The sequence below is a fragment of the Pempheris klunzingeri genome, chromosome 20 (assembly GCF_042242105.1).
Source record: "Pempheris klunzingeri isolate RE-2024b chromosome 20, fPemKlu1.hap1, whole genome shotgun sequence".
Taxonomy (NCBI): domain Eukaryota; kingdom Metazoa; phylum Chordata; class Actinopteri; order Acropomatiformes; family Pempheridae; genus Pempheris; species Pempheris klunzingeri.
In genome coordinates this window covers 4193168-4471750 of record NC_092031.1, presented here as the reverse complement: position 1 = coordinate 4471750, position 278583 = coordinate 4193168, and the positions used below count along the sequence as shown (strand labels likewise).

General features: G+C 41.2%; 14 protein-coding genes across 17 annotated transcripts in view; 9 read left to right on the top strand and 5 right to left on the bottom strand.

Annotated features, from left to right (window-relative positions):
* Nucleotides 1-1226: 1226 nt before the first annotated feature.
* Nucleotides 1227-19303, bottom strand: LOC139219799 (plexin domain-containing protein 1-like). Its single transcript, XM_070851765.1, has 13 exons — nucleotides 18793-19303; nucleotides 11897-12069; nucleotides 6879-7022; nucleotides 5906-5975; nucleotides 5157-5279; nucleotides 4953-5071; nucleotides 4747-4846; nucleotides 4074-4169; nucleotides 3896-3977; nucleotides 3752-3812; nucleotides 3542-3665; nucleotides 2118-2278; nucleotides 1227-1975 (listed from the first exon to the last, which is right to left on the bottom strand). Exons 1-13 carry the CDS (start codon nucleotides 18866-18868, stop codon nucleotides 1850-1852), a joined length of 1455 nt encoding a protein of 484 aa, XP_070707866.1. The 5' UTR covers nucleotides 18869-19303; the 3' UTR covers nucleotides 1227-1849.
* Nucleotides 19304-29344: 10041 nt separating this feature from the next.
* On the top strand, nucleotides 29345-30129 carry LOC139219437 (dickkopf-related protein 3-like). Its single transcript, XM_070851284.1, has 3 exons — nucleotides 29345-29500; nucleotides 29633-29807; nucleotides 29924-30129. Exons 1-3 carry the CDS (start codon nucleotides 29345-29347, stop codon nucleotides 30127-30129), a joined length of 537 nt encoding a protein of 178 aa, XP_070707385.1.
* A 4870-nt stretch (nucleotides 30130-34999) lies between these two features.
* On the top strand, nucleotides 35000-40717 carry tectb (tectorin beta). Of its 2 annotated transcripts, XM_070852446.1 has the most exons (10): nucleotides 35000-35069; nucleotides 35420-35610; nucleotides 35804-35955; nucleotides 36064-36136; nucleotides 36280-36383; nucleotides 36498-36581; nucleotides 37929-38091; nucleotides 39377-39455; nucleotides 40250-40282; nucleotides 40644-40717. In XM_070852446.1, exons 1-10 carry the CDS (start codon nucleotides 35003-35005, stop codon nucleotides 40715-40717), a joined length of 1020 nt encoding a protein of 339 aa, XP_070708547.1. In that variant the 5' UTR covers nucleotides 35000-35002. The 2 variants fall into 2 exon arrangements, with proteins under 2 accessions (XP_070708547.1, XP_070708546.1); XM_070852445.1 differs by lacking the exon at nucleotides 40250-40282 and having other exon boundaries at nucleotides 35003-35069.
* A 1756-nt stretch (nucleotides 40718-42473) lies between these two features.
* On the bottom strand, nucleotides 42474-54428 carry gucy2g (guanylate cyclase 2g). Its single transcript, XM_070852235.1, has 22 exons — nucleotides 54093-54428; nucleotides 52194-52542; nucleotides 51996-52120; nucleotides 50741-50923; nucleotides 50503-50647; nucleotides 49922-50057; nucleotides 49722-49825; nucleotides 49407-49573; nucleotides 49135-49275; nucleotides 48754-48837; nucleotides 48384-48488; nucleotides 47910-47981; nucleotides 47282-47450; nucleotides 47006-47161; nucleotides 46210-46387; nucleotides 45745-45885; nucleotides 45416-45608; nucleotides 44809-44983; nucleotides 44400-44498; nucleotides 42898-42989; nucleotides 42697-42804; nucleotides 42474-42557 (listed from the first exon to the last, which is right to left on the bottom strand). The coding sequence occupies exons 1-22, from the start codon at nucleotides 54426-54428 to the stop codon at nucleotides 42474-42476; spliced, it is 3342 nt and encodes a 1113-aa protein (XP_070708336.1).
* A 1914-nt stretch (nucleotides 54429-56342) lies between these two features.
* On the top strand, nucleotides 56343-62746 carry acsl5 (acyl-CoA synthetase long chain family member 5). 2 transcript variants are annotated; one of them, XM_070851407.1, is made up of 21 exons: nucleotides 56343-56452; nucleotides 57069-57234; nucleotides 57344-57455; nucleotides 57558-57622; nucleotides 57715-57816; nucleotides 57896-57995; nucleotides 58328-58506; nucleotides 58675-58707; nucleotides 58817-58868; nucleotides 59137-59210; nucleotides 59303-59380; nucleotides 59496-59630; nucleotides 59776-59910; nucleotides 59983-60078; nucleotides 60344-60416; nucleotides 60934-61022; nucleotides 61178-61294; nucleotides 61554-61697; nucleotides 61780-61881; nucleotides 62231-62302; nucleotides 62585-62746. In XM_070851407.1, exons 2-21 carry the CDS (start codon nucleotides 57079-57081, stop codon nucleotides 62720-62722), a joined length of 2052 nt encoding a protein of 683 aa, XP_070707508.1. In that variant the 5' UTR covers nucleotides 56343-56452; nucleotides 57069-57078; the 3' UTR covers nucleotides 62723-62746. The 2 variants fall into 2 exon arrangements, with proteins under 2 accessions (XP_070707508.1, XP_070707509.1); XM_070851408.1 differs by having other exon boundaries at nucleotides 56349-56452; nucleotides 57066-57234.
* Nucleotides 62747-81183: 18437 nt separating this feature from the next.
* Nucleotides 81184-208252, top strand: LOC139219520 (ankyrin-3-like). The gene is made up of 54 exons (XM_070851412.1): nucleotides 81184-81259; nucleotides 133299-133400; nucleotides 134168-134266; nucleotides 136453-136551; nucleotides 138886-138984; nucleotides 142137-142322; nucleotides 142944-142967; nucleotides 145791-145889; nucleotides 146620-146718; nucleotides 147099-147197; nucleotides 148046-148243; nucleotides 149806-149904; nucleotides 150853-150951; nucleotides 151947-152045; nucleotides 152582-152779; nucleotides 154200-154298; nucleotides 154559-154657; nucleotides 155297-155494; nucleotides 156088-156186; nucleotides 156926-157024; nucleotides 157222-157320; nucleotides 157489-157584; nucleotides 158304-158376; nucleotides 158880-158939; nucleotides 163700-163823; nucleotides 168968-169070; nucleotides 170282-170326; nucleotides 171350-171456; nucleotides 172266-172298; nucleotides 173436-173660; nucleotides 175222-175320; nucleotides 177983-178137; nucleotides 178917-179128; nucleotides 179244-179451; nucleotides 180081-180177; nucleotides 180281-180509; nucleotides 180665-180790; nucleotides 181651-181773; nucleotides 182301-182327; nucleotides 182953-183034; nucleotides 184329-186131; nucleotides 186162-188306; nucleotides 188349-189221; nucleotides 189321-190586; nucleotides 194170-194244; nucleotides 195820-195951; nucleotides 196130-196273; nucleotides 201612-202344; nucleotides 202483-202675; nucleotides 202963-203046; nucleotides 204993-205076; nucleotides 205237-205491; nucleotides 206519-206590; nucleotides 206850-208252. The coding sequence occupies exons 1-53, from the start codon at nucleotides 81194-81196 to the stop codon at nucleotides 206564-206566; spliced, it is 12417 nt and encodes a 4138-aa protein (XP_070707513.1). The 5' UTR covers nucleotides 81184-81193; the 3' UTR covers nucleotides 206567-206590; nucleotides 206850-208252.
* Nucleotides 208253-210512: 2260 nt separating this feature from the next.
* On the bottom strand, nucleotides 210513-211962 carry LOC139220166 (zinc finger protein 260-like). Its single transcript, XM_070852234.1, has one exon. The coding sequence runs from the start codon at nucleotides 211960-211962 to the stop codon at nucleotides 210550-210552; it is 1413 nt and encodes a 470-aa protein (XP_070708335.1). The 3' UTR covers nucleotides 210513-210549.
* A 4347-nt stretch (nucleotides 211963-216309) lies between these two features.
* Nucleotides 216310-218728, bottom strand: g6pc1a.2 (glucose-6-phosphatase catalytic subunit 1a, tandem duplicate 2). Its single transcript, XM_070851851.1, has 5 exons — nucleotides 218408-218728; nucleotides 218186-218295; nucleotides 217857-217977; nucleotides 217356-217471; nucleotides 216310-217255 (listed from the first exon to the last, which is right to left on the bottom strand). The coding sequence occupies exons 1-5, from the start codon at nucleotides 218635-218637 to the stop codon at nucleotides 216753-216755; spliced, it is 1080 nt and encodes a 359-aa protein (XP_070707952.1). The 5' UTR covers nucleotides 218638-218728; the 3' UTR covers nucleotides 216310-216752.
* Nucleotides 218729-219377: 649 nt separating this feature from the next.
* Nucleotides 219378-222019, top strand: g6pc1a.1 (glucose-6-phosphatase catalytic subunit 1a, tandem duplicate 1). Its single transcript, XM_070851545.1, has 5 exons — nucleotides 219378-220035; nucleotides 220125-220234; nucleotides 220918-221023; nucleotides 221105-221220; nucleotides 221313-222019. Exons 1-5 carry the CDS (start codon nucleotides 219818-219820, stop codon nucleotides 221819-221821), a joined length of 1059 nt encoding a protein of 352 aa, XP_070707646.1. The 5' UTR covers nucleotides 219378-219817; the 3' UTR covers nucleotides 221822-222019.
* A 2591-nt stretch (nucleotides 222020-224610) lies between these two features.
* psme3 (proteasome activator subunit 3) lies at nucleotides 224611-228197 on the bottom strand. Its single transcript, XM_070851716.1, has 10 exons — nucleotides 228040-228197; nucleotides 227480-227512; nucleotides 227312-227374; nucleotides 226971-227075; nucleotides 226819-226867; nucleotides 226452-226570; nucleotides 226203-226339; nucleotides 225999-226053; nucleotides 225133-225219; nucleotides 224611-225000 (listed from the first exon to the last, which is right to left on the bottom strand). Exons 1-10 carry the CDS (start codon nucleotides 228079-228081, stop codon nucleotides 224920-224922), a joined length of 771 nt encoding a protein of 256 aa, XP_070707817.1. The 5' UTR covers nucleotides 228082-228197; the 3' UTR covers nucleotides 224611-224919.
* Nucleotides 228198-228267: 70 nt separating this feature from the next.
* On the top strand, nucleotides 228268-240398 carry nbr1a (NBR1 autophagy cargo receptor a). Of its 2 annotated transcripts, none has more exons than XM_070851561.1 (22): nucleotides 228268-228463; nucleotides 228817-228879; nucleotides 228976-228994; nucleotides 229204-229226; nucleotides 229605-229787; nucleotides 230084-230161; nucleotides 230289-230512; nucleotides 230774-230893; nucleotides 231159-231458; nucleotides 231802-231961; nucleotides 232352-232600; nucleotides 233550-233678; nucleotides 233939-234014; nucleotides 234176-234286; nucleotides 235092-235271; nucleotides 235372-235539; nucleotides 235813-235976; nucleotides 236194-236621; nucleotides 237104-237189; nucleotides 237625-237712; nucleotides 237986-238085; nucleotides 238710-240398. In XM_070851561.1, exons 1-22 carry the CDS (start codon nucleotides 228362-228364, stop codon nucleotides 238896-238898), a joined length of 3240 nt encoding a protein of 1079 aa, XP_070707662.1. In that variant the 5' UTR covers nucleotides 228268-228361; the 3' UTR covers nucleotides 238899-240398. The 2 variants fall into 2 exon arrangements, with proteins under 2 accessions (XP_070707662.1, XP_070707663.1); XM_070851562.1 differs by having other exon boundaries at nucleotides 232352-232604; nucleotides 233554-233678.
* An 896-nt stretch (nucleotides 240399-241294) lies between these two features.
* tmem106a (transmembrane protein 106A) lies at nucleotides 241295-245980 on the top strand. The gene is made up of 8 exons (XM_070851891.1): nucleotides 241295-241329; nucleotides 243019-243204; nucleotides 243431-243494; nucleotides 243592-243745; nucleotides 244248-244388; nucleotides 244477-244520; nucleotides 244651-244704; nucleotides 245448-245980. The coding sequence occupies exons 2-8, from the start codon at nucleotides 243048-243050 to the stop codon at nucleotides 245554-245556; spliced, it is 723 nt and encodes a 240-aa protein (XP_070707992.1). The 5' UTR covers nucleotides 241295-241329; nucleotides 243019-243047; the 3' UTR covers nucleotides 245557-245980.
* A 3654-nt stretch (nucleotides 245981-249634) lies between these two features.
* On the top strand, nucleotides 249635-250907 carry arl4d (ADP-ribosylation factor-like 4D). The gene has a single exon (XM_070851892.1). The coding sequence runs from the start codon at nucleotides 249714-249716 to the stop codon at nucleotides 250317-250319; it is 606 nt and encodes a 201-aa protein (XP_070707993.1). The 5' UTR covers nucleotides 249635-249713; the 3' UTR covers nucleotides 250320-250907.
* Nucleotides 250908-272902: 21995 nt separating this feature from the next.
* The window catches only part of dusp3a (dual specificity phosphatase 3a), a 13884-nt gene continuing 8203 nt past the window's right edge, over nucleotides 272903-278583 (top strand). The window contains exon 1 of the mRNA XM_070851913.1: nucleotides 272903-273099. Within this exon, the coding sequence (XP_070708014.1) occupies nucleotides 272903-273099 (197 nt within the window). The remainder of the gene's footprint in view (nucleotides 273100-278583) is intronic.

The following is a 278583-nucleotide window of genomic DNA, read 5'->3' as shown; positions in this document are numbered from 1 at the left end:
GAGATTTCAGTGAATCAAACCTCATGAATGTCTTCTTCTGTCTGACTCACTTTTATTATTTTAGAAGTATTTTAATGGTTGATTTCCTTTCCTTTAAAATATAGTATTAATGCTGGCATCACTTGGACTATTCCACCCTCCCCTCTTCGGAATGGTTTGTTCCGCCTCCATAGTTGGTAGTGTGCAGATCAGCTGTTCAATAGTTTTCTCTGGTTATTAGCAATGCTAATTTAGCAGTGTTAGCTTCTAGCTAACCCTAGCCAACCCTTAATTTGTCATCTTAAGTCATTTGAAACTCCTCCATGTAATTAGTTACAAGCAGCCAACATGCCTGTATGTTAATTTAACTGTGTTATTACATCAGTTTCAGTTTCAAATAAACTCTATGTGGAAATGTGTCTTTGTTTGCTGCATAGATGTTTCTCTGTTTAGCTTCAGCTGTGCAAAAGACAGTCTGTGTTTCTGTGATTAAAGCCTCTGTCCTGTTGGTAGTAGTTATAAGTTGCATGCTTTGGGATGGACTTTCTTGCAGTCTTCTGTCTCCATCATGTGGCAGAGCTATGCAATGCCTGTTTGTAGTCATTCGCTAATAGTGACTGATTCTGTTTGTATTATTTTTTTTTTTCTGCCTTTGCTTTATTTTCATGTTGTTCACAAACCACAAACATACAAATAAAAAAACAGATGTTTACTTGCATTCACACTTGTTCAGTGTTTGAGATTTTACCTAAGTGAAACTCACCAACAACTCCATTTTGACCAGTCACTTGAGTGGTGGGAGGGGAGGAATGGGCATAAATGATAATATTGTGTGACTAAAAGAAAATATATATTTTTCCATCAAAGTGGGGGACACAAATATTCCCTCCTGTAATAAATATGTGTAACAAAATGACTTCTTAGGTAGAAGGTATCACAAAAATAAGAATATTACACTGCGTACCATTCAGGGCTAGTATCATTTGTGTACACGCTATCATTTTAATTATCTTCACACCACTTGTGTCTGGATATTAAGTCAAAATATGCAAAGTCTTGGTGGCCAACTGAATTAGATGCAGGCCAGTGTTTATATGCATTTGAGCAAAACAACAGGATAGATTAGTTTGTCACTTTCCTACAACCTTTGACGAATGAGTGCATTTAGAGCTCATTAATTATCAAAAATGAAATATCAGCTTGTAGCCTAGTTTACTAAATATAGGCCAAGAGATTAATATCAACACTCGCCACCAGCTTTTATTAGAAGACATTTAAACAGAAAGGTTTAAAGAAAACTGTCATAACTTGATGTCTCTAAAATTCATCCAAACAAGATTTTTTTTCCAGAGAAGTTCAAGATGATCATTATAGTCACTATCAGTTATATAGCTAAATATCTGTTATAGTGAAGTCCACAGAGATATAACGTGTTATGAACCAATCATTGGTTTCATGGTTTCATGAAAAAAAAAAAAAAAAAAACTGAAATGAAAACAAAAACACATGGTTAAGTTGAGCTGTACATTGGTTTGCAGTATGAAGGCTAGTTCGATTCATTCCCTGACATCCGCTTGCATTGATGGGTTTTGTACAGTTACACGTTTTCATCTCATCATTTCTGCACAGGCGCCTTCCTCTCAGACCCTCCAACCCTCGGATAAAATGGCAAATCCCCTGTGTGATGGCAAAGAGCAAAAGACACGGAGAAAGCTGGCGAGAGCTACAAGAGTACAGTAAACACTGTCCTGTCGCCACGGGTGGAGTCGGGACATCCTGTGTTGATGGTCGGCCTGATGGTCCATATTCATCCCCTTGTAACATCTTTGCAGTCCTCAAGATGGGGTCCTTTCTCGCAAGTCCAGGACCCTTAGCAGCACTGCTCAGCCTCGATGAATCCTTCCTTTTCATGACCCCCAAGCTCGACCTCTGCGTAACTGGAGTGACATCCCTGGTTGCGGAACTTCATAGACGGCCAGTAGTTATTGGTGCGTCGCTACGAACAACAGACAGTAGTTGCTAAAGGCCAGGCAGCAGACAAACAAGAGCGTGCACGTGGGATATCTTTAAACAAAAAAAAACTAACAAACTGTGGACTCTACATACAGAATATATGATAATATATTTGCTCTGCTCACCTGCATGAGGTAGAACGGTGGAGCGACTGTGGGGTGCGTGTTGATGTAGTAGACAGCCAGTAAGGTCAGAGCTACAAGCAGAACTAGAGCAGCCACCACGCCTGCTATAATGGCTGTGTTCTCTGTTATCCCCTTATGGTTCGGAGGGCCCGTCTGTAGATCTGAAAGGAAGGAGAAAACATCTAAAATGATGTTGATGTGGCTTTCGCTTGGGTCTGTACCAAACAAACACACTGCCTTACGTCTGGAGGATATGATTTGTAGGCCGGTTAGACTGTTAGAGTGAGCTTGAGCAAAGCAAATGACCACAAGAGGTCTACTTGTACTTGCCAACTAATGTGAGTGTGTTATAACCTACAGCACACTGCTAAATGCTCAGGAAAAGATGATCTCGACTCATCTTAATTCATGCATCACTTACATAGTAGAGAAAAAAAACAGAACAAAAGGAAGAAATCTGTGTGCAAAATCAATGAGAGGGTCCAAAGGATAATTCTGGTTTAACACAACTTGTACCGCCACAGTTTGAGCCCTTTGCTATCAGTAATACTAACATTGTACCCAAATAGTGAGATCTGGGAACAACAAAGTCAGAAGTTCATCCAATAGTGCAGCTAAATGATCTAAATGGCTTCGTTTGGAGGTCAAACTGAAAGTGAGCGCACCTGAAATGTTGTGTGGACAACTACTTGCAAGTATAACAGTAGGAAGTAGGAAGTAAATGTACAACTTTGGGTCACCATCATGCTGTCTGCCTTTGTTTCTTCTTCCAGATAACTCTGGCTAACCTGGAAATGTGTTTAAAACCTGGTCTGGTTGTCTGCTTACTTGTCCCGTCCAGTCTCACCACATTCAGATTATAGAAAGTTATTATAACTGAAAGGAAAAGAATAAGAATAAACCAAATTTAAACAAAAATTAAATTATAATAAACCAAATTGTGTTCTTTAAGTGATGTGGTTTCTCTTTTAGGAATCAAAAAACTTTTTACCTTGTCTGCTTTCTTAAAAATGTTATTGTTTGGTGACATTATTGAACTTTCTAGTGGTTAAGATCTTATTCTTTGTATGTTTCTTAATATCAGACAATGCGTGCCTTTCTCTGGCTTAATAAAGGTTTTTGGACTGTGCACACACTGTGGAAAAAATCCAGGATTTCCAGCTTTCTATACCTGATAAAATCTGATATGTTGTACTATTATAGATACATTACAGTCTCAAACCAAACAAAACATCGACTCCTGTGATTTGGATTCAGTTTTCAGCGGGGATTAAGAAGATTTCTCTTGTTTGATTTCACAATATTCTAATATATTTATATTTATAAGCTTTCTCCAGACATTTTCCCACCTGCAGGATTCAGACGAGCCTTCGCTGGCATACCTTACTGTCTGTTTCCCCCCTGAGCCTCCGTCAGAGATTTACCTCGAGTCACAGGCTGGTCTTCGATCACAGCTGAAGCCAGCGTCGGGCCTGGGGAGGAGTGGTTGAAGGAGCTCATAGATCCCTCAGGCAGCACCGGGTTGTAGTCCTCACATGTGCCTTTTGCCTGAGTGGATGCCCACAGGAATGACTCAGGAAATAAATGAAACAGGTGCTTGTTTCTCCACTGAATTAACAGGAAATGTGTCTCACCTCTTCAGGGCAGTTATAATCTAACCACTCCTGTCTGTGCCGGTCGATGCCGTCAGAACATCTGAAACTCAGTGAGGACAAAATGAGAAGAGCCAGGCTCTCTGGGCGTCATCACGAGGTTATGCTTTCAAAATGTCATCCTACCGTTGAAGAGTGTTGCACCAGCCGCAGTCAGTCGTCAAGTTGGACGTTAGGCAGAGATCACAGGATGTGTGCTGAAGACAAGCTGGGGGAATCAGACACACGGTGCTCTAAAGTTAGAGAGGTGAGTAATGAGGCCGGGCTGTCACTCACAGGTCGGTTTGTGGGTCGGGGTACTTACTGGGCAGAGGTGTGAACTCAAATGCAGATCTGCTAACAATCTTCGTGGTGTCAATCTCAACACGATGATACTCATAGATCGTACGACGCCTCGCATCTTCAAGACAAATATTAAATGTTAGTGTGTTTTCTGTTTCTGCTCCGTGTGTTTAAAACCTGACGCTGCTGCCTTCACAAGACACAAAGAGTTTTCATGACATTCATAAATAATATTTTAGTTTACTGTTAATAATCTATCTGCCTCCTTCTCTCATTACATTCAAGATCACATTTCAAGGGAGTGAGAACAGAAAGTAAGGGCAGAGAAACCATAGATATAGAAAAACCTTACTAATATCAGTAATGACTCATATGTGGCTCATATGTTATAACAAGATAAAGATTTGGTAGAAAATGATGTAGGATCAAGTAGGATCCCAATGTGTCTGATCTCCATTAGGTTATTTTCATTATCGATTAATCTGCAGATTCTCTCAATTCATCAATTATTCGTTTGGTCCATAAAATATCTATCTTTTGTTCAGTCAAGAGTCCAAAACTCAAAGATATTCAATTTACAATGATAGTGATAATGATAATGAAATGGTATTTCTACTTGAAAACTGAATTATATTATCGTCACAGCAGCAGCAATTTAAAAAAAAAAACAACACAGTTTTTTCTGGGGAACTGACCTGAGAGCTGTGCTGAAGGGAGGAACGCCATGAAAGCATCAGACAGTCCCACTTTGACTGGATGCTCTGTGGAATTAATTTTCTCCACAGGTACAGGGATCTGAAAAATAACAGCAGCGTTAATGATAAATGAAACATGATGAAACTGTATGAATAAGACTGTAGAGACGATGAAGAAAACAACTACGTTGAAATCCATAACTTACGTCTCTGTAGTTGAAAACAATCGTTCCATTTCTGTGAAGCGCTGCCTGGAAAGTAAAAGGTCCTTCAGGCTCTCGGTCCTTCAGCCGCACTTTGTCCCACTGCACCACAAATAGATGACCTGAGCAGAGCAGGATACAGAGGCTGGTCAAAGAAAACCAGGAGCTCCCAAACGTGACCGGCTTCACAGTGGAGCTCCTGCTTACCGTTGTCCGAGTACCTCACGGTTGAGTTTTTGGAGAAGCTGGGGTCAAAGTTGGCCATGAGGGGGGCGACGTACTGTGTGGCAGTCAGCATTCGATGAGTTATCTCCCCCATGAAGATGAACCCTGGGCAGAAACACATGTACAAATGTTTTATGTAGACATTCATATCTTAAAATGTGTTTAAATACTTTCTTGCTACCAACCAAAGTCTGTCACATACTACTCTTTGAATGGATGGTGAACATTTTACTCATGCAAAGTTCACGACATTCAACATGCACAAAAAGGGTTTTGTTTAAAAACCTATTTCTCAGTATGGTATTAAAAAGATCTGCTGTTTTTACCAGTACTGAAAGTCAGGTATGGTAGTGTCACTGGTGGGGAAAAATTTTAAACAAACAAACCCTTTTACCAGGCAGCTGTTGTTTCCCTTTATTTCTGTATGGGATGGAAATAAATTAGCTCCAGACTCCACATTTTCATTCTCACCCCGTGCACATTCATTAGCTTAACACATTGTTGAATCAACAAACAACTCTGTCTTGCATGAAAGTTTTTCTTTGGGTTAAAAATGTAGGGCATGCACCGCAAGTCTTTAAGCAATTAAAACCATCAAATGAAGGCATTTACAATTAACCAGATTTATTAAAGCCAGGCATGCCAGAAAATTTCCCCAGGGTAGGACAAAGTCTCCTTCAGCACACTTGCGAGCGCTGCTATGATATCGAGTAAAGTAAAGAGAAACTCACCACCAGTCGCTACAATTATTTGCCTCAAGTGGTGTCCATAAAAAGGGAAGTCAAAAGAAAGTGCCACCCTCTGTGGATTAGAGAAAACATATCAAACATGGCTGGGTGATAGATCAGACAGTTGTGTGTTAGTGTGTGTGTGTGTATTTGGTTTGAAACCATCACTGTGAGGACACTCCTGCATTGTGAGGACCACTTGCCTGCTTCTGACAACTTCAAAGGGTCGTTTGAGGGTTAAGACTTGGTTTTAAGGTTCGAAGGCTTCGTTTGGGTTAAACTGCAGGGGCTCAAGGGGACGGTGAGTGTTAACAACTCTTTGTAATGAAAAAACTCCTTAAAAATCTAAATAGTTCATAAGTGCCCTCTTTAAATACAGATGAGTTAGTGGGAACTTTATTATTAACAAGTCCCCCAGGGTCTCTGGAGGACCGCCAATATGGGGTCAAGGTGATTAAAGAAGTGAAAATTATATTTTAATCTGCTTCATACCTATAAAATGTATATTATAGGTATTGTGAATATGAAATGATATAATATAATGTGTTATAAGAAAAGATCTTAGCTAAGGGCTTTGAAATGAATTAAACAAACCGACACAATGGTGCATACATGGGATGAAATCAGTTAGTGAAAAGGGGGAACTGACAAAATCAAACACACATCAAAAGAAAGTGCTACGACAATAAGTTAGTAAAAACATTTTTAAGTAATAAAACTTTTTTCTCTTTTTCTGTAGTCATCCAGTTATGTCAGTTAGGCCTTAATGTCATTTAAGTCATTTAGAGTTAAGACGTTTGAGAGACATTCTCTCTGCAGGCAGATCTCCAAGAGACAATAAAATGAATCTGATTATATTTACGCCACTCCTCAGTGCTTTAAAAACGAGAGAAGGGTTCAGGTTGGAGGTTTAGTTGTGGTGGTTAAAGTTAGGGTAAGTGGCAGGTGTGTGTGTGTGTGTGTGTGTGTGTCTCACCGCTGCCTGCCGGTGTGTATTGGACAGTATGCCGTGGATTTGGACTTGGCTCTTGTGCAGGTTGTTCAGATTCACCCACAAGTCTTCAGTCCGTCTGTCTGTTGGACCAAAACTCTGCCATCTGTAGTACCTCTGGGAGTCCTCCTGAGAGAAAGAGGCCGCTCATTAGCAAAGTTTCCGTAAAGCGTTAGTCCTGATGAGGCAGAGTAGGTTTAACAGCCACTGATTTACATTATTAATGATCTGACTATTTCACAGTTAAATTTACCACAGGTACCAAAATATCTTTGTTGACCAGTTAAAATTATTTTGTAGAGATTAAACCCTGCAGGTCTGTATTGTAATAAACCAAAGAATATACAGAACATGATCACAAATCTGTTTGCAGGTGGTGGTTACTGCTTTGATCAATCAGTTGGAGAGAAAAGTTTAATTGAAAGAAAATCAAATTTAAGGAAACCACCTCTGGTTAAACGTTAGCAACACGTGTTCTGCATGTACAGTTATAAAAGTATATAAAGTTATTTTCATTATCAATTAACATTTCCATCGTTTTCTTGATCCATTGATTAGTTGTTTGGTTGGAACCGTAAGGTAGAAGCGAGACTTTTCTCTACTTTCTTTTTGTTTCTTTCTGAAAATATAGGACAATATGAGAAAGTCATCCTATGAAATCAAAACCGTGCCGACAATCAGAAGGGGACTGTAAGAGGAGGCTGCTCTGTGTCCAGGGCTTGATTGTATGGGAACCATTGCACCAGACATCTGGGATTTATCTCCTCTATTTCCGTCCACACAGTTCCACTTGGGGGAGCTGTTTACACGTTACACACAGTGCTTTGACAACGAGGGCATGTGCCTTCATACAGATCTCTCGTCTTGACGGCGTTATTAATGTATGCCACAGTTCAAGGTGACAGAGAGCAATGGTTCTGGGGTTTAGTGTGGGCTCTGAAAGTGGAGCAGTTAAATGCAGCGCTCTCACTGCCTCTCCGGCTGCTCCACATACAGCAAGTGACCCACTTTTTTCTCCCATCTCCACAGCCTGACACCAGCCTCTGTTTTCTAGAAGGGGGGGGGGTATTTCTAGGTGAGGAGAAGGAAGTAATCATACTTTTCCCTCACAGCTGACTGATTTATTGAAAAGCTTCCCAGTGGGCAAGAGGTGGAGGGTCTTGGAAATTGGGACCAGACCTCCCCCCCACCAAAAAAAAGGCAGCAGCAGCAGTGCAACAGGGCTACTTGTGATCTTGTCCAAGTGAGTCATCCAGAAGCACACACACGTGCACGTATGCACGCACGGCCACGCTTAAACAAACACTGTAAGTTGGCAGGACGAGGCTGACGTCTGTTTCCAATTTGAATTGTTGGGAGAGGAAAAAAAAAAAAAAAAAAAGTACAACAGAGTTTTATTTGGGGTGAATTTTACTGAGATTGATTCAAGTGAGAGAAGAGCCTGGGCCATAAGATACAAACCTCATCATACACACTCACAGATGTAAAAGGTAATGAATGGAAAACGCCACAAGGTAAGTCCACTAAAATCTAAAGAAAATGATTTCCACTCAAAGCTTCTTTAGCTCAGAAGAGCATTATTTCAATGCAACGTGTCCATAGTTAACATAAATAACTCCCTAATAAAAACCAGACAGTTTCTCTTCATTCATTCTGCACTGACATTGTGTTTAGGTTTGCCGATTTCTTGTTGCGACAGCAAATATTTTGTTTTGTTTTTCACAAAATAATCTGAAGTGAGAGATTCATCTGAATTCAGCCAAAACAAAGGTTCAGCTGCTACGAGCAGAACATTTTTTCATGAAGATCTAAGAAATATGCCAGTGCCTGCAAATCACCCTACAACAACCTGATCCCATCCATGCTGGTCACCATATTTATAGAAGTATTTCGGTCATTATAAGAATAAGAATAAGAATAAGACCGACTTTATTTATCCTGGAGGAAATTGTTGTGCCAGAGTGCGGTACAGAGGTCGTCACAACAATACAAAATATTAAAATACAAAATTGAACAGAAACTTAGACACAATAAAATACAATTAAATTAAATAGTCTGTCCCTTTTTAAAACAAAAAGTACAGATTGAAAAGTACAAATTTGTGAGAATTTATTATTTATTTCTCATGTACGTAGCTAGGTAGCTAGCTATGTAGGATCATGACCTCCCCATTCTTCTCCATGGGTCTTCTAGCTCTGTTTGTGACACCAGCTGAAACCAGCTAAACATTATGTTCACCCAATCCTCAAAGTCTTTTCTCTTGCAGAAGTGGAACATAATGTTTGAAGATACAAACATCATTTTTCATTCAAACATTATCGAAGGGTCCACAGCCAATTCCGCCAAGAGCCAAATGCTGGGAGATTTTCTGTTGGCGAGTAAATGTAAGAAGACTATCTGCCACACTGGCCGGTAAATGTTTGTACCATGCTGAGAGTCTCTACCACTTTGTCATGTAATTGATGGGTGCGCTGCTTCTGTCTTGTCGGAGTTCGACATGATAACTAGGCCTAGTTTCATGGCACTGTAAAGGGACATTGGCTACTCCCAACATAACAGACAATATGTTTTGTCTGAGGAAAACTCTTCACAGGATCCTGAAACACCGCATGAATGAAGTGATGTAATGGGCCATGATTTTCACAGCCTGTAACACATCCACCTGTAATACACAGTATGTTATACCACCCTGGGCGACCATAGGCCTACACGGTAAGCCTGTTTGTTTTTTTTTTATTATTCAATTCTTTGAAATATAAAAAAAGAACATGAGGTCATCGTGGGTGTTACATTTAAAATCTCAACACATTTTTCTCCATACATCATGTCATACTATTCTAAACAGAGTGCATACATAATCCATTTTTCCCATTGTTCAGTACATTTCTCTGACTCAAGTCTTAAAACAAAAGTAAGTCTCTCCATACGGTAGATTTCTTTCACTATCCCATGCCACTGGGCCAATGTTGGAGGATCAACCTGCAACCATTTTCGGGTTATAGCTTTCCTGCTACTTGCCAAAAGTATCTTCAATAGATATTTATCTTTGTGTAGGAGTGTTTCAGGTATTTTACCAAGATATAAAGTAACAAAAGAATAAACTAACTCCACTCCCATTATTTTGTTTATCTCATTAGCCACCTCCCCCCAGTATGATTGGATTTTTGGGCAGGCCCAAAAGACATGGAAATGATTCGCCATTGAGGTTCAACATTTTCTCCAACAGAAGGCCTGTTTGTTTTGTCTATTCTTTTTTGCAGTTTTGACAGCTGAATCAGTAGCAGCTGCACTTCTTGCAGCTTTCCTCCATAGTATTATGTAAATGAACCACACAAGTTTCAGATTTGACAAAATAATTTTGCTTAAAATTTGCTCTGGCCTCATTATCTCAGTGAAATGTACTGAAACTAATGTGTCCTGTCTTTAATGTTAAGTTAGTCATCTAAAAAGTAAGTTAGTTAAAAGTATAACAAGTTTAGGTCAAAAGGGTTAAAAACATGTATTTCATTTGCATTGACTGTAACCCAGCAGTCAGACAGACACATTCCTCAGTGCAGCAGACAGACAGGTCAGTACTGGACTCATGTTGCTGATGAATGCTTTTCTACTCGCTTCTGCCTTGGAAACTATTTGTCTGTAAGTACAATGTGTTAGCATCATCAAGCAGATGCATTTTTAGTAAGTTTCATGTTAAAAAAACTGCTACCTAGTAGTTGCAGCAGTAGCACATAATGTATATAATGACATTGATTGTTTATTTTCGTGCCCAATCTTCACGGGTTTACAAGACACCAGAATTACAGCTGCAGTGTTAAATCATTTACATACTTTTCATTTGATTACAAAGTAGTAAAACAACATTTTACAGCTCGGTATAAAACAAATATTCTGCCCTCTTTCTCAGGCTTGGCAGAGAAAATCTGCAAAGAAAAAAAGTTCCTTTCCTAAAACATAAATCAAGTCATCAAGTCATCCAGCCAAAAGAAATCAACAAAAATGAAGGACGTTTTACTAAAAAGAACACCTCTTGGGTCCTCGTAAACTGGAGAGCCAAACAAAAAATGAACCTCATTCTCAATTTCACCTGCAACTCACATAACAAACAAAGTCTGTCCTCCTCTGGAGTGGCGTTAAACCTTCCGGTCTCTTTGGCTAGTCGTAGTGTTCCTGAATGCAACTGTGCACAGAGGGATCTTTGTCTTTTGTTTGAATTATACTTCATCTAAGGTCCTGCACCAAAGCTGTTCTTTATGAGACAAAAACTTCAGGAAGTTTGTTTATACCATATATCCACAGACCATTTTTCTCTGTACACAATGAGAATTCTGTCCCTTAATCTCTTGAATATTGCAAAGCGGTTTATTCTGGAAAATAAATGATAAATTGTTCACATAAAATAAGGATTTAAACTCATTACAGTCTCTGGTCAGACATCTTTATGAAGCTGTTCCAGAGCAAAAGCATCTGACATTCATGTTTATGTATGTGTGACACAAAAAGGCGGGTAAAAAATATGCTTGGCCAGGCGATGAGTTAAAAAGTTAATTTCAGACACTGGCACTAGGGCTGCCTAGCTACCATGAAATACAAAAACATGCTGCTGCTGGTAAAAAGTTAGCATCCTCAAGACACGGGAACAAGTCTTGTACATGGAACAACTGATGAGGATGCTAACTATTTACCAGATTTAACCACAGCCAGAACCATGACATCATGTATTTAGTCTTGAGGAGGATAAAGACCCTTTTGCAAGGCTCTTGTTTTGAAATATTGTAGCTGGACCAACTCACTGACTTCATGTTAATTAGCAAACTGGCTATAGCCGACTATAGTTGTCTCTTCACCCAATAGAATCTACAGTCACCAGCTAGAAATGAAAAGACTTCCTTTATCTACCTTTGTCTGAAATCAAAGAGAAATGTTTTCAGGGTCAATCTGCCATTATCATTATGATAAACTACACATGCACTGACTGAGCGAAGGGTCAAATATGTAGATCTCACCACTATGCGGGTCACGTTGTCAGGGAGAGTACTGATATCAACTCCTCCCCCTCCTCCCTCAGCCTGTGCATTGCGGGCTTCTCTGTGTTTGTGAGGGGTCTGCTGGTCCCTCCTGGCTCTGTGAAAACCGGACGGATCCCCATCTGTCCGCAGAAGAGTCCCTCTCAGTGCATCTAGAACAAGACAGGCATAACGTTAACCTAACAGAGCTGAAACATGGCCCCTGCGTTCAGAGACATCCTGGACTTTTGAATCCACGAATACACAGATGTCTCTTGCACTCTGCAGGTTCAGGACGTTTTCTTCATGCTGCAGTAACTCTTCGCCTTTTATTGGCCATCAAATGGACACACACACACTTCATCAACGAGATCCATGAGCCTTGAACTCTCCCATTGATTTTAAAATGTGTGAAAACAGCCCAAAATGATCTGGTAAAATGTCGTCTTTCAACAGAATTGGTGGGCACATCTGCACTTTTATGGTTTCCATAATATGGATCATTAGCAGGCGGACATGTCCACAGAAAATGAAATCCATGTTTTGTGGTCTTGGAGCAGTAACTTGCACAAAGACTCAGGCAACCAAGAAAAAAGAAGACTCATGAGTGGATTTTTTTTTTTCATGTCATGCAGAAATAGTTATCTTTAATTGCTGCATTTTAACTAATTATGTGACATTTGTGTTTGTCTTGGTTGCCTAATTGTGATACAGCCTTTATTTGGTGCCAGCGTTCTTTACTGGCCAAGTATTTTTGCACACAATGCATGCATGTGTGTGTGTGTGTGTGTGTGTGTGTGTGTGTGTGTGTGTATTCATGTCTCACAGATCACAGATGAATGCGTATATTTTTCACATGAACTGATCCATGACTCATGGTCTTGTGAGCATTTTTTTTTGGTCGACAGAGTTGCGAGATCAGCAGAACTCGCTGGTTGTTCAGCACATCTCTGCTGTTTTCCTACTGAAGAACAAGCCGTCTGGATTTTATGTGAGCTGTTAGTTCACTGAACAGAGCTATTAAGTAACAGCTTGTTATGATCATCTTGAGAGAGGGAACGACAAGAGACAGCCTGAGGTTCAATCAATCTTTATGAATTGTGTTTACAACATATGATCATAAGTATGTGGAAAACCTGGATCCTGTCCACATACTTTTTTGTAGTTTTTGTCTGGAGCTGTTGTTCTTGGTTTGGCTAGGTCTGCACGTCCTAATTAAAGTCTTAACGGTGCAGCATTCAGTGGTAATTTAAACAATGCCTGTAGTTTGCTTCCAGCTGTGTGGCAACAGTTTTGGGAAGGCCAGCACCTTTGGGATGAATTGGAGCATGGACTGTGAGCCAGACCTCATCACCACGAATCAGTGACGGACCTCACTTATGCTCCTGTGGCTGAATGGGAGCGAATCCCTGCAGCCAGGTTCAGAAATTTGGTGGAAAGCCTGAAACCAGAGGAGTGGAGGCTGTTCTAGCAGCAGATGAATGCCCATGGATTTGGACTGAGACAAACTGTATGAGTGTAATATTTGTGTGCACATACTTTTGCTCTACGTGGCCAAAAGTACATGTTTTTCTCTCTCTGCTGAAACATAAATGGTTGAGCTGTTCTGACGTTGAGACCAGTATTGAAAATGCCTCTGTTACAACGCACAATGCTGGATCAGGTATCAGTGGGACTATTCACCAATTCACCAAAACCAACTAGGAAATCATAACAATAGCTCCATGACAATAGCTCCATGACACGCCTACACACAGAGGCTGGTTTCCAGTAATTTATCACGTGATGGATGCCAATGGGCCCAATAGACTTTGAAAGAGACGTCTGTAAAACGGTGGACACGTTGTTTTGAGCATCACAAACCCAGCAGAAGAAAACATTTTACTTTCACAATTTAATCCATTCAGTTTGCTATTTGTTGGGCACAGCAGAAGATGTTTTCTGTTGTTAGAGAAGTGAAATACAACGACAAAGAGACGATGAAAGAACTGACTTCGATAAAATAGGACAAGAGAAAGGAACACAGGGGAAGCGGCTCTAATGAAGAATCTCGTTTGATTACGGTGCAGTGGAAGCTATTTCCACGGCTTCAGAACAAGAGGCTCCTAACTGGGTCAGATCGGCAGCGCTCATCATCATCATCATCATGATCACAAAACAGCTGAGGAGGCGTCAAACAGCAGGGGGGCGAGATGAGGAGGAGCCTTAAGGAGGAGGAGGACCGGAAGCGGCAGATCAGAGACTATGCTGATATTACTATAGTTATTACAGAATATAAGTCCACATGCATTTTTATGCAGCCTTTACACATTAAAGTCACTTTCAGATTTTGCTTTGCAAACTTGAGCGTTGAGTTGTTTTCTCTCCTGAAGATCTCCAACCTTGTCTAACCATCTGCACATGGGCCTGGATGAGCCTCCGACAAAAAAAGGGGCTAAAAAGAGTTCAAGCGTGGGTTGGGCTTCGCATGAGGACTTGAGTAAAGTTGACCTCAGTAGCATCAGGTCTGGCAGACACATGTGTGTGGAACCTGCACTGGGAATGTGCAAACTGGAGCAGAAAAAAACATCCTGGTGAATTTGAAACACGGCCCAAATATCCAATGACTTAAGTGACAGATGTGACACATTTGCCGGTGAATAGGAGGTGGTTTAAGTATAATTATAAACTATGCTGCCCCCTCTATTAGAACAAAATGCATGGAAATGATTCTGACAGTCTGCTATGTTTAGATTATTGCTGTTCCTGGTAAATGCTAGGATGGTGTCACAGATGTTTATACCAGCAGAATGCCAGATTTCCTGCTGTTTAATCCAGCATATGTTACAGTGCCAGGAGTGTTGACCTGAATGGGAATTAAATGCTTAAACATAAAGGCATATATTTTGTACGATTGCCATCTTGCTCTTTTGAGCCGACAGCACCTGCATGGCAGTGGTGTCCACTGTATCTGCTCCCTCAGATGTGTCTGCATTGCAGCAGCCACCCCACAAATCTAGTGGGTGTTGGGAGTCACGTTGAAGTAGGACACGGCATTGTGAACCATGTTCAATGTGTTCTGGATGTATAGACTATGTTCATTCATCCCATTACTGGCTCCCACTGATCCCATTCCCTGATCTCTTGCTCTCTTTGTCTTTTTCCAGGGTGGCTTTGTGGCGTCCTCTCATTACTTCTTGTTTTATATTTTTAGCAGAATTATTTATCATGTCCTTACTCCTTTGTTGTCTAGGAAACACTAATACGCATTTCTTCTTCTATTTGATAGAAGCTTTTGAGGGCTGGACATCAAGTGAAGACACACTCGACAAAAACCAAAGCCACGTTCAGCAGCTGAGACAAAAGCTAAATGGTATTCAGCCTGTTCAGCTGAAGAAGGTCCAGGGACGAAAAATAAATTTCCTCCTACTTCCTGAAAATAATCTCTTGGTGTACAACACTTTGAAGTTCAAGGAGAAGAGAGGATACACTGAGGGCACAAAGGCTTGGTTGTGGAAAGGAAAATAGAATTATCTGCAGGTCAAACCAAAGAGAACAAAAGGCCAACAGCTTCGGTCCAGAGACAGAAACGCCGAAGAGAGGGAACCATTATGTACAGTCCAAACACAGCAGAGGAGAAATGATTAAATCTCAAGATACAAAGTCTTGACCCTGTAGTCCTGTTGTGGAGATAAGGTACAGTGTTACTGTCAGGACAGGGATTAGCGAAGCACCTGCAGTCTTCTGGCATAAGAATCGCTCGTGGAACAGAAATCACGCCGCGAGGTCACAGCTATGTGTGTCATTGCAGTTTAGCACAGGGGTTTTTATTGTGGTTGGATTTTAAAAGGGCGATCTGTGTTAAAACCAGCCTGGAGCTTATGGCGTGGGAGGAAGCCATTTGGCACCTTGCACTCGGAGGAACAGCAGTAACCATAACACACAATCACAAACACTGGCAGCTGGGCTGATAAGACCCAAAAAAGAAAAGGAAAAATGTGGCTTTTAGATAAATATGGACACATGGATCAGCCTCAGAGTTTAGAAAATGTCTGATTTACTGTCATGGAGTTGTTATTTGTTACAATTTGGAATTTATTTTCCGCTGTTAGTCCTGCTGACATGTAGTCCCAGTTTGCAGATGGTGTTGGCCACTTCTAGTTCACTGTTTTTCAGTGTTGCAGTATTCATAGTTTTCACAATAGGAGATCAGTTTACTGTACGGCAGCTGCTGACTAATTTGAATCCATTTGAGATGGCACTGGGGTGAAATAACAATTATTAATTTAACACTAATCATCGCTTTCTGTCAGAAAAATGTTTTCATTTATGGATTTATTCTTACAGAAGTGAACATCTGTCCCATTAACAGATGTGAGATTTTCATTCAGCTTTTGGAAACTACAATTACCTGTTGAGATTCTTGGGCTTTTCTTTTGTCTTCATTGCACTGCAGAGTTACTCATTTTCCCTTTAGCTAAAACAATAAGACTCTAAAGATATATTGGTGGCAACCTAGAAAAAAGTTTTAGATGAGATATTGGTTTCTACGGCATTTTTAGCTCATTTAGGTCGTTTGTCTTCAACCTCAGGTAAAACCAAAGTATTGATCAGTGCAGTCTGGCAGATTTAGATCAGAAATGTCTTCGTATAGGTGCCATCTAGTCAGGGGATTTCCCCTGGATTATTTTGAGATGAAGGTGGCAAAGGCAGTTTGTACACCTTAGAGAGCTGTCGTTTCAACACTGTGGGGGAGGGGTGTCTGTGAGTCCACCCCCAGGAAGTGTTCAGCATCAAACACTTCATTTCCTATACTCTGGTGAATTTCTATGCAACAATGTGCCTTTTCTGCATCCAGTTATGGTGGAAAAGCCTTTACGTAAAGGAAAACACAAAGTTCAGGCACCAGACGACAATTCAGAATACAGTGGAATATAATGCAGTAAGATTCTCTGCACTCTGTGTTGACTTCAAATATTTATTCTCCTTGCTGAGCACACATATGGACATGGTTTTCTTCTTCTTTTCTGTCCTCTTCTGTGTTTTTGTCAGGGGAAGTAACCTCTTTAAATGAGCATGGTGCACTTTTTCACATCAATTTGAATGAATTAAACTTTATTAGCTCGTATGCGTTTCAGCAAGCAGGGACTTGGGTTGATGGCCAACAGTCATTGACCACTGAGCCTCTACCATCATAACATCTTGATTCAAAAACCTCCCTCTACCCCAGAGGACTGGAGGCAACTTAAGGGCGACTCTATTCCTCTCTTTTCTCACTGGTATTTATTGCTGTTTTTATGGGCACTATTGTGTTTTCATTTTTGTTATAAGTTAAGCACTTGGTGGCACTAGTTTTGGCATAAAAACTTCATGTTACTCCTAAACGTAGTTCTTTTCAGGTAATAATCTCAACAACTGTTGTTGCTTGTTAAATTGTTGTTAAGCCTCAGTTGTTCTGTGTTTAGTGCTAATTGGCAAATGTTGGCATGATAATATGCCAAATGTACATGGTGAACATGGTAAACATTGTAGCTGCTCAACATCACCCTGCTTGCAAGCAAGTTAGCATGCTGAGGTTAGTGTTTCGCCTAAAGCACAACTGTGCTTCAATACAGCCTTACAGAGCTGCTAGTATGACTGCAGACTGTCAGTCTTGTTTTCTTGTGTTTGCACATCAACTGCAGACAGTCTTGATGGTGAGAAATTGGGGACAGCAATGAAACCAACTTTAAGTAACTCCGTTGGAGTGTTAACTGCCCCACAAAAGAGATGTGAGACATCATCGAGGTTGCAGGACCACCTATTTAGCTAAGAGCTGTTCCACTTTCTGGGGTGAGCAAGCACGCAGAAGAAGCTGTCAGGCTTCTGCAGAGGGGAGAGGCTGATAACTTGAACTGAAACCTCGAATTTAGCGTAATTTAGTGGTGAAGATGAGGGTGGACATTTTGCCGGACTTTACGTCGCCAAATGTTAGGAGGGCACCTGTCTCTCTCTCTGGTGTCTGCACAGTGTGCCGGGCTGTCCTCTGCAGAGCCAGGCCCCTGATCAGAGGAACTGGGACCACAGGAGAGGCCAGAGAAACTAGAGCAACGCTGATTGTCGGAGGAGGAGGAGCGGCAGCGGAAGGACGGGGGCTGGCTAAAAATAATGCATCTCCAAGGAGAACAAAAATACATACATAGGCATACACACATACAGACACACACGGGGAGGCAGAGGAGTATACAGCATGCATATGCAGGAGATGCACAGAGCAGCCAAGACGTGATATTTTAAGTGATTAGACACAGATTTAAATGAGATAAAGCACCATAGAAAAGCAAAAAACTTTCCAAATTAAGTATTCAAAGCTCAGCAAATACTCTCTTTGATTTTTTTCTACTTTTCTAAATTGCCGACTAGAATGAAAAAACCAGCCATAAACGAAAATACTGATCGACATCATTAACTTATCTGCTAAGATGCAGGATTTCGGACACCTGATCTGTATTTCTCAAGTAAATGAAAAGCAGACAATTTTTTTTAAATCAGAAACACAGAGGCTTTGGTATGGCATCCTGAGAAAATCCAGCCCTGCACACAGTCTTTCATGTGTTTCCTGTGACTGACAGTTAGAAATGCCAAGGGACCTGTTAGCACACACACACACACACACACACATGCACAAACACACACACGCACAAACACGCATGTAAAACCACCCTCTAAAGTGCTCAAAAAGTGTGCCTGCTACCAGAGTTAGTGACAAGAATTCAGGTCAGATGACATTTCTTTTAACCTGATTTCCAAATTTTGCAATTTTGTGCAACACTTGAGAATCTACTCAGAAGAAAAGCAGTCAAAATGGAGTTAGTTTTCAAATACATGTGAATATCTGTGTGTATTTGCTGTTGGCATTATAAAAAACGGGGGCTTACCTTCATGCTCTTGAGCCCAGACTCTCCCCAACTCAGCCTGGGAGAGACAGATGAGGAGAACAGCACAAAGCCCCATATCCAGCCGACTCTTCTCCCTCCTTCCCCAACTCTTGATCACTCCTCTCCTCTTCTTCTTCTTTTTCCCCGTTTCCCCTCTCACTTTGCTGGAAGAATGGGGCGCCTCACTCCTCCACTCCCCTCCTTTCGTCGGTCTCTCTTCGCCTCTGCTCTCCCACACAACTGCTTTTTCCTCACCTCAGCCAAGGTTTGCTGCTTTTCTCCCTCCTCTGTCTGTCTCTTCTCCGCTTCACGTCCTTGTTTGTCCCTCAGAGTAACTTCTGGGATGACGGATCCATGGCACGAAAAGAGCTGACACACAGCTGAAGTGTTGCAGAGAGAGGAGTTGTGTTTTCTCTTAACTCTGTCTTCACTTAAGTCTCAATATTTTTTACCCCTTAAAATAACTCTTGACTTCTCCCTCTGCCTGCGTGTCTTCCTGTCTGCTGCTGAAGTTTTGTAGGATTTCCACAAAGAAGAAATATTTATGTATTTCTACATTTTTCTTTCCTTCCAAAACCCCCAAAAGTGGGTAGGAGTTGGGAGGAGCATGTCTCCCCCATGTGGGAGCGCGCTGAACCAAAACAAATGTGATGTTGTTAAATGGTTGACATTAAAGTTCCCCCTGTGGTTTGTTTTAAGAGATATGACACAGATTTCCTGGATTAATGCAATTTGTATTAGTAACTGAGCACAAGTTCACTAAGAACATGTTTTTTTTTTTTGTTTCCACAGCAGACGACAGTGTAAAACTGCAAAGATGCATTGCAAAGATTGTTTTAGTAGCTGTTAGCGGTGGTTTTGGAGTGTCATATAGTGAAATAAAGTGCTGTTTCTTTCAAATCTGTGCTGAAAAATTGTTCCTCATCTTACAAATAAAATTGCACAGTAAACCTGAAAGGATTCGCTCATGTGGTTTGGTCCAGATACCAAACTTTTTATGTTTATAAAAGATCATTTAGAGGTAAAGCTTGATGTAAACTGGCTCTGACTGGATTGTATTGTGTGAGAAGAACACAAGATAGAAGTAGTAACCTCTATAAACAGATGTTTATAGATGCATATGACATGATTTTGGTATTAGGAGCATCCTTGTTTCTGTTAGTAATCTGTTTGGAGTCAGAATTGACAGTATTGACCAACTTTTTAGCTTGTAATCCACGTGGAGAGCAGAGAAAAAGAGGCAGAAGGCATTGCCTGAAATTCAGTCTCAGAACCCATCGGCTATCGTCTGACAGCTATTAAGCTTTGAGACGTGTATCTGTTATCTGGAACACACCGGAATCACCAAAACGTTGGCTCTCGCCCCCAAAGGTAACATCATCATCACAGCTGAGCGGTTCCGAGGTTGGCTAAAAAGAGCCACAACCACCACTCTCTCAATAGTTTCCAAGTTCCCTACCCAGATTCCTATTTGATACATAAATCAAAAGGGTTATCAGTTTCCTAAAACAGCAAGGCACTGCAGTTTTTAACAATGAGGAGAAAATAGTGCTTTCGTTGCGGACTATTTTCAGCTGTGGATTAAAACAGATTTGGTGCCCCGATGAGTATTTCCGGCAGCAGGACAGCATACGTGGGATTGACCCAAAATAAACTACAGTGTGTGTGTGTGTGTGTGTGTGTGTGTGTGTGTGTGCTCTCACAGTAATGTAAGAACGTGTCACCCACTGCAACCACTCACCCGGTGTGACACGTGGGGTTTTCATCATTTTTGGACAACAATGGAGCTCCTGGCACAGAGGAATAAGCTATATCAGGCCTTGGATACACAGTCAATACTTGTTAGTGGGATCAAGTCATTGTTGGTTTGGGTCTTTTTAAGGGATTTGTTGACAATAAGGATAATACAAAATATAATTGGCCTCATCCTTTGATATTCGTGACTTGATGCTGCTATGCTGTGCTCTTGATTAGCACAGGGGTGGGATGATGACATATCAGTAGGAGTGTTAGTATTAAGATTCACACCAATCACCTGTGAAACGTCTTGTGAGCACCCCTGATGCTTTTTTTCCCCCCATATTCTCTCTTGGAGTTAATCTTATATGAATGTTGTTTAGGAACATCGGACGCTATGTGGTGCTTTGTAGAGAAGAAACGGCCCTCGACAAATTCTTGCACAGCTGTTGAAGATGATAAAAGGTGTTATTATAGACGCTCTGGTGAGAAAATCTCCGCTTCAAACTCAAAGTCCCACTGTACCATGAACTGTACATAAGTAGTGGACTTAGCCACTGATTTGTGGACTGCCACTTTGAAGGCTTGAGTTGCTCTCGTGGATGTAAAAAGAGAACTGGATACAGCATTGGTTGTCCGTTCATTCCTGAGAAAGTCGCTCAGTGGAGCATGACGTCAAAAAAGTTTGACTTCCTGGGTAAGGAAGGCTTCCTAAAAGTACCCAGATCTTATGCATAGTTGGGCCCATGGAGCATGCACACTAGCATCTCGGTCTGCAGAGTTGGCTAGCCCTCTGCTATAATGAATAGGAAAGAAATTATTTCATTGTTCGAGACTTCCCAAATGGATCCAATTCTGATGGTGAAACAAGTCATTTTGCAGGGTTGTGACTATCAAAATAACTGCAGTAATTACACCGTTTGGCCACTGTATAAAATTGGCTTCAAAGTCTGGCGCGCTTCCTGGAGGCTTGGTTTCGCTTTACAGGCGTCGCCATCTTGGTTTTATGGAACCAGAAGTGACGTTTGTTCCACAAAGACCTCCTCCGATTGGTTAGTCACAACGTAGTCCCGCCCTAAAGACGGCAAAGGCACTACACAAGTACAGTCTCTTTACCATGAAGTACAATCTGAAAAAGCTTGGGTGTGTGATTCTGTTAAGTGAATCTAAATAAAGAAAACTGCAATGTAATAAGTTAATAAGTGATTGTTAGGTCACGTGAGTTTCACTTGACAGTGAAACAAAGTTGGAGATTTGACAAATATGATAAATAAAAAACTGATGGAGATAATCTGCTGAGTCTGATTGGATATAAATCCACCACACTCTGGCCGTCCAGTCCTCTCATTCTGTCTTGTGATTCCTCATAAACGTGCATAACGTTTGTTTTCCTGTGTTTCAAAACACAAACAATGACTTCAGAGTGCGAAACAGTTTTTATGAGACCATTAAAATTGTTCCAAACGGCTTGACTTTTCCCACCCCTTACTTTGCAGACTATTTAGTTTGCCAATTGGTGTGAGAAGTTCATTAAAACTACATTCACTGATTTTATTACAACTTCCATCAGCTGCCAAATCTCAGAACTTCCTCCTGACTCTGTACTGGTGCGTGAAACTCAGACTGTGAAAAAATAATCATATGGGAGCTAAGGAAAGAACCACAGAAAGAGAATTACCGTGTGACTTATTGCATGGGATATTTTCTAATTAGTTCTTAATAACTAAGAGTATGTGTCAGCATCTATTTCAGTCAGACGGACAGACACTTTGACAGCAGACAGCACAACTCTGGTCATGATATAATAATGATACAGTAATGTGTGAGTGAAATATGTGAAAGTGTTTCTCAACTTCCAAGATGAACCTCTCATCGTCCATGGTGTTAAAAGAAACCCTCTGACATCTGGTTGACATCTGGACTGGTGCCACTGGTTATAAAAGAGTATTAATTTACTGTTAGGCTACATGATTGGAGGGCTGCATGGGGTGTTTTATTTTGAAAATTCGATTCTCTATGCCATTTCTGTGCCTGACTTCCTGTCTGTCTCATCCGTTCTGTATTGTTTGACTCGGCCAGTCCGCAGCTTCCGTCAAAAATAGACCAGATGAATGTCTTTAGTGGAGCAGAAACATGCCGTGGCGCTTCTGTGGACCTTCCCGGTGGGACAACTCATCTTGGCCAGCCCTTTAATTTGTCACCCAATAGAAGAAATACAAAGCTGATTACCCAATTTGCCATCGCTGATTAAAAACTGGAAAAATAAGGTCAAATTAAATAAAAAAAGATAGGGAGAACACTAATTCTGTAGGGGTTTTACTGTCAAAAGGCAACATCCACAACAAACATCCAGGACCATTATGAGTACCAGGGGGTTCCCCAGTTGCACAAGAAACATGATGAGAAGGAAGAAAGGCTGACAGGGGGGAAAAGGAGGAAAATAATCCCCCTATATTCTGCCAAAAAACATGTTTTCTACTCAGATGGTGCATACTCAACAGGCTTGTTTTTTTCTGATTTTGATTTGGGGAAATTACCTCATTAGTGAGTGTTGTCTACCAGTGACCCTTGCTCCAGAGTCTCCTCTTGCCCTCTACTTTTTTATGTTTTTATTTTTCTTTTTTTTATATAAACCTGGCACAAAGAAGACGCAGGGCTGTTTCTTATTATGGAGGGAGTCGCACTCTTCTGTCTTGTTCCAATTGGAAACAGCTTATAGTGAACATTATTTAAACCTTAGCACAAAAGGAGTTCAAACATCTGACGACATGTTTGATTTATTTGAGGTTACATTTAATGATGAGGTAAGTGTTTGTTTTTTTTTTTGTCTATGGACCCAGAACAATGAACAATATTATCTTATTATTATATTATTAATTCTAGCACGATAAATCCATGTCAAAACATGTCTTTAAAGGATTACTGCCACCATCTCTAAATAATCACAAAGGACAGATGTGGAGTTGGTTATGAGTCAGAGACCATTACGTGTAGAGGTTTTCTGGTGAATGTTTGGGCTAGGCACACAGTGTACTCATCCAATCCAAAATGAATTAAGTTCAAGACCTTGATGTGATTCATCCTTTTACGTTTTCACAGTTTGTGCCTGCATTGAAACCCTTTTACCACATTTGGCTCTGCCAGATCTTGAGGTCTCTAAAGCAACAATGATTGATCGTGAACATGGGTGTCATTAAGTTAACCTGCGTTAACATCTGTCTCACCAACAATAAAGATGCCTCACTTTTAAGATAATACACAGTTAATGACAAGAGGAGACATTACTTCACCATTCCAGACAGATGGGATATGGGAGCGGACTGTGACGGCAAAGTAACCAAGAGAAGTAACCAAGATTTACACATTTTCTTACTTACTTTATATAGAAAATGTTAATTATGGGAATGCAAGGAGACTCGTGTGAATGGAAAGTCCAAGAATATTCAGATTTCTTTAAACTACAAGATTTTCTAGATGCAATTCTGTCTATTTTCTTTCTGTTAGAGCTACTATTAAGACAGGCCAGCTTCTCAATACTTTAAATTCAAATGTGAGCATACAGTCAGACTTTATAATAGTATAAAATTCAACTTGTAATTGCAAAGTTGTGTTTGCGTTAACATTTACTGGTTTCATTTCACCCCTCACTTCACTTCACTTCACTCCACAAGAAGTGGAGTCTGTGGAAGGTGAGTAATGTCTGCCTGGTAACACTGAGAAACAGCTCTGAGGCATTTCTACCACCTTGTTTTAAAACGTGACTTCACTTTAGATTAAATGTTAGAACACTGTGTGCTCGCTCTTGGACATTCACATTGCCAGGTGCACTAAGGGGCGAGTACACTCTGTCTGAGCCGCCTGCTGGATGGTTGAACTTTACATTTGGTAAATGCATCATGACGTGCTTCTCCATGGGCGCCTAGTTATGGTTAAAAGCGGGGGTGCATGATGAGTGACGGGCAAGGGGAGAAAGTGTCATTTCTATCAATACAGAGCCTTAATCATGACCAATACATCTGCTCTTTCAGTATAAAGCTCAGTTTATGTTGCACGATAAAACACTTTCATTATGTTCTGTTCTAGTTTCTGCAGTGATCGACTGAGTCTGTATGAAATACATATATTTCATAGTTTGCAAAGACAAATTGCGAAGCTACTTAACTCATCTGGACATTTTTCAACTCTCAACTCTCTAAAGAATACCAGGCAAATCCTAACCCCTCATACTCACGGTCTGTGTGCATATATGAATAAAATATCAGCATTGCCTCTTAACATCAACGTGGGACTCGAGCCCCAGTGTATCTGGTAAAAGTTCTGCTTTTGACCCATTAAACCACCGGGGCCTCATCTCATGAAATGACTTTGTCGGACTATGAATTACGTCGTTCCTGAAGTCTTTACAGCAGAAAACTCTGAAGGTAAACTTCTTCATGCTCAGTGACAGAAAACCACCCACACAGATATTCAGGGCACAGTTGGTGTATGTTTTGTAGTTTTCTTTGGACCACCGCAGTGTAGCTGTTACTCCTGACTGGGCCGCTGTGAAGCAAGAGCTCATGGGAGGACTTTCTGTGATTTCTTGTCAAATAAAAGCTGTTTTGTTTCTGTTAAATGTTCAAAAACACTGAATTACAACACAGCTTACTTTAGCCTCATGTCCCGCCTCCTGCAGCCCTCGGCCAAACCAAACGGAATACTTCAGTAGGTGATAACAGTCTGACAGACAATCTCCTGTTGTGTGCATGGACTGTGTGGTTATGTGCTACATGTGTGAGAGGATGAGCCCAGATGTCCCCACCTGATTCTCCAGGAGTTTGGAGCTTCGGTCAGGACGGAAAATGTTATTTTTAAATTCACATACTACAGTGATACAGCCAGATAGAACTAATTTTGATCCAAACTAGCTCAATTTTTTAAAAAAATAGCAAAGTTATCTGATCAAAAAGTGGGGGTGCAAAAACACACGCTTGCTCCCCCTCATCTAAAAGTAGGGGTGCAGCTGCTCCATTGCTCAGGCGCCTATGGGTGTGGCTATGAGGTCATTTCTGTTGGTGGGTACACCAGATGGTCGGCCACAACTTTGGCCCAGGGTGAAATGTCTCAACATTTACCGGGCGGATTGACATGAAATTTGGTTGAGGCGTTCATGTCCCCCTCAGGATGAACTGTGATCATTTTGATGATCCCCTGATTTTTGGTGCAGCACAATTAATACATTTTCGATTTTCGACATTCTCCTCAGCCCCAGCTATGCTTTGGGTTTAACTGTGTGCTAATGAACAGACTTTAGGATGCGAACACACTAAACTAACCGCATATTACACATGTATTACATCCTAAATTGTTGTCCAGTGCCCTGAATACACATTCACTCTGTGGCGCTCATTCCCGATCGGTCCTCCATTCCTGCACTGAACATGTTTTTTTCTTTTTTGGTGATGGGAGGGCAGACTCCTCATGCCCTCCACCATTCAGAGCTCCCCGTGGGGGGTAAAGGTCCATTACAATGGCCACACATCACCCTGCCCGTTGTTTTTGTTAGTCTATAATTGCAAGACCCACAGCAATGTTGATTGTGTCAGTGAGCACATTCATTACGAACGTCATTAGCAGAGTCATTAACACTGGGGGAGCATGTTAAGGAGTGTTTGGAGACAGTTATCTGCTGTTGGCACTGGGTAAAGAAAAGGGGGAGGTGTCTTACTGTAAGTACAGATGTAAAACAGGAATACGTGTTTGGAGGAGCGTGATAAAGAGAGTTTAAGCTGTAGTTTGTGCTCCAATTCTTGTGCTGCCAAACACTGCTGGGAAAAAAATCCTCATTAGGAAGGAAGTAGAATTTACTTACAAGTGACTTGCTTCAATTGTTCAGCTGACTGATGATAAATCTGTAAACACTGAGACTCATAAATCACTGTGAGTAAGAAAAGATAAATTGGATCCCTGTAGTTTCTCTTCTTTCATTAATTCATCCCTTACAGTACAATAGACATCAGACTGCTGAGATGGTTGCACAACCACGATACAGTACTTATTTACATATTGCTAATTGATCCAGTTGCTGCTATTGTGTCCACTAATTGACCCCCCATTACGTCATTAGTCTGTGCGAGCCTATTTTGATAAGGACTTAAATACCTGGAGCTGAGATATCTACGTAACCAATCTGTGCTGTCTGCCACTAAGAATATGTAAATTACTAACAATTATCCAGGCATCCAAGTCTGAATGAAAATACTGAATGCTAATGGAACAGTGGATGCTAATGCTGAGTAAAGATAATCAGACACACAGTAGATATGATTACCAGCAATACAATCCGTCTACATTGTACTGTTTTAGTCTTAATCTTAAGACTCGATCACCATGAATTTATAAGTACCAGATAGCAAGGTACCAGCTCTGATGGTAGCCCAGAGGCCTCTGATCCCACCTGAGGGAGACTAAATGTCGTGTAGCTCACAGAGCCTTCGAGACAAAACTACTTGGTCAGTGAAAGCATGTGTGTTTCTTTCTACAGCTGTTTTTTAGTTTTGACAGGGGCTTTGTCTAACCGCCATCAAACGTTTTGTTCTGGAAATTGTGTATCATACCAAAATAGGAAATAGCAAATTGTAGTCCTGCATGAATCAGTACTTCATAGGAAGGCTCCATAGCTCGGGAAAAGCTGAAATATAAACTGCTCTGATTTCCAGAAAGAGGATTTGCAGGTTCTCACTTTAGTACCAAGTAACCAAAACAGACCTGCGCCCATATTTCAGAGTGTCAGAGCAGGAATTCAGTGTGAACTGGCCGTGAATTCTCACCGTGACCCAGAGGTGTTCTGACTTGTAGAGGAAAAGTGTTCAGGACAGATGTTTTCGGAAATGATTAATGAAAATGAGCTCATTTAAAGATGCCATTTAAAAAGGAACCAATAAACAAAAAGTGAACAAATTTTTGCGACCTGACTTATGTGAGAATGTCCTTGTATAGTTAAAGGGAAAATTCAGCTGTGCAACTATGATCATCCTGCCACGACTAATGACTTCAGCAGTGAGAGAGACAGTGCAGCAGAGCGGAGGCCGTGGTTGTGTGACAAGACGATGGTCAGACAAACAACTTGATTTTTTTTGCAGTTTAATGACTATTTGAATATTCAAAAAACCGTAACCCACCCCTAGTAGCATGTGCCCAATCTTAGGGTGCTTTTTAGTCTGGTTAAACTGGACTCTGTTTGGGCAGGTGTGAACACTGTAATCGTACTCGGATGTGGACCAAAACAACCGCACAGAGACCCTTTAGAGGAGGCGGTCTAGGTCCGGTCCAAACAAACTCTCAGATGGTTGGTTTGTGGTGGGAACTGGCAAACTAACCCAACTAACCAGGTGCACTCAGCATGTTTTAGCTCAACGGCTCCCGTAGCTATATGTGCTTCGTATTGTGGGATGAGGAAGATCATGCTAACCGTTTCCAGTTTTAGAGGCTAGCTGTAAAATGAACTGTGGTCCACGTAACTCGCTTAGCATTTGGATTTTTCTCTGTGTGAAAAGAATCAACTTACCAGACTAAAATCCTGCCGCACTCTGTTCTGTCTGTGCTGCGTTTGGGTGTCTGATGAGCCTTTTGAATTCTTCTCTCTTCACCGCCCACTTTTCAGGTAAAAGCACAGCTGTGAAGGATCACAGATACTTGTTGTGAGAACAAGCTGAATGACATAGCAGATGAAATACAGACAGAAAGACGGTTATACACATTAAAAAAGAAACCCCTCATGAATGAAAGACAATCATGCTACTGCCAACCTTACAAGATGAGACACGACTTTCCCTTTTACTCCATCACAGTATGTCTGAAGCGGTTCACGTAAGCAGGATGGTTTTTTTCTGTTTCTTTGGGTTATTTTCAGGCTATACAGATCTGTATGTGAACAAAGCTTTTCGATCAATCACCCAATCTTAAGATGCAAAAATCTGAAATTTGAAAATTACATTTTCGTCAGGACATCAAGTTTTTGCAGATTTGCAAAAATGAATATTTGTTTGCCCCAAGCAACTTGTCTCCCCTCCACTCACCCCCCTTCTCCCCCCCGAGAACTAATGGCTGATGGTAATTACATTTAATGAGATCATGGGGTCGTCTGCAGGGTGCACTTCTGCAAATTACTGTCAGCATGGGGTCTGAAGTGGGATAGGGTAGGGGGCAACGGGGCAGTCGAGGTCGGGGCCAGGAGTGTTTGCCCAGTGTTTGGGGGCCTGGATCCACAGAGGCTTTACCTGTCACTCAGTGAGCAGTGAAACATGTCATGCATTTGTCTGCCTTTGTCCTCCTCGTTTGTTTGTCTGGCAGAGATAACCACACGGAGGTGGTGCTCGCCTCGGCTCTATTGTGTGAAGCCGTCGTCAGCCCATCACGTCCATCCATCCCGGCCCCATCTCCCTTCTTTCTCTCTGCTCCACGACTGGTCATTTTGCTACTATTTTCTGGCTGCAGGGGGTCACCCAGGCAATTTAGTTAATCCATTAACAACTAATTGTCTCCTCCTACCCCGTTGCTTGGACAAACAGCCTGGGTTTTTTTTGTCAAGCCCTGGTGACCTATAAAAGTCATGCTGAAAGAGGGGGCAGCCACTATCACCACATGGATCCCTGCAGTCCTGACTCTCTACACATTTACTGGGACTTTTAAGCGTTGGATTTTTATTTCGAATGGAGTCATAGACAAGTGTTTTTTTCTTCACTGTGAGTCACCCTGACCTGAGTTAGTTTTCAGACTCACTTGCTCTTATTTGTTTTATTTTTTGTTTTGTTTTATTTTGTTGTGATTGGTGGAAATGTTTGGGAATCTGTGGATGCTCTGCCTCTGCCTCTGCTTCTCCACTTGGGCTGAAGCCAGTATATGGGCCTGGATGCTCAACATGCCTCACAGCCCTCCCAAAGAAGGAGCAAAGACACTTAGAGAGAGCGCTTCAGCGGTCAAAGCAACCACGGTGAGATACTGGAAACTTTATTATGGGTTTATAATATAATATATATATATATATAATATATCATAACTCCATAATGTCCAACGTGCAGCTCTTAACTTTAAACTTTTAATATTTCCCACTCTTTCTCTCCAGGCGGTGTGCGACCATGACAGGGCCTGTGGGCGGGGATTCTCCTGTGATCGACACTTTGGTCTTTGTGTTCCTCTACGAGGGGAGGGTCACTACTGTCGGAGGGATGCCCAGTGTGTCCGTGGACTCAGCTGCATGTTTGGGAAGTGCCACCGCAGCATCCCCAACGGACAAGAGGGTAAGGGTGCGACAGCAAACACGTTAAAATTCAATTAAAAAAACACTAGAATGTCTCTGTCAGTTTGGAGATTCACTTCGACAAGACTTGACATAACACATGCTCTTGTCGTCCAGGTGCCAGATGCAAAGTTGACAGGGACTGTGGGGCATCCATGTGCTGCGCTCGACACCACGGTGAACAGGTGTGCAAGAGACGCCTGATCCGTGGTGAGAGCTGCTATGTTCCTGACGGCGGCCTGGCATTCAGCATAAACCAGATCTGTCCGTGTGATGAGGGGCTACTGTGTCGTGAAAACACTGCATCACACCAGAGAGAGTAAGTACAGCAAACGAGGTTTTCATCTAAAATGATCAACTCAAAGTACCACAAGCCCAGTCTGAATCACCTACAAACCAATGCCCCCCCCCACCAAAGCTCCAGGGTCTCTGTTTGTCACATGGTTGTACAGCAATTGTACAACTGTAAATTTAAAACCCAAATCCATTCTACATTATACTGAATCTCATGCAGCAATCACATGGATTCAGGCAACAGTAACAGCGGCTGTCCAGAGTTCCACTGGAACGATGCTGTATTATATAATAATCTTATCTAATATAATTTACTCAATTTCTTGCAAACAATATGAGATCACCATGGCAACATGCTATCATGTGTGTTGTGTTTTGCTGTCCTTCTGTTGGACTCTTTGCTTTTCTGATGTTGTCTGTCCGTCTGTCTGTCTGCCTGAATCCATGTGACTGCAGCATTGCCAGGTTTTGAGTCTGAAGTGTGTTCATACGGGCTACACACAGCTGGAGAAAATTAAAACAAATTATGGATGTCGTAAAAACAGGTTCAGGGACAGCTCAGAGAACCAGAAAATAGTAATTAAGTCATTGGAAAAACATTTTGATGTCCATTTGTGAAGTTTAATTGGAAGTTACACTTTTATTTGACACGCTTCGGCACATGAATTGTATCATTTCCTGCTTGTATAAAACATTTAACTATGTTGATTTATTAATATACAAGCTAACAAACCAGAAAGGGTTAAGAGTTAATTGCTGTTCTGTTTAGTCAAACTGAAATAACACATAGAAAACTTGTATTCACTCATAGACTCTGTAGGATCTCTGTAAAATGTTCTTAAATTATTCTACAAAAAGTTTTCGGTCTTTGTCAGTTTTGCTAATAAATGGCAGGTTTACGTGCTCTAACATCACTCTGTTTGTCTTTTAGGAGAGATTTTATTTACCAGCCAGAACGAACAAGTTGGACCTGCCAAGTACCCAAACACTGAATCCAGCCTCAACACTAAAGCTATTTATTATGTAAATATGTTGTACATGACTGTATAGAAAAATGTATGTATTTCCAATTATGCTGTATTACTACATGTTCTTATTAGAGTCTTACAGCGAGGATTCTTTTTTATTTCACTGTGTAAATCTTGACTAAAGCACTACTGTATGTAGCTAAACAATGCCATTATGTCTCATACAGTGTCTTCCTCATGCATTTAATTATCATCGATTATATCTATAAATGTCTAATCCCCTTCAATTTAATGAATAAAAAGACATTCACATTTCAAAGCTGCTGGGATCAATGATAAATGCACATATGGAAAGGAAAGGATACCTAAATCTGGTATTAAATGGGGCTGAATTATTAAAGACTGTCATATTTAAAAGCTCTGATGTTAGCGGTTCTGGAGAAATAAAGAAAATATATTTCCTACTTATTTAGGCAACAGAGACCTTATCTTGCACCTTTTATCTCACCGAACCGGTTTCTAATTTTCAATAAGATTAAGAAACTCACCTATGATACATTTTCTCTATTACCAATCGATTTCTCACTCTCTCTGAGCCTGTCATATGTGCGAGGGGCGGGAGGCAGCTCTGTCAATGCCTCTCTCTCTCTCTCTCTCTCTCTCTCTCTCACACACACACACACACACACACACACACACAGATCTCGTCCTTGGTAACAGTGGAGGAAATAACTCAACGCTCAAAAGTCCGGCTAAACTCGACTAGAGACAATGCTAACAGTGCTCACAAGAGCAACAAGTCTTTTGCATGTAAGTCTTTGGAAAACAGCAGCAGGGTTTGTACAAAGCTTCATTTTAACAGCCAGGTTTTGAAGGTTTGTGGCTTTAAAAGGCTCTGATTTGAGTATAGTCCTTGAAAAGTTCTTGAAGTTCAACATAATCTGATGTTTCTTCATGTAAAATTTAAAAATCTTTTACTATTTGAAATGAAATGATCCTGTCATCCTAATAAAGATCAACTGCTGTGGTGCATTTATAGTAACAATTTAAATGTGACGATAAGGTCTTTGAGAATATGGACATTTTCTGATTAGGTACCTGACCTAATTTAACTCTTAAAAAGCTGTGCAAACGCTGCAGTGAATCATATACAGGTGGAGAAATGCCCAGTTTTCGACTATCTAGCTCGTAAGGTCATCTTTTGTGGCCCCATCCACCTCAGGTATGTTGTGTATGCTAGCAGACTAGAGCCACACAGAGTTAACTAAATCACATAAACATGACTCACAGTAACCCTTCAGCATTGCAGTTGCTACTCAAGAATGATATTTTCTATACAGTTCATATGAGAAAAATAACACAATGTTAATTCTGCTCTTAATTTGTTTAGTTTTTTTTCTCTTGTAACAAAAAGAACTGATAAGTGCATCATACAAGTACCGGATCGGTAAGCAGAATCAGTGAAAGGAGAAGCACGGTTGAAATCTTAGTGCCTACACATAACCAAGATGTATGTATATGTGTGTAAGAAGAAAAGGTTTTGCTGCTCTCTTGTGGTGAACATACAGGGGATGTTGCATAACTTTGTAATGATGATACACTCAGGAAACTCAAAGGTAAAGCACTTTTTCCACCGACTACAGTGGGTGTATGAACATAAAAAGAAGAATGGGTGGAGTGTGACTTTAACCCAATATTACACCGACGACTAATCTTCCCTTCATGCCAAAATCTCCTTTAAATGATACTCTGCTTAAAAAATAAGAAAAGGTTCCTTTCGTCATTAAAGGATAAGAAATGTTATCAAGTCATGACTTTAAGAAAACAGCCATAATATCACGAGAATGAAGTCCTACTGAAAGTGCAGTGCAGTATCGCTTTAAAGCTCAACGTGGACCACACAGACACATGCACACAGCGTCTGTATCCACAAGCACGTTTCTTGGATCGCAGTCTGCAGTTACATAACAAGGTGGAACCTCACGGCTCTCGATTGTTAGCATCACCAGATGCTGTAACGCTAGCTGTCCCCTGACCCATTCTTAGATCGGTATCTTCCTCGGACTACCCCTTACAAATTCCCCAGTCGCTCCATTCAGATGCTAATCGTCTGCAGTTTGCCCCTTCAATTGCTGGGTGACTTGAATTGTTCTGTGAAGGACATTAGTGTCTAACCTCTTTGGTATCGTTTTACAGCTCTCATCATTAAGTCCTTGCAAGGAGGTTTTTGATTGTGAGAATGGAACTGCATGTTAAAAAACAAAAAAAAGATTTTTAACTTTATTGGTGGAGTGGAGATGCTGTGCCTTTCCCTTCATTCCTTCATCCCTTCAACTTCAACGCCATCTTCCCAGCCATTTTAATTTCCTAAGAAATTTGACGAAGAACTGAAAAATGCGACAAACCGTCAGCTGAGGAGACACAAGAATTAAACACACACACACTGCATCAAAGCTAAAGCTACAGAGGCGTTAGGCAGCTTGATATACACCAATAAAAATGATGTAAACAGGCCAATGAGAACACGTTTCACACACATATGAGAGAAAGACTGCCCAGACAAAAGCGATATCTAATGGCACAAGATTGTGAGAAACCTTATATTACTGAATGCTGCAAAACACAGGCCTATCATCCCCACTTTAGAACACTAGTTACCAGTGTATGCCAGCTCTTATCTGAGCCGCCATCACATTTTGAAGGTATCCATACATGTCTGTTTGCAGTATTTAGCTTCTTAAATGGTATTATGTTCCTGAGCATTTTGTCCTCTTTGGTCAATAGGACAAAGAGAAGGAACAGGGCTGCCTGTTTCTCTGTCTGCCTCCACTTCTGTCCACGGAAATTGGCTTTTTTTAAACGTGTCATCTAAAAGAGATAATGTGTCTCAAGAGATTTGGTGCTTAAAGGAAAGTTGAATGAGAAGGCTGCCTCTCTCATATCTGTCTGTCATATACATGGGTTCACAAGCTAGCTTAGCTTAGCATAAAGACTGAAGGGGGAAACAGCTAGCGTGGCTCTGTCTAAAGGTAACAAAATCCACCGATCGTCACCTCTAAAGCTCACTCATGAACATTTTAGATATTGTTTCTTAAAATCTTACAAAAAAACATTGTGCAGAAATCATAATTTGCCTCTTTGAGTGATGTTATGTGTGAGTTAGTGCTCTCAGCCAGGAGATTAGTCATTTTTAAACTTTGCTTGTGGTATCTATCCCTAAACCTTAAATATCTGCTTTAAATAAAGGATAAGAAATAGCAATACAGTATTTTAACACTGGTCCAGGTTGAGACACATATATAAAGTCTTGAAAAATGGGAGACATTAGAGGCTACTAATGTATTTGAGTCTCTTTCCTCGCTTGTTTTGGCAAAGTTAGTCATGTTACACAACTTTAGTCTGTGATACTGAGGTTCAGGTTATGCATGCTTGTCTTCCTCTGCCACAATGATGAAACTAATTACACATAAAATACATTAATTTCCCTCCTATGAGTCATAAATGTTTGGCATTCACTGTATATATCGATGCTCCTGCATGCCCATCTCTAGAAAAGATGACCTGAGCACCTTGAGCACTAATCCTTTGAGACGATGGTCATTTGAAAGTCAATGTCTGAGCAGCACTGAGAGCTTTTGTGAGCAGCCCCACAATGGAGCTCTTAAACCAATCCTGCCAAGGGGAGAGGTGGAGATGGGAGAATGGGGGAAAGTTGATTAGCTTCACCTGTGACGGTATAAAATGCTGGCGTAGTGTTAGTCGTAGATCGCTGGTGCTGGTAAAGAGTCATGAGGATCCTCTGACATCAGACTATTCACAGGTGTTTTTTTTCTCTCCCTACAGGTGAGTCTTTGTTATGCCACATTTACATCATATGTTATCCTTAAATAGTTGCATTGCTAAATGTTCTAAAATCTCTCTGCAGTATCACAGCATGGCTTCTGTTGGTGCATTATTAATGCTGTTGCCTGTTGCATGGACGTGCGCTCCTCAAAAAGCAGGTAACATATTGTGCAGTACAAAGATTCATTGGTACTTATGGACTGGTCGTACCAATCATTCAGTTCAAGCAATTATCTGTCAGCTTCAGTGGTAGTTTAATGTGGGATGTCATCCTTAATGCTGCTAAAGTCAAATATATTATTATTATTATTATATATATATTCACGTCCCCTCTATCTTTAGACCTTTGATTTGAATAAGGAAAGACATGCTGTAGATGTCTATATTCAAAGTAAACAGATGAAGCAGTTTGACAGTTTTAAGTAAATAGTATGATAAGCAAGTTTCAGGCAAAATGTAAAAATGTTTTGAGTGAAGACACTTAATCTCTGCTTGTGTTTTACCTCAGACTACGTTATGGTGTCATGTTTCCCCAACGCCATCATTGCCAACGTCCCAGAGTGTCCCTATGGCTGGGAGATCGAGCAGCTGTCCCTAGGTGGAGTCTGTTACACGGGAATACACAGCCCAGGCTACTACCGCTTCATCATCTCAGACCTAACGCCCAAAAACCACTCGTACTGCGGCACGCAGTCTGAGGTGAGGCACCAAGCTGGTATTTAAGGGGTGGGCCAGAGCATCTATAATATATATCCATGGAGAAAACAGTTTTTGATTCATATATGAGTATTTTTACAGTGCAGCATTAGTGCTAGTTAAGTGAAGTATCTCCTCCACTGGGTGCAAATTAATAAAAAGTTTGTTTTATTCATATTCATATTGTTTGCCACAGTATATGCCCGGCAAAGACCCCAAGTACATCTTCTATAACTCCATTGTGTCCAACGATACTTCCCTCACCGTCAGAAACCAGCCGGTGAACTACACCTTCAGCTGCATGTACCGAGCAGCCTACCTGGTAAACAACGCAGTCTTCAGCCAAAGGTAAGCATCGATCCAGGACACGAGGCGACCACAGTAATTGTGTGGAGTACATGTGCATTCTAACCCAATGACTTGCAGCGTTTTTACTAAACCCTCTGCTTTTTCCAGAGTGGCTACAGTTTATGTCAACAACGGGAGTTTAGGCACTTTTAGATCACAGTTGTCTATGAATGTGTTCACGGTGAGTAGCTGTTCACAGATTCAGTTTCTCCAGTGGAAGCCTTTTGTAACATGTTTAATGCAACCATGCTACTTTTAGATTAGATTAGAAGATTTTCAGGCACTATCAGAAGTAGACATACAATATATACATATATTTTGTAGAATTCAAAGTTCCTGTATGCTAAGGATGCTCCCTATGTGATCGACACTTCTGAGATCGGCTCTGAAGTCTTCATCGGCATTGAGGCAAAAGGACTAAGTAACAGGTAAATCAGGCTTTTCAAGGTTAGATTAATGTTTGTGCAAGTATATTTCATGACAGAGTAGATGCCCCTTGATTCCTAACCTATATTCTTATTATCGTTTGCTCTACCTCTCAGATTCAAAGTTGTAATAAACAACTGCTGGGCCACTCCTACTCCTTACTCAACAGACAGGAAGAGATGGAGTCTCATCATCAACAGGTACCGTGTAAAATTGGGCTGCTTTAAGCTGCTTTATCCTTAAAAACACAAGAGTTAACCGAACCCGGACAGACCAGTCTCATATTCTATTTGTAGAGTCAGCTTTTGCTATCAGACAGAAGATCAAGAGTCCAGCAGGCCTGACTGAACAGACTGTGGAGCTCTTTTGTTCCTCAGTCTGTCACACAGTTAAATCAGAGTCTGGCCTGTGAGTCGGCCTCACTAAGCACTGAATGTAAAAGGTAGTGAAAATAAAATGCAGCCACTTTCTTCGTAATGTCTGGCGTAGTATTTGTTTGTTGCCTGGTTAAATGTTGTATTTGATTACTCATTTATGTGAAACAATGAGCGTCTTGGTGTTTGTTTAGATAAAAACATATTCAGTGCTTATGATTAACATACAAGCCCTTTAGCTTGTTAGCCCATGGATATCACTCCTCTTGCCCATCGTTGCTGTAATTTGGTTGAAACAACTTTTAATGCCTGTCATTTGTATTTTCATTTAGATACTCATGTTGTCACCAGGTCATTTCAGCTATTGTAATGATTTAATATATTTATGAGTTGGTAGATTTTTGTTTTTTTCAGCTGTAAAAATACACATGTAGCTGCTATCACATTAACTTTAGTGAAGTCACTCATCAGCTGTATATTATGTAGCCTACAGCTTAAAGGTCCCATATTATGCAGAATCCACAATCTTTTCAATATAAATATGTGTCCTGAGTGTGTCTAGAAACACTCAAACTCTGAGTAAAGGCCATTCTCTCCCTGCTTCTCCTGCTTTAAGAAAATGTGTGTGAAAACATGCTGTTTAGATTTGGCTACCTGTATGATGTCATAAGGGGATCTGTTGATCATGTGACCTCCTTCAGCCCTTCAGCAGGCCGACTGTCCCCGTCCACTGAAAACCTCCTGAGTCCACCTCGCGGTCCGTCATTGATTTTTCCTCACTAACACCAGCTGCCAGTAGCATGAAGATGTCGTAGGCGAGGGTGAAGCAGCAGATCGCTTCTAAAGCGGAGCGTTCAACAGCAGCAGCAGCAGCAGTCTGTAGGAGAAAAATACTGTTTATTGAACATTAAACCATGTAAACCTTCTCTAGTAGGACCTCAAAATAGAAGTATGAACCTTAAGATATGCAGAATATGGGACCAAATGCTTGTTTACTTGAAATTCATTTAGAGGTATGGATCTCCGAGGCAACATAACACTCAAACTACCAGGCACAATAACTTGAAATTAATAAAACCTAAATACAATAAAATATTAGTTGATTCCACTTATCTGAATTTCCCCAACAGATTCAACAGTGATGTAGCTAAATCATTTCTCGTCTCCCAACAGCTGCTCCTCAGACACCACTGTGACTATTTTTGAGAACGCCAAAGACAGCCGCTCCATGTTCAAGTTTAACTCTTTCCGGTTCCAACGGCTGGAGAAGGTGTCCACGGTGTGGCTTCACTGTGAGGTCCAGGTTTGTGACGGAGACAGGCTCCTCTGTCAGCCAGTGAGTACAACACTTACGACTTACTTGTCAGATTCAAATTTTACACATAATCAAGATAATGAGATGATAATCAAGCTCATGAAATACGATTAAGTGTTATTAGTTAAACCAGTCATGCACAACTTTTTTGGCTTCCAAATCAACGTCTAGTCGGGGCTCCGTGTCGTGTTTCAGATGCCTGTTAGTTGTTAGCAAGTGATTTCCCATCCAGAAGAGGTAAAAATACTCAATAGTTCACAGCAATGGTAAATGTTAGAGAAGAGTCCAAAACTGAATACAGATCTGTATATAGTTTTTCTTTGTTGTTTCTCTGTTCCTCTCCCATTAATCATCTCATGACCTCTCAGATTTATCTGGTGACCCACTGGAAGGGTTGGGAACCACTGGAATAAACTATATTTGGTGGAGATAAACTGTATGCATCTCCACCGCGAGCAGCTCCAACAGTAAAAATCGTCTGAACCATTGATGGCAAACCAGTGTTAAAACTCTACTGTCATATAATAATATAACAGTCACAGGGGTGCACTTTTATTTCTAATACTTTAAGTGCATTTAGCTGATGATACTTACTTAAAGCTGCAGTGTGCAGGATTGTAACCAACAGAATATCCCTCGCCTCACCCCTCCATTTTCAGCTAAGCTACAGGATTCTCACATTTCTCATCTTTCAACTGGTGCATTTGCGCCACCAAATTCAAGCAGCAACTATTAAAGTAAAAACACAGAGGCCACTTGTTTGTTCGTTCTGAACCACTGTAGAAACATGGTGGTGCAATATGGCAGACTTCATGGGAGAGGACCTGCTCCTGCCTTTGTGGAAACAGAAACAGACCCAATCTAAGGTCACGAAAACACAATGACCCAACCATTGAAAACACAGTCTGAATATTGTATTTCATTTCTGCCGGTAGATTCCCCTAAACCCTACGCACTGCACCTTTGAATGCAGGACTTATCTTTTTTATTAACTACTGTCCATTTAATTACATTTGGCCAATCGCATGCTACTCTAAGTGTTTACACAAGTTGTTGGTTGAGTCGTTTTTTATAATAATTGCTGGAGATATTTAAGCCAGACTGGTTTTAAAGGATGGAGGAGATAATATGGAGCAGAACCCTGGAGGCAACCTCAACCTTAACAGGAAGTTAACAGACGCTCCTTCTTGTCTATTTGTGTAGTTAATATACTTTATGTTTAGAGTTATTATTAGTTTAAAGTGACAAAATGTGCAACTTTGGATCCAGATCTAACCAATGTTTCCCCCTTGTTTCTTTGCTCAAGAGCCCCTGCTCTAGCAGAAGTCTGCCAACAGAGCCAGAACCAAATGGGGGCGTCCTCACTGCACAGTTTCACATTAAAGGTACAGTGCAACATGTTGCTTACATGCTCAAAATAATGAAAATTTTAAAAATACCATATTTCCTCAAATAAAAAGCAGTAGTCAAATAAACATTATTGCCGGGGGGGTTGTTGACATGACCATATAAAGGCCGGTCACAAACACAAGACCAGGGAAAAAAACAACAGTGGATAAACTCCAGGTGCCTCCTTATCTAATGCGCATGTACATTAAGCATAACATACAATATAATACTACTAATTTTAATACCTTGCTGTTCTGGATTAACCACCACAAGTGTTATTGTCTGATTTCAGTCACTACAGGTGTCTGTGTGTAAACATCCAACATTTAAACTGACTACTGTACAGACAGATCCTATTGGGTCCACCGGAAGGGGCGGGACGTCGCCTCTCTATACTGATGCCCCTGGAGCTTCTGTATGAGATCAGACCAGACCCTCACTGTCAATAATAAAGGCTCTGAAACAGTCACAGTGTGGTTAGGCACCATAAATATATTATGTTTAGAAAAGATGATTGGTTTCACAAAGGACATGAGTTTGAAATAAAGGGCCACCTCTAAAACAAGCCTGCTATAAATAAACCTACTACACTTTGCCGTTGAGGTAAATAAAAGTCCTTGTCAATATGTGAGGAAATACGGAAGGAAATATTCTGCTTAGAATATTAATTTATGTCTAACTGTTCAGCTTTTAAAAGTATATCTTCAAAACTAATAAAAATCAAGTCTTTTGTCTTTACCGTATCAGTTTGTCCTTTGTATTATGATTGTTTGTCTTTATGTCTCCACAGGCAGCGGGTTCTCCAACAATGGACACATAAAAGGTAAACAAATGCTGATTGAAAGCCTTCTCTCAGTTACCAGAAATGAAATTCTGGTGGGAAAAATATTTCTTTCTATATTACTTTTACTTAATTTGTTGGCCTATTCATAATTAAATCTCAGGCTTTTCATCCAGCCATGATCTCTACTGCTGCTTATCCTTCCGGGTCATATAATATTCATATAATGAAATTAGAAATACTCACATCAGTCTATGAAATACCCACCCACATGTGCACATGTTGCAAGAAACCCTCAACTTCCCAGATGAAATTCAGAGAACATCATGATAATCTTGTTGAAAGTTGTTTCTCTTACGTTAACATTTGATCTACTGTGTTGTCTTTGTGTTTTTCACTGCAGGCACTTCACTCTTCATCCTGCTGGTGGTCCTGATAAACACATGTTGTGATTTAGTAAATGGATCAAGAATGTAGTAAAAACTCACATTTTCATTCAGTCTCATTCACACATGATTCACGTCACCCAGGACTCAGGGAGCATACGAGTACGTCCCTCCCCCACACTCTCATTGTCTCACAGATACGATTTTGCAATTAGCACATTTATTGACCTTTGGATAATCCCTTTAATGTTGCATACATTACTTATTTCTCCAATAAAGATTAACTGAAAAAAGTTTTAAAAATATATCAATGTCCCTCTTTTTTAAAATGATGCACAAACATACAAACACCGTCTGAGAATCCTCACAGAAATAAATAAAGTTTCATTCAAACTAGAATTTAAAATCAATGTGACAGAAACACATCACACATAAATCAGATGGATAAACACACTTATTAAATATTACTTCTGCTCTAATGATAAAACCCATGTGTAACAATAGTTTTAATGGATTTATTGTAATATACACAGAAGCTACAGCTCTATTGAATCTCTCACTGAAAACACATTATAAATGATACTGTTATAAATTCACCAGAGTTACAGATTTACAGATGAGTTTTTATAAAGCTCTTTATTTCTCTTTTAAAATAGAAAGAGGATAATTAGGCTGACTGCTCACTGACTAAAATGTTATCTTGGAAATCAAAGGAAAGTAAGTACAGTATGTTACAGCTTGTATTGTTGGTTTTCAAAGCCAGTGGTGGAAAATAACCTTTTAGTGCATTTATTCAAGCACAATTTTGAGGGTTTTGTACAATTTCCATTTACTGCTACGGACCCTTAAAAGGTCTTAAATTCACATTTAGTAATTAAAGACCTCAAAAAGTAATAAAAAAGTCTCAAATTCTCTTTGAGAAGTTCTTAAATACTTATTTATTGAATGCTGTACATCCTGTCTAAAGTCCACTCCAAGAACAAAATGCCTGAACATCTAATCTTCGATTAAATCAGTTCAGACTAGAATTGAAATGCCTCTTATGCTGTTATGGTTCAGCTGTATTGAACATGTGACGGCCTGCTCACAGAGCTGATGTGCCACAGAATATAAGTTACATGTTATATTTGCTAATATGTTCCCAAGTTTTGTCATAGTTAACCTGCAGACTCTCTATTTTCTCTTATTATCTCCATAACTTTAACCCTTTTCTCTTCACCGTTTCATTTAGCCGTTACTCTCCGGTGCTTCAAAGCGAGTCTAGTTCATGTAGCTGCACCTGTCAGTCACATTCAAAACATGAGGAACTCTAAATAATCTGCAGAAAACATTGCCGGTAAATAATCATCCAACTCCGCTGATATTTAGACAAAAGACAAGCTGCAAAAAGTCAAACGGTCATCGGTCTGATCTACATGAGGAAGACGACTGGATTCATTCTGACAACAGTTCTTCATTGATATCACTTCATTTCACAACACAGTTGCACTGATTAATATCATTTAGGACACATTTTCTTTAACTCAACCAGTTATAATCATTTTGCCTGAAGATTTGTTTGTTAAAGATGGATGATTGATATAATCACAAGATTAGATATAATAGCTTCAAGACGGAATTAAAATAGTTTGAAAGAATTAAGATTAAAAAGTATCTTCAGTCTCCTGTAGCAGGAGTCTGGAAACACAAGTTGTGTTCTGCAGGTTCTCGACTCTCTTTGCGTCTCATGACTTCAGTTTGTACATTTTCACTCCAGCCTTTTTCTGTATTTTGTCTCCAGTTGTTCTCTTCACAACCAAATTCATTTTGCAGTCCTCCAATATATGGTCAGAATATCCTCATGTTCCTTAAATGTGCACTGTTGTCATTGTGGCATCTGTCATTTGAGCTTTGGTCAGGGTTTTCTGGGCCTTTTTCTCAGGAACCTTTTTCTAGAGCAGAAATATTACAAATACAAGTCAAAACACAGCACTGCTTTATGTAAAATACTACATAAACTGCCCGTGCTTAGATATACAGAGCATCTCTCATATCTGTCCGCATTAAAAAAGGGACTGTGATGTGTGTTACCTCTGTTTGCAGTTTGAGACTGTCAGCTGGTGGAGAGCTTTGAGCCATAAGAGGAGCATTAAATCCATATTTGCTCAGCAGCCAGTAGGTCTTATGACACCCTTTACCCTGTCATAGACACAAACACACTGGTCCAAAACATGGAAGAAACACAGGCTGTACATCTTTAGAAAAAAGAAGAAAAATAAACTCTTCAGTTACCTTCATTTCGATTTCCCCTCTTTCCTCCAGCCGATAAGATCCATCCTGGACAAGAATGTCAGCGGTGCACTGAGATATGTGAATCTTCAGGGCTGTTTAAAATATGCCAAACATTTTAAAGTAAAGTAAAGTCTATGTTTGGATTTAATACACAACAGATATGCTAGCATTTAGCAGGTAATATTACCAGCTTCACCATCTTAGTTCCACCTGTTGAATGCTGACATTTGCTGTTTAGCACTAAACACTAGTGAAGCTGTGGTTCAGGAGAATGTTGATAGTTTTGGACATCATATTTAGACATAAACCAACTTTGAGAGGCTGCTGGATTCACAAGATTACCAACACACAAGTCCATCTGAGCAGGCTCTGAGTCAGACATGTCAAACTCAAGGCCCGCAGGCCGCATCCGGTAAACAGCACTCCCACCTCTCATACTACAAGTCCCACAATGCACTGAACAGCTGCCGCTCTAGTCCAGACACGTGCAGCAGCCCCTCCTCCCGCAGGTATAATGACTCACCGATCAGCGGATCGATGCACCGATCAGCGCCTTTATAGCGACACTTAAGCTCGCCCCCAAAATAAAGGGCTAAACGAAAAGTGGACTTTGAAAACAGGTGAGAAACAGAGTTTTACCTGGAGGTAAACCTTGTTTGTGGAGCTAATGTGACCGTAATTAAAGAATATAAATATGAGACAACACTATGAGACGAAACATCAGGACACGTACAAAAACCAAAAAAATAATTTAAAATTTTATTTATTTTATTGAGGAAAAGTTGTTGAAGTTTGGCTGTTTAAATTCATATTTCTGAATAATATATATATTATATTATTAATATGGTGGCTCCTTTGGAGGTTAGCACAGGTGAAGCATCAGTTATATCTGAAGTGGGCAAAGAACGGCACTGAAGGCTTTTCTCGAAGGAAAAGATGTTTTCGCTCTTTTCTGGTAAGAGCTTGAACTATGTGTTATGTTTTATAGTTTATTTGGTTGGTTGAAGTCAGTATTCTTTCCAAACAGTTTCTACAGCAGACTCCTCCGATGGCTCTGTGTTACAAACTGTCTGCTGTGTCAAGTTAGGCATAAACCAGTGTATTAGATGAATCAAACATTTTACCTGATGATGCTGCAGGTCAGAGGCTCATCAAATTAAGTTTAATCTCCTTGGGACCATGAATATTTGCACAAAATCTAGTTGCAATAGCAACTAAATAGCAGTTCAACCAGCTGTAGATTAAATATTTCAGTCTGGATCAAAATGATGGAGCAACGTAAAGTACTGGGGTCCCAAAATATTCAGTATTTTTACACACGTCACTGACAATACACTGCAGAACTAAAGGCGTTCCCTACATTGACAATAATCACTTTTGTGCATACACTACACACACACAATAAAACAACATTTAGAGTCAAATTAAAAAGATTTAAACAGCAGAAGTTGCACTACTGATAATGAATACTCTCTGTCACGGTGTTACGTCGGTTCACTCACGTAAGCTGTTACTTTCCATGCGAGAGGCCATGTTCACCGTGTCACCAAAGAGGCAGTATCGAGGCATAGTGGTGCCTACCACTCCAGCAACCACTGGACCTACAAACCCCAAACAAACTCTTTGTGTACATGCACTGAAAACTTCTTAAATGTTAATTATTTCATGTACAGACAAAGTTGTTGCACACCATGAAGTCTTAACAATAAGTATGTAGATGTAGTATGTTGAACTTAAGAGGGAACCAGAACTGCAGACTGTTGGTCGCTTCTACTGTAACGTAAATTCCTCCAAAGATATTTTACCTTCCAAAGGAAAAATGCATCAACGATATCGCACACTTTACCATCAATAAGACACTGAGTTGGTTAAGTTGAGGCTTAAGTTGTTTCTGTGGATACTGTCTCTTACCAGAGTGTATCCCAACGCGAATTGCAAGTGTCTCAGTGGGCATATGACGAATTCTGAAGATTTTGATGGCACTCAGGAAGTGCAGAGCCATTGTACATATCTCCAAAGCGTGCTTATTGCCATTGCTGATGGGTAGACCACTGGCTACCATGTATGCATCACCAATTGTTTCCACCTGGCCAAGATGTAAAGATGACAAAGTCAAAATGGGAGCGTCAAGCGATTCAATGAAGAATCTCTACAAAATTTCTCTAAATGAATTGTTTAAGAACAGAACACGATAGTAGCTTTAGGAGATCAATGCCACTCTCATGTGTGTGTGGTAAATATGATGTTCAACATGTTGATTAGTGATGTTGATTTTCTTTCTTTACAGATTTTGTTCACAAAAAGACATAATTTAGACCCATTTTTACTATTTTTACTCTACTCATTGATAAAGATTGCATAGGGTTTTGTAATGTCGTCCAGCTTTCCTTTCATTTTGTAATGCAGGGAAGTGATGTTGTTACCTTTGGACAGAGCCAGACTCGCTGTTTTCAGCGTTTGTGCTAAGCTAACCGGCTTAAAGGAATATTCATTATTTTGGAAAACGTGTGTGACTCACTTTGTAGACGTCGTACATCTTTATGATGTCGTCAAAGAGGCTGTAGAGGTCGTTGAGAAATGTAACCACCTCCATCGCAGAGCTGACGGAGCACATGGAGGTGAAGCCCACGATGTCAGAGAAGAAGATGGTCACAGTGTTGTAGCTTTGCGGCTCCACTGATTTTCCTGCCATCAGCTGATCGGCAATGTACCTGCAGACAAAAAGCAGCAGCACTGACGAGGCGAGGGGGTGCTACCATTACTTAAAGCTGATTTTAGTTCTATTTTTATTATTGACGAGACACAAAGAAACAATATTGATCATTTTGATGCAGTTCCATCTGTTACCTTGGTAGCATGCTGGAGAGAAGCTTGTCTGCACGGGTCTTCTCCACGGTGAGCTGATTGGTCCTCTCCTCCACCACCTCCTCCAAGTGATTTGCATATTTCTCCAATTTGTCCACCATATTATCCAGTATATTGGCATGACTGCAGTTTTTGGATCATTTTTGATGCAGATCCAGGATTTTTAAAAGGACATTTTTAAGATTAGTTCAAGGACATTTTGAAACATTTTTGTTAGTTTTGTACAATCACCTGTATCCAGTCACTACATTTATTTTGAAGGTATGCAATCTCTGAAAGCTGGGCAGTTTATTTTGGGTGTCATTGGGCAAAAAAATCCATAATAATTTTTAAGCATGCTATACCTCATGTGCTCTTGTGACCATGTTACATGTGTGCAGGTGTATTTTCTCACAGTATTTTGGAGCCATATTATGGTTAAGAAAAAGAACATGTGAGTGGTCTGACCTGTCTGGGCTGGTGTCCTTCAGCAGTCTCCTTATAGACCCAAACGGCAGTCGGTGGTCCGGGTTTTCACTCCAGCAGGCTCTCAGCAGTGTGTTAATGTTCTCATCACACAGCTGCTCAGACAGCATCGGTCGGAGGAGTTCCCCTTGGAAAGGTGTCCGCAACTGCATAATAATCTCTGGAGAAAACATTTACATGTACACTAATATTCAACCATTATTCCAAATACGACGACGTTCAGAATTTAAACAACTTATTCTGTTTGGGTATTCTGAAATAGGCCTGATTCCAAAGGTAGTGTTTATATTTTTATTTTTAGTATATTTATCTATATATAGTATATTTATCTTACGAAGACATTTGGGATATGTTGATATTATTCAGGTTTTAGGAGCAGTCTTTGGACATGTCTCAATTGGGGTTGTTTATGTCCTTTTTGCCTGCTTTAGGTCAGTTATGTGCATTGGACCAATGGTTTGCGAGGCAGGGGTAGAGAAAAGACAAGCCTACAAACACAACTACTTTTAGGCATTCTGAATGACTTGGATATCACATTAACATGCGTAAAATCTGGAGTAAAATCACGGAGTATGCATGGCTACATGTAAAAAGGAAAATTAGTGGAATATTCATTGTCATTAGCCATGTAAACAGCTTAGTAGGAATACTGAATAAAGCTAGATTATTTTGTATATGTGAACATTGGTTGGTATTGTTGGCTCATTTTTCATTAGTTTCATTAGTCCTAAAGCACGACAACCCACAGTTGAGGCCAGGAGGCAGAGCTGCTGCTAACCTTTGGGCTCCAGGTTGATGTCATGATATGGGAAGGCCTTCGAGTTGTACACGAGTTGCCACATGATGATGGCAAAGCTGTAGACGTCACCTTTGGGCGTTCCATAGACCAGGAAGTCGGCTTGTCTCAGAAGCTCGGGGGCTGTCCAGTACATCTCTACAACACACCATAACTTGGAAACATTTCAAATCACCTCACATGTCGCTTCTCCTTCATGTTGTGATAAGCATATTCTAGGTGGCACTTATGCCGTTACTTAACAACGCACCCACTGACCGTCATAATTGGGGGTTTTCGGTGGGATGATCCTCTTTTTGCTCCCATATTTAAACTCCCACAGTCCAAAGCCAGAGAGTTTTATCTGGAGTCGACTATCCACCAGACATGTGCTGGGTTTCAGGTTCCCGTGAAATTTCAGGTTACTTTTGTGAATGAACTCCATTCCCTAAAACACAAATGCATAGATTCACGCCATGCATTAGCCATTGGCATGTAAAAATAAAACATCAGCCCTGCATAATGATTGCAGTTTGTGGCTGTTTCAAGGGTCCAAAATCAAATTTCAGTCTCATTTTGTGGCTCCAGTTGTTGTGTTTGTTGTTGTAGTCACTAAATATAGGGGATCAACATGTAGCTTTATTCATGGATGTATTGTAGCTACCATTGACGTCTTTGAGGTCATGTCCTCTGTTTTTCTTCTGGAGATTTCTTTTCTTTCTACTTTCTACAAAAACACAAAGCTATAGGCTGATTCCAGTTAATCTGATATATGTAACAACATTTTCATCAAGTATGGAACAGAATTAATCTAGTGGCAGTGTGGAGAAGGCTTTGACACTTTGTGTAGACCTTCACATTGGGAAAAAAAACACTGATAAATGAGTACATAAATGAACTGACTCACATTGACAATGTCATAGGCAAAGGACAGCTTGAACATCCCGTCCAGCTCAAGATCTGATGCCCCCAGAATATCCTGCAGAGAAAAATAACATCCAATCATAACCAAAAATTATAAACATATACAGTATATATATATTATATTATAGGGTGAACTAAAGTATCTAATTACACTCTAAAACCCTGAAGCAATATTTGGTTTACCCAGTACCAATGGCTTGTTTTGGCCCATGTTAGCATTATTTTTTATGACTCTGTTGTATCATTTGCCCATAAAATATAAAATATGGTTATTTTGAGCCAGTGTTACACAAAACGAGCTCACGTTTCACCTTAAAACTGTCACGTCTATAGTTGGTTGTACAAAACGAAGGATATATAATATCAAATATAGTTAATAAACTTGTAAGTTTGAAAAGAGCTGGAGTAGATTTAAGTGTCACTTCTACAGAGCTGCTTTACAGTCCAACACACTGACCTTCAGACTGCCTTTCCTGCAGTACTGGATGACCAAACAAACATTAGGTGGCTCGATACAAACACCAAAGAACTGCACCAAGTTCTCGTGTTTCATCTCTTTCATCTGTCATAAAGAGTTTAAGGTGGTTAGGCATATAACATATACTGTTTCAGTTATTTACTGATATGTCTTCAAGTACAGCATCTAGCATTTAAATAGTTATCTGCTGCAGGTGTAGCACCATTATTTTAAGCTAAAGATATTGATTCTCCAACATCATGTGACCCTCTTGAGTTAGATATACTGGAGCTGGATTTTATTACCAGAATAAACACAAAAAACTGAATCTAATAGTATGTTTGGTCTAGAACAGCATGAGTGACCTTACCACACTGAACTCTGAGATAATCGAAGGTTTCTGGACGTTGCTGCTAATTTGGTTCTTGATGTGCTTGATGGCCACTTGGTTTCCCTGCATGGAATTTAAAAAATGCTTTAGGAAGCAGCAAACATTGTAGAATATGTAAGCAAACTTATGTGTGTATATTCTTGCAGGTGCAATTCATTGTGTCTGAAACAACACAGTCTTCCCCTCACAAATAAAAAGTTGATTTCATCATGAGCTCTTTTGCTCAGTTTCATACACTTAATATGCGCAGCAGCTCGGTGGTCTGTCGTTTGCAAACATTAGCCGAGATTCAGACTTTCAGCTGTAGTCTGAAATTGCCACTTTACATGTGCTCGCTTAAATTTGTGAAGAAAACGGTACCTGGTAGAGACCTATGGGGCAGTGGATGTGTTCTCTCCCCGTCTTGTCCCTCAGGCCATAGCTGTTATTGGAGAAAGTGGACTGAGAGCCGCCGCTCCCACTCTGACTCGCTGTGGTGCTAAGGGATAAACCCTGATTTCCCTGCAGGAGACACAGACACACCGAACAAACGTGAACTAAAAACCAGACGCTGCCGTCCATGTACAGAGGTATTCTCATGCACATTTTATTTTTCATCAACTGCACAACATGTGGGGTTTCATCGCACATACTGAGGGCTCCCTGATGATGGTGATGTCACTGTAGTTAATGAGCCACCAGCAGGAGTCATCGAGCCTTGTCTGGAGTCGTAACTTCTGTAGAATGAGGACCCCGATGCACAAAACCGCTAGCACGCCAATGACAGGGAAGGTCACAAGCAGAGCCAGCAGGGCGATGTCTGTTTCCCATCAAGACAATGAATGATGAAGGTGGTTAGCGTGTTCTTAGTGTGTGGTTTAAATAGATAATATCGTGTTTCAGGGGTGTTTGTGGTCAAAGAGGAAACATAAAAACTGGGGTAATTGGTATATTTGGTGTTACTGTACCATTAATGAGCCATTCACAGAGTTCATTGTTGAAACCACACTCTGGTTTATCAGAAGGAGGTCTTCCTTTTGGCCAGACCACAGAAGCAAACGCAGACGTTGGCCTGAAATGACATTTTGTGTGTGATTTCCCAGAAACCAGATTTGATAGTTATCAAACAAAATGCTTGACTGTTGGATGTTTTAAAAGCGTTTGTTACCGGACAGTTTTGGTGTGACTGTTAAAATGGAGAACAGGAACAAACTTGGTGATGTCTCCCACAAACTGCAGGTCATAAATGGAATAGTCCAAGTTTCTCTCCCCGTCTTTGTCAAAGTGGACTAATCCAGAGGCGCCTGCAATGATATGATACTGCCGACATCACTGAGGATGAAGCCTGTTAAAGGGTGAGTTCACTTAAAAAAGCAAAAACAAAAAAAACAAACAAAATAAACAATAAAAAAGCTTTCAAGTAACTTATTTTTGACTTATTTTATTTAATGAAAAATCAAGATAATGTTTAAAAACAAATAAAGCTGGTCAGGGAAGCATGTTAAAAGCTGTTTTTTTGACAAAATATGATGCAACTATGCAATGAGGACTTCACAGAAACTGTATGTTAGATGATAATTGGCTGCTTGATGGTATACATGAGTACTAAACATAAAATACTTCTGAGCAGATATTCTGTAAATTTCCCATAAAAAAAACTCACAACACACAACAAAAATCACCAGGTGAAGAAAAGAAGTGTGTTTATAGACTAATCCCCAAATTACATTTATTAAAGCAGCTACCAACCATAAAATTGAATGCTGCTTTTATTTTTTAATCTCCGTAGCAGCTGCCGTCCGTCATGAGGGTCTTTGCCATCTTTGAGGACTTCTTTCAGTCCCATCGCATAAAGAAGCACTGCATCATGCAGATAGGCCGAGTAAGGGCTGACCTGAAATAACAGAACAGAAATAAAATTATTCTACCTGTGATGTTTTCAGCAGAATAAACTATATATTTTCCAGTTCCTATCATGGGTGCTGACCTCTCTCTCTGATGTCAGGTTGGTTTGAAATGGATGTCTCCTTAGTTTTTCATAAACTTGCTCAAAGAAGTCATAATACTCATAACCTTCGTAGGATTTCTGCCCAATGACAAAGACCATGTCAAAAGCCCTTATGGCGGCCTGGTTAATCTGGCTGTTCAGGGAATATTTCCACAAATTGTCCTGCCAAGGGAAAAAAAAGATTAACATCAAAAACAACAGAAAGAAAGATTATTGATGAGCTAATACGAGGCTTCAGCAGTCTGAGTTAGACCAGTCAAGTGGGTGTTTTCACACTCGTTTTAAAGGGAGTTATATGTTGGCGCTGGTATGTAACTAAGTACATTTACTCCAGTACTCTACTTTTTTGCACTTTGTACAAATTCAAGGTACCTGTACTCTACTACAGTATTTCCACTTTCATGCAATTCTTTATAATTCTACTCCACAACTTCTCAGAGGCAAATATTGTAGTTTTTAGTCTGCTACATTTGTCTGGCAGCTTCAGTTACTGCTTTTCAGAGTATTACTTTTCATGCCCTGGTATTAAGGCATTAAGGTACAAAACCTGACAACTGCGCTCAGTCACTGCACCCGAATATTGTTTGACAAGAAGTAGTTCCAACACGTAAAACCATAAATTCCTTTAAAGATTAGATTAGGTTATATTTAGCAGAAGCAATAATTAGTGAATTAAACACAAATTTAGATTAGAAGTTGAGGTTGGTCGGTTTGTCTCTAATTAAGAGATGTGGAAAATATCTGACACTTTTTTTTATTGCTCAGCAGTTTGGTCCAATACTTCAGTAGGTGATATCAGAAAACTGCAGCTAGTCTTTCTTGTGGGTTGAGAACAAATGTTACTAAGATGTGTGAATGTCTCTCTTGGCTTGAAGTGAAAAACAGATTATTGTATTCTTTGATGGTTTTCATTAGAGATGTCATAACAACAAAGTCAGTGCAGATACACACAACTATTCAACAAGACACACAGATGGAGGTTGTTTGTGCTGTAATAAGTAATGATGCCCGCCTAATTTAAATTCTCTTGTACTTTCTTAAAAAAATATATACATGGGAATTTGCATTTAAGAACATTCCTAAAAACTCTGAATGTTTTTTTTTTTCCAGTGTTTCCCTTTTTTGTGATTCGTTCTCCAACATTTTTCAAACCTCATCTGGAGTTTCAGTTTTACCTGATAGTACAGCAACAACCCAACTCGACTGAATATGTGTTTTAAAGGTTTTTACTCACCACACTACCACAGACCTCAAAATGCTGCACCAGGAAGAACACGTAGTCGCCATTCATGAGACCCTGTCGCTCGGCCTCCAACAACAGAGTCGTAGAGTCCTCTCTGTTCGTTAGCACCACAATTACTGGAGGACAACAAGGACATTTGATAAATATAGAAACGGTAGCCAAGTCACTGGTAATTGTGGGTCTCCTTACCTCTAGAGACTGTTGAGATGTACTTAACATTTCGATGAACAAGCTCAGAATCGCTGGTGTCGAACTTGACCGCGGCAGCCAGTTTGAATTTGGCTCTCAACGGATTCTCAACGGTTTTCCACAAAGCATCAACTTTGTCCCACGTGTTTGACTCTAATCCTCCTCCAATCATCGCTACATTATTCCACCCAAAGAACTCCAAGGTTTTCACCAGGACCTCTGAGCTTCTTTTAAGAGGGGGCACGATTTTGATGTAGGAATCATAGATATCACTGTTGTCCAACTTGGAGGACTGTCCCACAAAGCCAAACATGGGGATGTTCCACGCGGATGCAATCAAACCAGTGACCTGGACAGCAGAAAAAAATTTAAAATAAAGTTGATGACATTAATGATCCTGTAAACCACACAGCACAATAAAAAAATATACACGTGAGGGTAAAGCGGAGCGGGAGATGGACAGGCACATGGACCGCTGTGGTGAAGAGGGAGTCGGAAGGCAAAGCTCACGATTTACCGGTCGATCGATGTTCCAGCTCTAATCTGTGGTCATGAGTTCTAGATAGTGACCATAGACTGTATGAAAGAAGTGGGCATAGTTTCCAGGTATGAACTGTGCCTTAAACTTGAATTCTTTCTAATGGCCTGCAGGGGGCGACTCCACTGACTCCAAAATTACATCTGCCATTACAGAAGCCTGAGAAAATGAGCCTACTTCTCACTTTATTTATATAATATCTGATGCTTGCTCATGTGGGGATTCTTGAATCCTTAATTTTGAGTTCCTGAATCGTTGGGTCTCTCTCTTAATCAAAGAGTTTGGTCTAGACATGCTCTCATGAGGGAAAAAAACCTCATGTGTCACCTTTTGGCTCCAGAATCAAGATGGTGATGGCTGTTAGACCGAGATGCAGATTTTGAAAATGCAGCAGTCCACAAACCAATGGGCGACACCATGGTGGTGTCCACTTAGTTCATACAGTCTATAATTATGACTGAGAGAACAAGATTGTGGATCAAGTGGCTGAAATGCTGGCTCAGCCTTTAGGGACAGGGACTGGAGCCGCTGATCAGTCACGTCGCCAAGGGCCAGTTGAGGGGGTTCGGGCATCTGGTCAGGATGCCTCCCCAGGCACCTCCCATTGGAGGTCTTACAGGCACATCCAACTTGAAGGAGACCCTAGGGCAGACCCTGAGCTCACTGGAGGGATTATACATCTCATCTGGCCTGAAAATGCCTTGGGTTCCCCCAGGAGGAGCTGGAGGAGCGTTGCTTGGGAAAAAGACGTCTGGTGTGCCTTGCTTAGCCTGTTGCTACCGCGACACCACCCCGGATAAGGGCAGGAGAATAGACGGATGCATGCAACTCACCAAGAATAATCCTTTCTGTAAACCTCTTAATATTTTATACCTCTTAGTTATGCTGCAACTGCTACACAACAATTTCCCTCAGGATAAATACAGTTTTATCTTAAATCAACATGAGCACCTCTCTAAAACTGATTAAACACAAACTGAATATTATCGCCCTCATGAAAGTAGGGATTGTTTGCAGGATTGTTGTATTAGTTGTCGTATATACCTGGTAAAACTACTTATTTCCTCAGTTTTCTCCCAACTTTCATGATTGATAATCTATAATATGGTTTGAAAACGAATGCCCAACACTTAAAATGCATTTGTTTTAGTGAGGTGAAGCTAATCGACTGAAAACTGATGGAGCACTATATCAGTGGCTGAAAACCTGCTGCATGGCCTGCATGGATCATGGTATTGAAGAGAAGTGGACTGAAGACAGAAACCTGTTCACTGCCTGTTTTACTCTCTACAAAAACAAGTCTAATGCATGAATGGTCAGTGTCAACATTTACACATCATATCACATCACATGAATCATACCTCAGCTTCTTCGGGACACGCTGGACCAAACAGGGCAGACACATTTTCTTTCCACACCTGCTGAATGAATCCTCCCAGGGAAACTTTTGGATTACAGTCTGTGTCCATGTACACGAAATCCAGACTGTAGTTCCCCAGGAAGGTGGGACTGGTGTTCACCTTCTCCACAGCTATCTGTATGGCCGAGCCCAGCCGCAGGGCACTGAAAGGGAAGGACATGTTCCAGGGAGCCTGGAAGCCAATGATCAGCTTGTGAGGTTGAGACCCATTGGTGCCGTTATTGATGACAGCGGCAGCAGTTAGCACAAGTGTGAAATAAAGCACCAATATGTGCATCATGCCAGAAGAATATACCGCCCTCCACATCACTCTCATCCTATTAGTTGTTGGATGTTACAGGGCTTAAATACTCAACATCCCCGGTGATGCTGGACAGTTGGTTGGGGAGGAGAAAATGTAAATATGTGGAGGAGAGTGGGAGGCACCAGGAGGCATTAACTCATCATCAGTACCTACTATTTTCTGTTGTGTAATTCTTCATTCGAGTGTGTCCTGCAATGGACTGTCAGTGTCATAGAAGCCCCCAGGCTCCAGCCCATCACTGAAATAATTGCACATCTTTAAAGTAATCAATGAGGACTTGTTTTGAAAGCATTGCTTTTAAAAGGAGATGATTAGATTAGTGTCAGTCCATTAAGTTTTTACAATCTGTGTGGCTAACATTTCTCACTCAAAACTAAAAAAAAAAAGTGGTTAAATGCAAAACATATCAGGCAACTTTCATCTGTTAAAGCAGATTTGGGTGAGATAAGCTCCTGATTAGATTTTATCAACCCTTGATCAGTAAATTCCAAAGGTACCACATCCACTCTGCGTTTAGCTATCGCTTATATTCATAAATCCAGTGTCAAAGTTCATCATAAACTCCTCTATCTGCAACAGTGACACATCTCCACTGCACACACACACACATATATATACGGGGAGTGCAAAATTTCTTATTCTAAGAAAGTGTGCTAATTTAATTAAATTAAAACAACAATACTGTGAAATCCAGGTGAGAACTGTGCTGCAGACCTCCTGGGGGTGTTATCTGCTGGTGCAGGGCTGCAGAGACCACATGAGGCAGGTTGAGCCCTGCTTGTTGCAAGGCCTCACACCTGTGTGCAGTTTAAGGTGCTAATGACCTCAGGTGGGCAGATTGTACATTAGTGGTGTTGCTGGCATCAGCTGCGTCTTCCCCTGGGGATCCCTGCTCAGCCTGGCCCCAGACCACCTCTGCTAATCCGAACAGGTATCCTTTCAAAGCTTCTCCCAATGAACCTTTACCTTCGGCTCGCTGTCGGGCAGAATCAAATCAGTTCACACAACAGAACATGTTAGAAGTTTAGCATTGTGTTTGTACTGTGCTACGTCAATGTACCTATATATGTAGCTCCTGTAGAGGAGAAATGAAATGACTCTTAGTTAGCATTTAACTTTTAACAGATGAAATATCCCGCTCTTATCTTACAAATGAAAGAATAATTAGTGAATGGTTTTATTTTACAGCCTTACTTGAGCTGGTAGCACCACTAGCTTATGGTGGTTAATGTTAACAAGCATTAGCTGAATGACTGAGCCAGTTTACTGTCTCTTTGACTCCTCTAGAGTTTAGGAGGCTTTGGTGCTGTTGAATTATACTCTCTGATACTGTCAGGTGTTTCTGTTACTGTTTTGTCCAACCACTTCATGGAGGAGTGTAGACTAAATAAACACTGCTAAGATGTTTATTAGGTGCTTCTATCTGAAATGAATGCTTTTTTTCCCCCAAGCAGATTTCTGTACATTTGCAGAATCTTACTATAATTTGCACAGAAACAGTGGCCCTCCACAGTCTGAACTGAAAGCTGTTTAAGTGGTGCATATTGTAAGCATCTTTTCTTAAAGAGATGATGTTTTGTCGTGCATTCAGTTTCAGAAATGTAAGGACTTTGGACATGATAAACAGGAGATAAGACCATCGACCTTTCATCAGCTGCAGCATCTTGGCCTTTGACATTTTCCTTAGATAAAGTTTATCTACATGGACTAAAATCAAAGTCATTTATTGATTTAAAAGAGCGTTCTTAAGCAGTTTTAAATCCCCAATATACACTTTAATATCATGATATACAACCATGCACAACCATTTGTTTTGCTTTTAAGCATTCAAAATGATCGTGGCCAAAGTTCAAAGGTCCCTTTCAGCTCTGTCAGAGTTCTTTATGAGTTGTCATTTTCTGTGTCTCGCCCTTCAGAGCAGAGGAGGAGGATCTGCTGTGCACACACACCTGTTGACCTGCCTGTCAGCTGGAAGCAGAGTGGAAATACCTGGGCAGGTAGGAGAGCCACTGAGTAATGTTTTAAAGAATCTATTCTTACAAACTAATAATGGCTGAATGAATTTTGGTACAGTAACCAAAAAACTGACTCTGAAAGTCACCATCTTATGAGTTTTTGACACTAGAAATGAGCAGCAACCTTTTTTTTTACTTTTATCTTTTATTACCATGTTTACTTTAAATGCTTTTAATTTCCATATAAATGCTGTAAAATGTGCTTGGTAGCAATAAAATATTTGGTATGTTCTCCTAAAATAATCGATCTTGACCTAATGTGCCTTATTTTATGCACTTGTAACTCCTTTTATATCTTTTGATCTCATGCATCATCAGTTAAGTTGTTCCACTGAGGGCCAATGTATGGAAATACTCTACTGTCCTAAACCAACTATTGTTAGTATAGACTGTACTTTTCAGAGTTTTCATGAGTTGGTCTAGTAATAACTGTTGCACAAGTTATGTTGACTTTGACCTCAAGTTATTACTCGGACGATATCATGAACAGCGTCAAGGAGCTCAGAATTGCACAATAACACCGTATATCTTTTTAAATATTGCATAGATTTTGGTGCTAAATCTTAATAGAACTCAACATTTTTCTGCTTCCCAGCAGGCTTTGCACCATGGACTTCCTTTTCCAGTTGCTGTTCTCCCCTCTCCCGACCTCGGCCATCATCTCCCTGTTTGCCTTGGCAGCCGCGACCCTATTTTACCTCAACACACGACCAAGCCCCCTCCGGACCCCCGTCGACCTCAACTGCCAAACTGTGGGCATCAAGGTAAAGAGTGCCAAGAGTTTCATTCATCTAAAATGATGCATCATTTATGGAGGTTCCTGTATACATTCATGTATAAGACGAGTTTGACAGTTTTCTGCTGTGTCATCAGGAGGGAGCGAGGAAGACTGCATTGCTTGAGAACAACAACACCCTGATCTCGTATTGCTATAATGACGCCAAGACCATCTATGAGGTTTTTCAGAGAGGTCTGACCGTTTCAGGTGATGAGAACTTTCTTTTTTGTCTTTTTTTTTTCATGCAGGGCAAGAGTAAGTAAATGATCTAATACAGTGCCTCTAGTTTTAATGTTCTCTCACCTGCAGGTAATGGGCCGTGTTTGGGCTATAGAAAACCAGGAAGGCCGTACCAGTGGCTGAAGTACAAACAGGTAAACCAACGGCATTCAGCACTGGAAAAACATGGTGAACACGAACTGCTGTGAATTCCAGCAGACCTTTACTCCACTTCCTCTTTATGAAGGTGTCTGATAGAGCGGAGCACCTGGGGTCAGGACTACTTCAGAAGGGTTTGAAGCCAAACCAGGAGACTTTTATTGGCATCTTTGCTCAGAACAGACCTGAGGTGAGTGCTGCTGGGGTGAATATGCTGTTTGTGTTTGTTTGGTTGGAACAACATACTATAAATGCTGTATCACTCGTAGTGGATTATCGGTGAACTGGCCTGTTACACCTACTCCATGGTAGCAGTTCCCCTGTACGACACCCTGGGTCCTGAGGCTCTTGTGTTCATTATCGACCAAGGTAATTGGAGCTTCTCTTGCATGCTAATGAGAGCTGAGTCCAGTAACTCAGGGGCTCTGTGTCAAGTGGGCTCTAATCTCTTCTCACTTATCACATCCACTGCCTCAGTCTGTGCTTCATTTTGCTTTTGATTGTCTGATCAATGATCATTTCTAGACAGTTTATCTATTACAGTAGGTCTCCTTGCCTTACTTTGCTTTATAAATCGTGTTGGGGTTTTTTTCTGATACTACAGACGTACTCAGTTTCATCTGGTGCAGCTGCTTTCCTCACTTTTGCTAATATTGCATTGTGTATTTAAGTGGTAATCAGCTCAAGTTTTCTTCTTTCAGCGGATATCACCACAGTGCTTTGCGACAATCAAAGCAAAGCAGAAATGCTGCTGCAGACCCGGGAGAAAGGCCAGACTCCAGTTCTCAAAACTATCATCATCATGGATTCCTTCAACTGTGAGCTGGTCGAGCGAGGAGCCAAGTGTGGGGTGGACATCGTGTCCATGCAGGATGTGGAGGTATTGCATGCCGAACATGAAAATGTGGTTGCTGGGGGGGTCGGTGCTTGTGTTTATACTGGCTTCATTGTGATACAAAACATTTTTAGTTTTCGTTCTGCACTTGGAACCAGTTGTGTTAGAAGAAGCACAAACATGATTGAAAACACATGACTGTTTTTCCTCCAGGCTCTGGGGAAACGTAATCTTCAAAAGCCAGTTGTAAGTTTGTTTCTGATGCATCCACTTTTTTTTTTTAAGTTTGGTTTTTTCTAAATTTGATTTCTCAAGTTGCATGTTTTTCTGTTGTGCTGATTTAATATCCCAACAGCCACCAAAGCCAGATGACCTCAGTATTGTTTGCTTCACCAGTGGCACAACAGGTGATCATTTCACACTTTCCCATGCCTCCACGATGTTTGAATCTTCCATGTGAATGAGTTTTACTGGCCCGCTGAATATTTTCACTAGCTTAGATTTATTTATTGTTTATATTGCACATTGAATCAGTAAATTAATGTAGTTTTCTCCATATGTCCAAGTTTAGTTTTGTGTTTTAAATGAGTTAGTGTATCATTTATTCAAGCTAAGTGTTTATTACCTGAAATTAAGTCTATCTTAAAAGGTAAATATATTGTATCTGCTTCTCAGGAAACCCTAAGGGAGCAATGTTGACCCATGAGAATGTGGTCTCTGATGCTGCAGGTGTCATCAAAGGCATTGAGGTGTGGATCGTAACCATTTTATGTTTTTAAAATCATGTGTTCATTTAGATGTCATGGGCCTATTGCTAACGGAGCCTCTGTGTGTCCCACAGGTGTCAATAGTTCCATCTACCCAGGATGTCAGCATTTCATTCCTGCCATTAGCGCACATGTTTGAGAGAGTCGTACAGGTGAGCAGACTCCATTAAGATCAGATCATAAAAGCATGCTTACAATCCTTGTATTCATAAATGAGACTTGATATCTTGACGTGTTTTCCAATGACTTCTTGTCGGTCTCTTTCAGACGGTGATGTATAGCGCTGGAGCTAGGGTGGGATTCTTCCAGGGTGACATCAGACTGCTGCCAGACGACATGAAAACCCTGCAGCCCACCATTTTCCCAGTTGTGCCTCGACTTCTCAATCGTGTCTATGACAAAGTAAGATTACTGTCGGGTACAACAGCCCCTTCTTTCCTCGCATCCTGTTTTAAACAAACCAAATGCTTCCAGTTTGCAATTTCAGAGGCTGTAATCCTTTTTTTTTTTTTTTTAAATCTCTGTTTAAAACTCCTGTCTATTCTAGGTTCAGAGTGGGGCCCAATCACCTTTCAAGAAGTGGCTGCTGAACTTTGCTGTGGAGAGGAAATATGCTGAAGTGAGGGAGGGCATCATCAGGAAGAACAGCATATGGGACAAGCTCATCTTCCACAAAGTGCAGGTACAGTTTCTGTTTGAACAAACGCAGATTGTTAAAGTCGCTGAGTGTAAACGTGTTTAACGTTGACTGTAGGAGTCACTTGGGGGACGCGTGCGGATCATGGTGACGGGAGCAGCACCCATATCTCCCTCCGTTCTCAACTTCCTCAGGGCTGTTCTGGGTTGCCAGGTAATGGACTTTTATCCTCCTCTGTGTCTTCATACCTCTGAGATCCAATTTTGATTCTCTAAATAATTTTGGATTGAAAGATGCCGCTGACCCAGTTTCTAAAGCCGCCATGTAAGATGTTTGAACGTTGGTAAACCTTTGTGAAATATCTACTCGCCCCCCCAAACACAACAGTGTCCAGCTGGTATTGATCTGTTCATGCTGTCATGATAACCTGGTCGAACTGCTCTCACTCCGCTTGTTTTGATCTAACTGGCACTCTTAGATCTTTGAGGCATACGGCCAGACAGAGTGCACAGCCGGCTGCACCTTCACCATGCCAGGAGATGCCACCTCAGGTATGTAGTTCAACCTCACACGCTGACTAACAGGTTTCATGGTTACAGCTTCTCAAATGTGGCGTGTTATTCTAATTTAACACATGAAAAAGCAGCAAACTGAATTTTGAGGTTTAGACAAATTTTAAAGAAGTCACTTTGAGGTCTGAAAGAAAAGTGGTGGAAAAATACCCAACACAACACCCAAACTTCACAAATGGTTTGATCAGATAAATTATTCCATAATAAAAATGATAATTAGTCGCAACCCTATGGAAAATGGTGTAAAAAGAGCTTCACGCAATACACAAGTAAAATGCTGCTCAAACATTAATGCATGCAGACACTATACTTCAAGTGCACTTCCTTGATTTGTATGTAGGTACTTTTTAATTTAACAATTTAAAATGTAGGACTTGTAACTACGTAAAACTGAGACTTCAGTTTGATGATGCATACGATTAGGTAAGACTGTTTTAAGAAGCTGTTTCTCTGTACCACATCTTATCAACCCTCTGTGCATGATCTTTTTCCACAGGGCACGTTGGGGCGCCGCTGCCTTGTAACATTGTGAAGTTGGTGGATGTTGAAGAAATGAACTACTTTGCTTCAAATGGCGAAGGGGAGGTAAGATGATGGCAAATGAATGGGTGTAACAACTAGACCTAAGTGGACAGGCCAGATCTCCAATAAATAATACAAATGTGGTCTGTCACTAAATTAGTTTTAGAGTTTTGAGTAAAACAAATGTAATGGTCTACTGGTATCATTGTTCCTTCTAGGTCTGTATCAAAGGTAGAAATGTGTTCAAGGGCTACCTGAAAGACCCAGAGAAGACGGCGGAGGCCTTGGATAAAGACGGTTGGCTCCACACTGGAGACATTGGAAAATGGCTTCCAGTAAGAACCAAAACCCAGATAACAGGACAATTTGAAGAAACACTGACTCTTTTGTCTGTAGTCTCTGGACTTCACTCTGACACCCTTAAGATCATCTCACCTCAAGTACAATGAAACTTAAGCACATGGGAACACTGTATTAAACCTTTAACTGGTTTAACTCTTGCTGTCGGAATTAACTTTTAATATGAAGTTGTACTTGACTTGATTACAAAACAACAAAAAAGTTATTTCTCCTATCTGACTGCTTTGTGAATAGAGTGGCGTTCTGAAAATTATTGACCGGAAGAAGAATATCTTCAAGCTGGCTCAAGGGGAGTACATAGCACCAGAGAAGATTGAGAATGTGTATGTACGCAGTGGACCTGTGGCCCAAGTGTTTGTGCATGGAGACAGTCTACAGGTAAAACCAGCATCTTTGCAGTCTCTATTGCAGAACATACACTCTAAATCCCTCTAATCAAACTTCTTTGTTCTGTCTGTAGTCCTGCCTGGTTGCTGTTGTGGTCCCTGACTCTGAAGTCCTGCCAGGTTTTGCCAAAAATCAGGGATGCCAAGGCTCCATTGAAGAGCTCTGCAAAAACACAGTAATGTTTCCATGTGGCCCCCACACACTTGTGTTGTGTAGGAGGCACTTTATTCTGTTAAAATGTAGAAAACAAACTAATCTCGGGCAGATAATCTGGTTTCGCTGTATATGAAGGAGTGTTTCAAGCTCACTTTTCTATTTGGACTCGGGAAAAGAATATATGTGGTAAACGCAGTCATTAACACTAGAAGAAGCCAGCTGGACCAGTCCTCCATGTGTGCCGTAAAACTCATTAGATGTATTATCTGCAAATCAAACTGAATATTAAAAGTAGAGCAGCGTTTAATTTGATTCCAGTTTGATTTCAGTGGAGTGCTTCTAACAGTGACACTTTTTCTTGTTTTCAGACAATTAAAAAAGCCATTCTTTCAGACATGACCAAACTGGGCAAAGAGGCAGGACTCAAATCGTTTGAGCAGGTAATGCTTTTTTTTTTTTTTTTTTTTTTTTTTTTTTTTTTTAGTTACTCTGGTGTTTGACATTTGAGCGCAGACGCTGTGGTGTTACATTTCTCTAAACCTGGCTCAGTTCACCCTCTAGTGGTTAAAGTTGGCAGATTTTGTTCAAACACTTGGAAGATGCTGATTTCCTCCCCTCACCAACCCTAAATCCTCCTCCTGTCCTATTAGTACCAGTACTTTCTTATTTGCCTAGTTGCATCATTTTTAACAATCTGCCCTCTCCCTCCCTACCTCATGCAGGTGAAAGCTGTCTACCTCCACCCAGAACAGTTCACCATCGAGAATGGTCTGCTAACTCCAACTCTGAAGGCCAAGAGGGCCGAGCTCAAAACTCTCTTCCAGCCACAGATCGATAAACTGTATGCTAACATCCAATAAATGGAATGAGCCCACACCACCAAATATTCAGTTTCTGTGTCTCTTGTGCAGCAGCTTTTCTAAGCACACTTTAAATTCCTATGAGTTTTTGGCTTCAGAGGCTGGTGTCACCTGAGACGGTGAAATTCTGTTAAACTCATCTGTCTGCATAAGTGATATTGCATTGCAGCCTGGGGGTTAGCTGGACAGACTCTTTGGCAACAACCTGAGTGAATCATCGTTTTTACAGTCCCAGTTGTCGAATCGGGTGCATCAGGTTTGCTTCACAAAAACCTTGAATGCACTTCTCGTGTGTTTGAATGTACTAAATTGAGGCGTCAGAAATCCTGACTCCAGGTACAGTTGCATTATATTTCTGTTCAGTGAAAATGCCCTTTGTGCAGCCCTGAAAAAGGACATTGCCTGTCTGATGTGGGTAACAAATATTGATCAGAGCGATCATGAGCTGTAAACAGTGAGGGGGGGGGGGCAAACGTTTGTAGGATAGAAAAGTAATGTGTCCATGAATTTAGTCCCTATAATGGATCAAGCTCCAAAACACTGACTCCTACAAATCCCACAATGCAACTCATTTTCTTAAGATGCCTCATCTTTCAAACTCCATGCTTGAGCTCATAACACAGGCTTTCTGTAAAGGAGAAAATGAAGTGAAAAAGTAATCGTATAAAACCTGAAGAGTGCCCCTTTTCTAATGTTCACCACATAGCCAATATAACAGATGATTACAGTAGTAGTTTTAGACATTAATCAGTATTGGTGTGGTGTGCTGCTCCTGCCAAACATCCACATGGGCAGAATAGGCCTTTATTTTGAAGTGACTGTCTATTGAAAATATTGGATGTGGTTTCAATCAGGGTTAACAAGTTGGTTCATAAAGTACAAGGAAAGCAAAATGTTTCTGCCACTTTGTCAACACTGCCCTCATGTGTTGGAACACAAGTATTGTAGATGTTGGTTTTACTTCAGCGTTCAACACTGTTGACTTTCTTTAACACTGCTGCAAGCATTCACACAAATAAGTAAGTACTCTAAATATTGGTTTCCTGAATCCTGAATGAGAAAACACATTTGTCATCATGATGTATCCAAGTATTGGACTTCCACTCACGAGTCTTAAAGATGCAGATCTCAGGTTCCTCTTCAGCTGTAGTTTCACTGATCTTTACAGCTTCTTTCACGGCCAAAGCAGAGGGTTTGTTTTTCACACTCTGGACTCCTTTGAAGTGATTAATGTAACAGTTTTAGGAAATGCATGGCAATTCAGTTAATATAGCAAAACATACCTTTTAATAGCTGTGACACGATTAGCGACACACTAAGAAAACAAAGTGAAGTAAGACCATTAAAAATCATGAAAGCAAAATGTGAATTTGTGCCTTTAAATGTACAACTTTGCAATATTTAGTGCAATGAATTTTTTTTTAATGTGCAACAAAAAACATGTTCATAACATTCACACTACCTGCTGACTTCCTTATAAAACTGTGTGCAAGTGTACCTGGAAGAACTGATTCTTTAATGAGTCTAGCATGGAGCTAACCATTGTACAGGGACTTTGTGAATCTGCATTTGGCTGTCATCAAAATTACGTTACACAAATACTGTACCATCTAAATGAGGGGTGTGCATGGCCTGCTGCTGCAACCGGTCCACTAAAGGACCCACTTTTGTGGGCTACGCTCTTCAAAGCATTCAATCCCTGAACTGTGGCATGGTAAATATTTGTCTGCTGTATCCTACAGGCTCTGCTGAACTTTAAAGTGTTCAGAGAGTTGCAGTCATCCTTAATTTTTGGCCTCAGGAACAGTGCTGAGTAAAGGCGATGACGTGACTGAGAACACAGATGCCCTCAGGCAACATCACAAATGCAAAATCCTCCATTTGGGGATTCATAAAATACAAGAGCGGGAGTAGTTTTTACCTTGGTAACAACTAACCTGCTGCTGCTGGGGTCCAAACTAAAACACAGTGACTTCTAATGAACTCTAATGACTCTACAGGCTACAGGATACAGCTGCAGCTACACTTTCACCTTCTCAGACAATAAAAATGAGATCAAAACAAAGTAGCACAGTTATAAATAAAACTTTCTGTCATCACAACACTTGCTGTGGTGACTATTTATGTTCCCTTTTAACATCAGTGAGCTACATTAATGTCATTTATTGATCTGATCTTAACTGTGATTGACTGCAAGTTATCTACTTTCTTCCAGGAACAAGGTGTCATACATGTGTTTGGCTAGTCTGAGTAACTCAGTTTTAACTTAAGTCTGTAACACCTGAGCTGGATAATAAACGTATAAAGACCCCGAAACTGGTGTCTGAAAGTCTCCTGTGGTCCACATCCTTTCTTATAGCTGGACGTCCAACCTTGAGGTCAACAGAGTTTGATAGAAGGTCAACTATCTATCATGTATTCTCTTCTGTGAAGGTATGCTCATCCTCCTCCTCTACATGTTCATCATCCACGTCTTCGCAGAAGTTGAATAAATGAATAAAAAAGTTGGTAATTCAACAGGACATGAATAAATGTCTCAAACTTGTTCCTGCACATTTCTTTATTTCTCTGTTTCTTTCTTTACCTGTCTGCTGATGAAGAAGGAGCTCCTTATCTCAGTCTACTGCAGGTTTGCCTCAAAGTTGCAGCGGAGTAGAAGTTTGAGGCTTAAAAGCACCAAAAGGCCCCAGTGGAGTAAAGTCTCAGTAGGAGCAGCACCCCTGGGTGCAGCACCCCTGGGTGCAGCACCCCTGGGTGCAGCACCCCTGGGTGCAGCACCCCTGGGTGCAGCACCCCTGGGTGCAGCACCCCTGGGTGCAGCACCCCTGGGTGCAGCCTCTTCGTGCTCAGCTCATGTGATTTGCAGAAAACAGACCAATGCCGCCCCCTCGTGCTCGCTTTGCTCGTCGGCGCTTCGGAGAGTCTCTCCGGGCTGCAGCTGGATCTGCTCCGTCCGCTCCACCTGGAGTTTCCCGCGGGACAAAACCTCCACCTGTGCGGGTCCCCCTGAGGCCCAGACTGCTCCGTGGGCCAGAAAGCGAAGCTGCACGCAGATGTCACCTCCTTCTGCGGGTCCACACTGTTGGAGGATCTGGGATCAAAGTTGTTACCTGTGAACTTTCGCTTCTTCAACATGGCCTCTCCCTCCGCCACAGGTGACCACGACGAGCAGGTAAGAGCACTTTAACTAGTCCCGCTGTTGTAGAAGAAACAAAGCAGTTGTAACGCCAGGATTAACCTCCTGCTGGGTTTGACGTCGTTTGTTGAGATAGTGAACAGCAAACGCAGAGCAGCGTGTGTTGTTTCCTGTTTTATTTCTCCCTGCAGGGAGAAGCAGAAGCAAAATGACAAATATATCATTAAGAAGTTTGGCTGGGAAGTGGCTCTGACCTGAAAGCAGCAGTTTGCTCTGTTGTTTTGACGTTTGAACATCTATCCTGCACGGTTCACTCATGTCACTGCCTCCATGTGAAGCCAGTGGTGGAGTTGTTACCTTTCACTTGCTGATGTGACTCCATGAAAATGATATTGGACGTTTCTGTCCTCACCTTAACAGTTGGGACATGCACACATCCCATGCTCGTGTTCTGTATTTATTTATTGTATTTACTTGTTTGCCTGTTTTCAGAGCTTCAACAGAAATGCCACCATTGAGTATTTCCATATGAATACTTCTATCTAGCTCTCTGGGAAAGTGGGAAGGGCATTTCTGGTTGTTATCTGCTTTTTATGAATATTGTCTGAATTATAAATTCATCACTCGAGGAAGTGAACATCAGTAATGAAAACCACAGTTGTTTGCTGCCTGACTGGTGTTTCAATTGAAGCATGGATTCATTTGCATTGAATTATCTAATTTTAGTGTTGCAGTGCAGTGAATGCAGTGTGGAGAATGCATCCAACTTTCCCAAACACACTCAGATAGTTTGCTAAAAGTTTGGCTTGGATTTAAAGTACATGCGATCTGTATAAAATGGGCTAAAACAGACAAACCCACTGGTATAATCCTTTATTTGGGTTACCTTTGCTCATAAATCGCACTAACATGACGTGTTCCTGAAGGAGTTACTACCAAGTTTGTACAAAGTCTTGAATGTTTTGAATACTTCAGGAATCTGCCTGAATTTTGTAACATAATCTGGTGTTTCATCTTCACAGTCACTCACAGAAACCAAAAACCATTTAATATCTGAAATGAAGTTATATTTTTTTGTTGTGTGACATTACACATTGATTGCTGTTGGTATAAAGGAATTCTCTAAACTGTATTTTGTGCAGTAGCATGTATGATGGTGTGATGATGGAGGCTTCAATAGTTTGGAGATTTGGGGTTTCAGTGTCTTGAAACTGTTTGAAAAATGAATTTTGCTCTTAAAATGCTGTACGAACTCAGCATCAGTATCAGTATGTAGAAATACTCAACAGCACCTCACAACCAGTCTGCAAGTATCTAAATGCCTGTCTGTCAGCTCAGGTGTTCTTCATTGGCCAGATCAGCAGAACGCTTTGGCTAATCATCACTCTAAAGGCAAAACAGTTACGGTCAGAGACCAGTCAGCTATGGCTTTCTGGGTATTTATACACCATGTTTTTTCTAATCCACATTGGTTAATGAGAAAGGGAGCACTGTTTTATCCCTGATTTTATGGCTGAACAGTCTTGTTCTCCTGTTACAGCGAAGGATGGTTAAAGGGTCCACATCAAGGCGATCCAAGCAAAAAATATATATATAACAACCACTGCTCCAATGTACTTGCAGCGAGATATTCCACCCATCAGAGAAGACAGTGCTGATCAGTGCTGATGCACGACCTTGGCAGTCAGTGCACAAGAACTTGTTGGACTGCATTGTGAAAATTAATATGTGCTTACAGACGTTAAACTAGAAGCAACCTCAGAGGAATGTTTCCAATTTAAATTTTTTCTCAATTCTAGTGTCGCTGTGATAAACGCTGAAAACACAGAGCAGATTTGGACTCATTGAATGTGATTCAAAGTTCAACGTTTGTGGCCGTCAACAAGTTAAAATGCATAGAAATGCAGTTTTAAGCTGCAGTGTTCTTTCTGAGCCTTTGGTAAAGTATGTTTTGACTGTGCGCTCTACTGTTTTTTAAAGGCTGAAGCAGGCAGACAGTTTCCTGATGTCTGAAGTCATGCGTCCTTTTAGAAATAATGGGTGTGTATGAGGATTTCTGCAGCCATACTGTTTGTCTGTGCCTGCTGATCTGTGTACTTCAGCCTGTTGGTGCGCCTGTCTGTCTGTGGCTTTTCCCATCTGTCTGTTAATGGTTGACCACAGATTGTGATGGGAAATGAAAGGCGGCTCAGTGTTTTAGTAGTATTGCCTGTTGTCAGGACACTGCAGGAGGTTTATTGTGGCAGAGCAAACATGGTGAGACTCCACCTACGTCCTGGACAACACACGGATTTCACTCCACCTGGAGCCTGCAGAGCTGTGTGTGTCTGCACGGGGAGGTCTGATGGGTTAAATAGTTTGGTTTCAGCTTTAGCCCAGCCGATACTAGAGTTTTGAGTGAATCAATCAATTTGATAGTTGAAGAAAATGTGGTAATGATGTACTTTGATGTACGCGCAAACAGACATCTTCAAATGTCTTGTTTTGTCAACCTGAAGATATTCAGTTTTACTATCACATATCAACACAAAGAGAAGCATCAAGTCACCGTAGAAGCTGGAATCTGCAAATATTTTAATGTTTTGCTTAAAAATATTTGCCACATTTTCTTTTTTTTGTCTGTGGACCACAGGCGTACATTTAAATCTATTTACTTATTTTTAATTTGCTTTTTAGGAACTGTGACCAAGCACAGATCACCTTGATCGCGCTCTCCTGTAGACAAACCATACCACTGAGGCACTGTTTCTAACCTCAAACACATCTTTGGCATTTCTTTACTGCAATTTATTGCTACTTATGGGACGACATAGACACTAATAACCATGTATCTGCACTAAGCGGACATCGGCCAGTTTATCAGTCTGGGTGATTTAATTTGTACTAAAGAAGTCTTTTCATAGCCCCTCTCATTGTAATGTGTAGTTGAGCTGAGTCAGCACGCTGCATGGGGGGCCGTGAGCTCCCTCATTCACTCCCCCTGGCTCTCAGTCAGTGCTGGGTATTGTACTGTAATGAGTAAACATGACCTCAGTTGTGGTGAGGCAATGTCAAGTCACTGAATTTGTGTTTGTTTGTGGACAGCGTGACCTGCTGTTCGGTAAACACACCAGACAGCAGCAGTTAGAATCGTGTCACATGGTGTTTATCGTGAGCCACAAACAAATCTGGAGGTCTAGCCATGGATATATGTCAGGTTAGTAGCATTAACATGTATCTCCACTTCAGTGTGTGTGTGACTATCTGAGCCAGATACACAGGCGGCCACGGTGAGACAGACCAGAGCCTGTGATAACTGAATGGCATCTATTGACGAGGACTCACAGATAGAGGGAAGGAGCCAGGATATGAAGTCTTACAGGGATGTTGCTTGGAACGTGGCTTTTCCTCATTCACTAAATAACTGAGATCTTGCACCAGTAAAATGGAAGGAAAGCAGTGCAGCTGAACATTGTGCGTTTGGGCTCATGCAATATATGTTTTAAGTAACTCTGAATCCCAAAAATACAAAGTGCCACACGTTGATGCCGTCCTGAGTCCCGTCTGTTGGGTTTTCAGAGTCCAGGTCGGACCAATAAGTGAGCTCTCGACTTTTGTTTTCCACAGTTGCCTTCTGTTTAATTTCCTCTTACAAAGTCTCACAGCAGCTCCAGTGCGATGTGATATGATTGGTGTAGTCAGTAATACTTATTAAGTAGGTCATTATGTGCATTTTTGTTCATCCAAAGTCAAACAAATGAGTTTCTATGTCAGTTTTACCAAACTTTTGTTTTGCCACAGACGCAGATCTTTTTGTTGAGCAGACGTAAGAATATTCAACTAATATTTCTTTACTCTTGTGGGATTCACTTCTTCAATCCCAAGAGTGTCTTCTCTTCAACAAAAATGACTAAATCAGCAGCAGAAAACAGTTTCTTTTGGTATCAGATCTTATTTAGGGGCACTTTATAAATCTATGTAAACCAGGTCTTCCCATCAAATAGCTCACTAAAATTTTAAAATATGGTGACTCATTAACACTTTTGCTTGTGCGGTTAGCTGACAGGAGGGAATATTGGTTTTAATGTTCAGCACTGATACTTGACAGGACATGCTGCTGCTGACCAAAGCAAGAGGCTGTTTTTACCCATTAACCAGATCTGGTTTAATATTAAAAGTGTTGAATAGACACTTGATTAATAATTCCACATACAAGCTTCAGAACTTTATTTATAACAGGCACCAGTAAAAATGAGTTTATGAGCTTCTAAAGGTAAAAGTCAGACAGTAATGATTAACCTGATTTATTTCTTTTGTTGGCTGCACAAAGGCTCAACTTTAGCTGTTAAACATTGACAAAATAAGGAGGGGTTTCAATCAAACAGATTTATTTATACATTAACAAAATGCTTTTTGGTTTGTTAAATCAAAATATACACAACTGCAGTTTTATAAGTACAGATGGTAAACAATTTAATCAATAATCAAATAGATGTCTACTCCAAGGCAGGTGTTATATGTTAACTTATCAGCTGTATTTTGAATTAATGATGCTCCAGGTAGGTCATACGATATAGTTTGGATAAGATTTAGATGTTAAAGTGACTAAAGTGTTGTGAAAAGTTGAAAAGGAAAAGTTTTAGCCCATTAACGTATTTCAGGTCATTTTAAAAGAGCAGGCACTTGTTCCAAAAGGAGGATTGTTGGAGATGGAAATGACCGTGTTGGGTCAGCAGCACCATGACCAACAAAAGATCAGTTACTGTGTGAACATCTGCACATTGAAAGAGTGGATGGATCAATGAATGAATGAATGAGCACCAGTGTGTTAGCAGTAATGACTGGATGAGAACAGGGCAGAGAGAGATTTCGCTGTCACACTACTTGCAGGGCCACAGCGCTGACTGACACCATGGTGTTATACAGTAAAGGGGGGTCTATTCTTCTGTTATATCTCTATGAATGGGTCAGTACGTGTCAGCTGACCCTCTTCCCTGGGCTGACCGAGCGTCTGACGCGGGTCTGTGCTCCCATGAATGGGTTAGTCGACCTTCCAGTACGCTGTCTGGTTGTAATGTGAGGTCTGATATAAGTGTCCCTTGCTACAAATATTGGAGTTGGAAATGAATTAAATTCTGTGTACATGTCTCATAAATGCTCTCTTCAAAGCCACCAGACTCCATTAATGAAAATATAAATTTTACCTTGAAGAACACAGAAGCTGCTGCACTAATTGCTGCCTTGATCAGTTAGTTTATGTGTGTTATTGTGTGACTTCTGTGTTTTTAAAGAGCTCGTTCAGATCCTATTTAACATGTTAGTTTGTTGACCAAATCAGTGGTAGTCTAGCAGCTCTCATGTTCTGTGAGGTAAAATTACTGTTTTTGTCAATGGAGTCTGGTGGCTCTAAAGAGAGCATAGAGTGATACAACAGATTCAGTTCCCTGGCGTCTGATGGCAATGTAATGTGGTAAAAATATTCTAAATATAGCATGCACTTCAACTGATGTTGATGGGGACGTGCCAACTGCAATCTACTGAAAGTAATAGACAACCCCACTTCAAAAAATATGAACTATCCCTTTAAGGGCCGGGTTATACTAGAAAAGAAGTGGTTCGAGCGACATGTTGTCAGATCTTATAAATGTTCTGCTGTAGAAACCCCTCAAAATCCACTGTTTGCAGCGATTCCATTAAAATGAATTTTCATCTTGAAACTCACTGTCATAAATGCTGGTGCGGCTGGACTTTTATTCGCCTCAAGTGTCAACTTCTTAGTAGGAGTGTGCGTCACTTATCCGAGGCTCACTGACTGCCCGAGGCCAGATTTCCATGTAGGTCTTCCCTTCTCACTCTCATTCCTTTTCCTTCTCCTTCTCTGTATTTCTGTATTTTTGCTGCTCCAGCTGTCTTCGAATTAAAAAGTTATGGTTGTTTGCAGCCTGATTGTCCCAGATGTGTCCTCGTGGTGCACATGGCTGTTATATATACATAGAAAATTAAATTCTGCAACTTCCATCGTCCATGTTGGAGATCCTTCTGTGTGCATATACACGTCAAACTACATACAGGACTAGATCTACATAAATAGTTACATACAGCACCATTGTCCCACCTTTACTGTCACATTAAGATGCAAAGAGATGTAGGAATTGTTGCTATTTGACGGACGCATCAGCAGGGCGATATCAGCGGCTTATAAGTCAACAGACTCGTGACATGAAACTTGATAAACTAAAAATCTGTTTTATTGTCAACGTTTCTATTTACATCTTACAGATTCTCCCAGTTTAAGTTTAATTTTGTTTATGTGATTTTATTTGTGGTTATTTTCTAGAAATAATTTAAATATCAGTGATATTTAAAATGATATATTTAGTGTTACTGTCATGTTAATCGTTCGTAATTGTTAATCGTTTCAGTATAAGTCACACTGTAACATACGTACAAACATGTTTCATGATGTTTAATTTGATGTATGAAATACATGCTGTGAAGTCACGTGAGATTTTTTTTCTATTCCACCAGTAATTCCACAAAATGATGCTGAAAATAAAATAGGAAAATAAAGTTCATACCTGAAATGAAACATCTTCGTTACCCCTCCAGCAATCTGCTTATCTTAACAGATTCAGACAAGTGGGTGGACGTTACAGAAGCATTACACAACTTCTCATGTTTGACTAATGATTTTAAAATGCCAAATTAAACACCAGATAACCAGACCTGCAGCCCTCTGTCTGGAAATATAACACTGACATTATCAAGGCCCCAAATGCTTCCAAAGCTGTTGAATAAACTGGTGTTACAGTTTAAGTGTCATATATTTTTTTCTAGTTGTTGCAGAAGAAGAAGAAGAAGAAGAAATACTGAGCGTGTGATTGGACATGTGTTCAAATTGAAGGGGGGGGTGCAGGGAGAGCAGCTTGGTGGTAGAAAGTGAGCGAGGATCCAACTTTCCAGCTCTGCTCCTGTCACTGGGCGGCTCACTGGGGTTGGCGATGAGACCATTTTAGGCGTGGAACCGCGTCCTTTTTGCTGCCATTAGCATTGTGTGAGTGCGCCGGTCCCGACACAAAGACGGATTGTAAATCAAGGGGAGGTTGGAAAGTCCGTCTCTTTGTGACTGCTGTTGGTGTGTCTGCTCTTTCTCAATAGCCGTGTGTGTGTGTGTGTGTGTGTGTGTGTGTGTGTGTGTGAGGGATTCCTACCCTTCTGTGTAAATGAGCCTCTTTTACTTCACGAGTGTTAGCGCCCCTTTTCATCTGACATTTATGTTCATTTGGGGTGTTGCAGAAAAACACCCCTCTGATTGGTTAGTTAAAAGGAACAAAACGCCACACAGAGGTTTCCCAGGTTGAAAAGTTCAAAAGGATGATTTATTCTTTGTCTTTACTTTTACAGATGTTTGTCCCCATTGTCTCCCAAATGTGAATACTCAGTTGGCATGTGCACTGCAGTCCTTATCACTCAAATCTCTGCTGCTGGCCCAGACAGGTTGAAGACAGCAGTGTGCCACCTCTGTGCCACACATAGCTGCTTCCATTTATCTCAGCACCTTGTGGGAAGTTCATACCACAACTCACTCAGTGATCTCACTGTATGTTTGGTACCGTAGCTCTGAGACCTCTGTTGTGCCTGAGTATGCCTTTGTGTAGATTCATGACTTAAAGGAGATGTATTCTGCCCTTTTTTAGGTTCATATTTTCATTTTGGGGTCCTAGGAGAATATTTTTACGTGCTGTTATGTTCAAAAACCTGTATTTTTCTCTTTCAGTGCATACTGCACTTCTCAGCCGCTGTCTAAACGCTCTGTTTCAGCTGCTGTCTCTTTAAGGCTCGTAAGCATCACCGCCCATTAGAGACCCTGTAACCGAGGGACATACTGACCCAAAGTTCAACAGACTAATCTGCCAAACAACCAGCAAAATCACAAATAAACAGGAAAAAAGCTGGTAGCGATTGATCATTTGTACCGTTGAAGGCCCTCATTATCAGAACAGTCCACAGTTAAATAACGTTATATACACACACACACACACATCTGACGTGTTTGGTAGTCACTGTGAGGACATTTCCATCACAAGTTCATCCAAAATAAAGTAAATCCTCTTGTCTTCACCTGCTCAGATGGTGGAAGGACATGAAGACAGTTGTCTGGGTGTTTGCAGCCAGCAGCAGAACAATTTGTGTGCTTTGCTCGTACCTTCGTCATCTTATTACCACAACTAATGGCAGCAATGGCATACATTGATTTTTCAGTGGGCGGGACCGTCAGCTTGCAGAAAGGGTGAAGGAGGTCACATGATCAACAGATTCCTGTATGTGACGTCACATGCGAAGGCCAAGGCTTAACGGAGTGTTCTTATAACTACTTACTGAAAGATGGAGCAGGAGAGAGGAGAGAGGATGAGTTTTCCTCATAGTTTAAGGATCTCTAGACACGCCGTGAGCACACATTCATGTTCTGAAGCCATTAAAAAGTGCTTTTTGCACTGTGTGTATGCTGCACAAAGACAGAAATATGCACACACCTCATATTTCATGTTTATCTTCAAGTATCATCTGCAGCTTTCTCTAGAAAACTGTGTGCACCTGTTTTGAAGTGAGCATATTCTCACCGCCTATTTCTATTTATTATTTATTTGGTGGAAATATTTTTTACACATGTGGCCCCAGCTCTGGTGGGTGACAACCTCACCCCTGTACACCTTTAACTCCCATTATCTAGAGCGTTTTCAGGACATCTCTAACAACTTTGACTTCCACAGTATCCAGTAAGACTGTGGGCCAAAGCCTCTGAATGTTTTTGTGTGAGAAAGACAGATTGAGACACAGACAGGCAGAAACTAGTCGCTGTGTTGATTGTGACACACTGGTTATCATGCCAAACATCCTTTCCAAAGCCCCGATTGGTTCACCCAATAGAAGTCTCTCAGTTTATGGGGTTGTCATGGAGAAATCGCGCCACATTATGGCTGTTTCCATGGGGATTCATCTATTACTGTGGCGCTGCCTTGGCAAACACGCATGAATTCAGACTAATTTCCTCCCGGCTGGTCATTATCACAGATTTTATCCAAAGATATCATTAATATTCAGAGAGTATCACTGATACGTTGCATGGCTTACAGTTGAATACAGACATTTCCATTTTTTTCTGCTTAAATATTCAGACATTCAAGTCTAAACTGTAGCGTGACACTGCACTTTTCTATGGGAGTGGCAAAGATAGGTAAAGATGACAGGAACAAAGGAGATGGGTGAGATGAGATAAACAAGACAGGAAAGAAGAACAGGGCCAAGTGTATTATAGGAAGTACACTTGATGTGAGAGAAAGAAATGAATGAGGAATTGTTTTGCCTAATCTTATCAGGTGGCTGCGGTCGGACTGACATTCCTCCATGTCAGACAGTCGGAGACGAAGAAGACGGATTTTGTTTGAAAACAGATTTTTGTCTTTTGACCTCTGGCTGGTTGTCTTCGTGCCACCAACTTAATGTTGCTGTAGTGATGCCACGTACGATCTGGAGTCATCTATGCGATCAGGATCCGATTGGAGGGCGCTTCAGGTGGAATCACAAGCTCTGGATGTCGGCTCTCTGGCCCACATGCCTTAAAAATGGAAAATAACTTAGTAATTCATTAACCAATTACTTTTTACCTTTACTTGACTTGGTTTCTCAAAAGGTAACTTTGAGTAATTGCACTTATAGTTGAGTATACATTTTCATTTCCTCTTCCCTCCACTGATGTTTGTATGCTCACACACTTACGGCCTTCAAACGTTCATAAAAACACTGAGTCTGCAGATAGCTGTGTCTGATAATGGACACCAATTTCAAATGATCTCTGTTTCCAATAAAATAACTCTCATAATCCTTTAAAGCAACTTCAACTTGGCTGTGCGCCTGTGCCTTTATCCCGTGTCAGGGTTTGCCCTTTACTAGCAGTGATAATGAAGTGTTTGGCGTTGATAACACCCACTCAGACAAGCACATACAAGCCCATTGGTCGCACATGCTGCTTTACAGGCATTTTGGTTCTGTCTAACATTTTGGTTACAGCAGAAAACCTCCAGTGGCACGAAAGATGATTGATTTCTTGAAGACGTTATGCACACCCGTTTACTGTAATGCAGGAGTTGTACAAACAGGATAAAGTTGTTTACATGGCACACGTCAAACTAGTGTGGGTTCACAATTGATAGGAGTTTTTCCTAGTAACATGTTAAGTGCATTTTAAAGTCACACTGAAAAATATGTGTTGTCTCATTATTAGCTTCATGTGAATGTTTGACAGTCATTGTGCAGAAGCGTGAGAAGAGTTTGACAGTTTTCACATTCATCTGCCGAAGAGGGAAAGTTTCAGCCTCAAATTTGGCTTAATGGGTGTCGCCATCTTGGTGTTGGAGCCAAAAGTGACACTCGCTCCACAAAGGTCGCCTCTGATTGGTTAGTCCCTAGAGCGTACCCTGCTTTATCGTCTATTTTACTCTAAATGAGTGAGAAGTTGGTTCATTTCCTCATAGACTTCCATACATTCATACTTTGGGAAGCGAGTGGCTTCACTTTTCAGACCTGAAAGTCCACTTTTCTGTGTGTTTCTTGTGTTTCACTGAGTTATTGGTGCTTGGGGGAGGCTTTCTGTTGGAGTGGTGGTGTATCAAAGTTTATAGCATAATAAGCCCAATGTTTTATTATTGGCAGTATTATTCACAGCTAGAAATAGAAAAAGAGATAGAGGCAAGTCCAAAAGTCAGTTTTCACTAGGGACGTGTGAACAGTTATTAAATTTAAAAATCCAACAGTTTTATTCTTTTAAAAATACATTTTTTTCCCTTGTTTTTGCCGGCGCCCTTTAATCTGCCTGTCGGGAGCAGTAGCTTGATGGCAACAGAGCAAACTCTTAACTTTCACTGGTAATTGTTTAAAATTTCGGATGTGGTCTCGTCTTTATCACAAAATCTGCAGTGAAATGAAAGCCGAATAATCACAAACTTTTGGAGTATTGTGGAAAATCTCCAGGCACTCGCGAGCCAACCTGCTCCTTCGCCATGAGAGTCAAGCTCACTTACTGTGCTTACTTTCATCAGCCAACACACACAAACCAGTCATCTCTGAAATGCTTCAGTGGTCAAAGTTCTCGCCCTCACTGACAGTTTTGCCTGCTGCAAACTTGCACATGATAGTCGTCGCTGCAATGAGAAATGTAACATACAAATCTCACAGTATAAACATACAGCTAAATATAGACGGGCGGCCTTCTTCTTCTCCTGTCTGATCCCTCCCATCTGTCTCCTCTCACTCTGAGAAATTACTTGAACCAAAACTGAAAGAAAACGCTCTTCTGTCTCGCTCATTCTGTCCCACATCTAAAATTTCCATGATCGTTTAAATGCGTGCTGGTGCTGTTCTCCGTATTTCACCACTGAGCTGATTGTTTGGGCCCATTAGGAACCCACTGGCACTTACCACAGGTTTTCTTTGCCTGTTATAATTTATGGTTATGGAGGCCTCACTGTAGAGTTATAAAGCCACTCCTTTTTCCCAGCAGGCCTTTAATGGCTGACTGAAGAGGCATATTAGCTATAAAAGTATTGGATTACCGCTGGGTGCATGGATGTAACCCTTCTACAGGCACATTATTGTGTGTGTGTGTGTGTGTGTGTGTGTGTTTAGGACTGTCAGATTGAATTTGGGCAGAGAAGTGAGGAGACACATCAGAGAGACGGGGCTAGAAGAAGAGAAAGGGAGAGAGGAGCGTGTCAGGAGAAGACAGTACAGTGTCTGTTGATGATACACAAGCTGAAATTGAACACATTAGAAAAGATAGATTTAACTGAATGATATCCTATTTTAGTTTGAACGCATTTTAACTTAAAACACGGAGCTAAATGATTTTCAGCTGCTATTTTTCCTTTTTTTAAACTCAGATTTAGGTGTAAGGTGATATAATAGACCTTTTAAAGATAAAGAAATGACTTCTTCTTAAATAGAAGGAACCATAATGCGGTGAAGTAGAAACCAATGGAATATTAAGTAGAGAAAGGCTGTTTGATTTCATAGAGAAGGGAAGGGAAGGATGAATGTGTGGTGGTTTTACCAGTTTGATTTCATGCTCACACATACCAGTGCAGGATGAGCTCATTGTTAAAGACTCATTCCCAGAAAGTGGCACATTTCCAGGACATTAAAGTGTCCAGCAGTTCAATAAGCAGGCTACAAGAAATGTAGTGTGCTCACACTGGAAAAGAAGCAGAATTAAAGGAGAAATGTGGCCATTTTACACACCAGAGTGTGTTTAGAGGCCTGTTTGAGTACTGCTGCATATTTGGGGGGGAAAAGGTGCAGAAAGCCGTCAGTCAGGTGACAAAAATTCCCCAGCACAACACACCTGAACCTCCCAGCATTATTCGTAGTTTTAACAAGTAGAATGCAAAAATGAAATCTCTGGTTCTGCTGCATCCCAAAGCGAGAGAGGTGCAACGCTACATAACGGTTCCACAGTGAAACACACAAAAGAAGTGAAGATCCAGTAAGATCTTTAGTGCTAAACCTTAAAACACTTTATTTTTTCTTTGTCAAGTCTCATTGGACATGGCAGTCCATTTACTTTGAGTTCTTGTACAGTAACTTTATTTATTTAATTAGTGTGTATACAGTAGTACATACTGTGTTCAGTTAATGTCCAGTATAGAATGAACATCAATTTCATTGTGCCTTTTTATTTATTTTTTTTAAAACAAGGTTTTAGGATTTAAAATGACCACAGATGGTTGTTGTTGTTGTTGTTGTTGTTGTAGTAGCAAGTCATGGCCACCAGATGTCAGTCTGGATTGTTCACTTCAAACAGGAAGAGTCTTCGGCGCTTGAAAGCTGTTAAAGTTTTGTATTTACAGTCACACTAAGAAGACGTCAAATAATGATTAACCTCGGCTCCACTTAGCCCCAGTGAAATATGGGCCATGATTCTGCTCTTTTGTTTGCTATGAGAGGGACATCTTCTCTCTGCTATGACTTGAATTATATATATATTACATGAATTTGTACATAATTTTTCATATCTTTTTAATCTTGTGTGTGTTTACTGCATAGCTACTGTTTATTTATTTCCTTTTTTTCTATTTATTTTTTTAAATCCTGAAGCAGCATTAAAGGCGAAAGGAAAAAGACAAGAATTTTGTTTTTATCTGTACAAATGACAATAAAACGATTATTTTATTGAATATCCTTTTAGACAACTTTTATACTGTATCTTATTATGTGTGCAGGAGTGTGTGTGCATGGTTTTGCAGCGAGTGTGTGTGCCCTTCCCCATAGAGAGAGTAACAATAAGAATAAATAGCCCTGATTACAATGTTTGAATCCCTATGCTCCTGAATTGATGATGCCGTTATAATTGTACGGGGCAAACTGGCTCACACTGGTATAATCCACTCACCACACACACACACACACACACACACACACACACACACACACACACACACACACACACACACACACACACACACACACACACACACACACACACACACACACACACACACACACACACACACACACACAGCAATAATCCACAGTGAGCTGTCACCAGAGGTTTTCCTCTCTTTGTTCATTATTGATAAGGACGAGGCAGAAGGAGGTGTGACTGACTCTCTTCTGATGTTACTCCTCCTGATAAACACAGATTTGTCTCTGACTTCCAGTCTTTCCTTCCTCAACGTGAAGAGATCTGTGTGACTGACAGCTCTCACTTGATGTGAGATGACTTTCTTCACACAAACTGAGGGCGACTCCAGTGATTCATCGGGAACACTTTAGTCAACTCCCCCCCTCCGTGTCCCCCTTTTATGTTAGGTAAAATAATGTAGTCAGTCAGAGAAAAGTCAGTAAACTTGGCTGGTTTTCTATAGAAATATTGACACATTCAGCCCACATTACTAAGACATTATGTAACTGGTGTACCTGATGTTATTCTTACACATTAATTCAAACCATTCAGAAACAGCGTCTCCATTACAGTTTGTTCTTCAGGAAGCACTGGCTGGTTTATTTTTTACCTAAAAATGTCAAGCTCAGTGCAAATCACGGTCACACGTCTGTCATGACCAAATTCAAAATTTGAAGTCATTTTCTCATGTTAAACATTTATGAACTTGGCCGACACATTTTTTAGCCCTCAAATATTGATATTGATTCAATGAATATTGAATATTGTTATTGACCTCCACAGTCTCCCATTATCGCTCAGTTTCCAGGCTTAATATTTGCCCCCTGATGCTGTTGACAGCATCGTGCTGGAGCTGCCTGAGCTGTAATTACCATCTCTGACAGCAGAGGCCACTGTTGCCTCCGCTTGAGAAAAGTTCCACGGTGTCGCTTTAACTGGGAGATTCAGACGATTTAACGTGAAGCGATCAACGCCGTTGTTTACCTCTGTTAGTCTGCTAGTCAGCAAAAACACAGCCCACTCTCTCTTTTTCCTTCTTAATCAGACCGAGTGGTGTTAAACCATCGATTCCAGCGTTAATAATACAGTACAGACAACAGCAGTCACGTCTACTTGGCCAACTTGAAAAAAACGTTAATGAACTGCAGCTAACTAAATTTGCTGATGACTATAGAAATAGAATATAAGTTATAATTACATTTTTGTTTAGTTTAGTTAAAGTTAAGATTCTTTTCATCATGAATTAGTATATTGACTATTCAAATTTCAAATTTCAATTCAAAACAATGTGATAATCTTATTATGGCCACATTTTCTGTGTTTTAACTTGTTGAAGAAGAAATATGTATAAATAGATATGCATCTCTCTGGCTTTCTCCCTCTCTACACAGTAAAACACACACACACACACACACACACACAACACACAACAACTGCTGATCAGCTGGTATTGATTGCTATTAATACTCAAGCTCCCGTAGCTTGTTGCTGCTCTGCTCTCACTTGTGGAGTGTGTGGGAGGAAACCACATCCGCGGACAGGTAGAAGTGAAGTGTGTGTGTGTGTGTGTGTGTGTGTGAGAAGGTGAAAAAGAGACACACAAAGACAGAGAAAGAACGAGAATGCGTGTGTGTGTGTGTGTCTCCATCGCTCCAGCCGGGCAGCCTTGTTGGCTGCTCTCCTCGCGGACAGAGCGTGTGTGTGTGTGTGTGTGTGTAAAAGTGGGTGTGAGCAACTGAGCGAGTTGGTCGCTGTGCACGTTGAGAGTGGCCGCCACTCCACTCTTCTCCGCTCATCCATGCTGGATTAAAAAAAAACCAACCTTTTTTGGACTGATACACACAGCTGTTTGTGGGACACACACACACACACACACACACTCTCTCTCACAGCTGCTGAAATGAGCGAGGAGGTTAAAGAGAAGGCTGTGGGGAAGTCAGCTCATCGCAAGAAGAAAGGAAAGAAGGTAAAAGACTTCATTTAGCCTGACTTGGGGTTGTAAACAACATGGTGTGGCTGCAAAAAACAAAAATCATCCTTAGTGATTCAGACAGGAAATGAAGGCTGTGGTTTCACCTGACTTATTAATTACATAAAAGTTAAAGAATATTTGTCTGATTTGATATTAGAGGATGATGATTTGAATCCTGATTGATGATGATGATGATTTTGGTGGTGTTTATTCCATAAATATGTCTGTATCTCCCTTTGGAAGTTGTATATTTGTGGGTTTTGTAGGTGGAGAGCAGCTCTTTTGTTGTGGTTGCTTTCAGCCTTTATTAACAGGCGATTTGATGACGGAGCATTATCACAGCATAGCAGGGGCTCTTTTGTTCTTCAGCCATTCAATGAAAAGGACAGTTTATTCATTCTAAATATACTTTTTGGTTATAATGCACATTGTGTATAGGTTGCCTCTTGAATTAGCTCATACAGTGGACACATGTTTGTGATGTGATGTTGTATTTGTGTTTTTCATTTTCACATCCAGTGATTTTTATGAAGCACTCCTGCCTCTCATTAAAAAAAAAAAATCCTTCTTTTCTTCCTATTAAGTCGAATACAAATCCTTTTTTTTTGCTCCCCAAAGTGTGACTGCAGGCGTTAAGCACCTGTTAACCTGCTAATGTGCACAGTGAGAGTGGAGCAGTAGAGTAGAGCATAGGAAATGAGACAGATCAGGTCCGAGCCAAAAATGTAAGGATGGGTATCGGTGAAAAGAAATTACGCGAGCAAATGAGACAGAGATGAGGCAGAGGGTTTAAGGTGGGAGAGTAAGAGAAGGAGGTGAAAGTGGAAGTGGGAGGAAAGAGGGGAGGTCACAATCGGAGACGAAAGGCAAGTAGAGGAGTGCGAAAGAGTCTGTATGTGAATCAACACAGATATTTCTCTTAGGTTTTTGTTTCAGCTGCTCCGATAACGTCCAGTCTAAATTCACGGAAACAAACAAAACAGAAGATGTATTTTTTTAGTAACAGCTGTGATGAACATCTTGCAGGATTACAATCTGAGTGAACCAACATGGCAATAATTTGTCGTGATGATGATGCAGAAAATGTCTTCTCGCTGCCTGTTCAGTGATTAAAATTGGTTTTCCTGTGCTGAGCAAAGACATTAGATTTATAGTTCAACGATGGCTGAGTGGGTGGAGCTGTGTGTGTGTGTGTGTGTGTGTGTGTGTGTGTGTGTGTGTGTGTGTGTGTGTGTGTGTGTGTGTGTGTGTGTGTGTGTGTGTGTGTGTGTGTGTGTGTGTGTGTGTGTGTGTGTGTGTGTGTGTGTGTGTGTGTGTGTGTGTGTGTGTGTGTGTGTGTGGCCATTTGTTTATGTCACCAAAACACACACCCCAACCAGAAAGAGCATCTGTTGACTATAAAGTGATAACTATTGAGGAGTATTCCTTGGATTATATGTTTGGGAGTAAATTGTGAGAGTGAGATCAGTATTTTCTTTTAATATTAAACATTTTTTGATAACGGTGCTAATACAATACAATACAATACAATACTTGACTTTTGGTACCCAAACCAAAACAATGCCCCTCCGATACTTCACTTTGAGAAGTATAAACGTGTTTTTCTGCTAAATCTGTTCTTTATTTGAAGTATGTTGGCCACATTGGCCCCGAGACAGCTTATTTATGTGCATGCATGATGGGTGTTTTCATCAGGATAGAGCACCATTATAGCAGCACACCACCTGAACGCTCCGTTCAAAACCATGGATGCCATGAATGCAGCATTTTCAATGCCAGGTGCTTTGCGATGGAAGGCGTAAGCCTCCTGAATGTTTGCCTGTAACTCAGAGGCTAACTAAGTGAATTTTATTGTTATTTTTCTGGGAACATACTAACCGTACTCCAACACAATAGCTCTCCAAGCATCTTTCTATGTTATCTATTCTGGGCTGTTAACGTCCCCATTGTACTTTGTTGTCAGCATTTTACACCATTTCATTCAATAAAGACCTCTGGAAGAGGAAAAAAAAGCTGTCCGAGCTTACAAATAGGGATGAGTCATGATTTTTAAATGTTAAGTTAGATTCGAAAAAAGTTAATGTGTCTGTCATCTTATTTTAAAGATATGTTTTTCCTTGTTTTTACCAGCGCCTGGTAGTGCACCCGTTGGAAGCAGTAGGTTGATTTGGGGCGCTGAGATGAAGCCAGGTCTCTGTAAAGATGTGGACACAAACAGTCTGTGATTTGTGTTGTTGCTCAGACAGCATCTACAGTCCCATTTCATCAACTCTACTTTCCCCTGACTGGACATTAGCTGGGGGCCGCCGTGGGCACGAGCTGTGTTATCGTAGCTCTTATCCTGACGCTCTCTCCGCTCCTGCTTCTGTGCTTTGACCAGGTCGTCTAGTTTGGTGGTTGGAAGATGCCGTGGGCAGCTTTAATCCAAGTGCTTAATACAAACATGTAAATTCAATAAAATAAACAATAAAAACAATAATGTAGCGAAGCTATGCCCGTTACATCTAACAGTGTATGTAGTTTTTTTTGCTTGAAATGCACATGACTACCAACAAGCTTGCTATCTGACGGTTAACATTAGCTTCTTCCTTTAGCTCAAAGTCTAACTTAGCAATAAATTGTTGCAGTTTATCCAAAAGATGTTACCTGTTTTCATCATGTGGTCTTATAACTGTCTTCAGACAACTCCTCTTATGTGGGACAGTTTATTTGAGAGTTAAATAAAAGTAGATGGTGCAACATAGCTAACAACCTCCACCATTTTTTGACCTTAAAAATCAAGACAGTCAAGGGTGCAAATGAGCTTTTCAAATGTCATTGAAGTTGAACTGAAAAAATGAGTGCATATTTATTTGATTATCGTTCTTTTTTTTTTTTCCCCAAACACTTTGTTGTGTGCCTCTGTGCCTGTGTGTACAGTAGCCTTTGTGTGCGTTTCTGTGCAGAGCTTTACTGCTGTGAGAAAGGCTGCTGGCGAAGCACCTTTATTCTATAAGATTCAGCCTTATGTTTAGTCAGCTGTTCTTAATGATCTCCCTGCGCACACATATACACACACACACACACACCACGGTCTTCTCTATTTATTTAGCGCAACAGGTGCTTTTAGGTCTCCCTGCAGACAAAGAAGGCAACATACAGTGTATATGATTTAGTGTATCATTTAATATTGATGCTATGTCCTTTGGAAGGTCTCTCAGAGTTTATATTTGTATGTATTGGATTGTATCACATTGGTGCTGAGATTAATGGTTCTTTTTGTACCCGAATTATGCAAATAAGGGCTTCAGAGAAGATAGAGGGGAAGAGAGCCGGAGAGAAAGGACCAGAAAAGTAGGGGAGGAGTCAAAAAGGGTGGGGAGGACGAGATGGAGAGGCAGAGTTACAGTAAGGAGAGGCAAGGGGGAGAAGAAAATGTCAAAGTGTAGAGAGTCAGGGAGAAGGAAGATAGGAGGTGAGGAAGGGAGGAAAGGAGAGAATATAATGATGAAGTGGAGAGAGAGAAAAGAGAGCTAGAATGAAAACCTCACGATTCTGTTGTGAGACGGCGTCTCGACTGATTAGACATGACTGCTGTGTCGCCGTGATCCTGTGGCGAAGAGACAGTCGGGGAGTAATGGACGGAAAAGGGAGAGAACAGGAGAGAAGATAGCAAAAGCAGATGAAAAAGAAGAGTGTGGAGTTTAAGTAAAATAGACGAAAAAGGAGCTTGATGGCTCTATTTTAGGGAAGAAGCAGGAAGGGAGAGATGAAGAGAAGGGTGGGCAGAGAGTGAAGAGGAGGAAAATAGAGGAAGGCTATTAAAGGAGTGAGCAGACAAGATAAGTAGAGAGATCAGGAGAACAGAAAATCATCTTTATAAAAGGAGAGAAACATGTTTTTACTTTAAGATAAGTGTTGCCTCCACTCTCCACCTGTTGCTAGGGACACTGGGTATCTGTGGAGATAAAACCACAGTAAAAACAACAACACTGATGTGGATGACAACACGCATGTGTATGAGTAACCGGTGAAATCACACATTATGAAATGGAACAACTGAATGCTTGGATGTGGGTTTAATTATATGAGTAGTGAAGATATTTAGTGGGAGACATGCTGAAACGGTCGGCTCATCTGAGTGGATATTAAGGAAGACAATTTGACAACATTGTGATTAAAAAGGAAAAATAGCAGCGCTGCAAACATTGTAGAGAGGTGACACGGCTGGGACATGCGTGTTGTTGCCATGGTTTTCTGTATTTAGTTGTGTTTTCTCACCTCGATGCAAGTGTTTGAAGTATTTTCTGAAGTGGCAGTGTGTCGAACTCTCAGTGCCACCATCAGTAAGTTGAGACTTGGTCACAGAAGGTGAAACCTATTGAATAACTGTTGTTTCACTTATTGGAAAAGCCGGCAAATTTGAAAGTATCATTAATTTATTACATGTAAAAATGTTTCAGAGTGGCAAACAAACAGCCTGACATCAAATCGAAAGTGATTCGGATCGAATCGCAGTGATCATTTTTTTTCAAGGAGTTAGAACAACCCCGTGTTTATGTAGGCGACCTCCAGTGGCTGTACTAATCATGACAAGAGCGAACGACGGAGTCAGGTGACGCAGTAAAAAGCGACAAAGTTGAGAGAGATGGAGGGACCAGGGTGGGTGAAGTCAAGCACAAGATTTGGTTGCATGTGACACCAAAAGTCAGCGTTGACTTATTGTCACTTTTGTTGCTTTCGTCACTTCCGTATTAACTTATTTTAACTTAAACTGTTTCCCAACCCTAACCGGGTACTGTGGGGGCTTAAACATTCACTGTATAAAAGAAGTGGACGTTGTCTCCGGGTCTGAAAAGACCAATCAGAGGCCAAAAAACCAAGATAGCCACATCCACTTCTTATTTATAGTCTATGGGCCTAAACTTAACCAAACAGTGACTGTTTCACAAAGTTATGTTCCGTTTTTTAAGATAAATGCTTGCTGTGTGGCTGGTTGTCTAATAAAGGGTGCTGAAAAGGCTCATCTGTCATTTTGGGGGTCGCTGGAAATCGACCTACTTTGTCGTTTTGGTATGACGACATGATGCAAACACACTGAGACACATCCTCAACATTTGGCTGTTTGTTAACCTTTCCTTGTCTGGCTACAGTAGCTGTTGTTACTTGCCAGCGGCCTTCTGTGAGGGAGGGAGGAAGAAGAGAGGGAGACATGGGAGACCTCAGAGCTTAGCAGGTGTGTTAATGGATGTAACTATGACAACCGAAGCCCCGCTGGGAGAGGGAGGAAGCGAGAGGACCAGTGCCGGGCTGTGGAAGTTAGTCATCAGGTAGAGAAATTGCATACAGCCCAACACTAACACATTCACAGTGAACGTGTCTTTGATTGAACTGCATGAACTCGCGTCAAGGAGGATGAAAACCGATATGTGCTGTCACGCCCTGCTGCGCGTGGTGTGTGTGTGTCCAACGTACACACATATGCACAGGCCTGGTATGCATTTTACATTCTTACTTTGTAACTCAAAGCTCGTCCGGTTGAGTCTTGTAACCGAGGAGGGAAACAGGAAGACGGAGACAGGGGATCCTTTCAGGCAAGCCACTTGTACTGAGAAATACCTCAAGAGAGTGTGGAGGTGTAGATGGCACCCAAATGCCAAAAAAGTCTGTTCAATCTGTTCTGTTCAGCCTGTTTGTCTGAAAATGAAAAACTTATTTTGACAGCTGCAGAATACCCATTTGTACTCCTAATCAAAATCTAAATCTTGAATGTAATATGATCAGTATAATTGTTCTGTAGAATAAACTGTTTTACTGTAGTAACCAGGTAACAGAAGCGGCTCTCTGGCCTCTAATAATGGCAGCTCAACTTCAATAAAACATCTCATCTGTTAGAGGGAGGTGAGCAGCACATATATGCATGATGTATCAGTGTTTTTGTGCTGTTTTAGTAAGAGAAGTGGACTATTGCTTATGTAACATGACTGCCCACGTTCAGTCATTTTCAACCCACACCCTCTCCAATGTCAATACTGTCAATGCTTTCAATAGGCATGAAGTGGTAGCTTCAGCACACTGGTAATCTGATTTATCCAAAGTGCAGAGTAAGAAAAAAGGCCGCTGCAAGATGAAATTATACAGTTCTGATCAATACAGTAGAATCTTTATTGGTTGCTCTGTACTGTACCTAAGTGACCAATGTACCTGTAGTCATTAATTCTCCTCATAAATGCACTCTCAACATGAACTATGCTCAGTTTTATGCTCAGAGACTCCCCTTCTTGTAGGAACTGGGGCAGTGGTCAGTCTGGACTCATCCTAATTACAATGGCTTCCAATTATAGCAGTTTTTACATAGTAAAAAAAAACAGCTTCTTTGTCATTTTGACAAAGAAATACAACAAATACAACAAAAAATCTGAACTATCCCTTGAAGGTTACACTAGAAGAGAAGTTTTTCCAATGACGTGTTGTCAGATCTTGAGAGAACCCCTCATAATCCACCGTCCACCAATCCACTGAAAATGAATTTTCATCTTAAATTTCACTCAAGTAAATGCTGGTGTGGCTGGACTTTTATTCTTAAATAACCCAAATTATCCCTTTTAACATAACCATAGAGATCATAACGTCAGAAACCCCCTAATATTTAAAAACTTCTCTTGCAAAACACAGTAGAGCACTGACTGGTGCTAAGTATATAAACAAAATAAGACTTAGTCTTAGTAAACCTGCTGTTGAACCCCCGTGCTTGTTCGTGCACTGTGGCGGTTCCAGGCAACATGAGAGTATTTCCACCTTGGACTGAGTTTCCTCCTACTCCAGAGGGCGGTGCAGGGTGGAGTCAGACAGGTTACTTTACACCAGTATGTAATCCCAGTTGGAATGCCCGTTGCACTGCATTTTGCGAGCAGAGAGCTGGCTGTATGCTTCATCATTCCTGACAGACATCGGCAGGGACATCTGATAACTCCTCATGCACTATAACGAGCCATTGATAGAATTTGGCCAGGTTGTACTATGGGTGCCATATTGCAGGCCCTTCTCTGAGAGCAGGAAGTGTTGGCTGCAAAGTGTAACATTAACTGATGAGATGCCCGGTCTAAAATTCTGCTGGCCTGCTCAGAAAATCAGCAGTGTTATCCTCAAGTAACACCCCTGCCTTGATGCACCACTTGAGTGAAAACAGGCGACCATTCAGCAGCACCAGGGGGCACCGCAGCCACCGGGGAAGTTTGTAGACTTTTTGTCATTTCAATTAGCGTTAATAAGAAAGTAACTTTATTTATGTATTTATTCGGCCTGAGTCAGAACGCTGTTCTCCTCCAATCCTGCAATCTGTAGCTACATGGGACACACATTTATGCTGAAAATACAGTAAAAAGTACATTTTGCATAATATGGGACATTTAATAGTTTTGGTGTTGCGCTTGTGAATGGCTACTTTCCCAGTTTCCCCAGGGGTTTCACCAAAGTCGACACCCTTTAGGTCTTCTACTGGGCCACGACACATTAATAAACTTGGTAGAAAGTTTCTGTGGCATTAGGACTGTAATAGAAGAAGTTAATTGACTTGTGTGTTAAAGAGTTCCTCACACGTAGCTTTCAAACGCTTTCGAAGAGAAGGCAGTGACTTGTAGTAATAATGGAGTGGTAACAAAATGGCCCTTCAGTCTAAATACCAGCTTACCATGTGCTACCTTTTCAAAAGATGATGTTAATAATGAAGGACTCTTCTGTGTTGAAAAGGTTACAGTAGCTGGAATAATGCACATCAAAGGTCAAGAGCTTCATTCAAGCACTCTACATTGTGACATTGTGAGAGTATAGTTTGTAGTTTAGCCTGCTGAGTCAACTGAGTGTCCTTGAATCCCCGAAGAAGCCCACGCACAAAATGTGATTAGAAAAAAAGAAAATTCTGAATTTTGAAGAAGAGATGAGCAAAATTCACATGTAGAAAGAAAACTTCCTCAGTAAAGGAGGCGCAGGCTCAGCATTCATTTATCATGCAGTCACTTTGACCCCCTTTTATTTATTGTCCTGGTAGATATTCTAGCCTTATAAGCAGCATGCTGTATAATGAAGCTGCTGATATTCTTTGGGGTGAGAGCTCCTGCCAGCGTGGTCCTTTAGAGCCAACATATTGTGTTTTTGCTGAGGCAGCCGTGGAGCAGAATGCTGCACTTGGCTCTATTTCTCACACTTCACAGGAACAGGATGAAGCTCTGTTAGCATGGTTTCCTCAATGTACAGGCCTCCCTTTTTACCCCCCTCCTCTCCCCTCCCCTCCCCCCTCTCTCTCTCTCTCTCTCACTCACACACATATAGAGACAAAGAGGAGTTCATTGGAGATGATAAGATAAAAGTGTTGAGAGGAGGGAGAGAGAGAAACAAAGTGAGATGGTACCACTTACTGGCCTGGACTCAGATGATTCAGCTCCAAATGTACATTGCTGTGTTTGCCTTTCTCAGCAGTTGAATGGGACCCAGGACTGCAGACATTATTTTTTTTCTCTTTAAGATCTGTGCTTTAATCAACTCCTAATCCTCCACCAGAGAGGATATCCATACAACAACCATTTGCAATTACATAGATCTTATAATCCTTTTAAAATCTGACATTTATTCCTGTTTTAGTCCTGATCTGCAGATCAATTTAAGGTCTGCCGTGTTTTAATTACTTGGTTTTATAGGCCCCCCATGTTGAACTATACTGAAACAAGTACAGCAACACTAAGAGCCCAATGTCCAATGGTTGTTAGACTTTTCAGACCTATATATACAAAACCAATAATATTTGTGTTTCTGGCCACGTTATGAATGTCAAAGTCCAATATTTTCTCTCTTTTAGCTCTGGTTTTGGTCTCTACCTACTCCTGAGGGAAATATCTGGCTCGTTAGCTGCTAAATGCTCCACTGTTTTCACCATCTGGTTCTTAACTGTGTCTGTCTGCTGTTTGCTGCTTAACAGGTAGCGTCCACTGAGTTTTTTCACTGAAAACAGATGCCTGCTGCAGCCAAAAAGGATGCTGAGTGAACCAAAACACTAAAGCTGTGTAGGCCAGGCAGCTAAACAGTGAGCTGAAACTGACCATAAAGCTCCACAAAGCCAAGGGCAGATGATCTGTAGGTTCAATCACTACAAGCAAACCCTTTTTTCACTGTTACTGTTTTCATATGATAATTTCTTACTTACTTTGGTTTTACAGTTTGTGATTTCATTCAGGGCTAAAAGAGGTGAAGTTATATCAGTTTATGGAAAAGTAAGAGTATGTTTCTGTACAGTGGTGAATATATTGAGCCAGTAATCATTTTTATAGTCTATTCCCAAGGCTCATTTCAGTATATTAAAAACAAACATACAGCTTCAGTTTTGAGCTTTACTTGATGTGTGGAGCCAGTGTAGCAGATATAAATGCAATAACGCCCCATTTCTGAATGAGGTTATTGCTGACAGTAAGCTTCCTATAGTATTACTTTGTGTCAAGGAGTGTAGTGAAATGTAAAATGTGCAGAAACGCCATATAGCCGGTGAATTAGCTTAATGTTAGAGTGACTGACTAAGCAGCGGCAGTCTCAGAAGGAGCCTTGGTTTGCAGAACGGCTGGCAGAGCATCAGCTATAGATCACTGAATACCTGCACCAGCAATACTGTACAGTCTCTCTACTCAAATTAATTTCTTCTCAGCAGGGGTCCTATGGAAGTAGATCCCTAATTGGGGGTCTTGATTTCCTCCCCAAGCAGCCGCAAGGTGATACACAGGATAGGAAAGTAGATAAAAGAAATATGTTGTATGTTATGTTCAGACTTTTTGCTATTTTTTGCTTTATTTGCACATTCACAGGCTTTAATTTAATGCTGCATACATTGATTTGATTTGGGTTTTTTTTGCCACTTGGGGGAAGCAAAATAGGCTGCAAACACAATGAAATAAACACCTTATAAAGCTGTTATGTGTTGGAAAAGAGTCTCCAGTTTAAACCTCCAGGAGTAACGGAGCAACATTAGCATTGATTTGTGTTTTAGGCAACCTGACAAATATTAATTCTTTGAAAACTGCTGATTTTATGAAAACAGAAAAACGTGGCCAGTCTGTGCATTACAACATCGGCCTCTCTGTGATTTGTGTCCGGTGGAGCTAATTAGCTTCAAGCTCAGTCTCCAAAAGTGCATTTGATTCATATCTTTGAAACGGTCTTACACTGGAGCTGCTGTCAAAAAACACTCCACCTTTCATTCAGATAAAATGACAGGAGGAGGCAAGTCTGACACAGAAAAATGTAGAGAGCCTGGAGTTCAGGGACGGAGCTCGGATGAAGGCAAAGTAAAGGTGTCAGACGGTAGTATGATTAGGCTAATGTGACTCTGTAGCCATGGCAACAGGAGTGTGCAGAAGGTGATGTAATCGTTTCAGGGGAAACATCCATCTATTTCCCTTCATATTTGTCACTGTACATCATTCAGTCTTTCCCTCAGCTTGTCTTCCTGTTCCTCTCCTCTCTTCCCTCAAATGGCTGCTCTGTCTCCATTCATGTTTATTTTCTCTCTTTCTTTTTTTGTGTGTGTTGTCGTCTCTCTTTCCATCTCATCCTTTGTCTCTCTCTTGTTTCTCCACGTCCAAACGTCGCCTCCTCCCCTCCCAGTCTTTCTCTGCTTCCTCTCTTGCCTCTTCCTCTTTGTTCTCTCTGGATTTTGAGAAGCTGATTGCTGCTAATTTTTTACTTCCGTTACAGTAGAGAGGACAGACAAAGAGGGGAGGAATGTGGACGTACAGCTATAGGTCATATGTTTGAGGAGTAAACTGTAAATTGTGACGTCTTTGAACCTGCTTCTATTTTTGCTCAGTTGTGTTTGTTTTGTTAAATGCGCTCCCACCCAACTCAACATGCGTCAGTCGGATGCTGCTGTAAGGGTGATCAGCCCCCGGGCATCACGGTACAAATGACCAGATAAAGTAAGAGAGGACGAGGGGCAAGTGCTGTAATGATGTGAGGAGGATGAGGAAAGGCAGTAAGCAGAGGGGTTTCTAGACCAGAACATGGAGAGTACTGGCAGGTCGCCTGCTGGAAATACCCAGACTGTTCCTCACACACACTGAGATGCACGTCATCGTTGTCTGCATGTGTGTTTGTGTGTGTTTGTGTGCGAGCTACCAGCGGAGAATGCTTACAGTTAATGGTGCCATCATCAGTCATGTCATGTTACACGACTACAGCTAAAGGTGCAAGTAGCACACACACACAGAGCAGACACACACACACACACACACACACACACACACACACACACACACACACACACACACACACACACACAGAGCAGACTCACACACACACACACACACACACACACACACACACACACACAGAATCTGCCTGTTTGGTGTACCATATGAACAGCATCCTCTTAACAAACAGAACAAGCTGCATTCACAAGGTTTAATCAGCACAAAAACAGCACACATGTACAATAAAAGAATTGGTTTGATTACACAGTTAAAGCAAAAATGGATGCCAACACTTTTCTGAAGTGACTGTATACACTTATATTTTCATGACCACTGATAATATTAATGTCAGAGTGGCGTCTGTGTAAATTCCACCTTGTTGTGTAAATCCAGTTGATTTATTCTCCTTGTAGCTCGGCTTTGGGCTTAACCAGCCACTGAGGCAAATACCTGGTTCTTTAGTGGCTAAATGCTCCACTTTCCGCCCAGTCTGGTGTCTGTTTGGTCTGTCTGCTGTTTGGTGCTGGGAAGGTGGTGCCAAAAAGGTTTGGAACCTCTGGTCTATGGAATAGAAAATGGTATCTATACAAAGATATATATATATATAAAATCTATACAAAAACTAGTATTTTTCATCTTATTGGTGTGTTGTTGGCAGGGACTGCTCTGACTTGAAGGAGAGTTAACCCTGAACCCTAAACTCTGTTCACCTTTTTCCTTTCTGCTCATGTTTTGATGGTGCTTTAGACTTTTTGTATTTCTCCTGCATAATTTTGACAATAAAGAACCGAACATGAAGACAGACAGCTCAAGTAATCAACTTACTGAAATATCCCGAATATCATGTCATCCTGACATGACTGTAACTTATATGTCAGTCACACTTAGCAGTTAGTGTTTTTCACTCTCAAATCTTTATGAGCTCCATTAATTCTTGGCTGTTTAACAGATGATTTGGACCCTGGTGTGTTTCTGCTGTATTTATTTATTTCCTCTGTGGCAGTAAAAGATGTTACGATCAGAACTTCCTTAAATTGGAAGAGGCTTCCTGAACACTTAGGCCTGATTACCTCTAATAGACGCACTATAAAGTAGGGATGTGCATTTTAAGCAAAAATACTATTGGATAGTCACTGTGAGCTGTGCGAACATCCTTCAAACTTCACTACATCTTTGTTTTTATCTGTTATTTTTTTCCTTTTATTGCTGAAAATCGATCGCTGCCCACAACATCTTCCGACTGAGGAGAGAGAGCCGGGATAAGAGCGTAGCTAACCCAGCTCGTGTCGTAGGCTGTATAGTTAATGTCCGGTTGCAGGATGGTCAAGTATTGACGCATTAATAATGTATTATTGATTGATTGATTGATTGTAACTCTCGTCTTGGTTGCATGATTATTTTCTTTTTTACTTTTTTTTTAACTCAAAGATTCTTCAAAGAAAAAAAACTGGATCAGGCTTTTTTCGCTACTGTTCCTGAGCAAACAAGGGAAAATATATTTTTAAAACAAGACGAAACTATTTGATTTTTTTTTTTATACTTACCGACTGTTAGTATATTTGAAAATCATGACCCATCCCCAGTGTACATGCAGTTGTCTAGTCCTCAAATATAATACAACATAGTTTCCAGAGAAACGTATTTTAAAAGCCATTTTGGCCGCTCATTATCTATAGATAAAGGGAAAAAAATGGAATAGGGATCAGGTTCAGTTAGTAATTGATTAATCTATTACTCGTGCCAATCCCTAATGGATGGAGAAAGAGATGTAGGTGGACAACTGGAGACCTGATATCCTAGCTTAGAAGATCATTAGCTGCTTTTTTGTCCTCCTTACTCCCTCCTTCATCACCCTCTCGCCTCCCTCGCCTGCCATTTTACCATCTCTTTTATCTTTTTTCTCATCACCGGTGCATCCGTTTTCCTTCTCACTCGCCCATTCCTCATTCCTCTTTTAATTTTTTAACCTCCCACTACTCCCCTCCATCCGTTACGCCTCACCCTCCTCCCTCCGTCTCCTGCCAGTGGCCTCATGCCTGCTACTTGATGTGTTGCCATGACAGCCTGCCAAGGTGTCATCACTGGGGTCCTTTGCATAGCACTACTGAGCATGCCCACCAGAGTTAGGTCAGGATACCCGTCCTGAAGTGGCTGCTTCCTGTTGAGCTCGAGTATGCTCTGTGTGTGTGTGTGTGTGTGTGTGTGTGTGTGTGTGTGTGTGCGTGCGTGTGTCTGTATGGAAAATGCATGCTCTGTGTGTGTGTGTGTGTGTGAATACACGGATTAGGACGAGCTATCAGTATCTATAATGGAAAGTTCATGTCTAATTAACCTTTATAATGTCAGGGAGGGTTATCATTCCACATGGATTAGAGAGCAGTTTCAAGACGCACACATACGCACCACACAGACGAGAAGAGTGTGATGGACATATTAGGATTTGTCCTCCAAAGACGACCAGATCAAAGTGTAATTTCCAATCCAGTGTAATTTCAGATCACCCCAAAGGAGGATTTTTGATGTTTGCTCATTACGCGAGTGATCACTGGCACTTCTACGCTGTTGTTGCGCCTGAAAAATGTATTGAATGTGGTGTCGTCTTGTTACGGGGCTAAAAATAAAAATATACTACCGTAGTTATGAGGGGGCCCAGCAGACATGATTACTAGTTATGAAACTAGCATCATTTTTTTATTAGAGAAAGGGCTGTGGTTGTAAAACATCAAATAACCATTACTTGTTTAGCCTCCATGAGTATTTAATACGGAGCCTACGTCTGGGGCTGCATCTGATGATTATTTTCATTATTGATATGTATAAGATAGTGAAAAATAGCTGTAAACATTTCCTACAGATCAAGATGATTTATTTAGATATTCACTAAAGAATCCAAAGCCCAGATATATTCACTCTACTGTCATTTAAGACACAAAAAAGCGACAAATCTTCACTTTTGAGAGGCTGCAACCAGGCTGCAGATTGATTTTATTTTGATGGGCTAATTGATTTATTGCTGCAGCTCTATGTAGATCTAAATTCACTTTACAATCCCTGTCAGTGATTCCTAACCGGGGGGTCGAGAGCTGAATCTTGAGCGCTGAACCAAAAAGGTTCTGCTCATATTATGTTTGTTTTTCATGCAGTTTTGGTTTTTTATCAGCCTGTGAATGAACTGTTCTTGCGTGTGGATCCCAGGATGAGAAGCTGTTGATCTGGTAACAGCAAAGCGGGATTCAAATAAATAAACAATATATAAACCACTGTTTAAGTATGTAGAAATGACTGTATATTTGCTGACTTGATGACTTAAAGTCATAAGCTGAGTAAAGGTTTTCTTCACACGTTAAAATAAATGTGGAAAATACATAGATGTAGGCTCAGTTTTCTAAAACTAATTTACATTTTAAATGTCATTTTTAAAAAGTATGAAAGTAAACAAACAAAAGAAAAAAGTCCATCACAATTTTTCAGGGACCAGAGTCTTCAAATTGCTTATTGCTCTTATCCAACCGTCAAAAAATACAATTTAATTTACAACCAAATAAAACTCTTAAAAGAAAAAAAATCCTCATCGTGTTTGGTGTTTTTGCTTAATCAATCACTTAAATGATAAATCAGTTACCAAATAAAAACCCTTACTGGGACATCTGGAAGACCTGAATGACACTAAAATGTCGATTTTGTAATTAATATAAATAAATAAATACCATCAATTATGGCAAAGGAGAGTCCAAACCTACACAAGGCGAGTTTCTCCCGTTCCTTAACGAGATCTATGTGTCGCTGTGGAGGGATGTGAAATGTGCAGGGGTGTGATGTGGTTTGATATGGCCCCAGCACAGCGAAGGGATACTCTGCTTGGAGTGCTATTTGTGGCTCGTGTATCCGGTTGCCGTGGAGACAGCTGGCAGAGTCCCAGCAAGAGACCGAGGTTGACCTCAGACAGACAGACAGACAGACAGACAGACAGACAGACAGACAGACAGACAGACAGACAGACAGACAGACAGACAGACAGTCAGTCGCAGATAGATAAATACCCAAACAGGCAGATGTAAACATTACAGGCAGGCAGATTACGCTTTCTGTTTGCTTAAATCTTCTATTACAGACGTGAATGATTGACCTGTCTCTCTCTCTCTCTCCCTGTCTCTCTCCCTGTCTCTCTCCCTTAGGTAAGTGGCTGTAATGGTCTCCCTCCCTCTCTCTCCCTCGGACGCTGGTCTCAGCCCCTCAATTAACCCTCATTTGCCCCCCGTGCTTGGCCTGCAAGCTGCATCCTGCTCTCTTTTGACTCTGGAAGGTAAAAGCAGACGTGAACTGTGATTTGACCACAAACACCGCAGACATGCGTCCAAACGGCTCTTTTAAAACAGCACCACAGGGTTCGGCCACTTCGGTCCAGATTAAAGCGTAGTTATGACAGAGATGACCTTTCCACCGCGTCGAAAGGACTGTCTGCTCTCATTACGGAGAAACAGGAGAGGGAACGGAGACGTGTTGTACAGGTGAAATGTGGGATTTAAGGTGGTATTGAAATATCCCCATGTGTCATGTCACATAGCATTGTACTCCTCCATCCTGTCGGCACATTTGTCTCCGCTGCGGTCCTGCAGTCAGCCTCATCAGCGTCCACAGTGATAAAACACTAATCTTTACAAGCACCATGTCGTTGCACAGAGCAGTTTCTCCTGATGACATTTGTGGCCAATTAGAAACAGTTAGCAGGATCTCTGTGTGAGAGGGAGTTTTTCTTTTTGAAGTTTTTTTTGTCTTTTCTCTTAGGAAATCGTTTGATACTTGGGCTGGTGCACAAAACCTTTTTCGTGTCTCGATTGAAGAAATGTTCCTGTTTTTACAAAAACCTTAAAAAAGGGGAAGCCACAGTTCTCACTGATTGAAGTAAAATAAATCATACAATAGATTTGTTTTAATTTTGATTTGAATTAGCAAATATCTGAACAAAGAATAAGTAGACCAGATTCTAACTTTATTTCAAGACTCGTTTCAGTTTTTGATATCCAACTTGTTAATACTTGTTTGTACCATATGTACAGTCACACCTTTGTTGTGCTTTAACAAGTGGTAATGTTCAATTTGGCTATCAGAAATAATTAATAATTATCAAAGATAATTAATAATTATTAAAATAAATGAACTTTGATTAAAGTCCACCTCGATTGGGGCACCACCTCGAAAAACGAGGAAAAGACAGCCGTTTTAATTGATTTAGTCTCATAAAAATACTAAACTATCAATTTGGAATTATGTTTTATAATTAATTTAATAATTACTACCAAAATTACCACATTGATAGCTAGCTGAAGGATTTTGGAGTTCTTGACAGTGTAGAGGTTGGCAGTGTCCACAATTGTACAACATTAACGGAGACAGCAAGTATTAAAACATTTATTAAAACAGAGCAAAATTCAGGGACATCATTTGTTATGCATTAAGGACTTGTACTTTGGTTGTAAGTACGGCTGAAGCAGAGTAGGTGTTAAAGACATCTGCTGTTGCAGAAACAAAATCAATCAACAATCTAACCAAATCTCTATGACTAAACTAAAATAATATGAGTGTAAGAGTGTGTGTGTGTGTGTGTGTGTGTGTGTGTGTGATAAGGCTGAGGAATGTGAGATGGGTCCCACAAAGGTGGGGGAGAGAGACCAAATGGTGATGGCCAGACCCCCTGGGGTGTGGGTCAGAGGTAGACAAAGGAAAGCTAAGTGCTGTTAGCTTAGCTTTGTCCCTCAGTGGCCTGTTATAGACTGTGTGTGTGAGAGAGATGAAGGTGCAGGTTAAGACAGGATGGTTAGTTTGTAGGCTAACATCAACTAAACTTAATGGATGCACAGTAATCTACAACACATCACAATAATCAAACTCAATGAACATTAAAGCAAGTCAATACATTAACAAGGGTAAACCATGTATGCAGTAATGCTATGCTAATTATGCCCAGTTAGAGTTTGTTACCAGTCCTTAAAAGGGGAGACGAAGTGTCCTTGAGGGTGCTGCTTTCTCAGCTTGTTGCTGGAGGAAAGGTGTGGTTCGTGTCCGTGCTGTGGTTGCAGGCTGGAGGAATCCGGTCGCTCCTTTGTTCCTGTTAGTTAGCAGCTCTGTGCTAACTTGCTGGTGTGCTCCTGTTGTTGGTTCTGGTTATCAGCTGGCAGACTCTGGGTCGTGCCTGCTGGCGCTGATCTGCTTACTTCAGGCAGGACCTTGTGTCGCTACCATGAAGGAGGTGGCTGCTCTGGACAGACCACACTGAGGCAGAGCTTAGCTGAGTTGAGCTGGTCTCTCCTCTGCAGGAGGAGAGGGAGCAGGGAAGACCTGGTCTCTCCACTTCAGGAGAGACGATGAGAAAGAGCTGGTCTCTCCACTTCAGGAGAGACGATGAGAAAGAGCTGGTCTCTCCACTTCAGGAGAGACGATGAGAAAGAGAGAGTTCAGTGGGGGTGAACTGGTTTTGTGGGCCTGTGGTCGTAAAATCATGTGTCCCCTCCGGCCAATGGTGACAGTGGAGCTGGGCGCGGGGGTGATTTCACACCTATCTGTGAAACTGGGGGGCATTGGGGAAAGGAGCCCAATAGTTTTACAGACAAAGAAACATGCGGTCTTCACATGTGCCATTCACTGTATAGTGAAGCCCAACACCTTTGACTACACTGATTTGGCGGTCCGCTGAATCCAGTTAGTTAATCAATGACTAATTAACCGATTCGTTGTTTGACAGCAAATTCACTCACTTTTTGACAATAATGAAGCAGAAATGTTAAACAAATTCCTGGTTTCAGCGTCTCGGCAACAGGCCGAACAGGTTCAGGTTCTGGATTGTTGGACATCTTTGGCTTTAGAAAACTGTAACATTTTATTTATTAATCAGCAAGTTTGTTGATCATGAAAATAGAAACCTTCATTTGGCTGCTAAGATGGTCGCTGACTAACTGGAGCATCAGCAAACTTCAGATAAACCTCCAGGAAACATCGTCATGATTTGTCAGGTCATGAAGTGATGTCACTCACTGGTCTGTGGACCTTGAGTTTAGCATTTTCAAAATCGCCATCTTGGTTTTGGAACCAGAAGTGAGTTTTTTTATTTTTCCACAGCCTCTCATTGATTAGTCACATGCTGGTCCTGCCCTAAAGCATTATGGTCTGTTTTACTCTAAATGGGATCATAATTTAAAAAAATGAACATCATGCTGTCTGAAGAAGCAATTGGGACCATAAACTCATTAGGAGAGTGTTTACTAAGGCAATAAATCAAACGGGCATTTTCTCATTGTCTTCCATGCAGTCAGACTTCATTTTGGAGCTAGTGGAGTCGCCTCCTGCTGGACATTAGCTGGAAGTACGTCCACTGTTTTTTTTTTTTTTTTTTTACAGTCTAAACCAAAAAGCATCAATATGGATGGAAGTTTCCAGCCACATCACAAAAATTACAAGACATATCTGTTGCATCGTTGGCTCCTTTAACGCTACGCCTCAATTCACTACGAAGGGTCTTGGCCGAAGGTTTTTTTTTAGAAGTTGTGATCATTTGCTTTGACATTTGAGAAGAGACAGACTGCAGTACTAATGGAGGACAGAGGAAAGGGACATGCATGATGGCAACTGCAGTCTACCCACATGAACTGAGCCGTGTTGCTAATGGACATTTATCTTTTTTTTTTTTTTTTTATGGATCGTCTGAGCCAGCCACACCCAGACTCCTTCACGACCTAATGTGATCTAATCTGGCTGGTCCTGCAGGCCAGCAGACTGCAGCCGTCATCCAACAGGCACTTGAATACGGCACAGACTATTATGCACTTATATGTATCTAGTTTTTAAGTCCATTTACAGAGTGTCAGATGTCTGGATTCAGCTTTGTCAGTGTTGATAGAGCGTGAGAGGAAGAAGTAAAGTGTGTGAGAGTTACAGAGACGGTATCAGACGGAGCAGAGAGACAGCCAGGCGAGAGAGACGCCACGATATGTCTAAACAATAAGAGCACTTTTTAGACGTGACAGCTCAGGGTCGCCTCCAGGGCTGCACTGTATCATTTACTTATAGATTTATGAAAGCCCAACCAATACTGGATTATTGAGACCAATACAGATATTGATGTTTGGTAGTTAAAAAAAAATCTGATGATCATATTGCCCAATATATAAACATGTGGCATAAAGAAAATGTTCTTGTGATGAATCCATAAATTTAGTGATTAAAAGATGACACATAATATATAGTTATTTTCTAAATCAGTTTAAATTTTGATAATGATTACTATTGACATTTAAACGTGTCTTATGTATTTTAGGTAGTCACTGTCTTTGAGAACAAAGCTTATTATTTAAAGCAGCAGGTGAAGCTTTAAACCCTAATTTGATATACATTGTTATCTCCGATTTAAAGTGTATGTGACAAATTTGTTAGCAAACAGATTTATCATGTAGAGCAGTCACAGCAGTGGTAGCGTTCATTTGGAGTTGTGTTTCTGTCCAACTGATGAATGTTAGTCCAATATTCACTCTCCTTTTAGCTCTGTTTTGGTCTCCACCAACTGTGTTCAGTAGCAAGCCCCTAACTTTGTCTGCTGACGGTGCTGAGCAGGTTAGTTGTCATTGTTATTTCCTTATTGAATTGTTATTTATTCTCAGATTTATTTATGTTCTTTCCCAGTTCAAACTGACTGTCATAGCATTCGTTCTCTTTTTTCATGTTTTACAAAGAGTTTAATCTCAGCATTTAAAAAAAAAAAAATCAGATCAGTACTCGTCCGATGCACAAGTCCAGGTATTGGGATCAATATCTGAAGGAAAGAATGGTATCAGCACATCTCTGGAGCAGGTAGTGAACAGTGGGTTCATCAGAGCTTTTTGCGGTACGACAAACAAACAGCTGATAGAAGCTAAAATGCTCTGTAGAGAGATTATTATAAAAACACTGTAGTCATTTTATCCATTGTTAATATAAAAATATCGATTAGTGGTCCTTTCGTCACTAATTTAGTGACGTCTGCAAATAATCAAATCAAAGAACTGTGAATGGTAGTGTTATCTTTGTCCTGCTGTAAAATATCTTCATGCTTCAGTTCCCTACTGGCAGCTATCAAATAAAGACAAAAAGGCCCCGCAATACTTAACTGGCCAATATATTGTTATCAGATTTTTATTATGGTCAAATCAATATCAATATCTGGCTCAGAAAATCCAGTACAAGTCAGCTCTTGTTTATGGGGACTAGTTTGTGTCTGCATAAGCTTTTTGTTTATGTGTGTAGCTGAAAAGTGGAGCTGAGCAGTTACCTGAGGCGAAACGGTGATCTAAGTGACAACTTGTTATTTTCTCTAGACTCGACTGCACACACACACACATTAACAGCAAAAAGCACACACAGTCGCTGTGATTCTGGTGTATGCGATGCTGTTTTTTCTGTCTCGTCTCCTCACACACATCGAGCTGAGAGTGCTGACATGTTCTGTCTGGCATGTTTTAGACAAAGGGCTTGTTTTTGTTAATAAAATGTCACACTACATTGCAGAAATGTAGTGTTTGATAACTGAGGGGCAGAAGCATCTCGTAATGCCCTTAGATTGGCCTAAAATGTCCTGGCGTCCACGTCTCTGTTTGTGTTTATCAGTATATCAGTTGCAGGGTTGTCACACACATGCACTGATATAAGATATAAAGGGAATAGGGCTGTCACCTGCCAGCGAGATACAGTACACAGGCTTGACCAGTGCAGGAGCGCTGTTGATTAACAATAGGACGTCCGTGTGTGCATGTCTCAGCGATAAGGCTCAACAATCAGCAGGTTTACTGGTGTTTTGACAAGATAAGGAACAAATGGAGCTCGGTGTTGGTTTAAAAAGAAAAGTCAAAGGGACTCATACAGATAACTCGCTACAATACAGGGGACCACGACACTGTTTCACCCTGCGTTGGTCTTCCTGCCTTTCATAAAGCTAGTAAAGAAAATCTTGCTTGTGTGGTGAGATAGTTTTATTTTCTTCCAGCTCAGCTCAGCTTTTGAGTTTTGTCTCGAGAGAATTTCATTATCTGGCACCAGCACAGTATTTTTTTACCTTATCAGCATACAGTAGTTGTTAGTGTGTGAGTGCACTAAGTTGTGTGTATGATTGTTTGAGCTGTATGGATACCTGCTGCAACAGAGGAGAGCATCCCTTCTCTATTCTCAGAGTCCTGGTGGGATTAGATGTGTAGTTTTCAGAAGTACTGTAGTTGCTGACTACTACTACTGTAGCTATATTATTTCTGGATATTGAAGTCGTCAAACTTCAGCTACTTGTGGCTCCCATTATTGGCAATGTGCAAAGTTTCCAAGTGAAGTTTGTAGTGACAGTGAAGCTGCACGTTGAAAGGATCTTAATGGCGCCAAATTTGATGTACTTTCTTATTGATTCAGGATATTGTGGTGGGACATAATGCAGGGTGAATGAGTGGGATATCAATTATGGAGACACTGAAATTTGACCAACAAGATGGAAATGTTTTTAATTTAGCTGGCAATGGACTCCAAATGGATTATGGTACCACATAGGACGACACACAGAGTCTCTGAAAGTGTAGAAAATCACATTAAAGTGATTCCATGAGGTATACTTTAATGGAACATCAAATTACACAGTGCTAATGTCCTGGTGTTGTAATCCTCACCCACCTGGTGCTCCGTGCAGGTTCAAACACATCTGAAGAACAACTTCACTGAACTACAGGTTCAGAGCGCTAAACGCTTCCGCTTGTTCGAGAGCGTGTGTCAGTGTTTGTGTCTGAACGCTGGTTGTTAGAGCAAAGATTACTGGGTTTAATTAGACTGGAGAATACAGAGGGTCACTGGAACAGAACGTTAACGTGATTAGACGCAACAAAACACGTGAAGACATCGTCAGGGAACCAGATGTATTTTGGGAGAAGTAAATATATTAAAGTGGTGCTTGTTTTGAAAAGTTTATTTAGAACAACTAAGACAAAGCATTTTTTTAAATATATAACTTACACTAATATATAAACATATACACAAGGGACCAGAATAATAGATGTCACATGTAAAAAGAATTGGAAAATTAGAAATATGGTAGAATGATCTTAATCTGTGTGTTACATACAGAATATACACATGACTACTTGAGCCTTCTGTCATATAAAAAGCAGATTGAGACTGGAAGTATCTTTATTAGAATGGTTACAGGGAGACAAAGTGTTTGTGTAATTACTTAAAAACTGAAGTAAACATCCACTTCAATCCAGGATTAAGCTCCATGAGGCTGATTTACAGCCAAGGGGATCAAACCTGGTCTAAACATCAGAGAAAATGGCACATTCATGGCTTTAAAACACAAATCCTGAATGTCAAATGTTATTGATAAAGGTCTGAGCTCTATATTCTAATTAAGTGCAGCACATGTCAAATTAAATGTGACATCTGGTGTAATTCACATTAATTCAAAGCACTGCAGTAATGAGGCTGGTGCAGGAAAACTTCATATTTAAGTCTGCTTGGTTTGGCAGATTATAACACCAGTCAAACATGATTGACAGTAGCCCACCTGAGACCAGGCTGGCCTGTAAGGATACAGTTTCATAGAGTGACACCGAATTGCTGTGAGTAAAACGCAGAAACAGCGAAGCACCCGCTCACCTCCAAACAACTGTTTTCTCTCTGCGTCCTGCTGCCTCTAAGTGGTCAGAAAAAGAACTGCGTCTAGTACAGGTAGTGCTGCATCAAAAGAGGTTAGATTTAGTTTCACGGACACACTGAACACTCAGCTTTTATATATTTGGTTCAAAATCATCTAGTTAGTTTCACACTCTCTATATCAGCTTCTGTGGTATTTATTAGGGCTGTAATATGCACATCTACTCCATTAAATAAAGATGAATAATTCAAAGGGAAAAAAAAATGTTCTCTGTGTTTCTCTTTTCGTTAGAGTGCCACTAGAGGGAGCCAGACTCCACAGGAAAAATAACTGTTTATAAATAAATAAAGTTTTTATGCTTATTTCTTTGTTTTTTAACATTAAAATAACATTTTTTTTTAAATTATTTTTCTGTTCCACTCATTCTCCCACTCACCTCTCATCGTATTTCCAGGGAAAAGAGGTAAATCTCAATCAGGTTATCGGATGTGAAGCTGGCAGCTATTCATAGGAGGATAAATCTGATCTTTTCTTGTATACAAACACAGATGCACTCACTACTCATCTTCATAAACAGGCTCTCACTTTTCTTTCCTCTCTTTCTCTCTCTCTTCCCCACCTAATGCTGGGCTTTTACAGCACATCCTCGATCCATTAGGCACAAACAAACACCACCAACTGTCCTCATGTGGACTCATAGTGACATAGAGGCTGCTGCATGTGTGCACAGGTCAGACAGGAGAGTTTCCTTTTAAGTTAATTTACAGGCTTTATGAATGATTGTGAGCAGCCATGGTGTGTTTAAGGTTCTTGGTTTTACTGTATGGTTTTTGTGAAAGTGTATGAGAGCTACAACGATCAATCAGTTGAAGGACAAAAGATAAATTGCCAATAGATACGATGATCATTTAATATTTAACCTTTTTTGGGGTTTTTTTTGGTAATTTTCTTGTTTGCATGCACATCCAACAGTTTGCAGTGGTGAAACAAGTAAACAGATTAGTTGCTAAATGTTATTTATTATTTTCAGATTCTGAAAAGTGAAGGTTTGCTGCTTTTATCTTCGTCCTATCATTTACAATTGTACACAACAGTGATGATTTTTTATTCTTTATGTTGTTACTTTCATGTTTTCATAAATGAAATGAGCCTCACTTCTCTGATTGCCCCTCTGGGCCATGCTGTGCTCATCTTGTTCAATATTGCAATGTTGTTACAACCCTGTGGAGGCCAGTAACACACGCTTCCCTATGACTTGATTAACTGCAGTCTCATGGTTGTGTGCACTGAGCAGACTGCTGCAGGCGGTGAATAGCATTAGCAGTGGTTAGATCAGCTGCAGAGGGACAGAAAGATTGATAAAAGATAAGAAAAAGCAGAAATGGGAAAAAAAAGACCAGAAAGGATGCGGAAAAGGGAACATATGAAGTAGTAAATAAAAAAAAACTGGCGTCTCTGCTGCTGACCCACATCAGAGCCTGACATCATTCCTGAGTGTGCTCTTTCCTCTGCAGATACACTGGCTGCTCAGGGAGACCGTAAAGTAAGATTTTAAAATTTTAAAGAGACTGCAAGCCGAGCTCTTAAATCTTTTCTACATCATCACCTTTTGTTAGGCTAGTTTTAAATTTCTGATCCACGTACAGAGAAATCACCTGCTGTTAATCCCAGTTTCAGGACAGACAGAAAGCCTTTAAGGGCCAGCAAACCCAGCTCATAAGCTCCTCTTACAGATGGAGATAATGAAGGATTAGTCCAATAAATCCTATCTGAAGTCAGTCTCTTACTTATTATGGTGTAGTAACTGGAGTTTTGCCTGTGATTAGGGTGCGATGTTGGGCGGGTTGGGATTTTCCTCTTTATGGAACATTTCACTTTAAATATCGAGAGGAGGGGCGTAAGTGACATTTTGGATGAAGGTGAACTGTTAACCTCCTGGTTGTTTGAGCCCATCACAATAAAGTGTGAACGATAGGAACGAGGAACCAGTAGTCTGTAGTCTACCTCATGGTCAACCGCCAAAGTTTGTAGGATTCATCGTCTGGGGACCACGAATGTCTGTGCAAAATTTCATCTGATAGTTGTTTCACTCTGAACCAAAGTGGTGGACAGACTGACCTACATTGCCATCCCTAGAGCCACTGCCTAAACACAAGCAGCTGTACGATGACATTCAGCTTACGATACCGTGTGCTACAATATGCATTTTAGCCAACACCAAAAAAGCAGTGAGGTTTGATACGCAGCCCTGATAGCTGCTGCCTCTGCTCCTCCTTGGAGAACTGAATGAAAATATTATCTAAATCAACCTGAGCCACGCTTTCTTTTCAGGAGTTACGCACACAGTCGCTGTGTACAAGTAAGTGTAGAGTGTTGTTTACACTAGATCCTGCAGTTAATGCCATTCAAGTCAGGTCCAAGTGTTCATTCACTCTCTGGCTCGTACCCAGAGAATATCTGGGGCAAACGCTGTAGAGCAGCTCAGTTGCTACACTTTGAGGTTACGTTAGTATAACATACAAAACACACACCAGTATGTCATATTACCACATTTCCTGTAATGTCACTTATAGCATACAGGCATCCTGTATGCAGTAATTAAATATACGTGTTCTGCTCTATCTCACAGTCAAAAAAAAGATAGACCTATAACCTATTTTTGTAGCTTTAGAAACGCAACATTGGAGGCAAACTTAATAACTATAAAATGCTGATTGTGTGTATTGAGACATCTTCTCCTCTCCTCTTTGTTGTTGTCAATCGTGTGGGTGGGACCTGCCTTTGCAAGTAGCCAATTACAGCTCTCTCACATCCCAGACAGCCAATGGCGAGCCTGCTGTGCTGTCACATGTCCTTTTCACGGCTCACAATCGCATCCACTCGCCTTTGTTGTTAATATTCAAAGGCTGCAGTCGACATGAGCTCATACCAGCACTCATCTCACACACACACACACACACACACACACACACACTGGAAACACAAAAACATGCAGAGACACATTGATCTCTCTGCACACACTTGCATGCAAGCTGTAAATTATGGTCTTTTGATGCATTAAGGAAAACATAGCAGGTCTTCTAAGAACATGTAGGACATTTAAATTGCTTTCTGGTATTATTTCATCAGGCTTTGTTATATTCAGGTGTAGAAAAAAAAAAATCTTTTTGTCGCCTCAGGCAACAATCTGTATTTTTTGCTTCTCATGAATGTAAAGCTGATGGGTACTGTTTCTTGAAAGTAGCTAATTGCGCAGAAATACCAATGGCATCCCCTCAAGGTATGATTCATCCATATCTAAGTATTAAAATGTATTATGAATAATACATTGGTATCTTAATAATTGATCCATCCAGCAGCCTGCATGCACATTTCTTGTTTATTTCTAAAACTCAAGTGAAATTAAATTTGTCCAAGTAATTATTTTGAATTAAAACATTTACAGTGTACAGTATGTGTGGCCTCCTGAACCTGTAATACAGGAGAACAGTTTTCTGTGAAAGTAAATTAAAGGCGTGACTTTGTCTTTGTACTTGTTTTCCTCTATGAGGGATTGTACACGCTGTAGCCACTGATAGCAGTTTGCTCTCCTAAAGCAAAAAAAATGCCAATTTTAATCCACTCCAAGTTTAATCCAAGTTTAATCCAAGTTTAATCCAATCTCCCCATGGCAGTGTGACAGCATAATAGGCATTTGTTTTTTTTAAGATTGCATTTGAAAGGCCTTCACTTAAGTGATAATAAAGAAACATTGTGTAACCAAAACAAAAGAGAGTTTACAGCCATGTTAGCGGCTTTGTTAGGCTGAATTAGCCACAGCTGAGCTAAATGCTAACATTAGCATGCTAACACGCTCATAATGACGATGCTAATGTGGTAAGGCCATCTCAGTTTAGTTTGTTAGCATGCTAGCATTTGCTGAACACAAAGTACAGCTGAGGCTGATGGGAACGTCATCCCTCAGTCGACTTCTTGGCCATCCTTAGGATAGATGGGTTGTTGACACATTTTAGTCTAAATCATCAAATCAGATTATCCAAATTATTTAGGATGCCTCCTCTGGGGAGCATGAATGTCAACATTTCACTGTAATCCAATCCAGTGTTTGTTTACATTCCTGTCTCATCCAAAGTGACGGACTGACTGAAGGATAAATCCATGCCTGGAGATTGATTCTGGGGGAGATAAGTTCTCTGAAGGTCTTTGCAGTGGACATACATCGTATAAAATCACACTTGTGCTACATTTAAAATTTGACCAGAGCTCCGTCTTCTGATTTAAAATCTGCATTTCGAATAATTCATAACACATTTTTGATGCATCAGTACATGACATTTTGTTTGCTTGTGTCTGGTTGAGACCAGTTTAAAGGCTGGTTGAGCTATTCTCAGATTAAATATATGGGATTTTTACTTGAACTTTTAGGTCTGTGAGGGATTCACTGTGTCTGTAATTTGATGAGCTCTTGTTTTGGTTCGACTGTGACCAATAAGGAAGAACAGTGGGTATCAGGGCAGCGAGGAGGCTGAAGGAAGTTTCATAACAGGAGCATCATGGCTGCAGTCTGCACACTGTGCTGTGCAGGATGCCCAGCGTGTGTGTTCTGTACGTACCCCGTGTGAAGTATCATCCTCCCTTTCTTTATCTCTCAGCCATAACCAGCTGGTACTAAGCAGTGGTATTCATCCATCCTTACTCCCTCTGTTTTTCTGCTGTCCCAGCTGCTCTCTTTACCTCTCTCTGCCCCCTCCTTTCTCTCCCCTCCCTCCTCCTCCTCCCCTCCTCCTCCTCCTATCTCAACCTCCTTTCCACTGTCATTTCCCTCCTGTTCATATGTCCCGGTGAGACGTCGCGAACTGAGCGTGTCTGTGTACATAGAGGATGGCTCAGTGCTCAGGTGCAGGCAGCAGGCTCTGGGAACCAGTCAGCCAGGCAGCAGGACCAGTTTATTTGGAGCTCTGCTGACATACCTGTAACTGAGCTGTTTTTATACATTATTCTTAATCAAGAGGACTCTTTCACCTGACTGTGGACCATCTAAATGAACTGTTTTTGTATTCGCTATAACTGGCACTTGTTTTGCACTTTGAGCATTGAGCAGTGGAAGAAGCAGCCTTCACAGCGGTGGTGCTTGAGGAGGGGAATCAGAGGAGTATGAGTTGTCTCCGTCCTGCCCCAAACTGGACCTTTGCATCTGCACAGCGTGGATAGCTGCTGAGGGAGATAAAGAACAAAAGAGAGAAGGAAATCTTGAAAACAAGGAGAGGAAAATCCTCCCTCTCTCACACCTGTGAGGGCTCCCACTCTGCACGCAAAAGTGCAGCAGAGGATAGGAGGAACAAAAAGGTAATTAGGCGCTAAGAAGAAAAGGCTAAAGAGGAGACTTTGGGTCCACGCTCCATCCCTCCATTCATCCCTCCTTCTCCCGTTCCCACCTGTGAGGATTAATTGGACTGGAGCAGCATGGCGCACGCTGCCTCGCAGCTAAAGAAAAAGGCGGATGAGAACCTCAACGCTGCAGAGGATGAGAAGGAGAAGAAGAAGGCATTGAGGAAGCGTTCCCGCGAATTGAAGAAAAAGGTAGAGAAAGAGGATGAGGAGGGGGGGGAGGAGAGAGAGAAATGACAAGACGGCTGAGAGAGAAACGGGGAAAGTAATGGAGGAATGAGAGCAAAGAGCTGACACAGGGGCGAGAGAGGCTTGAGATGTGCCGGTCTAGTGGAGTCTCTGAGGTCCTCTTTTGTCATGATGCAGCCTCCTCACACGCACACGTACACACACATACACACTCAGTGTAATGAGAGGGGTCGTCCCATTGGGAATACCAAAGGGGATGGGAGGGTGAAAAAGACAGAACGATGGATGAGCAGAGAGCACAGACAGGGAAGAAAAGAAAAGATAACAGGAATCAGCTATAGAGGACAGATTGGTATTTTAGGCAGCTGCGTTGCTATTAATATGTTGTGTGTGTGTGTGTGTGAGTGTGTGTGTGAGAGAGACTCGCATAGCTGAGTTATAAAATGTTTCTGGCAGACATGAGAAACCCACTGGGTTGACATCATTGTTGTAATGACTCTTTGGTTCATCTAAAATATCAAAAAAATGTACCTTCACCATATCAGAAATTCTTCTTCTCTCTTTCACACAAGCAAACTTAAGTTATTGGTTTTGTTATAAAACCTCACTGCATGTTCAGACTTCTTGGATAGGACGCTGCTTTATGTGTGTGTGTGTGTGTGCGTACATATGTGACTTGTCCTTAGTCACCCCCACTCAGTTTCCATTTTAGCTTTCTTGTATGAAAAAAATCATCACATTGCACAAACCCCCTCCCCCCATGTGTGCGTTCTTTGCATTCGACGTGGAGGTTTCGATGTGAAACGTGTGTGAATTCAGGGGAAGAATCTGCACTGGAGCCAAAAACGTCAGCAGTAGTCACACCCTGCGGTTAGGTGTGGGTTGTTTTTGTGTGTGTGTCTGTGTATGTGTGTTGTGTGTACATGAGTCACTGTGCAAGGACAAAGTTAAGACTTGATCCCGGACACACACACACACACACACATCCAAAAGATGATCAATAGGTCTGACTTAAAATCAATAATCATCCACACTGCAGTGACAGCATTTGACCAAACATGTCAGCTCAAGTGTTAAAACAGTTTTGTTGTACCTGCGTGTGTGTTTATTTGTCTAACTGTGATTGGCCCGGTGCTTAAAATCATTTTAGTTTTTGAGTGTGCTTGTGTGTGCGTACATGCCAACCAGCCTGAGGACATCATTAGTCCAGGGTTAGCCACCTGTCACAAAGAGCCAATACCAGTGACCTCATTAGCATCAAGGTCAAAATGGATAGAGGGCTGACTTCTTGTGGTCACAGGAAGTCAGGGTTGTGGGGAGGAAGTAGCTGCACCACGAAGACGGTGTTTATTTTTTTCACATTGAGTCAAATGCCCTGTGGATGGGCAGATTTGGGAATACCGTAATGGCACCCTGTCCTCCCTGGAGAGCATCAGTCAGCAGCAAACACCAAACAACAACAGGCGTTTACACTCAGGTGACAAACGCCCTTTAGTGGACGTAGTAATGCTGACTTAACAAACAAAGAAGTAAGGTTACGTCATTATTAAGTGCATTTAAATGTGCACCTAAAAGGAATAAGCGGATGTATTGCAAAAAAAGTTCTTTACGCTTGGCTGAGTTGGAAAAATGCAACTAAGTGCGAAGGAAACGACCCTAGAGAGTAAATTAGTGACCATCATGTTGCTTAGGCCTTTTCTACTGAGAGAAAAACTACATTTAAACTAACAGCAAACAATCCTGTAGTTTCTCCAGTGAGGACGTTCTCCCTGTTCAGTGTTTTTTAACTGGTGTTTAAATGTGCCTTAATGACAAAAGAATATTGGATATATATGGATTTATGTTTGGTTTTTAGTTTTTGGGGACAAGAATCTGTGATTAATCCTATTTGGGTATCTGCCATGGTCACCACCACTATTCTAAATTATATTACACCAGTATTGATTTGATGGCGTCAGAGTGTATCGATCTTCGGCAGCGTGTTGCATGTGTAATAGATCTACAGCATGATGACGTGCTTTCATCAAAACAATTCAAGGCAGAACTCTTTATTTTAATAATTTTGAGCAGAAATGGAGGAGGGAGGTTTGACCTTGACAGCACGAGGTGAAATCTGAGCCTGTGTGATCCCACATTCACGGTTTCCCCATGAAGGCAACAGGTGAGGGAAGCGGGTGGCTGTAGTATTGTTTGTATAGGGTGACCTCAGCAGTTTCTCTGTGTCTGTAGCGTAATGTTGTCGGGGGGGTATCAGCTATCCTGGGCTCACTCAAGGTAAATCTATAACACAGTCTGCCCTCGGCCAATTCTTGGCATCACAGCGCAAAAAATATCCTCTCTCTCCTCGGATCATGTCACCTCAATTACCTTTCTTTTCTTTTCCTCGCCTCACATTAGCTCACCCCCCCTCCTCCCTCCTCCCTCCCTCCTATGCTGTGTCTCTATCTGGCGTGGCCTTTTGTCTCCCTCTCTGACAGTGTAGTTTTCACTGATACTACGCTGTGCCTGGTATCAGTGTCTCTACCTTTATCTTCCATGTACTTTCCTCCTCTTATTCACTCTCAACTATTTGGGGAAATATCTATGTTTGCTTTCTTTTCCGAGTTTCATGAATATCAGTTTCGTGTCTGTGTGTTAAGCACAAAGTTGGACTTGTTGGACGTGTTAGCTTAGTTTATCTTAGCTTAAAGACTGAAGGCAGATACACAAGATACAACATGTCACTTTCAGTACAGTCGGCTAGAAATGTCCTTTTCCCATCTTTATCCTAAACCAGGCTAACTTGACTCTAGCTCTGTTTTTAATAAAGGAATAGTCTGGCATTTTCCCCAAGTGTACTCATTCACAATCTAGCTGAGAGATAGATGAGGAGATCGATACCACTCTGATGTCTGAGATTGAAGTATGTAGCCAGAGCCAAGAGGCGATTAGCTAAACTTAAAAGACCAGAAGCGGGAAACAGCAGGAAAAAAACAGAACAAAAACAAAATCTCATTAATTAATAACAGCACAGAAATGTAAGTGACAATCTTTCAGTTTTCTTTCTGTGGGCCTCCCTGCCTCACCCTCTGTCGTGTATACACACTCCTGCTACATTATTATTTAGATGATATACAGCACTGCATGAAACATCGTTCCTTTCCTTTGTACATTTTATTTTTCACTGATGGAGTAATGCGCTCCAGGCTCATGCATCCAGTGGCCAATGCTGCCTTCAGTGTTTATGGTTCTTACGGGAAGCCGAAAAACAAAAGCCATTAAAGCTGTTAGCTGCATGCTTCAAATAAACATGTGCTGTTAAACTACATCTGATGCTTTGCTTTTAAGCTGCACAGCATGAACGAGTCGTGTCTCGTAGCGCTGCAGCCAGTCATGCTTTCCAGATTGGTTGGCTGCTAAACTGACTGACTGGTAGGCTGATTTACTTATTCATTTAAAGACCAGTTGTGTGGTTGACTGGCTGGTTGGCTGATTAACCGCTCTGCCAAGTCTTTGTCCAGCTGCTGGCTGAAAGGATTGATTAGCTCAGCAAAGCTCGAACTACATATCACAGTCTTTAATATGCAGGGCATGTTGGGCCGTTCTTCTCTTATGTGTAAAGCACCATTCATTGTGGAAAACTGCAACACAATATTGATATTTGTGCAAAAAAGCCTCTGTTGTCTGACCTTTCAAGGCGGTAGAGGTGGTTTATATTTCTTTCAGGAGCAACGGGATTGGCAACAGGACAAACTCAGTGTGTGTAACCAAATGGGCTTTAAGGCAGAGAAGTGTAATGAAAGCATTTCTGAACTGTTGGCATCATTTCCCGTTCCGTTATCGTTCCTGCTCCTGCTTTTAGTGACTTCAGACTCTGAGGCACTTTCACCTCAGCTATACTCTGTCCGTTGTCTTAAATTACACACACACACAATGAGAGAAAAGAAAAAAGGGATTATTCCTTACCTCCGTCTAAATGATATTAACCTTAAATTAAAGACATATGCAGATTATGTGCAAAATAAGGTTGTAAGTCTTTTCAGCCATATTAGCAGCATGTCAGTGTCTATGGCACCCGTAGACACCCATGCCATCTCCAGACTGAAATAACCCAAAAAACTATTATTGCCATGAAACCTTGTGCAGATGTCCATGGTCACCAGAGGCTGAGCCTTCACCTCCTATCACTGGTGGACCAAAGTACAGCCTCAGCAGACATGACTGTAGACTCTTATTGTTTAAACATTTTCCGTGTGGCGTTATGGAGAAAATAGCTATTTCAACCAAATGGGGAAAAAGATGTAGCTGTAAAAGATGTTTGAGAAGATGGAGATTGGATGGATGTCTGAGTAAATCTGTGAATTCTTTTGACATCAACAAAGATCGAATCCAGGGAGGATTTAGATGTCTATTATTTTGATGTGAGGGGAGAATTAGCGAGGGGGGATGGAAGCACTGCTTCTCCTCGGGTTTATTTTTGGGAAAGACTCGATTCTGGCCCCTTTTTTTTTTATTATCTGTGGCCTCCTCCTCTCTGCTCCCCCCCAAACCTATCTCTCTTTATCTCTCTCTCTCCTTTTTACTGCTCCCTGCCTCAGTGCCTCCCCCCCTCTCGCCGCATCTCTGTCAGCTGGCAGAAGGCTGTATTGTTCTGCCACACTTCTGTTTCTGGCGACTGGGGGGAGAAAGCAGGGTACAACACACACACACACACACACACACACACACACACACACACACACACACAGGTCCCTTGTGACCAGGCATTGTACCACATTAATCCCCTGACACTTTTTTAAGCCAAGATTCATATTTGAAGTCTCCTCATTCTTCCTGCTCTCCAGCCAACGTGTCTATATCTCTTTGTTGTCCATATAAATATTCAAGCTGTAGATGTCTATTTTTTTTTTCTTTATAGATGATTTACATTTATATTGTATGTAGAGGGTTGCAGGATGGTTTCAGGAAAGATAATATTCTTACTTATGTAACAGTTCAGAAAACTGAGAAAATGCAGTTTTGAATCTTTATATATATTTGAATCTTTCATTTGTTCAAAGAGGATTCATTGGGCTATACATTTTGTGCATTAATCATTATTAAAAATCAGTCAGGCATGTAATGCGTAGAACTTTGTTTCTAATTATGTGCAACACTGCTTCAAACTGCTGTTATGCTGTTATGGTGGCTGGTGGAGTTTTTTATCTGTCTTTTATCTGCTATCTGTCACAGCAGATAAAAAAATGTTAGAACTGACTCAAGATCTAAAGAACACCGTCATCAGGGACTTGTCAACATGAAACCCCCCCTTCCTCGAGTCCCCCCTCCTCTTCACTCTCTCCATTTTTGCAGATTTTTCTCGCCACTTACAGAAACTGAGCTGAAATAGTAGCAGTGTTGGTTTTTCCTTGCACGTCACACGGTGACAAGCTCAAGCAGTTCAACTTATTTCTGTCATCACGAGAATGCAGAGTCATTTGTAAGATGGTGTTAAGTTTTAAAACAGAGAGAAAAAAGCCAAACACATGTAAAGCATCCTCAAGCTGGAGCACCAGATGCAGGCTCTAACAATCTGACAGCACTCAGATGATAAAGTCGGAAACAAGCAACCTGACTGAGGAGAGAGCGTTATGAATTATAGAATGACTCCATTACAGAGCAGAGGAGAAAAGACAGCTGGAGAAGAGAGAAGCTAGAGCCAAGATGAAATCTGAAAGGAAAGCAAAGGGATAAAGGAGGGTTAGAGGAGGAGAAGGGAGAGTGGGTAGTTTAAGGACAGTAGGAATCAAGGAGGTTTTGGATAGGAGTCTTTAAAGGTATGTTTCATGCCACCCTCGCAGCACCAGGCTGTGATATTCACTGTAATGTGGCTGAGGAGGGGGTTGCTGGGCCAGAGGATTGGTGCAGAGCCTGCCAAGCATCGTGATTGGTGGATGGAGATGACAAGGAGGGGCTAGGGGAAAATGTGGGGGAGAGGTAACACATAACACATCCCCAACATACTGCGAAAAAGAGGTGGGGAAGAGGAGGATGAAATCAAATTAAAATGAAGGAGAATTAGAGAAAGCATGCAGAGTTAGATCGAGGAGTGCGATTGATGAAGGAGAGCTGACTTGCGGGAGAAAAAGAGGAGGAAATTGGAGAGTGGGCGCAGAGAGGCAGAGAAGATGAGGATGTTGTTAGTTAGGCCTTTTATCCTCCAGTCCCCTGCTCCCCTGCAGCTCTGTTCTGCCTTCTCTCCTCTAAAGTGGGAGATCGACACTAAGAACTGGGGCAGTCCATTCATTTATACACACACACTTGCATATCAGCAGACTTAGCCCATCTTCATTTCACTGAAGACATCACATTTTTTGTTCTTCATTTTCTACAGCCAGATTAGTGTGAAGTACATGTTTGCATGTATGCAGTATTTACAGGAAGAGCTGCTGTCTTACATAACAGTCCTGAGTATTTTGACATTAATTGTGTTAAGTTTCACAAATGACAGTTCAAGTGAAGCAAACTGTCCAGATGTTGTTATTAGCCAACAAATAACGATACACAATCAAGGCCCAGACTATTTTTTAAATGATCCAGGATTTAGATTTGCTTCTGATATTCGGCTCTATTTTGGATTTGTTTTCTGCTCTGCATACAGAGGGCTGTTAAGAAAGTGCTCCTCTGATTTCTCATTGCACTCCTATAACACTGTCACACTTTTAAATGGATGCAAATCAATGCAGCAGAGTGCAGAGATAACTTCTTTCTTTTTCTCCACACATTCCTCTTCCTTAAGTTAAAGTCTGGATCTTTACATTACTCACAATGCAGTTCAACTGGCAACAGTTTGGTCGGAGATCCAGGTGTGTTATGCAGTGATGAGGAGTAGGCTCCAGAGGTCTCCACAACTCCAGATTTATAACGCTGACTCAGGTGACTCCACTTGAGGCAATTTATCATATAAAAGGGTTATTAACAAAAAGCAATGGAAAACATCGTGATAGGAGGCAGACGTCTCACTTTCAGCTGAATGTCACTGCATAGCAGGCGACAGATTTGATCAGATTAGATCAGCTGTAGTTAAATAACGTCAGTTCTGTAACAGCTCCTGCAAATAATGTGGGGGTTAGTTAAACTTGCAAAATTCAAATCCTTGGAGGAAGTTTAACCACTTCTGGAAAATATTTGGGGTGGTGCAGTTGCTCAGTGGTTTGCACTGTCATTGGCTGGCTTTGTGTTTTCCCTGGGTGATTTCCTTCAGGTGCTCCAGCTTCTCTTGGTGGATAAGTAAATACAAACTGCCCTAGGTGCGAAAGGTCATCTATCTGTGTGTGTTGTTATGGACCCAATTACAGGGCTAATTACTTGTGGCCAAAGTGTGATGTGATTGGTTCACGCCTCTTATGACTTATGTGTATTTGTTTAAAAGAATAACAAGACATTTGGTCAGGGAAAAAGGAATTATATTGCCTTGTTTCAGTATTTCAGTGTGTCAGGTGGTGGTGGAATGCATTATTTGATGTTTCGACCCCGTGTGCGCTCTCTGTGGCGAGGTGTTGATCCATGGCCAGGGTCCAGCACAGAGTCACGACGTAGGCGGGGATGTGAGCCCGTGTGACTCTTCTCCACTGCTCTCCGATGTATTCCCAGGGTGTAGCGGACATTTTGAGGGTGAGCAGCGGGGAGGAGACATTCCTGGATCAGACAGACAGAAATAGACAGACAGAGGCTCGAACACTCGCACACAATTCACTGGAATATCTTAAATATTCATGTGTGTCAGAAGAGAGAGACTAGTCTTAGTCTACAGGCTACAGTTCAGCCTACATGCAGAGCAGCCGCCCAGCACTAAACACCTTTTTCTAAAGCTTTATGCTCACATTAGATGGTTCATTTGACCAGCCACAACGTGGACGAATGACACGGTTTCCTTAGCCTGTACTTGTTCAAATCAAAATTAGTACCATTAAATGTTTGCCGAATTAGCTGTTAGCAGCTCCTGTTTGCATTGTACCCATTAATGTCCAGACAACCATCACTGGATTACTTTGATTCTGAAGCAAACTTAAAAACATTAAGATTATCAGGCGAGTTCTGAAGTTATAAGGAGAGTCTGTCTTTTAGTAGCTTGATGACCTTTTCTTGGAACAGACACCAGAAATAATGATATCCTCTAAAAGTGTAACTGAAACAGAATCTAGAAATATGTGTGTTATGTCATGATGCTAAGAAGGAGTACAGAAATTCAAGTTTTGAAGGGTTTTGAATAATCTTACCATCACAATGCACCAGTGCAGTTTGTATATTTCTTCGTCCCTTTTGTCCAGGATGATTCCCGGTTTCCCTGTGCATGCTGGGATAAGTCTCAACCCGCTCTCGCCCTATGTAAGTACATAAGGGTGTATACAGTCGACAGATGCATGAAATCTGTGTTCGTACCAGTTGGCTGTGCAGGATTGCAGTGGGCGAAAATGTGACTCTGGTGAGCCAGTGCTGCATTTTGGCTTTTTGTTGAGAGGTTTATTTACGTCCTGGCCCACTAACATTGTGCAGAGATGCGCAGCAACTGAGATCACTCAGGAATCGCAGAGTATTTGGTGTGAGCCAAAACCGCTGTCCTGGTTTATACGATTCCCTGCTCCCTCTCTCTGTATGCATACATGCTTTTGTTTCTTGCTGCTCGCCATCCTTCTTCGTCTCTTGGAGCAATCTATACAACCTTTCATCAGGCTTGTTTTGTAACTACAGAAAAGAGCTGTCAAACAGAGACACACTAACTTCTCATACCTCATTTTATTTGTCTTTCCTCTTGTTTTCTGTCCATATTCATATTAGCATCCACTACAACACTTGCTTTTAGAGGCTGAAGCTTTCGTCATGTACATTAAACACGTAAATGTTTCAGCAAACAAAAAAAACTACATCTCTTCTTCTTCTTCTAAGGTAAACATAAACATTTTCCTCAAAGGTAAATCTTTGCAGTTATGATCTCTGCCGACTAAAAACGTTTGAAGCTTTTACTCGTCTTTGTCTTCCCGTGAACCTGTCTTTATTTCAAAAATCGTCATGCCTTGACGTTTAACCTGCGATAGTCTAGGGCTTATGGGAAATGGTGTTTTATCAGTCTGTGAAAAACATTAGATTGTTTTGCTGTTTTAGATTACTGACCTTACCTGAAAGTTAGGAAAGAACAACATGCCATTCTATAATTATTTACTTTATTACAAATGCACTTTTACAAAGACCTGGAAGACCCAGTTTCACTTCGGCTCTCTGTATGCAAGTTATTCACAGCTGAGAAAAAGCTAAATACAGAATGTGGGATGTTAAAATGGCGGCCACAGACCAGTGTCTGTGGCCAGTCGTGACCATGACGCCTGAGAGTCAGCAGAGAGAGGAAATGGCCATGCTGATGTAGTACATACAACTAAAGTGCTCTATCGATTTTCTGAGCAATTCCTTAATTGTCTTTGGACTCTGTGAGCTGTAAAGTTAAAGGCGCCTAAAGTACTTCTCTTCTGCTCACGTTGTCTCTTTTTACTGTAGATATCATGATTTCCTTGCCTGGCTGTGTGGTTAATGTGTAACTGGCCACTGAGTGAAAAACAAATATTTATTGTCGCAAACAAGCTCTGGAGCCACTGTATCAAAATCATTAGAATAACGGTATTCACAACTGAAATGTTCTTTTCTATTTATTTCACCATATTTTCACCGTTAAAATTAATCCTAATCCTGAGGAATAATAAAACTATCACTCTATCTATCTACTATATACTGTCACAATTACTATGATTAAGATGGTAAACATTATACCTGCTAAACATCAGTATGTTAGCATTGTCACTGATGTTAGCGTTTAGCTGCTGTACTGCCTCCATGGCTGTAGCTCTCAAAGATTTATATTGCTGCAAGAATCCAGTATCGGTCAGGCTGTGGGGAGAAAGTTTGCTTGCCTGTTTGTGTCTCGTCTCGGTATAATGAGGCAAAATAGAGGTTGCAAATGATATGCATGGCAGGACGGTTTAGTTGTTCCCATTCAACACACACACTGCACATCCCTGTTGGTGCACTGTGTGCTGTGTGTGCTTTCAGTCCAGGGCAGATGTTAATTTATTCATGACCAGTGCTCTGCCTCTGTCAGAGGAGATTTACAAAGCAGCTGACGCTTTCCGTCTTCCTCACTTCTTTATGGACCCTTATTGTAGTTGTCTTAGTATGGCCAAACTGACCGTGCCCAGCCCATGCAGACGGTTGGTGCTTTGAGAAGCCGACGGGATCGCTGTCTGTCCTCAGGTGTTCGTGTCTGGTTCCCTGTTTCCCCTCTGGGCTGGCCAGTGTGTCTGCCTCAACAGTCACTGCACACACGTATAGACACATCCTTACATCAGCACCGTGCCTGTAATCCAGCAGCAGCAGCAGCAGCAGCAGCAGCAGCAGCAGCAGCGTCACCTGCTGCCACCCAATAAGGAAAGAACAGAGCACATCTGCCAGCCAATTGCAAGGAAACCTAATGAGGGACAGAACCTGCAGCTGTCACATAGAAATAGTTGAAGGGAGGGCTTTCTGGCACTCAGTGCATGTGTCTCATGTCTGGAGTTTGAACATCTTAATAAAAGACTAAAATTGTGGCAAAATTATTCAGTGCAGGAGAATATATGTGAAAGACGACAGGCTGGAGTCTCTCACATTCAGCTGCAGTGAAATGTGACAGTAAAGAGGAGTTGAAGAGTTTGGACTCATCCTTTTGTTTTCATCCTTCTCTCAAGTGCTGTGAGAATACTGAGACTGCAGTAGCCAAGCGGCCAATCAGATTGCAGCACTCAACAGCCAGTCGGAGGCAGCACACACACACACACACACACACACACACACACACACACACACACACACACACACACACACACACACACACAGGTTGCCTTCATCTACCCATCCTCTGCTGATTTCATAATATATTCAAGAATAAATCTCTCAAAGGGAAAGCACTTGTTCTTATGTAAGCAGTTTTTTATACAACACTGATAACAGTATTGATTCTATATTAAAGTTTAGTTCTGTGTAATTTCAACACTTATTTTGTTTTTTTTTTTTACAACAAATGGGGACCAACAGTTCTTACTCTTTACATCTCATCACTGTGCAAATGCTGTTCTCTCCTGCTGCGGTGGATGCAGTACTACTGACAGACCACTAGGGACTGATAGAGGACCTGAAAATTAATGACCAGTGACCAGGCGAGATGAGATGTGTGTGTGTGTGTGTGTGTGTGTGTGTGTGTGTGTGTGTAGACTTTAAAAGAACTATTTTGATAATTGATTAATTGTCATTTTTCAAGCACCACTGTAATAAAATGCACAGCTTTGACTGTTCCCACTGCTAATTGTGCCCTCCAAGCCATCAGGGACGTTTCTCTTTTGAGATATTGAACATTTTACATCGATTTCTTTTGTGATTCATACAGTTTTATTCACAGGAAACAATTTGTCACGATGATGTCTTCATGATCCCCTGCATGCTCCCACAGGGAGAAACGACTGAAACCACCAATTATTCAGTAGAGTTAAACCTTTTTGTTGATATTCGTCAATACCTCTAACATTTTTCACTGCTAATGCCAATCTAATCCAATAGTTTGGTACCAAAACCAAATAATACTTTTTCTTGATACCTTCACGTTAAGGAATATCCCGTTTCTCAACAAAACCTTTTTCTAAAGTTTAAACCTGTTCACAAGCAGTCATACAAGAACGTTTCCTAAATAAATGTAAATGTTTTTATTATCTCATTGAACAAGAAGACTGAGCATCTAACCAAACATTTAATGTCAGATTTCACTACTGTTTTGTTTTCGATACCTTGAGCTATGGACTGAAGTTTAATACTCAGCTGTACTCACTTAAATAGCTGCACGGGTCCTTTAGAGATCTGCTGGTTTATGAAAATTTCCCACTTCCCGGTTGGAAGTGATCATAGTTTTAACACCGGATGGTTTTACACATACCACAACCCGGTGCATCACTGTGAATTTAGGAGGTGCAGTTGCCATGGCAACGTCTCTCTTATGTGTCCTTGTCTTTTTCCCATCGCAGATGTCATAAAACGCCAAAAACGCATCATTAAACTGGTATAAGTGTGTGTGTGTGTGTGTGGGGGTTAGTGACATGAGTGTTTGTATCTCATGGTGTGAACTCTGACGCTGTGCAGCGTTCGCCAGCCTTCCTCCCGCCTGCAGTGGCAAAACAGACGCATCCCTCTGCTTCTCTTCTAGATCTGCACCACTGGATCTGTCGTACTACATTTCAAAGAGAACAGTGTGATCAGTTATCCTGTAAATCTTCTATCTATGGACACTTGGATCAGCTGAGTGTGCAGACCTGAACCTGTGGAGGAGGTTTGAGCTGCAGAGGACTGAGGGAACACTTAGGGAGCACTTTGCAGGTGAAGTGCTCAACCTGACACTTCATCCCCAAACAAGCTGTCCTCTATAAATACAAGAATCCAGTTATTTTTCGTAGCAGAGAATCCTGCTTTGATGATCATTTTTAGTGAGCATTTTTGTAGAGCTGAATTTACAAACAGGAATAAAAAGTGCTTTTGTTGGGGACTATTTTCAGACAACGATTAATACACATCTGGTGCTCTAGTGAGTATTTCGGGCAGTGCCAATGTTATTAGTAGTGAAGGAAACCAGTGGAAATGTTTGTCTCAGTGACGTATTTTTAATAGTTTGGGACAAAACATTAGCTTGTCAGAATGATCGAATGTTGGCTTTGGTCTCTTTGCCCCTGATCCTATCTACCTTTCTTAAAGAGGTCAAACTGTAGTCATCACAGAGGCAACAGGCTGAGAAAGGCACTGGATGAAACCTTTCCATGTTTCTCCTCTCCATCCTAAAGGAATAAATACAAAAAACAGATCATTTGAAAACCCTTCTTATGATGCATCAGTTAAACAAGGTATTGAAAATGTTTTTTTGACACAGCAACTGCTCTGATCTTCATTATCATGGTTTTTAGGGAGTAATCAAGCCCTTTGAAAGTCCCCAACGTGTCGCCCCAAAGCTCGCTGCATAGAATCCCTGATAACGCATCCTGGCGCAGCTTTGAATCACATGTATCTTGATCTTTGTTCATTAAGAACATTTAGAGTCTCCTAATGGAAAAACCCCAGAAAACACTGACTAATGGTGAATAATTTGGTCTAACACAGTCAAAGAAAAATATAATGACAATGTTTACAACTAAGTCTTACTTGAATCAATATAGATTTTCGATAGGTGTTAACATGTGGTCATAATCTACTGAATGGGAGAGCCTTGATGAGCTTCCCGGGTTTAGATTGTTTCCGTCCGTCTCCGGACCAACAGAGAAGGAAGAACAGTGAGCACAGACCATCTGGCAATCAAACTCTTCCATGTCCACCCTCAGCTCGTAGATCTTGGCCTGCTGCTGATGCATTGTCTCCAGGCCTGAAGGATAAACAATGAGGCAGCTGTGAACATCTGAAAGAAGCTGGCATAAACCAAAGTGGGAGATTCTACTGTTAGTGCTGGAGGGCCAGTGATCTGTCCAGGGACCCATGTTTTTAACAGGATGCTGCTCATGATCAGAAGCTGTGACTATTTGTTCAGTATTCTGGAAAAGCATCACTTCTTTGAATACAGAATTTGTGTTTGCGGAGGGTTAGGGCTTTTGGAGAAAGTGGCCTCATTTTCATTTTTGCTTGACAGTAAAGTAAAGCTGAAACAATCGTTTAATTAATTAATTTGCCAATTTGCAGAAAATTACTTTGGTGATTGGTTAATGGTTTAAATCATTTTTTTCTAGCAAACATTTTCTGTTTTTCTGTAAATTTAAGTAACTGAATAGTGTATGTTTGTGTTTTGGACCATCAAAAGAAAACAACAGAGCGAGACAAAATAATGAGCTGTTGAGGAAAGTCTAATTAAACATTTGCTTCATTAACAATGGATCTGTGGAGCATTTTGGTGTCTTTCAGCTTGTTGTTTTTGTTTTCTAGCCTACTAATTTCACTCTCACCAGCCTCGTTAAAAGGAACATTTCAGAATAAACAGATAAACTGATTGTACAGTTCCTGCCCAGCACCAAAGGGCAGACAGACTAAGTTAGCGACAAGCTGGTGAACACAGTGAATCATGTTCTGCACAATCGTCGATGCAGTCCTTACTCATGTCACAGTAAACCTGCACAGGAGAGGTGGGGCATGCTGGGTAGACAGTGTGCAGGCAGAGCGGACTGATGAGCTGCAGCAAAGAGAAAAACAAGTATTTTTGTTAAAGATAAGATGGCACTGTAATACTGTTACCTGTTAGCTTGATGCTTTTTATATCAAGACAGGTAAGCCTGCATTAGTCCTCTTAAAACAGCATTCATTTGATGTTCTTAATGTGGAAATGACACTACTAAAAAGCTGTTCTGCAGCTGATTCCATGTATGCATGAGTATTATACTTAAGCTAAGAGCAGTAGTGAGTGTTTCTTTATGTATTATGTTCTACTCGCAAGATCGACCGACATAAAGTCATTAAGTGGGGATTCAGTCAAGCGCAAGGAGACTTCAACTGGACAAGTGGCTGTTGCCGGGAATGACCCTGTAATCTGTTGCAGTCATAAGTTGGGCTCTGGCATCGCTGTATTTGATAGTCTTCATATTGCACTTGGCTATCAGGTGGCGATGAATAGATCTGTCCTTTTCCTATTATTAGCCTCTCTGGTAATGAGTGGTCACGTCCTGCAGTAGACTCTGATCTGCACACATACCATGTTGATAGGATTATTTAGGCAGTGGCGCTATTTAATGATCTTTGAGTCATTATAAAATCAATTAGTTTTAAGTTTTGAATGGGCAAATTTGCAGATTTTGCACATAAACGTACATTTACTGCTCTTGGTCAGTAGTTTAGTGTATGTGAAAACACATTTTGGGGCTTTGCAAAGCCCAAAAAGTTTGGGTTAGAGTGGTTGGGATTGGAGGCTACAAACTGGGGTTGTGGGGAGAGGAGGGCATCGCCAGCCAAGCAGCTGTTAGCTAATTGATCAAGCAGTCAATTGATTGGTGAACAGTTTTAGCGTTAAACTATACCTGGGTATTTAATCTGTAGCAAAATAGAACAGCTTGTTTCCCAACCTTAACCACACGCTTATTAATGCAGTGACGTAGCTTCCCCAACATTAAGCCAAGTCCTTAACCTATCCCGCCATTTTTTGTGCCTAAACCGAACCAAACCTTAACCACATTTATGATCTCACATCATAAAACATATTTATGTTTTAGCAGTGATTGTACATTTTGTTCGGACTTGTCGGCGTGTGTGGGAGGTGTTAGCGGGACAGTCCTCATGCTGAGCAGTCAAAAGAGACTTAAAAGTGATTCCAAGACTGTGATGCTGATTACTTGATTACTAATTAGCTTTAGACTCACAGACTGTTTGATACGTCCCTGATCGACTGGAAGTGTCACTTTAACATTTAAGTTACCAGCTTTTCACAGATTTAAACTCTCACTTGTGAGGTAATGTGTTAGATGCTAGCCCTCCACCAAGTTAACTGATGCTGTTTTCACCTTTTAATGCCAGAGGAACCATCCAAATCCTGCTAATCCCTCTGCTGGGCTCTGGGCCTTAAGCTTCATCTGTGTTTGTTGTGTGTTTGTGTCTGTTGGATTAACCCCGGCTTTTTGCAGTAGTTAGTTGTCTCCGCTATGTAGAAAGAAACTAGTAGTGAATAGGTCGAGCATATTGGCAGCTCCACAGTATGGTTCGGTTAGTGAGCTTGTCCACAGACACCTCCTAGTGCGAGCAGATAAAGAGGTAATCCTCGACAACTAAGCGCTCTGGCTGCAGATTACTTTGGGTGCGGTGGCTTCTGTGTTTACCTTCCAACCACCTGCCCAACTCAGTGGAAGCAGGAGATGGTGGGTTCAGATATGGTAAGTCAGACAGAGATTCCCTAAGCCGGTCTGCTGCACAGACACACACAACTGGAGATAAAACACCCAGCACAACTTCTCAGGGCCCAAGGAGACGTCTGCAGATGTCTTTATTGTCCAACAGAAAGCCAAATCTGGAGGATATTTCAGTTTTACAAAACTTTAAAACAGACAAAAGCAGCAAAATCATATTTGAGAACCAGTGGAAACAGTGAATGTTTGGCATTTGTACTTTTGCTGATTTCATCTGAACGATTAATTCTTTCAGCTAAAATTGAATCAAATGTTATATTACTTGTACTGTTGTTACTCACTAATGTCTGAATGTTAAAGTGGAATTTTTCCCTAAACCACACACAACAACTGTTAGATTTCTCTGCTTTGGAGCTGAAACAACTTTATCTACTTGATAAATAAAACAGTTTCCAGTTCTCCTTTCTCTTATGTGAGATTAGACTCAATATCGTTGGTTTTTGGACTGTTGATCACAAGAAATAAAGGACTTTAACCGAACGATTAATCAAGAAAATAATTGGCAGATTAATCGTCAGCCTTACTTTATTTGGCACTTAGTTTGTCTTAAATTTACCTGTATAATGCTTAATGAGTGTTGCAAAAAATCTAAATATGTTCAAGTTTTGCTCTCTACATTAAATTCAGTGATTGCGGAAGAATCTTTTATTTCTGTAAGATCATTGAAGCACAAGTTAGTGGTGCCTCTGACTGATATGTTGTAATGTATGACAATATTAGATTGTTAATATTGATGCATCAGTGTCTAAGTGTTTCAGGGTGTAGCTGTTGAGGTGGAGCTAGTTTTAACAGTTAGGTAGTTTAATCCAAGGGCGGGTCCTTCCAAAGGGTCAGTCTGAGGGGTCGTGAAATGATTCATGAGGAAAGAAGAAAAAACAAAGTTCTGTATTTAGTTTTTGGTCTCTTCACTCATATCTGTGTATTTAAATTGAAATGATCAGATGTTTAAAGGTAAACTCTTGATCTGGAAAGTAACTACAGGTGTCAGATTAATGTTGTGGAGTAAAAAGTACAATGTTTTTCCTCTTGAATGAAGTAAACTAAAGAGCTCTCAGTCGTCTGCTCAGCCTCTAACCAGCAGCAGTGGCTCGCACACACACTCGTATGCTCAGACTGTGTATTGTCCTCTGATCCCGTGTTGCTCCACTGAGAGTCGGTTTGAGATTAACGTCGGAACTCCTCTGTCTCACCCCTCCTCACCCCTCCTCCTCCTCCTCCATGCTCTGGACTTTCTCACTGCAAGCCAGGTATTTTTAGCTGTGACATAATGCCCCCCCCACCCCACTCTCTCTCTCTATCTCATTCACACTCTCTCACTCTCCCTCCCTCTCTTTCTCTCATACAGACAGTCCCTCCCCCTCTCTCTCTCTCTCTCTCTCTCTCTCTCTCCCCTCTTGCCCCCATCCCTCTCTCCCTAGCTTCCAAGCTATAGGGCTAGCTGCTACAGTAATTGAGTGCTCAGGTTTCACACTTTGAGCTGCAGGCTGGGAAACATGGCAGTGGAGGAGGCAGCAGACTTTTTGGCAGAAGTAAGTCTTTACCGTCTGTACTTTACTGTAAAGCCCCTGAGCTCACAGACTGTAAACACACTCCTCTCTCCTGCTACTTTAATGCTAACAAGATCTGGGATTTTATAGCCTGTTGGATATAGTGATCTTGCCGGTGCAGTGATGGGACATTGTCGGATGAGGTGGCACGTTAGAGGCTTGAAGGGTCGTTGATGGGACGGGTGGCAATGGCAACTCTGCTGCACCACTCTGCTGCAGTGTGCGTGTGTGGATGTGTGTGTGTGTGTGTGTGTCCGTGCACCTGTGTGTCTGTTTGCATTCCTAAATGCCTCATTGTGATTGTACAATTTTGAATTCCTGCTGATTATGTACGTATGAGCCTGTACATACAGTGTCCTGCGGGTACAGTCTCATGTTGCAGAGGGATGTGAATGGAGGCACCTGACCTTGGATGGTGGCGCATGCTCTCTATGTGTTTGTGTTTGTAGGAAAGGGGAACAAAAGTGCAAGTAGGTGAATTAGAAAATGAAAAGGAGAGGGATTGACGTTTTTATTCATTCATTTCTTTAATTAGTTAATTTTCTTATTAACTCAAAAACACTTAAGGAGGTTGGAAGAAAGCCCCCTTAACCAATATGTGATATACAGTATGCAGTATATGCTTACTCATTATTGGCTTACCGCAGCACACAAGCAGTTTAAAGGTAGTTAAGGAGCCACCAACTCACACATTAGCTGTGATTTTGCAACATCTGTTCGACATACACATAAAACCAAGTGGGAGGACGTAAATCTAATTTACCGTAGTGTGTGAATATTGTCTGGCTTTCAGTAAATAAGTGTTTCTATTAGATGCAACTCATACAGAATAGCCGATACGGCTGTGACTAACACTCTGTGGTCCCTCAGTGTTGTCGCTGGTTGCAGGAGGCGGCTCCCATGTTGGAATGTGTGTAACTGTATGAGTGTGAAGCAGCGCGTTCTGGATAAGGAGCGACTGTAGCATTCTTTGCATATCTCTCATGGATAACTAAAGTTAAACTGGAATGACAGTTAGCCAATGCTGAACAAGTCTCCACTTGTCTTACACCCAAATTTGAGGTTGAACTGTTATCTCAGTCATCTAAAAATCTATTAAAATGTAAGTTGGCCAAAGTCCTGCACATCCACCAAATTTCATGCGAATCTGACTGTTTTTGAAACATCTTTTTCACAGATACACAATCGAACTGATCACAGGGCAGAAAATATAATCTGTTTTGCAGAAGTGAAAATTTGAAAATGGAAACTTTGGAGACTGTTGCCACTAAATCCTGAATAGAAAATGTGTTTTTTTGGTCTTTAGCACGTGTCTAAAACTCCAACCCGCATATTTTCAGATCAAAGTTTGTTCGCTTCATTGTATCAAGACGTAATATGGACAAGGGCTGCAGCTAACAATTATTTTCATTATCAATGAATCCTCTGTTTATTCATTGTCTAATATTGTAGTTTGAAAAATAGGAAAGTCCGAGCTGATATCTTCAAAATGCTTGTTTTTGTCCTTCTAACAGTCTAAAATCCAAATATACTCAGTTTACTATAGTATCTCACGAGACAAAGAAAAGCAGCAAATCCTGGAACCAGTGAATGTTTTTACCAGCTCTTAAGGAAGGTCATGTTTTAGAGTTGGCGATTCTTTGACTGTTGACCATCAAATCCATGAATCGATGAATTGTTTCAGCTCTAATATGGACACAGGAATAGTGTGATAAACAACACAGTGACACTCCTGGCCCACGACAAGCAGACACAGTGGCACAGAACTAGAGCTCGAGCAGCCTGAGAGGCATGATGATGAATACAGTGGAGGTCAATGGCATGAACATTCATAGACATCTTTATTGATTCTAATTCTGGAGTCGAATGGCGTCCTTTGACTCTTACAGTATCAGTGACATTCCCGGGTGCACATGTACATGCGTGTAGCCTCCTGTACTGGCTGTTGTTACTCGACACCACAGTCATGCAGTAACCATGCATGAAAGCTTTCTTCCTCTCCTTTTTTCTGCTCGTAACTTTTTTTTTTGAGTCACCACAGAAATTCTAAGCAGTGCATATGGGTTTTCTTTACAGCACAGGAACCAAACCAGAATTTAATCTGTCGCACAGGCTTGTAAATATAGTGGTACTGTTGTGAAGTGTTTACCTGCCAGCTGTACTGAAGAGCCATGACCCTTTTTTATCTCCAGATGTAGTTAAGAAATCTACTACATGTCTAGAAGTTTACACCTACCTCTGGAGCAGTTTTTTAGATAGATGTTAGCATTGTCAGTTGTATCTTCAATCTGACTGGTTATCAGGAAAATATAAAGGCTGGGCCAAGCTGTGGTCTGGCAAGACTAATTTTCATTGTCGTGTGATGTGCAGCGAATGGTGTCAGAACATAAAAATACTCTGCTGGACTTCAGTGCTCCTTGACCAGAGTGCAGGATGCAGGATGCTTTCAACTAGAGTTCAGATAATGCTCTGAGTTACGAGCAGCCAAGCCTGGTGCCGCATTTAACTCAGAAGTCTTGGCTCTGTGCCTTACAACCCTTTTCAGGGTTTAAAAGGCCGCCACAGTACACTGCCTCTCATGCGACGTTCATAAAACATTCATAAAACAGTGTGGTAGACACAATCAGGAAATGTTTTCTTTTTGATAATAATATGTTGATAACTTTTTCCACCACTAAGTCTGGCTTAATTTACATATGTATTATGAGATGTGTGAGCTGAACCCTTCATTTAGTTTGCACTCCCACTGTAAGTTTATTTATTTAGAAAGACAGGCGGTAGTTATGCAAACAGGTGGAGGAGGAGATTCGATTCCAGGTCAGAGAGATACGCTAAAATCATTTAAATAAAAATGATCCTATATCGTTTGAAAAAAGGTTTTTGTGTGTATTAAGTGGTGGTAAACATACACGTTATTGAGAATTTCTCTGTTGTGTTTGTTTTAAAGTAAAGAGGATCAGTTGTTCACTATGGTTGATATATACCACATGAGTTTGTTTACTGTTTACATCCCCCAAGGCCCCTAAATTATAGGAACTGTAGTCTCAAAACCGAAGAATTATCCCCTAAGTAGCAGTGGGACAAACTGCTGTTTAACAGTATTTAGAATAATCTGTGACTATGTTTTAGTCCCACTAGTCAGTATCAGTGAGATTGTTTCTCTTATGGTTATGCTCAGTTGAACATAGTGGTGAGGATGTACTGAGACCACAGACAGATTCAAAAACATGTCCAAAGACTGCAGTGCAGTAATGATGATAAACTCTATTCAGGAGGTCTGAAAAATACTTGCAGTAGCAGTCAGTCAGTAAACGTCTGAGTCTGATGTCATGTTTGCAGCCTGATGTCCGGTAAGCCCCCCAGTCTCTGCCCCACACAGTGGATGCTGACACCAGAAACGCTCCCCGTGTTTGTGCACGTGTGATAATGAACCCAGATAAGGTCCATTCACTAAGTGGGAAATGAGCTCAGCGAATCAGCTTTAGCCAACAATCTGTCTACAATAACAAACATCATGCTGCAGTGAGCACGACAAGACACTCTGCAACACAAGACAGTTCTTTAAATCACTGACAAGCCCTCTAATACTCTTCTTTTTCTCTCCTTTGTCTTGTCGTACTGTATATTATGATGTTTTTAAAGCTCCACTTGTCTGGATCAACAATCATAGATCATCAATCGAATTAATGAAAACCGTTGGTGTTTTTACACTTCACATAATGTGACTGTAATCTTTTTAAAGAAGCACTTCTTCCTCTTACAAATGAAAAGTTGAATGAATAAGCAGTGAAACGCACCTTTGCTCAGGTCAGTACACTCTCTGCAGTGCACTTCTACTACAGCCTCACTTAGCTTATGGTGGCTAATGTTACTTAGCCAGTGTTAGCACACTATAGACATTACTGAAATATTCTGACCACCACTTCCACTGTCAACATCTAAACTCTATAATTCTATCGTATTTGTATCTTTACTACAAAGAGCAATGTCGTTTACTGCATTACTTGGAAATAAAATCAGCTAAATCCTTTTTTTTTTTACCTGCACTTGGAGAGGAGGTGTTTGTTTAGCCCTGAGTATTATCTACAGTCTTCCGTATGAGATGATATTCAGCTTGTAAATTACCGGAGAGGCACAATCCGAGACAATAAAACGACTCTATTGCTATGGGGTGTCATAACAAAGTAATAATCATAACATAGTAGACATTAGCATCAATTTGTAGCCTGTTCAGACATAAACTCTGCTCCTATGAATGTCAGTGATGTTGAATATTGTTATTATTGACTGCAGTTTGGTGAGATACCTTTTCCTGGGTACCATGAATATGTTTGGTCATATAGAGTTTGATTGGGCCTGTAAATGAGCATTGTGATGTTACACCGTCAGCCTGTTACTAACTCTATAATACCCTTTGGTGCATTTGTGCTTTCTAGATAATACGTTAGGTTAATAGGCACATGAGCAAAGGGTAATTGGAGAGTGCTTATCCTGTGCACTGTGTGGGTATCCGCTCAAATACATGGGTGTGGCAGACTGGAGCTCCGCACTGCAATCATGAAATTGGAGACACACAACGAACGTCTGCCTTCCTGCCTGTTTGGCTTCCCCATTATATCTCAACCCTTCGTCGCCTCTCCGCACTGTCCCCCCGCTTCGACATCCTGCTCCACCACATTGACCCTGTCTCTCTCTCTCTTTCTCTCTGCACTAAAACCCCCTGCATTCACCGACTTCTACGCCCAGCCACGCCCTCAAATCCCCACGCACAGAGACAGATATGCACATGTGCACACACAGCATATTTCCCTCTTCTCAGCTCAGCTTGATAACAGTGCGTGTCTTCAGTGCAAATTGCTCTGTTTCTGTTGCTGCTGCTCCCCTGAGAAAAACAGTTAGTCATGCAGCCTGGTGCATGCAGTCGGTGCTTGTTTGTATCAGCTACGCTGCCTTTCGGAAAAATGCACTACAGTGTTTTTAAACAATCATTTTTGGTGCTTAGTCAGTCCAGTGTGTGCTCAGAATGTAGAGAAACTGTTTTCATTGGTCAAAAGCCTGGATGTGATCATTTTTTTCAAATTCACATTCTTGTCAGACACATATACTTTTATTCCATATTAATCTTGTTGATTTTCACAATAAAATGTTCTCTTTCTGTCTGAGTGAAAGAGTGAAAGCGTTGAGCTTCAATTCAGTTATTTTACCCTGTGTTTTGCCTCTCAGGCTACATACAGGCTGCTCTGCCTTACTGGACTTTTTGCTGGGCTGAAAAAAATACTTACATATTCTTACATTTTTATTTTGGATTAAAAACACAAAATATACAACAAAATCTGTATATGTTGACAGAAAAACGCTTAGTGTTGTAAAAGATTCAAATAAAACATCTCTATCATCCCTATTAAGTAAACTAAATATGAATTTAAGTAGCGCTAGTGTGTGAACAGTACAATAAAGGTTCACAAAGCATTATAGTTTTTTGTAATACTACTTGTAATTTCATGCAAAGACATCTACATGATGTAAAAAACCCATTGGCACCAAGCAGATCTTCTTATCAGACGTAGTAAATTCCTTCATTTTAGACTTGGATTTGGCAGGCTGATTATTCTTGGCAAGGGGTTGTGCTGTTTGAACCAAGCGTGCGTGCATGTTCACTTTTCTCTCACCCCCAGACCTACTATTTCAAATGTTTTCTTATTTTGGCTCTTATCCAGCTCCTGTGAGCTCTCAAAGGGCTTGCCATACAAAAGGTACCCTATTTTTTCAGCTAATAAGCTAATACCATACAAGCCTTGAAGGATTTATTTAACTTATCTCTCATTGCAGGGATTCATAGGGGGGTTTACATATTCCCAAAGCCTAGTTTAAGTTCTGAGATTTAAAAGAATATGTAATTGCCTTTTTTTTCACACAATTAACACACTTTCTTTGCTCGCAGACACAGCAAAGGCCTCACTAGTTTTGAATTCATTTTGTGTCTTTTTAATGAGGCTCTTAGTAAAAATCATTCATTGTACCTGCAGTGACCTTTCTTCATCATTTCAATCTGACTCAGTGAAGCTCAGATGACAAATCAACATGCTCCTCTCTCTGTCTGTCTTCCTGCAGACGGATGTAAATGCCTGTTATCTGCGATCAGCACGGGCCGGGAACCTAGAGAAAGTTTTGGATTACCTGAAGAATGGAGTCGACATCAATATTTGCAATCAGGTAAGCCATCTAACATACAATCCCCGGAAAACAACTGTGCAATTCTGCTTAATACTAATGCGTTTTTGGCGTTTACTATCGCAGAAGCTGCCAGTAAAGTATGCAGAAGTCTTAAAGGGATGTTCCACCCAAAATTGATTTACAAAACATTCATTAAAACTTCTCAAACCGTTCTGCAGCAAACTCAAGATTCAAGAGCTCTTTATCTGTCCCCAGGGAAATTTGTCTTGCACATAAAGGCTGCCACATAAACGATATATGAATGATAGTGCAAAAAGACATTAAGCGCACAAACAAGTGCAGATGTAATTTGTGCAAATAGCCCCTCATCTCGCAATGCTAAGGAGATCAAAGTTCTTATACCATTCATGTATTTAATTGGAACTCTGTAGCATCTGTCTGATGGGAGCAGTTCACATTGTGAATACAGGACATGAGCGGGGTCACCGATTGTTCAAGCTTCCAGAGTTTAGCTATAATCTTCTCAAAAAGCATTTGGAGGGAGGGATGCTGCCTCACCCCCATCACTTTGACTTTATTGATTTGTGTCCATGGCTAAATGCGCTGCTTCTATGTCACAGTACTGCCTGTGTTGAAGCTCCAAACTCCAAACGTGACCCCCCAGTGCTGTTGACGTTCAGTGTTACTAAATAAAAGCGCAGAATAGAGAACAGGGAAAACAATCCGAGCCGTCAGCTATTTAAAGGAATGGTTCTGCACGTACAGGCTTTCATCGTAATCATAAAAGCTGTCTATCTTTTCTCCAGAATGGTCTGAATGCTCTCCATCTGGCCTCTAAAGAGGGCCATGTGGAAGTCGTGGCTGAGCTCATCAAGCATGGTGCCAATGTGGATGCAGCTACTAAGGTGTGTGACACCCAGGAGACACACACACACACACACACACACACACACACAAACAGTCACACAAGCTCGCAGTGTATGCATGAATTCACACACACATACTGTAGTTTGCTTTGTCAGCTTCTTCCGAAAGTCGCATTGCTTGAGCAGCACTAAAGGAGATGAATGGCTGCGTGTTAGCAGAGCGGTTGAGTGAACTGATTTAGTGAAAGGAAATAGTCCGTCTAGTCGTGTGCATGACAGTGTGTCCCACATGAATGGTTCTTGCTGGGTGGTGAATTTCAATTCTGTGGCAGTGAAACTCTCTGCTTCAACTACTAATATGTAATGTTTTCAATCAAAGCAATGATATATAAGAAAAGTCTAATGTCTTACCTTCCAAATCAGATGTCATTTTCACCATTTATTTTAACTTTATCTTCGCCAGTGTCGGTAAAAGGAGGCTGTCAGTCGCCGATGATTTAATGTTCTGGTTGTAAACACTGAGCGCTGCTGGTTTTGAAGGGGGAGACGGGCTGTTCCTCAGTCGACCGAAACAACATTGATGCTGTAAACACATCCGGCCCTGTATTTCCATCCCTCACAATGAGACAACATGCTTCAAGAATTCCAAATTATGCAGTAAAGGTTTAAGCAGCACAGTTAAAATAAATACACACTATTTTTTTTCTACTCTCTGCCAAACTGCATTTCGTATTAGCGTCTGTAAATAAAACGGTAGGGCTAAATAACACAGGGAGCTGGCTGATGGCAATAGTGAGACAAAAACACAAGATTGATAGTGAGACAATTGGAGCGCTGAAAGAGGTTGAGGTCAGCTCTACTTTATTTGTAGCAGCGACACGTCTCAGGTGTTAGTTTGCAGGTTAATTTCTCAGATTTCCATTGAAAATTTCTTTTATTACAACACTTTGTCACTTGGAGTGTGAACACAGCATCAATCTGAAATGTAAGTTGTGTGTAAGGAGTTTGACAGGAGAGTTGAAGCATGAGAGGAAAAGGAGATACAGCAGTTCAGATTCAGGAATGAGGGGAGGTGTATATGTGGAGTTTCCAGAGATACCAGGAATGACAGCTTGGCAACAGCTGCTGCTTTGCTGCTATAGCTGACACACATACAACAGGTGCATCCATTAGAGGCTCAGAATATGCAACTCCCTCTCATAGCAACCCACCCTCACTTTTTAAACTTCACAGACAAACTTTTTTATTTCTCTTGGTACATTTTTCTGTTTTCCCCTCTGCTACACCTTCCTCTAACCATCCAGCCAGTCAGTTCATAATAATAAGTGATCATGACACACAGACAGACTGATTTTTGTTGTTTAGTTACATAATTGGCAAATAATCTGTGTGCTTTGTGTTATAATGTTCACTTTTGGTGTTATTTATTTACTCTCGCTGAGGCTGGACGAGATCTCAGAGCAAACCCATTCCCAAAAACTGACAAAGAAGACAAATTAGAGAACTGAGTTACACACAACAGACATTCATAAATCAACATCCATCCATCCATTATCTACACCGCTTATCCGTCAGGGTTGCGGGGGAGCTGGAGCCAATTCCAGCTGACTTCGTACGAGGGGCGGGGTACACCCTGGACTGGTCGCCAGAACTTACACTCACACCTATGGGCAACTTAGAGTCACCAATTAACTGAACCTGAATGTCTTTGGATTGTGGGAGGAAACTGGAGTACCCAGAGAAAACCCACACAAGCATAAATCAAAGTAAAAAAGTAATTCCATATGCTCTTTGGAGTCAGTAAGTCAGTTTGTTAGTTAGTTATGTGTGAGATAGAACATCAGCCTAATTTTTCTAGCCTGTATTTGTTCACATTTTGGCATATTGGCACCGTTAAAACTATGCCAAATTGGCTATCAGCATTTCCTGTTTTCAATGTACCCATGGGTGCACAGACATGAGATTCAGGCTGAGTCGTCTTTTTTCTGTGATTTCTGGACGTTTATTGGAGATGATGATTTCTCTGGGATATGTAACTCACACTGTATCATATTTGAATGAAGTATGATTTTAGAAAGAAAATTCTCTTTAGTAGTTGATCAGATGAACCACAGTCTCGGGCCTCCACCCACACAGGCAGACCACTGTACACACACACACAGTGGAAACGTGTTGAAAATAATGATTGTTAATGTTTAAAATGTTGTTCATGTGTTTCTAAACAGAAAGGAAACACAGCCCTCCACATAGCTTCCCTTGCTGGGCAGACAGACGTGGTGAAGGAACTCGTCACCCACAATGCCAACGTCAACGCACAATCTCAGGTAAAATACACACACACACACACACACACACACACACACACACACACACACACACACACACACACACACACACACACACACAGCTTTACAGTTGTGAAATCATCTTTGTTGGAAATCTATGTGTGAGTGTGAGCAAATGAGTGCGTATATAGCCATTGTACACACTGTGTGTATCTGTGTGTGTGTGTGTGTGTGTGTGCTGTGTCAGCAGCTCTGCAGTACTTCCTGGCTCACATTCAATCATCAGCACACACACACACACACACACACACTCGCACGCACTGCTGTGGTCACCACAGCAACCATAACAATGTCAACGTGGAGGGCTTGGCCAGAGGAGTGGAGAAGGAGTAAATTAAGTTGGTATTGATGAGCTATAAGGTGCTGTACTGAAACTCACTGAGTCGTTAGTCAAACTCACTAGTTTGTTTGTCAATCATCTATGGTTTGATTTTTATTTCATCATAAAACATAACTCAGGTCCCAGAGGAAAGCAGATAGAAGAAGGGCACAGCGACTGCTCGTACTGGAGATTTATGATGAGGACGTCCAGCATGACTGTTAGCAAAAACATATTTCTCCCTGCAGGAGTAATCACAAACACAGATGCACACATGTAGGAGTGTGTGTGTCTGTCTTCTATATCTTTCCCTTCTGTGTTTCTGCTATTTAAGCAGACCAACTGGTGACACACAGTTTGTGTGTGTTTCTCTCTGCCTCTTGAATTTGAGAGGTGTTATCTCTTAAGCGCCCTGTTATCTCATAATCTATATTATTATTCTATTTTTATATTTCTTTTTTTGTATGGATTAAACACATGAATATAATGTGTTAATTAGCAGCATTGGGAGGCAAGATGTTTTCCCCTGCCTCCACTCTTAATTTTAAGCTAAGCTAACACCCTCTGGCTATAGCTTCATATTTGCAGTCATCTAACTCTCTGCGAAAAAGGGACGAGGTTTATTTCCTAAAAATGTTGAAGTATTCCTTTAACTTTGCAACTAGCCACATTATTAATTCTGCAATGCAGTGTCAGAGTGTATTTAGTTATGTGGAAAGTGTGGCCTTGGTCATAGCTGCAGTTTGACCGTGAGGTTTTCAAGTGTTTTCGTGAGAGGGTGAAAAATGAGGGAGAAGCTTTTGGTGCATCGACATCAGAATAAATAAATACAAAGAAAAGAGGAGGAGGATGAGCCCTTTTTTTGCATGCTGGAGTGATTTTTGGATCCTTGCGTTGCTATGGAGATCAGTTTTCTTGGCCTTGTTCTGTTGTCGCACCACACACGCACACACAGTCCTCTTCAACTCGAGCTACAGATCAGCTTTTGTGTTTGCTGTTATCAGGTGTGAGGTATGTACTGAGGTGACAGTATGTCCTCCATGGTAGGTCGGCTAGAAGAGTACATTTATGAGCAGTCCTAGAGGCTGGGAAAAAAAAAAACCTGCTTTGGAGTAGGAGAGAGATCAGATACAGATCAAACTTCTGTCATGGTGCTGTGTATAATACCAGTATTTCTCACGATGAAGCGAATCTTCTTGGAATTCAATCAAGAAACCTGATGGGGACGTCATTTTTGGCTGACTCAGCTAATTAAATATCTGAAAAATCAAGGTACTTCATCACATTAATGCACAAATCATGCAAATCCAATATTGCCGTGAAGCAGTCCAGCTTATTGATATTCAACACAGCCCGCTATGACCTAATGCAAGCAGAGGAATCAGCTACCCCAGTAGCAGCTAATGGGAATCCACACCAAGAATAAAGACTAAAAAATACATCTCATACTTAAATATGGAGAATAACATGTCCAGCATCTTGGTTAAAAAGGATCTCATCAGTTTTTAGATTTTAGATTTGCTAAACTATTTAGTCCATCATATCATATAATCATGTTCTTAAAATTCTGTTAACCTTGTGCACTGTCTCAGAAGTGTTCCTATTTCCCCTTTAAATAGTACAACATTACAAATTTCTTTTCAGTAAACTACAGGACCTGTAAAAAAAAAAAGAAACACATTCTGGCTTTCTTTATTCGAAGTTTCATTTTCTAACATTTTTGTTATTTCTTTTAATTTGTAAAACATGAAGTACATGTAGCCCATGTAAGATATAAACATACATCACATAAGGATGAGATCTTATGTCACCTCATAATTATGATGTTGTTTTCTCTATGAGATATGGAAATTGTACTTTCATACTTTCTGACTTCCTGCTCATAGATAGAACTATTGTTCACATTCTTTGAGTGGAGCAGAGAGGGTTGGTGTAATGGTCCTTTAAAGACAGACATCATGGACTGATTCAAGGTTTTCTTCTCTTTTTTCCAGAATGGCTTCACTCCGCTGTACATGGCGGCGCAGGAGAACCACATGGATGTGGTGCAGTTCTTATTGGACAACGGCTCCAGTCAGAGCATCGCCACTGAGGTAACTAAACAAGCACAAACAGATAACATACGGTGGTTAAATATACACTAAATGCCCGTATGCACACACACTCAGGAGCCCACAACAGCTTCTTAATAGCTACCCTTCATCCCAGCCCTCGTCTAGCCTCCCCGTAATTACACTGCAGCATTGTGACCAACAGATGATTTGTTGCAAATGGTGAATCGGTGTGTGCCAACAGTGGCTCATTTAGGAGAGAAGAGCTGAATCACACATGAAGCCATCGTTCACTACGATGTAACGGGTAACAAAGAGACCGAGCGATTAGAGCGCAGGGGGAGGAGAGTTGACAGGAGGGCAGGTGACAGCAGCATGACGATGTTTTCATTCAGAGTGACCTTGACTGTCTTCAGCAGCCGACAGAGGGAGGAACTGGTGACGTTACCGTCTGACATCTGTAGCGTGAGCGAGTGTTACGCTGCGAGTGTGTCAGTACGATCCGTCATGTGCTGTAGTACCGGCAGATGGCCGACTGAAGCGTGACAAACACATCCTCTTTTTGGTCACATCTCTCCGTCTTAAGCATGTTTATTAGGCCGGTGTTTATCATTTCCACTTCAGAATCATCAAAACGGCAGCAAACATGTAATCCACTGCACACCAGGGTCATGAAAGCAGTTTCTTAAAGCAGCTGAGCACTTGAGGAAGTGGTGCATTTGTTGGGGACTATTTTCAGCAGCGGATGAATAGACATTTGTGGCTCTGGTGAGTGTTTATGGCAGCAGGAAGGTGTGTGTGTGTGTGTGGGGTAGAGTCAAAATGAACCACTGAGTGTAATGAGGGAACATGTCATCTAGTTCAACAGTGGGTTAGGGTTTTTATAGTTTTTGGAGCTCTTCTGCACCGAGAAATAAGATATTTGTTGTGAGTCGGCTGTGATGACACACCTGCCCGTGTTTCCTGAATATACAAGTGAAGCTGCTTCTATCTTGATTTGTATATCAGTGTGTGGTGCACTTGTTTACAGAACCTTGTCAACAACTCCATATCTTCTTCCTCCTCAAGTCATCTCATCCTTCCTTTCTTTCTTCCTCCTCCTCTCTCCTTCCCTCATTCCTCCTTTTGTCTGCCTCCTTTTCCCTCCCCACCCCAGTTTCCAACCACATCTTACCCGTCTCCTTCCTCCCTCCTCCCCACTTTCTCCTCCCGTCGGAGACGGAGTGAATTATTCATGTAGGGAAATATATATCCATGTTTGAAGCAACTCCCGGCATTTAATTATTCATATTTAACCATTTCAGCATCGCATGAGGCAGAATATATCAGACAATCTCCTGTTTTTTAAAATTCTTTGTCTGCATCTTCTTTTAGTGCATGTATTGTATTTTTGGCCAATAAAGAACTGTTTTTTTTTACCTCCAATGTACCACAGTACAAACTGTGGAAAATACTCTGCAGTAACATCCACATTTGACCCCAATATTTTCTTTATGATTTGAAGCTAGTATGGATGCCACTTTTTTCTGATTTTTTAGTTTTTAAGTTACGGCACGTTAGTAACGATGAGAATAACTAGTCACATAATAGGTACCTTGTTTTTCTATAGTTTTGATTTGTGCAATTCAGTGTGTTTTTAGGTTTTCAGCTAATTCTGTTGCAGTGAAGTAAAATTATGCTGTGTCACTGCAAGTTCTGAAGCTCGTAAATAAAGATCAAAAAGTGTCTTTTAGTGCCTTTTTGTTTGATGCTGCTGCTGCTGTTGTCTCTTGAGGTATTTTTAGGACATTAAACTGACTGTGTGTCTTCTCCTGAATCCATAATGAGGCAGATGAAACGGGAGGGTAGTGCTTCGGGATTGCTTTTGAAATCCTTAAAAAGGCTAAATTTGAACATGTTTTCGATGCCTGTGGGTGTGTGCATGTGTGTGTGTGTTTTTCAGAGATGCTTGTGGATCTGATTAAGGCTGTGTGTTAATGCGTGTCTGTGTGTGTCTGTGTGTGTGTGTGTGTGTGTGTGTGTGTGTTAGCATGGGTTTATTTGTTTGGCTGGTTGGTTGTTTCTCGCCAGTACAGTTTGGTGTGTGAGCTCTGCAGGATCTCTGAGGGGAGGTTCTGCTTTGATGTGTGGGTGTAGTGATGCTGAGTTGGTTTATCCAGACAGTCGGCGTCCTGTGTAAACACACACAGCCTCTGTACTGTTCTATTTTCTTTGATGATTCATAGATACTGCTGCTAGTAGCCTCTGCTGTGTCTTTATTATATTGCCAGTGTGAATGGATAAGTATGGATGTGTGTGTGCAGTATGCAGTTAGCTTAATCTCATCTTGGTTTGAGCCTGTTAGCAGCTAAATTTCCTTTTGATTTGTCCTTGAGAGACACTGAACCTCTAGTCAAGTACTTACACAACCTTTAGAGCATCTCTGCATTTCTTTTCAACATGACAAACACTGTGAAAGAGCTTCTTTGCATTTCAGCAGAATTCACTCTCTTATAACAGTAGATGACACTGGAGGAGAGCAACCAAGTTTATTTACTGTATTCTTCTTGTGTACAATTTTGAGGTACATGAGTATTTCCATTTTAAGCAACTTTATACTACTACTGAACTGCATTTTAGAGGGAAATATTGTGCTTTTTACTCTACTACATCTACTACTACACCTATTTTTCACTGACTTTTGAAAATTAGATATAAAATCTCAAACTTTGGCAACATTAAAATGCCGACAGGCGTCATTCTGCTGCCTATTAAGTATTTTTGATACTTTTTTCATACATTAGGTGCATTTTGCTGCTTTTACTTGCAATGAAGTATATCTACTAGTGTTGTATTGCTATTTTCACTTAAGCAAAAGATCTGAATGATGCTTCCACCACTGTTTAGTGATGAAGCTGAGGAAAATGTTGATTCACTGTGACACTGAATAGCAGTGTGTGTCTGTCTGTGAGCATACAGGTGAGCGTGCTTGGCTGTGTAAAAGACACACTGCAGTACTTTAGGTGAGACAGGAATACTTGTTGCCACTGCTGACCCCGTGTGTCAGGCAGCTGTCTGACTTACATAATGTAAGTTTACACGGGAGGCGCACTGCTGTGTAGCGTTAATGTGTTACTTTCTCTACTATAATGTTGTTTGTTATGTCCAAGATGGGATTGAAAGCACATTCCTTAACTGTTTCTGCGGGTTCACAGGATGGTTTCACTCCTCTGGCGGTGGCATTGCAGCAGGGTCACGACCAGGTGGTTTCCCTCCTACTGGAAAACGACACCAAGGGGAAGGTCCGTCTGCCAGCGCTGCACATCGCCGCTCGCAAAGATGACACCAAGGCCGCCGCACTCCTCCTCCAGAATGACCACAACGCTGACGTAGAGTCCAAGGTACGCTCTCTTTACTATAGGCAGGACTACTATTCCCATCATGACCTACTGCTTGACCTAGTGTCAGAGGAAGTGGTTTTGTTTACTTTTGTTTTGTTTATTAATCCTGGCTCCATGACACCTTGGAAGGTTTTTACTGCGCACCCTTTGTTGATTCCTCTTTAAAAAGTCCTGAACATGTTTCCTGTGGTACAACTGTTTACTTTCTTGTTTACATTTTTGATAAAAGTCTTTACATGTGTCATATTCTAAGTGCCGCTGAGGGCAAGAACAGGGTCGTCTTTATTGCTTGATAACGATAATGCATATACTTGATACTCGATAATGGATATACTTCCCACAGAGTCTGTCTCAGCGTAGAACAAATATCAGACTATAAGGGAGAGGCTCAGTCCATCATCCTGTTGTGTGTCCCTCTGTGTTTTGATTCTTTTCATTATCTTTGGCCACATTCCCATGAATCCCATCCTACAGCTTCGTGCAACCATGGTTTGGTGTTGTAGTTGTTGTGGTGCACTAACCACCCCATTCTCTCCTCCTCCTACTCCTCCTCCTCCTCCTCCCTCTATTTGTTCCTTTTTCTTACCCTACCGCCTCCCTGTTTTCCCTTTTCCCTTCTAGATGATGGTGAATAGAACAACAGAGGTACATGTTCTCTTCTCTTCTCCTCTCTTCTCCTCTCCTCTCCTCTCCTCTCCTCTCATTGTTCACTCATTGGTCACCATTGCAAAGCCAAAGCCTTCTGTCTGCTAGCATGAACGCTAAATGCTGGCATGAACGCTTTTGCTGCTGACAGCGTCTCACCTGTGTGCCTGTTTTTAAGCCTGCATCGCATTTCGACTTTTTGCTTTATGTGCATCCAGCTGCTCGCTGCTTTTGGGCAGAGATGAAAGAAATGACAATAGAATTTCACCTTAAGTATATCTAGAGCTTTTGAAACCATTATTTCCAGGCCTAGGTCTTTTTCAGTAGATCTAGCAATGTACGATATAATCTCATGGTTAATGCATAATGCACATTTCCACAGAACAACAGCATCCTTCATTTAACAGAAATATATATTTAATCCTCCTGTTAATTTAACTTTTTCCCAACCAATATTAGTTTGCAGTCAATGAACCTTAACACTTTCTGTAGATTTTTCACTTTAAAAGCCAACCAGTAACAAAGTGAAAGTGAAAGGACAATCAACTGGTGAATGAAAATGGCAAGAAAAACTGAGAGCAGCACAGTTGAGGGAATGTACATGCACATAATACTGAATTTAAAAAGGGGAAAGTTTAAGTTGGCATTAACTGAGAGGCTTTTATTAAACCTGTTCCAAATAAAGGCCCAGTTCTCTCTGCCATTGGGGTAGTTGAAGACCACTAGTAGTATTCAGGAGAATATTTGCAGTGAAATCAATTGAAGCACTGAATCAGAAAACATTTGATGAGGTGTCTTCCACATGAAAAATGCAGCAGTGACCAGCTGTGGTCTTCACAGACATCTTTAACACATGTTTTAATGTGCACAATGATCATTTAGTCTTCTTCAGTCCTGATGCATTTTTCTAGTAGTGTCCAATGTTGGATCCATCAATAGATCCACTCATAGATCTCAGTTATTCCTTTCTGGTAAAGATGCAATGTGTACTGTGTAACTTCTCGTCCTAATGTGCTATGTTAAACCTAACCATCATCTTTGCTAAGCCCAACGTCACTGAAGATGTGCTGCTCACCCTTAAACGAGCTGGCCGGCATTTGGGAAATACGCTTATTTGCTTTCCTGACGAGAGTTAGATGAGAATATTAAGACCACTCGCATGTCTGTTGGGTAAATATGAACCTAAATGCAGCAGCTGGTTAGCTTAGTTTAGGATCAGAGACCAGGGAAAACAGCCAGCTCACTAATATATGTTCAAATTAAACAAACAAGCTACAACGTGTTTATCAGCTTCCTCCTGAAGTCTCCACTGCACACCTGGCAACATCACAGTGACATCAAGGCTCCAGGAAGTCCCTCACTAGCTGTTCCAATCTTTATGCTAAGCTAAGCTAAGCTAACCGGCTGCTGGCTGTGGCTTTGTATTTACTGTGCACACATTTGAGTGCTACTCAAGCAATAATGGATTTCAAATGATCGAAAGTGATTTTCTTTTTGTGGTTATGGATAGGAAATGCCTGACATGTGTCGCCCCAGAATGCCAGATCATTAAACCGTCACCCTCTACGTTTTTGTCCTTGTTTTTTTCTCATGCCTTGATGTTACCAAGAAACATCAAATTGACCGTCGCTGTATAGCCAGCTAACATGCAAAACAGTCAACCGGCTGATGCAAGCTGGTCATTAATGTTTGCATCCGCTAACCTTGTGGTCTTGGGCAGTTGTATTGATGTATTAGCTGTTACAAAGTATACAAGTGCAGGTTTTTATCCTTTCCCCCATGACTCCTCTTCTTCCATCCACAGTAGCACCTCTCTGTAATGTGATCCCACTGGACCTTACAATAATTTGTGACATCTGTCAACTAGAAAAAGTGTTGTTGTTCCCAGCACTGCTTAAGTGATTGCTTGTTAAGCGTACAATCTTGATTTTTTTTCAGCAATGTATATGCTGTTATTTGCTCATGTTACCTAAAGTTTGACTGTGCATGCGACCATCTGTCTATCAAAGAAGAGCAGAAACTGTAAGGATCTCATCCAGCTGTCGGGGCTGAAATTATAGTAATGACCTCAGTCACCAATAGATTTTTATTTAATTGCATTTCAAACAAACATGGCCCTGACTGTCACATTACTGTCACTGCACCCAGAAAGGAGATTCAATAGAACAACTCATTGATTTTACTCCTGGTAATAGAATATTGATCATGAAATCAGGAGTAAAAGTGTTTTCACCAATTAAGACTAAACTGGAAATGAATGATTTATGTTTCGGATACTTTTCCGGAAGACTTGTGCCATATTTGGTAACTTTAGTCCAGGCGTTTTAATTGATGGCTTATTTAAATCAGCCTTTTAGGTCTAGATTGCCTCTAACTAATGCAGATGCATGCCTACCTGCATGTCTGGTTTTTCTATTTCCTGTCACATGAAAACATACTGTATCAAGGAGCTGAGATAGATATTCCCCAGATGAATTACCTTTGCATGATTTTCATTCGACAGGAACTTAACATGCTTATGGTTGCTTATGTTGTGGTTCTGTCCACTTCAGGCCTGAACAGTGTCACACACACTTGTCTTCATTACACAACCGAAGAAAATAATGATATTTTATTATAATGGGAAATTGCAGCACCTTATGTTTTGTAAACTTTACAAAGCATGTTGTTCCTCTGCTCAGCCCTGCGCTCTGTTAGCCTGCTTTTGGCCAGCCGCCCTGTGGTGTCTCATCATGCTTCGCTCATGGCTCATTAAGAGAGATGTTTTGCTTCTTTTCCTCTGTCTTTAAGTGATTCTCTTGTCTGTTGTCTTGTCCCTCTCAGAGCGGTTTCACTCCTCTCCACATTGCGGCTCACTACGGCAATATCAACGTAGCGACACTCCTGCTTAACAGAGGAGCAGCAGTGGACTTCAAGGCAAGGGTAGGTGCTTCGCTTCAAAGATGGCAAACACACACACACACACACAGACTCTTTGTGGTGAGTGCTGCTACAAGCTCTCACTCCTGGAGTCTCATATGAGATGGCTCGACATTATGTGTGTGTGTGTGTGTGTATGTGCAGGAATCTAATGCTGACATGTGTAAAATCTACAGCTGTGCTTGTCACTCTGCAGGAGGAAGCATACATGTCGTCTGTGTGCTACATGATCCTTCATTCATGGGATTTGTTGACTAGGAGTAAAATAGATGACATTTTTGGTGACATTATTTCAAAGACAAACCAGCAAAAATCTGTATCAGCCTGTAGTCATACAAATGATATAGTGATGAAACAGTTGGTAGACTCTTTATAATACCGGCTTCACAGTGCTTATCCTATTAAAACTTCCTCCTCTTGTAGAAGGACACCCAGTGCCACCTCTAGAGGGGGATATTTATCAATCTTCCTCCTGTGCTGTCAAATATAGCCCCTTTTCTCTAACTGAGTAAGCACAGAAATGTGAACTGTGCTTCATTTGCAGTTGAAATGCATAATGTGAATTGTGTTACTGTACCTATTATGTAGACAATGTCCTGAATTTGGACAATATGAGACCATCAAGCAGAGGACGCTCTGTGTTATCTTCCTATTGTGCTATTTTCCTTTTATATTAATCTGAGTGAGATTTCTTGTGTCTGAATGACGAAGTGATGCTTTTCTTTCTCCCCAGAATGACATAACACCACTGCACGTAGCATCCAAACGTGGGAACAGCAACATGGTGCGACTGCTGCTGGAGAGAGGGGCCAAGATAGATGCACGGACCAAGGTACACACACACACACACACACACACACACACACACACACACACACACACACACACACACACACACATCTTCTCTTACAGTACCCATATTATATCATCATCGCTAGGTGACAAATGCAGCTTTCTTTGCCCACCATTCTTTAGCTGAGGGTTTTTCTCAACCTATAGACGCACATGTATTCTTGAAATGAAATGAAATCATGAATATCACCCAAATCCTCCTACAGCTGTGTGGAAGTGAAGGTCGTCTGCAGTGTCTTGTCACAAACCCCTGCAGGGAGGGCTTCACTGAGTTGCTTAAGGACACTGTTGGTGATGGTGTGAAGTTAAAAGCTGAACGGCAGCCACTGTACCTGCATTGCTCTGTTTGTTTTTGCACAGGACGGTCTGACTCCTCTCCACTGTGGAGCCAGGAGCGGCCATGAGCAGGTGGTGGAGATGCTGCTGGACAGAGGAGCTCCAATACTGTCAAAGACCAAGGTACACCTCCAGTCTTTGTGTGTCTTTATCTCTTACTCTCATGCCCTCTGTCTTCTCTTATATCACTCTCTCCTTCTATTCGTTCTGCTTCCCAAGAAGTTTCATAGACTTCAGTGACTCCTCGTGTTCTTCATCTTGTTACCTCCCTAACCCTTAGGCCATTTTGGGCTCATTGGGGGCTTTTCAGCGATACCCTAAATTGGGAATATCCCAGTACTGGATGGATGACGAACTTCTGGACTCTTGTGTTTAGTGTTTATTTTCTTTTGGGTGTATTTGGCAGAGTGTAGGCATGGCGGCTGCTGTTTTTGATTCTTCTGTACCGTCCTACTTGAGAAGAGTTGAATGTTTCAGTTACAAGGCAAATGGCCAAAAATGCAAGCAAACGCAATTAATTAATGCAATTAAAATGGCATTTAGCTTTACGGTCCACCAGCAAACTGACCACTTTATGATTTTTCCTTTGCACAATTTGATCACAGTGTATTATTTTATTATTTCATATGCTTTTTGGTTCTCTTCCTGTTCCAGTTTTTCCTTTTATTGCTCCACTTTGACAAAAATGATTAAACTCAGTGGTTTATGTATAATACAATTTATTGTCATCACGTGAAATGATGCAGTCCAACATGACATCATCCTTAATTGCAAGCAAATTACAGGAGGAGGGGTGGGGGTTCAGTTCCTCCTGACAGGCCTGTTGATGACAAAATGAAGTCTGCTGTGTCAAAGGGGTGTGGGGGAGGGCGGACTCCCTTTCTCACTTGTAAAATGCTGAGGTTAACAAGCACACTTAATGTTTTTTATAATGCTTGCAACATTCTTACAAATACTTTGTTCTCCTCCAGAACGGTTTGTCTCCCCTCCACATGGCGACGCAGGGCGACCACCTCAACTGCGTCCAGCTGCTTCTGCACCACGAGGTGCCTGTGGATGACGTGACCAATGATTATCTGACTGCTCTGCACGTAGCTGCCCACTGTGGACACTACAAGGTGGCAAAGGTCATCGTGGACAAGAAGGCCAACCCCAACGCCAAGGCACTGGTGAGGCAGCAGAGAGACACAGCTGACCTTATGTAGTTTCTGTGTTTATGATTGAAATAAAAATATGACAGAGGAATGGGAGGAGAGTATAAAGAGAGGGGGGGGGTTAATGTAACAGAAGGATTGATGGGTACAGAAAAAAATAGTTGGTGATGATATGAAGTCATCCCATCACTCAGAAGTGTAACCAACCCTGTTGGTCCCTTTAAATCTTCTCATTCATGTATTTGATAGAATGTATAATTCTGCTGCCTATTTGCGGCCTCCAGTGTAACACAGACCAAACATTTTGGAAAAATGATGTTGGGCTGTGACTCTATTTCAATCCCTGTTCACTCACATGCTGTGGATCAAACTGGAACTGGAAATTTATGGAGACTGATGGTCTGAACGGAGGTCATACGGAGGTCTGACATTAGAAGAGAATCATTCATTGTAGATTCATTAAAAGTATTGCAGCATAGAAGCCTAGACGGCAGAAAAAGAAAAGCATTTTGCCTCTCTGCGTATTCACCTCATGCTGCGGTGGCCTTTGATTTAATGGGCTGAAGTTCAGTTGCACACTCGAGCCAGTTCTGGAAATGTTGTGAGGTCCCACCTCGTAGGATTACATGTGCAACACAAAAGGAAAAGTGACACGTGAAACTACCAGCATGTTTACTTAACAAGGTGTGTGACAGATAGGGGCTGTAGATTGGGAGGGAAAGCTAGTAAGAAATAGATTTTTTCTGCAGGGATTTTAATGGAAGCTGCACTGCTGCTCAAGGTTGTGGCAGTGCAATGTTTAAGTGATACAATCAGGTCTTGATGATTTCATCTCCCAACCAACCAAAATTTCTTGTTTGCTCTTCGCCTCCTTTCTGTTCTTCCTCCCTTACCTCCCTCGCTATCCCTATTTTTTCTTTGTTTACAACAAAAATAGAGAAAAAAGGGACTTGAATGGGGAAGAAAAGACACAGTAGAGAGAACATGAAGGTTGTTAATGGAGGAAACAGACAAGGAGGCTAAAAGAGACTTTATAACCCCGGCCACTGTCTTGGTGTAAGACAACCATCTCTGCTCTGTAATGGGAGAAGTCTGGGTGTGGTTAGAGCACTGGGACTTTATAGCTAGAGAGAATGAGGAGGAAAAAAAGAGACGGAGAGGAAAATGAAGTCATAGGATTGAGCCAGAAACCTCAAAGCCAAGCGAGTAAAAGTGGGAGGGTGGGACAGAGGGGGCAGAGTGTACGTGTTGGCGAGAGAAGAGTGAGTTGTAAAGAAGAGTATCTATTTCAGTGCAGCTTACTTTTTCTTTTTCCTTGTTTTTTTTTTTTTACAGCTTAGAGTTGAGTCAATTATTTCCACACATGCTTGTCTGGTTTGCATGCAGAAGGGTTAAGAGAAAAAGTTACAGAAAGAAGGGAAAAAGAAAAAGAAGGTCTCTCTTTGTACGGTATTTTCCATTTGTCGTTCCAGATTTGTCTTCCGCCAGCTCTGCAAGACCTGAAAGCAACACACAAAGAGTTTCTGGACTATTTTTGCTCTTTAAAATCTTCATATTTTTGTTTTCCTGTGCTTTAGAATGGTTTCACGCCCCTGCATATTGCCTGTAAGAAAAATAGAGTGAAGGTGATGGAGCTTCTTCTGAAGCATGGAGCGTCTATACAGGCAGTCACAGAGGTAGGTCTGTGTGTGTGTGTGTGTGTGTGTGTGTGTGTGTGTGTCTGTGTGTGTCTGTGTGTCTGTGTGTGTGTTTGTGTGTGTGTGTGTGTGTGTGTGTGTGTGTGTGTGTGTGTGTGTGTGTGTGTGTGTGTGTGTGTGTGTGTTTGTCTGTGTCATGAAAGCACTATGGCAACACTTGTTTTTGTGTACTACAGCAAAAAAAAAAACAATTTTAGAGAGAAATACTTTACTTTTTTATACCACTACATTTGTCTCTCAGTGGATACTTTGAAGGTTAACAGGTAAATACTTTACATTCTGCAAAAATATTACTAATATTATTATTATTATTAAGGCTCATTTTCTGCTGTCCTCCTGCTCATTGTTTAAGGGAAGCTTGTACATAAATCCAAGTCTATTTTCCTATCAATCAACACATCAGAAGCTCTGGCCCTTATGAAGAAAATCTGCTATCACATTTGGTTTTATCTCCTCTTTGCATGTTGTTAGCAATCCAAGCAACATTTGAGTATCACTTTTGGTTCTTTATTGGTTATGTTGCTTTAATTAAGTAATCACAATCTAGTAGTCAATAATGTGGTTTGATTTGAGCAAATTCTTTGCTGTAGAAAAAAACTGGGTTAAAACAGCTTTCAAGAATAAGGTGACATTTTTATTGATTGTAGACCTTTTTATCCTCTTCTTTTTAGATTCTCTGATGTTCTTAAAGCTGAAATAATCTAACTAGACTTAAGAATAGAAGACAACTGGGACTCAATAACTTTATTTAATATTAATGACTACTATTCTGCAGGGCTAACATAGTTTTATCATCATATCACATTAAAGTCAGCATTGACAGTAAAATGTTGCTCACATGTTAATGCACAGTTTAAGCTGTTTTTTTTATTCGGTTAATCTGTTTTAATTTTTCTCCTCTCCTCTGTGTGTCTCCTCACCGCACAGTCCGGTCTGACTCCGATCCATGTTGCAGCATTTATGGGACACGACAACATCGTCCACCAGCTGATCAACCACGGGGCGTCACCAAACACAAGCAATGTGGTGAGTTCAGGAAGTTCCTGATTTCTGACAGCCTGACAGAATGGAAACGTTAATGGGACGATAATACATTCAGTGATAAAACTCTAAAATCAGACAGACAGACGGACAAAGATGGAGACTAGCTGGAGAACATTTTAGCAGCTAAAGAGCCAGATACGTCCCTCAGGAGTTGGTAGAGACCAAAAACAGAGCACAAAGAGAGGTGGCACAAACACAAATCCAAATGAATAAAATGAATTAAATGTTTGCTCCCAAGTTCTCCATATCACTTTAAAAGGTGATTATATGTCAGATGTTGTGTCCACCGCTTGTTTCCACTGTTCCCAAGTGGCCAGTTATTGCAGGTTAAAGTAGGATTTTGAACGAGGGGCTGAAAAGTCCTTGTAATGTGTTTTTACATGATACTTTCCTCCACCACCTGATACCTGACACCTGAAACATAGAAGTTCACAGATAGACACTGATGCATTTAAACATAGAAAGTGTGTTATTGGAGCAGATAGTAGAGAAAACCTCTGTATTTCAGGAAGGAGGTAAGAAAGTCTATTAATGCCTTGTATACGTAAAGGAAAGACCTCTCACTCCCATCTTGTCTGTCAGTGCTTTTCTGTGGGAGCTACGAACTCTTACTAGTTCTGTTAACTCTTAAATCACATTAAAGGAGAGAGAGAGAGGAAGGAAGAGAAAGAACTGAGTAATAAGCAACCAGAGAGGGGGAATAAAAAGGGGAAAGAGTACTGCACATTCAACACTTCAACCCCAAGTATTTGGTCGCCCACGCCGTGTTTGTGGCCAGGTTACCGTAGAAACGGAGCATTATGGGACGTCATCATGGTGAGATGGGTGTGGAGAGCACAGGGTCTCTCTCTCTCTCTCTCTCTCTCTCCTCCCAAGATTTTTGTGTGTGTTTTCATGAGGAAGGAAGGCAGAGAGGAAACAAAACTTTGGAATAACCATCCAGTCTTTTTTCTTGTGTGTGTGTGTGTGTGTTCCAGAGGGGCGAGACAGCGCTCCACATGGCAGCGAGGGCAGGACAGTCAAATGTGGTCCGATATCTGATCCAGAACGGAGCACGAGTCGATGCCACGGCCAAGGTAGACCACGTGTCACATTTGACTTCAGACAAAAGTCAATCTTCTAAATAGAAAACACATTGAACCTACTTATTGTCAGACTCAGCAGTTTTTCTAGCATGTGTGTGCATTTGTGCATGTTTGTTGGCGACGCAGTAATGATGTGTGTTTGTTTGTATGTGACAGTGTGGTTGGACTATTGAGTGATGGATTACTGTACAGAACCATTCCTCTTGTTTCCATTGTGAGGGTTTGTCTCTCTGCTCTCACATTTGGAAGAGTCATAAAATGATAGAAATACTTTTATTTAGTTATTTTAGCCAGATATACTATCTTTTCTATTCATTTTAATGCACCAAGCACATTAGTATTCTTCTTTCTTAGAGCTGACTGATTCTGTAGACTGTTAATAATACTTAATGATCTAATAATAAACTAGCAAAGCCACAACTCCTTATATCAGACACATTTTCCCTAAACTGATGGCCTCTCTCTCTTGGCTGCTGCGTTGTCTCAGTATTAGTTAAAAATGTTTGTTTGGCTCTTCTCGTCACCAGGATGACCAGACTCCGCTGCACATCTCAAGCCGTCTCGGTAAGCAAGACATCGTCCACCAGCTTCTTGGCAACGGAGCGTGTCCAGATGCCACGACCAGCTCCGGGTACACACCTTTACACCTGGCTGCCAGGGAGGGGCACAGAGATGTGGCTACAGCGCTGCTGGACCAGGGAGCCAGTCTGGGCATCATTACCAAGGTAAATTCACAAACACACACACTCTTACTGATGGTGTCACCATTGGACTGTTGCTCAACCGTAAGGGACTCTGGGACTGAGGAACATGAGATACAGTTGACTTTCAGCCAGTTGGGTTCCAATAACTTCTCTAGAGTCTGAAAACAATTTAATTTGTGCATTACTCATTTTAAAACATTCATTTAGACTGCAGTAGAGAATTTGTTTTTCAACACTGAGGAAAGTCCCTAAGCACTGAATACAGTCAAACAGACGAGATGTTTCCAGGTAATTTTCAGCCTTGACTAGATCTTGCCAAAACAAAGGAATGAACAGGCTCTGTGTGTTTAGTTCATATTAAATCTCTTCAGGTCCTTTTTAGGGTGCCACCAGCAAGTCTTTGTCCTAATTCCATGCAATAAGGACAAAGACTTTTTTATTTCGTTTTGTTAAATCATCACGAGTCTCCAGTCATGCTAGTGGCACTGTGAGGCTGCGCTTTGAGCTAATGGCCAACATCAAGCATTCAAGTGCAACAGAGGCTGATTGGAAGATCATTAGTTTTGCAGTTATTCGAATATAAACCAAATTAATTGAGAAATTGAAATTTTGACCCAATGAAGGTAAAATTTCCAAAATTCCAACAAAAATCCAACAGCTGGTTGGACTTCCAGAGGGGTCAGCACACTCATGAGGATTCATCATCTGGGAAAATGAGTGTCGGTATGAACTTCTGAAACCTTGGACCTGCAGAAGGTCAGGGGATCTCCAGGCAATATGAGTCAGTCTGTACCAAAGTGATGGACTAACAGAACGTTACCATCTGTTGAGCCATGCTGCTTGCATAAAAATGCATTTTAACTTTTCCTATTTATTACCAATACAGGCACATAAAGGTGTCAAAAAAATATGTGTAGTCAGCTATTGAAACATGCATGATTTTAGATCATTAGATCTTTTATCCATCCACCATCTCCACAGATATGGATTTCTATTGTTGATTAATGGCTGTTGAACCAGGAAGAATTAGTCCCCTCTATACACATGTGCACACACACACACACACACACACACACAGCTGGGTCTATGTGGACAGAGTTGGTTTTGAACCACAGTCGCTGATCTGTGTTGCCTCATAGCTGAAGAATCTGATGTAACACACACACAACGCAGATCTCCACACCCTGAGTGCGTGTTTTGTTTCATCATTTCTACGTATCAAATAGTCTGTTTCTCATGTTGTCATGACATTACCCTGCAAACGACTCAATTATAAGTGATTAAACACACATGGTTGTGTTGAGCAGCCATGTTAATAAAACAAGTTGTGAGAGAACTGTATTTAACTATTGACTGAGGCGTGTTTCATTTCTTGTGTTTCTTACTTCAATGCAGATTAAATTTTGTAATGAATGTGGTTTCGTATACTTTGTCTCTCCAGAAGGGCTTCACTCCTTTACATGTGGCTGCAAAGTACGGAAAGATCGAGGTCACCAACCTGCTGCTGCAGAAAAATGCTCCGCCTGATGCTGCTGGGAAGGTAACGCATGTTGAAGCACTGGTGTGTGAGAGAGTGGTGGCTTAAGAGAGACAAAAAGAGTGTGTGGGTGTGTGTGAGCTCCCACATAAAGAACCAGCCACAGTAAATGTGCCCTCACTCTTATATGCAACTCACACACGTGCACAATAGCACAATTGCTGTCTACGTGTTTGTTTTCCTTCACAGTATTCTGTTTTTATCTCTAGTCATACTGCACTATGCATATCTCTGTCTAACAGTGTTTGTGTATGTGTGTTCAGAGTGGACTAACTCCACTGCATGTGGCAGCACACTATGATAACCAGAAGGTGGCACTGCTTTTGCTCAACCAGGGAGCTTCCCCACATGCTGCCGCAAAGGTAAGAGTCGGTTCAAAGTGGTTATCGAATGTTCCTTAATGCATTAATGCACCAAAACCTCTCTCTCCCTCTCTTCCTCTTTGGCTCTGGGTGAAAGCAGGCTGACCTAGTTTCAGTCACTCACATGCAATTACACCATGTTCCATAGTGAACAGGCTGTGCAGAGCGTTGTGATTGGCTGGTCGGATGCCCCTTCTACTCTAACAGCATCTATCCAGAAAGAGCTGCCACTGAAATTAGCTAGGCTCCAATGGCTTTGAGTCCCCGATAGAATATTGAATAAGTCAGTGTTTTCAGGCAGTTACAGTGAATGTTAATAGACAGTTATGTTAGATTATCATCCAGCCAGATAATACCCACTTTTTGTTATCTTGTCTTTTTTGTGACAAACTCAAAGTAGCTAGTACACTTTATAAAAGGGTTATAATACAATACAATACAAAGACAATATGCATTGTTGAAAAAGCACATAACACATGGTACTTTATGAATTGAGATAATTTCAAACTAATTGAGAATTAGATTTTTATGTATTTTCTCTAACTGATTTAGATTTTGACTTGGCTGTTTGATTTGATGATGCTGGTTCAAGAAAAAAAACGTGATCAAAGAAACAATCGTCTCTCTCTCTGTATGCAGAATGGTTACACGCCGCTACACATTGCAGCAAAAAAGAATCAGATGGAGATAACCACCACGTTACTGGAATACGGCGCCTCCACCAACACAGTAACACGCCAGGGAATCACCCCTCTGCACCTCGCAGCACAGGAAGGCAACGTGGACATAGTGACGCTGCTGCTGGCTCGAGACGCACCCGTAAACATGGGCAACAAGGTATTCAACATTCAGATGTTTGCCTCTGTTTAGGTGTATGAGTCTTACAGTAGGACATATATTTATGTCTGTGTGTGCTATGAATTCATGGGCCTTATTTTAAAAATGAGACTGCCTTTATGCAACACTCAATTATTTAGGCTTTTATGTATGAAACATCTACAGTAAATGTTAAGTTTTCTTGATGGTAGCTTAACAGCGATCAACAAAACGTCAAAGTAGAAGTTTTTATATTGAGTGTATTTCAGTAATGATATTTTAGTGAGGTGTCTAATCTGCTAATCCAGTTTATTCTGTTGGCATTGGGTTTGTGAGTGGGTGTGTCAACTTTGGTGTCTTTGATTGGTCACTACGGTGCACAGACCTGTCAAGCTTTATTTCACTACCTCCAGATTATATTGCACTGTATTCACCACCTTTCTGTCCCTCCATCCTCTCTTGCTGTTTGTATATTTTACTTTGTGTGCACTGTGCCAATAACTGTGTTGCCCCTGTTTCTCTCCATCTATATGTTTAATCCCATCTGTGTGTTTAACTCTGTATATTTATCTCTGTCTGTCTGTGTATTTAACTGTCTCTGTCTCTGTCCTCAGTCCGGTCTGACTCCACTCCATCTGGCTGCCCAGGAGGATAAAGTCAACGTTGCTGAGGTCTTAGTCAACCATGGAGCTATTGTTGACCCAGAGACCAAGGTAATGCCACCAGTGTCTTTGTGTCCTTTCGCTTGTGATTATCGTTTGTCACGTAAAATGTCAAATACTCACTTATTCCAGCTTCTCAAATGTTATGATAAGCTGCTTTTCTCTGTTTTATGCCATTGAAGATCTTTGTGTTTTGCTCTGTTGGTTGAACAAAATAATCAATCCTTCCCAATACCCACACTTGCACTATTCCCAAGTAGCTAAGTGCCTACTTTTAAGCCACAGTGCCCATCTGGCCATTAAGACCACCAGTGTGTGGAAGTTTGTCAGAGCACAAATAAAGTTATAGTAGGCTGTTGGTGTACTGTACATAAAAGAGATATAACATGATATTATTTTAAATGGTTTCTGTGTGAAAAAAAATTGTAAGAACGGGACATATTACTCAAAATGTTTGATAAAAGGATATGATTTTCTTCTCAGTCCCAACAAAAACAATTAATATTACATGATCATCATCCATGGAGGTTCTGAGTGGGTTTAAGTGTAGTGTTTGTTGGTATTTACTGATATTGGATGCACTTGGACACACTTGTTCCTCTGAAATTTGATAAACCAAAGTTTAGATCAATGTAAATTAGTCATAAAGTTCACAGGGCAAACAATTTCTCTCGTTTTTGTAAAACAAATCATATATTTAAGTCACACGGTTTAAGTAGACAGAGACAATGCAGTACTGTTAGTATCTCTTTGCTAATCACATTTTGCTAATTATTTTCTTTATCGTCAGCTGGGATACACTCCTCTCCATGTGGCCTGTCACTATGGCAACGTGAAGATGGTCAGTTTCCTGCTGAAAAATCAGGCGAAGGTCAACGCTAAGACCAAGGTAAACATTTACTGTGTGTGTGTGTGTGTGTGTGTGTGTGTGTTTTTCACTTTATTTTTGTGCACAGGAGAGATTTGAGCATTTTGCATATCTACAAATACAGTGTATGTCACTCATTTTGCATGTCAGTGCATGTAGAATAGACGTGTTTTGTTTTCTAACTAACCTTTCCCTCTTTTTTTTTCCCTCCTCTGCAGAACGGTTACACACCTCTCCATCAGGCTGCACAGCAGGGACACACACACATCATCAACATGCTGCTACATCATGGAGCATCACCTAACGAACTCACAGCTGTTAGTACACACAGGCTCACATGAATACTTCACCATACCATACGTAAACCACACAGTATATAAGATGTAAAATAGCTTTTAGAATTAGTGCTACTAAGAAGAGCAGTAGTTTTGATTTCCTGCTCAAATATTATTCACCTTTTTTATTTATTCTTTTTTTTTTTCCAGAACGGAAACAGTGCTCTGTCCATTGCCAGGAGGCTTGGCTACATCTCTGTAGTTGACACACTCAAAGTGGTCACAGAGGAAACTCTGACCACTCAGGTGCGTATTTCTTTTCCCAGTGTGTGTTTAAACATACCATGTATGGTCCTGGCTGACTGTCATGTATATTTTCCCAAATTCTTCCTTTTTTTTTTTTTAACAATGAGGCCTCTACTCCTACTTTTATTATATAGAGTTTCTCTTTTGAGTAGAAACACTTCAAGTTGACTTTTGATTTAAAAAAAACCCGGCAAAGTAGAAATTTCATATTGACTGTATTTCATAATATTATAATAACACATCTAAACTGCTTCTGTCTTAATTTTCTGTTGATGCTTAGTCCACATTTCCCCCATTTCATTTTAGTCGAATTGTCATTAGTTCCAGTATTAGTTTTTACTTTTTTATTATCATAATATGGGAGACATTTGTCAAGAGTTAAGAAGTTCAGAATTGGTTTTACAGTACAAAGAAATCACTTTGGGAAGGTAAGTCCCTCTCAATAAACATGCACTAATGTCTCCTCATGCTTGTTGTATTGACACATTTGACCAAATTCACAACGGCTGAAACGAAAGACTTTTCCTGCATATCTTAATTGTAGTTTAGGTAGTTTTGTAAGTACACGATATTGTTTCAGTTAGTTTTAGATTTTTTTCTAAATTCTATTTTTTCTTTTTATATCAGTTTATTAAAATGTTTACTTTTTGTTTACTTTTTAGTTGACTATAATAACCCTGATATGCACTGAAAATCAACACCTTGTCTCTGTTTGACAGACTGTGATTGAGAAGCACAAGATGAACGTTCCAGAGACCATGAATGAGGTGCTGGACATGTCTGACGATGAGGGTAAGGCTTCACTTTGCGGCTTAATGACGTGCAAATCTTACGAAATATGTTGCTTCAAATACAAAAAAAACCAAAAACTCCCAATACAACCTGACTTCAGTCAGAAAATCCTGGAGAGGCAGTCAGAGTGTATAAAATCTCAGGTTGAGTCATATTTGGCTTTTGGGCTGGAATAGCATGAGATCCCAGTGCTGGTCGCATGGTTGCCAATTATTCCCATTGTTGTCAAGGGAACCACAAGCTATTTTGTTGTTGCTGCTGAGTAATTCAGGTGGAAAAGCCAACATTATTTCTTTTTCATCATTACCTTATTTTATTTATTTCATCGTTTGACGTTTTAGTTGCAATGGTGAGTCTGATTTAGACAGCTACTGAAAATGTACAATAATCACTGTGTTGTTTTTAATTCCTTATTTGCCTATGATTTTGTTATGGATATGATTTTTCCATATTTTTTCGTTCCGTTTTTTTCTCTAACCCTTTCCTCCATCCCAATCACACAGTCCGTAAAGCCAATGTCCCCGAAATGATCACAGAGGACTATATATCTGATGTGGAAGAAGGTATTTTTCATCTTTCTTCATTTTTTTTGTTCTTTAAATCCTCACTTCTGTGTGTCACTTCATTCTGTGTGTCAGTCCTCTGTTCTTAACTTAACATCTAGATTCTCTTTCATTTTTCATTTCACCTTTTTCCAGTTGTGCCAAGTTTATATGTATTCTATTTAATTGAAAGTAGTTAAATACCATGAAGGATTTTTTTATTCTTGTACTCTACATGCGCGACACACACCATACTGTAGCTGAGCACTTTCAGCTGCTGCCTCCCCATTCGACTCTCTCATGCTGTGTTGTTGCAAAGCCTCCAGTATTTTCATGCGTCCAAAATGCAGGGAATATGCCTTTCTCCTGGTTGCCATGCCAACTGTCTGCATATGGCGTTTTTGAGTGTGTAACAGATTTCTTTTCACGGAGTGGAGTAGAAAGGACACACACACACACACTCGACCCTTTGTCTTCGGAGGCTTGTCAGTGACGCTTCCATTGTAGTTTCACACATTTGAGCCAAAGCAAATACGGTGTCAGCTGCTGGAGTGTGTGTGTGTGTGTGTGTGTGTGTGTGTGTGTGTATGTGTGTGTGTGTGTGTGTGTGTGTGTGTGTGTGTGTGTGTGTGTGTGTGTGTGTTTACTTTGTGTATCTCTGTTCTCATGGTCTAGTAGGGCTCAAAAGCAGCTGAACTTGAACTCTGTTCTGATTGACCCTGATGTGATGCAGAATAGGGGGAGAAAAATAGCAATTGATGAGTTGAGATTTTCTAATCAATAGTGTGTTTCATTTTGCGCTTGACTCATTCTGCCCCCCCAGTTTTTGTGTTAAGTAGTCTGCATTGATGGTAAAGAATGGTAGGCTTTCATTTTTAGGCAGTCACATGTTTTTATAGCTGTTAAAATGTCAGCAGCCTGCAGAAATCCACATTTCCTCAGTAGAAATGAAAGAGTTTAGTTTCCTACTGTGGTTGAGTTCGTGTATGGACTGTTATCATAAGATTACCAGGTGTGCCATAGTTTCTTACTGGTCAGAGACGACTTCTGCTACTGCCCTTCATATATTTAACACAATATATATGCAATAAAATGTGACATAGGTCATAGTAGGAATGGACTGTGCAGGATGTTAAGTGTAGGTCTGTCCTGTGAATTATGGCTCTTTGCCTGAATATTTAGGTGACCTCATAGCGAAGGTCTTTCTGCTTGGAGTAGATGGGGAACAAACAGAGAGACGAGTCGAGAAAGAGAGCAGAGGAATGAAAAGAAAAGGAAAATCAAGGGGGAAAAAAAAAGGAAAACCATGAGATAAACATTTTATATGCAGTCTCATGTCTCCATCACTAATATTCCCACATGCGTGATTTCAGAGATATTCCAAAGGGTTCAAACAAATACATGCTTTCAGGTATATTTCTGCTTTGTTTAAACAGAGATGGATGTTGGAAATATCTGCATCAGCTATTCTTGTAAGTGGTGATCTCTCAGTAACTAACTCCAATAATCAGTGTGAAGTGCTGCAGCTGAACTGATGGAACTAAACTGTTTGTGTGATCTTGTTGCCGTGACTTCTGCTCTATGTATGTTTACGTGCACGCTTGCACTCACACTGACTTTGTGTGTGAGTTGATGTTTTCGTTGTAGAGCTTAGAGAGTCCATCTGTCTTGTCTGATCTAAAAATATATGTAAGTGTAACACCAGGCCCACAAACACACACCATCTCACACACACACATACTCTCACACGCTCACATACCAGCTGAGTAACAGCAATGATTAACATCTCCAATAACACTCACAGTCCACAATCTAAAACAGGACAGCTCACAAACCCTGTGCGGTTGTGGGCTTTCCAGCAAGTTTTTGCAGAGTTGTAAAGTTAATTAATATTTGGTAACCATGGTTATAAAATCTGAATTATGTGCTAAGTAAACTAATTAAAAGGCAATAACATAGTTGCCACATGTTGGCTTGTGACTGTTTGATGCCAAGCCTTCTTCTTATTCCAAAAGTGGATCTTGTGCTTAATCATTCATTTCTACTGTTGATTTCAGGCATGAACTGTATGTTTGTCATCCTCAGCCTTTGACATTTCATATTCTAAATATAACATTTGCTGGTCAAAATATAGAAGCAAAATGACCCGACCGCTCACTTGATTTCTTACCTCAGTAAACACTTTCCTAATGAGATTATGGTCTCAGTTGCTCGTCTTTTTCAACACAGTTTTCACAATTTAGACCCATTTAGAGGAAAACAGCTGATTAAGTAGACGATAAAGTAGGCTATGCATTAGGGCAGGACTAACTTAAGTGCTCCATTAAAAGTTCACTGAGTGCAGTGATGGGTCTGATAAATCTTAGATGCTCTCTATTGCAAAGGATTCAAAGGCTTATTTTGTCACGTACAAAAGTAAAATGTGCTCCTAGATTTGTGTGGAAAATAAAAAATGATAACATAATGTACATGTGTCACAAGTGCAAATATGCTTCGTGCAGTGCAGCAGAAACATCAACAGCTCGCATCATCCATCTTTATATACACATACATGGCACTTATATATAGACATATACATGTCTTTGGGTTCTTACAATGTCATTAGCAGCCATTGTCTTCTGGTTCATTTTAATACTGTGGCCTCTTTGGTTCATTTTAAGACGTGAATCGTAGAAGCAGTGATTCTAAATTGGACCTAAATTTCAGACACTTTCAGAATTTTGACGCAGTTTGTTTTTGGTCATCAAAGCTTTGAACCAGCCATGAGTGGACGTGTGTAACAGCCAAGTATGTCAAATACTTCACTGTGTTACACTCACGATTGACAACTTATATCTTGGATTGTCCAAAAGTCATAATGGTCTTTACTGCTCTGACAGACTTTAAGCTTGCACCAAGAGACTTAAAAACAGCTCTGTAAGAAGCTATGAATCTTATTATTTGCCTTTAATATTTACACTCACCACATCAGGCAGCTGTGAACAGACAGATATCGTCGTGTCACTCCCAGCTGGAGTGATTTGGGAAATCATCCTCTGGCCTGATGCAACATGAATTTCTCAATTAGCGTCACCTCTAGTTGTTACATGTGTGAGTTGACACAAAGAAGCAGCTGGAGGAGAGAAATGGAGATCAAGAGGGAGAATGACAAAGAAGGTGAAGCCGTGAGTGAGCAGACTGACAGCAAAGTGTTTGTACTATTTAGCAGATAGAGAGATAGACAAGCAGACAGACAGGCGGGGCGAAGGGAGGAAGGAAAGAGACAGACAAGACAATATATAAACCACAAAATGTAAAGATCAGAAAATAAGAGTTTATGGGAGCAGTGAGGATATTTACTGTGTCGTATGTACTCCTAAAGACACTGTATAGGTAGAGTTTAGATGTTGGACAACTTAGTCTGAGTCACACACCCACTTACTATTTCTGTCCTGCAGTGAGCTCTAGGTGTCTGTTCCGAAACTAACACACACTCACACACACACACACACACACGCACACACACAGGATAATCCTAGAGCAGGGTGGGTAGGCGGGAGAAAGCTGATCTGTTTGTGTGAGTGCCGGGCTGTGAAAGAGAGAGAGAGAGAGAGAGGGACAGCGTGTGCAGGAGAGAGAGTGAAAGGGAGTTGAAGGGAGGTTACAGTTTGAAGAAAAGTTAGTTCAGGGTGAGAATCCTTCAGGCTGGACTTCTGGCTGAATGAAGTGCTTTAAAGCAGGAGGTGAGTCTCTGCCCGCTCAGGAGGGGGTTTGCTGTGGCTCAGGCTGCACGGAGAAAGGGGTCCCGGAGAATGAGCTGGAATGTCGCCAGATGGGGTCTGCAGAGTTCGTGTGTGAGGGAGAAAGTTCAGGGGGGAGGGGTGCTGCAGCAGCAGGGGATGAGGGGACAGGAGGGTGGGGTGGGGGTCTCCGGTGCTTTGTGGTTGCTGGAATGCCTTCTTTTTCTTTCTCTTTTCGTTTCTCCGCCTGCATGCACTTGCTCCCCTCTCCCTTTTGAGCTCCTCCTCTCCTCCCTTCTCTCTTTCATCTCTGTGGTCACCGGTTCATCAGTAGGATCTACAGTAACTCTGAGGGGAATAACATGCTGCTAGGCCTGTAACGTAGGTTTCAACTCTTTAACAGCTTCTTTTTTTTGGGCTTGAATGACTTGTTTGCTGTGATGACATGGACGTCTGCTGTGTGGAAAGTGCTCTTATTCACCTTAACTGGAAACACTGTGCTGTACATGAATGTGTGGTCAGTGAGACCTGCTCAAAACCTACATGACTTTCATTTTATGTAGATAGAAATCTGCAAAACTGCTGTTGCTGCTATGACTGTAAGCTTGCTAAACTAACGTAACATAAAAGTAACTGAGAGCAGCATTGTTTGTTGTTTGCAAGCTCTACTGGTAACAAACAGCTTTAAGTGACAGCAAAGCGTTTGTTTGTTGGACCAAAGCTGAACTGGAAAAGAGCCTCTGGGCAGAGGCTGCATTGATCTGTCTGTTTGAAAGAGGGCGACTCTGTTATGGTCCACATGGATGCCAGAAACAAGAAACACAAAGAAGCCATAATTTTAAATCCGCACTCAGACTTTCCCACCTTGTGAAGCCAGTCTGTCCGCCACAGATAAATGTTGAGGATCTCAGATGAAGCAGGATTTGTGTTTCACCTGTACAGTAGTTACTGAGCAGAGAGCTTTACTCATTCATTCATTAGTTTTGAACTGGCAAAGTTCAAAGACAGTTTACATTTTCTTTCTGTAACCTCTCGTCGGCCTTGTGTGTTCTCATCCGGCAGGTGACGATGCAATGACGGGGGACACAGACAAATATCTGGCCCCCCAGGACCTGCGGGAGCTGGGCGACGACTCGCTCCCTCAGGAGGGCTACATGGGCTTCAGCGTCGGTGCGCGGTCACAGAGGTAAGCAGCACCTCAGTCGATAATCTAGTGTAGCATTATAATGTCAGTCTGTGTGACACAATACAGCTGACAGGACTGTCAGAGAAGAATCCATGTGAGATGAGCGAAGGCCCGGTCACACCGGCATTCAAGACAGCAACAGTTCACAACAAAGTCGACTTATTCTAATGGCTTAACTTCAACTCTGGTGAATTTTAATGCAAAATTTGCATCTTTGACCAATAGCTAATCATCTTGAGTCCAAAATGAAGGAAGCTGTTGTAGCTTGTTATCTGTGTTACACCATCAAGCATCAACTATAAACTGCTGAATGGTTTGAAGTCAGTCATAAGACAGGAAAAAAGACAAATATGTCTCTTTATTCAACTGTGTGAACATATTTTCCTGTTAGCAACCATGTTAACAAGCTTACTAGCTTTCCCCCCTTTTCAAAAACTCTTTATTTAATGAGATAATTTACAATCTGGAGAACAGAATGCCAGGGTGGAGTTCACAGCATAGTATGGAGAAAATGATAAGTCTATGTAATTGACTGGTGCTAGCATGTTCTCAGCTGACTAACCTGGAAGCAGTTATTGTGCAAAGGCCCTGCAGGTAGTCACAAGCTTCTGACCCCACATACTTATGCAAAGATGTGTGGATGACTTTTGCTGTGCCACGTTCTGGTGTGACTCGGTCTTATAGCACAAATGAAAAGGTTGTAGGATTCCACATAAAAATGGCGCATTACTTTACAGCACAAAAGGACAGCACTTGTAGCGCAGTACAGCACAAAACACAAAACTGGCTGCTGCTCCACGTTCAAAAATAAAGGAAACCTTTTACCCAAAGAAGCAAAGTGCAATCCCAGACAGGAGGCGACAGGGTTTATGGAAATTGTCTTTTTTTCATTGTTGGCACCTGGTAGACATTCCCACCATGGTCTCTTTTGACTATCACGATTAATTTGATGCATACACTGAAGTTTTTACTTGCTGAAGAGTCTTTTTCAAAGCTCCAAGAAACACAGTGTGCACATGTAACAGCACATGAAGTCATTGTGAAAGCTCACGATCTAAAAACACAAGCGGCTCACAGAGAACTGTCAGAGGGGAAGTTTAGCTGTTTTTTTTAAGCAGATTTATACGATGTTGTTTCTGGTTTGTAAAAATATTACATCTGAAAATACACTTGAACTATGAATATTATTCATAAGTAGTAAGATGGCAGTGAAGCCTTGTATTATTCTGCACCCCCAAGCCAGCCACACACACACAAAGACACATATTTTTAAGTCACCAGTGGGAGGTTATAGTTCGCTTTCTGTGGCTGTTGAACTCACACAAAAATATTGACAGTTGTGCAACCCACCGAAGAGTTATTGAATATCTGAGGGGTGACACACATGGACACTGAGCCACAGGAAATTAGAAACATGTTCGATTCCACGGCCTTGGGCGCTGGGTTACATCAACATACACTGTTTGAGCTGGGTGGGACGTGTGTGTGTCTGTGAGATCAACCCGAGCATAGAATTTGTTTAACAAATTACTGGTCCGCTGCAGGAATGGGTTCAAATCACTATCAGTTCAGTCAATTTGGTATTTGAATTATCTACTAAATCACTAGGAGATGCATACTTATTGGATTTGCAATTTGGCAGGAACCCAGAGTCTACAAGTACTTATTTCCTGCTGTAAATTACAATTTCAGTATTTTATTTTAATGATATCCTCAATGTTACTTAACATGGAAACACAGGAGTCTCCTGATACATTTTTTTCACACTATAGGTTTATATTATTGGAATTATTTCTTCTTGATTTCAGAGAAATCTTGATTTTTCTTCCATCAGTTTGGTGTAGCTGAACCCAGCCAAATTCTCCTTAAAGCTGCACTAACCGACATTTTTATATTATTAATGGATGGAAACATTGGATTGTGAAAGGTGTCACTTGTATCCACAACTCAACTCAAACATTTTAGCATCTTTCAGCTTATTGTTTTGGTTTTAAGGCAGCAGTGTTACTGTTTAGGTTCACCCTCACTGCCCTCATCAACAGTAGTTGCAGCAGATATTTGTTTTCAGCTAAAAACAAACCTCTGAGAAATCCAGTGTACACTTCCTGCTCAGCACGAAACAGCAGACAGACAAAGTTAGCAACCAGCTGGAAAACATAACAGAAGTGGAGCTTTTAGCAGCTTAAGAGCCAGATTACGAACCCTAGAAGGAGAGTGACTATTGGACTTCCATTTGTCAGGTGGCCAGAAACATGACTTGAATGAATTCTGATGTTGCTCTGTGTCTGCTTTATGTGTAAATTGCTAACATTATGTTCCCACAACAACTTAATGAGGTGATAATATGTCAATGTGGCGTTTACAGCTTTTTCCCAGCAGCCAGAAAATCATTTAATGCAGATTTGAATTTATGCTTTAGTGAATAACCAGATATTTTCCTATGCATTTGCTCATCTTTTGTTCTGATGATTCAACCATTAGTTTCATGTCCACCAAAGCCTCAGAGCTGCTCAGTGTCAGTCACCTGACATTATCTGTGCAGAAAGCGGAAGAGACTATTACCATTACTATTACATCTGGGACCCGAAATAACTCCTTCCTCCTCAAAACTCTGCAGTAAATCCTTGAAAGTGAAATCACCGAGTACACATGTGTGTTTAAGTATGTGAAGGTCAATAGTTGTAATTTGGACATGTGCTCTAGCGAGTAGTGAGGATGCCAGACAGGGCCACAGGCGGTCAGTCGGTCAGCCAGTCGGTCAGTTAGCATTCGGCGTCATTCTGTCAACCTGCATCTCTGCTCTGGCTTTTCTCCTCTCTGCATCTCTCTATCCACTTCTGTTTGTTCATGATCTTTTATTCTCTCCTCATGTCCGTTCTTAATGTTAGTCCCAAAGTCAGGTAAGACTAAAGGCATGAAGAGGCCTCCCTACACCCCCTCCACCACCTCCCCACCCCACCCATCTCACCCCTTTCCCTCCCCTGACACCCCCAGACTCCAACCACTATCAATATCATGACTTTGTGGTCCAGTGTAATACATATTTACTGTATGTTTGACTACTAACATAATGATTTTTTTCCAGTTTCTTATGATTTTTAACACTGTTGGATGTTAACATCAGACACTGTGTCGTGTACTGTGGTTCACTTGTGTGATCTTTACGTCCGATTTCTTACTTTCAGTTGAAAACAGTTCTGCTGTGTTCCTTGCTTTTAGAAAACGGCCTGTTGTGTCTGCTTTTGTTTTTGACTGTGGTTACCGTATCATTAATGCCTGGGCCTTTGTGGGTTAGCCACAAAAGTGGAGTTTTGCATCATTTTGGTTTCTGTGTGGAGTACCGCTTCATCAAGCTTCCAGGGACCTGAACTGATATATCTGTCGGCAATAGCTACTGTATTGCCTTCATCAGTTTGGTGTCATATACGCACCACAACCAATGAACAGTGCAGAATAATCTCACTGTATATTGTCAAGCACTGTTACTACGAAGAAAGGTGTGTACATTTCATGCAAAAATGTACAATTACCAGCATTAAAATAGTTTTAATGGTGAAAGTATTTATTTTGAAAAGAAGTTCATCCGACAGCAGGATGGACTTTTATGTTTTACCAACAGACTTTAATATAGTGCTACTAACATTTTGATTTTTATTCCTCTTATAATTTCTTTGCGTATAACAGATGTACACGACAAACCTGAATTTTACATCTAGTAGATGCATTACAAAGACATAAGTTCAGAGAGCTTTAGATTACGACCATTACTATCAAACATAAAGTGTACTATATATCTTCCTTACATGGAAGACAAGAGCGGCCATGGTTGCAATTACATTGTTGTCCTATTATCACAGGATTATTCATGGAAGATTTAAAATGCCTAAATTAAAACAAAACAAATATATATATATATATCTTTCCTTATTATGTATGTATTCATTTACTATATGATAATTAAAGGACGATAATTTCCCTTTTTCATCTTTAAATAACATAATTTTTTTCATTGTTACTTGAATTTTTCTGTGCCTGTTACGATAATGGTAGGATAAAAGAATATGTATTGCAACCACAGCCTATCTCCTCTTCCACAGAATTGTCATTGCAGAGTTGTGTGTTTGCCATGTTGTGCTACAGAGCAGTTCCTCTGAGCACAAACTAATTAATTCACATCAGTTTACTTGCGCAGAGCAAATAGCGCTGTCGTAATTGAGGTTGAGATGTTGCAGGCAAACATTCATCATATGTCATTGCTCAGGAATGCTCTTTATTTGCCTCATAAAAGTGTCTCCTAAAGCCTCATCACAAACAAACAACATCACAGCACACAGTCACACAGACAAATGTATTGGGACAGAAACGTAATCATTCAAACTACAATTTAATGTGGATGTATTGTCAAAAGATGGGCACGAGGCGAGATTACAGCGAGCTAATTATCTGCAAATTTTTCATTATGACAGCCGATACCAGCTTCCTGTCCTAGCACTGTGTCCATTGTCCATCATACAGTAATCTGCTTAACTTTCATAAGCTACTCTGCTCCACTCTGGCTTTCAGGGCATTCGAATTGTGTGCTCGCATGGTGTGAATAGCCCAGTCTGACTGGAGACTGAGGACGCTAAAGAAAGCTGTACTTGTAATGAAAGGTATAGACAATCTGTGTGTGTGTTTTTTTTTCCACACAACTTGCTTTTTTTTGGACTGTTTATTCGCCATCTAAGAGGAATTATCTGAATAACCACTGAGCACTGACAAATGCATTTCCATCTGGATTTTTTTTCTTCACGGAGTTTAGTTTCTTAAGAAGGTTTTTGTTGCCTCACACAAAATAGTTTGTGCAACAGTCCTTTCTTTCTAGCTCTGGGTTTGGTCTCGGAAAAACACTTGAATTCCCTCTTCAAGAGCGTCCTCTCTTGCCGTGTGGTTGTTGTTGTCACTGGTGGCATACAGTCAGGTTCCTGGAAGCTGCATGCATTTAATGTGTTTATGTTTGTTTTTTCTGTTCACTTTCATACCCTCTCACACCCACCCCTCCTCCCAACTCCTCCTCTTCCTCCTCCTCCTCCTCCTCGCCTCCCCTCTCCATCATTGTGACTGTTGTCTTGGTAATCCGTGACTTCTACGGCAACCACACCAAGCCTGCGTTCCTTCAGTTCTGATAGGTCCAACACGCTGAACCGGAGCTCGTTCACGCGGGACAGCATGATGATAGAGGAGATGTTGGCACCCAATAAGGAGATGGTACGTACACTGACTGAATATATACTGTGGTTGTTTAAAGGTGTACATGATTTGTCTATTTTTGTCGCTGTGTCTCTTGCTGGCTTCTGTCTCCACTTCCCCCGTGCTCTCTGTCAGTAATCTGCAGGTCATTAACTTCATGGGAGACACAGCTCTGTTTCCCAGAGTGCCAAGCTGTCTTGGTGCTGAGCCAAAAGCCAGGCTCTTGACCAATCCTCTTACACCTGAGTTTGTGTCACTATAAAGATGACCCGTTACATTTTACTGAAAGTGGAAATTAGATTAGTGGATAGTGCTGCCATCTAAGAGGGATGGCCCACTTACTTTAAGGATCATCAAAATGGCACTTAAGATAAAGTGGGAGTTCAGGTGACACTGATTGTAGAATATGTCCCACAGGCCAAACTCTTTTACCACCAGTGATATGATGAAGCTTATTTTTGCTCAGAATATATGCTCTCATCTTCTCGTCACCTTTGGATATACTGTACAGTATTAGTTCATTATTGAAAATGAAGGTTTGCTTACATAGTGGTAGTGGTATCTTAAAATGAACAACCTGATCTGTAACCAAACTAGAAATTAGAAGCACAAGACAAGATCAGGACTGACTATTGAAGATGTACGATGTCATTGCCAAATTGATAACTGAGCTTTCATTTATTAAAATATGTCAAAATTCTTCATGCATTAGTGTCACACGGTTCTCAAACTCTGCAGCATTACTCTTCCATACAGGTAGAGAGGTCCCCAGAGAGGACATAATTAAACAGAAGCATGCTTAAAATGTATGGAGCGGACACCAAGATGTGTGTGTGTCATTATATCCTCTCTAACTGGTAAATGCCATCATCTTAGATGCTTCACGCACCCATCTTATAACTCATAATGCCCTTTTGACATTATCGAGGTGATATTCTCAGACTGTAGACTAGTCTGTAGCTCCTGCAGAGTCCCAGAAGACATTATACAACTGTTTTCAAGGGGGTATTGTACTAAAAACAGTGGAGTGCTCCTTTAAACTTGACCACGAAGCCTCTGAGAACTGAATTTCGAAAGACTTTGTTGAAACAGAAACTTGCAGACAGTGCTGCTGCGGTACAGTGAGACAGATGATGCAGTAACAGGAGGACTTCATAGTAACCTGATTGTATGATTTGTGAATGTAACAGCTGCTAAACACCAGCATGTCTCCTCTCACGCTGCTCCAGATGCTCTGTAAGGAAAAGTCTTTCATTGTAGAGCAACACAATAAGGTTTGTGGCGCTCAAGTCATCATGCACTCTTCCTGTCGGGGCATGTCATTCAGACTTTATTATCATTTATAATATGAGATTATTTTTTCTGTTCAGTTACACCATCATCAGAGCATGTATATATTCATCCTTTTCAATTGATTGTTGTAAAGTATAGAACTTAAACAGTAGCCCATAAAATGTTTAGCAGTTCTGCTTTCAAGCACCAATTTAGTATTTTTAGGGAGGATGAAACACTAAATTCTCCTCATGTCAGCAAACCGTGTTGTTATTAATGTATCAGAGCTTCTCTGGAATAGAAGTGCTGCCTCTGTATCTGGCAGATGTTTATCTGTCTTTGGTGCCATCCTTAAAGCAGTGATTTTTCAGTTAAAAGTCCATTATTGTGCTTATGTTTTGCCTTTTTTCACCAAGACACTGAATATATAGATGGTGTTGTTACATATACTGGTGTTTTTTCTTAATGACAGCTGCCACGGTCTCTTATGTACAGAAATCCTTTTTATGACTCAGCCATAAATCCTGCAAGAGGTACAAATAGTGATGCCGTCCTTCCCCCAGAGGAGGTGTTACTTGAAATAGGAAAGAAAGTTACTGGCTTGTCATCTTGTTGTTTTGTAGCTCACTGCTGACCTTTAAAGGGAGACGTGGCAACCCTGTAGCAGAAAAGATGCACAATCATCTTCAACAAGAGCAGATTTATGTGTGCATGTGTGTTCTCATGTAGAGTTCTGCATCGTATTGTCAGATTTAAAAGGTTCTTGATAGATATGATTTCTTGTGGCAAAGGTGTCTTAATTTTTCCTCTTTTTCTTGGTTATTTAAATGCATGACTTCATGACAAAAGCTCTGTGTTGTGATCTCATTTCTACACTGTACTGATTTTAATTTAGCACTCATGAGTTAACAAGCACACATTATCATTTCTCCACTTTCTTGTGGTGCACATTCATTCATTCATTCACTCACTCACTCACTCACACAAAATCGTGCATTGCAATGACCTTGTTGCCTCCACCACAGCATTTGGCGGTGGCTAAGGACTTTGATAACGACTCTCTGAGGAGGTACAGCTGGACTGCAGACGCACTGGATAACGTCAACCTAGTCTCATCACCAATACACTCCGGGTAAGCACATTTGAAAGGATGAGTGAATAAAGACGGAGGGAAAAAAACAAAGATCAGGGAAAATGTCAACCCAGACTCTTTCACTTGACCGATCTGGGAAAGGATAGAGGAAGAGAGGGAAACATAGAGTTTTCAGCTTTTAAGGGAGAGGAGGGATTAGAGATGTGAGGACAGATGGATACAAGTGCTTGTCTTTGTTTCCACCTACGTCTTATGTATTCTCTGTCTGTCTCCTGCCATCCTCTCTGATTGTCTGTTCTTTTCAAATTGTACAGTTATTCTGTTCCAAATATTGCACTTCCCTCATTTCCGTAATTATTGTATGTACAGCTAGCCGTGTTCTGTCCCACAGTAAATCCACCTACCGGCTCCTCTAAAGATCACTAATTAACACAATTTATTTCCTTTGTTAGATCTGTACTAGTATATTGTAAAAAGTGTAAAAACAACAGTTCCAGTCACCGTTCCAGCGGCCCATTGTTCCAAATCCCAAGTAGACCCAAAAGTGTCCTGTTGGTGTGAACGCCTGGGTCTGACTGTGTGCGGGAGGGTGCAGGCCCCACCATGGACCTGGCTAAGCTAATCTAACCAGCTGCTGGCTGTAGCCTTATATTTAACGGACAGACATGGAGTGGCATCTAATCTCCTCATCTGACTCTCTGCCAGAAAGCGAATAAGCCTAATATCCCAAAATGCCGAACTATTCCTTTAAAGGGCTCCGTGGTAATGGTCTTCTCAGTGGTATTTCCAATGACAAAGCTCTGTTGTTGACCTGTCACTCCTCCGTTGCTTTGTCGTCCATCCTGCAGTTTTTCCTCTCCGCTCCCGCAGTACGACAGCAGGTGATTGACTGTGATTGGTTGCTCTCTTTATCACCACCACTGCCTTGTTTGTGTTACTTCCTGTTTCCGGTGACATCACACCCTCCCCCCCCGCCCCGCCCCACCCTCTCTGCTCACTCATAACATGTGTTTGCTGTCCTGTGTTTGCTCTCCTCACAAATGACCCGTGTTGTTGCAAACCTGATTTGGATTTTTGCCGTGTTTTACTCCTTTTGTTTGGAAATCTTTGTGAGTCTCTAACTGATCTGAACGAGTTTATGTTGTTAAATCTGGCAGGATGTGACTCTGTAGAGGTTGCAAAGATCTCAATGTTTTTACATCTCTTATAGCCAGTTAAATACAGTCCTGGTGGAGATAAATACTGTAACTACAGACAGCATCTGTGTTAGTTTGTGTATCTGTTGCCTGTGAGTGAATCTTTACATTTGCTTTAGGTTTAATTATACAAAGGACTCATTTATACACAATTACATTTATATTCACACCATTTGTTCCACAGCTACATACAAACTAACATGACATCTCGCTCACCAAATTGCATGGTGTGGATTTGGTGTGTGTGTGTGTGTGTATGAGCGAGAGAGATGTGATTTTCTTCTTTAAGTCAAAATGAGTTACACAGATCTACAATACATCTTAATATGGATAAACCACAGTTTACACAGGATGCTTCTGTGTTGGCATCTTGGCTAATTCATAATGATTCACATAAAGTAATAGAGCACATTCATGTACAAATATTTATCTTGTGGAAATGGGTGTGGCATCTTTTTAAAGCGCAGTCATTGCCAACACAGAAAACTCCTCACATTTCTGTTCTTAATCTATCTTCTCTTTTACTCACACTTAGTTGTGTTTGTTTTGAAGATCACAGCATGAGAAGGGACCTCAGCTAAAGCTGCTCTCTCTACATCAGTACTGTTGTTACACTGACGTACTCTTATCCCATTCCTTTTCTATATTCTCTCCTCTCTGGTTATCTCTTCTTCCCCCCACATGCTTCTCTGTCTTTCACTTTGCTCTCACTTTTTACTTCCCTGTCTTTACGCTTCACCGTCCCTCTGTTTCTTCACTGTCACTCTTTGTCTCCTCCTCCTCCTCCTCCTCCTTTTTCTTCCCTTTTTCGCTCTCCATCAGGTTCCTGGTCAGCTTCATGGTCGACGCCAGAGGCGGCTCCATGAGAGGGAGTCGTCACAACGGGATGCGCATCATCATCCCGCCCAGAAAGTGCACAGCGCCCACCAGGATCACCTGTCGACTGGTCAAGAGACACAAACTGGCATCGCCTCCTCCGATGGTGGAAGGAGAAGGCCTGGCCAGCCGGCTGGTTGAGGTCGGTCCAGCTGGAGCTCAGTTCCTCGGGTAAGACTCGGTTTTTCTTTTTTGGTTTTTTTAAATTAAACCTCATTGATATTGTTGCAGTTTGCTTAATTGCTTATTTTTCTTCACTTCCGTTTGGTGACTTGACATCTACTTCCTTCTGCTTCTTGCCATCGCCATTTCCAACCATCTGCGTTTATATTTTGAAGTGTGAATGTGTGTATGTATGTGTTGAGGATGTAACATCCACGGTTTAATTTGCAGTTGAAGTGTAATTGTTGCAGCGTGCTCATCCTCCGGCATTAAGTCAGGCTGCTTTCAGAAAAGTAAAGGCAGCATCACTTTTATGGATGTAAACTGTAAAATTGTGGATTGTGGGAAAGAGAAAGGCAACTTTTAAAAGATATGTTTCAGTTTTTTACGTCTCTGATGTGTCAGGAAAGTGTGTCAAAACCAACAGAAATGATAGATTTGGATCAACTGAGAGCCAAGACTTTGATTACTTGTTTGATTTATCCAATTACAAAAGAAAATGCAACAACACGTGTACATGTTTGATAGATTTAAAGGGTAAAACTGTGAGACACAAATATCTGTTACACTAGTCTTTAATAGGGCTTAAATCTAGTTTTTAGCCCAACCAGGGATACATACATGTACCTCAGAGGTTAGCTCTGCAGTTTAATTAATTTTAAATACAGAAATTATGATGTGCTGAAAAAATATATCCATTTATTTGTGTGTAGGGGACACATAAACGCACAAGTAGGATTATAAATTGGTTTGAGGCTGATCTTTAGTTAATTGTTACAATAACCAGTAAACAGTCAGATATGATGCACAGGACATTTCTCCTGTGAACCAGAGATTTAGAGTGCTTAAAAACTATGTAGTAAGCAAGTAGAGAAGTCTAAATACGTATCTTAAAACGGAAAAAGAGTATGATGGGTGGTGTTGATGAAGGACTACTCGAGCTTATCTATTAGTCGATCTGTCAAACAATAAGGTTGGGAAACACTGATGTAGTAGAAAATTCCATGAAATAGTCTGTTGACCAGAGCCTAAGATTATGTTGTAAAACTACTTTAATTTGTCCAAATCACAAAAATATTCATCATAAAATTATAAGAAAAAAAACAGAAATCAACAGCACATGATCACATTTTAGGAGCTGAAGCTACTCTTCAATGATAATTATAATAGTTGTCAATTAACGTTCCTGTGATCGACATATTACGCTACATTATAATTGCATTACTTAATGTTAGGAGGAAGAATCTATGATAAACAGGCTTGTTTTTGCTCTCCTTCAAATCTCTGACGCCCTTATTATCTTCAGTTAGCAACAAAATTCTTGAGCATTAGATGCAACCAGTTCTCTGTGTGTTCATACCAACCAGCAACTCTGATAATGTGTGTGAGTGGTTGCCATTTACTGATGTCCCTAAATGCACTCCAGAGTACAGGAAAATCAGAAATGGGAATCTTATCACTGATGCACATGAAGCTAGCACTCAGTGGTGTGTGCCTTTACTGACTTTGCAAGTGTGTGTTTTGTGTATGTATGTGGGTGCGTGTGTGTTTGATTATCTTGCGGACACAGTAAACTACATCTTCCCAGAAAGCTGCCAGCCCTTAATGAAGGCGAGAGCCTGGTTAGTCCAGTGCTACAGCTGGGACCCAGAGGAACTAGATTTGTTGGGTAGGAACCAAACATAGCATCCCCTCCCCCCCACTCCTCTTTCCTCTGTGCCTCCCACCTCCCTCAAAGGAAACCAACATGACCGAGGCTGATTCATGCTAATGGATATGATTCTTTTACCCATCTCTGTTGACTTTGATTTGGTAGGATACAGCATTACTATAATCTGGTTGCCACGTAGTTTTGGGAAGAAATCAACGACATAGTGATGTCAGTTAGTTGGATGATAGGTCCACCACAGTAAAGTGGATCTGTTTAGCCTCAATAAAGCTCCAGGTAGAGACATACAATGAATTTTCTACATTTGAGATCTTAAAATTCTTCCTAAAACTACACAATGTAGCTGTAAATCCATTCGGTTACTTTCCAGCCACTTTCATTTAGAGACCATTGTATTTATTTTTTTTTTATTTCAGAGGCTTTCAGTGGGCTTCTGATGTCACTGAAAGTTAAGGTTTTGATTGGCTGTTTGGACTGGACTGCGCTTGTTGGGCATGAGCCTTTTCCTCCTCAAGCCAAGCATCATCCTGCTTCCCATGACTGCTGTTACTTTACTTCACCTTTAAGATCAGTTTTACATCATCCCACAGTATTGCTGTGTAATTAGTCTCCAGAGATATTGGTAGAAAACGTTTTGTCAAGTTGTACCGATCCATGTTACATTAACCTGGAGTCGTGTTGACCCCAGAGCTAAAAGATGTTTGTACCATGAAATACATAGAATTTCACCAATGTGAAGCCTCGGGGCTACAGCTCAACTTAGGAGGGTAGATTCAAGCTTTCAGTCGGTATGAGACTTACTTATTATTATATTATTATTATTATTATTATTATTATTATTATAGTGTGTCTCTTCTTCATGAAATTGTAGATTATGAGATTTTGACTGATATTGCTGTTTCTCCATAATGTTTTATATATATTCATGAATGAATAAGCAACAGTGAAAGTTGCTGTCGCTCTCTTGATTGTTGCATTTCCATGGAAACGTTGAACAACAACTGTCGCCAGATCCTGAACTTGATTGGTGCATGGAAACATGTGACATCTCAAGTTTTTTCCTGGAAGTGCCTCATTCACTGAAAAAGCATTGGGAAGAGCACAGACAAAAAAAAAACATTTTAGAAAAGAATGCAGTGGCTGATTTATGGGTTCTGCTCTCAAACGCCATCACTGCGATGGGAGAGCAGACCTCATGACACAGGTTTTGAGAATAAGATGATAAAAAAAAATACCATTAATGTACAATTTCAGTCCTGTTCAAAGTTCTATGTGGCGTAAAATAACCGTACTTGATATCATTTCTTGCATTGTTATTATTTAATAATAATCATTTAATAAAAAGCGGAAGCACAATACTGTAAAAGTGGAATTTCAGCCAGGAAACGTAAGAGACTGATCTAGCTTGAGCTATGTGGGATGGCGGCCCCCCCATCTGCAACACAGGGGGAACAACTGGTCTTTAACAGTTCTTACTCAGTCCTTTGTCTGCAAGACACTTGGAAGGCGTAAAAACGTATTAAAATAATATTGATGTCATGGAGCAGAGGCGTGTGACTTTTATTCGCTTCCTTTTCCAAAGTTGAAGTTAACTGTCGGAGCAGCTGAGAACAGCACAAAGTGGGAAGTTTTTTAAGTGTGCTATATGAATAAAATAATGGGCATTATAAAAGATGCCTAGCAGTGTGTTAAAATGTGACAAGGCTTCATTTTAAAAGTGTAAGTTTTGTGCATTAAAATGTGTATTTAGTGGCATTTAATGCCTTTTTTATGAAACATAACATACTGTATCAACAGTTATACTCCAGTTATACACATATCACTTTATATTATTCACAGGCTTACATGTGAGGTGCCACTGCAGTAATTGCCACTTGTCTACTTCCACCTACGTTATGTATTTATCCATAAGTTTGGCAGAAAATAGTAAATACTGTGTTCATGTAGGACCCCATTACTCATAGAGGGAAACTGATTGAGAAAATGGTACTTTTAAGAAAAATAATACTCTTGTGATTTTTGAGGATTTCTTAAGGGGATGATCAATAAATATAGTTCCTCTGTTTCTGTCCTATTCTACTCTGAGTGACCCTGAAACAAATAGTCCTCAGGCTAGAGTACGTCCATCCGTCTCTCTTGTGTTGCTGTCATGCCTTTTTTAAAAATAAGGGCTGTGCAGCTTCCGCCCCGCACTCCTCGTTCCATTTCATGTGTCCCGTCAAGTCATGCCAAGCTATGACATGCACTCTGAATGTCCCATCGAGCTGCAGCACGGCCACCGCTATCATTATGCAGCAACACTGTCATCAGCAGAAGTCCATTCATACCTGTGCAGTGTGTGTGTTTTCAGACCAGAGTCCTACAATGTTCCTTGTTCATCTTTCCCTGTATTTGTTGAATTGAAAAGCAGAATTAGTGTTGATCCTCTGAACATGCCTATAGAGAAGCTCCATGATATGTCCTCCATCAGATTTATGTTTCTTTAAGTTCAGCCCCACAAAATTACAACCATCATTATAATCAGAAAGACCTAAACCGTCTCTTCTCTTACCAAGTAAACTCTAATGGTTGCCTTACTTTGCTTTGGTTTGCTTGGGACTTGTCATTAAATGGATACGATAGGATTAATTAAACCATCTCTCCTTGACATATACCTTACCAGGCCTGTGATAGTGGAGATCCCTCACTTTGGCTCGATGCGGGGCCAGGAGAGAGAGCTGATCCTCCTGCGCAGCGAGAACGGAGAAACCTGGAAGGAGCATCTGTACGACTACAAGACTGAAGACCTCAATCAGCTCCTCAGTGGGATGGATGAAGGTAAAGCACGTTTTTACTTCATTATTTGGCCAAAACTTTGTCTTACAGTGGCGTCCGGGCAAGCTGAAATATTTAGAGACGTATAATGAATGTGTTTTTAAAGCCCCCGTGTGTAGACTTATAGCTGAATACAGCATCTCATGAGTTATTCTGATAACATAAGTTTTTGTTTGTAGAAAATTAGACATGCAGATGAAAGTGATTGCACTCGAATCAGATCTGGTAGGTGGACGGATGTTTATTGCAGGAGCTTGAGTGCTGACCAATTAAACACAAACACATGTGTAACGTGAAGTTTTTTTGTATGTTTGTTGAAGAATGCAAGTTCTGTAATAACATGACAAGTTCATTAAAACAAGTAAACTAAATATGATTAAGATGCCTGCAGTAGAGCCATACTAAAAAGACTGGTCTGGAGCTAGTGCTACTGCAAACAAAAACAATGTCTGTGTAATAACACGGTAACAAGTTATTCTAAAGTATATTTTTGCAGTTTATTAATATATATAATAATTAATTATTGTATGTGTTTACTTAGCAATAAAATGTTGCTGCTTAAGCTAAATGTTAATGTCTATTTATGTGTAAGTACATGAGAGCAGTCAAAAAACTGGAGTCAAATTGTATGAACATATTCTTTTATGTCTTCCCTGTCGTGGGACTAATAAAGAAATATCTAATCTTATCTTATGTGGTGAGTAAAGCTGATTCTGATTCTGAATGGAGCTTTTGATCTATAATTTACATGTGACTTATGCATTTTCTTTCCTTCCCTGTAGAACTGGACAGTCCTGACGAGCTGGAGAGGAAGAGAATCTGCCGCATTATCACCAAGGACTTCCCACAGTACTTTGCTGTGGTGTCTCGAATCAGGCAGGAGACCAATCAGATGGGACCAGAGGGTGGGACTCTGTGCAGCCGGAGCGTCCCATTGGTTCAAGCTTCCTTCCCTGAGGGGGCATTAACCAAGAAGATCAAAGTCGGACTCCAGGTGAGTTGTCTGTTTATATTTATGTGTCTCGCTCACAGGATGAGATAAATACACACAACATACATGTAGGTAGAACAACCGACACACACATTCATTATTGCCTCCTCTCTCCCAGGCCCAGCCGGTGCCTGACGACACCGTGAAGAAAATCCTCGGTAACCGAGCAACCTTCAGCCCCATCGTTACCGTGGAGCCCAGAAGAAGGAAGTTCCACAAGCCAATCACCATGACAATCCCAGTCCCGCCCCTGTCAGGGGAGGGGCTTACTAACGGCTACAAAGGAGACTGCACTCCATGTCTCCGCCTTCTCTGTAGCATTACAGGTGTGTGTGTGTGTAAGAAATGGAACATCTGTCTGTCTTTGAGGACAAGTTTAAGCTTTAGACATCGAGAGTGAGGATGTTTTTTAAAAAGTAAGAATGTTTGTCTTGTCTTTGCCTCTTTCAAAGGGATGTTTAAGGGTTTAGATACGGTTCAAAGGTTGGAATCAGGTTGAGGGTGGGGTTTGGCATGTATGTGTGATGGTTATAGGCTCGAGAATACATGACGCCAATCTATATGCCCTACATGTATTTTGTAAAATTAGGTCTGTTTTAAAAGAGGTGACAGCTTTGAGGTGACTGCTGTGGGGTGTCAGTAATGAGTAAATAGTAGTAGTAGTGATTTGGATCATTTTTAACTATGTAAATTGACTTTTTTGTGGACAAAAAAACACATCTGACACATTATTTTTATTCAAATCTCTGTATTTCTTTTTAATATATCTGGAGGGGACCTTCAACATCAAACCAATCTTCACTGTATGTGTTAAGAAACACCAAATCTTGACCTCTGCCAAGTGCGTCTGTTAAGATGTCGCTCCATGTTCCCCGTACATTAGATGTAGAAAACTGAATAACATCCAAAGAAAATCTTCAGGGTGTTTGATGTCTCCTATGTGACTGTCTACCAGGTGGAACGTCCCCAGCACAGTGGGAAGACATCACTGGGACAACTCCTCTCACCTTTGTCAACGACTGTGTCTCCTTCACCACCAATGTTTCTGCCAGGTGAGACACACTACATAGACTACATTTCGGGGAAGAGGCAAGTGTTTGTGACTGAATCTGTTTTATTTATGTCCGTTCACCATTTTATTTGTCGCGTGTGCAGGTTCTGGTTAGCAGACTGCCACCAGATCCCAGAGACGGTGGGCTTGGCCACGCAGCTGTACAGGGAGCTGATCTGTGTGCCCTACATGGCCAAGTTCGTGGTGTTTGCTAAGATGAATGACCCAGTGGAGTCCAGACTGAGGTGCTTCTGTATGACGGACGACAAGGTGGATAAGACCCTGGAGCAGCAGGAGAACTTTGAGGAGGTGGCCAGGAGCAAAGACATAGAGGTACATACTCATGGGGATTTAGGGATTTAGTGGCAGGACAGAAGAGAATCATGAACTGACCAGCAGGATTTCAGTTTATCACCAATACTTTTGAAACAAGAGTAATGCATTTAGTTGTTGCATGTGGTTCTCACCTTTGTGGCGCGCTCCCTCAGGTTCTGGAGGGCAGGCCCATCTATGTGGACTGCTATGGAAACTTGGCTCCTTTGGCTAAAGCTGGTCAGCAGCTAGTTCTTAACTTCTACGCCTTCAAGGAGAACCGTTTGCCCCTCTGTGTCAAGGTACAGCACATGCACTCTATCATCACCCCTGTGTACAACACCTTCTTCTCAGGCTGGGAAGCGGAGCTGGAAGATCTATTAATCAACATAGAAAAAACTTACTGACAGTTACTAAAATTGCAGCAAGCTTGTCATAAACGAGTATAAAAGTGTACAAGACATATTGCTGAAGAAAAACAGCAGTCGGTACAATTTAGTAGGTGTTAAAACACTGTCCTGAGCCATGCTTGTTTTAGCTCTGTTCACCTTTGCTGCTCTACTTCCCACACTTACTTTCAACACAATGAACCCAGTCCACAGGGTATAACCTAGTTCTTTTTGCCACTGTTAAATAACCTCATTTACCCATTAACGTCATGCTCTCCAGTCAACAAATGCTAAATTAGCAAAAAACAACAAACACAATAAAGAAAATGTAGCCCTAAAGGACGTGGTGTGTTTAATTAGGAAACCCTCATATGCTTTGTGGGGACAAACTACATGCTGCAAGTTTAATCCACCAGGAGATCCAGATCAGAGCCAGCACATTTCCGAACACTGCATGAAAATGTATTTCCAATATAACCTTTATCCACATGCCAATGCCAAGTCACCTCTTGGTGTAACCTCTAACAAGGGCTTCTTCTTTTACCTACTGTGCTGCACTAACCAATTAAAGAGTATTCCTATATACTATATACATGACAAAAATACACAAACATGTGCAGATACACATGTAAAAGTAATGATAGCAGAGTAGTAATAATAATACAGTAGAATAGCAATACTCAAGTGCACATTGTTGACATATAGTACATCAGCAGTGACTACCAACTTAAAAAAGGAACAAGGTACATAAAGAAGCAATATTCTCTCTCTAGGTGAGAGATCCCAGCCAGGAGCCTTGTGGTCGTCTTACGTTCCTTAAAGAGTGTAAGACAATTAAAGGACTTCCACAAACTGCCGTGTGCAACCTGAACATCACTCTTCCTGCAGTGAAAAAGGTAAGATGGCGTGAACTCACCATTCTCTGTTGTCACCTCCATAACCACACTCATGGTCAGGGTAGTTTCAGCCCCAGTAACAGTGATAGATGAAAGACACTGCCGAACTGGCCAAACTGCCGCCACTGTGTCTTTTATCTGTTTACAGCTTCTCTGTATAGATATCGGTTATCTTTGCAGTGGATTCTCGCCATTGGCTGTTTCATTTCGTTCCTACCTACCTTTTGATTTGGATGACATGCTTTTGGCTGAGGGCTTCTGTGCAAAAGGCTTTTTTTGATTATCAGGCTGGCTTTTTGTGGCTTGACTTCATTTGCTGTTTTTGCTACTGAATGTTGGCGCTTTATACTTTTTTTATTTTTGGGTGTTGCTTTTTTTTTGTTTTTTTTTGCTGAGTTTGCTTAAGTGGCTTCTCTTCTGAGTTGGAGCTTCTGTCAATCACTCCTTTTTCACACCCTGATGTTTCTTTTCCCCCTGCTTTCCATTGTGTTACTCCCCCTGTTCCTGCAATGCATCTTGGGAACCAGGAAATGGAGTCAGATGCCGAGGATGAGGTAAACCACACCCTCCCCACCATGTGCCGTCCTCTGCGCTAGACCTATAGCGGCCCTGCTTACTGGTCATGCTCTGTCCATCATAGCCTTATTCTTTCTGCTTCTACAAGAGCCATACAAGCTTTCCTTGTTCAAAGCAACCTTTAGCTGCTCAGCTGTGCATGATATATTATAGATATGAAATGTATGTCCAATCCCTATCCCTTCCACTCTACAGTAAGTGATACAAGTAGCTTTGGAGTTAAGATGTATTTAAGTCAAGATTTAATCCGTAGTAACATTACCGTGATTTCTTTGCACTTTTAAGTACTTATAGTTTAGTTTGTAGCTGTATTGTGACAAACTTAAGCTAATTTAACTAGCTTGGCATAGTAACACTTGTTGCAAGTAGTACTATCAGTGCTTACAAAAATACGTTTGAAGTGCAGTGAATACTCTTAAAGGGGAATTTGCTGCTGTTTTATGCAACTGTTAAATATGGGCTTTGTTTTTATGTTAATACAAACTAATGCAGAGTATTGGCTTTACTTTAATTTGACATTAAAATGTCCAAATGTTGCTCATTTGGCAGCACTAAACGATGTAGCGTGACCTAGAACTGATGTGTTGTTTGCTATTGTTGCAGACTGAAAAGCCAGAACGACGTCATACCTTTGCATCCCTAGCCTTACGTAAGCGCTACAGCTATCTGGCCGAGCCTGCACTGAGTGAGTTTGACATTTTCACTAACAAACCCTTTGATGAATTTAAGAGTGCCAATTTTCGTGGATTAGATTTAGTTTATTAACAATTTTAATTAACCTGTAAAATGTAAAACACAATATGTAGATAGATGTGACTAACCAAATGTAATAAACTGCATATTTCTCATCCTACATAACATGCATTGTCCACATGCTTGTTTACAACATGGTACATATTTTTGCATGGGTATGCAATGAGTGGTTTTTAAGTTTTTGTGCTATGCTTGCCCACATTGTGAGTTGTACTTCTTCTGGGTTTGTTTGGTTGATTTCCACCGCTGAGTTTTGGAAGTCCAGATGCAACAACATTAAAATTTTTCTTTGACTTACCAGCACAATGGTATACAGTAGGAGTTTGGAAAGGAGGTCAAAGTAAAATTTTATTTATTTTTCATTTGTCCCCTCTCAGTTTAAAGCTCTTTTTGGCTTTGTGATGATGTAGCAGGTTTCTTTTTTGGGACAAAAATGCATGTCAGGAGGTCTTGGGTGTGGCTTTCTTTCAGGTGTTTCTTTTCAGTTTTTCAGTTTCTGCTTGTCACCGCCAGTTCTTCTCGATCTTGCATGACAAAATGGGCCAAAACTTAAGTCTTGGAAAAAACATTTTGTCATATTTTGTTTGTGACATAACAAAAGGAAAATGGAAACCTCTGCAGCCCTTGGCTCTATTGTACCATAATGTCTAAATTGTTTTTGGGGAATCTGTCATTACATAATTTTTGAACCAAACAGATAAAAGGCACTTTTAAAAAGCGGATTGAAATTAGAGCCAGAATCCACAAGCTGATTTTAGAACATCTGAAGTCCAAAGAGAGAAGTTGTGTTTGTGTTGATCCTGGTGCATTCGTCTTGCCATTTTCAGTTGTCAATTGTCAGTCTACACCATTGTCTTTGAATTTTACTTTGCTGCTGTATGTGCTTTATTCAGTTTATTCATTATGTTGTTGTTGCTGTTGTTATTGTTGTTTGAGTCATCTTTCAATTGTAAATCACACGGGAACACAAAAGTTTCTTTTCATGGCTCCATCTTCCATCAATACTCAAACATTTTATTTCAGCACTTCATAAAACTGCTGTTTTCCCTCCTTGATACTAGGACTGCATCACTGACCAAATCTTCCTCCTCTGATCTCTTCTTTTTTCATATTTTTTCTTCCTTTTCCTTCCCAAACATAATTTTCTGTTACCTTTATTCTTCCATATTCTTTTGGTTATTTATTCCATTCCTTCTTTATCATAATTTCTACCAATTCATCTGAAGAAACAGCAGTTGAGCGAAGCACAACAGCAAGAACACTGCCTGCTGGTTACCCTCACAAACCTGTCTTTCCAACCAGACCTCACCCACCGTGGTCGACTGCTCCTATTACCGTCCCTGGCCAAACAAGGCCCGTCGGAGTGGGGGGTTCCCTCATCTCTACCGATTCACCGGCAGGCTCACCAGCTGCTTCTCCACTGAAAACTATGTGGCCCCTATCCTCCCCGTCACCTGCATGCCCTGCAACTATCAAAGCCACACTGGGAGCTCAACCACCAGTACCTACCCCATCATCCCCAATTAAATCAGTTAGTGACGTAGCATCTTCATCCCCCATCAGGTCTTACAGGACTACGCCGTCACCTATTAAAACCGTTGTCCAACTGGGTCAGTACCCTGTTCAGGGATCTGCCAGCCTTGTGTCCTCTGGAAGCCCATGTAAACTTGCCACAGATCCAGCATCTATTAAAAGCCTTGCTTCAGCATACACATCAAGGACTTCCCCACTTCACTCTATATCCAATGGTTCTGTACTAGAGAGGTCGTCAACTTCTGTCACTGCTCCAGTGTCACCAAAGAAACCTTACAACATGTACAATTCTAATTTGCCTTTTAAAACCACCCTTGCGTCCACAGTTGCGACAGACGTTAAAAGCATCTCCAGTCTGTCCTCCTTGAAAACCTCTGTAGATTCAACACTCTCATCCAGAAAGGGGAGGTCAACTCTCTCGTCTCTTTCCTCAACTGGTCAGACAACCATTCCTTCCTCAGAATTGTCCATGATGAATGGATCGGTCTCACCTGTTAAATATCCTTCCTCCTCCTCCACACCATCCTCCCCTTCTTCTCGCCATCTCTCAGAGAGAAGTAGCAGCCTTCAGGAGAGGATCCAGGCCACCACCCAGGCTGCAACCTCCGGTGTCAGTGCAGCCATAAATGAAGCAATTGACTCATATTCTGTGTCAGGCTATGGCACTCTGAAAACACTGTCCTCCTCACGCAGGTCTGCTACAGCAAGCTCTGCTTATGGTTCTCTGAGATCCATACCTGCCTCCTCCGGCTCAGCAGTTTCATCTAATGTGACTGTACCAGTGTATTCGTTAGTCAATGTCATTCCAGAGACCCCTCTCAAACCAGGGCCAGGGTCTCTCAAAATGGCACTGCCTGATTCTGCACGTGCCTCATCTTCGTCCTCCTCTTTGTCTTCCTGTGTTACCACATCAAAAATAAACTCCCAACTGAAATCCCCTCCATTTATCACACCGCCCATTATCCACCCAACTGCAACTTCCAACCAGGAGATACTAAAAGATGTAGCAGATATGAAAGAGGATCTGATCAGAATGACCGCTATCCTACAGACAGACACACAGACAGCAGCTAAAACTGTCCAAACATCACATACTGGCACTCCTAAGGAGACGAAGTTAGAGGATGAGGAGCCATTTACTCTAGTGGAGAAAGTGAAAGAGGATTTAGTGAAAGTCAGTGAGATATTACAGAAAGACATGAGTGAAGGTAAGGCCCTTGCAGGTAAAGAGAGAGCCTCAGAGGATGAATGGGAGGAATTTTCGAAAGATGAGATTGAGGAGGCACAAAGAAGTGCCCTCTCAGACTACTACCCTCCTTTTGACGAAAACACGCTGCTGCTCAAGCACCAGTCCATGTCAAGCAAAGACTTAGAATTGGCTAAAGTAGTAGATTTTTTAACAAATGACATTGGTGCTAGCTCTCTCTCCAAAATGGCAGAGTTGAAATGCAGGTACGAGGAGGAGGCAAAAAGGGAAGGGGAAGAGAAACAGAAACGTGTTCTCAAACCATCCATGTCCATACAAGAGCACAAACTCAAAATGCCTCCACCAGTCTCAGGCATGCTCAGGTCTCCCTCAGAGAAGGATCTAAGCAAACTTGCTGAATCATATCAGGGGGCGGACACTATTTTGGAATCACCGGAGGACCTGTCTCATGAGCAGGATAAGAGTCCCCTGTCAGACAGTGGGTTTGAGACCAGAAGTGAAAAGACACCCTCTGCTCCTCAGAGTGCAGAGAGCACAGGACCTAAGCCTTTATTCACAGATTCACCCATCCCTCCCTGTGTAACTGAGACCAGGACTGAAGTGGTCCACATTAGGAGCTATGAGCAGCCCGATGATCCTTGTGAGCCTTTGCTGATGGAGGAGGCTGCATCTGCTCTTCCTTCTATAGAGCCAGATGTAGCTTCCACAAGCTCCATCAAAACCTTGCAGATGAAAATGCCAGAAGAGGACTCCATGATGAACAAAAGTATGTGTCTTAAAGAGGAAACTCATATTACTACTACTACCAGAATGCTCTATCACAAACCCCAACTGACTGATGGCGCAGAGATGATAGAGGAAGGTATGTCAGTTAGAGATATTATGAAAGCTTTCCAGTCAGGTAGGGACCCCTCTAAAGAACTGGCAGGCCTTTTTGAGCACAAAGCTAGCCAGGATTCTGTGAAAGGTGATGAACTGACTCCAAGATTTCTTGACAGAGACATTAAATCCAAACCCAAAGTTGAAAGGATAATTGAGGTTCATATTGAAAAGGGCCATAGCACAGCAGAACCAACTGAGGTTATTATCAGGGAAACAAAGAAACACCCTGAGCTTTATGTGTACAAGGGAGACCATGGAATTAAGGAACTTATAGATTACGATGAGGCCCAACTGGAAGAAGGGGAGCTTACTGCCGAAGAATCTCTGCCCTCCTTCCTAGAAACATCTCGCGTTAACACCCCAATGTCACAGGAGGAGGACAGTCGTCCAAGTTCAGCCCAGCTGATAGCAGACGATTCATATAAAGCCCTGAAACTATTGAGCCAGCACTCTATAGAATACTGTGATGATGAGTTATCAGAAATCAGAGGCGAGTCATATAGGTTTGCTGAGAAAATGCTCCTCTCAGAGAAACTTGACATGTCCTCACTGTCTCACTCTGACACAGAGGATTCAGCAATGGTGACTGACAAAAACCGTTACCTAGTTTCTGAGGAGAGTGGTAGCCGTGGCACTGAGAGCACGAGTCAGCAGTATGGAAGCCCTAAACGAGAATTTGTTTCTAAGTCATCAAAAGATGGGTCCCCGAAATCTGGTAAATTCTTGCACAAGGATGAACCCTCTCAGTTTGATAAGGTGACAGTGCTCCATTACTCCACAGAACAGGGTAGCCCCAAGCATGCTGTTTGGATGCGATTTACAGAGGATAAACATGACAGGAGCAGGGATAAGCTCCTTTATGAGGACAGGGTGGACCAAACTGTAAAGGAAGCTGAAGAAAAACTCAGTGAGGTATCACAGTTCTTCCGTGACAAAACGGAGAAGCTCAATGATGAGCTGCAGTCCCCTGAGAAAAAGCCTGTAAGACGAGAGCTAAGAGAACCCAGGTCATGGCCTAGCTCTGCCTGCAGTAGCCCTGAGAAAACACAACAGAAACCTAAAGTAGCAGAGGAGAGTTTCAGCAAAAGTAAACTCAGGGAGCCGTCTGTCGGTAAAATATTTGGCAGTACCTCTACAACTGAAAAGAAAAGCTCTAGCTTACCAAGTAGTCCACAGAAAAGCATGCTCTCTCATATCAGTCAGGATAAAATTAAACAAGAAACTAAAACAAGTGAGTCTGAACCCTCTTCACCCATTCATGTAAAATCGACATCCAAAGTCAGTGCTGTGAGGATGAAGTTTGAATCTGAGGCTCTGAAACAAAGTCAGTCTAGTCCAACCAAAACTCCGCCCCCAGTGCAGCCAAAACCTTCAATAAAGAAATTACAAGAGAGCAAACTTCCTGTTTATCAGTTTTTAACTGGCGGGAAAGCATCAAAAGTATCTGAAACATCAGAAGAAGGAAGCCTGAAAAAGGATGTTGAGATGGACACGTGTGCTGCTAAAGACAAAAGTAAACCTGCTTTGATATCATCAACATCTAAAGCCCCAAAACATACAGGAGACATCTTGCTTAACAAAAGTATTCCTGAGGCATCGCCACCAAGACAGATTAGTGAAACAGAGTCTCACAAAGCAACTACAAAAGGGAAAGATATCCATCCCAGTGTTACTCAGGAAATTAAAGAAAGCAATAAAGGTCAGAAAGTTCAGACACCTGTTGGTCATGATACTACTATACTACTAGGGAAAGACAGTGATGCTAAAAGGAACCAACAAGTCACCAAAAGTGAGTCTGCCTCAGCTGAGGTGCCAAGAAAAGACCCAGGGGAACCACTAAACAAAAACCTTAGAAAGAAGACAGAATCTCAAATTCCTGTAAGGTTGTCTTCTACTTCAGATAATGAACTTACAAAGAAACAGACAATAACTAAACCCTCACAAATACCCACATTATCTAAGAGCAAAATACAGACGAGTCTTGAGATAAGCCCAGCAAAAACAGATCTGACTTTTGAAATTCTAGATAATGCACCCAAAGATTCCAACTCCAATAACCTTCCTAGTCCGAGGGAAACACTGGAGAAAGTCATAACCCCTCCAACTGCTATAACAACCAAAGAGAATTTCAAGGGTATCAAAACATTACCTGTTTATGTCAGTGTCCAGGTGGGAAGGCAGGCAGAGAGAGAGGCCAAAGGGGCACTGTATGCAGTCAAACAGAAACCGAACTCGGCCCTCAGCCCCATAAGCCCCGAAGATGATACACTAGAACAGGTTTCTTTCATAGATAGCTCAGGGAAAAGCCCCATTTCACCAGAAACCCCCAGCTCCGAGGAGGTCAGCTATGATCTCACATCCAAGACCCCTGATGGCTTTATGGGATTCATGCCAGGGAAACCCAGCCCTATCATGGAGGTATCTGAAGAATCAGAGGAAGATGACCAGGGCAGAGTTGTTTTCTCCTTTAAAGAGGCCCTACCAGAAAGCAAAACTAGTGTTCATGTAATCCAGGAAGACATTGCTAATGCTAATAAGCAAGAAACAAAAATGTATGATAATCAGCAGGAATTAAGTAAAAATTTAAACCAGCAAGAAATAACAGCCAATGGCATGCATGATGAAATAACAGGGCAAGAACAGCAAGAAGTCTCAAAAGACAAAGGAATCGCATATATTGAGTTTCCTCCGCCTCCTCCTCTGGACTCAGCTTCAGAAATTTCAGACCCAGAAAGGAAAGGTTCCTGTGCCTCCTCAGAGACTGAGACTGAAATGATGGAGGTGAACCTACAAGAAGAACATGACAAGGATCTGCTGATTGAGCCAATTATACGTATCCAACCCCCAACACCAGTGCTCCCTGGGGCAGATGACAGTCAGTCAAATGAAGAGGGAGAAGAAGAGGATGATGAGTCAATCTTCCAACCAATTCCTTGTAAGAAATTCACTTTTAAAGTTCCTGAGGAGGAGGAGAAGAAAAAGGAGAAGGAAAAGACATCTAAATCTAAAAAAAATGACAAAAATGGGAACAACAAGGAACCTCATGGTGGGACCAATGGCTCCAATGGTTCCAATGGTTCCAATGGCAAAGGAGAGGACTATGAATATGAACAAAATGGAAATGATCAGTCAATAACAGACTGTTCAATAGCCACAACGGCTGAATTTTCTCATGACACAGATGCAACTGAAATAGACTCCCTAGATGGATATGAACTTCAGGATGAGGATGATGGCCTGTGTGAGCAGGCAGATCTACGACTGTTTGGTCTTCCAGACAGCCGGAGGGACGTCTGGGCAACAGATACATTTAGGTCCACTGACCGCTCTTTTCCCCCGACCAAACTGGAAGTTATTGAAGAGGAAAAAACTCCAGAGGAATGTCAAAAGGACACTTTCAAAAAAGACACCCCCTCAAATGGTGAAAACTCTGATGGTGTTAGTAAGGATGGGGCTAAAGGTCAGGAGCAAAAACCTTCAGATAAAGAGGGATTTTCAGACACTTACTTTAGTTATAAATTAGAAGAGGAGTTTAACTCTCCCTTTAAGACTGTTGCCACTAAAGGGCTGGACTTTGACCCTTGGCCAAGTAAAGGTGGAGAGGAAGAAGTCGTTGACATGGGAGGGACACGGGGAAGCAATGGTGAGCCTAAGCCTTTCGGACTGGCAGTAGACGACCAGTCTCAGGCCACAACACCAGACACTACCCCAGCCCGAACCCCAACGGACGATAGCACGCCGACGAGCGAGCCAAACCCATTCCCCTTCCATGAAGGGAAGATGTTTGAGATGACACGCAGTGGTGCGATTGACATGAGCAAGAGGGACATGGTGGAGGAGAGGCTCCAGTTTTTTCAGATTGGTGAGCATTACTACTCTGCAGGCAGGTACAGAGTCAGGGACTCAGAGGTAGAGGCCCCCCCACAACACGGGGATCAGTTTAATAGTCCGTATCCTATAGACACCTTAACAGTTCCTCAAGTCTACATTCAGACTACTACTGTCCAGCTAGAAATATCAAATGTGACTAGCAATTACAGTACATGCAGAGACTCATCTTCCACTGAGCCTAGATTTTCCACTTTTAAAACAGGATTCAAGTTGTCATCTGATAAAACCTGTGATGCGTCAAACAGCACTTTTGATTGTTCTAATGACATAACCTCAGGCACAAGTGTAGATAGTTCTTATTCTGTAACCTCAAACAATATTGATTCTAATTTTAATGCATCAAGTGTGACAGACAACTACATGAATAATAGACCACCAGCCATCACAGATTATTATTCCAATCACAGAATTCCTTCAGGTTCATCCAAACAGACAGACTATTTGGATTGGACCTCAGAAAATCAGAACACTCTTTTCCAAAGCACAAATTCTTCAGCACCTTCACAACAGTATAGCAATACTCAAACACGGAGCAGCAAAACCAGTAGCAACATTCCTGACTCTAATTATGTCCACTCAGACGTCATTCAGGCTGGCAGTATTGTGTTTAACTTGTTGTCCTCTTCGGGGCCCACTCTGCAGGAGGTTAGTAGGATAGAAGCATCCTTCAGCCAGCTAGAGGAGAACAGCAGGGAAGCCAGAGCTTTTACTAATGTAGCAATAACAAGCACAGGAGCCAAAGAGGTTAAAGGGAAGATATGCAAGTCCAGGTTACCAGTGAGGGTGCCCCGCAGCAAACTATGCAGTCAAAGTCAACAAGTAGCGAAAGACAAGGCACTAGCAAATGTTGATAAACTTCTAGTCAGGAAACATGCAATGCATCATGTCAGGGAAAGATTAGACCCTTTTAAGAATGTATCTCCTAAATCAAGAATTCCAGTAATGAAAGCCATAAAATACTCTTCTTGTTCCCGCAAGCAGATGGACGTTAGAGCCAAGTCTGCGGTTAGTGATAGAAGCATTAAAACTTCCAGGGTAAACAAACAAATAACTAAAGGCAAATCCAATACTGAACACAGATTTAGTTTAGTGAAGACCCCTGGTAGAAGTAGCACAGATGAGATAAAGAGAAAAAACAGTGCAGTGGTCTCAAAAAACTCTAAAGCAAGGTCTGTCAATAGAAAGGCAGCCAACCTTTTGGACCAAACCATTCCTAAGGAGGCTGAAACAAGGTTAGAGGGGAAAACACTGCCCACTGTGGATGAAGAGAGCTGCAGCCTCAGCACAACCAGGAGCAATTCCTTGTCAGAACCATCTAGAGCTTCTAGAAGTTCCCGCCCTTCACGCACCTCTACCTCCACCAGCACCACCACATCAACACCATCTGCTAGAGATGTGAGAGCTGAGGTTGAGCAGGCCAGCAGTGAGAGGATGAGGAGGAGCAGGAGGAAGAGTAGGCGGACACTTGGAAGGAAGGAGCAAGAGCAGAAGGAGAAGGAGGAAGGGAGTCAGGTTGATCAACCAATCACGGCTCCTGTCACGGAGAACGAGACTAGTTTGTAAACTCTTTCTAAACACTTGCTATATTTGATCTATCTCTATGAGATGCATGTAGCTGTTGTGGGTGCTTTGTGATGTGACGTAAGTGTAGCTGTCACTTCTTCTTCCTGTCATTCTTGTTATCTGTGTCCTGTGCTGTCTGATTTAGACCAAGAGGTAAAGACGATAAAGAGAATCAATGACAGAATCAGCAATACTCAAAATTTGTTCCAGGATCAAGCAAGATATTATTATTAAGCCTAAATACGCTAATGTCATGCTGTGTGACATTTATCTCTTAGAGAAAGGGATGTCTGTAAAGGTGTTAAGACAGTGGATTAATTACCTCATTGTTAGCAAGAGCTATAGAATAAAGTGACGCATTTGGTGTACAGGAACTTCAATTTCAACATCAGCAAACACCTTTTAGACACTTCAGAGTTTACATTCCTTTCTATTACGATGGGGTACGATGGGGACTTGGAGGCGACCACACACATTCTCACTTTCATTCCACACTACAGATCAAGTTAGCCTTGCGTCTCACCAAATGACACCACACCTCTCACTTCTATCGTCGACACGGTTAAGACTTAGATGGTTACGATTGTTTGGGGAAATATGGCCTTGTGTTTGTTTTGGTCTGCTTGCCTGGCCTGTAGATATTATTTGATGGTACTTTTGGTCTTTGAAAACACTGCGAAAACAATTCATCAGCCCAACTTGACAATCAGATGAATGTCAGCTGCGCAAGAGTGTGTCAGTGTAGTCACTCACTCATAACTTGGTGCAGCTGGATTACTTTTGATTTCAAGTTGAAGCCATGAATTGCTTTCATCAGTGGGAGGGAATGTTGCCTGACGGTAGATCGTTTGTTGTTAGTGATGTGATATAAAACTCTTTAACTATTTAACTATTAACTATTCTTACTACTAATACTGAACATCCAACACTTCAGTGTGAAAAAGTGTGTTTTGTTTTTCCTTTTCTGGCCTCACAGATCCTCGTGCTTTTGATTTTATTTGGTATTATCCATCGTCCCACTGATGTTCTTTAGTAGTGCTGGTCTAAAAGTAGTTGCTGAAGCCATCTCATCAGATTTATATTGCATGTTTACTTTTACTTACCACAGTATAAAAGCTAATCTAGTAGAGATGGCAACACTGTACAACACTGATGTCCCACACAGAGCACATATCTGCATTTCACAAAGCTTAATTATTAAGAGAAAAGAGATCGAATATAGCCATATGGACAGCAGATTATAAAACTTTATGGAATAGATTGAGATTTTGGGAAATAGATTCATTCATCTGGTGCATTGCTCTTTCCCAAGAAGTTATCCAACACGTAGCCCTGCATCAACATTTGGTTATTGTGTAAACAAATGAAATCTAATTAGTTAATTAGTGAGCTTTAGAGATGCTGATAGGCCAGTTTCTCTTTACTTTTTGATATAGCCAGCCTAAGCTAAGCTAACGTCTCCTGGTTCGAGGTTCATATTGAACAGACAGAGGTGTGAGAGCGGTGTTCATCTTCTTATCAAATTCTCCAAAAGAAAGTGAAGCATGTTTCCCAAAATGTCAAAACCTGTTTCCAGGCATCCATCATCCAAAGTGAGTCATTGAGGAGAGTCTGGCCAGAAAATACTTCTTGTTTTTGTGTTTTTTTTCCAGAGGTGAGACCTGGGACAGTGAGCTAAAGTTAGTCTTTATGTTTGTTCAGTTGCCAACACAAAAACACAAAAAAAAGAGATCAAACTAAGTAGGTATTTATTAACTAGGTATTTAGTGGTTAAACTACATTAATGTCTACAGTCTGAAACAGACAAACTTTCAGTTCACAATCCCAATCTGTTACTTTTGTTAAATGTCATTGATCTCCTCTGCAGCCATTTTATAGGAGCCATTTTGTGTATCTCCTTCTGAGAACCACATTTTAGTAATTTGGGGATTGTTGTCATAATACCACATGTTAATATTTGGTGCCCTGCCCCTCCCTGCTTCCCTGCACAGGCCCTCAGAGTCCCTGTGAGAGAACAGACCTCCGCATGGCAATAGTAGCCGACCACCTCGGACTCAGCTGGACTGGTGAGTCTACCCACATCTGACAGTTTCACACACTCAAAACAAGCATGAAGCAATGCAAGAAAACTGATGTGACACGGAGAAGCAGCTGAAATGTTGGAAGTAAATCGGTTTAATTTCAATCATTTCAGCCCTCAACCAGAGACTAAAACTCGTGCTTTTATAAGTGTTCTATATATATTCACTGAAAAACAATTAGATGTAATGCCCATCTTGCAACAAAGATTGAATACGATGAAGAACACTGACTGTAGCTCTCAAACTGTCCGTTTTACAGAGCATGTTGCCATCTGGTGGACAAACAGTATAAAAATGTCTCAACTGAACAGCACTGCAGAGGCATTTATAGTTGTGTACATCACCATCATTACACATGGCGTTACACATTACACATTTTTCAATTCAATGTTTAAAATTTAAACACAAACATGAGATATAATTAGGGGTTAGTTAGGGGTCTGAAAACTATACACAGTAATGAAGGTATTATTCATTTTAATAGCTAAAAAGCTTATGAAGTAATGTATTTATTTTCTTCCACTTCATGTTTCTTTGGGTTTGTGCATAAGAAGAATATTAAGATCGTTTTTTTATCATTTGTTCCTGAGCAGCAATCAGGGTGTGGCCTCTGCAGTTTAGTCCAAGCCTGTCCACCTGCACTGCAGCACTGGCCCACGCCTGCCTGCATGTGTGTGTGTGAGTGGGCGTTACCCTGTGTGTGTGTGTGTGTGTGTGTTTGTGTGTGTGTGACAGAGAGAGAGAGAGGGTGTGCAGTAATTGTATGTACACAGGCATCTATCTGAAGTGCTTGTGAGTGTGAATAATTGTTGTCTCTGTCTGTCCAGGGCAGTGACTGAATGACTGCTCGGAAGAGAAAAGGAGTCTAATCCATATTTAATGTGTGCTCCTGTTGCAGAGCTGCGGTGAACCAGTAGATCTGCTGAACATTATGTTCTCGTAGTTTTAAATTTATAGCCAGTGCTGTAGTATGAGCAGCGTTTCACTGCTTCGGGAGCTTTAGACTGTGTTTGGCACAGTGTTTGGCAGTTACAGCCATTTAACAAATCAGCAAATAAAAGATAATATATGTATTGGTACAAATCGTGGTGACAGAGCTACAGTTTAGTCGGATAAAAATACGTCCATCACCTCTTTAACATGAGAACTGACATATCGGGAGGTGAATGTCCTTTGGTGAGTCTTATTATTGCTGCAAACCTGAAAACTAATTTAAAATGCCTCATTCTCTGTAGCTCTTTTCCAGCTGTTTGCTCTGTATTGCTCCATGTTAATACAGTACATCCCCTGTGGCATCCATTTGTTTGCACCACATATGATGTGTCGTGCGGCAGCTGGTCATCAGATACCTGATTGTCTAAGTTTCTGCATCTGTGGAGGCTTTTTTGCAATGTTGCCTCATTGTAAGTGCAGTTGTTTTAGCATAGGTGACTTTTTCTTTTTTTACATTGGTTATAATCTTATGCCTAGCTGGGTTAGTGCCAAGGTCATCCTGCTGAGCAACAAAGGACTGAAGCTTTCTTGTTTTCACTTAGTATTTTTTGTGTGTTGCCGTTACAGAGCTGGCCAGGGAGCTGGATTTCTCTGTGGATGAGATCAACTTCATCAGAGTGGAGAACCCCAATTCCCTGACAGCACAGAGCTTCATGCTCCTAAAGAAATGGGTGCACAGGGACGGTAAAAATGCCACAAGTAAGCAGAACGTGTTTCTGTGTTCTTTTGCTGTATGTATGTGTGGCAGGAAGAAAGAAATATGGCCGCTGTGGTTCACATCCATAAAAATGAATCAATATAACGGACAGTAAGGTTCTGTGGTATTACAACATGACGTGAAATGAGCTGTACATCTCTCTGTCTCTCTCCTCTCCAGCGGATGCTTTAACTGCGGTGCTGACTAAGATCAATCGGTTGGATATTGTGACTTTGCTGGAAGGGCCCATATTTGACTACGGTAACATTTCAGGCACACGCTGCTTTGCCGATGATAACGCAGTATTCCCGGATCAGTCCGATGGTAAAGTGTAGCCCACCCTAGCTGAACTCTCAGTCTATCTCTCAGTCTATCCCTTCACCCTTCTTCACCTCCTCTCTCAGCCAGATAGTCAGACCTGACTGTGTAAACAAATGCAGAACCAATCAGGCTTGACCAAACAGTGGACCTTAATTAGAATTTAACCAAAATGGCTCAACGCTCCAGCAGGTTCATTGAGCTCATATCAATTAATGGACCATCAGGTAGTAATAGCATTAGAGTCGTCCTCATCGGGCAGTCACCCTTGTTAGTTACCCTTGTTAGCTGTCCAATAATGGGCAGTACAGTTAATTCATTGGAACGTTTATAGCAAGTGATAGATTTTTTGGGTGATTATTCATATATTTTAAATTTCTATCAAATCTGTACCATTTTGGGTGCATGACACTTCTTAGTATGTGTGACTGTTTTTTTATAAACTGTTCAAAAGCATGATCCTGAAGCCAATGTAAGCCTCTAATGAACTGCCGTCTCTGTCCCATCTGAGAAATGTATTGATAATCCTGGTGATGAGACACTGAATGGAGTACATTTATCTGATGGGTTAGGGTACCGGTTCATGATTTGGTTTAACAATAGTTATGTTTATGTGTATAATAAGTTTAAAATCATAGCTAATACCAACACATGGCTTTTTTTGTTCAATTTGTGTCTCAGATGCTGCTAGAAAATACATAAAAACATAATTATAACAACCAATTTCTAATAATGGCATGCTTGCTTTAAGCAATATGGCAAGGCTTTCTCTCTTTCTTTCTCTCTCTCCTCTTAAATGGAAATGAAATGTGGCAGCTATTGGGATTTTCTTACTGACAGACCCAATGAGGGACATTTCAGAACTTTGATGATGATGATGTGCGTTTTATTGCAGATAGTATGTTACAAGTTATGAAGCAGTTAGATGTACATTAATAGTTGTCTCATAATCCAAAGCACTTTTTTCACATTAAGAGCGAAACCTTAATGGAGCCATTCAGAGGGGCTGCTGCACAATGAGTACTAACTAACTACTTTTGGTACTTTAAGTACACTTTTATATTAAAGTACTGCTACTTTTGTTGAAGTAAAGGATGTAAATGCCTCATCCAGTCCTGCATTGAGTGTATGCTGGGCATTTTTTCTCATGCAGATGCATCCCATCATATAATTTACTGTGACCAACCAGCATAAAACTGAACATTTTTCCATTGTTCTTCTTTTGTTCATCAATAAAATAAAGAGCCCCCGTCAAATTCAGCAATAAGTAGATGAGCATAAAGAATTAGCCACACAAACTTCTGAAGTGGGCCTCATTTCCAATCTGTCCAGTAAGGTTTCTGAATGTCATCTTAACACAAAGATCAATGTTTACAATTGCTTTGAAATGACAGATGATCGTTTAAGGTGAAACAGACATTTAACCGATGAAGAAAACAAACCTAACAAAATGCATGGCTGTGGCTTTGAGTGAGAGGCTGCCTGCTCTCATGTTGTTGGCTTACAACAATACACTTTTCACACTCACTTCACACTTTCAAACGGGTGGAGCCTATTCAACGCATGCACGAGTGTTTTCACAGAGCACATGTCGACGAGGATGTGCTCTGTCCCAGATGACACTCACAGATGGGTTGAAAATGAAACACCTTTTTCCAAAGTGTACAGTGTATCTTTATGCTTCTGTGTTAGCTGTACGGTAGCTGTCATCTCCTGTGTTCCTCCGAGCCTCCCAGCCTCTACGCTCTACTGTAGCTGCTCCTGCTTTGAGACCAGCAGACTGCCCGCCGCCTCCTCCTCCTCCTCCTCTTCCTCCTCCTCTCTCCTCTTCTTGCTTCTGAGTGACTAACTCCTACAGCAAATTCCCTTGTCAGCGCTAAGCAACACTAACCAGCTAATTTCCACCAATGGCTACCTTTTGCTAACTTCAACAGCTTCTGGATCCAAGCTTCTGCCCTTACCCCCGCTGCTGAGCTCAGGTCGACTACAGCAAGGCTGGAAATACGATAGCGCCCCTTGTTGACACTAACAACTGTCCACGAGTCATATAGGGAGGGAGATAGCTTGTTTGGTGAGAGTTCCTCTGCACTAACTGGATGACATCTACAGCTAACCAGCAGGCTTAAGCATTATCACCCCCCACCTTTTTAACAGGACTGTAACTTGAGGGGATTATATTCTACAGTTAAACATATATTATATATAATGGGTTTGAAAGAGCTGAATCAAGTTTTACTTTGACAAACACACTTAAATCTGACAAATCAAATTTCAAATAAATCTGAGAGATTTGCTTTGGGGTGAAGAGGGCTAAGACTTCAGTTGTGTCTCAATTCCATACTAATTCTAAGATGAATCTTTGGTCAGAGATTCGGGTCTGTGATGCAAGTAGGAACTGATGTAGCCTCAACAGGCTGCGTTTTCAAACTTGTAGTCTTCAGCCCAAAACTGACACTTGTTTTAAGAGGCATCAATCAGGCAGTTAAACTTTTTTCACATATACAATAATACTTCCCAAGACTTCTGAGCAGATTTTGTTGTGTAAAATATGTGTAGTTCTCCTTAAAAAGTTGAAAAGACTAAATTAAGTATAATTAACAGTGTCAGTGGACAGAAACACATCTCAAAATAATCTATTAAATGACTAGAAATACAGTGCATACTGTATAGGATCAGTACGTAGTCTGGCTTTAGGACACAGCAGCTGTTTGGAGGCCAGCCAAAAAGAAAGTGCAGGGTTGCCTTGGTGTTATTTGGTCCAGTGGCCTCAGTATTTATAAAATCCTGGCTATGATTCTGCCTTTCAGCATTCCTAGTGCCCACCCCTCTTCTTAGTTCCTCTTTGAAAATGAATTTGCAGCTGAAGACACTTCAGACCTCCTAGATGCCAGAACCTGTCCTCATGTCAGACACGGCCACGACGCCCCCTTATTTATTCTCCCCTCTACTTTTTTCCTCACTGTTGGAAACTTCTGCTGTTGACTGAGAGGTCATTTCTTGCTTATCAGCCGAGATAAGCAATCCCATGACTCTGGTGTGCAATATCTTTGCTTCTGCAGCTTCTAAAACATTAAGCTTCCATCATCACAAGTTCACTTCACTGTCTTTGTGTTAATCTGTTTTTTTTATGTGCTGTTTGTCTTTTCATCTTGTCTAACTGTTGCTCTTTGTTTTGTCTCTTGTGAACTGTGATATCTGTAATAGCTCCAAAACTTCTTAGGTCTCCTACATTTCCCCAGTGTCCTCAGTTTGTCATCCCTCTCCATGCTACTCCTCCCTCCTCCACCTCAGTCTCAGCTTCCTCTCCCAGCCATATCCTCTCTTCCTCTTTCCCCTCCCCTCCTGCTCTCCCTTCTCCCTCCTCTGTCTTTCAGTTCCCATCTCCCCCATCCACTCCTCCAGTTTACATCCTGCCCGTCGCTCCTGTTCTCCCTCACTTCTTCGCTCTGCCTTACTCGCCACCTCAAAGCCCCTCTGGCTCGTTCTCCACCCCTCCTCCATTTATTCGTTGCCGCTTTCCTCCCTCCTCCGCCAGTCTGCCCTCCTCTCCTCCCTCTGTCTCCCTTGCTCCTCTTGTCCTTCAACCTCCTCCCCGATCTGCCTCTCCTACATCTGTTAAATCTCCCCCTCTTCCCACTCCTCCCCTGTCTTGCATCTCCCTCTCCATGTCTCCTCCTTCCACTCCCCCCTTTCCATCTCCTCCTCCACCCCCGTCATCCTCTCCTGGTTATATTCCCCTTTCTCCTCCTTTCCCCTCTCCTCCCTCCTCTCCGTCCATGAGCGCCTCCTCCCCTCCCTCACTTCATCCCCTGTCCTCCCCTTCAGCCTCTCCCCTTCCTTCCCCTCCCCTAAATGATCTCTCTCCTTCTCCCCCTTTCCTTGACGCCTCCCCTCCACCCTCTCCCCTCCCTCCTGGTGTCCCTTCTTACTTCCGACGGGATCGCTCGATTCCCGATGTCTACATTTAGAAGCCTGTTGGTCGCTCTGCTCCTCTTTGCCTTTTGTTGAAATCAACACAACTAACCTACCTGAATTCTACTCAAGCTTTTGCTCATGCTGTGAATATTGGCATATTGATGAGACAATAAGCTGAAGTCAGGCTTAATTTAAAGTGCTGTACTGAAGATGCCATCAATAATTTCACTGCTGTTTCAACTGAAATCAGTAGCACTGAGTCTGAGGCAGGATCTGAAGTGCTTTTACAAAAGACTTGGCTGATTTAAGTGCCAGTTTGAAACATAACCAGTTCCTGAAGAACTCTGCAGATGACACTAGTGTGACTGAATGTTCAAAACTTTACATAAATATAGAGTATGTGAGTTTCTATCTTACATTTTATATTCTGTCTTTATATTCTGTTTCCATCTCTTTGTCTTTATTGTGATCTGGTCATGTGTCTGCTCTGTAGCGCTGGTTCAGAAGTCACACGGGAGTACCCATGTGTTTCAGAAATGTGTTCATAGAAGAAGAAGAATCCTTAAAGCAGCATTAATTGATTTTTTTTATTTGGCCACTTGGGGGGGAGCAAAACAAGTTGCAAACACAACAAAGTTGGCACGGAGAACATTTTAGTAGACAGTTGCTTCTTTACACATCCAGCAAATACAGACATTGACATTCATTTGGCTAAAGGCTCCAGTATGTTCACCACATAGTCTCTGGCTGTGTCTGGCTGTGTTTTGGTGCTGGGCTGGTAGTGTTCAGTGGGTTTATCAGAGCTTTTTGCATATGTAACAGGGGTTGTCAAGTCCACCACCATCACCCGTCGCTAAATCTCCACTCAGCTCTACAGAGCTTTTTAGGCACTTTCAGCTCTTTGCCTTTTTGGCAGGCAGGCTCCAGTCTAATCAGCCTAATTTCCAGTCAACATGATGCAGCTGTTTTCATTTAAAAAGTGCTGATAAACTCACTGCACACTTACTTTTCAGCACCAGATAGTAGACAGAGAAAGTACAAGCAACTGGCAGGTAAAGAGTCGAACATCTAGGGGGCTAAAATATCACATTTTCTCAGTACTTGAGGGAGACCTAAGAGCTGAAGAGCTAAAATGAGTGAGTTAATCAATGAACATAGCGTCATAGGATGTCAGTGTCGTGTTCACAGCTTATTCCATTTCACCCATGTGGCCAACAGAATCAGTTAATTCAGCTTTAAAGTGTATTTGGGTTGCACCTGTGTGACCTTTGAGCAAATGTTACCGTTAGATGTTACAAGTGTTTCTCATTTCATCACCTCCACCACTCTACCTCTCCCCCTTCCCTCCCTCCTTCCCTCCCTTCTTTTTTCTTTCCCTCCCTCTTCGATCCCCTTACCCTCTAATCCTTTACTCCTGCCATCCACCCAGGATACCACAATATAGATCTGGAGCTGCAAACCCCCACAGCCCTGAACTACGAGCCCCCCACCCCTCTGCGATCAGACGACTTCTTTAGCGAGGGCGATGCTAGTGCAGAATCCCCTAGTAAGACCACGCTTACTAGACCTAGCGACCTCTCTCTCACTCAGACCACCAGCACCTCCAGCAGCGACCCCCTCACAGTCGCCCCAGGCCTGGGCTCCAGTGCCCGGGAGCCCCCCATTGCGGCGGTGGAAGAAACAGCTCTGACCACTGGAGAAAGAGGGATGTCTGCAGATGAAAAGAGAGGGCTGGTTTCTTGTGAGAGGCCAGGTAACAACAGGAGGGCAGTAGAAAAGTCAGGAAAGGGAACAGACGGGCATGCTGAGGCCTTAGAGAAAGAACTGAAGGCAGGGCAAGACGTTGTTTTGGAGCATCAGGGAGGAAACCAAAACAAGGATGGCGCCTCAGGCACTGGTCATGGAAATGGAAGGCAGGAAGAGGAAGAGGAAGACGAAGAAGAGATGACCCAGGAGAGGCTGCAGAGTCTGCTGGAGGATATAAATCGGGAGGGAGGCTTGGAGGGCGAGGAGATGACTGAGGAAAGGGTGAATGAAATTCTCGAACAAGTACGGCAAGCAGAAAGAGACGTGTGTTCAGTTCCAGGCTGGAAAAGTGAGACGTCCAGCGCGATTGCAGAGTCGGCAGACCCTGGCCACGGCGCCGGCACCGAGGAGGGCAGGTAGGATTTAACTCTGAAGACGTGTTTATCTGCTGTTTACAGATTCACACCCAAAGGTTTTCTGTCTGGCCAGCAGGTTTTTTTTTTTGAAGGCATGCATCTGAATTCATCTCCTCACTGTATTTTCACTCCCTCCAGCCCTGACAGTCTGGCAGATTCATTGGAGCAGCCCCCGGCTCAGACCGACAGACATAATGGAGGTCACGGTGACTTAGCCAGGGAAGCAAAGGAAACCACCGACAAGAGGAAGGGATCTCAGGAGGACAGCAGCACAGCGGGACCAAGCAGAGGACGGGAGGAGGCAGGTGAAAGGTCCCAGCACAAAGTCCAGGTGAGAGACGCTCGTCCAGACAGTGTCAGCTAACAATTTTATATTTATTTACTGTCTTGTGTGTTCATGAAGTTCCTGCACAAGTCTTCTGGTATTTTTCGTTGTCCTAAAGCCCTAAATCTAAATTGTGTTGTAGTGGGTTTAAAATGGCGAGAAGATCCACCTCTGATCTCTATTTAATTGTAACTTTAACAAATTCAAATGTCCCCACAAAGTCACAAATCGTATTCACATGCACACATTGTGACGCACTGGGATCACTAATGCTACGGGGCTGCCTTTGTCAGGGGAGAGTTAGAGCTGAGGAGTCCGGCTCTGATGAGGAGACCACTGTCACCACCAGGGTGTACCGCAGACGAGTCATACTCAAGGTGTGTGACGCCTGGTGTGTGCACAGCTCGAGGCAGTGAACTTGCAAAAGCTCTGTGAAGAAGAGTTACAGAGTTAGAGAGATTGTGAATTTGACAGCATTTGTGTGCTTTATGGAGTGAAAGTAGGAGTGTGTGTTTCTGCTATGATGCTCCGACAAGGTGGCAGACAGATATCGTATCATAGTGTGGGTTTCCATCCAACTGAAGCAGATTTTCAAAAAGTACACGAGTGGAAACACTGAAAATTTAAAAAAAAGTATTACAAAAACATTTTTACGCTTGGCTGAGGTGAAAGGTTTTACTTGTAGAAGAAAAAAGAAGAAAACTAGTGGCAGATTAATAGTTTTTCATCATTTGAGGCTCGACCAACACTCTGTTATGTTGTTGCACCCTCTTCTATAATGGTTTAATGCACCCAATGGGAGAGTTAGCACCAGCAACTGTTTACTTTAATTCACCAAACTCCTGATATTTACTTAATGTCAGTGGATTAAGTATGAATTCACATTTTATTTTGCAGGTTTTCTGGAAATTCTGTGAAAAATTGTGCTACATTTGGATGGAAATTTGAATTTGAAAGGAGTCTGTGTGGATGTTTAGCCTTGCTATAGCATGAAGTGCTACTCACTGCTTGTTGGTGTGAGCCACTACACCACCAGCCATGCTGTTTGGTGTTTGACTTTGCTCCCTGGTTGGTGGACTGTTGGTTGTATTGCGTTGTGTGTTTGGCTCATATAAAGAGAGTAGAAGACTATTTGTAAGCGTAATTCTGAGGCTGGATTTCCACAGGAGCAGAAAAAAGTTTATGTTTTAGTCTCACAGCAGTCTGTGTCCAAGCAAAATGCTCTCAAGGAAAACACTGACTGCTTTAGATGTTTGATAACTGTTCATTCAGACTGGAAAACTACAACTAGATAAACTAATGTAAAAAAAAAACAAATTGAATTTGTTAAATTAATTCTTTCGTCTATAAAATGTTGTGTTCACAGTAAAGTCTTGACCAGCAGTCCTAAAAATATTCAGTTTATGATTGAAAAAGAGTAACGAAAGCAGAAAATATCCTTAGTTAAGAAGCTGGAACCAAATAATTATGGTTCGATTAACCAATGGTGAAAATCCTTGCAGCTCTAAAATGCAGATGACGTGTGTCTGTGTAAATGGAGCCTCATTCCTGAGCTGACGGTGTTCAAACACTTGTGTGGTTGTTGAATGGGGGGTTGCCAGGTTCTTTCTTGTGCATGAAATAAGGGGTTTTTCCTCTGGACACCTCCTCTTGAAGCTGTTGGAGGTTTGCAGTGATTGGCATGGTTTTCCTGTACATGTATTTGTTCCAGTTGTTTTCACACCTCAGTGATAAATGTGTCAGACAATAAGCCGTAGCTGCATCGTTAGTGTCATTGCTCTTATTGTCTCTGCTCTACTCTGCAGGTGTGTGTTACAAAGCCTGGGTAATGCACCCGCATCAGTTGGGTTTCCACATTGTCCCAGAGAGTTTTACCTTGCCAAATGCAAAATGTCATTTGTAAAATAAAAATTCAAATGAGCAAAACACTTCCAATCTCCAGAGAAGAATCTCCACCCAAAGAAGTCCTGATTCATGCCGTCAGTCGTGCATCACAAATCAAAGGTTATAGGATGAGTCTTTATCGATCCAACAATTTGTAATAATGAAACAGCACTTTAAAAAAACCTTAAACTGCCTCAGAATTCATTAACATCAATCCTAGTTTTCAATTCTGCTGTGCAGTTTTCAAATTTTGATTTCAACAGTGGAAACCCTTCGGCTGTGGCAGGCAGGCTGACGTCTGTTTTCTAAATAACCAGATGAATAACAGTCTTTCAGATAACCTCTTAAACCTCTTTCCAACCTGTACCTCCACCCCCGCCCCATCCTTCCTCTTACTCCTCCATCCACCTTTTACTCATCCTTCAAACCTTCACCTCAGGGAGAGGAGGCCAAAAACATTCCTGGTGAGTCTGTGACAGAGGAGCAGTTCACAGATGAAGACGGGAATCTGGTCACCAGAAAAGTAACCATCCTCCTCCTCCATTACCTGTAGCATCTTCATCCCACAGCACACGCACATACACACAACTATGTACCCTCCTCATCCTCCTTTCTACTATTTTGTCTTCACAAAATGCTGTCCTGCTTCCCTCCCCCCCCTGACATGCTTCTGCCCCCTACAGGTGATCAGAAAGGTGGTGCGCCGTGTTTTCAACACGGACGAAAGGAGTGAAGGCGAAACTCTCACAGATGAAGGAGCTGGTGGTGGTAGTGTTGTTGGTGGTGGTGGTGTAGCCACAAGTGGAGCAGACACTGCTTCTTCAGCAGGAGCAGCAACAGGAGCCACAGGGGGAAAGGGAAAGAAGAGGGGGAAGCGCTCCCGACAGGGCCACAAGGCTGACAAGTCTGGAGAGGAGGCCCAGAGAGGGAAAACTGAGGTTGGCCTGCAAACCAACCGTCTAACTTAGTCAGCTGAGCTATCCTGACCCATTTATACCTGCATGCAGCTGTAGTTGTATGGAAACACTGAAGCAGCCAAACCCTCAGAGGATTAACACCAAACTCTGCAGCTTTTAGCTCGTCGTCTCGTGTTTTCAGCTCATTAGTTCAAGTATTCTTTTAGTGGATCTTGACCCTTAAGAGCACTTTGGAAGTAAACTGCAGTAAAATATTGGAGTTTTTAAGATGACAAATCGCAAGATGATGGTGCCTAAACTGCCTACCATAACTTAGCAGAAACACGTCAGACTACAACCTTGAACCAAATTAAAGGCCATATTTCCATCATGTTGTCTACACTGTAGTTTGATCTTGTAGCGCTCTTCTTCTGCAGAGGTGTAATGACACTTTACAGGAGCATTACTGTCATCTTGATGAACCAATTCCTAGAATTCACAGTGGATGAAAATGCAGAAAAATGAGCATTTTCTGTTGCAGATTTGATCAAAAGTCAGTTAATGTTTAACGTTAACGACATTTGCCTATAGTAGATATTAAATGCAGACAAAAAATATTGCATTGTGCAGTCTGATCCCAGGATTAATCTGAGTGTGGTTCAGTTTGCAGTGGTTGTGTTGTGTTGTGTGTTTCCTCGGTACTGCTGTGTATCAGTAGCACCGGCTTGTTGATCGTGCTTCAGAACTAATATCGACTACGACAACTAATATAGAAACTGTACATCTTTTCTCTCTCTTTTAACATGTTTCGATGGAAGCATGTGTGATTTCGTTTGCGAATGTACAGAAGTAGTAATTCTAACATACTGTTTTTCCCTCCTTAAGCCCGTCTGTCTTCCAGCATGCTGCTGTGACCTCCTGACGTACAGTAGTTTGAGCTGAACTCTGCTTCATTAACACACTCGGGGTCACATTTAGCCTGAGCACAACACTGACTTTTCTTTTTCTCTCTTTCTCTCCCCTCTGTCTTGCTGAACATCCCTGCCTCCATTATTCTGTCTGTGCCAAGCCTGGAGATGGTGCCAACAAGAAACAAGGGAAGAAGAGTCAGTCATAACAGTAGAGTTCTCAATTAAACCAGGTAAGAGGCTAATGATGCAAGGAATCAATAAATATCCATTTGTCAAGCCAAAACAGTGGAATTGTTCACTAAATCTATTCTACCACTAAAATTAAGTGTTGAACTTGATTAAAATGATCCTTTTGAAAATGTAAAATACATTTTGCAACTAGCACATTAGGGACATGTAAGGAAACATGTTGATACTAGTCTCTGTAGTTTACAGTATTGATCCATTTGTAACAAGGGAGATTTTAATCTAAGCCTGGTATCCGTTCAGGTCCACTGACGTCCACCTGCGACACCACACACGCCCTGGGAGGAAAAACGGACTGGAAGCCTCGTCAATCGGCCAAAACGTGTCTGATGCTTTCACTTACAACGCATGGTTTTCAGCAAGACAACGCAAAACAAGTTATTTTTCTTTGATTTCGCATGAGCATGTCACCAAACTCACTCACTGTTGGAAACAGCACTGAAGGACGCGCATGGACGTGAGCTGGAACTTTGTCATCTTTGACGGATGAAAGGCGTCTGTGGCCAAAGATGGCACCAACAGGAGAGCAAAAAGCAAACTGCGGACAGATAAAGGAAAACGTGTGCTTCACTCTCTCTCAGACACTTCGCCTTATATGGTCTATTTTTTCCTCCTGGACCCACAGTACTGGGGTGTACGATGTGGTTATTTTTAAAAAAAAAAAAAAGAAATATAATAGTAAATGGGTGATTTTGTTGTATATAAATGACACTGTATAAAATCTTTAAAAAAAAAAAAGAAAAAAATCAGTAGCTTCACAGATTGTTTATGCACTGATTTGAGTTGAAGCTTTGCAGAGTCGGTGCATTTGTATTGAGAGGTCGACACTGTTAAAGCAGCCTTGAGTGTGTGACCTGACATGCTCTTCCAAACGAATATAAAAAGGAACAAAAAAGCTGTATGTAAATGAGAAATGAATGGAGAAAAAAAAACAAAAAACTGCTTGATTTTAAACAAAGGACGTTTCTTTAAAGCAAACAGCTACTTCCGCTCTGTCCGTGGGACATTCTGTCTTCAGAGAAATGATATTTTGCTGCATGTGACGTCACTTTATTTTTAACGCTTTCCTTTTCTTTCTCCTAATTCAAAAGCACTGTAATACGATTAGAGAGGGTTTGCTGGTACTTCTATGTGAGCACTCATAATAACCCAACCATCTGTCATCTAACTGTTTTTATTTTATTTTCTACAAAGATGAAAACACGCACTCCACAGTCGAGTGGCGAGGATAGAACAGCTTCATTCTTGTGCTTCAGGGCGGTATGGTCAGTGTCCCTGAATGCAACCTGCAGACTGGCACGTTGTGCTCTTTTCAAACTGCTAGCAGCCCTGTATGTGTGTGTGTGTGTGTGTGTGTGTGTGTGTGAGTGAAACATCAAATGAAAATGTCTGTCTGTACGCCCATCATGCATACTAGAAGTGTACGTTTAAGCTTTTAGGTCTGCTGTGGTTTAAAAAAGGGGACTGTTTTGTTTTGACAGTTTGATGACTTTTATCTTTATTTAATTGGTTGTAATTACATGAGAACAGAGAATCTCATTTTTAGCCCCACTATCCAAATCTAGTCCTTTTTACCGAGTACATCACATAAACCACAGTATTGATCACACATTACTAAAAATTTGATTTTCTGTTCCTGTGTAAAAATTTTTCCTGTCTGTCTTTTTTCATACAAAACCACCCTCAGCATCCGTTGTTGATGATAAATCTGGTACCAACATGTATGACGAACCAACATAGCCTACACTGGATGATCCAAGTAATTATTTAAGCAGAAAAATAAATTGTGTTTAAACTGAACGTCTGTGAGTCCGTCTGGTTTCTCCCCGGTGATCATGTTCAGAAATGTCCTGGTTTTAATCGAGACACATCTCATCTTTGTCACATCTAAAGGCAGCCAGAGCGGAGAGGTAACAGCCTCTGCTACGTGAGGGCTGTTAGATCTCCCAGGAGAGGAAATGAATCATTAAAAACGCTGTTAAGTTAATGTTCTAAGGTGAGTTAGGTGCAATACAGTCGCCGTGTTAACAGCGTTTCACAAATGAGAGAAGGGCTGACGAGAGAGAGTGAAAGACAAAACCTGAACAAGACTGACTCTACAGCCACACTGTATGTAATCAGATGTAATCTGTAGGCAAAACAGCGACACACACTTAGGGATAAAGGATATTAAAAAGGGAACTTTGCATAATATGGGACTGTATTCTGTATCTAAGTTTAGCGTATAAGCATGCTAACATGAGCACTGAACAACGCAGCAGTGAGGCCGATGGGATTGTCACAAGTATTTAGTCATAAACAAAAGTATTGGACCAATTCAAGTTTGATAAAAAGTTTAGGGATCACTAACATTATTACAATTCATCCAGAGGGGAACATCAATGTCTGAACCAAATATCACAGCAATCCATCCTGTGGTTCAGATGTGGTTTTATACATAATAAATAATTGATTAAAAATAATACCTCATTTTGTTTTAAACAACTTTTCATGGCCATATATATATCTCTTACTTTTTAAAGAGTTTATCAGCTCACTGGCGTTGTTCTCAGGTTGCATCTTTAGTCTCAACAGGAAGCAACTGAAGACTAAAAGGGCAGATCTGCATTTATTGATGATTTTAAACAGTTTAATGACGAACTTTTTTTTATAGTTTTTTACAATATTCACGAAGTGAATATTGTAAAAAACTATAAAAAAAGCTATATTTTATTTTCATAAGTAAAGGGAAGTTAAATGATTACCAAATATTTGATATTTTTACACATAATTTTGCATAACAAAAAAAACCAAAAACATGACTGGTAATATTTGACATGATATAGAGAACAACATCTTTGTAGAAAAAAATAATCTAAATTAAAAGGCCCTCAATAGAGTTTTCTTAGTCAGTCTTTGAATAATTTAAGTAAAATTTTTCATTAAATTTGTTCTTAACTGGTCATATTTGCAGGTACATAAATTAACACTTGCAAGACCAGAATTTCTACACTGCTATGTTTTACATTTGCATCAGATTTCAGATATCGAACCATGTTTTTATTTGACCTAATCTGCCAATATGATCACAACGATTAAATTTAGCATTTTCTGCATTAGAAACAAATTAAGGAAATGTTGTATGAAGCCCCAGTAAACTTTGCTCCATTAGATGTTGGAATATTGGTAAATTTGAGTCCAATGACAAAAGACTTACAAGCACACGGGATCAGTCCAGGCTTTAACAAAACATCCCATCTGAATATGCCACTAATAACTGACCCAGTTTCAGTGAACTAAAGTCAAATTCTAACAAAATTGTAAATGAAACATTAAGTACTAAACAACTCTAATTTAATCTTTTTTACATTTATGTGTGCCTTCAAGGGAAGTCTTCAGACATGTTTACACTAAATATACACATATTATTGTAAGTCACAGTGTGTGCTGAACAAGTACAAATGCATTTCAAACTAAACTTATTTCTGCACGTGCCTGAGGGTTTTTTAAACTTAGGACAGAGTCAGACAGACTGTTGCTTCCAGTGTTTATGCTAAGCTAAGCTAACCCAGCTCTGTATTTAAGCACACAGACGTGAGACTTAGGCTGCAGCTAACTATTATTTTCATTATCAATTCATCCGTCAAATATTTTCTTGATGTGATGACAAGATAGCAGCACCGCCTAGAAAATAAAATATAGTGAAGCAGACTTCTAATGAATTAGATAAAATATGAAGAGAATAATCACAAGGATAGTCAGGATAAATCTACCATGACAAATGTCTTGTTTCGTCTGATCAAAAATCCAAAACCCCCAAATGATCAATGTACTTTCACAAAGGAAACACAACTGTGGAACTTGCCAATATTTGGTATATTAATATCTTCCTCTCTGAATCTCACAAGGCAAATTAATGTATTTCAAAAACTATTCCTTTAACAGGCGGCACCCAGACTCAGCATTAAAGACTGGTCAGCTGTGTGGATTCGTCCCTGTGAGTCTGACCGTGTCTTTTCAGATCCTCTTTCCTCAAGAACCCTTTGCCGCAGACGCTGCAGCAGTGCGTTCGCTCCCCGTTGTGGACGCCCATGTGTTTGGTCAGCGAGCCGCTCGCCGTGAAGCTTTTCCCGCAGACGTTACACAAATATGGCTTCTCTCCCGTGTGGGACCTCATGTGGATCTTCAGCGCTCCATTCTTGTAGAACCTCTTGCTACACACACCGCACTGGTGCGTGGACTCTCCTGTGTGGATCATCATGTGTGTTTTCAGAGTCCCCCTTTGTCTGAATCCTTTCCCGCAGACGCTGCAGAGAAAGGGTTTCTCCCCGGTGTGGATTCTCATGTGAGCCATCATGTACTCTTTAAAGCTGAAGCTCTGGCCGCACACGCTGCAAACATACGGCCTCTCCCCCGTGTGAGCCCTCATGTGTCCCATTAGATTCCCATTTTGAGCGAACGCTTTGCCGCACACGGTGCAGACGTACGGCTTTTCTCCCGTGTGGGTTCTCATGTGCATCTCCAGCTGTTTGTGGCCGTCAAAGTGTTTGCCACAAACTTCACAGTCATTCGTTCGGATGTAAGTTTGTAAGTGAAGCCTCAAGCTCTCCTCCGACTCAAAGCGTTTGCCGCACACCCCACACAGATCTGCATCCCTCTCGTCTTCCTGCACGTGCTTCAGAAAAGAAGCTCTGTAGCTGAAAGACTTGCTGCACACTTTACAGCGATATTTCAGATGTGATAAATCTCGGCAACTGTCATTTTTAAGTCTCTTAGGTTTGTCTGATCCTTGGATTTTTGTTTTGGACTTTGGCTTTTGTAAGCAAGATGCTTCTTTGGTCTCATGTGTCTTGCTGCCTTCGTCGTCGCTCTCAGTTCCTTCGCTTCCCCTCCAGTCCGCATCACTGTAACCCGCTTTGCTGTCGGCGTCAGAGCACTCCGCCTCGGACTGTCTGCCGTCCGTTTGATCCCTGCAGATGTTTTCCTCATTGTGGCTTTGTAAATGCACCTTTAAGCTCTCGTCGGAGTCCAGATGTTTCCCACAGGCTCCGCACAGATCTGAGCCCTGTTCGTGTTTAAGTACGTGTTTCAGAAAAGAGCGTTTGTACCGGAAAAACTTTCCACAGACTCTGCAGCAGCTCTGTCCTGTAGTTTGGCTTTTGTTTGCTAAAGCAATTTTCATTGCACATTTTCTTATTTCCTTCCCTTTCCAGAAAGGCCTTCCACACGTTTTGCAAAAGTCTGCTCCCTGACTTTGTCTGTGCAATGTTTTTTTGGATTTGAGAGCTTCCTCATCGCTATCATTATCTTCACTCCCAGCTTCTGAATTTTGTGATGACAGAGCCTCCTCATCGCTGGGTGGCAGCTCTGTGTCCATCATAGCTGAGGTGCCCTTGTCTGCTCGTTGTGTTTGGTGAAGATGTGAGGCCTTACCGTGGATAAACTCACACTCTGTCTCTGTAGACGCGTCTTTAATCTGTAGGAGATTTGACGTCTTCTGGACCTGGCTGGAGCTCCTAATCTGCTGCTCTGGATAAATGTTGTCTTCACTGTCTGGCACAGAGGGTGGCAGTCTGCCTGGGGGGAAGGTGCAAGAGAAGATTCAGTAAACTGTAGTAAGCTGTATGTGCACAATAACGCTCCTCTGCAGCGTTACAGTTACCTCCAACAACAAGTGAGCATAAAGAGATTTTAGAATCACTCTAAAGTATTTTTAGATTATATTTATATTTTTCTTTTTTCATATTTTTTCACATAATTTAAGATGGAAATGGCTGCTGAGAGCTGGCTGAACCTTTGAGGCAATTGCTTTGTCCACTGTTTGCTCAGGCTCAGATTATTATTATATTAAGTGTCTGACAACATTACAGTGTTTCTAAAGAGTTAGTTCACATCTGAACTAATATGTTAAAACACCAAAATCACAGCAACAAGATCAGGAATGTCTGTGTTCTCCAAGGTAAAATTACTGCTTTTATCAATGGAGTCTGGTGGCCGTGACCCGGGCGATAAAACGACTAATTCTGGTTAAACAAAGAGGATCTTACAGGTCCATCTCTGTGTGGATCCTTTCCATTATGTTATCAGACACTTTGTTGTTTTGGTTTAGAAAGCGCATCACAAATATACAACAGGATCACAGGATCACATTTTGTTGCTACAAAGCTGCACAAAAATGTACACAAATGGAACTTCTTGCCATTAATGAGAGTGAGTAAATAAATAAATCTATTTTTACATAACGCACAAATCTTTTCATGTGTCATAATGAACAATCTACCTGTTCTGTGTGAATTCGTCTCCGTTTTCAACGTGATGTTCAGCAGCTGGTGTCGGCGTTCGACGTCCTCATGGGAGCCGGAGACCTCGGCCTCATATTCACTCATCATCATCTCCAGGATCCTAAAGATCTCGTCAGCGGTCACCGACAGACGCTTGTGCACGACATCCCTCTGCTGTTCAGGTGACAAATCTGTAGGAAAGAGCAAAAGGAAACAATTAAGTTAAAGTTTGAGGTTGCTTTTCCTCAAGCATGCTCCATGTTCTGTGTGTCTGTATTTATTCTCTCTTTTTTATTTTTAAAGACAACTGTGTTCAGCTCTGGAACCAACCTGCTTGTATCAAACATGCTTCAACCGTAGTCAGCAAGCTCTTTTTGTTCAATAATTGAATGCACTTTGCTTAATATGTTCTTTTTGCTGATCTAATTCACTCTGCTTCATTTGTGAAGCTCTTTGAATTGCAGATGTGAATGGGTTGTCCTGTTTAAATAAACTTGCCTTGGCTGCTATATTTTTTTAAGCATTTCTTTGTTGGTTGTTTCACAATGTAAAACTAAGTAAAACATATATTTTTTTAAAAACATTTATGCAATATAGTGGATTTGCAGCCAGAATATCAGTATAAATATCTTTTCTCACCTTTGATATCATGCTTTCCTGCCCCAAAACTACACAGATGTTTTCCCCACACTTCTTCATAGCATTTCGTTACATTTTAGTGCAGATTAACTGTCTAGTTCATATCTAGATTTAGTCATTTTCACTGGTTTAGTTAAGATTATTATTAACTACTTGTATTTTTTTTAAGGGAAGCCTTGTTTCTCATTGTGAAAAGCATAGTTTCTTGATTTGCAGTTGAAAACAGAAGGTGCAGCAGTAACTGAGCATGAGAACAATGTTAGTTTGTGGCTGATTAAAGGCCAAACTTCATGAAATGACCCCCCTGTTTGTATCACACACCTGCTGGGTGCACCATCCTCCTCCTCACCACAGCGCTGGATATCTCCTCCGCAGCTGCCGACAGTCTCTCGGCCACCAGCGCCCTCAGCACCTGCATTTTAGACATGCTGGAGTCTTTATTTAATCCGTCTGCATTTTGTGGATTCAACAGTGTCACCAGCAGCTGCAGGGCTCACACTTTAAGGTGTGATGCCATAGTGCTTCCGGGGTCGTCTGCTTCTGTTCCGCATTCAGGTGAATTTCGCAGTTGGTGGCAAAACACCGCCACCTTGTGTTCTTCAGTGGTATTACAACCACACATTAACACACAATGTACAAGTACTTCATCATAAGAAGAGTCCTGCATTTACTCAAATGAAAGAACAAAACAATTACAAGCTACATTTCAAGTAAAACTACTTGTTACTCTATATATATACTATATTATTGATGCTAATGCACAGTGTGTAAGCCTTATTTTACTGCTGTGGCCGGCATTGCATTGGTGGAAGCAACTAAGTACATTAACTTGTACCTTGCTTGAGTTTTTTCATTTTATTTAAATTCATACTTCTATTCTATAACATCTCAGAGGTAAATATTGCACTTTTTACTCATTTGTCTGACAGTTTAAGTTACTCTTTTGATTTTAATTTTTCACAGCATTCTTGCCCATTGGATACATGGTATCTCCAAATTTGGTGATTTGGATTTTTTTTTCGATAAGGTTTGCTTTATGGATAGAGGAAATTCTCCCACTTCTTAAGCTGCTGATCCCACATGATGCACTGCTATAGAATAAACTGCCAAACAGTATATAAAGTGTTTAAAATTAGCTCAACTTTAAACATTCTCAGCAGTAAAATACCACATGCACATTAATGCAGCAGTAACATTAATCCACAAACATTGTATTCAATAGTAAAACACTGACGAGGACCATTTTACTGCATGATTAGTAGTTTTACTTTTGATACTCTCAGAAAATCAAGCTGAAAATACACCTAGATTTGCTTCACATTTTAAAGATCATACACTGGGTTTAGATAACAAAATGTTTTGTTACACGTAGAAGAACTTTTATTTTGATTTTATAATTTGTTACGTTGCATGAAAATGAGTCAAAGCTTCACCACCTACAAAACAATTCAAATCAGCCAGTAAAATGTGGGTCAAGCCTTATTTTAAACAGAAGCTGCCATCACCCGGTTAAAAAAGGGCATTGACACAACGTGTGGCGGAGCTCACATGTCTCAGCTGAACCGCTGCGGTCGTATATTTAATGCAACATCAGCAGCTTCACTGAGCTGTGAGGGGTGTTTTTCTGGATCGGTTTTTAATAAACTCAAATGTTCCCTTCAAAGTACTGATTAAAGAAATCAATGCTCACACACACTTCATAAATCAACTCTGTCTCCTTATGTTTACACACAACTAATTTGCAGCTAAGTAGAAGAAAACATCACCTTAAGCACCAAAAACTTTCCTTTGTACAACTACACATAAGTAACACTGATATGGAAAGACTGTGTTTGTAGTGAGCAGTTTATTTAAACCTATATGGCTCTCATTTTTAATTTGAAATCAGGTCTTGACCCAGTTTTTGTGACGCAGCAGTGAAAGTCATCAGGAATGTCATGCATGTCTTCTGACAAAAACACAAACAGACAAATATTGAATGTTCAGCAGCTTTATGACGTGTGGATCTATGTCACTGCTGCAAGTCAGGCTAAAGGCCAGGGCTCTGCTGCTGAGTTAATGATCTAACAGCCTAAATGGGACAAGGGATGTCTGGAGGGGGTCCACACCGGGATAAAAACAAAGAGATTTTGTTAATATATATTTTTAAAATATATATAAGACCCTTATCTAATTGATAATGTGTAAATTATATGTATATATTATAAAACAAATGATGGTATTATGGTATTATAATGCCATATAATAATATAATTATGGTATTATACCAGAGGCCACATAGGACACACCTCTTATTACTGCATTTTAGTGCCTTTTCTATTTTTCATCAAGATAAAAATCTGCTTCAGTGTCATTTTGTCCTATAGCTTGCATGTGATGTGGTACAGTAACAAATCAACACCAGAAATGATCACAGCACTGCACAAATGGGAGGCTCCTCTTCATATTGTATTTTGGTGCTTTTTCTATTCTTAAATATTTTTTATTGAAAAATTCATGATTATTTTTCAATATATTTCATGTAATGTGATGCAGAGACTTTAAATCAGTACCAAAACTTCTCACTAAATAGGACACACCTCTTCATGTTCATGCATTTGCGCTTCTTCTACATTTTATAAAAAAGTTTATAATACCAGAAATTATTACTGCATTGCACAAACACGATGCACCTCTTTATATTTGATTTTAGTGCTTCTTCTATTTTACTTTGACATTTTAATGGCAAATTACTTAAGTCACTTCCATGAAAAATGTAAGTCAGGGACTCTAAAATTAATATATTTTCAAGACATTTTTTTATTAAAAATATTCAAAACAGTTTCAAAAATACTTTCTGCAACATTTAAAGTACATTATTATTACAGTTGAAATATAATATTGAAGCCGTGAGTGACTGTTATTGTCTTTAAAATGAGGTTCAACACAGCAAGCAGTCACTTGCTACAGCAGACGTGTGTGTTCAGGAAACAATAGTAATTATCACATTTTGCTGAATTGAAAATGGGTCTTTGTAAGTGCGCCTGGGCGTCCTGAGTAGTGCTTTCCCTTAGCGTCACACGGTGCTCACCGAGTTCAGTGTCCAAGTGACACCAGTGACCATTGATCCCATTGATCTCGTGGGCTTTTCTCCAGGATCAGTTGGACATGTGAATGCACAAAGAACCAGAGGAAAGTTTTTTTTTTTTGGATCTGGCAGAGACTCGGCTCTTCCATTTCATGAGTCTGTATAATCTTAGTTGGCGGCTCACACTCCCTTTTTGTTCTGCAGGCTCAGAGCACCGTTCACACAGTATGGGATGATGCTGACTGTGACCAGAGGCACGGTGGCGCTCTTGCAGAAGGACAGCAGGTAGAACAGGGCTATAGTGTGCGTGGGAGGCTTGAAGGAATCAAACAGGTGCAGCAGGAACAGAGAGCTGATGACACAGCCTGCTTTGACCAACGTGCTGCTGCTCCTCTTGGTCTCGGTGTAGAGGGGCGAGTGCAGGCCCAGGCCCAGGCCAAACAGGGTGCCCATGTTACGCAGCAGGCTGGCGAAGGGCGTGCTGTCCAGGTGGACCCACTCCGCCCTCACGCACCACTTCTGGGCTTTCTCCAGGGTCCACAGCAGGTCCACGCCCACAGCTTTGAGCAGGAGGTAGAAGCCAACAGCGAAGGAGGTCAGGAAGAGGGTCGTGTAGAAGTACTTCTTCATGCTGGCGTTGTAGATCCACTGAATTCTGTTGAAGGCCTCAGCCACAATCATACCTAGAATCCATAGAAATGTCCAGGTCAATATTCTGCTATCTAGTAAGTACCAGCACAGGCTTGTAAATTGTTCTCCAAATACCAAATGGGGTTTACTGACCAGTGATGACGCCAGCGATGACCTGATGGGGAAAGTGAGCGGCAATGAAGACCCTGGAGAGGCAGACACACACCTGGACTCCCCAAAACAGTGTCCACAAAACAGCCTTCAGATACCTGTCACAATACCAATTCAGACAACTTAGATTATTTTACTGTGAAACAGGCGAAACTGAGGGTGCAGCACTCGAGATTTCAGTCAGTCTGGCTTTTGCTAGTCAACCTTTTAAAGCACTATAACAATTAACACAGTTATTCTGTGGCTTATCATGAGAACTTCCAAGAGCCTGGACGTCAAAACAACTCATGTATAAACCCCACTTTCCAACCATTACTTCTCAGAAGTCAATGATCAACCACAGTGCAGAACAGATAGTGTGTCCACAGCGATAAGGTCTGCATGGAAAATGGTAAACAACATTGACGTCCATGCGGACAAGAGAGCAAAGCTGTGCGTTTTATAGATCCTCCCAGACTTTACAGAATGAGTTCTCTCACTCACCAATCCTTGTTGGTGGATTTCTTGCTCCCATGTTTCTTCTTGCTGGTCGTGATGGCGAGGATGGAGGTCACCAGGGTGTAGTAGACACCCGCGGCTCCCATAGCATGACCAGAGGGGCTGCCTGGATATCACAAACACAGAGGGTAGATATCAGTGGCTCATTCATTCAAGCAGGACAGTGTTTTTGTTGTTATTCTTGTTGTTTCAAAGCTTAACTGACTTGAGTGAATAAAACATCATCACATCATTTTGCAGCTGATTTTGCACCCAGCAGTCTGACTTCAAACCTGGAGCCATGTAGCAACCCTGCAACGTGCAGCACTTCTCACCTGGCCCAGTCTCACAGGTCATGGGGTACTGCTCAATGTGAGGAGGAACGCTCTTTGCATAATAAGCCGTCTCATGGACCCACCAGTAAGGCCTCTCCCCAAACAGAATCCTGAAGAAGACGACAGAAACATGCTCTCTGTTATAGTCTGCAAAAAATGTTGAGGACATTTAATTTTACACTTAGCTCAAAGACTTCTGATTCAAACATTTAACTGACTCACCATTTGAAGACCAAGTTAAGCCAGTCCCCGATCACGGCCACCCAGATGAGCTTTATGCCCACTGAAGTCCGCAGGTGAAACCAAAGCGGAAAGAAGATGAAGAAGGTGTTCCTGAGATCCGCGGCCCAGGAGACCCAGAGAAACAAGCCCTGGGCGTCCTGATAGTTGGTCTGCAGGTAGTGGGTGGTGCTCACCCCGAAGCCTTGCATGGCGTCCATTATAGCGTTCATCTTAACCTTGAGAGAGAGACAAATCTCGGTCTGGTGATGTGTGAGTGAGTTAGACGGTTGCTATCAGTAACACAGCTGGTTGGTTTTATACCAGAGGGACCCATCACCCTAACGCATGCTCACAATGATCTTTGGACCTTGCACATGTGCAATAAAACACCAGGAATTACTCACTGGGAGAGTTTGGGAGGTTTTGGTCACACAAACAAGTTGAAATGATTGCAGGGAAACAAAACATCAATAGGTGTCTTTCTCACTGAACTACTGTACGCAGCACAGAGAGGAAGTCAGCTTACCAGTGGCTATATTTCATGACTGTGATCTAAATGAAACAGATGACAAACAAACCAACAGTTTGCAGAGTGACATTTGCTTTTCAATGAACCACACAATACTTTTAAACATCAGCTTTTCATTTCTTAGAACAAATAACAGCCCACAGTGCTTAAGTTCAGGCTTAACTAACTCCATTTAAAATGATATTTCACAGTATTCCTCTTCCGTTCATGCTGCCACTGGTAATAATTTGTCTGTTATGTAATTGCTTTTTTGATGATTTGGTTAAAACATCTCATAGGTGGGGTGATCCATTTGTAGGTTACATAAGGAGATCAATGATTAAATCATTAGGTTTGGACTGAGAAGAAGCTGAGGAGATAGTTGGTGATAAAGCAGGAAAGGCAGATTGGCCGGTCGTAGGTGGTGTCCAAGTTACTGCTCTGCTATGACTAACAGGTCTGGCAGGGAAGTTTGAGATGAGCTCATGCTGCTGTTTTTAGGGACACATTATTGATTTCACACTTTGGGGTTCAAAGCCTGAGTAAGAAGAAACAAATGACGCACTCTATGCAATCCATTGGAGACAGGATAGACTGTGAGCCAAGATCAAGAATTGATCAGAGAAAAAAAAGGTTTTCTTTGAAATCTGTGATTTGTCAGAGGGCCGGCATCTGATTTCTGCAATGATGGATTTTAGCCGAGGGGGCCCAAGGGTGTAAAGGTTAAGGAACCTGTCTGGACTGTCCCCTAAAGGCAAACAAAGTTGCTAGCCTTGAGTAAAGTCCAATGGGGACCACACAGTGGCAGAACAAAGGGGACTGCATGAAAGAGCTTGGTAGAAGCTACCTGACAAAACAACCCCAGATTCAGTACATCATCCTCAGGCGGAGGTCGTGATATCATGGATCTTCTCCACAGCTGGGGGGTTGAGCTGGCCGTCCACCTGCAGACCAGATACAGCAGGTATGAGGGCTTGTTTAGCCTGGCGTCTGCAGTGGCCGATCTGCACACCACGTTCTTCTTCTTCTTCCCAGTCTGGTTCCACCTGCGGAGGGACACGGGGCTCAGGCTCATCTGGGTGGCGGTCCTCGGAGACTGGCTCAACTTGGTGCTGAAATGGTAACCTGTCCAGGTGTATCAGTGTCAATCCAAACACATACAGGAGGGAGAGCAGTTGTATTCTAAGATTCTTGGTCTTTCCTTGGCAGGGTTCTGTTTGGGGAGAGACCGTACTGGTGGATTCATGAGACCCGGTTTTATGGAGCAGGACCGGCCCCTGCTCTGCAGCAGTTTCCCATCACATGTGAGACTGGACCAGGTACGGCTCTTAACAGACCTGTAGTATTACAGGTAGTACGGTAGTCTTTTCTTGAAGAATTGATTGATTGATTTTGTCTGTCACAGTAGGCGGACTTATCTGGTACAGTGAACTATCCTACTTAATACTTAATACTTAATACACAGATCAGTGCCTGATAATATCTACAGTGTTTGGCAAGTGCACATGTCTTTCTTTAAATGATTATCATCCCAAATGTGATAACTAGGCAACACGTCTGTGGTTCAGAGATCACATTTGTTTCACTTTTCTTTTCTGTGTCAAGTTTGCGAGCGCTGCACTAAAATCATAAATTTGAGATATATTACTTTTACTCCACTACAATTATTTGGCAGCTGTAGCAACTAGTTAAGATTTTAAGCTTATAAAATATGATGCTCTGTCATAGATTAAACCACTTATATACAATTAGAGCTGAAATAATTTATATATATATATATATATATATATATATATACAATTATATATTATATATAAATTTGTTACATAATAGCACCACCAATCAGCTGCAGCAGTAAAACCCTACTTTAACAATAACCTAATGATATAACATGTAGTCCCAGGGTACTTTACCAGGCTATATTCACTTATTCATTGATTTAGAATTGCATCTCTGAGCTGTAGTTGATTAAAAATGAGATCAAACCTAAGTCTGTTTGCAGGAAGCCCTTCTGGTCATGCTATGGGTGCAGCTGGAGTCTGGTATGTGATGGTAACAGCGCTACTCTCTATTGCAACGGAGAAGCGATGCCCCCCCCTGCTCTACAAGTGAGTCTGTGGCGCATGTGGTTATTTTTCTGTAAACCTCGGGGCCCTGTGCTCTCATGCTCAGTATTCACACTCTGTCAGATTCTTGCAGCTAGGCCTGTGGATGCTGATGGGTGCGGTAGAGCTGGTGGTCTGCATGTCCAGGGTCTACATGGCAGCCCACTTCCCACACCAGGTTGTTGCTGGAGTCATAACAGGTTAGTCAACCCACATAATTCAAGCATATGCAGTAGCTCTACTGGCCCACACTGGCTGCCACTGTTTGATGGATTCTTTGTTTTCGGGTCAGGTGTACTTGTAGCTGAAGTTGTCTCGAGGGAGAAATGGATCTACAACGCCAGCATGAAGAAATACTTCTACATGACCCTCTTCCTGACCTCCTTCGCTGCTGGCTTCTACCTCCTGCTCAAAGCTGTGGGCGTGGACCTGCTGTGGACCCTGGAGAAAGCCCAGAAGTGGTGCGTGAGGGCGGAGTGGGTCCACCTGGACAGCACGCCCTTTGCCAGCCTGCTGCGTAACATGGGCGCCCTGTTTGGCCTGGGCCTGGGCCTGCACTCGCCCCTCTACACCGAGACCAAGAGGAAGAAAACAAGCACCAGTTTCAGGATGGGATGTATTATTGTCTCCTTATTTCTGCTTCAGCTCTTGGATGGATGGACATTTTCTTCTGAAAATCATATGACTTTCTATTTCCTGTCTTTTGGCAAAAATGCAGTTGCACTTTTAATCCCAACCACTGTGGTTCCCTGGGCTCTCTGCTGGATTTGCAAGGGAGAGAGACAAGACAAGAACTTGTGATTCAGCTCCAACTTGTAGTTCAAACTCAATTATTACTTTAATTTTCTATACTTACATCGTTTGTTGTCGTGTTTAAAACACAAGAAAAATTTTAGGACAATGTCCCTGAAGTTATTGTGCTGGCCTGAATGTCAGTTCCTTTGAGGAATATGTACTGTAGTTCAACATTTTGGGAAATATTCACTTTCTTGCTGAGAGTTGGGCCTACATGATAAGACTGGTCCCACTCTAAATCTGAAGCTTCAGCAAGCACACGGTTATCTTAGCTTAACAGGGAAACAGCCAGCCTGGCTTTGTTTCAATGTTTAAAATGTCGACTTGTGGTTTAACATGGGGTTTTGACCAGGAGCACTGAGCTCCTCAAGTCTGCCTGGCAACTTCATGGTAAAACCCATGAAGTGTTTTGGTAAAAATCAAACCACGAAGATACAACACATTAGTTAGAGGAACTACTAGGCAGATTTTGTAGCCTTTGGACAGAGCCAGGCTCGCTGTTTCTCCCTGTTTCCAGCGTTTATGCTAAGCTAGGCTAACTGCCTCTTGGCTCAGGCTTCATACTTAACGCACAGACATTAATTTGGTATCAACAAGCCTCTGGGAACCAAAGTATGGCTGTTTGTTTTTGTCAGGACAGCTGTATTTTCTCTCAGAAGAAAAAGCTCTGTGCTCACTGCAGACTCCATGTCAGCACGAGCATACGCACGTAAAAAAAAAAAAGATTTTTTTATACAAATGACGAAGGAAAACATTGTTAGCAATTTAAATAAAAACAGTTTTTATAATCATTTGCTTTCTACAAAGAGTTGTGCTTATTTTAGTCGTGCCATGCTCCCTGTATTGCTTTTCTCAGAATGTCTCAGACTGATTAATTTTCTGGCAGGAACAACTATTAAATATTAACCAGAGCACGATCCCTTCACTCGGCAGTCCCACATAGTGACACCGCCTTTCAACACAGCCATGAGCTTTCAAAAGAGACATGGAGGGTCAAGGGGCAGGATGCCTTACTGACAACACGTGTGTCCCATGAGGTTCTAAAACTGGTACATTGCTCAGGCGACATATCAAAGGACATATTATACTGAGCAGGGCTGCAGAGACAGACACACATCTGCAACTTTACTAATTGCGTTGTAAAACTATTCTGCAGTTTGCAGCTGAATGCAATTATCTTTGTAATGATAAAAATAGTTGGAAAAATGATGACCTACGGTTGGTGATCATAATAGGAACTTTTCCAAACATAAAAATGATGTTAAAAATGTTTTTACGTGTAGCTTTTATCATATTTTTCATTCAGGATTAACATGATTAATCCTAATTGTACACAACACAGTAGACAGTCTGAGGAAATGTGACATAATATGTGACACATGACATAATAACCGTGGCCGTGTGGCATTTCCCACCTGCAAATCGCAAGTCTCCTTTGCAACTATCTTATCTGTCAGGGATCTCGTAACCCTTTTCCTGTGGTTATCTCATGAAGCCATATCTATATGGTGTTGCTCTATATGGGCAGACTACAGACAAGGGGAAGTCAGCAGAAACAGACACTACGACTGCATCAGAAACGTTGAGCAACGCCGTGCTGTTAACATCAGTTTATATTTACGACATTCAGCTAAAACTGGTAGTTTTTCCCTTTTATGATGAACACATCTAACATAACCACGACTGTCTCAAGAGTAGAAACAACATTCAGTCTAAGACAGTATGTCACAGAGTTTATTCAGACTGTCCACCCAAATAGATTTGTAATATTAAAAAAACTACACAGAAACACACACAGTGTTTCAAAAAGGTTTAAACCAGTGGGAAGCGCAGTACTGTTTATAGTCAAACCTTCCACAATAATAGAAGTACAATGCAATAAAGAAAAACTGAAGTTCTATACAAACCTGAAAAACATGCAGAGGTGGTGAAAGGTACTTGAGTAAATGTACTCACTGGTAATCAACCATGTTCCTAAAACAGAATGCAAACAGTCAAACCTCTATATTGTGTAAACAGAGTTCCTTGACAGTCGTAACTGAAGACCATGATGGAGGCACTGACAGTCACTGCACTCAGCTTTAATCACATTTTCTGGGTATCTGTTGAACAATTGAAACATCTCCTTAATTTGAGTCTTTATAAATTAATTATTAATTAATATTTTTTGTTCAGCTGCACATAATACAAAGAATTCTCTATTCAGAAATAATCATATAAGTCTGCATGTCCTAACAATTACATTACTTTCATTTTGTAAGTGAGTGGAGTGCTTGTTGTGTTTTCCTTTCAGTCCACCTGTTTTAACTTCAATGTACAGAAGTGGTAGATGTAGTAGCTGCCACAGCGACACCTGCAGGTCAAGAGGGAACATGGCTACCCAATGCTTCCCTCTGCCCTATAAATAGGTATCTTATCATATAACACAAACCATTTGATGTGTGTACATCTTGAAAAAAAACTCATCAACCTTTCTCTGAAATCCAACAAGTAAAAAAAGATTCTTATCTTATCAATTGTATAATAATCAATCAATGCCTAAACACAAAAGATGCTTTGGTGACTAATGAAGGTTCCTGCTTTATATATAAAATTATAAGTATAACAGTCAGGAATAAATTCAGAAATAAAACAGCTTTCTTTGGGTTACGTCTCTTATAAACGACCTTCCTCCAGATGTAGTACGAGTCTAATATAAGACATTTAGTGAGGCGATGAGTATGAAGCAAACCACTCTGTGCTGAATTATTTTTAACTATAAATGAAGCAATTTCACAAAGTTTTGAGGACAAAATGTTTAATTAAAATTAAAAAATACATAGCGCTTTTTGTTGTCTATGATCTATCTCCCGAGTTTAGGAGAGATTTATGTCTTCAAAGGTTTTAAAACAAGAAAAATATTTTACATTTAAAACAAAACCATGTGCGTCGTGTCCGTCTATGGAAGCTATGTCTTTGTACTGTGTTGTACTGATTGAACTGGAATAGGTGAATGTCTAGTTGTAGTCCTGTGGAACTAGGGCCAGGCTACTGTAGCTCAACGGGCATGGCAGGGGGGACGGGGGCGGAGGTGGGAGATGGAGGCTGAGATGGCTGGATGAACATCAGTACAATGCGTCGGTATTACTGCTTCGAGGCCGCTTGATCTTCTCAATGTTCTTCAGGATCATGTCGTGTAACGTTACCTTTACAGGGAAAAACAAAAAGACAACTCGATCAGGTGGAAAATACAAAAAAAGTACTTCCATTATTTAGTCAGTTGTATGTTGGAATAAACTAAACATTAATGGATGGTTGGAAGAGAAGATGATACATACATATTGATTTCGAAGCTCCGAAACTATGATCTTCAGACTGATGTATTCCTTCTCATCAATCTCGGTTACTGTGCGCCGGTAGTCCTCCTGATGGAAAATAAAAAAGTAAAAATGATTCTGCATTAATATTCAATCTACATCTTCACTTAAATATATTGGCTCACAGTCACAGTGAACATCAAAGGGCCACACAAAAAAAAAAAAATTATAAAATGAAGTGTTTTCTTTTTAATAAAGTACCCCACACGGTTAAAGGGTTAATATTCTGCATGTAATCCAGACTTTACACGTAGTCACAGGAATTGCAATGTGGATGTTTGCACTGACAGCAAATATTTTTTTCAAAAATGTTTGAGTGTGATGTGGAAAACACCTACATTTTATAGGAAATCAGATTATGGCATTATGGAAAAAGGCCAATTAATGATGGACTTAATTATTAAAACATGAGTTTGTCTGGCTGCACTGGAAACAGATCCACTAGTTGTCCTCCTGTTGCATGTCTAATGAAGTTACTGCTCAGAGACTATTTGCTGTGGTGTTAAAATGCACAGCGACTCGTCAGATCTATGGGAGTTTAGTTTTTCGGTGATCAGTTTATATATCACCTGTGAAAGATCAACATTAAACCCCCCAAAGGAAGAACAGCTGTAACTAAAGTGGCAGTGTAGTAGACGTACAGAGAATAAATATCTTATGTTGTTAGCTCCAGACTGAGAATATCAAATGGGTGAAAGATCCAAAGCATTGTCAGGCTTCATCCATCCATCAGTGCTCCAAATGAAAACAGAATAATCTATAGAGATTTTTGATATCTGCTGTATTCTCTCCTTTGCACTTCGAATATATAAGAAATATTCACTTACCACGTGTGGATATTTTGCTATTTTAGAAACCAGCTTTGCCCTTGTGATGTAGTATCTAGAGGTAAAGAAAACAGAACCAATCTAATAAATTATAAAAGACAAGTAAACAAAACAAACAAAGAAAAAACTGTAGCAGCTAAGCAGTCTGATGTGTTACTAGCTTCATAGTGGATTATGTACGATATGGTTAGGACTTCTACAAACCTTGATATCTGGTCGAGGTAAGATGCCGCCTCCCCTTCAACTGTTCTGAGTTCAGCTACTGTCTCCTCCTGGATGGACACCCCGAAGTTGTTGCCATCCTCTATCCTGGGGATTAGCAGCTGAACCCACATTTTGACCTGCAGAAGAAAAGGAACACTGCTAAGAAAAAAGGAGAATGCAACATCTGGGACGCTCTCAGTCAAGTCAATTAGTAGTGAGGTCCAAGTGAAGGCATGTGACATTACTTACTGTGTTACATTTCTCTATGAGTGTCCTGATCTCTGGTTTGACCTTTTCAATGAGATCAACAAGGTTTGCGTTGCTCTTCATCATCCCACCGGGCATGACAAAGACCTTGGTGCCAGTCACTGGGTGACATGTGAAAGATGGACAGCAAAGTAAATTATTAACTTTCAAACAAATAAAGGGAAATGGTTACCATGAAAAGGGGATGTCATATAATCATCCCTGTAATATTAACTGTAAAAGGTCTTTTAATTGCATTTTTATCTTGCAGGACAAACAAAACGTTCACTCATATCAAAACATTCAAATCAATATTCTCGATCCTGGAACTTAAAATAATGTTTATCAAGAAAAGATTTCTTGTACTCACCCAAGTCCTCCCCACTTCCATCCTCGAGCTTTCGCTTTTTTGCATTTTGCTGCGATACAGACACAACAGGATCAGGCTACATTCTCACCTCTGCTCTGCACACAGTGGTTGCAATTATGAGGATTTAATTAAACTCCAAAGTGGAGCCTCACCGCTTCTAGTCCGTCATGCAGGTTCGAGAGCAGGATGGGGTCTGGCACCGTCAGGTTTATCTCAGAGTGTATCTCCTTCAGCTCAGTGATGTTTATGATTGGGTCCTAAAAAACAAACAGATGATGCTCTGTAACTTCACAAGATTAGGGTCTGGGTGCCGTGATGAAATATACCGTGAGACTGCGTAAATGTCAGATATTCTGCCAAACCATTTTTACCGAGGTCTTGGAATATATAGTGTGTAAGACTACATAAACCATGATATAGAATTCAATCTATTCATCACCTTCAGATGTAAAATGATGCAACATATATTTGGTTGGATGGACATTTAACTGACCTTAAGGAAATGATCGAGTTCCAGCAACTTCTTTGGAAAAAAATTTGCAACTAGGTCCTCTGCCTGAAAGAAATGGAGACTTTTAAGTGAGTCTTGTTTGAAACCCACACAGTTCTGACAGCTGGGTTTGTACATACATGTTTGTTTACATGTTAAAAAGATACTTACTTCTGAAGTGATACGTTCCCTGAAAGCATCAACCTGCAAACACACATAAAAAAAAACAAACATCCAAAGATCAGACCGGCTGCGGAATAAAAACGCTCACGTTTCATTTGACTTAAAGTGGGTTTGTTTAGTTATCACCGTGGACTACATAAATGTGAGTGAGAACAAGAGTTAAAAGCTACTACATTGGGTAACATGACGCAGGTATGTCAACGGCAGTTTGTTCAGTTAGCTAACTGGGTAGCTGAGGCCCTTTTGTGCATGTGGTCGTCCATCATTAACTCGTTATTTACACACATACACACAACGCCGTAAGATAAACTTCCCTTCACTCCTCGCGTGGCTTAACGTCACTGTGACACCGCACCTGTTGGCAGGTTTGACAGGTGTACTGTAACAGGCGGGAAACAAGCCGGTTAGCCGCTGCTAGCTGCTATTAGCCTGGCCTTATCAGAGCTCTCACATCAGGCTACAAAACGTGGCTAACATGCTAGCAAGCCAATGGCAACAACAACATGTCGTATAACGTTAACCGAGGGGTTCCAAAAGACGAAGCATACCTTAGTTTTAATTTCATTGTCCACCTTGAGGAGTGAAGACATCTTATGTGATCAAATCGGCGAAGAGCGATTGTCCCGACAGCATTAAATTCACTTGTAAACGTGTGGCTTATTACCTGTCAGCCACACTTTGTGAGCTTAAAGATGACGACATTCGCATGCGACGGACGCGGTGGTTTTCACTGCGCATGCGCGAAACGTCACAGTATTTTTCTAGACGCAGCTGACGATGTAAACAAGAAAAGACAGTCGAGGGCAACAGGGATCAAATAGGCTGGTGTCACCGCAAATGATAGCGATTTTAGACTCCTAAACGGCTGACATGGGGCTGCCTGTTACTATTAAAGTCAATTTTCGGGGGAATGTGAAGAGATTTCTCGCTCAGGATTTGGACAAATTGGAGTGGGAATCCGTTGAAGCCTGGGTAAGCTGTTAGCAGAGCGTGTTGGCTAAACGCTGGCGCAGTTTGGTGAAAAGTAGGCCCAGACATGGCCTAGCCACGTAAACAATAGACCACCTGAAGGACAGACGGTACGGTTGCCACAAAACGTGTGTATAACTTGCATTTTTAAGCCAGCTAGCATGTTTCAAAACACCGGGGGAAAGGGAGATGTGCTTTGCCTGCTACGAGGCGCTTTGCACAGTAGCTAGCTGTGAAGGTATTTCTCAACGTGCCATTATTGATGTTTTCATAACACGTGTGACGGGAAAAGTTGTGGTGCAAGAAGATGGTGTTTGCTGTGAATATGAGCTCAGTTGTTTTAAATGATATTTCAGATAAAAGCATCTTTTGGGATCAACCACTTTCAAGTCAAATACTTTGATGAGGACAATGAGGAGGTAAGGGAGTTTATCTACATGTGTGTAGAGTTGTGGTGTTTTTTTTTACATGGACGTAAGTTCATTGACTCATTCTGATCTCGCTCTTTATTTCAGATTTGCATAAACAGTCAAGGTGAGAGATATACTTTTTTCACTGAATCCATGTGGGGAACCAGTCTGCTTATGTCTAATTATTTAAATCAAGCTCAACTCAGATATTTAAAATAGCCGAACTTGGATAAAGACCTCGACAAGGTTACAACTACAATTGCAGAATATAGAAATGTTTGTTGGGCACAAGTCATTACCTTTGTAACTTACCGTTGATTTGTCTTATTTCAGATGAATATGAAGAAGCCATCAAGGTACTGGGACGCTGCTGGTTTCTGTAGAATTGTAGGATTAAGTGACACAGCACATAACACAAATCAGTGCCATTACAGAGGGAAACATGCAGAGATCATGTAAAGTGTGGGACATTTTAGTGAACACGGTAGTTTCGGTTGAATTCAGTCAGTAGAAAAGAAAATACTTCTCATTACATGGCAAAATATAGTTGTACCATGTGGCTGCACTAAAGACATAAGATATATCACATACAAATATGTAGTTGTTCCAGTGTAGCAGCATTCACATGGTTGTATTTGTAAAGGACACAGAAAGGAAAACAAGTAGCCACGGTATGTTGACTTATGATATGTCATTGTCCTGCTGTATGTGTTTCATGCTTATTATCCATACAGAGTGCAGAGAAGCAGGGGAACCAGTTGCACATGAATGTGTACAAGATGAAAGGGCAGGCCTGTGGAGGCCCGCTGAAGACGGAGGTGAAGGAGCTGAAAGGGGACCTGCGTCCTGCTCCTCCTTATCCATCAAGGGTCAAAACGGTGGACAAAGGCACACAGGTCACCCCGGAGCGAGAAGCTGTAAGGAACCAAATGATCCGCTCACTCTCACATGTGTTTTTGGCATTAATGAGCTACAGTGAATTTACGTTCTGATGTGGTTGTTGCATCAAATGTGTTTATCTAAAGGTCAGATTACAGTCTTTCTTTGCTTGTACACTTTGGAAATATAAAATAATGGACACATTTCAGTTATTGTGGGGATTTACTACTGCTGAATGCATGAAATTTTGTGTTTAACTATTTAAATCAAGCTCAACTCAAATGTTTAAGATAGTTGAACTGGTTTTAAACAAGTCTGGTGTATTTTGATACAGGTGACAGTAAAGGACAGCAAGGGGAACAAACCAGAAGATGAGCCACCTCCCATGTGGTTCAGATCATACATGGAGAAGGTAATTTATATAACTCCTCCTCTAACCTGTTATTCTCGATGCATGTAATATTAATATCTAATATTGCCGTCTCTCAATTTATCATATTTAGCTTCTACTAACATAAATTAAACTCTTCTTGTCACAGTTTAAAGATGAGGTGGTGAAAGAGGTAGTGGAAAGGATGTGCAATGACTTTTCTGGCCAGTGTTGTACCCACAAATCATCTGATGGGCCTCATGAGGCCATCGGGGCCACTGGCGGCCCTATAGGGCCCAGGCCCGGCCCCTCCACCTCCAATGGGTCCCTCGGCTACACCCCAAACTGCAGCAGCTGCAACAAGCTCACCTCTGAAGGGGCGTACAAGTGCAGGTAAGCATTCTAACACAATATATCATATAATGAGAAATAGAGAATATGAGAAAGAGTTCTCTTACAAACACAGAATTTCATTTGGCATGGCACACAAGTTACAAATTCAGAAAATAATGAGTCAGTTGGTGACTGATGATGCTTCGAACGTGCCTCATACACTTTCAGTGATCCTTTAGACCTTTGTGCCTTCATCAGCTTGTTCTTTGACTTGATTACTCTGGAGTATCTATATTGCTGTTTTTGCTTCTTCTCTGCCAGTGTGTGCCCGTCCTGCATCCTGTGTGAGATGTGCAGACATAGCCATGACCCCAGCCACAACCTTGTGAGAACCAAGACACCTCTCTCCATCCCTGAGCATGGAATGTCGGGAGAGTTGAGGTAAACCCCCAAGCCCGAGGATAAATCTTCCCTCTTCTTGCAACATAAAGACATTCTTACTTACAACAGTGCTAGCCCTTTTTGCTATCACTTCTTCTACATTAATGGAGGAAAACATAAATGTAAATGGATGCAAAGCAGGATTGCAAAATGTTTTAGCTGCTAGATTACTGTAAATAAAATATGAGTGTGAATGAGTTTTGTTCTTGGAAAATAAACTTTTGATAGTCAACAAATAGGTGTTCCTGATGACATTTCAAACCAGGTTCCCAAGGCGAGGAGACAGGACAGTGCGCAAGGCCGAGCGACAGCGCCTCAAAGCTGAAAGGAGGCAGCTAAGAGCTGAAGTGAAGGAAATCAAGAAGAAACTGAGACTGGAGAAGAGGGGGCTACAGTGGAATGGGCCCTCTACCTCAGGCAGAGCCAACCTGACAAACATGGCCTCCGCGTCCACCCAGGTCCCAGCCCTGCCCCCCCCTGCTGCCTCAGAAACACCCTCAGGTCCAGCCCCAGCCCAAGGCCCCATCCCTGCCCCGGTCCTTGATCCCCAGGCCTCCAGTCCAGAGTAAGCGCCACCTCGGAAGGGCGTCCGACAGTGCTGGGTACTTCGAACCCAGCATGGATGCAATAAAGTCTTTTTTTTCAAGAAAAGAAATCAAAATATGCCATCTTTGTAATCTAGTCTGTATGAGTGTATCGCTGGCTGCTCTGGGTGGTGGAAAATGTTGGAACTACCTCAATGTGAAAACTGCTGCTGCTGCTGCTTCATAGATTTTCTAAGAAAAATTGCTTTTGAGCTGCAAAAAAAAATCTGGGGTCCTGCTTTTTTGATTCGTAGAGAACAAAAGAGATGGGTATAATAAGAAACCAGGGCTATTTTCAACAATGCTCTGTACACTTGAAACTAGGGGTCCCGGGGTCTCGCACACGTCCTTGGTGCCCACTATGGCTGCCTTGTTTCTGGATGAAAATCTGCCGGACGGCACCCGTCTGGAGCCTGGGACCAAGTTCATCAAATACTGGAAGATGAGGAACTCAGGCACTATCAGCTGGACTTCAGAGACTAAGGTACCCCTCCCACCCTTCGAGAGGACAGGCTCCACTCTCTCTTTGCCCCCTGCTTCACTTCCACTCTGAGTCCCCACTCAGTTCATTGCCTACTTCTTATCCACTAACACCAGCTAAGATTTCTTACCCAGCCTAAAACAACTAAGGCCCTTTCTGTCCCAGATGTTTATTATTTAAATTCAGTTGAATCTGTGTTGTGATTTAAGTTTTCAAGTCTTTGTCATTGTTTGAATGTGTGAGCGTGCGTGAGTGTGTTCCTCACTTGAGTGCATTTTAATTTTGAGTGATTTATTTATGTACTTTTCTTTTGGTTGCATGCTCTTGTCTTTGTGCTTTTTCGCATGTGTATTCCTATTTTTGTGTTTTGTGTATGTGTGTGCGTGCACCCAGCTAGTGTTCATGTGGGGAAACCTCGGCCTGGCATCAGAGGAGAAGAGGGAGGTGCCCGCCCCCTTGCTGCTGCCCGGACAAGTGGGAGTGGTCAGTGTGGCCTTTGTCGCTCCTGTGATGGAGGGGACGTACACCTCCCACTGGCGGCTGGCGCACTGCGGGTGTCAGTTTGGCCCGCGTGTCTGGTGCAGCATCGTGGTCGACCCTGGTGACACCCGCAACGCACTCGGGCATCAGAGCAAACGACTGGCAAGTCTGATAACCAATGACACCCTGTACAGCCGCAGTGAAACATCAACTGTAGACATGCATATCTACACTGTGGCAGTATTTGTGATACCTGAGCAACAAAGTAGATTTACTCAAGTGCTGTACAGTAAAATTGTCAGGTACTTAACTTGTACTTTATACTCCACTACATTTCAGAGGGAAATATTGTACTTTTTACTCCTCTGCGTTTAGTGGACAGATATACAAAAACAAACATGGGATAAGCTAATAAAATATGCATTGTCAGGAATAAACGAGTGGTTCTAAACCATTTGCTTTGTCAGCAGTCTTACCAAAGAGTTTGGAGACATGTTTGAGAAGTATCTGATATTTCACAAAAAGGCAAAAGTTAGACAAATGTCCAAAAGGTGAGAACAGATTTTTGTAGCAGAACTTCTTTTTCCCCTTTTCTATCCCAGTATTCATTTCATGACCCCTCAGGTCTGTGAAGTGACTCTTTGAAGGGTTATCTCCACCGCAACCAGCTGCAGCAGTAAATGCTGCTTACACACAGATAGTAATGTATTAATCATTCTCAGAGGACATTTTACTGGACAACCAGTACTTTTACTTTTACTTTTACTTACTTAAGTATAATTTGGGGACAATACAATAAGTCGTTATTTTAATGCAGGACTTTGATTTGTGAGTGTTTTTAGATTGCTGTATTTATACTCGGAAGAGTCCCGAGTACTTCTCCCTCCACCATTGCTTTTGCAGAAAAGAAAACAAAGTAAACAGGGATTTTTGTGATTAGGATGAGAAGAAATGGATAATCCAGAATAACATTAGAATCCTCTGGCCCATAGGGACGCTGTTCGTGTGTCACTTTCAAAAATCGGTGGAACTCTTATAACTGTAACACAAGGGGTCGTCTTTGAGTGCAAACTGTGGTGATACTAACAATAACAATTCTTATGTGCTTCAGAAAGAGGAGGTGAGGCCACTGGAGAAGGAGAGGGAGAAGGAGGTAAGGTCCAAGGACAGTGGCCCTGGCTTGCCTGTAGACCTGAACCATGACGACTACTACTTCCCCTCAGTCCTGCTGACTGCACAGGTGCCCACTCAGAAAACTCTACCTAAGACCTGTTTTAAACTAGTTTCAGTCAGTGTTGCTTCATCGTGTTCTTACACATGTGCTAAATGACCAAACCAAGCCAACTTTGGTGGCCAAATTGTGTGAAATGCAGCATGTTAGATAACAAAGTGCACTTTGCTCTTGATTACACACTCTGATGAGTGAAGAAAACATTCTATTGATTTATTAATGTATTAATGTATTCATTATCCCTGCATGTTCTGTGTTTTTATTTTTAGGATCTACTGTCATTTGAGCTGCTGGATATAAATATTGTTCAAGAGTTGGAGAAGGTTCCTAACAACACCCCTGAGGGTAAGTAATATGTGATGCTTTAAACTGTGGAGAAGTTATGAGACAACATTGCTTTGGTGTTTGTAGGAAAAATTATGGCAACACATGTTACTTCCAAAGTATGTTTTGACTATGCATAAACATTTTTGTTGTTTGTTGTGTTTGCTTTATGAAATCTGTAGATTTGACACCTTGCATATCCCCTCTGCCCCATGATGCACCTGTGTTGGAGAAGGCCATCAATTCACAGATAAAAGAGGACATGGAGGTCACAGGGGTCAGAAAACTATTTGGTAAGACGAGAAAACCTCCAGTGGAGTGTCTGATTAATGGTATATATGTGAACTTGAGCTAAATCTGATATATTTGATATGACATATTTTGGGAAGTAGTGTTTTAGCAGCTAAAAAGTTCAATATTATAAGAGTCTATCTAAAAGTGATTAAAGCCTTCTGTAGATCTGACTGAGTGCTTATCATATGAAAAGAATGTGTCTGTGTGATTTGATGTGGGAGGACAGGCAACAGATACCGCAGACTGGTGTCATGTATCACCTTCAGCTGGATAGATAACAAAACCTGTGTGTGGTGCAAGTTAGAACAGGTCATTTTGGGAAACTTTGTTTCAGATTCATGTGAAAGTCAAACTGTGGAAGTTGTCTGTGAGGCAGAGACAGCTCGCAGACTTTTGTCTTGTGGAGTCGGGGCACTCTCTCTTGTGTACACAATATAAAAGAAACTTTTATTGAGGAACCCAAACTAGACAACAACAGTAAGCCATGGATAATTTCAGCATATATGAAAAGTTGTACTGTGTAAAACTTAGAGGGAGCTTTGCAAAATTGCCTCAAGTGATGTCACTTGAGTCAGCGATGCTTTGGTCAAAAGACTACAAGTGTGGCGTAGAGTTAGACGGATGCCCATAGCCCGCTATTCAATGTGCTTTAGGCAAGCTGCTACCATCACTCCACTCCACTCCCAGTTGCAATATGGGTAATGTAGGCGGCAGGTTTTGACATGGAAGAAGAGTGTGTGGAATAAAAAAAAAAGACATTTGTTTGTTTTGAGTTGTTGAGAATGTTTGTTGTATGTTGGTTAGGAGTTAAACTGAGGCAGCAGAGGGAGCCACTGGAGCCTGTGACCCAGGAGGAGGACAGAGAGGAGGAGATCAGCGGAGCTCAGTTCCTCTGTGAGACGGTTATCCGCTCCCTCACCTTGGAGGAAGCCCCTGATCACAGACCCCTGCGCAGAGCCCAGCACAGCATCCACAAACCACAGGGTGTGGAGCCACTGCATCTCACGTTTATTAGCTTTGTATTCAAATGTAGCTGTATTTGAGGTACTTAGTCTTTGTTTTTCATTCCATAAAATATCTCCAGTTGTCTCCCGGGGGCCCAGCTTTTGCTTTGACAGAGCTGTAGAGGCGGAGAAGACGGAGACGGTGCAAGAAGGACATGAGGAGATCTGTGCCATTAGACTTGAGAGTTCAGTTCTGCCTCCCAACACGGGACTCAATCAGATCATCCAGGCAGAGGAGAGAAAGCCAGGTTAGAGAATGACCACTTTATTTCTGTTTGTTCCCGATGTTCATTTCTTTCTTACATTTTTCATTTTTTGTCTTTTCTTTTTTTGTTTTGTCCCACATTCACATCTGTTGTTTTTTTCTCTTTTGAATAGATTGACAAATATTTCAAATAAAATATAAAGACCGCTTGAACTTACATTAAAACATTTGTGGTCACAGTTCCATGCATAACTTTTGTAGTGTCAGCCTCACCTGCAGTTTCAGATGCTTAATTATTTTTTCTTTTTCCACTTAGAAGTTCTTCTGCTCGAACCAGTGATTGAAAACCTGCACATCAGCTCACAGCCACAACATGATAACAAGGACGAAGAGGTCATGGCCTTGGATGACTTGCAGAACATGAGAGGTCCTCAAGAAGAGAAAGAGGAGGTTGGAGCCAAAGGAGAAGACTGGGAAGAGGTGAGCTTTGTACCTTTTTATATGAACATAAAGTTTATGTTTATATTATATTATGTTTTAAAGGACAGTGCAGATCATGAGTGAAAAAAGAGTTTCATTTATCTAACGCCAAATGTTTTTTGTTAATTTGAAAACAATCCAAATACATGAACGGTTTCATCCTGATATAATGAGGTAACGAAGTTTACAACTGTCGCCGTTTTCTCCTGTGTCTCAGGTCAGCAGCCAGACCTCCTCAGTCTCCTCCTGCGACGATTACATCATTGTCCTCCCAGACTGCTTTGACACCAGCCGGCCTCTGGGCGAGTCCATGTACAGCTCCGCCATGTCGCATCCCGACACGGCTGCTGCTGCTGCTGCGACCTTGTGCGATTCAGATGTACAGCAAAAGGAAGTGGAAGAGTCCGACTCTGAGGCAGATGGAGCGGAGCCACCGAGAGAGCGGCGTGAGACGACCACGGTGGTCGAAGCCGAGGACGCATCGGTGAACACGTGGCCTCCGGAGGTCCCTCCCATCCACAGTAGTGTGAACCAGATGCTGTGTGCCTCCCAAACCCTGGACGCTGTGACGCTCACCCCCGAAGTGGTGCCACCACCGGTGCTGCCTGACCCCCTGCTCCCCGCACCGGCCCTCTACTCACCAAGGTTAGATGGCAGCTCAGTCAGACGGTGCCTGTGCAGTTCAAAACAAACTCTTCCACATGTCTGAACAGTGATATTGTAGACATGACATATGATAAGGATTTATATTACATGATATTTTCTGTAGTTTTTGTGTATGTGGTAAGAGAGTTGCCCATTTTTTAGGTTTTTATGTCCTTACTACTGTGAGTAGTTTAAACTGGATTTCTGTTTTGAAAATGTGTTACCAATCCGCAGAGTAAAATTTGCCAAAAAGTAGGTGAGAATCCCTATGAAAGCCCCGTGTTAATGTTACTTGATATTTTGCAGGAAAACAGGGTTAGGTCAGGGCCTTATTGTAGTGAGAACTGCTCGGAATATGATTGGTAGCAGACGTTGAAGAACAAAATGTAGGAAAAAAGACATTAAAGCTGCAGGTTAATCCCTTGAAAATGTCGAGACCAGAGAGTTTGGTTTAATTCTTCTCTGCTCATTGTGTGATTCAGGTCTGAGGCACTGTACCTGGCTGAGGACCCCAGTCCTCCAGCCTGTGAACCGTATGAGCCACACCAACCAAGGGTCCACCTAAATGGTGAGTTTACTTTTTGAATCACTGGGTACAAGCGTGTTGCAGTAGTGCACAATGTGTGTGTAGTGTATACTTTGTTCACGCAGCACGACACACAAGCCACAGCAGTAATATTTGAACATATCTACCAGTGTTTTTAGCTGTTAATCTAACATAATTAAGACATGTACCATGATTTATACTCAGACTTCAACGTCAGTATTCTGTTGGGCACGTTGTTTACCTGAATTGGCAGTTTTGTATTTTGATGAGTTGTTTGCTCTGTTGAGGCAAGAACAGGAAACAGTTTATGCCCTTTGTGGGAAGACGGGAAGTAAGACGGGCAACACAGGCTTTCAGGATTTGTTGGTTAAGCAAAAAGGCTCTCCTTTTCCACTTCCTCCACTAATGCTATGTGTGTTTGCGTGTGTGTTATTTCCTTTTTTATCTGCTCTGCAGTATCATCTGGTCTGTCAAGATCAGCAGGCTCAGCATCCAGTGCCTTTGAGACATATAATCCCAGACCCAGCAACGCTTTACAGCCAAGGTGCAATTCAACAAAGAGTTACACTTTATATGATGTGCTTCTGTGAAGGACAGTCTTACAATTTAGTTTCTCTTTTGTCTGCTCTAATCCTTTTGTGTAACAACATGATTTAATATCTTTAACAAAAGCTCAATGTGATGCACCTCTTAACTTGCACTTTGCTTTTTCTAATAATTATGTGCTTTTTGTTAAGAACAAGTTTAACTAGGACACTTTGTACTCTGCGACACTGTTACATAACCCATTGTGACCACATCCTCATCTTTACACAAGGGGCCAAGGAGGCATCACAGAGGGACTTGTCAAGGGGGCACTTTCTGTGGCAGCGTCTGCTTATAAAGCGCTCTTCACTGGACCAAACTGTTCAATACAGGTACACCACACAGTAACTGCTATGTCTACATGTTTAAAATCAAGGTGCAGCTTGTAAATACAAGTTCTCAGAGAATCATCACCAGACTCACCCAGAGCTTGAGCTTGTTTTTGTTTTACTTACAACTTAACTGATTTGGCTCATCCACACTGCTCTCATAGCGTCATGGCTAAACCAACATATGTGTTTATGGCTTGTGGTCAGTAGCCACTAACCTGTGCCGTTAGTTGTTCTAGGTACTTGATTGGAAACCGCTTACGAAAAAGTCTGTTGAATCTCAGTGTTACACATGTGCTTACTAACAAGACAAGTTGTTGGGAAAGAAAGTCTTTTCCACTATAGACACAAGAGGTTTGTGTCATAAAAGCTCACAGAAGCAGCTTTTAATTGGATTGTATTTATGTAGAAAAGTGTGGTGATTGATTAAAATGTTCAATGTTTTCCCTAGTTGGGGATTTGAAAGAATTGCGAGCTGCAGGGTTGAATATGCAAACATTTTTGACCAGCAGTGGCTTGTGGTATCACTTGGGACAAATAACTACAGCCACAGTAACATTCCCCATCCTCCTCTCCGTTTACCGTCCTCTCACCATCCCGTCTCCCTTTTTGCCCTCCTCCCTCCAGCGAGGCATCGACCCAGCCACCAGACAGGACCCCTCCCTGATGGCGATGCTGCTGGAGATGGGTTTCAGAGACCAGCGGCTCAACCAGCGGCTGCTGAGGAAGCACGGCTACAGCCTGCTGCACACTGTCAACGAGCTGGTGCAGATCGCAGAGGACAGCCAGAACAAAGCCGTCAACACTCAGCACTGAGGGAGGAACAGCTGTGGGCTACTGGCTACTGTAAGGCTGTTAAAGAGAAATTATTTGACTTTTAAAGAAAACATTAAGAGAATATTTAAATTTAGACCTGTGTCTCTCACCCTCTCCAGTGTCTAGACTTATTTTGAATTATTTAAAAGAAGAGACAAAGAAAACCTATTTATGATTCATGCAACTGATTGATTTGTTTTTTCAAAGGGTGAATAGTTTATTTGGACCAAGTCCAGGAGTAATGGTAACAAGACGACAAAGTCACTTTAAGTCTAAAAAAAAAAAAGTGGAACAAAAATGAAAGAGGAGCATTTATTTCTTGAACTCCGCTGATTAGAGATAAAGGAATGAACGGCTTCTCCTGCCTTTGCCTTTAATTTAGCTTCAACATTTTGACGGAATTAACCATACACACACTTGTAAATTATGAATCGTGGTTAAAATGCCTTGTTTGCCGGGGCCATGGAGTCTCATGTGTCGGTCGTGAGGAGCAGGGGCTGTAGTTTTGACAGGACAAAAGTGTGTATTTCAGCTCTTCATCTTAGTGTTCGTGTGGCTGTCGTAGCTGCTTCCTCGGCGCTGAAAAATAATTGTCTTTTGACAGGGCTTGGCTAGATTCTTTCTCACAAATAGAGCAGTGAAAATTAATATTGTTGAATGTCACAAAAGATAGAAACGTTCTGAAAAGCCAGCTCTCACTTAAGGCGATGCTACCGAAGCGACGTGGAGGTTCTGAGTGTTGAAGGCCAGCAGTGCAGTAGTAAGAGCAACAAACAGATATTTAAGACTTTTCTCGGTTAGCGTAGTGAAATCTGCCTAAACAATGCAATCTTTTTCTGTATCAGAGTACTGTTATTTTAGACGTTGACATGTGGAATGTATACAAAACTGTCCGAACGGATCACTGTTCAGACTCGGATGTTTTCTACTGCTTTTTAGGAGACACCTGCATGACAGGTAGAGGCTTTAGAGATGAGTCGTGTTCTTGTGGTCTTAGCACAGTCACAGTGGAAAATGTCCGCTTTGCGTCATCGTCCTAACACCCCCCTGCCTGCATTTTTGCGCGTCCTCCATTCGACCACGAACAGAAACCTAGCAACAGTTTAGCACCAACTCAAGCTGAGATGTCTCTTAACAACACATTCCTCAATCTCATAGTGGAACCAAGTATATTTGATTTCATTACATTGCCTTTATGAAAGATGATAATTAGTTTACTGAAATATACATATGGTGATTTGACATTTGTGGTGTGAGTGTGTAGATTTAAGTTAATGTACGCCTCTTGTTCTTTTTTAATTATTACGTGTGTGTGTGTGTGTGTGTGTGAGGAGTTTCTGAAACATGTTTTCTTATTTTGATGATTGTTCATGTTTTAAAGAATCATGCTCTAGAAAATTATCCTGAATATATTCACTACTGTATGCTTGTCAAATGATTCCTCTGTCACAGAGTGTATACATTAAATACCCTTCTACTGTCAACCCGCCAATAAACTATTTGCACATCTCTCTTGTCTCGTTGGCCCTCTGTTAATAAAACGGTGTGTAAATGCAGGTCATGGCAGCCATGCATGGCTCTGTGTGTCTTAAACACTGTACATTCTGTGCTGCGTTGGCATAAAAAGTGCAGAGGTCAGCAGTTTTGACAAAATCAGCTCGAGTTTAGTATATTTCAATAGTGCAAGACCAACAAAGACTGTATAAGAGAAAAAATCTGACTAGAGACATTGAAACTTCAAAAAACTAACAAATCCAAAGAAGAAGAAGCATATTCGACATTCAGATGAGGACAAAATAATCAGCAAGGACTCTGTTTGGATCTTTTTGTTATAGTGAGATCCAAAAGTACACCTGCAATTACCTCTTATCACCATACAATGTGTTTACTAACTTTGGTGATTTGGATATATTTTTGACAAAATCCTCCCACCAGCTCCTCCAAAGCTCAAATGAACACATTTGTTCTCATATAACTAGAATACAAAGAAGCGTGTTTCCCTAAATGTCAAACTTTTGCTTTAAGTCTGGAGAAAAAACATAACAGAAACCAACGTGGACTCTCAACAGGAAGTGACAGGACACAGGGGTGGTGGGGGGGGCAAGAGGGGCCAGACCATATTTTCTTGCCCCTGTGACCCAATAACAGGTCGATCCGGCCGTGGTGAAAAGAATAATAACTTGACCTGTAACGCTTCTTACTGCACACCTGGGCTAGAGGTAGTTTATTATAGACCAGAGTTCAGAGCTTGAGTCTGTGCTGTGACACTGAAGGGAGGTAAAGCAGCACATGTGACCTGCCAGCTCAGAAAGGAGGAAGTGTTCTGCCCTCTTGGTTTGGTTTTTGCAGACACTTGAAGTCGGCAGTCTAGAACAGCGGTGAAAGTGTGTGTGTCCACATCTGGAGCTTAAACCAGAGCTGCTGTTGACAGGTAAGACCTCACCCCCCCCCCTCCTGTCCTGAGAGGGTCGGGGGACACGTTTGACTGTTTCAGACGGCAGAAACCAACACTTTTACATTTAATTACACCTTTGTCTTTCTGGTCTAAATGTTTTAGTGATATCTGAGATCTAAAATCGAGTTTTCGTGAAGATCTTAAGTGTAAAGGTGCAGTCCGTGTTTGGAATATACATGACAATGCGAAAACAGTATGAAGAGCCTGCTGTACTCTCAGTTTAAGTATCTGTACAAGTAAAACATAGTAAGTAAGTGTGTAATTAAATAGAAATAAATAAAATACAATAAATACACAGTAAGGAAATAAGTAATAACACTAGAAGAAGGAATATACACATCATTTATGATGCATTCAGGTACATGTCTATATGTATAGATGCATTCATGTAACATGTTACTGTGGAGCTAATTCAACTGTTTAATACACTGTTGGGTAGTTAAATCCATAATGCCTCATATTTTATAGTGTATTTGTATGTTAACTACAGCTGACTGAGAGGTAGAGCAGCATGAAATGGAGCACTTGAGGTTACATTCTACAGAGCAGAACTATGACCAAAGGAAAATGTGTTTACATCAGTACTTTCAAGTGAGGAACACAAAATGCTGAAAAGAAATCAGATTTGGTTAATAATTCAGTCACATAATTACATGTTAATAGTTGAGTTGGTGAATAAATGTGCAGTTTGTACGGTCAGTGTTTGATTTTTAAGCATTACTACAAACTTCTTCATGTTGGACGAAGCTGAACTGCGACTAAACCAGCTTGAAACTATGAATTGTCCCACTGTTAAGGTGTTAACTGGGTTGGCACTTTGTAAAAAAAAGAATTTTACTTGTAATGTTCAACATTTTACTTTCATACAGACCCACAGGAAGTTTGTAGAGCTGCATAACCAACAAAACCAGTTTGGCTTCTTCTCTGGAAAATGGGAGCTGAATCCAAATCTCAGGCTTAATTTACTACATTTATTACCAGGTTTCTATAAAATGTAGTAGAAGTTTTTAGATTTTAGATTTGTGTCAGTTTTGTGTCGTGTCATTGTGAAAGCTGAATGATTCATTGCTTCTGTGAATAAACTCAGTATTACACAGTAAGTGCTGATTATTGCATCACTACAAGAAAATATAAAAAATGTGTTTGTCTCTTTTATCCAACAGGAGATGGGACATCGCAGGCGATATTGAAAGCTAATGCACTTTAGAATAATCCAGAATATCTAAATGAATATTCACTGTTTAATTTCAGGAGTTTCGTTCCATTTGTGCTTCCACACCATTTGCTTGGATATAATCTAAGTGTGAGGAAATAACCAGTGCATGTTCTTCCTTTCTTTGTGGAATTTAGAGGCCATTGCACAATCATGATACAAACAGCGTTACAGGGTTTTAATAAGTTGCAATAGAACCATAAATCAGTGAGGGTGTTTTTCTGTCACTCCCACACTCTGGACTCTGCTTCCATCCTGACGTGCAGTATGAGAATGAGCTTTTATTGGTCATTTAAAGCAATAGCGTCTCAGAAAGGCTACGAAAAGGCCTTAAAAGACATTTCGGTGGACATGCTGCACGAGCTCTACACACTGTACTCAGTCATCGGTGAACTGTGTGATTTCTAGGTGCAGATTTCAGCCTCGTTTGTTGCTTTGTTTTTCTTCCTCAGACTGGATTTTCGTCTTTTGTTAAATTGCCATGGTTACACCACGGAAAACCAGCAGAACCACAGAGGAACCTAAAGAGGCAGAGAGGGTGAAAACACTGAGGTATTTCCCTCCATATGGTACCATGAACGAAAACTCGACAGGAGACACCTGCCCCACGTGTCGCGGCACGGGCCGAATTCCCAGAGGTTGGTCTAAACAAATCTATTTTTAAATGTCCATTTTCATGATGTTGTACTGTCCCTCATCCTCACATAACTTTCATTTCACTCTCAGCAACCAGAGGAACTAAGTCAGTTTGAGACGCACGAATGTATATCTGCAGCTGGCTCTGTTTAGCGACAGTAGTTCCACTTTCACATAAACTTTGTGGTAAAAACAGCACTATTTCCCTCTGTCTTTTTGTTGTAACAGGCCACCAAGACCAGCTAGTTGCTGTAATACCATGTAATGATGTAAGGCTGAGACCCAGACGCACGTAAGCGATTGCATTGTGTTGTAACAGAACATAAACAGCAGCAGTCTGAGTCTCAATACGTTTACGTCTTTGAATTTACGTTTGTGTTGCATTTCAGGAAGCTGTACGTGTGTGTCTCCATGGCTTTATGTCTCTTTCTTTGCTGTCTGATCCTCTTCTTCCTCTTCCCCCGGAGTGTCACCCTGACGCCCGTGTCTGTGCTGTCAGTCATGGTCTACTTCACCCCAAATACAGTTGAAATGGAGGTCACAGTAAGTAATAGGAGTACTGAGAGTGCAGCCAGTTGCACCTGCTAATCTGTGCCTAGAAAGCCAAAATACAGTCATAACACGGGAGCTGGTACATATATATGGTAGTTATTATGCCTGTTATGTATAATTTATGAGGATATAACTTATGAGAAAATAAGCAGTATCAACAAAACCTAGCTTAGAAACAGCTATAATTATTCCTTATAAGGAATAATGTGTCACAAATGTTTCTTTGCTTGAGGTTTATAATGTGTTTGTACAGTACAGTACAGATTGCATACATCCTTCTGCAGATATAGATATAGAGTATTATACTGTGTATATACATGCACTGCAAACTGTTAAATATCTCCCCGAACTTCGCTGAGCCACCATATTTTTAATGTCCGTGTCATTCACCTGACAGCTGCTGGAGTTATAGTGAAGGACAAAGTTCCCTGAGACTTTTTAATGATAGGAAGGCGAGTTGGTTCTGCCTGACGAGATGCCTTTCCTCTCCTAGAATCTCATAAACATCACCAACGAGAACTTTGTCCCAGTTCACGTCGCTGAGTTTAACATTCAGGGGCTGATCTCTGCCTCAGTTGTGGGTAAGACCAAGATAACTAATTTGACCGCCATCCAGTCGCGCTCGGAGAAGTCGGTGAGTTTCCCACAGGATGATTCATATCAGATATTCCTGTATTTGTCATGCAATGAATGCCTTACTCCCCTTTCTTGAACTTTTACAGTACATTATTCAGATTGGCCTGCCAATCACAGATAAAGGCTTAAAGTAAGTTGGAAATGAAGCTTCATTTCCAGATTGCACTTTCTGACAGATGACATAAAATCACCTCCCTCACTGTTGTTTAAATGGATGAATCCAGCTCATGTCCACACACCAGCTGCGTTTTCTCTTTCAGCTCCTACTGCAAGTCGAGCACGATCAAGATTCACACGTTATTTCTGGAGCTGCAGTAAGTGTCACTGTCAGTCTAAACATCAGCGGAAGAGGCAGCCACTTTAGCACAATCTCAAACCCACAGAGTGTTCATCTGTTTGTGCATCGCAGGGTAATGAACCACAAACGCTAAATAGGTCGTCTTAAGAAAAGGTCCTATCCTTCAAAGTCAGAGCTTTAAAATGGAAATATTTTTTTTCGGATAACATGAAAAGACATGATGCAGATTTGATTTTTGAATCCTCTGGAAAAAAACAAACAATCTTGCATTTAAATAGGTGACGGCAAACCTTTTTTTGGACCGACCAGTACAACTGCTGAACTTAATGCTGCATTACATTGATTTTGCAGATGCTTTTGTGCAATGTGACAATAAGTAGAACATCAGAATGTGCCAGTATTTTCTGAGGTTGCCTCCAGTTAGCTAGTTTGTGCAAAACCTACTGGAGGCCTCAACAAAAATTAAGCCTCAAAAGTTATTTTATTTTGCTTATTATTGTTCATTTACAACACAGTTGCCCCTCCATGCTGTAAACTAGCCCATTTTTAAGAGCCACATCTGTCGCAGTCTAATCTTTAAAAACCAAGAGCTAAAAGACACTAAAACATTATGATATAGAGCTACATTACAGTCATTTGGTCCATGGTTGATCTAAAAAATACAAACTGGTGCAGCTTTAAAACATAATGAAAGCGTGACAAAGCAGACTCCGGCTCCAACCGTCTCTAATAATGTTTTTTTTCCTCCTCTTTTCCCAGAATGACACTGAACATTTCGTATCTCTCTCACACGGAGCAGGTGTCTCTCGACACCTTTGAGTATATTGACTGTGGCACCAATTCAACAATCCCACATCCTGTGAGATGATGAAATCAGAAGGAAAAACACCAAAGTGGGAGTATTGTGGCTGCACTGCACCTTTATCTCTTCTGTATGGGATGTAACTTTGTGAATGATAAGTACTTATTCTGTATGTTGTTTTAGCATACTTTAAGACTGTAATCTATCACTACAATCTTATAATGTAAAAGCACAGTTGCCTCACATACATTGAATCTAGTGGTCTGGGAGTGGACTCTGCCTGGGGTGGAGGCAGAGGTGTGTTTATAGAGAGTCTGAAATATTCATACTATCTTAAATGTAACATCTGAGAGAACCGTGTGTTTTTGTGTGAAGATGTCTGCATTCCTTGAACCTGTAACTCATTTCACAACGTTTTTGGCAGGATGCTGTGATGTTATTCTCTGATCATGTTTTGTTATTTGCACTTCATTAAATTTAAGGCTCTGTATGTTATATTTGTATTTTTTACAATTTTCCGTTGGTTTGCTGATACATTTTTAGACTCTGAACTGATGAACCTTCCCTCCTCTCACTACAGTACGCAGTTGACAGCCAGTTTATACTGTAACCATTGACGACCTCACGATAGTCATTACGACTATGTATCCAGATATGTCACAATTTCCATTTTGTAAGTTAGCTACAAATGGCAAAAACATACTGTATTTTCTCACGTACCTCCGTATATCATGTTGGCTTAGTTTGTTCTGGCTCTGAGATATCACAACAGTGACAACTTACTTTTAAAATCTACAGGAACTACTTTCTACTGCACAAATAGTCCCTACATAATGCCGGCAGGACAGAGTTATCCAGAGGGATCGAGACACTGTTCCTGCAAAGACACACGGCTGCTTTAATGTTTCAGTAACAAATAAAGCTGATGCTTCACTAGCACATGTAGTTAAACTAAGTGACATTTGCACAAATACTACTCAAATACTAATGTTGAAGTAATTGTACATTTTTACACTGAAGTATTTCCTGTATTAAAGGACGTGAGAGGTGATGAAACTGTGCTGATTACAATCTGATCAGATTGTATTTTTGCAGAATAAAAAACATTTTATTCTAACGAGTTGTAGAAACCTGGAGATGAAGTCAAATCTAATTATTCTTCTTAATGTCTCAATACTGCTTTTCAACCACGTCGTCTCTAAGACAGTACGATGTTAAATTATAGAAACACAAAATAATGTGCAAGAAGACTCGTCTTTTGCTCCAGTTCTTGAAGTTCACACAGGGGGGAGCCAATGCTTTGTTAGACTGACAGTGGAGAGACAGAGGGAGAGAGAGACAGAGGGAGAGAGAGAGAGAGAGAGAGGGAGACTTTATTCATCCCACACCAGAGAGAGTTAAGAGACAGAGAAGGTGCAGAAACACAGTGTCAGTGACAGAAGTTGTGTAAAAACAAGGGATATAACAAAAGTAAAAATGTATTTAAATATAAAAATATAAGATATATACATGTGTGTATTGCACAGGAGAAAAATGAGTAATGACAAAGTGCAGGTAGGAGCTATGATATTGTCATTGTTGGAGCTTTATGTAACACTGTTGTTAAAGGAATGAAGGAATAACCTGCGGTGGCGCTCCTTCTTACACCATGGATGTATCAGTCTGCGGCTGAAGGAGCTGCTCAGGGCCTCCACAGTCTCCTGCAGGGGGGGAGGTGGGGTGTCGTCCATGATGGATGTCAGCTTGGCTAACATCCTCCTCTCACCCACCTCCTCAGTGGAGTCCAGCAGACGGTCCAGAACTGAGCCGGCCCTCCTGATCACACCTCACAGGTCTTCTTGTACAGGGTGTGTGTGTGTTGTCAGTCCAGTGCAGTACATTGTTCAGGTGAACACACCAATAAGGTGGACTAGAAGACAGGTCACGGTGTGAAGTGAAGATGAAAAACTGTTTTTTATGGTGGTAAATTATATGATTGGCGTCCATCATGCAACCCTCTGTCACTGTTACTCACTTCCTGTTTTTAAAAGCACAGAAACATTACGATTACTCACAGCCATCAGTTCTGTACATACATAGAAATGTCAGGTACTTTACTTGAGAATTTCCATTTTATGTCACTTTATATTTCAGAGGGAGCTGGTGTACTTTTACTGCACTACATGTATCTGACATCTTTAGTTACTGTTCAGATCACGATGCTGCATAAAGTATATGATCCATTTATAAAATATGCATTGTCGTGGATTAAATTAGCAGAACATTGTTTGAAATCAGCTCAACCTGGACGACATTCAGGTGCTGCTTTGACGACAATGAATGAGGGATTACAAATGCTTTGGAATGTAACTAAGTACATTTACTTAAGAACAAATCTAAAGTACCTGCACTTTACTTGAGTATTTCCTTTCCATGTCACTTTCCACTTCTACTCCGCTACATCTCATTATACTTTTAACTCCACTACATTTATCTGACAGCTTTACTTACTTTACAAATGAAGAATTTTACATGCAAACCACATGAAGAGTTTATAAAATAGAATGTTTTGTTAAAAATTCACACGTACAATTGACAGAAAATTAATTATGATAATCGCTTTAATTGTTCCAGCTTCTCAAATGTGAGGATTTTCTGCTTTCCCTTTTAATCATTTTGATGATTTTAATATATAGTAATAATTTAGAGATTTGGACAGGACACGTGTGGTGAAGGAGTCACATTTCTCTCTCTTTTCAGAATTTTTACAAACCGATTAATGGAAATAATCAGCAGATGAATCCTTTAGGATCAATAGCTGGTTGCAGTCAGAAGTTCAAAATGCATCAGCTTTATCCTGAGTGATAATAATCTAATGTTACACCTTTACTTCCAGCTCTCTGACCTCAGCACCATCGGCTTCTAGCTGTGTTGCTGCACGGTGACACCCTGCAGTTCACCGGTGCACCAGCGGGGGGCGCGGAGGACCCGTACAGGTGGCAGTGACGTCACCCGGGCTTTGGGTGCCGTGCGCTCGCGCCTCCTCGGGGCTCCTCAGTGCTGCTGGAGGAGAAGAGGAGCGGATGTGACCGCCGGGACATTTGTTTACAACTCCACCATGGATGTGATTATCGCTTGTGGGTGATCTCTCCGCAGGTATGTGTCTGGATGGGGGGGGGGACAGTGTTCCTCATTTCCATGATTTCATTTGCACGAGATGTGTGTTAAACTGCGTGCGTTTTTATATCAGCAGCTCTTGTGTGGTCTGGTTCTAGTTTATCCCGTAGAGTTCACCTTCCGGGCTGTCAGGAGGATATATTTAGAAGTTGTTAAATCCATCTGCATGTGTTTGCGCACTTGAAATATCAGGATAATTACGTGCGTCATGCGGGAGAGGAAGAAAACTAAGGTGGCTTCTTCCCAATAGCATCATTTCAAATACAGTCAAGTAATAAAAACATAGATTGACAAACATGTATGCTTCTGTGAGCGATGATCACTTCACATTTTCTGCAGCATCTGAATTTTCGAGCTGATGAGTAAATGATAAATATCTTCCTGTCAACATGCAACGTCCAAAGGCAGCTGTTTGATGGGTATCAGGATGTCAACAACAACCGGATTAGTGCTGCTGCAGCAGCCCTCATAGACAGTAGGCAGAGTGAATACATATCATCCATCCACTGCACGGAAATCAATCTGCCCCGAGACAAGCCTTCCAGGTTTAGCGGTGTTAAGAGGATTAGGCTCTGGATAACCTCAGCCACCCAATTAGCTGTTGTTTGGCTCTGTAATGTGGCACTGAAAACCCAAGACATTTGTTGCCTTACATCATCAGAGGAGAAGTTACTCGAGCATGCAAACATGGATTCAATAAAATGCAGGACAGCTGGTTTAGATCTGAGCTGTGAGCCCGGCAGGAAGTGTGCTGATAGGATGAAATCATATCAAGCACTTTTAAATGCGCTTTCACAGATAATCGTCACTATCTGGTCTTTTGTATTCCTCAGGTGACACTGAAATAGCACTAGAACTGCAAACACACATTCCTTAAGCACCTATTGTCTTCTCATTAAATGTCAACTCTCTCTGTGTGTGTGTGTGTTTTGATAAGGTCTCCAGCACCATCTGATCCCATTTGCCTGAGAGGACAAGGAACAAATGCCAGTCTGCTGAAAAAAAAAAAGGATTCAATCAGGAATCTATCACCTCACCTAAGTAGGTGTGAATAGCGGGAAGCAATCATGGGGAATCAGCTGACTGATATCGCCCCCAACACGCCGTTCCTGCCAAACTTCCAGTCTCTGCACGTGGTAGTTATCGGGCTGGACTCTGCTGGGAAAACCTCTCTGCTCTACAGGCTCAAACTGAAGGAGTTTGTGAAAACGATCCCCACCAAGGGCTTCAACACGGAGAAGATCAAGGTGGCTGTGGGGGCGTCTCGGACCATAAACTTCCAGGTGTGGGACGTGGGCGGCCAGGAGAAGCTACGCCCGCTGTGGAAGTCTTACACCCGGCGGACGGACGGGATGGTGTTTGTGGTGGACTCCACTGAGCACGAGCGGATGGAGGAGGCCAAAGTGGAGCTCCATAAGATCACCCGCACCTCGGAGAACCAGGGCGTCCCCGTGCTCATCCTGGCCAACAAACAGGACCTGGATTCGGCCTCCTCCGTCAGCGAGGTGGAGAAGCTGCTCTCTGTCCACGAACTGAGCACGTACACGCTGCATCACGTGCAGAGCTGCAGCGCTGTGGACGGTCAGGGGCTCCAGCCGGGGCTGGAGAAACTTTACGAGATGATCCTGAAGAGGAAGAAGATGGTGAAGCACAACAGGAACAGAAAGAGATGAACTGAATTCTTGGCTCCCACTGTGGACATTACCTTCAGAGATTTATCCACTGTTGAGGCACTTCCAAGCTTAATGGTCCCCTTTAATGGGAGAGTGATTCGTGCCAACAAAACAACAATTACACACGGCCTGTGGGTCAGGAGAAATGGATTTGCTCATAATAACAGAAGCGGCATTGGCATATTCTTTGTTGTGCAGGCGTGCAGCTGCTCTTTGGGGGCTCAAGTTATAGATTTAAAGGGAACCTTCATAGCAGTTAGTCTTCACTAAGTGCTTTTCTACACTTGTTTTAAAGACTTGGAACAGGACATTTCCTTGTTAACTGTAGGACTAATATATGAACACATTAACATCCATGTCCTTATATTCCTTAACAAGCTTGCACAGATTCTGTCCTTCTAAATCGCTGTTTTGTTCCACAGATGCTTCCCCAAGATATCTATTATATCACTTTCTTGTGTTTGTGCTCCACAGAGGGACTTCTTATTTTGTAAATGACATAAAACAGAGTTTAGAGGTAACAGAGCACCTAATTACCAGGGTGGAACCAGTAATCCTACATGCATTCCCTTTGAGGACAGAGGGATAAAAGTCCAGTTGCTATAACAGTAGTGTTTATACAAATTGTACATTTTTGTAACACTGAAGACTTAATAAATTTACGCACTGTACAGAACATTTGTTGCTTTCCTTGTAGTTAATGGAGGTGAATGAAGGCTTGGGCATGAGAAATAGTTCAAATAGTAGAATATTGAGTTCTTTTAAGGAGCATTTTCACATGTTTTCTGCTGATTGTTTTGTTTTTTTTCAGCACACAACTTCACTGTTTTGGTTCACCATCACCACTCTTGCTGTCGACTGCAGGCCAGCTGTGTTTTTAGTTAAAATCTCTGAAAAACCCTGAAAAACTCTTGACTCTGACTGACAAAGTTAGCGACTCGCTGGTTAGCACAGTCAAGCATTTAGAGCAAACAGACGTTTATTGGATTATATGCGACCCTCCTCCCTATTTACGACAGACCTCTGCTGTCACAGAGGGGGGGGGCTCCTCCTCGTCCTCCCCCATACAAGCCAAAACAATCCATTTACTTTGATTCCCACCTTCTAGCCTGCCAGCTGCTGACATTGTAATTGCATCAATTAGTGGTGAGGTGGTTCAGAGGTGAGGTGGTTTTTCGGCCTCTCGTGTGATCGTGTGGGACTGAACCACCTGAGGCCATCGCCAGCAGATGCTCTGCTTCACTGGACCTCTGATACACCGACTTTCACACCAAAGAAGAAGGAAGTTTTGCAGGTTTGAGTTGAGTTGATGTGTTTGAAATAGATGTACAATCACTAACAGAAAAGGGTGCCTGGGGATTCACATGCAAACAAACACAACATAACCTCCTACAGACTTTGTATTTTTCATTACTTTTATTTCACTTTTGTGTTTATTCTGTCCCAAACACGTCTCCGTATATGCATTTACATTTTTCTGAGGTCATGAGGACAAATTCTGATGTGTCGTGTAACTGTATGATGTAACAGTTTATTATTGCTGTGCCATTTCTTGACCAGCAGAAACAATTAAAACTATTCATGGTTTTAATCCCTCTGCTTTTCCACAAATCTCTTAAATTGCTACTCAAATATGATGTTACGCAATAAATACAAGGTCCAATCTACAGGTCACATTGTTGACCTGGATCCTGCATGCCATCAGTGTGTGTGTGTGTGTGTGTGTGTGCTCCTGCTGCGTATTTGTCTCGCTCAACATGATGAGATAATGACTTGTTACCTACTCAGATGCCTCCTGTTGAGTGTTCTTAAATGGTGAATGTCAAAACAGAAATAAATGTGTGTGCATGTAATACGAAGAGACCGACACACTCATGCACGAGCACGAGCACACGCGCACATCTTGACTTCTGCGACCTCACCGTCCCCATTAATAACAAAAGTGAGCTCATTAAAACTTTTGAGGACGTCTTTTGCAGAATCATCTTGACACAGCAGCTGGTCCCTGAATAAATTAGCATCGTGATGTGGTGTTTTCAACAGCTGAGACACACTGTGGGCATGTGGAGGCATCGATCAGCCAACGAAAAAATATTCTGCAGCTGAGATTCTCTGCCCAGAGTAAAAGGGTAAAAAAGCAGTGAATTGCAGCTAAGGAATGCTGTTGTGCTGACAGTATACTGCACACTTGATTGACTTGCTGATTGGGAGCTGTGAGCCCTCCACTGGGGGAAAAACCCGGGGAAGCTGCATGTGCCTTGTCTTTTTTAGCATTTCCCTTTTTTTTTTTTTTTGCTTTTCGATGTTCCTGTGACATGTGCAGTATGGTCTCCCTGTTACTGTCTGTGTCTGTGTCTTGCCTCTTCTGTGTTAGGTGTAATAGGAGCTGACAAGAAGCACAAGAAAGAGGGAAGCCTTGTGGATTATGTGTCAGGCACTAGACGGGGGAGTCGCACATAGCTAGGTGTATCCCTGGAATCATGTGACATAAATCAAAGACAGGCTTACCGCTGGGCTTCAAACCACACATCTCCATCAGTCAACCCAAGAACATAAAACGCTCCAATGTTTCTTACTCTTTGCCTCAGAAACTAATAATGCAAAGACTGCAAAGGGCACCAAGTGTAAAAAGTTACAGATAGTAAGGGTACAGCAATGTTAACAGCTCTGTGAGGCTGTGCTTATGCATGCGAACATGCTGGCAGGTATAATATTTACCATGTTCCCCGTGGTGATGAGGGTGATTAGCTCTACTCATAGTACAGCTGAAGTACAGCTGAAGCTGATGGGAATGTCACTGGCATTGCACCTTGGGTAGAATAGCCAATATGGCTATTTGCACCTAAATGTATGTGTGAAAGGGAATGTTTTGTGTTTGATTTATTATTTTTACACAAACCATGATCTTTCCTAAACCTAACCAAGTGGTTTGGTGCCTAAACCGAACCAGGCTGGGACTGAAAAAACATCAACTGAAAAGAAATAAGTCAAAATAAAGAGTCTACATTGATTGATTTGCTTTCACTTGAGACTCCTGGGTAAAAGTCCTGTGTTTGACCCATTCAGCCACCTGCTCCCTTTGCTGACCTTGTTGGTCTTTATACTGCTTCAAATGGCCGGAAGTAGCCAAACAGTGGCAATCAGGCTATTTGCATCTCAGTCCAACTAGACACTTCATTAAATTTGACCTAATGATCTGTAAACCAAATGGCTGCATCACGAGGGGGAAAATGAATATCTGCACCAAAATCTATCATCTAGTAGTTGCTGCTGGTGTTAGGTGAAAGGTCATGCCATCACCAAAGTCATTAGGGTTCATCCTCTGGAAACCTTGAATGGTCACCCCAGTAGTGGTTGAGATATTTCAATGTGGAACAAAGTATTGTACTGACTGACGAGCCGACTCGTCGGCTTTAGAGCCAGGCTGCTAGCATAGCTAACAGCAGGGACACAAAAGTGTGAATTTCGAACGATCAACTGAGGGATGTAAGCAGCCATTTTTTCCTCTTCTCAAAGTGATAACAAATCGACTGCAAAGGGCAAAGCAATTGAAAAAAAAGTTACAAAATATCCAGATAAATAACAACTGAGCAAATAATGCCCGCTGCAGTCTCTTTATAGCACCAATGATAAAAAGCAATAGGGCGCTGGGCACAAATCCAAGCCTCTTAACACGTCCAAACAGGGTTTAGACATAATTTGCCGTCACCATGGCAACCTGAAGTCAGCAGTCCTTAAAGGGTGACCTGTGAAGGCAGCGGTGGGGGTCAAATTGCTTTTTGTGGCTGGATGTCCAGTCCAGCTGAGGTTACTGAGCGGGCAGGGAGATTAGAAAAAGAAGCTCAGATCAATACTGGAATCCTGAGATCACCACCTCATCTGTCCCTTTGTCTTTTTTCTTTCACTTCTTTATCTCTCTCCCTCTGTCTGTATTTAATCTTTTTTCAGTTTTAAAGTTGTTTTGTTTGCTCTTTCACTCTCCTTTGTACTGGCTTTGTTGATTAATGTCAATCTCAATGGAAATATCTAAAATGTAACAGCAACAGGGCCTTTCTAGGAAATCGACCTTGTTGACATTGCTGTGGATGGAGGGGGGTGGATTTGCAGAGCAGAGATGGTGGTTAATACTGGACACGCTGCAGAGTGAGGGTCTTTTGACGGTTCAAAAGGGACAATGTTTGTGGGAGGGCTGGATTAGCTGCTTTAGCTTTTATTCCTGAAAGGTCGTAAAGCTGCCACTTGGCTTTCATTTAGAGCCGGGCCTGTGGGGTTGGATGGATGGGAAGGGATTGCGAGGGAAACTGAAGCTTGACTTTACCACCTAGTGCAGCCTTTCACCCCCGGGGCCATGAGAGGAGCAGGAACAAACCCTGCAAAGCTATATTTTTAGTTGTGAAAAAGACACAGTAGGTGGGGCCTCTGTGTTTGCATCAAACGGCTTTTACCTTTCACCAAAACATGTGGATATAATCATCTGTTTCATTCATCTTTTGCAGATGACTAAAAGATGGGGATGATTTTCATTTCAGGCCTATTTGAGAATGAAGGATACCACATCAGCGGTCAGGGAGTGTTTACCCCTGCAGACTCAGAGTCCAGGATGATTCATCGCTCAAGGGAGCCATGAGGAAAATTATGGGCCACATATTTAGTGTGATTTAAATTTTATGGCCAAACCTTTCCCTCACTTGTTCAGCTGCTGGGGGCGATATAAGTATGACTTCATGCATGATATCATGCTTCCACATAGACTTAAATCACTCTTCAAGAACAACTGGTTTTTGTGATGCACATTGGTGTCACTTTTAAACATCTGGCAAATCACGCTGCTGTTGTGTTTTGATTATCATACAAAATTGTCAACCACTGATTTTGAAATTGGATAAATTCATCACATCTATGCGTTTTACGATGTATTTTCTTTTGTCTTAATTTGGCGGCGATTTAATCCAGTGTAAATTCTGTACACCCACACTGCCACCCTGGGTCCACCACTGATCCCACACTAGGATTACCCAGAAACCCATCTGGTGCATGCTAGCTAGCGGGGTGTGCATGAGCAGTGCAACCCAGTGGCCACTACACACCAGCTCTAGTTAATCCAGACTATTACTGCTGTTTAAAAGCAGACAGGCCTCTGAGCTGCAACCCAGACAGCTGGGACATGCTGTGAGGTGCTATATCAAGTTCAGAGCTGTTTATTTGTGTCACCCTGGCAGTGGGCGGATTTGGGAATGAGCTGACTTTGGAGTTATGTGGGTTGATTTAATGTAACAAATGATTAAATGTGATTGAGGGAAATAGAAATAATTGTTACTGTTAAAGATCTGCCGATAGATCACAACGGTGACTTTTTGCAATTGCTGACACTAAGCAGTCAGAACAGTTAGAATGAATAACAAGAAAACAGAATACATTTATTTAAAGTGGCTATAATCAATATTTTTTACATGTATAATGTCTTAAATAACAATGTGAATGTAAAATTCTGTATTTTGAGTGTCTAAAAATGTGTGTGTATAAGCTTTATGTTATGCTGTACCTTCTGTAACACTGAAAAGGTAATAAATCTAAGAACTGCATAGAACATTCGATACTTTCCTTGAAGTGGATGAAGGTTGGTAGTTTTGGCTTGGGCCTGCAAAAAATCAAATACCAGAATATTGAAGCAGTTTTTCAGCTCATCGTTTTGGTTTTCCAATATGTAACTTCACTGTTTTGGTTCACAACTCTGGCTTTGTGTTGCCTGCAGGCAGTTTTTTAATGTGAAAAAGCTCTGAAACACCCTGAAACCCTGAAAGACCCAACTTCCTCAACATTTTATAAGCAAAATCTTGATGTAGTGAATTTACCAAAAAGAAAAAAGTACAATATTTCACTCTGGAGTGTAGTGGACTAGTAGTGTAAAATAAAAATACTCCACTGCACTGATGGAAAGTACAGAGCAAACAGTACTTAGTTACTCTGCATCGCTGCTACAGAGTAAACCTCACCCACCAACAATTTGTGCCTTACGATTGAACCACATTGAACACTGAACCACAGCTGTGTCTGAAGAAAAGATGAGTCAGTCCAATAGAAAAACACACACTCACACATCTCTGAGCCCCACGTGTCTTTTGTTGACTCTGCGTCCTGCCTGGCAGATCAAGATCAGAGCTCCATCAAGACTGGACCCCCATGCTGTGGCCCTCCCCTGGGAGCAGGAGCAGCTGTAATGGTCAGTGTTGGGTTTTTGTTCAGTCTTGGACGGACAGGAAGAACACGTGGGAGTGAGACTGCACGTGAGCCGTGGAGCTCATGGCAAAACAACTCGTCCTGGGCTGACCGATATTAGGGAGGTTTTTGTCTCTTTCTCTTTCGCTTATGATGGGCTGCAATGATCAGAGTTGTTGGTAATGCAAGTCTGATCACTGTCTGGTGATAAAGTTCTTTTCTTACTAGCTGTGTTTTATTACCTTCAGATAAAAGACAATAGAAATATTTGCTCAGAATTATTTTTATGGATCGTCTGGCTTTGCAGATTTGTGTGATATGTAGAAGGTACCAGAAAAAAAACAGATTCCTGAATGAAAAGCTGAGGGAGAGTGTTCAATATAACCGACTTCATTTAGTCACATACAGAGTTTAAAGTCTGAGTTTACAGTAAATTGATTCACAGTCTCCAGGACCATGATACAGAAGTGATAGTTCATGTAATTGAGGGCTAATTAAAGCTTATTACTGATTATTAATCTTGTTTCTGATTAAAAAAATATGTTTTCTTAAAGCCACTGTCTCAGTTATGACTACTAGTAACTCTCATTGTGTGTACACAATGGACTGAAAACTGTTTTGTGGAGAAGAACCCAGGAATCCTGACCAAGCTTGTGAAGGGGAACCCATGCGGATCAGATCTGGAATTTGGAGCTTGGTCTCCCAAATGAGGCGCCCATAGTGGCCTTTTTGTTTATGCCAGCCCATGCTCTGATGTTCCACAAGCCATCACAGCATTCCTTTTGTTACCTTTTCATGTTATTCCATCAAAGATTTCACTGTTTGAGGGTCTGAAGTTGGCAAGACTGTGAGGCTGCCACTCCAGGCCGGGGTACTCCAGAACACAGATCATGCTTGGATAAAGACTGTGCTGTGTAGGTTTTTATTAAGGATCAGCAGTAAAACCCCAGTCCCAGTTAACAACAGTGAGTTCATTCCCACTAGGAGATGCAGTCATTCACTTGAATCTATATCAACTCGGATTTAAATTCGTTTCTAATACACAAAGAGCAGCTGCCTGTAAAATGATTCGGCACGCTTTCCATTTGCTCATATTTTGGCCTGATGTCCTGATGTCACAGTGGCTGGTGCCCCAGTTTGTGCTGCATATTCCTGATGCTTCGAGAGCTGGCAATTAACAAAAGGGGACTGAAACAATATCGTCCAGCATCTCTAAAATGCTATAACTATTGTACTTCGTTTGTTCTTTTTTGTGTATCATCTCATCCTTATTCAGCCATGCCAGTTCCAGGCTGAGGGTTTTTCTTGCCCAGAGTTGGATCAGAAGATACCCCTCTCATCTGTCTGCATGAATCTCCAGTTGAGAGATGACTGGCTTCGTTTAGCATAAAGACTGGAAACTTGGGGAAAAGACTTGCCTGGCTCTGTCCAAAAGGTAACAAGATCCACCCACTAGCACTGCTGAAAGCCACGTTACAGCTGTTTAATCCATAAAAAAACAAAGTGTGGTTATGTGGACGGCCCAATTATTTCTTGGCTGGATGCAGTGACTTTCTGGAGTCTTGCTGTCACTATGAATGGTTGCGCTGGCATGAATGTATTGAGAAAAATGGGTAAAGCACGTCAAAATCACCTCACAGAGCTGTTCCTGAAGCTTGATGCCCAAGCCTTTGGCCAGAGCCATGCTAGCTGTTTGTCTCTGTTTCCTGCCCTCATGCTAAGCTAAGCTAACAGTCTTCTGGCTCCAGCTTCACATTTTACCGTACAGTCACAGTGACAAAGATTTAGCCCAAAGTCAAAGTTTTCTATTGTTTCCTATTATATATATTTATGTTTTCTGTTGCATATATCTCATAATATCAGTTATATAGGCCACAGAGTAAGTAAACGTATTGACAGCATGTATTATGATGAATTACAGAGACCAATAATAGAGACCTCATTCAGCCTTCTATCTTAGGTGCAGTGTAGCTGTTTGTTTCACCACATGTCTACTGACCTCCACGTGCATAGGTGTCAAACACAAAGTCCTCCAGCGTCGCTTTAATCCTGTTAGACAGATCTAAAGCTGGGAGTGCTGCCAGGAATCACCAGTAGAATGAGACCAGCAGGTCACAAATAGCCTTAAGTCCCGTCTAGACAGCAGAGGTAATTGATGGTAACACCCTGCATGTGCAGACACTTGCCCTGCGACATGATTAAGAAATTATGTGTGAAAGAGTCAAGCAGGAGAAACAGGTTAATGAAATAGCAGCTTATACTTTTCCAGTCTATGGTGTCAGTTGTAGGTGACACATGAAAAATGAACGTGAACACAAACATGAAAAACTTGTGAAATGAGACAAGCCACTCCTTCTTTAGAGGGCTGTCTCCTTTGGCTAGTAATTAAACAAGTATTCTCAAATAATAATAATATTTACATGGTTTCTATATCCATTTAAATAAATCAAGCATTACAACTAATTGATTGATGCTTAACATTCTCTGGTTCCTTTTAAATATGAGGATTTATTTCAAATTGAATATATTTGGGTTTCAGGCAGTTATTTGCATTTTTCCTCTATTTTCTGACATTTTCTAGACTAAAGATTAAATTGAATTAAAAAGATTAAAAGTTTCAACATCACATTGAGGTGATCATGTATATAATTAAACATTTTCTATAGTACTTTCTGCAGGATCCCCAGTAAACTGACTTCAGACTCAGTGGTGAATGTCTGTAGGGACAGAGTGAACTCCATCTTATTAAGGTTCATAACATTTTCAAATCTTAGCCTACTTGCATTTTTCCTCTGCTAGACATACTAGAAATGTCTGTAGGTGAAAGCACCGACCGACTTAATTACTTTCTGTAATTGTTGACACAGTAAGAGAAAAGCGAGAATATATTGTCCTGTAGATGCTGAGAACTCACTGGCCTCAGTTTCTACTGTTTTCTACTGTTCCTTATCATTTTCAGCTGTACATTGTAGAACCGACAGAAAAGAAAATGAACTTACGCAATGTCCTTCCTTTCTCTTATTGTTGTTTTTCCACATGGTGCAATGTGGTGAAATGCAGAATTGGCACCAGCAGTTTTTGTCTTACTAGATTGAGCTTGCAACTTTATATATCTATTTTACAATGACACACCAAGGAAAAAAAAGGGGGGGGGGGGCACAACCATTGTATTTTTCCTTTGTCTGTTGCCTGAGACACTCCAGCTTCCATTACTATAATAGGAGCGAAGAAGGAGGGAAGTAAATGGAAAACCATTGTGTGAATGCTTTTTGGAATATGTCCCATGGCACACATTTAAATCACCCTAAATGGAGCATCCAATGATCTGTAACTGTGCAGAGGAGATTGACTCAAACAGCTTCCGCCTGCCCCCTTTCATTAGGAACTTATTAAACCTGAATGGAAACTCGGAGAGTGCAACAGTAAAAAAAAAAAAAAAACGCCTCAGGCATCAGTTGAATGAGACTAAATACCCTGTCATTCTGTCATGGACACACTGCAATTTTAGGGAAGTGCAGAGCATTGGAGACTACAGTGTGGCACTTTTTACTCGTGTATGTAGTTGTATTAAGGCGGAAGAGGCCATTCCATTTATTATTCACCATCTGTGTTAAAGCACACACACAGGGATTTAGAAAGGCTGGGTGAAAAACAGCAGGAGGTGAGAAGGAGGACACACTGAATATCTCAATATGTGTTAAGAGAAAGTAGAATAAGTGAGATTTTTCCACCCAGATCTAACCTTATTTCTGCTTTTTTCAAACATGGAGAACCATACAAACCATAAAACAATGTTCTGCGCCTGGAAGAAACAGAAGCTGCACAGGGCAAAAGCAGCACTTTCTCATCACTGTCAGCTCACAGCTCAGCGTGTGTCATGGGACGACAGCTCAGAAGGTGAAGCGGGAGGACAGAGGAAGTGTGCGTACTATAACTCGATGAGTTGCCTGGTGGTCTGTGCACAGGGGCAGAGATGACAGGCAGAGGCCCAACAATGACACACGGCGTATATACTCTCCTGACAGCTTCAGACACTGCAATGCAGAAACAGAGAGGAGGTGGAGAGAGGGAAGATACAATTACAGGTGCATGCTGACACCAATAACTCCCATTCTGTGGTGTAAAATGACTATTATTAGACAATGATTGAATGGATATTAAGGATGCATGAATGGCTCCCAGGTAATTTTCACATGCTGGGAGGAGACGGACTCGTTCGGGTGATGACAAATAGACGTACAGTAGGATGACTAGTTTGAATGTTGAAATTATTACCTTTTATTTGTACACATCCAGGACAAAATAGCTCAGAATATCAATGTTACTCTTAAAGTGAAATGCAAATGACTAGTTTAGTATCTCGGTTTTATTTTATTGTTTTTTTATTATTATGAATATACCTTTATTCAAACATCATTAACCCATAGTACTGACAGCCCTAGAGCTTTGTGCCAGGCTACATTTGAGCCTCAAGTGCTGCAAAAGTAATACAAAAAGAGTCTTTGGTTTTAATATTTCTCTCACATGTAAACATCATAGAGCTCAGATGAAGAGGTAGAAGATGATGCAGAGTGCATATGATGCTGTCAGTGTTCAATAATGTAAGATATTGTACTGCAAGTTTTGGATTAAAGGGGAAAAAAATGTATCTTAAGGGCTTAACCAGCATACCTTTACAGTAATATTTTATTTATGTTACCATCTCAAGGTGATAAATCCACTACAAAAGCAAAATAAACTAGACAACAAAAAGACAGAGAAGAGAAAAGAGAGTAAACATTGTTAGCTGCTTTCTGTACAGTACATGTCGTCTGCACTTACAGTAAACATAAAGAATTTATCTGCTTAAAGGAATAGTTAGTTCATTTAGGAAAACATGCTCATTGATTGTCTCGCCTGGAGTTAGATGAGAAGATCGATACCACTCTCCTACCTGTCCATTAAATATGAGGCCACATTCAAAGGATGGCTAGCTTAGCTTAGCATAAGAAATGGGTGCAGAAATGGCTCTGTTGGAAGGTAAAAACTAATTAACATGTTTTGTGTCGTTTGTTTAATGCATACAAAAACAGATGCATAGAAATAATGGACAAACATGATATTGGCATCAATCTTCTCATCTAACTCTTAAGCAAGAAAGCCCAAACCAGAATAAGACCCCAAGAGTCAAGTATTCCTTTAAGAACGACATTAGTATTCAAGATCCTTGGACGGACACAGATTCTCCACATAATCAATGAAGAGAAACCAGATTTTAAATTTGAGGACACGTCATAACCTCCTCAATCCACTGTATAGAGGAGGGGAGCCACAACAAGTATCAAGAGGTAATGTGTGTTTCAGGGATATTGCATTGTTATTGCACTACACTGTAAGGTTGCCTCATGTACCTGTAAAAAACAACAACATTTAAGTGTTCAAACAAGTAAGTGAGAAAAATACAAGCTGGAATTTGAAAAAGTCTGCACACACCATGCAGTCTTTACCAGACCTGCTTTCAGTTAAAGCTGTATTCCTGCAGTCACTTTTGACGAAATGTCTTCAAAGAAATATAAATGTACCATGACAAAAATATTGTCTATGTTTGCAAACAGCAAAGCCTCATGGGGGCTGACCTTTCAGTACAAACCTCACTGATTGGATTAGTTTGGATCACTTTACTCGCAGTCTGGCAGCATTTAACATGACTAACACTGATCTAAGATGGCTGGTTGACCAAGCTATTCTGGGATTGTTTGAGTGGAAAGAATAGATTGTATTGTTGTAACTAATCCCCTGCAAGGAGCTACTTTTGTTTTCTCCACAGTCAAAAGTGCACAAAATGCAATGGCTTATTAGCTAATGGCTTATTAAAAGCTGAAATATGTATCAACAATCAGATAATCAGTGCATTTCACACATTTGTAGCAATAGCACATGTGCATAATATGCAATAGAAATGCACTGAGAGATGCAGAAGCGCTGAGCCATTCCACACAAATGATAACTGGTGTAAGCACAGTTTGGTTTGGAGCAAACGCATTTATTAATAGTTTATAGTCTAAGAGTGTTCTGCTGACTGAATTTAATACATTTTTGGCCAATAGGAATACAAATGTGTATCCTGTGAGGCCCTGGCTTATAACTTGCCTTCAGGCAGGAATCAAGGCCGCTCGGGGAACAAGAGTCAGTGTCTCTCTCTGCACCAAGAAACAAACATCGGGCTCATGTTTTTATCCCAGAAGTAGGTTGCTTCCTCTAATCTGCCCAGTAACAGTTATGCAGTGTGCATATGTATGTTAGAGTAGTGTGTGCGCATGGGTTTGGTTGTGTGCAAGCATGCATAAGCGTGCGCGTTTGCATGTGCAGCCAACAGTGAGTGGGCTGAGGGGAGTGGAGGAGGAAGAGTGGGAAGAGTAGGAGGAGGCCACTGGTAAAAGCTTCAACAAAAGCTAAAGATAGCACAGTGCTTGCAGGCACTCAATGAAGCTTAGCTTTCTCTGTCAAGGTTACACACACACACACACACACACACACACACACACACACACACACAGGAGTGTGCCCATTTTCAAATGAAAAGTAAAACAACTACACAGGTAATCGAGCTTTTATAGGATAATGTTGACTATTGTCCATAATGCACCACAGTAATCAGATCAGATCAGGCTTGGTCCAATGCAAATATGCCAAATGAACATTTATGATATAAGACTTCGGCAAAATCTGTGATGTTCATGCTATCAAATGAAGCTGTGCCCATTTGTGAATGTGTACAGTCAGACGGTGATTTGTAAATTAAAGGTTGAACTGCAGCATACCCCATATACATAAAATGCATAATAATCTATAATAGCATTCATTTATAATGTTTTTTTTCTATTAGTTTGTCACCTATTTGCATGTCTAATATTGTCTTATTAAGATGCATGTAAACTACATTTCCCCAGTTTGGGTGCGTTTATCCATCACACATCCCTGCAAACCACTTCCTTTGATTTATGATGCTGCAGAACAGAACAATATGGCAGACTGCCTGGAGTCTTATCAGCGCTGTGGTGGAAGCAATAAATTCCAACTTCACACTAATCTTGACACGAGATCCTCAGTTAACCGTGTTCATAATCTGAGATTTCTCAGGATTTAGAGCGTTTCATTGGACGCAGATCGACTGGTGTAGTGGCCTGACTCCATCTTCCATCAAAGGGTGGTGATCCAGAATCCTGAGACGCTTGGTTTTCTGCGAACAGTTCTTCTCCATGCCAGCCTTGTAAATCCCGTGAGAGGAGACACCGTGAGCGGATTCTAATTGATCACATTTGGGGCACCAAACCTGCCAAACGAGAGCATTAAGTGGTAAATTAAACAGAAATTACATCATCAGCAACAGTGACACGTTGATCTACTTCCCTTCAGCCACATGTCGATACGTCTCGCCAACTCCATCCAGCTCACTAATAGCTTGAGTCTAAAGATAGAACTTAACTAATGGACATTGTCCAAAAGGCTGCACACAGCCACGAGCTCAATCACACAGGCTAGTTAAAACCTCTGTGGGACTCCATTTACTAGATTTGCAGCTTTTCTGTGTTTTGGGCAGCCAAAACAACCAGATTTCTTTAGAAATGGGATAAAATACTTCTAACAGTAGCTTGGACAGGGTGATAAACCGGAGCTTACCTGTCTGATGGTTGCCTAAGGCTGAGATCAGACTACATGAAATCAGCCGGACACAACAAGCATGAGGAATTTGGCATGAAAATGAATGTGTAGCACATCGTAGGGAAAGACACCTGAAGCAGCACAATGTCCCAATGAAAGGACTAGTCAGATGCTGCAAAAAATGTGAGGCGGAAGATAAATTACAATTTCTCAATCACCCTCAGGCTGTGAACTTCAAATCAATTCAGGAGTTACATCCATGTTTAGATCCAATGTCAGTGTCCAGTGACAAACCAAAAAGAACTGCTACATATATGCATATGTATTAAGGAGCGGAGTCTGATTTTCACACAGGAGATTGACCCTTCCTGTACGTTAACCACTGCAAGCAAGAGAAAATATTGGTGTTATTGTTATAATGTGGAGTTTAGGTGCATCGTCTAGTAATGCTGTTCTTGTCTGGCGATAAGATTGAATTAATCAGACTTGTGGGACACTTTCTTTACTCTACATGCACATGCAGACCTACAACGGTTCCAGGTTCAACTGCATCCACAAAACTGTAGATACACATGTAAACTGCCATTGTTGCTGTTGCTGTGCTGTCAGGTGGAACAGTATTGGTTAGGGTCCAACGTGTCGTCAGCAAGAATTAATGGGTCACCTAATCACCTGAACATTGACCGCCTCAAAAGATAAAAATGTGTAGTGTGTCTGATCCTGCAATAATGGCAAAGGAGAGGTCAAGGGGTCACCGAAAGAACCCTCTTGTGTGTCTTCTGAGGATATCTATAGCAAATTTCATTACAATCTGGTCTACTTGTCAAGTGAATGGGTTACAAAAGTTTGGACACACTAACAAACCAACTGAAACAAGAGCTACTTTAACTACGATAAATTCAGAGGAGTAGGAAAATCTGTGAATTTGAGGAGACAGCGACAAAAAACTGGACCATGAAAACAGCAAGCAGTGGTTTTACATTTTCTATTTTGTATCAGTCACACAAAACATACGTAAGGTGTTAGTTAGTGAGACAGGCTAGCTGTTCCCCCCTGCTTCCAGTCTTTATGCTAAGCTAAGCTAACCGCCTGCTGGCTCTAGCTTCATATTCAGCGTACAGACATGAGAGTGGTGTCGGTATCATCATCTAACTTGCAAGAAAGGAATGAATATTGAATGTCCATTTACTGTATTAGAAGTAAAAAGACAAAACAAAGCATTTCCTCATAAATGCAACAAACACATGAAAACATAGGTGATGTTATTCATTTCCATGTCCCTGTGTAACTAGAATATGAGAGGGCTGCTGTTTAATGTGAAAACAGTCGAGTCACTGTGCTTTAACATGGTTTACTTTAACAAGCTTGCATAAGAACTGCTGGATGTATGGCAGCTTTTAAGCTCTCCACATCTAATGGAACTTAAAAAAAAAAGGTGTTGATCGTCCAACAAGTGAGTAACATAACAAAATCACATGGGAATGTGTTATATGTCGGTTTGAAATCATCACATCGGAGTCACGAGTTGTGGATTTACAGCACTCTGCTTCCTCCAAACCTTTCTCTAAGTGATTAGTGGCCGAGGCCCTTTCGGCTCAGACAAACAGCTCGCCTTGTCTTTATGCCCTCAGACTCTTTTCCTGGGGGTCATTATTTGATCCAGACCAAACACAGATTACCTAAGACAACACGAGGTGGCTGTGGTTATCACATCATCACTCTGCTGTTGAAATAACGTTGAGCCTAATCTCGCTTTGACAAAGAGGCCATTGTAAGTCAAACACAAACATGCTGGCTGTAAATCGCATCTCAGAAAATGGGAGAAATCCTCTCCTCAAACACGCCACTCTGCTTATAAGACTATGGTTTGTTTGCAGTGGAAAGCGAGCACAAGTGTTCGTTGCGGAGGGAGAATGTTATCAGTTTTCCCAGATGTGAATGGGTTAAGCACTGAGCAGAGCCCTCTAATCACTGTAAGCTTGTACGGGGCAGTGCCTAATCGTGCTACAACCTTATTTTAGTGAATTATGGAACAATGAAAAGTAGGTTATGAAACTGTGAGTTAGAGGCAGGCGAAGCCAGTCAGGGTTATAAACTACAAGAAAGCTCTGGTCTGTTTTAGTGGGTACCGGCGTAATGTGAAGGACGGCACTAAATAATGCATTCGTGTGCCTTGATTTATAATGTTAATAATTTAGATGATTGGAGGGGAATGAGGCAAGAAGGGTAATATGGTTGCTCAGTCATCTTAGAAAAGTGTAAAAATAGAAAATGAGTATAAATGAGAATTATGGCCAAATATCTTTCATACACAGAATAACCACAGTCTAAGTGCTTCCTTTAAATCTTTATTCTGCTGTATTCTGAGGGGATTTGGACTCTTAGTCTTGTTACAGTTTGAGTGAAAGTTTGTCTAGTCGCATGTCAGCGAGCTAAATATACACTGACTCGTTTTGGTGTAGTGATGAGCACAAGATGCATTCAGCATGTGCAGTACAAGAGATACAGACGATAACATGGAGAGGTGGCATGCTACTACAGGCACCACTGCAGTGCTCTCATGAGACGTTCCAGATTTTGTGATAAGCACGTCCAAGACGAACTCTAAATTCTCTGTTCCACATGTTGGTGTTAGATCTGTCGTCTGATCGTGGGGCCCTGTGAGGCTTTCTCCTCATTATTACACCACTGTCATAACCTGTACCTGTAGTAGTAAGAAGTATTTTCATAATCGATCGATGCTTGGTGCTAAATATCACCTGGTTCCTAGCTTGTCCTATGCTAGTATAAAAAACAATATGAATATGTCAATTTGGGATTTAGGAGATGGTGATGGACATTTTTCAGATATTGTATGAAATAAAAGATTAACTGATGAAATAATAGGCCGAGTAATCAATAATGGAAATATATTATACTCCAAACTATACAGTGTGTACAGCATGCATTGGTTTAGCATATGGACAGTTTCACAAAGCTCTTTTTTGTGTTCTCTGTCTGTTTAATTGCCAAGTTTTTGACTCCCATGTCAAGCTCTTTTTCTCATTTTAAACCAGCTGCATTTATTTTTCACACCACACTGCAGGCTTTCATTTTAATTAAGCACTGAGGAAATACACAGTCAGACAAAAGCCTCCTCCTTGGCCCGGCAAAGCTCTGCATTTACATGTCACATCAGAAGCGAGCAGACTGCCCAGGCTGAAAATGACCTCCCCTGAAAGAAAAACACCCGAGGTCAGGACCTCACCTCTCAACTGTAAGATTAATGCAGGCAACGAGTGACCACCCAGGCACGGCGTGGTCAGCCAGCCCAGCCGCAGTCCTACTCTCCAACACACCAGGCAGACGCATTAAATACACCTGTATGGATCACATGTGTGCAAACACTGCCAAGCAATTTCACTAATTATGTCGTTTTCACACTGTACCTGTGGTTTGATTACTTTCATTCCCTTATACTTTAAATTCTTTTGGGATATTTTCACCATCCCTGTTTAGCTAACACTCCTCTCCTCAACTTTAATCAAGGTGGCCAGTCAGGCAGATGGTTATATCAATCACACTTCACCATTGTTGCCGCCCCCGCTCCTATGCAAACTTCTATTGTTATATATCCTCTGACACAAGACGAATAACCTTCTACTGACTGGCTACAAAAGCTTCTGGCTGAAGCTGAGCTGTGGTCACTGTGAATAAAAGGAACTCAGACTGATTGAGATGCACTGATCCTGGTATGAAAAGAACTCAGGGCTAAAAGGCACCACGTGCAGATATGCATTACAATGGAGAGAGCATGTAGAGAGGCAGCTGTAAATGATAGAGTACAGCACATGCAGAGACCATCTGGATAATTCAGCAAAAAGATGCTGTCGGGTAAAAATCTTGCATCTAGAAAGCCTTCCAGGAATTAAGAAAAAGAGCTTTCTTTTATATTTTAATGATTAGCGTTCCTAAAGTAGATACTGGGTCTAATAAAGGGTGAAGATTTTTATGACCCAGAGGTCATAAATATTCCAGGAACTCAACTACAAACATGAAAATTTACAACAGCACGAAATAAGCAGCTGACCTGCGGCAAACGCAGACCTCTGCTGGTGTGATGAGTGTCATCTTATAGCGAGGATACTGTTTTTGTGATTGTACTTTGAGAGCATTAATGCATGTTTCACCCACACAAGTTGTGAAGAACATTGCAGTCTTTGGATTGAGAATGACATGAAATGCAAATGTATCTCCTCACTGCACATGCAAGTGCATGTGCAAGGGAATGTCCCACATCAAAATGTATATAAAAATATCTATTCATGTTTTGATAGTGGGCTCATATTAAATCTGGCCTGCTGGTATATGTAGTTGATAAGGACGCAAAGAAAACCATTTCCCAGTCAGAGCAGCTTTGAGCTGCTGGGGAAATGAATGAATATCAATGGATTGTACAGATTGTTTGCTAACAAATGTATATTGTATATTACCTATACATATATCAGTTTTTGTAAATCAACAGATATACGAGGTGACTCAAATGATGTTGCTCTAATCAGCCACTCACAGACTCCACGCAGGGTTTTCATATTAAGATAAAGCTAATATCAGATTTTAGTCAGATCGGGGTCACTTTAAATCAGATTTGAGCTGCAGTGTAACTTCACTGGCTGCTACTGATAGCTGATTTGCAGAAGGACTCAGGTGGTGGTCATCCAATTAACTGCTCATGCAGCAGCATGATGCAGAATGAGAAAGGGGAAACTGTCAATAAAAATGCTACTAAATCAATGTTAAGTCTTGACTTCCCTGAGCCAGATGGGGCTCATGGTGGCCCCCTATTGCAGAATCCCCCCATGATTTATCTAGTCTGCATTTTTATGTTACGTTATTATATTCTTTGAATGGGCAATAAAAAAATAAGTGATTAGGTGGATTGTAATGCAAAATGCAACAGCTGCTGTAAATAAAATTTTAAAAAAAAGACAAAGTCGTAGTACCTTTGTCGATACTGAGTAGCGGTAGTATCACTACAGCCCCATCAAATGTCATCAAACAGTGGAATAAAGCATTTTAGGTAACGTAATGGTTATTTCACCGGTTAGTCATTACCTAAGATAAGATTAAACCAACTTTTGTGCAGATCTGGATCAGTGTCATGCTCCATTTATTTTCCATCAAAAATATTAAGTGGAGGCCTGTATCACTATGAGCACACACACACACACACACCACACATGCAAACACACACAGACACACAGGTGTGTGCGCAACAGGGAGCTTAAATTTTGTTCCACAAAATCTGTTGTTGCCATGGCATTGCACTGCATCTCCTTACATTGCCATGGAAACACAAAAATGATGACTGGCATGGGGCTTTAAGTGAAGTGGGTCAAGAGCATTTGAGTCAAGTCAAGTCAAAATGTATTTGTACACCCCAGTAGCCTCGGCGGGCTTTACGGGCCAACAGACAAGTGAACCGACCCAGTCCAGGATCTGTGAGATGAGAATTAAAAACTCCTCCAAAAATCCTTTAGCACATAATGAAAGCAAAGGCTCAAGGTTATCAAACCATGTAACTATGTATAATCCATAACATCTCATCTAATCGTCTAGCTGATCCACTATAAATAACTCACAAACACTTGAAGACATGAGCAACATTTCAGAAGGTTGACACATATTCTCTGAAATCAATGAGGTAAAACTCAGTTAGTGGAGAAACATACGGTAGATATGATGAAATGAAAACATTTTAATCAGCAGCAGTCGACAAACATTCGCTCTGCATGAGATCGATCTTTTGCGTGCCACTGGCTGAACATGACTCAATGCCCCTGAATTATTAGGGCTCATTAACCTACTTTATGAACCTCTTGTAAGGGGTTACAGAGGAGAACAGCTTTACCTTTCTGAGCTGGAATTTAAGACCCTCCACCCCCATGACGAGTTAAACACAACTATGTATGATTATTGTTGACTCATTACTTATTGTTCACCGTGTGCACTGATGTGATTATTGTTTGGGCAAATGGAGCCTCACTGTTCCTCCAAAAATATCAGTTTCATGTGTTCAATTGTAGCTCCATCTTGTGGCTGTAAGTAATACAGTAAATGCTATACAACATCACAGGCATGAGCTTTAATAAAGGGCCTACTAAAGGCTTGGGCTGACATCTAGAGGACAGCAGCATCAGCACATCTATCCAGATGTGTGAAATGTTCACTAAGATTGTTTGGAAAGAGATTTACTTAAGAAGAAAACTGCAGGTTTACTGATATTCATCTTTTATCTGAACCTTATTACTATTATATGGTGATGATTGAGATGACAGTAAGGAAACATGATAGTAGTAATGACTGTTTTCTCTTTGATACAACCATCGGTGACACCCAGCAGTTTATTCTGCACATCACAACTATTATTTTCTTTTTTATTTCTTATTTTCCTGCATGACCTTTGATGTTCTACCTTTTATGCCACATTTTTGTCACATTTAAAACTATTTTTTTTTCCTGATTATCCATGTTTTAACCCACTTGAGAAAGTTTTTCTTGCCTAAAATTTGTACCAACATCTCTGTGGTCATAAGCCCCCACCCCAATTCTGTCTGGTTTAACCTCTTAAGACCCGAGCTCTTGTTTGATATGCATTTTTTATTTCTCCTTGCTATTTGGGCTTATTGGACCCTGATAAGTATAAAACCTAAGCATCATCTTTTTACATGGTGTAGTTTTAGAGAAACATCATGTCCACATATGTGGACAATCGGTCTTAATTTCCAGAAAACACAATAAAGTCACCTTTGTGCAAAACTCTTTATTTCCACCCTGAACATAGCAGTTTTTTTTCCTGACTGCTTTTGCATGTATTTATAACACATACAAAACATATTTTGAACATGTTTTGAAAATCACGGTGCAAAAAACAATATGAAATGTCAACAATTTTGCCCACATACATGTCCATAACATAATATAACCCAACATGTGATGTCCACGCATGTGTACGCCAGGTCTTTAGAGGTTAATGAAGCAGGGACTAACTTAGATGGCCTTTATTCATTTATTTTTTTACATGTTTTCTGACATTACGCTGTGCTAAAATACATTACTTAAAATATACACAGGCATGGCAGGTGTGACTATAGACTGTAGGAGGAGGATCTGTTCTGCTGATCTTTTCTAGACGGATACATCTGACTGATTCATGGCCCCATTTAACATATAAATTAGTTGAATAATACATTGACCTCAACTTGTCTTGGTTCAGGGCAACAAGGACCAAAACTTGAGTGTTTAAAGTGTAACTTCTGCTCCAAAGAAACCTTGTCAGGATTCCCAGTTTTAAGAGAAAAAGCATATGACCTCTTGTATTAGCATGATTAACATGATAAACTATCAGGTTCATTGGGGTCCTTTGGGTGCTCACGATAGGATACCTATATTGCTATGAAACCCAGCCAAAATGCGCTGTGGGACTGATTTTAGGACGTTACGAGCAGCCCTTGAAGGCATCACACCATCCTCTCCTGCTGTCGTGTGTCACTTCTGTCCTCCTCCCGTCCAGCTCCAGTCTCCTGAGTGTCTGACCGCCGGTGGGGTGTGTCTGCTGGAGATAGTGGTGGCGACATGCAGCTGAGTCAAGTCAGCCTGAAACAGCCAGGATGGAAACGGAAGTTGCATGATTTGTCCTAAAAAATAAAGCACTGGAAAGTCACTTTTTACCTTTACCTTCAAAACTATGTTGACTCTGATCATTAAATCCATGGTGATTGTCTACATGGACATTAATCTGCAGCTAGAACAGCCGCCACACTTCTGTTTTCAGGCTTTCTCCCAGATTTTGCAGCCTCGCTGCAGGGATAAGTTCCCATTCAGTCACAAGAACATCAGTGAGGCACCGATGCAGGGTGGTAACCTTGGAGTTGGCATCCCAGTTCATCTCAAAGTTGTTGGATGGGGTCGAGGTCAGAGGATCTGTGCAGGGCAGTCAGGTTCTTTGATACCTCCACAACTTCTATTTGAACTGATAATATGTCCTCTTCTTCTGCACCCATTGCCTGTGGAGTACCACAAGGTTCAATATTAGGCCCTCATATATGGTTTAGTTGTTTCAAACTTAGCAAACGTGTCCTATATTTTACCATGATCGTGTGATACGTCAATTTACACATCAAGACAAGGAACAGGAAAAAGCTGCAGAAAATAGTGAACATGGATTCCAAAACCTTAGAAAATCCACAAAGGCATCTAAGTAGCATGTGTGAAAAACTCTCAGGAAGTGTGACTTTGCTGCAGTTTTATGCATTATAGGTTCTTTTCTTTAACACTTGCATATTGTGTTTAGTCTACACTGTATTTTTATGGATGTGTATGGCTGAGATGTCTCATTCTCATGGTTTGCATTTTGAATATTTTTGATTGGATTTATGCATTTTAAGGTGAATGCATGTTTTCATGTATATTCTATGGTGGTATTATGGTGAAACCGAGCTGTCTTGTGTTTTATTTTGAAAGTTTGGACCGGAAATGCTTCTAAAACTCTCTCGTGCTTGATGATGATGATGATGGGTTAAAAATACACTGTGGAGCTCCTTCCTCATCAGACACCTTGTAGACAAGAAGACAGCGCGCGCGCACTGCTCACGTGCGAAGATAAAATGCAGCTGGATACTCGGACGAGGCTCGAGAGTCTGAATCCGGCTGTAATCTAACATCAGTGTGGCAGAAGAGCAGGAGCCATGAAGAAACACCTGAGTCCTACCAAGCAGCAGCAGCAGCAGCAGCAGCAGCAGCAGCAGCCGGCTGAGGTCCCGGCTCCGGGCGGAGAGGTGACCGTCCAACAACTCAACGAGCTCCTGTCCAACGGCAGCGGCTTCTACAGCTTACCCACACAGCATTTCAACGAGGTGTTCCCCAGGATATACATCGGTAACGCGTGAGTGTTTCATCATGTCCCCCTCCTGTGTGTGTGACACTGACAGGTAGGACAGTTTTTTTTTTTTTTTAAATCATTTAAGACGCTCCAGACGCGACAATGACAACAGTGGCGCATGCCGGGCAGCGCGCACGCAGGGCGGCTCGTTATTTTGGTGTCTCCGCTGTCATCATGGACAAAGCGACAGCCTGTTGTTGTCAACAAATTGTGTCCTCGAAACAGCAGCGACCAGACAGGTGGATGTTGTGTAACAGTGCAACATAATGATGTGGATGAGAATCGTGATAGTATTTTGGAGCTGTGATCTGTTGTTGTCTCCCTGATGAATCCGGAACAAACACGCCCAGACTCCGATGTGAAGGACGGACACAAAGACCTGTTTTGACTCAATGAATCCCTCCATCATTAGTATCACTGCCATGTAATCACGTCCTCGTCGAGCCGCTCCCATCCTGCACAGCCGGGCTGCAGGGATACAACATTACACACACATATATATTAAAAAAAAGGGGGTTTATTTTCATTCATGAACTAAAAAAGAGCAACAACAAAAGGAGGTCTTGTGGGTTTCCTGCAGAGCAGAGAGGGAGAGGGAGGGAACACGTGAATATTTTGGAGTCGTGAGTGGGAAGATGCTCGTATTACAAGCATTACATGTATAGAGAGGAGGGGTAAACCTGAAGGCATGTCAGTAAACGCACCTTTTTCACACCTTTATCATCTGAATTCACAGCTCAGGCTAATTCTTAGCATCAGGCACCAGACAAAGTCACGATTCTGGGAGTTTGACGAGAAAAAGAGAGAAAATGAACCTGTTGTGAAGCCAAAAGTGAAGCTTTGCCTACATAACAGCTCAGTGCCATCACTCACAAGAAATGCCCTTTTTTTAAATTCTAGACAGGAAACAATCAGTCAATTAATCCTTTAGTTAATACATATAAAACTAATCTACTGTCATTTGATCATTTATTCATTGTTGAAGTTATTTTTCATGCAAAAATGTCAAATATTGCAGTTTAGCCTCTCAATAATGACGATTTTCTGCTTTTTTTGTGGAATTGAATCTGTTTGAAGGGCTTTCAGACAAACACTTTGAAGACGTTACTGCTCTGGGAATATTTCCTGATTGTGTTCTTGAATCATGGAAAAAAATACTTGGCAGATTAATCAATACTTCTTCATCAGTTCTTCATCAAGAACATCAAGAACAAGATGTCATTTTTGTATAATCGTGCTGTGGGACAAACAAATAGCTGCTACGTCCTTAAATCCAACAGGTGTTTTATCTTTCATTATAATCTGCTGATTGTTTTTCCACTGATCAATATAATCACTTGGTGTATAAACCATTGGAAAACAATGGAAAATGCCCACAGTTCAAGGTGACTGAGTCACACGTCTTGTTTTGTTCAAGTCACTGTACGCAGAGAGAAAGGAAAAGAGCAAGTTTTAACATTTGAGAACGTGGAACCATCACATTTTTCATATTATGGCTTGAAAAAAGTGGAAATTAATTAATTAATTAATCAGTTATCAAAATAGTTAAACAATTAATTAGCTAATCGTTGCAGCTCCCAGTCTGGTGATGATACATCAACTCGTAGTTGTTTTTTTTTTAACACAAACAAACATTGCTGATGAGGATCTCTGTATTTAGGGCTGCAACTAACAAAGGCTGATGTTCTCTCACTGATGTCCTCAGATTGCCTGTTTCAGCTGAACAACAGTCCAAAACTAAAGATATTCAGTTTACAGTCACATAAGGAAAACAGAAAATACACCCGATTCATTTTCTAGGGAATTTTTGGCAATTTTGCCTGAAGAATTACAATTTTAATTGATTAATTGCCAATTTGTTTCAGCTCCTAAGGTAAATTGTGACATATCATACAGATGGAAAATAAATGCTGGTATATTCTGCAGTGATCTCACTATGGCTGGCATTTAAACAGTTTTTTATAATGAGATGATCTGCTTAATGACGGCCATCATGATGTTTTGGTGGTCAAACTGTGACAACACTGTGATAATAAAGCTGTTTTTCAGGCCACTATTACTTATTAAAAGCTGACTGTATTGTAAGTTCTGACTTGAACGTCTTAGATTGAACAAAATAAACAAGACATTGTTTTCTTTGTATATAATCACATTATGGAGCAAATGAATAGCTGTAATGTTGTTTGATTCCAGCGGTATTACCTGAGTGTATATACGGTACATGCGTATCAAACATGGCAGAGGCAGAGCCATAAATCCACCGTGGTTGGTTGACTGGACGATATAGGATTTGTAACGAGCTCTTAAGGAATTTACAGCTCGGCGTTCCGGTAACATCAGTTCCTGGTACTTCCTGCTGCTTAGATGTGGATAGATAGAGTATGAGATGTAGGGAGAAACACACACACACACACACACACACACACACACACACACACATGTCCGCTAAAAACTGTGTTGCTCGCAGAATCTAATAAATGTTTAGATAAAAAGTGCTTATCAGATCTTGTTCACTCATTATATGATCAATAGTCAGAGTGACACTGGATTTTTGAGGCCTATACTGATATTTAAAGTTTATAAAAAAAAATATGATAATCGGCTGAATGTAATTCTTTTTCACATAAACGCATAAAAAATCTTGATATGGATCCGTTTTTATGTTTGCATTAGTGGCATTGATTCTCTACTACTGGCTGTCTCTGGGTCATTAAAAAGGATTGTGGATTGTTGGATATGTTTAGGCAACATGACATCTCCAAAATATCGTACATCAGCCATTTAGAAGAATTAAATTTCGTCATCCGGCAAAATGATCTCACATCTTCTGCTGCCTTTCAGATTTCTTGCAATTAAATCTTTTTTTAAAAAAAAAATCCTAATTAAAAATAAAATAATAATTAATAATTTGTGTAGTGTCAGAAGTCATTTTCAGGATTCAAATGTCAAATTGTTGGCACAGCCAGTAAAGAAAAACATTTATGGAAAATATAGTTTCAGATATATTTTGCTGTGCTCTAATGTAATATGAGCTTTTACAGAGCAGAACTTAATCTCACTTTTCATGGTGGAGAACCGATTCAGGGATGGACCTCAGAAACAGAGTGTGCAGTCCATCATTTGGCTCCGGCCAGTGCCAAGAGAACGGTGGAGGACAGCATACAGGCACATTACTGTACCTCAGTGCTAAAACAAGATCAATGTGAATATGCCAATCTGCACGGCCAAGCCTCCACTCAAAGCGCTGGCAGTCTTGTGCTTGGCTGAAGCTGATCAGACATCGCTGTACTCTCAGCTTCATGGTTTCATTTGAAGAGGAGATTTTGATTTCATGATGAGGAAATTATGTTCACTGATTATGAGGAACAGAGTCTAGAGTCTGGCCATGTGGTGTGGGCTAATTAGTAAAGTATTTGACCATTAAAGTATATCATAGACTGTCCAAACAAGATGAGAGGCCAGTGTAAGGTAATGTGATGTTACAGATGGCTCGGGCAGAGTGCGCTGGTATTGATTGTTGATGAAAGCCTGCACCTCGTCCATTGTTTCCACCTCTGGGACCCACTAAGCATTTCTGCTGATGTATCCTGTTGGTTGCACCCTGTTACGACTTAAATTGAGTAGTTGGTCGGCAAAATACACCGATTAACACAGTATGTACAATAGGGTGCAGCTCATACACCTCCTTGATCACAGTTCATGTCTCAAATGAGGAAAACACAGCTTCGTCCTTGAAAATGTTCATTAACGTCTCTTATCATGGGATCCGCAGGGGAATTGGGCCCATGACCCATTTTAAGCCCCGATCTATAGCAACTTTTTTAGTGCAGGACAAAATTAGATCATCACGAAACACAGTTCAGTTAATAAAAGAGCCAGTCAAACTATTATCTCATAACGGAGGATGTTATGATGCTTATTTTGTGTAGAAAGTCCCCTGAAAACAGATCTCAAGTATTAGTCTAGAACATTAGATATTTGTGGCTAATTTAGCAACAATCAAAGTGAAATTAAAACTAAAAAATCATCCGTAGGTGTCAGTTCAGTGAAGCCGTATCCAAAATCCCTCCCTTGTTAACTGATGAGCTTCTTCCTATGTAATAGACGCTCAATAGTTTGCTCAATACTGAACAGTAAATTGAGATTTCAGACACTTACTCATCCTCATCATTTTGCGCCATCACTGACAGCTATTGATTCGCTCCAGGGTAAATTTTGCATCTGTAAAATGTGGAGCGTTGCATTCTGGGATTGTTTGGGGCACCATATAGTGCACAGATTTACGCACTCAGATTTCAGGCATTCAGATTAAACTGTGGACAGTAAATATGGTGCACTGTATGTTAATTAGAGAGTGATTTTGGACACAGAGTTTAAAGGAACAGTATGGATTATTTGAAATGGGGTTGTATCACCTCTCTCTCTCTCTTCGGTCTCTTTACTCACTTTAAAGCCACTGGATCCAAACTAACATGTTAGTTCATTGATCAAGGCAGCGGTAGCAGAGCGAACTCTCCTCCTAAAATGATACATGATAGTTTTTGTCAATGGAGTCTGGTACTTTGAAGTGAGCGAAGAAAACAAGTGCTGCTTCGTCAGAACTGTGTGGGGATGATTTCATTCAGATCTGATGGACAGTGACCTGCAACATAAGCAACAACTCTCCTCACATTTTGATTCAAATGATTGGTGCATGGAAGTAAAACAACTTGAAATCGTTGACAAAAACACAGACATCTCTCAATTGAAATAACCAAAACGGTTCTAACTTTTGCAGATATGTTTAAATGTAGAAGTCTATCACTACCAACAAGAAGCAGACTGAGAAAATAGGTGTTCAGGGCCTTTAGATAGAGCTAATATGTAAAGAATAATGTCCTCTTTTGGGTTCCTCCAGTGGTAGTAAGAATGCTAACAGATCAGTTGTTTGTCTGGGATGCATTTGTTATATTTTCTCGAATGCAATAATTGGAATATAAAATATATATATACGGTGAAAGAGGAATTTATCCATATTGCGCACTGCCGGTGTATTGAATATATACAACCAGTCTTTGGTACTAAGCAATAGATTATCCAGAAGAGATGAATAGATTACAGAGGTGTTCCAGGAGGGAGGGAAAAAAAAAGTACAGAAGTAGTCAGTAAAATGTTTCTATCCCCTAAATGGATTATGACTGTGTTTTTCTGAACTCAAACCCTTGTGCTGTTTTAAGATCAGTTGTAGTCAGCACTATGAAACCACCGTGTGCAGCTCAGGGACACACTTAAGGTGTGGTTGTTTGCTTTGAGGAACACTTTGGCTCTTTGTGAAGCCGGTCTTTAATAATGGATGTTGTGGGACTGCAGATCCCAGGGTAAGGAGGCTGGGACAGGGCAGGTAAAAAGGAAGGGAGCCATTGGCTGTGAACTCACTTGAACCTGGTGTGCTTCTGCATTGTGTTGTGCTCTAGTACAGTAAATGTGAACAGTTAGTTTTCCTTCCCT

Bases quoted from the DNA above. Each gene is read 5' to 3' on its own strand.
- LOC139219520 (XM_070851412.1), top strand. From the start codon at position 81,194: ATGAGCGAGGAGGTTAAAGAGAAGGCTGTGGGGAAGTCAGCTCATCGC. The intron at 158,377-158,879 runs GTAAGGCTTCAC...CCAATCACACAG, and splicing joins GGACATGTCTGACGATGAGG to TCCGTAAAGCCAATGTCCCC. The intron at 203,047-204,992 runs GTGTGTGACGCC...CCTTCACCTCAG, and splicing joins GCAGACGAGTCATACTCAAG to GGAGAGGAGGCCAAAAACAT.
- LOC139219437 (XM_070851284.1), top strand. From the start codon at position 29,345: ATGTTTGGGAATCTGTGGATGCTCTGCCTCTGCCTCTGCTTCTCCACT. The intron at 29,501-29,632 runs GTGAGATACTGG...CTTTCTCTCCAG, and splicing joins CAGCGGTCAAAGCAACCACG to GCGGTGTGCGACCATGACAG. The intron at 29,808-29,923 runs GTAAGGGTGCGA...CTTGTCGTCCAG, and splicing joins CATCCCCAACGGACAAGAGG to GTGCCAGATGCAAAGTTGAC.
- g6pc1a.1 (XM_070851545.1), top strand. From the start codon at position 219,818: ATGGATCTTCTCCACAGCTGGGGGGTTGAGCTGGCCGTCCACCTGCAG. The intron at 220,036-220,124 runs GTAACCTGTCCA...TTTCCTTGGCAG, and splicing joins CTCAACTTGGTGCTGAAATG to GGTTCTGTTTGGGGAGAGAC. The intron at 220,235-220,917 runs GTACGGCTCTTA...GTCTGTTTGCAG, and splicing joins CACATGTGAGACTGGACCAG to GAAGCCCTTCTGGTCATGCT.
- gucy2g (XM_070852235.1), bottom strand. From the start codon at position 54,428: ATGCACATATTGGTGCTTTATTTCACACTTGTGCTAACTGCTGCCGCT. The intron at 48,838-49,134 runs GTACCGTTTTCT...AATTCCATGCAG, and splicing joins GCCCCATAGGTCTCTACCAG to GGAAACCAAGTGGCCATCAA. The intron at 47,982-48,383 runs GTCAGTGTGTTG...TTTTCTCTGCAG, and splicing joins GCAGGAAAGGCAGTCTGAAG to GATATTCTGGGGGCATCAGA.
- LOC139219799 (XM_070851765.1), bottom strand. From the start codon at position 18,868: ATGGGGCTTTGTGCTGTTCTCCTCATCTGTCTCTCCCAGGCTGAGTTG. The intron at 12,070-18,792 runs GTAAGCCCCCGT...GTCTTGTTCTAG, and splicing joins CTGGGCTCAAGAGCATGAAG to ATGCACTGAGAGGGACTCTT. The intron at 4,170-4,746 runs GTCAGTTCCCCA...TTTGTCTTGAAG, and splicing joins CCCTTCAGCACAGCTCTCAG to ATGCGAGGCGTCGTACGATC.
- tmem106a (XM_070851891.1), top strand. From the start codon at position 243,048: ATGGTTACACCACGGAAAACCAGCAGAACCACAGAGGAACCTAAAGAG. The intron at 243,205-243,430 runs GTTGGTCTAAAC...TTGTTGTAACAG, and splicing joins CACGGGCCGAATTCCCAGAG to GCCACCAAGACCAGCTAGTT. The intron at 243,746-244,247 runs GTAAGTAATAGG...TTCCTCTCCTAG, and splicing joins CAGTTGAAATGGAGGTCACA to AATCTCATAAACATCACCAA.
- LOC139220166 (XM_070852234.1), bottom strand. From the start codon at position 211,962: ATGGACACAGAGCTGCCACCCAGCGATGAGGAGGCTCTGTCATCACAA.
- psme3 (XM_070851716.1), bottom strand. From the start codon at position 228,081: ATGTCTTCACTCCTCAAGGTGGACAATGAAATTAAAACTAAG. The intron at 226,340-226,451 runs GTAAGTAATGTC...TTTCTTCTGCAG, and splicing joins TCATAGAGAAATGTAACACA to GTCAAAATGTGGGTTCAGCT. The intron at 225,220-225,998 runs GTAAGTGAATAT...ATTTTCCATCAG, and splicing joins TAGCAAAATATCCACACGTG to GAGGACTACCGGCGCACAGT.
- arl4d (XM_070851892.1), top strand. From the start codon at position 249,714: ATGGGGAATCAGCTGACTGATATCGCCCCCAACACGCCGTTCCTGCCA.
- g6pc1a.2 (XM_070851851.1), bottom strand. From the start codon at position 218,637: ATGAACGCTATAATGGACGCCATGCAAGGCTTCGGGGTGAGCACCACC. The intron at 217,472-217,856 runs GTGAGTGAGAGA...GTATTGTGACAG, and splicing joins AAATCCACCAACAAGGATTG to GTATCTGAAGGCTGTTTTGT. The intron at 217,256-217,355 runs GTCAGTAAACCC...TATGGATTCTAG, and splicing joins CATCGCTGGCGTCATCACTG to GTATGATTGTGGCTGAGGCC.
- nbr1a (XM_070851561.1), top strand. From the start codon at position 228,362: ATGGGGCTGCCTGTTACTATTAAAGTCAATTTTCGGGGGAATGTGAAG. The intron at 231,962-232,351 runs GTACCCCTCCCA...GCGTGCACCCAG, and splicing joins GCTGGACTTCAGAGACTAAG to CTAGTGTTCATGTGGGGAAA. The intron at 238,086-238,709 runs GTACACCACACA...TCCTCCCTCCAG, and splicing joins GACCAAACTGTTCAATACAG to CGAGGCATCGACCCAGCCAC.
- tectb (XM_070852446.1), top strand. From the start codon at position 35,003: ATGGCTTCTGTTGGTGCATTATTAATGCTGTTGCCTGTTGCATGGACG. The intron at 35,611-35,803 runs GTGAGGCACCAA...TGTTTGCCACAG, and splicing joins ACTGCGGCACGCAGTCTGAG to TATATGCCCGGCAAAGACCC. The intron at 39,456-40,249 runs GTACAGTGCAAC...ATGTCTCCACAG, and splicing joins TGCACAGTTTCACATTAAAG to GCAGCGGGTTCTCCAACAAT.
- acsl5 (XM_070851407.1), top strand. From the start codon at position 57,079: ATGGACTTCCTTTTCCAGTTGCTGTTCTCCCCTCTCCCGACCTCGGCC. The intron at 60,079-60,343 runs GTAATGGACTTT...TGGCACTCTTAG, and splicing joins GGGCTGTTCTGGGTTGCCAG to ATCTTTGAGGCATACGGCCA. The intron at 61,698-61,779 runs GTAAAACCAGCA...TTCTGTCTGTAG, and splicing joins TGCATGGAGACAGTCTACAG to TCCTGCCTGGTTGCTGTTGT.